Source organism: Aquarana catesbeiana, linkage group LG11 (assembly GCF_042186555.1).
Source record: "Aquarana catesbeiana isolate 2022-GZ linkage group LG11, ASM4218655v1, whole genome shotgun sequence".
In the NCBI taxonomy this organism is placed as follows: Eukaryota; Metazoa; Chordata; class Amphibia; order Anura; family Ranidae; genus Aquarana; species Aquarana catesbeiana.
The window spans coordinates 219,005,846-219,294,203 of NC_133334.1; the positions used below are offsets into that span (position 1 = coordinate 219,005,846).

The window sequence follows — 288,358 nt, forward strand, 5'->3', positions numbered from 1 at the left end:
GCTGTCTTGGGGTGCATAACGCACTGCGATGTACAAATGCATCATTTACTATACTGTATCCAGAAATTTACATCGCCTAAACATTCCTGCAAGGTGCATTTTGCAGATTCCATAGCTTTTTATATAAAACAAAAACCTGGCAAACGTCCCTAATTGAAGGGTTTCACCTACAGGGTCTCAACACTAAATGCCTGACAGTGCATTTTACTGCAGTGCTGTCACTTTGCAGCTCAGTTTCTATACATGCAGAGGGTTATTGGCATTGTCACTACTTATAACCTTTCCCCTTGATGCCAAGCAGCACAGGACAAGTATCCACTGGGGTGTCTGGAGTAAGTGAAGCAGGGTGACCTTTTGGATCCTCGCTCTACCAGAGTAAAGACCTCTTCAGCCTCAGTGATATCACTAAGAACAGGATTTCTTAGCTGCATAGACATGGGGGGGGAGGCATTTTTAGCATAAAATCCCATACGGTTGGTTAGAGTAATATTTTATCTAATCATAGGTGCCATATCATAGTTTGGCCTGAAATATTCTGTAAAATTAGTTTGAGATGGGACACACTATAGTGTTTTTTTTGTACCTTTTAGTTTTTTGGCCAAAAAAGTCTTTGCTCATCTTAAAGTTGAACATTTAGTCAGAAAATTAAGTCTTGCTAGATCACTTCAGGCTGGCCCCTTTTGCAGGTATAGCTTTGTAAAACATTAAAGTGCCTATACTGTGTAAAATCCTGTAATGGTCTCTCCCTGCTCTGCACATGCTTAGTTGCTTCCAGTTTTAGGCACTGCTTGAGTTGGCAGAGGCTGATCTGCTGACAGCCTTAAAGCGAAATTAAACACTCCCATCCTTTACAGCCAAGGAGGATAGCTTCTGTTTGATCTTCATCTGCCATGATTCTGCACATGTGATCAGTTAGGACACCAGCCATTTGATGGTTTGACAGATTGGTTGAGGGCACAAGCAAATGTAGCAGCAATTCCAGGAATTTAACTTTTTTTTTTTTTTCTCTGTTAAAGTGATGGGTTTAGTTCCTCTTCATGATTTACTGCTGTTCAGGGGCTCTGGTCTTCAGCAGAATGGCAGCCTCCAGCAAGAAGAAACCGCAGCAATGCTGGAAGCAATTTACAGCGCACACTAATTTTGGTAGCATAATTATTGTGGCATGTATGTTCCTTGCTAAAGAACATTGAATTTTATATATATTTTTTTTTATCAAGTTATGGGTAAAGTTGAGCTTTAAACACCCATAATAGACATAACTGATTGCTCCGGGGTTTAACCCCCTTAACCACTTCCCGACCAGCGCACGTTGATGTACATTGGCAGAATGGCACAGCTGGGCAAATGGGTGTACCCGTATGTCCCATTGAATTTGCCGCCGTGCCATTGCGTGTGCGCACTGGCCGGGAGCTCCGTAAGTTGGGTCCCACAGACTCTATCGCCACGGGGATACCCGCGATCGCCTCACGGAGGGGACAAACGGGGAGATGCTAATGTAAACAAGCATCTCCTTGTTCTGCCTAGTGACAGTGTCACTGATCTCTGCTCCCTGTGATCGGGAGCAGAGATCAGTGACGTGTCACACGTAGCCATAGTAACACTCCCCAGGACATATTTAACCCATCCCTAGCCCCCTAGTGGTTAACCCCTTCACTGCCAGTGTCATTTACACAGGAATCCGTGCATTTGTATAGCACTGATTGCTGTATAAATAACTGGTCCCAAAAATGTGTCAAGTGTCCGCCATAATGTCGCAGTCATGATAAAAATCGCTGATTAAATTAATAAAAAAATGCCATAAAACTATCACCTATTTTTTGAAACGCTATAACTTTTGCGCAAACCAATCAAACGCTTATTGCGAAATTTTTTTTTCAAAAATATGTAGAAGAATACGTATCGGCCTAAACTGAGGGGGAAAAAATGTTTTTAAATATTTTTTGGGGATATTATAGCAAAAAGTTAAAAAAATGCGTTTTTCTTAAATTGTCGCTATTTTTTTGTTTATAGCGCAAAAAATAAAAACTGCAGAGGCAATCAAATACCACCAAAAGAAAGCTCTTTGTGGGGGGGGGGGGACGTCAAATTTGTTTGGGAGCCATGTCGCATGACCGCGCAATTGTCAGTTAAAGCGACGCAGTGCCATTTTTTTTTTTTTTTTTTTTTTTTTCCCCACAAATCTATAGCTTTCTTTTGGCATCTGTTCAGCGCTGGGACTTTTATTTACAAAAAAACTGAACATTTTGAGAAAATATATTTAACTTTTTTTTTCTTATAAAAACTATCCAATAATACATACATTTTGGCCTATATGTATCTACATGTCTTTGGTTATAAAAAAAAAAAGTGCATCTTTTACTTTCTGACTGCCTATGTCATTTCTGTAAGTACTAAAATGGCAGGGCAGTACAAACCCCCCATATTACCCTCTTTTGGAAAGTAGGCACCCAAGGAATTTGCTGAGATGTGTTGAGCCCAATGAATTTTTTTTTTTTTTTTGTCACGTGTATGAAAAATGACAAATGTATTGCTCACACATGCCAAAAAATACATTCTGCTTCTCCTGAGTACGGGAATGCCAAATGAGAGACTTTTTGGCAGTCTAGCTGCATACAGGACCCCAAAAACCAGTCACTGCCTTCAGGCTTTCTAAGGGCGTACATTTCACTTCTTCACCACCTATCAGTTTTGGAGGCCCTGAGATGGCACAAAACACCCCCAAATAACTCCTTTTTGGAAAGTAGCCACCCCAAGCTATTTGCTAGGAGACATGGTGAGTATTTTGCAGATCTCATTTGTTGCCATAATTTTTTGGAAAATTAAGAAAAAAGGAAAATGTATTTTCTTTTTTCCATTTTTAAAACGTTGACAAAAAGCGAAATCTGCAAAATACTCAACATGTCTCTCAATAAATAGCTTGGTGTCTGCTTTCCAAAAAGGGTCAGTTGGGGAGTGTTTGAACTGTCCTGGCATTTTATGCCCAATATAAGAAGCTTATGCCACACATCACCCACTCTTCTAACCACTTGAAGACCAAGCCTTTGACAATTTTTTTGGTTTACATGAGAATTATTTTTTTTTTTTACTAGAAAATTACTTTGAACCCCTCAAACATTAAAAAAAAAAAGTATATATGTAAAGCGGAGGCCCTACGGAATAAAATGATGGGCATTGCAATTTTTTTTGTCACACTATTTTCCAAACCCTTTTTTTTTTTTTTTTTTTTTTTTAGGGTGGAAAACACTTTTTTGAAGTTTAATGCACAAGAACTAGTATTGCCCAATTGTTTGGTAAAATATAAAAGAAGATCCTAAGCCGAGTACATGGATTCCAAACATGACATGCTTTGAATCTGCGCATGCCTGTGCAGCAGCTACAAACTATGTACATATTTAAAAGCCTTTATAGGTTACCACTTGAGATTTATAGAGGCGGTCTGCTGCTAGAATTACTGCCCTCAATCTGACGTTTGCGGTGATGACTCGCATGCATGGTGCAATTGTTTAAATTGGACCAATGCCTGCGGTTGCCTTTACGCGTGAGCACGGGGGTGCTTTTTTTTTTTTTTTTTTTTTTTTTTTTTTTTTTTTTAAATCCCCTATGATGGTGACATGTACTCTACCTACTTTTTTTTTTTTTTTAAATTGGTACACTCTGGATCTCATCTCTGCCCTTAAAGCATCTGACCACACCAAGATCGCTGTGATAAGATGCTTTCCAAATTTAAAAATTGTGCTGTTTATATTCAGCGAAACCCAAGTGATAAAATGCTTGTGGCTTCCAGTATCTTAGGCCATAGAGATGATTGGAGCCGTTCTGGTCTCCGATCGGCTCCTTGGTCAGCTACGCTTCGCCATATATGCTTTTTTTTAAAATTTATATTATAAACTGCGGTGGTGAAATGAATGACCTCCTACAGCGATGTAATCATTGATTTACGTATATGCTGAAAGCAAACGCTGTTGCTGTCAGAATAAACAGATCAGTGCTGCAGCTGATGGACGTACCTGCAAAGCAAACCATATATAATAGTGTACCGTAAAACAGTAGTATCTGCAAAACAAACTATGGTTAATAAAAAACAGTAACCATAAAATACAGTATAGGTGTATATTGTACAGTAAGAACAGAAAATTTACTCAATAAAAATGACAACTACTTTTGACTTTAAAGTTTTTTTTTACAGTTAAAAAAAAAAAAAAAACGTTCCAGGCTAGGGTCTATCAAAATGTTATAGCCATCTAACATCTTTCGAGACCATGTGTGAAAGTGTGATGTGCTGTACCATATACCAGTGGTTCTCAACCCTGTTCTCAAGTACCCCCACCAGGCCATGTTTTGGGAATTTCTCTTAGATAAAATAGCTGTCCAACGTACCAAGCCATTGACTCTAATTTAAAGCACCTGTGCAAGATAAAGGAAAACCTGCAAATATGGCCTGCTGGGGGTATATGAGGACAGGGTTGAGAACCACTGCCTACTACTCAACTAGTGTCTGGTAGCAACTGAAACGGTTTCTGATGCAGAGACCAGGTTGGCCAGGACAGGAGGGACAAAAAATAGTGGGTGCCACGCCTATTTCCGCATTTTATACAGACACATTTTCTTTGGTGTGCTCTTTGGGTAGAGGTACCAGGGAGGACATCTGGAAAATGCCTCTTATGTAGCTGCCTCACTGAATCTGGATTGTGAATTTGGGCCAAAACACCTGGAACCAAAAGGGATGTGATCTCTTCCTGGAATTTTATGAAGGATCCACTTCTTTCTGACGCTTTGTATAGCACATAAGCATTCAGCAGAGCCAATTGGAATAAGTATACAGACACTTTTTTTTGTACCAGCGTCTGGCCTTACGGGCAATTAAGTATGACACCATCATCTGGTCGTGAAGTCCACCCCTCCCATGTTAAAGTTGTAGTCATGGACACAGAGGGGCTTCTCGACAATACCAATCGTCATAATTTGGACTGTCGTATCTGCGTGAATGGAAGACAGAACAAAAACATTCCGTGTGTCCTTTCACTTCACTGCAAACAATTTATTACACTTCAAGCAGGCTCCCCCCCCCCGTCTAATTTTGGCATCTACAAGCTGTTGGGGGAAGCCCCGGCGATTAGGTCGCATGGTGCCACATGCGCCAATTCCAGAATCAAAAAGGTGACTAAAAAGTGTCACGCTTGTGTAATAACTGTCCACATAAAACTGGTACCCCTTTCCGAATAAGGGTGACACCAAGTCCCAAGCAATCTTGCCGCTCCTCCCTATGTAGTCTGGGCAGTCACTAGGCTCCATGCTGCTAACTTTAGCCACGTAAATCCAGAAATTACATATATAGCCTGTTGCCCTGTCACAGAGCTTATACATTTTGACCCTATATATGGCATGCTTGCTGGAGAGATACTGTTTGAAAACATGGCGGCCAGAAAACACAATGCAGACAGCTTGTTGGGGCCTATAAAAGACTGAAAATTTTTGGTTGATGTGATTTACGAGGAGACAAATTTTGTGGGGCCCATCATATCCAGGGTCACCCTGAGGACAACAGAGTTCATTGTCAATGAAATGCATGAACCGCAAGATTTGCTTGTATCTAGTCCTGGCCATGGCAGCAGAGAACACGGGCATATGATGAATTGGGTCAGTGGACCAATATGACCGCAACTCTCTTTTTAGTAACGCTCATGATGAGGGATAGGCCCAGAAAGGTTCTAAATTTGGAAACAGTGATACCTTTCCATGCACATTCTATGGCAAGGATCAAATTTAGGTTTGTGGCGATAAATTGATTGGCATATAAATTTCTTTGGTCCACAATAGATCTGTACAGATCCGTGAAAAACAGCTCATAAGAACCAAGGGGAATAAAATCCGCTGTTTCCACCTGAATTCTGGGTTGGCCATTGAATGGGGGGGAAGTATGAGCGCTGCAGAAGTGGGTTCCCAATCAGGATTTGGAAGCGTATCAGGAAGGACACTATGGGCCTGTCTTTGAATTCTTGGTGGCTGTGGGACACTACTTGTGCTAGCCACCGCACCAGCTTGAACTGCACTAATGGGACTCGCCACATCACCAAGTGTTACTGCAGTGCTGGTTTGTCTACGACCAAGGTGTACTAGGCCGCTGGTGCTTTCCAGTTTACCAGAAGGTTGAGGGGCACTAGTACTGACACTCGGCTGCATGCGAGAACCATTCGACTGTTGCACCTCAGCAACCTGGGAACGGGGTCGGGTACGCCTAACCTTAGCAGGGACCACTACTCCATTGTCAGAGCTATCTGTGAGGGTGCTGCTGCTCTCTACAGGTTTGTATACTGAGCCTGATTCTGACAGTGAGGCTTCCTCATCGCTCTCATCTGTCATGCTCGGCATCTTGTAGGCCTCTTTACTAATGTACCTCTGTTTGGAAATTTTGGTAAAAAAAAATGCAATAGGCGTATATTGATTGGTTTGTGCAAAACCAATACATTTATAGGTACCTAGTGAGACTCACAGGTAAAAAAGCACCTGGTTGTCAGGGACTGTTTGAACCGCTACAAACTTTTTTAACTGCTAGCGCTAACAGAGATCAGGTTGAGGTTAGTAGTACGAATTTAGCCATTAAATGACTAGTGTTATGTGAATATCTCTAAATAAAGTTATATTTTATTTTTAATACCGGACTTTTCTTTTTTGAAGAATTCTTTGGGATCTGTATTGTGTTCCCGCACTTCTTTTTTTCTTGTCTAGCAGAGATCAGGCCTGACTCTATCGCTGCGGTTTTGCATGCTGTGTATCAGAAGTGACAGTGATCTACTGATACTGCACTTCTTGGGAGGGGGGGGGAGGGTGCTAAATGCAGGTGCTGACAGGTGTCGGAGCTGATCCTGCTATCGCTGAGTTTTGGGAACACTATACTATACTATACTATTGAGGACGCTAGTATAGGTCTGATCTGATCAAAGATATTGATCCATTTGGACACTATACTAGTAATGGAGGTGTTTAGTGGTTGTGTGTTACTGGCAATCAAAGGGTTAAAATGTATTACTGAATATGTGGCGGCCAATCTGATACTATCCTGGATTGACGCTGATGATAACTAGCGTCACCCGTGACTAATACAGTGATTAGAAAAAAGATCTGTACACTGTACTAATGACAATGTGACAGGGCAGTGAAGGGGTTAAGGAGGGGGGATCAGAGGGTTAAAACTTTATTAGGTTTAGGGTACCTGCCATGTATTCCCTATCTGAAACTGACGCAAACTGCTGCTAACACTAACTGGCGTGACACTAATAGGGATCAGTAAAAATCTACACTGTACTTAGTGACACTGTTAAAGGGTTAACTGGGGGGGAGGGGATGGGTGATCAGGGATTAAATGTGCCTAACTATGTATACCAGTGTCAGTGTAGTGCTTGTACGCACTGTCTCATGTGATCTCCTCTCACGCTGGAACCAAAAAGGGCTCCAGGAGAGGCGATCACATAATTTCCTGTGCCTGTGTTTACATTACACAGGCTGTTCTGGGATTCGTCAGAACCAATCAGCAGGTCCATAAATCATTGGCCTGGAGCTGCAGATTGATCGGTTCTGAAACAAATCCGATCATCGCTGGGTCAGTGGGCGCGCGCATCGTACAGGTACATCGATACGCACAGCCGTGCCACCTTGCTGCAGTAAATCTGCAGTGGGCGATTGACAACCAGCTAAAAAGAAAAAAAGTAGGATTTTCAACATGAGTGTCTGTGTTCTTTGTAGAAGTTGCTTGTAATTGCCTTCAAATAAACTTAATAACCTCTTTTAGGTTTGACTGTCAAATGCAAAATCTATCCAAGACTGACACACTCATTGTTTGAATTTTTACTCTTGTTGACCAGCCGCCGTCGTTATACGGCGGCAGGTCGGCTCTCCTGCGCAAATCGCCGTAGCTGGTCGGCGGCTCGCGCAGTTGCGGGCAGGCGGCTCGTGCACACTGCGGGAGCATGCCTGCGGGTCGGGCAGACTCGATGTCCGCCTGCCATCGCCTAGTACAGAGGCAGAACGGGGATCTGCCTATGTAAACAAGCGGGTCCCCGTTCTGACAGAGGACATGATAGATCTACTGTTCCCAGTCATCGGGAACAGGGATCTCTGTCATGTACCTGGCAGCCCATCCCCCCTACAGTTAGACCACACCTAGGGAAAACACTTAACCCCTTGATTGCCCCCTAGTGTTAACCCCTTCCCTGCCAGTGTCATTTTTACATTGATCAGTGCATTTTTATAGCACTGGTCCCCAAAAAGTGTCATTTGGGGTCAGATTTGTCTGTCACAATGTCGCAGTCCCGCTGAAAATCGCAGATCGCCGCCATTAATAATAAAAACAAAAGTCCCTAAATCTATCCCATAGTTTGTAGATGCAATAACTTTTGCGCAACCCAATCAATCAATTTTCTTTTACCAAAGATATGTAGAATATACGTATATCAGCCTAAACTGATGAATAATTTTTTTTATATAGTTGGTAGTGGCTTGGCAACCATCGCTAAGAACAAGTTCATTTAAAGTAGAACTGAAGGCATAACTTTTTTCATTTTGGATAGAGTAAGGAGGCTTATAATCTGTCCTCCTTCCTTCAAAGTGGGGAACAGGCCCGGACTGGCCATAGGGCCGACCGGGCATTTGCCCGGTGGGCCGGGGCCGCCCGCTCCGTGGCCTGTTCATGATCAGGCCGCACAGTGGGAGGTAAGCAGTGACCGTGGGCTGAACATGGGTAACAGGCCGCAGCCGCCGCTCACTTATCGCCGTGCCTGTGTCATCTCTGGAGGCTGCATGGGCTGAGCTGTGTGTCTCTCTCACACACAGCTCAGCCTCAGAGCCGGGCTGACAGTTCCACTCTCCTCCTCCAGCCATGGGCATCCACATGGTGGGGAGAGCTGCAGGTTGCTGACACAATGTTTCCCCCACTCGCCCCCCTCTCCTTCTCATGTCGGCAGCACAAGGAAGAGAAGGCTTTCCTGTCTGCTCTTCTTCCCTCCCCATTGGCCACAGCGAAGGGCCAATCAAAAGCAACTAGAGGGGCATCATGGGAAATGTAGTCCCAGAGATAGGTGGCCCAATTGTTCTCAGCAGGGAGCAGACAACAGTCCCCAGCATGCACTCTGCTGGGGTGAAAGAGAAAACCCGGAAACAAGCTAAAGAGTGCTTGTAGCAGCTACTACAGGAGACATGGAAAACAAAAGAGAAGACTGTGCTGGGGGAACTAATAGCCCCAGCACCACCAGAGAGTCATGCTGTACCACACCACCAGAGAGAGAGAGCCACGCTGTACCCGCATCACCAGATAGAGAGCCACGCTGTATCCACACCACCAGAGAGAAAGCCACGCTGTACCTGCTCCATCTGATAGAGCCACACTGTACCGCACCACACCACCAGAGAGAGAGCCACGCTGTACCGCACAACCAGAGAGAGAGTCACGCCGTACCACACCACCAGAGAGAGCCACGCTGTACCCGCACCACCAGATAGAGCCACGCTGTATCCACACCACCAGAGAGAGAGACACGCTGTACCTGCACCACCAGATAGAGCCACACTGTACTGCACCACACCACCAGAGAAAGCCACGCTGTATCCACACCACCAGAGAGAGCCACGCTGTACCGCACAACCAGAGAGAGAGCCACGCCATACCACACCACCAGAGAGAGAGCCACGCTGTACCTGCACCACCAGATAGAGCCACGCTGTATCCACACCACCAGAGAGAGAGACACGCTGTACCTGCACCACCAGATAGAGCCACACTGTACTGCACCACACCACCAGAGAGAGCCACGCTGTACCACACCACCAGAGAGAGAGCCGCGCTGTACCCACACCACCAGATAGAGCCACGCTGTACCACACCACCAGAAAGAGCCACGCTGTACCACACCACCAGAAAGAGCCACTCTGTACCGCACCACCAGAGAGAGAGCCACGCTGTACCACACCACCAGAGAGAAAGCCACGCTGTACCACACCACCAGAGAGAGCCACGCTGTACCCACACCACCAGAGAGAGAGCCACTCTGTACCACACCACCAGAGAGAGCCACGCTGTACCGCACCACAAGAGAGAGCCATGTTGTACCGCACCACCAGAAAGAGAGCAGGTCAGTGTCACTGGGTAGTGTGGGCACAATAGGAGACAGACAGTACTAGCATTGTATGGCCACAATAGGACTGGGACACTGTAATATAAAGGGGACTGCACTGTAAAGGGGCACTGTAATCACTGCAGTGCCCCTTTACAGTGCAGTTCCCTTTATATCACAGTGTCCCTGCACATTACAGTGTGGAGGACCGACACCAGCCACCCCCGCAAATGTCTACCGAGGGGTCCCTGGAAAAGTTGGCTGCTCAGTCTAAAATGCCCGGGCCTATTTTTAGTCCCAGTCCGGGCCTGATCTATGTATACATCTAAATTGGATTAGTTTCTCAGCTATACTATTCATGTCTGTAAACCAGTTTTGTTCCATCTAAATCCTTCCCCCATGGCACAGCTTGTTCACATATGGGGTGTCCGGGGGTGTTGGACAATAATCCCTACCTTCTGTTCATCCCTCGGAACAGACTACATTGCTCACACAAGTTTATTACTACGGTTCTGTCATAAGTACCCATTCATGCTACACTGTTTCCTGTGTCATAATGTATGATGAATTCAGTTTGCCCTCTTTACTGTTTCTTCTGAAAACCTCAATAAAAATTTTGAACAATGAATTGGTATAGTTTGGCGAACCAATTGTGAACATTCACCTTCTTCTCTACTTTTTCCTATTCATCTTCTATTAATTCCTGTATTTCAGTCATTAATGGGAAGAAGGCTCCCTGTCACTTTAAATTTGGGAAATATCTCCTTAACTTCTTAGGCGGTTGAGAATCTTGTTCCCATTCTATGGCCTTTTTTACTGCTGTGATGTAAGGATCTAAGCTGAAAATCAAACAAATGCTCAATGAAATCTTCCACAGCTTAACCGGAGGCTATTTCCAGCAGTGGCGGGGAGGCTTGCTTCTGTTTAGACGTGCCTTTTGGCTTAGGCTCGTTTCCAGAGTAACTTGCAGTAGTCAAACTGCATACTCTTGGCTATTGCTTAATGAATGTATGTTTTAACTGAGTGCATCTGCCTCTTTATCTGTGGGCACTTTAATGCAAAATGTGCAGAGTACATTTTTTTGCCAGGGAAGGAGCTGCGCAAGCCAAACAGAGCACCTGAGATGGCCGTCCGTCAGTTCTCCCGAGTTCCACGGCTGGGGTATTATTGCAGCCTGGACTGTTTGGAGAGTGGGACCTATGTTTAGATCGATGCTCAGAAAAGTGCAACGAAAATCATTCTTTCTATTATCTTACTTGAAAAAGTTTGTGTTTGCCCCTTTGGATAATTTTACATGAACTTTCATGATCGGCTCTCAAAACTGTCTGCTCACAATCTCTGCAGAAGGAAAACATTAAAACATCCTCATTAGTGTGTAACCTGGATCCTGGATCACTGTATGAAAACTTGGTCTATTTGAAGGATGAGGACCCAATATCCTTTCTGTACAATATAGTCCAAAAAAAATCTTAGTGAACTGAAATGAATGCCTTTGTAATGTCCATTAATGCCATAAGGCCAGATCGGTGTAATTGTCAGGCATTAAAGACATTGATAGAGAACCTCCTAATTACAAGCATGAATGTTTTTACCTGGCATAAATCTAGTTTGGTCAGGATGTATTAAATTAGTAGTACAATTGTGGCCATCCTCATTGCTAAGGTTTTTGCTTGAATTATTAAGTTCCTATTTAACAATGAAATGGGTCTATAAGACTTACTGTACATTTATTCTTATCTGGTTTAGATATAATAATAATAATAAGTGCCTGGGACCTGTCTGGGTATTTGCCTTATTTCCACAGAGTGCACAATACTGAAGATGACAATTGGTGGAGACTCCTTACATGATAAGAAGGTAAGCTCTTTCCTAATTCTCCTGCTTTTCTAAAAAAATAGAAGTCGATCGGTATACCAGTCTTTTGGCAGTCGTGCCAGTAGACCTAAGGTCAAGGGAGCACTGTAAGGTTGCAAAATTTTGGCACAGAGATTTCAGTGGGGTTGGTTATGTATTCTTTAAAAGAGTTGTAAAGTCTTAAGGTTTTTCACTTTAATGCATTATATGCATTAAGGTGAAAAACCTTTTGTGGTGCAGCTGCCCCCCCCAGAGTCCCCCTTTTACTTACCTGAACCCGATCTTTCCAGCGACGAGAACGAGCCCAGCAGCTCCAGCCGCTGTCTCGGGTCTTCATTGGATTGATTGATAGCAGCGGAAGCTATTGGCTGCCGCTGCTGTCAATCAAGTCCAGTGACACGGGAGCCAAGGGCGGGGCCGAGTCCTGTTGTCTGTGTCAATAAAATGCATTAAGTTTAAAAACCTTGAGACTTTACAACTCCTTTAATGTGATTGTAAAGTCTCATTTTTTTTTCTATAAAAATAACAAACATGTTATACTTATCTAGTATATATACTCTGCGCTATCAGAAGTATGAGCCTAAATACTAAAATATAATGCTATAAATTTTTTTAAAGTGATAATAGTGTAATACATGTAAATAATAATGTTATAATATAATAATAAATAACCATGCAATATTGTGATAAAATAAAATAAAGTGACAATGTGCAATCATGTGATGAATGACTGTATGTTTAAAACACAAAAGTCCATAGGATCATAGAAAGCAATTCCAAACTCCTCAAGATAAGGTAAAATGAAAGTGCTTCAATTTGCTGTGCAAAGTTCAGAATGATGGCAATCTATAAGTGCTCCATAAAAATCATGCGATTCGGAAAATGCTGTAAAGGTGATCCAATAACAAGTTGCTGTATTCTCACTCAGGTGCTCCCCCCTAGCTATTGAACGCTCACCTTAGAGCGTGTGACCTTGCTGTTAAGCCTGGTCAATACACGCATTAGAACCATTTCTGGGTTCAGCAGTATATCCGGAATCCTGGACTGGTCCCCACTTATACCTCGGTATGTCAATAGAGAAAAGAGGACTTCATAGTGTAGTATGTTAAAACAATTTTTTATTGTGTTTTAATATTCAAGCGAAGAAACAGAAAAAATTTAGAAGAGATGTTCTTGATTATGCCAATAAAAAGGTTTACAAATGGCAAGTGGAGATAGAAGAGTTGAACAATGACCTAGATGAGATTTCCATGGAAGAAAGCCCAGTTGGTGAGGTAGGAGTAACAGAAATCCACAATGTGGATAATATGCGCCAAGCAAGATTCTAACACACTCCTATTATAAGGCGAACCGGAATGCCAAGAACACCTAATTATCAAACAGGTTCTTGGAATAGGGGAAGGGGGGAATATCCTCGAGAACCCACTTATGGAAGATCCCCGGGCATTCCGAGATACAACATCCCTACTTATAACAGGTTTTCCCCTTTAAGGGAGAGGGGGCAATATACCACCTATGATAATCCTCAGAATAGAGGGGCTTTCAGAGATGGAAGAGATTTTCACAGAGGTGGACCACCTGGAAGATGGAAAGCACGTGTTCCGTACAGGAGGCCTGGTTGGAGAGATCAACCAAGGAACACCAGAGACTTCCAGAGACGAGGAGGCCCACCCACGATTTCGGACAGAGATCAGAGACATATTGGGACTCAAGAGTATCCACATATACAGGATCAAACAACACAAATATGGAAAGGATGGAGCAGGAACCAGGACAGAGAATTAGATAAAACCCCAAGAGGTATGGAAAGAGGTTACAGGCAAGAGGAAAACAAGGAGGGAAGAAGAAAAAGAAGAGAGTATTAGGAGAAGGGATTTTTAATCTAAGCGATGTTGTTTTTTCTGATGAGGAGTTGAGGATTTTAGATTTAGGGTTGAAATTTGCCCCTGATAAGAATATCGATAAATTCAAGGTTTTTATTGACTTGCAAAAATGTATGCGCAAATTAAAAATAAAGAAACACTATGCTTTGAATAAGGAAGAAAAATCAGTAGAGGAACCATCAATATTCATGCACACCAACCTCAAGAATAATTCTATCTTTAATCCGAAGGTCCCTGGGGATCAATGTATGAGTACTTTTAAGAATATGGTGGAGAGTGATTTCGCCAAACTGGATAAGAAGAACGCCAAAAATGGGAACGTTTGAAAATTAATTAAAGAAATTGGAAAAAGAAAAGAGGTGGTTATACACCCTGCCGATAAGGGGGGCGGTTTAGTAATATTGAGAAAAGAGGACTACGAGGAAGAAATGGGGAACCTTCTCAGAGTAGAAAACACCTATAAGAAACTGAGAGGGAACCCCAAACAACTTTGTGGAAGAAAATTGAAAACCCTTGTGAATAAAGGAAGAGAGATGGTGATTCTAAACAAGAAGGAAGCAAAGTACTTAATTTGTGAGTCCACCAAGACACCGTTTTTAAAACAGTGATGAAAGGAAGATCATATCTATGGGACAGCACACAATTAATTATTGAACTAACGCATGTGACTGCAGTCAATCATTGTCTTCTTGCGACGATTGATGTAAATTCTTTGTACACCAGTATCGTACAAAAGGATGGGATTAAGGGGGTAGAGAAAGCACTGCATGAGGATACAAACCTCAAATAAGAACAGATTGACTTTATTCTGGAGGCCCCCAAACTAGTAATGGAGAGCAATTATTTTTGGTACCAAAAAGAATATTATGTTCAAACCAAGGGCGTTGCCATGGGGGCAAGATATGCCCCAAGCGTGGCAAATTTATTTATGAATATGTGGGAGGAAGAACATATATATAGGTGATTACGCCCAGAAATTAAATTTTACCGTAGGTACATCGATGACGTGATCATTGTGTGGGATGGTACCATAGAGTCTTTCCATAAATTCCTAGAAGAATTGAATCAAAATAAATATGGCATCTCCTTCAGTGGGAAATGTGACCCCCAACAAAGAGATTATCTGGATGTGCAGATTTTTAAAGCAAACCATGAATTACACACAAAAACTTTCTTCAAAGTAACGGACCGCTGAGCATATTATCAGGAAATACTGGCCAATCCTGAAATCTGACAGGATCTTAGCGAAGATACTCTCAAAGAAGCCAAGATTTATCTATAAGAAGGCCCCCAGTTTGAGAAACCAGCTGGTACATAATGTAATCGATCCACCCAAGACTATAAAACTGTTCCCCCAAATGAAAGGCTTTTATAAATGTCAGAAATGCCTACCCTGCCGTGTGAGCAAAAAACAACCAATGAAAAGGGTATCTATCAAATCTAGAACTGGGAAAGAGAGTATCAAATTAGGGAATTGATCACCTGTGACAGTACCCACGTCACATACGTGATTGAATGTCCCTGTCGACTACAATATGTGAGAAGAACCACCAGGCCTCTTTTTGTTAGAATTAGAGAACATATAAATAATATTAAGGAAGGTTTTCCAAAACATAACCTCTCTAGACACTTTGATGAGTTTCACAACAGGGATCCCACAGGATTATTTTTTTATGGCATTGATTTGATTAATGACCATTGGAGAGGTGGGAATAAAAGGATAAAAGTCTCCCACAACGAGACCAAATGGATATACCATCTGGGGAGTCTAGTACCTAGAGCAGCGATGGCGAACCTTGGCACCCCAGATGTTTTGGAACTACATTTCCCATGATGCTCATGCATTCTATAGTATAGTTGAGCTTAATGGGAAATGTAGTTCCAAAACATCTGGAGTGCCAAGGTTCGCCATCACTGACCTAGAGGGTTAAATGTGGACATTGACCTTAACTGTTTTTTATCCAACTTCTAATTTTTGACCATTTATGTACGTATTTTATATGAAGATTCGTTTAGAAAGCTCTCATCAATGGACCCTATTTCCCTTAAAAACCTAAAAACTTTAAAACATACAACTTTGAAACATATATGTATTTTTTTCCAATTTTTAATAACTGCACCTAGGAGAATTCAGATTGTTTTTAATACTGATTCACCTTTACTAACATATTGTTTAGGTATACGTGTCAACATATGATACGTCTTCTTCCCCTTTTTTAATTCTCCTTTTTTAATTCTCATTTTTTAATTGTTTTTCATGCATGTTAGGTGCCCTATCACCTAGATTACAAATAAACGAGGAACTTCTTTTCTTTTATTTGATATATTTTCTTCCCAATACTAGCCATATGGTTTTTATTGGGATCTTTTTTCATTTTATTTATTTTTATAATTTTTTATTTGTTTATTATTATTTTTCCTTATGCCATGTACTCATTTTTTTTACGTAATTACATTATAAAACACGGATATTAGCTTGTGGGATAGTGATTTTAAAATATACTTGTTTTTGTTAACATAGATTTACCATGTAATATCTGGATTGCACCGGGTTGTCTCTGTCATTGCTGCTTTACATATACACATCTTTTTCTTTACCACCAGGAGGCACCTAGGGATGGTTTTAACTAGGCCTTGAACATGTTGGTGTTGGTTTTCCTTCGCACCAGTAGGTGGCCCCTGATGGCCATTACTAGGGTTGTCCCGATACCACTTTTTCAGGACCGAGTACAAGTACCGATACTTTTTTTCAAGTACTCGCCGATACCGAATACCGATACTTTTTTTTATGTCACGTGACAGTGTTTTTTTTAATTTTTTTTTTAACAGTGCTTTTTTTTTTTGGGGGGGGGGGGGTGAACGGTGTATGTGTGTGTGTGTGTTTTGTTTTGTTTTTTTTTTTTTTAAATTTACAATTTTTATTTTTTACAATAATTTTTTTTTATTCTTTATTGCAATATGTGTTTTTTTTGTTTTTGTTTTTTTTTTTAATCAGCCCTGTTGGGGTGCTTTGGTGAGATATCAGGGGTCTTAACAGACCTCTGATATCTCCCCCTTGAGACAGAGAAAGAGACAGAGGATAGAGATTCCCCAGTCCCTTTCTCTGCAGCCTCAGCTGCACTGAGAATGAATGGAGAGAAGACAGCGGCTCCTCTCCCTTCATAAACTGACACATAGTAATCACAAGAGATTACAATGTTTCAGTTATGTGAATGGACAGAGTCAGCTGACTCTGTCTATTCACAAAGGAAGGAGGAGGGGGAGAGAGAAGGAGGGGGGAACGGAGGGGACAGTGGAGAGGCACAGAGGAGGAAAGAGGAACGGAGGGGGAGAACGGAGGGGGAGAGAGAAGGAGGGGGGAACGGAGGGGACAGCGGAGAGGCACAGAGGAGGAAAGAGGAACGGAGGGGGAGAACGGAGGGGGAGAACAGAGGGGGAGAGAGAAGGAGGGGGGAACGGAGGGGACAGCGGAGAGGCACAGAGGAGGAAAGAGGAACGGAGGGGGAGAACGGAGGGGGAGAACAGAGGGGGAGAGAGAAGGAGGGGGGAACGGAGGGGACAGCGGAGAGGCACAGAGGAGGAAAGAGGAACGGAGGGGGAGAACGGAGGGGGACAGAGAAGGAGGGGGGAACGGAGGGGACAGCGGAGAGGCACAGAGGAGGAAAGAGGAACGGAGGGGACAGCGGAGGGGGACAGAAAAAGAGAGAAGAACGGAGGGGAACAGCGGAGAGGCACAGAGGAACGGAGGGGGCATGGAGGATAATGCAGTGACAGTCAGCGGTGAGCGATCACCGCTGTGTCACTAAAGCAGCTGAAAGCCGCTGGGGGAGAATCTTGTATCTCCCCCACGCGCCGATCACAGCTGACTTTTAGGTATCGGGTGAAGCATCGGGAGCATTTGCCCGAGTACAAGTACTTGGGCAAATGCTCGGTATCGGTGCCGATACCGATACTAGTATCGGTATCGGGACAACCCTAGCCATTACTATTATATAATAATTTTTCCCTGGTGGTGAAATATACGAGAATTTGGTTTGATTTGACCACTGCTTGTTAGTGGAATACACCTGACGATTGGCCGCAACGACACCTCCACCCGGGATTTAAGGCGTGTGGTGTATCAAGATGGCAGCGCCTCAGATGACGTCCGTGTGACGAAACGCGTAAGCTGGGACTAACTTGATACGCATCTGGTCATATCTGGTATTTTCGGTTTCTGGTATAAGATCGGTGGAACGCAAGCTCAGGGCAAGGAGAGCGTTGCTTCTGTGTTTTCCGTTTGGAGAGTGTGAGAGCATAGGAGCTCTCTCTCCTTCTTTTTAACTTTCTTGGATTTGCTTAAATTTAATTTTTAATAAAAGAAGCAATACGGAGTTACGCTATGTGGACTGTTCTTTGCTTTTTTATGACAAATATATGTGGATATCTGGCCGGAGATTACGCTGCAGAGGGGAGGGTTTCTTTCCTTTTCACTCGTGGATGGTCCTTCACCCTGGTGTTGTGAACAAAGGGGATATCCCAGTAGAGGAGCACCGGGACCGGGATTACATCACTTTTACTTCATACTTGTACCCCTGCAGGGGTGAAGCGCTCTGGTGAGTGAAAACACAAGAGGGGAGCACAGCCACCACTGCTAGCACGTTTTTTGTTTTAAAAACTGTCACCAACTGGATGAAGCACTATGTCACTTTTTATGGACACTATTTTTTGATCTTTTGTTTGTTTTTTTCATTTTTCTTTAGGTTTATAATTGGTTACCATCAACAGCAGTTGCCGCAGTCACTTTATATTAATTCATAAGTTTTTCATACATGTCACTTTTCACTTAGATGTTTATTGAGTGTTTTACTAGTGCTGATCGATGGTCTTCACTAGCACTGGTTGGTGAGTTGAGTCCCCAGCGGACCCCCCCCTTCACATCAGGAGTCCCCAGTGGAGCCCCCTCCTCACATCAGGAGTCCCCAGCGGAGCCCCCCCCTCGCACCAGGAGTCCCCAGCGGAGCCCCCCCTCGCACCAGGAGTCCCCAGCGGAGCCCCCCCTCGCACCAGGAGTCCCCAGCGGAGCCCCCCCTCGCACCAGGAGTCCCCAGCAGAGCCCCCCCTCACACCAGGAGTCCCCAGCAGAGCCCCCCCTCACACCAGGAGTCCCCAGCGGACCCCCCTCACATCAGGAGTCCCCAGCGGACCCCCCTCACATCAGGAGTCCCCAGCGGACCCCCCTCACATCAGGAGTCCCCAGCGGACCCCCCTCACATCAGGAGTCCCCAGCGGAGCCCCCCTTTACATCAGGAGTCCCCAGTGGACCCCCCCCTCACACCAGGAGTACCCAGCGGACCCCCCTTACATCAGGAGTCCCCAGCGGAGCCCCCTCCTCACATCAGGAGTCCCCAGCGGAGCCCCCTCCTCACATCAGGAGTCCCCAGCGGAGCCCCCTCCTCACATCAGGAGTCCCCAGCGGAGCCCCCTCCTCACATCAGGAGTCCCCAGCGGAGCCCCCTCCTCACACCAGGAGTCCCCAGCGGACCCCCTCACATCATGAGTCCCCTGCGGAGCCCCCCTTTACATCAGGAGTCCCCAGTGGACCCCCCCTCACACCAGGAGTCCCCAGCGGACCCCCCCTTACATCAGGAGTCCCCAGCAGAGCGCCCCCTCACACCAGAAGTCTCCAGTGGACCCCCCCTCACATCAGGAGTCCCCAGCGGACCCCCCTCACATCAGGAGTCCCCAGCGAACCCCCTTACATCATGTGTCCCCAGTGGACCCCCCCTCATACCAGGAGTCTCCAGTGGACCCCCCCTCACATCAGGAGTCCCCAGCGGACCCCCCTCACATCAGGAGTCCCCAGCGGACCCCCTTACATCATGTGTCCCCAGCGGACCCCCCCTCACATCAGGAGTCCCCAGCGGACCCCCCCTCACATCAGGAGTCCCCAGCGGACCCCCCCTTACATCAGGAGTCCCCATCGGACCCCCCTTACATCAGGTGTCCCCAGCGGACCCCCCCCCTTACATTAGGAGTCCCCAGCGGACCCCCCCCTCACATCAGGAGTCCCCAGCGGAGCCTGGTCTAACAGAACCCAGTTCCATCTCTCCCTGTACCTCATCCAAAAGACACCCATGCAGTGTCTATGCAGCTGACACACGGGGCGGAGGGGCGGCGGCGGCAGATAACATCCTCCTTGTGTTCAGTGGAGAGCAGGGAGGGGCCGCCAATCCCTGCAGCCAATAGGCACACTGAAGAGAGAAGCCGATTGGCTTCCCCTCTCCTCTGCACTGAACACAATGGGGAATTACACTCGTGGTTGCGGCGGCCATGCTTTTGTAGCCGCTGCCGTTTTTTAGCAAAAACATTCGCGATTTTCGTGGGACAAACTCAAAACCCCGGGAAAATTATCAAGACAGTCTTAAATCGGGACGAGGGTCCCAAATTCGGGATTGTCCTGGGAAAATCGGGACTGTTGGCAACTATGCATGACTAAGCAATTGCTAGTTAAAGTAGCACAGAGCCGAATAGCAAACAATGGCCTGGTCATGAAGGGGGTAAAACCTTCTGGTGGACAAGTGGTTAACGTTCAGCCAGCAATTTCTTGTATATTATTTTTGACACAGAAGGAAGACCCTGGCAGCAGAAGTAGCATCAAGAAAGATGGAGGTGACGGAGCTGTGTCAGAGAGTGAAAAGTTATCTTCTCTGGAATACCGCTAACTTACAAGGTACAATAAGTTTGTCATCATTTGCCAAAAAGCTGTGCATACTTGTACATGATGACACTGCCAGTGGAATACCCTCCATTCTGCCCTGCATGGACAAAGCACAAGTTCACTTTAAGCCCTGGTTCCCACCAGTACGGCTTTGAAATCGCAGTACTTTCCATTTCAAAGTGTGATTTGAATGTGCGATTTCATTGCGGCATGCAACTTCATTTTAACAGAAGTCAATGCAAGTCACAATGAAATCGCAGAAAAGTAGTGCAGGAACCTTTTTCAAAGTCGCTACGACTTGAGTCGCAATGATTTGAACAGTTTTATTGCTGCTACTTGTCAAGCGATTTTGAACTGTCAAATCGCATGACAAATTGCATTGGTGTGAACAAGGGCTAAAGGAAGCCTTACCTGAGAGAAATAACGATGTTGCTATTCTGTAAATATTACTTTCCTAGACATCATTTGTTAGCTTTATGGCACTGGAAGAAGTATGCGAATCAAGACCTCTGACTTTACTGATGTACAGACTTGTTCCAGGCTGCTGGCTCACACATTATTGAACTCCCTTTAGATTGTAAGCTCTCAAGAGCAGGGTCCTCCTTGCCCTCTAGTCTGGAATTTTATTGTAACTGTACTGTCTCCCTATATTGTATAAAGTGTTACGATAACTGTTGGTGCTATAGGGGTCGGTTCACACTTGAATGTGTGCGTTTACATGTGCGCGTTCCTGTGCGGTCAATTGCGTCCCGATTTTGACAACCCATTCATTTGAATAGGCTGCAAAACGCATTGCAATGTGCCAAAAGTAGTGCAAGCACTGCTTTTGCAAGTCGCATCGCACCAAACTTCACAGTGAACGCTTGGGGTGCCATTAACAATTGGCACCTGTGCATCACACAAGGGCAGCGCATTCACTTGTGGTATGGGAACATGCTTTCCTGCACTGCGTTCCCATGTGAATGGGCCCTTAGAGTTCTTTATACTAGTATTATTATAATATCTCAGTGTTAGGCCTTATTTACACTTGTGGTTGGGGGTGGTAAAAACGCATGTTTGAGCAGCATTTTTATCGCCCTCCCCCCCTAAGCTGCAAAGGCAGTTGTACACATACTGCAGCTGTGATGCCTTGCACATGCCCAGTTAACGTGACCTATTCAAGTGCATTGCACACGTTTGCCACGCAGGCTTTTAGGGGTTAAAACATGCATCCTCACCACCTGTCGAACACCCTCTGAAAAATGATGACCGCAGAACACTCTTCAGAGGGTGACTGCTGTAAAAGACAACAACTTCTCACTGGGCTTGTGGGTGTCCTCCTACACGCCAAAGACATGCTGGTAGGTTAATTGTCTTATGTCCAAATTAGCCCTAGCATGTGTGTATGTGTATCAGACAGATTAGATTGTAAGCTACTTTGGTGGCAAGGACTGAAGTAAATGAATAATATATAAAGTATTTAAAATAGGCGTGCCGATACCAAGTATTTGCTCGAGTATCAGTACTCGCGCAAATGCTCCCGATACCAATACTTTGCGGTGTGATTTGAGTCAATACCAAATGAATGGGTGCAAATCGCACTGCAAAGAATTGCATGCGATTTAAACAGGAATGTGGTACGATTCGTGTCCGCATCGCATGTGATTTCCCCCACCGTGTCTGTCTGTGTGTAGAAAGGGAAAAGCGCCATCTAGTGGGCAGTTTATTAAAAACATTAGAACTCACAGTACATATCTGGCCAAATGAAAAATCTGCATAGGTGTCCCGGTCCCGCCGAAGATAGGAAATCACAGCTGCTGGAGGTGCTCACAGGGCTGGCGGAGATGTAGAGGCGGTCCGCACCCAATGTGACATCACTTCTGCCCTGTACCAATGGGTTCCTGGAACTTCTCCTCCAGCAGTCCAGATTTGCTATCATTGGCGGGATCGGGACACCTATGCAGATTTTGCATTTGGCCAGATAAGTACTTAAAGCGTAGTTCCACCCAAAAGTGGAACTTCCGCTTTAAGGCCTCCTCCCCAGTTTGTGAAACTGAGCTTTTGGGGAGGAAGAGGGGGGGGGGGGGGGGGGGGAACGGGTATCCGATTTTGACAGGTACCAACTGCCACTTCAGTTCTGGTCACCATCGGAAAGGGGTGCCCAACATGTGGCCCGGCGGCGCCATCTGATGTGGCGCATCACCTCCTGCTCTTGGATAGCGGGTCGGCAAACCCAGATCGCGGGTTCCCGACCCGCTGTCCCCAAGCATCAGCATGAACAACGAAGCTAGAGGAAGCAGAGCTGATGCTTCCTGTATACCACCGGCTCCTGTCACAGGCGGAATGATACCAAATGTACTACACCTGTGACTGTTCCCGGTGCGATACAGGAAGCATTGGCTCTGCTCTCTACTGCAGCCGCATGCTCCTGTCACACTGATGCTCGGGGATGGCGGGTCGGAAACCTGCGATCTGGGACAGCAGCCATCAGGGATACCTCCAGCAGTACATGCCCTGGAGGACAGCCAGCGGCAGCAGCCGCCAGCCACACCCGCCTGGGGAACAGCAGCAGCCAGCGACACCTGCAAGAAGTGAAGATTGATTAAAGAGATCCACCAAAAACAGGGGGGCTGGAGGTTGCCAGTCCCAAATACAATATATAAAGGAGCAAATGTCCCCCAGATATATAATAGGACTTTTCAGGCAACAAGAAAAAAGGGGGTCTAAGTAAATATTAAAAAGTTAAATTTGATTGATATATAGGAGAAAATATAAAATTATTCAGGTGCAGACACCACCAAAAATATAGTAAGTTAAGAACAACAACAAGTATACAAAAACTGTATCGTTAATGCGTGGTAGACATTCAGCCTGATGCGTTTCTGGACACTTGGGGCCCCTTCATCAGGGAAGTTCAAGGTGAGGCAGAGTTACCATAGCATATTCAAAAAATGTAAAACAGAAAAATAGAAAGATAATAGTACTGAAAAAAAAAAAGGGAGGGGAGAAACACACACACACACACACTATATACATCATGGGCAAAGGGCAAGAGGCAGGAGCATCGTTGAGACCAGGATTGGAAGATCACCTACCGATTATGGCTCCCATGGTTCAGAGAAGCAGGATCTCCCAGTCTATGAATAGTGTAGGACCCACTAATCATGGGGTATTTTAGCACCATATAGCAATACGGTGTGACCAAATCCCCATATTTTTTTTTATGTTTTTTGAAAATGTCTAGGTGTTTTAAATAAGCCTTGCAGGAGGTAAATGTCTTTTTTTTGCATGTGTGCACTGTAATATTTTGTTCTGTTGTATGGTCTTATGGCTGCACCATCTTTAATGCATCTTTTAGGGTGTGCCCCCCAAATATCTTGTTTGTTTAATTTTTTTTGTATTGACGCAAATCGCAGCGCAAAGTATCAGTACTTGGTATTGGCAAGTACTTGACTGAAAATATCGTTACTTGCCAATTAAAAAAAAAATGGTATTGGTACAACCCTAGTGTAAATTGTTGGAGCTTAAAGTGATTGTAAAGGTTTGTTTTTCTTTAACCACTTCAGCTCCGGAAGGTTTTACCCACTTCCTGACCAGGCTATTTTTTGCGATACGGCACTGCGTCACTTTGACAGTTGCGTGGTCGTTCGAAGCTTTACCCAAATAAAATATATGTCCTTTTTTTCCCACAAATAGAGCTTTCTTTTGGTGGTACTTGATTGCCTCTGTGCTTTTTATTTTTTGCGCTATGCACAAAAAAAGACCGACAATTTTGAAAAAGAAAACAATATTTTTTGCTTTCTGCTATAATGCATATCCAAAAAAAAAAAAAACACATTTCTTTATGAATTTAGGCCAATATGTATTCTACATACTTTTGGTAAAAAACCCCAATAAGCGTATATTGGATTTATTTGTGCAAAGGTTATAGAGTCTACAAACTATGGGATAGATTTAGGGACTTTTATTTTTTACTGGTAATGGGGGTGATCTGTGATTTTTAGCGGGACTGTGACATTGTGGTGGACAAATCTGACACTGAGTGACACTTTTTGGGGGACCAGTGACACCAATACAGTGATCAGTGCTATAAAAAATGCACTGATTACTGTATAAATGACACTGGTAGGAAAGTGCTTAACACCAGGGGTGATCAAAGGGTTAAATGTTCCCTTGGGAGGTGCTTAATGTGTGGGGCAGTGTCAAACTGAAGGAAAAGAGAGATCAGTGATTCAGCTTAGCTGAATCACAAGATCTCTCTTTCCCTGCCTGACAGATGTATCGTTTGCTTTGTTTACAAAGGCAGATGGCGGATCCATTTCTCCTGTGAACGATTGGCGGGTCGCGGCGGCGGCTCCTGCTATGTCCAATCACAGCAGGAGTGGCGTGCCGGGGCCACCTTAAACCAAATGCACGAAATCAAGTACAGGTATGTGATTTTGTGCAGCCAGTCCTCCCTGCCACAGTGGGGCGGTCCGGAAGCGGCTAAATAACAAACATGTCATACTTACCACCTTTGTGCAAGGGTTTTGCACAGATCAGCCCAATGCTTCTTTTCTGGGGTACCCCGGTGGCGCTCCTAGCTCCTCCTCTTCTCGAGTGCCCCCTCGAAGAGACGCTTTCCAAAGGGGGCACTCATGCAGGCGTGCTCCCGAGTCCTGCTGCTGCGTCCATTGACACAGACAGCAGGACTCAGCCCGCCCCCTCATGTCACTGGATTTGATTGACAGCAACGGGAGCCAATGGCTCCTGCTGCTATCAATCTATCCAATGAGTACCCGAGACAGCGGCTGGAGCTGCTGTGCTCGTCCCCGCCTCTGGAGCGATCGGGCTCAGGTAAGGAAAAGGGGGAGGGGTCAGCTGCAGCACAAAAGGATTTTCACCTTAAAGCGGAGTTCCGCTGAAAAAAAATAAAAGTCAGTAGCTACAAATACTGCAGCTGCTGACTTTTAATATTAGGACACTTACCTGTCCAGGGCGCCTGCAATGTCCTCACCCGATCTCTCCCTCGGCTCCTGGGTGCAGGTGTCGGCATCTTCAGTAAGGGAATTAGGCCTGGTTCCCTACTGCGCATGCACGAGTCGCGCTGCGCGTCCTCACTGGTCCCTGCTCTGTCTTTTGGGACCTGTGTGTCTCCCAGAATACAGCGGGGGGGACGACACATGTCGTAAATTGCCGCAAATCCTGCGGTGATCTATCGCCAGAAGTGGGAGCAAATACCTGTATTAGACAGGTATCTGCTCCGCCCCCCTCCCCCCTGAAAGGTGTCAAATGTGACATCGGAGGGGGGGAGGAACCGGAAAAGCAGAAGTTCCATTTTTGGGTGGAACTCCGCTTTAATGCATTAAGGGGAAAAAACCCTGAGGGTTTACAACCCCTTTAATGAATACCTATAATAAATAAGCCATAAAAACAGCATCTGGCCTTTATAATGAGAGGACTGGAGCAACTCTGCGTGGCAACCAATCAGCTTCTAGCTTTCATTCTCTGAACAAGCTTAAGCTAGAAGCTGATTGGTTACTATGCACAGCTGCACCAGTTTAGTAAATTCCAATTGTATTTGTCGTTGATCATAACAAGCCCGTCAGCCAGCAGCATGAAAAACAGTAGCAGGACAAGGTGGTCTTCAGTGCATCAATATTGGATTTCTTTCCTGCACTGTGATGGTGAATGATTGCGATGACAGCGCAACAACCAAAACACCGGTATCAAGGGCTGTGCAGGGGGAGTCACGTGATGTTGTGATCACGTGCCCCAGACCCGCCTATCAGCGGTGTGGCGCGTATTCCAGCTGGATATGGCTGAGGCGGGAGTGAGCCGGCGGAGCTCCGGGCTTCTTGTAAACGCTTCACCGGCCCAGGGAGGACAGAAGCGGGTCCTGTGCGAGGCGCTCCGGAAACTCGCCGCGATCACACGAGGCATAACTGTGAACCTGAAGAACGTCAATGACAACCTGGAGAGGTGTGTGTGGGCGGGGCGCTGTAGTTTGATATTAGAAGCGCCGAGCGCCACCTGTCGGTGTGTCTGGGGTACTACACATCCGGGGAACCTTTCAGTTCATGTCCTGAGCATGTAGTACACAAGAAGCAGTGTGGTGCTGGGGGGTCATTGTTCCCAATGTCATGTCATTTATCGGTACACCAGCTGATTGGCCCATTATGTGTCATTTATGTTAAGGCGCCATAGTGCTCAGAAAACCGCACTTCACCCCTTTAGGCCTGGCTGACCCTGCGCAATTTAGGGTCTTTTTTGAGCCACATGTCAGTTCTTTCTCCCAAGTGACCAGGGATGAAAATGCATGCAAAACGCATTATGCGGTGCATTAAATTTGACTTAGTTGCATTAAAAATGAGCTATGTGTTTTTACAATACGCACATCACATTTTACAGGAGGCGGCTGTGAGCGGACCCCTAGGCTCATACTATGTGTGTGGGAGTTGTGTAAATCGCACACATTCCAGGAGCCAAAGCGTGTTGCTGTTTAGCAGACACATGGAGAGACATTTAATTCTTAATAGCACCCCCAAGAATCTGAAAACGCAGCACATTTTGGTTGCGTGAAACTGCATGATGCCGCAGAACCATGTGATTCAGTGTGCCACGATTTTAACCATTTGCCAACCAGGCCTTTTCTGGCACTTTTTGTTTACTAGTTTAAATCGGTGTATATATATATGTGTGTGTGTGTGTGTGTGTGTGTGTATATATATATATATATATATATATATATATATATATATATATATATATAATTTATTTATTTATTTATATTTTTTTTTTTTGCTAGAAAATTACCTAGAACCCCCAAACCTTATACAATGGGTTTTTTTTTTTCGGGGACCCTAGGGAATAAAATGGCGATCATTGCAATTTTTTTATGTAACACGGTATTTGCGCAGCAGTTTACATTTGGATTTACAAAAACAAAACACAATGTCACACGTTCAAATTGCGCATGCTCGATGAATGGTGACAAATAGGTATGCTGGCACTGCTTTCTGCATCAAGGACCACCAGGAAACAATCCAAGTGGACTCCGCTTTATACTTGCCCTGCATGAAAGCTTTGGGAATATTCCAAAAAGCGCATAGTAAAGATTTTACCATCTGCTGTGTTTGGAAGGTGGAACTGCTGCCAAATGCGACCCGTTGAAGTGCAAGGGAATGCACTGGAGGCTTTCAGTAATTAACACAGGTGGTGAGGAGGTGAGGTATTACTTCCTGTCAAATGCCTCCAAAAGGCAATCCACTGCAGTCGCTTTTCGGAGGGGTGGTACATTTAGCCACACATTTAATGTAGCCTAAAGCAGTGTATAAACATTGAGTGTGAGTTTTTTTTTTTTTTTTTTTTCATTCAACCAGTGACTTGAACAAAAAATAAAAAACTCCCTGATTCCCACATCCACACAAGCGATATCGATGTAGGGATTTCTTCCGCTGCGCTATTGTATTCTGACAGCGGGGACTTGCCCCTCCGTTACAATACATTGATCCGCTCTGTAGCCACTGACATTTACAAATGAAATAAAGACTTTTTTTTTTTTTTTTTTTTTTTTCATTTTTAAAATAATTTGGTAAAGTGTAGATGTTTTTCACTTCAATATTATTGGCTATTTGACCAAATAATCCACTTAAAGTGGAACTCTAGGCTAACCAAATAAAATGGGCGGACAGGCAGGAATTTTAATGCAGGAGAGGCATGCTTTGTCTCTTCTGCATTCTAAAAAGACTTACCTGCCTGTTCACCCCGTACAGTGAGTCACCCACTTGCCGCTTTCTGTACAAATTCGGCAATGCCAAATGTGACTGAATTCCCAGGAATGCTCGGGAGTGACGTCATCTCTGCCTGTCCAATGGCAGCGATCCAGACCTGGAAGCCGGCCACCAGAAGATGTCAGCGGTTAGGCGGGAAGTTATGAAAAGTGCTGACAAGTCACTTGGTTTGTTTTAATGTTTTATCTTTCTACATTTCTGTCTATTTGTAGAATACTGAAGGATAAAGCAGAAATAGAAGAGCTGGAAGAAATGCTGGTATGTGACCATATAATATATAAAATTATACTTTTGTAGCCAGAGAAGTAAAAAGTTCCTTTAAAGGCTTTATACTCCTTCCCACCCACACATTGTGCTTTTCACCTGCATAAGATGTGCATTGATCATGTTGTTTCGTGGTGTCATTTGTTGGCCTGTACAGAGTCTAGGGTAGCGGAAATCTTCACATTCCATTTTTTTAGAACAGGAAGTTGTGTTGTCTTTTTGTTGATTAGTACCAGGCTAGCTCTAGCAATACCTGGATATAGGGGAATTGACCAGTCATGACACTATAAACTGCAGCAACGTGCAAGCCCGTCTATGCTAGGTAAGGCAAATTGGCAACACGGGAATATAACTACACTAATACCTAGTTAAACCCTCAATCATTTGAAAGTATACAATGCCTTTACGTTTATGATGGACCACTTTTAGTTCTTTTAATAATTATTGCACAGTATAATAAAACTATAGGTGTTCTGTATTGTCCCACTGTAAGAGGTGACTGCAGACATCATTTCATCTTCCCAAGGTTAAAAGGTGAAACATCCATTCAGGCTCAGGTGGGAGAATCTGTCCACAGGACAACTATTAGTCCTGCCCTCCACAAATCTGGCCTTCGTGGAGCAGTGGCAAGAAGAAAGCTATTGTTGAAAGAAAGCCATAAGAAGTCCCATTTGCAGTTTGTGAGAAGCCATGTGGGGGACACAGCAAACATGTGGAAGAATGTGCTCTGTTCAGATGAGACCAAAATTGAACTTTTTGGCCTGAAAGCAAAACGATACGTATGGTGGAAAACTATATCACTGCACATCACCCTCAACACACCATCCCCATTGTGAAACATGGTGGTGGCAGCATCATGTTGTGGGGGCGCTTTTCTTCAGCAGGTACAGGGAAGCTGGTCAGAGTTGATGGGAAGATGAATGGAGCCAAATACAGGGCAATCTTAGAAGAAAACCTCTGATGCCGCATACACACGGCCGGACTTCCCGACAGAAAAAGTCAGATGGGAGCTTTCGGTCGGACATTCTTACCGTGTGTAATCCCCATTGAACTTTTTCTGTCAACCTTTCCAACGGACATGTTCTAAATCTTTCTGTCGGAAATGCAGACGGAGTTTAGCCCGTTGGCAACTCCGGCCGTGTGTACGCGGCATTAGAGTCTGAAAAAGGCTTGAGACTGGGATGGAGGTTCACTTTCCAGCAGGACAATGCCCCTAAACATACAGCCAAATCTACAATGGAATGGTTTAGATCAAAGCATATTCATGTGTTTAGAATGGCCCAGTCAAAGTCCAGACCTAAATCCAATTGAGAATCTGTGGCAAGACTTGAAAATTGCTGTTCAGAAGCTCTCCATCCACTCTGACAGAGCTTGAGCTATTTTTGCAAGGAAGAATGGGCAAAAATGTCACTCTCCTAGATGTGCAAAGCCGATAGACATCCTCAAAAAGACTTGCAGCTGTAATTGCAGTGAAAGGTGGTTCTACAAAGTATTGACTCAGGGGGGCTGAATACAATGCACGCCACATTTTTCACATATTTATTTGTAAAAAAATTTGAAAACCATTTATCTTTTTTCTTCCACTTCACAATTATGTGCCACTATGTGTTGGTCTATCACATAAAATCCCAAATTAAATACATTTACGTTTTTGGTTGTAACCTGACAAAATATGGAAAATTTCAAGGGGTATGAATACTTTTTCAAAGCACTGTATAGGAAAGGTAAAGTGTGGTAGTAGATTTTTTTTTTTTTTTTTTTTTTTTTATTTATACCCCATGCAGTGAAGATTGACATTGATGTACCCCATAATTGTATTGTAATAAATTTAAATGTATAAATTTTGTTGTATTACAAACTGGTAAGTTTGTGGCCTGACACTACTGACATTTCCACATTTAACAATATCCTACACAGCAGACATTTTAAGTTGCTTTTGCGTTCTGGTCTATTCATTGTGAATGAGATCCTTCAAACAGTTTTACCAAATTTGTCCTTCGTAAGCCATCATGAAAAAACAGAGTAGCACACAGCAAATTTCTAGCATGCTCAGAAAACTATTAATTCAGTTTGGTCAAAACAAGATCTCTACAATAAGCCCAAATGTTGGTTGAAACCTGTCAAAGTGGAAGCATCCGCATGGAGTCTTGCCTTGACTCCTAGACCAGTAAAGTTCTTTCAGGATGCTGGATATACGTGGCGTGTGGCTAAATTTATTATTTATTGTTATGTTGGCTTTGCACGTGTGATGAATGAGCTTAGAGGTTGAATTGGTACCCGCTAATTAAAGGTAGTACAGTATAATTTTTATTCTGGTCTTGGTAATGTTACAAATCTCATGTAGAAAAGGAGTTTCTGTTGCCTATCCCTGTTTTCTATATGTAAGTAGGCAAGGTGGGCTAATATTTACTGGGGTGTGTGTATGTGTCTTAGGTCCATACAGTATCTCACAAAGTGAGTACACCCCTCACATTTTTGTTAATATTTTATTATATCTTTTCATGTGACAACACTGAAGAATTTACACTTTGCTACAATGTAAAGTAGTGAGTGTACAGCTTGTATAACAGTGTAAATTTGCTGTCCCCTCAAAATAGCGCAAAACACAGCCATTAATGTCTAAACCGCTGGCAACCTTCCATTTGAGGATGCCCCACAGATGCTCAATAGGGTTTAGGTCTGGAGACATGCTTGGCCAGTCCATCATCTTTACCCTCAGCTTCTTTAGCAAGTCGGTGGTCATCTTGTAGGTGTGTTTATGGTTGGAATAGTAATAAAGAGAGCCGGCAAAACTGTAATCTTTGAAGTGTCGTTTATTGGTACAACAGAGTGACAATAAAACTGACGCGTTTCGGCAATAGCCTTAGTCGTAGCTGACTAAGGCTATTGCCGAAACGTGTCAGATTTATTGTTTTATTGTCACTCTAATCCTTGAAGTGTCGTTTATTGGTACAACAGAGTGACAATAAAACAATAAATCTGACACGTTTCGGCAATAGCCTTAGTCAGATACGACTAAGGCTATTGCCGAAACGCGTCAGTTTTATTGTCACTCTGTTGTACCAATAAACGACACTTCAAGGATTACAGTTTTGCCAGCTCTCCTTATTACTGTTGCATTGGAGTGTGTTGGGACACATCGAGCCTCGGCACCTGTGAGTGGACCTGGTGTATGGATTGAGTTGTCAATGCAGAGAGCTCTGTTACCTTTCTTCCTTATGTTGGATTACTGCCCTGCGGCCCAGGCTCCGAAGGGAGGGGATCATGTTCTGCTTCAGTATGTCACAATACATGTTGGCATTCATGGTTCCCTCAATGAACTGTAGCTCCCCAGTGCCAGCAGCACTCATGCAGCCCCAGACCATGATACTCCCACCACCATGCTTGACTGTAGGCAAGACACACTTGTCTTTGTACTCCTCACCTGGTTGCTGCCACACACGCTTGACGCCATCTGAACCAAATAAGTGTATCTTGGTCTCATCAGACCACAGGACATGGTTCCAGTAATCCATGTACTTAGCCTGCAGTTTGCTGAAGACAAGCAGACTTTCTTGTGCATCGTCTTTTTAGAAGAGGCTTCCTTCTGGGACAAGAGCCATGCAGACCAATTTGATGCAGTGTGCAGGTTATGGTCTGAGCACTGACAGGCTAACCCCCCCCCCAACCCTTCAACCTCTGCAGCAATGCTGGCAGCACTCATGCATCTATTTCCCAAAGACAACCTCTGGATATGATGCTGAGCATGTGCACTCAACTTCTTTGGTCGACAATTGCGAGGCCTGTTCTGAGTGGAACCTGTCCTGTTAAACCGCTATATTGTCTTGGCCCCAGTGCTGCAGCTCAGTTTCGGGGTCTTGACAATCTTCTTATAGCCTAGGCCATTTTTTCAGATCTTTGCCATGAGGTGCCATGTTGGATTTCCAGTGAACAGTATGAGAGCGTGAGATCGATAACACCAAATTTAACACACCCGCTCTCCATTCACATCTGAGACTTTGTAATACTGAGTCACATGACACCGGGGAGGGAAAATGGCTAATTGGGCCCAATTTCGACATTTTCACTTAGGGGTGTACTCACTTTTGTTGCCAGTGGTTTAGACATTAATAGCTGTGTGTTGAGTTATTTTGAGGGGACAGCAAATTTACACTGTTATACAAGCTGTACACTCACTACTTTACATTGTAGCAAAGTGTAATTTCTTCAGTGTTGTCACATGAAAAGATAAAATAATTACAAAAATGTGAGGGGTGTACTCACTTTTGTGAGTGAGTATATATGTATGTCCTTTTTTATTTTGTTTATTTTTATTTGTTTTCCTGCTACTCCAAAAAGAAGCATATGTTCATTCCATGGGTATTTAAACAAACTAGATCTGCTTTTGTTGCAGTGCACCTTACATTTAACTAAACTAAAGTCCAGTGAGACTGCAGATTTTTTTTTTTTTTTTTTTTTTTTTTTTTCCCAAATAGTTACTTTTCTGAAGAGAACCTCCACCCAAATTTTTCCTGCCGTTTTTAAGTGAACAGTGATTATGGTAGGGTGTAAGTGTTAAGGTATACTAAAGTCTGTATTTAAATTGAACCTTGATGCTTAAAGCAAAAGCACAGCCTTCCTAAAAACTGCTTCAGGTTTTTATAGAGACATGGCGCAAATGCACCAGTCCAATCCAACTCTTTTGGTAATCTGGTAACTCGTTTTGCTTATTTGTTTTGTAATGCTGAATAGGTGTTTCCAAACATATCCACTGCAGCCTCCTATTTGTCTTAGCCACACGTGTGAACGAGCTCTAACTGCTCTGAAAAGTGCCCGTCTAACCCTGAAAATACTGTGCCACAACCTGAATAGGTCACATTTGGTGGCAGAATTGCCAGCCCAAAGCAACATGGCATTTATTTGTATTTTTTTTTCTTTCTGTGGCATAACATCATCATTGTCATTTTGGACAATACAATATAAGCTTGCATAAAAATCTTCTTTTCACATTGTGAGAGCTGCCTTTCTGCTGGTCATTTCTTTCTACAACTTTCTGGATTCCCTGCATGCTTTACAGCTTCTTCCCTACTCATTCCTTTGGTTTACTTTCTATTTCTAAGGGCTACGTATCCCATGGTGCTTTGCCACCTGCAAGGAATGTTTCCTGTACTGACTCCGCCTCCTGAAACTCCTCCTCTCAGCACCCGTATAGTTCAGAAGGAAGGCTTTGTGAAATGTGTAGCACAGCAGTGCCTACTCACAAAAATCTGTAAGGTGAACCTACACTGGACCCGCATGGCCAGCCCCCCCCAAACGGTCCTGCTGTACCTGAGGCCGGCGATCATCCGCTAGGAGACATTGGGTCGCCGCTTTACCGGTCCAGGGATTCTCCCTCTCCCCCTCCCTCCTGGACGGGCTAGGCTGGTTTTGGTGCCGACCAATTAGAATGCCTCCTGTACATACCTTTTTTACGAGGTACGTTTAGGAGATCAAGCCGTGGGGATTTCAAATCACCGGACTGGTGAAGCGGCAACCCAATGTCTCCTAGCGGGTGATTGGGTACAGTGGGACTGATGGGGTCCAGTGTAAGTTCACCTTACAGATTTTCTGTAAAGGTGAACTTGCCCTTTAAATGTGGTGGTGCACCAGAGATTTAGAGAGAGGGGGTTACACCACATAGATTAAGAAAGCCAACGCTACTAAACATGTGAGGATCATGCAAATTTTAAAACCTGACTGCAGTGGATTACACATGATACCTATTTAGTTATAGAATATCCAAAATTTAGTCATGGTAATGGGGTAGACTTTATTTTAGAACAATTTCTGTTTCCTGTATAACTAATTCTTTTCACTTTTTTTTTTTTTTTTCCTCTTGGGAAGAGCTCTTTTAAAGTGGTTGTAAAGGTAGAAAGCTTTTTACTTTTAATGCATTCTCTACGTTAAGATTAAAAACTTACAAGCAGCGCCCCTCCTTATACTTGCCTGTGCAGAAGATCTCTCCCTTATTGGCTCAGATACAGCAACAGGAGCCAATGTTATTGTCGGCCAGTGAGGAGGGGGCGGGACCAAGCCACACTCTGTGTGTCTTATAGACAGACACACACAGGGGCTCGGGAGCGAGCATGCACAAGCGGCTTGCTTTGGGGGCACTCAGCGGGCAAAGAGGAGCCAGGAGCTTTAACGCTGTAGCCTGGTGAAATTTAGCATAGCAAGGATCCTTCATCTAGATGTCAGAAATTTTCCAGTTAAAGTTGGAATTAATCATGTAGATGCCAGCAGTCATACAGAGCAAACTCCAGGCAGGTAGTGCTGTGGTTTGGATCCGAGCCAACGACCCTAGTTCTGTTAGGTGGAAGTGTTAACCACTTAGCCACTGTGCTGCCCATCTGATCAGCTGACAGTGGAGGTGTCTGCGGCCAAATTTTTGCAATTCTGTGCTGGCCAACACTTCTTGGCCAATCATGATGTGAAGAGCAGTTGATTCATACCTGCACATCTGACCGAGTGTTTATGACCAGCTTTCTAGTTCTGTGGAGAAACCAAACTGTAGGATTATGGACGAAACTGTAGAGGTGAGCATAATATTGATTTCCTTGTTGCCCTCCACTTGCAAGAAAATTACTAGATTTGGGTGGACATTTTATTTGAGATGCCCCTGAGTTCTAATGTACTAAAATATCTGAAATTCAGCATTGAATTTTGTTTTTATAATGCATTAACCTTGGTTTGTAGACTTGCTGATGATTTTTCTTTGTTCTTTTGCAGAATTCTATGGCGGTGAAGTAGGACCGGCACACTGAATCTTCACGCTGTATGGACCTATTTTTGAATTAACTCAAAACAGTCATTTTGGCTCTGTCTGTAGAAATTGGCTGATATTCAGTCTTGTACTGGGATACAGGCCATTTGTGTAGCTGTGTAGAGTGTTTTTGGACTTGGACAAACAGTTCATTTACTTAGGCAAGAAAAATTAAATTTGGACCTTTTTGTCAATATTTATTAATCACAGTTGTATAATTTACAAATAAATACTGGTTGTATATCACCACAGTCTTCCATCGGCATAATTTAAAAGTTGAAGTCCCTTGGGTTGAGAGGACATTGTCAATAATTCTCCATGCTGAAGGAGAAGATGGGCAGCATTAAAACCACTCAATGGCAAAATAAAATCGGGTGCAAGGACATGTTGGTAAAAGACAAGGAGGGGAGTGAGTGGGCTGACTGGACATGTCAGAGAGGATGTGGTTTTTTTCTGATGTAGCAGATACGTCAGAGGAGGGCACAGAAAAACTTCTTTTCTCTAAATGGGTTTTCCGAAGTGGGCACTGGAGTGATGAGTGGATCTTCACACGCATGAGCATCGCAGAATGTCATGAGATCCGATGCTGCCTTTGAGACCTGCAGGGACAGAGCAGTATAGGAGTTGAGTTTTCTTTTTATGTCACATAGTATTTTGTAAGCCTCTAATCTATAATTAGATACTTCCCATCAATGACTGAATAACAGACTAATACTAAAAATTAGGTATTTTCCTTTATGAAGTGCTAGGATGGCCCTAGATACCTCATGTGTTTTTGTGTGTGTTATTTTTTTGGAAAAAAAAAAAAAAAATTAAATGGCTTATTGACAAAAAATGAGCATTCACCTATCCACACATGTGACGTGGATGGAGGAATCCTCCCTGCTGTGCCATTGCATCTTCCGCTGTTGGAATAAACTGATCAGCAGCTGCAGCCATCTGATTGAGAAACATTTTTTAAAAGTCCAGGTCGACAGAAGTCGAGCATTAGATCCTCTTCTGTCGAGTGTGAAATTTGGCCAGTCCCTGCTAAACCAGATGAATTTAGATCCATTTATGGGCAGCTTTGTAGTGGTAAGCTTTTTCCGAGGTTAGTCCCTTTTTGGCTATTCCAAAAGGGCCGTTAACATTGCACCCCCCCTACTTAAATGGCTGGTATTAGTTTGAGTGGTGACACACAACTGTGACCCCCCCCCCACTCGCTGAAACATGCTATATGCAGAAAACGCCCTTCCATCATTTTTACATATTGGTTGACAGTTCTTCATGCTATTCATTTTAGTGAAGCAGTTGAAAGGATCTTATGGTTATCGCACTAAGCCGAGTCATGAAAATAGGGTTGCCTGATTGTGCTGGGCCCATTTTTGCTTACAGGCTTTTATTAACCACTTTCCAACCGCCTCCTGTAGCTTTACTGCTACAGTGCGGCTCGACTGCGCAGGATCACATAAATATACGTTGCATAGTAGTACGTGACTCGAATTTTCGGGTAGGGGGAGCTCTAAGGCTGTGCTGTCATTTGCTATGACACAAGCTGAGCAGCGGGTCCCGACCAGTGATTTGTAGCCAGAACCCACCGTTGGGCTAAGCAAATGACAGAAGAGAGCCCTGTGTAGGTAAACACAGAGCTCTGCTGACAGCAGTAATGTGCCATTTTTTTTTTTTTTCTTGCAAAGGCACATTGCTTGGTAAAATTGGCACATAGTAAACATTGCTAGGCACGTATTTAACCCCTTCCCAGCCAGTGTCATTAGTAGTGACAGTGTATAGTATTATCACTGTATTAGTGTCACTGGCGATGTTGGTGGCATTGCCCCCCCAAGCGTCTGTGTCAGATTGCCCATCGCATTCCCATTATAAGTTGCTGATCACCACCATTACTAATATAAAAAACAAAAAAAGATGTGTGTGTATGTGTGTGTGTATGTGTGTATGTATATGTGTGTGTGTGTGTGTATATATATATATATATATATATATATATATATATATATATATATATATATATATATATATATATATATATATATATATATATATATATATTATTTACATTTTTACACACACCTATCATAGTGTGTTGGCACTATAACTTTCACGCAAACTAATCAATCTACACTAATTTGGATTTTACTTTAATCGTCTTTCAAGACAGCCATCTTTTGAGATACCTCCCTTCGCAGGAAACACTGCCTGGGCATCAATATTTTAAGCCCCTCCTGCCCCACTGGACCCTCAGTTTCATTGTCTCCTCTGGTGGGCAGACATTGCTGGGAACCAAGGCTGATCAGCCGGGTAGGTTGAAGCCGGTTTTCACTGTGGGGAGAAGCTCTTCCCCTATTTCTATTTCTTGGCGGAGCCTTGGGAAGTACCAATAGGTCCGCCGCTTAGCCACCCCATCTTCTCCTGAGGGTGGGGAAGAAGTGTCGGGGACCTGCTCTCATTCTGTCCAGGGGAGCATCACTGGAGGTGCACCATTCTTCCCTGCGTTCTGTGAGGGAGCTTGAGGCTGGGCCGGAGGGTGTGGTGACCCCATGTCCGGTGGAGGCATGCACTACTGCCGGGGCCACGACTTCTGGTTCCAGCCGCGAGAAAGGGCCAGGCTGTAACGCTGGAGGGGTCAGCCAGCGGCTCAGGAAGGCGGGACCACTGCGATCCTCAGTGGGAGATGTCCGGGGCAGACAGGCCTGGTGCAAGGATTTTTGGCACCCTAGGCGAAACCTAATTTTGCCGCCTGTCCTGGCTCCACTTCTGACTCCACCCCTTTTCCCTGCCCATGTAAACCCCACCTTTTTAATGAAGCGCCCATCAGATGCAGCCTCACCAGCGCCCATCAATGAATGTTTGCTTGCTTCCATTAATTCGGGAGTCGGGACACAGACATAGTCCTCTGCCGCCGATGCGCCTCTGACACTAGGTGCGAATGGAGCGGAGGCTGTCTGCTGATGCTGAGACTTAGTTGCTTGCTGCAGAGAGAAGAGAGTAGGAACACCAGTGGCCGTGCGCCTTAGGCAGCAGGGCGCCCTAGGCGGCTGCCTAGTTTGCTTAGTGGTAGCACCGGCCCTGGGGGCAGATGCGGCCCAGCCTGCTCCTGGCCAGCAACTAAGGTAAGAGGAACCCTGGGGTGGATGTTCCCTTTCCGTATTACTTGATGGCTCCATAGGTGTCGACCCCTCTTGGTGGTCAGGGGGTTTGGGGGGTGGTACTGGGACCCTGGTTGTGGTTGGCCCTAGGGGCACTCCCGGTGACACTGCTTAGGAGCAGGCCAGGGCACTCGTGGCCCTCTTAAAGGATTAAGATGACGATTTCTCAGAGCTGGTTTGTCTTGAATGTGTAAGCCCTCCGCTAGCTCAGCAGAGTATTGCACCAGCCACGCCGGTGTTGCCCTCCACTAGTGGAGGGACACCGGGGGGGCACTAGTGAGGAGCCAGTTGGCGCGTCTTCAGGCTCCCAGTTGGAGTCAGAGGGGTTGGACGGTGAGTTCTCTAGACCCTCTCGCTACAAGCTTTCCCTAGAGGAGCTCTTGGGAGCCATCCATACCACCCTGGGAATTGAAGAAAAGCTGCTATCGCTAAATGACCAGATGTATCAGGGCCTGGGGAACAGAAGAAGAGTGTGTTCCCGGTCCATGAAGTTCTGGTGGAAGCCATTAAAGAATGGCAAGATTTGGAGAGGAAACCCTTCCTTTCAAGGGCCCTGAAGCATAGGGTTCCTTTCGTGGAGGACGGTCCCCAAGTCTGTAAGAAGGTTACGTCTAGTCTGGGGATCTATCAGGTTTCCAGGCGTACAGACCTTACCTTGGAGAGATCCCATGGACAGGAGGATGGGTTTGCTCTTTGAGGATACCTGGGGTGCACATAGGGCCAGGGACTGGGATGGTGACAATCTTGTCATCCTTCCCATGCTCTTGTGGGGGGGGGGGTGCCATATATTGCAGAATCCATGCATATGTCCACCAGATCCTCAGCCTTAGTCATCTCAGCAAAAAGGGCTTTGTGGCTAAAGCCTGGCAGGGGGACAGTATGTTCCAAGGCTAAGCTCTGCGGGATTCCCGTCACAGGGACCTTTTTGTTTGGTCCTGGTCTGGAAACTGTTTAGATCGGACGGGTGATGGGTAAGAGTTGTTTCCCATCAGGTGTAAATGGGGGAGTAGGCAAAGAATAAGTCTCACCCACAGAGAAAGTTCAGGGGCCTCAAATTGCTAACGGTCCTAAGAGGTCTTGGGGGGGGGGGGGATTTTTTCGTCCTTCCGAACAGCCTGAAAGACACAATGACAGCTGACCACAGTGAGCAGAAGATTGGGGGGGTCGTAAGGAGGGGTTACCGGCATGAATTTGCAAAGCCCCCCCTCGACTCCTCATCACCAATTTGCTAAGGTGCACCGAAAAAGCGGCAGCCTTGCTACCCTCCTTGAGAAATCCCAAACATGGTATCAACTGTGGCTTAGTGGCTAGCACTCCGCGTTAGCAGCACTCAAGCCATGGGTACAGATCCCAAACTTGGTATCTCCTGCGTGACGCTTAAATAGTAAACCGCAGAATATCCTGAAAATAGGCAAATGCCTAATGGCCAAGGCCACATCAGCATGTTTGTTTTTTAAAAGGGTGTTCCCTGTTCATGAAGTTGGGTGGAAGCCATCAAAGAATGGCAAGACCCGGAGAGGAAACCTTTCTTTTCAAGGGGAGGTAGCGGAGGAGAAGCCAGTTAGCGCTGCTTTAGGCTCCCAGGTGGAGTAAGACGGAGAGGGGTTGGACGGTGAGTCCTCTACACCCTCTTGCTACAAGCTTTTCCTGGAGGAGGTGGGGGATCTCTTGGGAGCCATCCATACCACCCTAGGAATCCAGGAGCAGAAGAAGCTGCTATCACTCCATGATCAGATGTATCAGGGCCTGGGGGAACAGAATAACTTACAGAAGGCTCCGTATGGACTCTTCTCGGTAAGGGTCTGGCATGGAACCTCCCCTGGATTCTGCCAATGTGGAAGGACCACCTTCTCAGGGTCCATTCTGCTGTCCCCAGGTGGAGCGGTGGAATCTCACTGCGTGGCTTCCGCGGAAGAATTGCTATAAGGCAAGGGCTTCTCAGATCAGTTGGTGGCTCTAAGTAGCAGGAAATAGGAAAACCCGCTCCATCTACTAGGAGACGTTTTAACAGCTGGTTCGCAGAGGGCTCTTTCAATCAGGGCCCCCCTTTTCTACAAACATTTCCGCACCAGGTGATTTTTAAAACTGTTCTGGCTTTTTTTTTTACCGAGGGTGATCTTGAAGTTTCACAGAGGCCAAGAAATTATTTTGCCAACTTTCTGTTAGAATTCTGTGAGTGAACAGGAAAGTAATTTTCATAAGTTGGATTTAAAAGGTCGTAGCACCTTTTGTCAAACACTATAGGTTGGACCTGTTATCTGCTAAGTAACGGGCCTTTGGGGGGGGGGGGGGGGGGATGTCCTGCAAGCGGTGGTCCCACCCTAAGGTGAAGTACTCGTTTATCCTCTCAAAAGTGGCTGTCTTTAAGAGACGATTAGGGAAAAACAGAGTTGCGTACCGGTAATGTATTTTCCAGGAGTCTTTCAGGACAGCACCGGTACCCATCTGAAAAATGTGTTTGCAATAAGAAGTCCCTGGCAGGGGAACAGTCAGGAGGATTAAAGTTTAGTGTGATGTGTTCTTGTGCCTCCCCAGCTGGCCAGAGGAAATTAAAATCTTGAAGCTAAGATGGTGTTTTGTGTGAAGGGAGGAGCCGAGGTCTCACAAAGGTGGCTGTCCTGAAAGACTTTTTTTTTTTTTTTGGCGAAAGACATGTTACAGAATACATTTTGGCCAAAATTTTATGACGAAATTTCTTTTTTTGGGGTATTTTTTTTTATAGCAGAAGGTAATAAAAGATAGATGGGTTTTTTATATATTTTTATTTTTACTTTTTTTTTTTTTTTAAATGTAATAATAAAAAAAAAAAAACTGTGGTGATCAAATCCTAACAAAAGGAAGCTCTATTTGTGTGGAAAAACGATAAAACCTTTGGGTACAGTGTTGCATGACCGCGCAAGTGCCAGTTAAAGTAGTGCAATACTGGATAGCAAAAAATGGCCTGGGCACAAAGGGGCTAAAGTTGTTAAACAGTTTCACATACACGCATAAAGGTAAACTATTCAAAGGCTAGTAAATATAGCATAACAAATGTGTCTGCTTTTGAAGGTTACTAATTAACTCCAGGAAGGTTGCAGATTTTCAGTTTACTATTGGCAAGAGTAGGAGGCATCAAGGGGCTAGATAATGGGACTTTGAGGGCACAACCATAATAGACTACAAAAAATATAAAAAACTTAATTTTTATTAATAGCATACAAAAACACAGAGAATAGACATGAGAGTTTAAAAACACATCTGATATAGGCATACAACTCAGTTAGATACACCATAATGAATCCTATCCTGCAGTCTCCTAGATAATTCTCTATAGCTATGTACAGACAATTTAACCAGTAGTTCCGGGTAAAAGAAAGGGTACACTTCCCCTGTAAAGTTGAATTTAAGAGAGTACTGCAGGTCTGGTGTTCCAAGGTGGTGTAGTCTCTAATTGCTCTACATGTTTCATGTTGACAAGGAACGCTTCTTCAGGAGCTAGAGGTTCAAATGGATATGAAGAAAAGAAAAATGCTCACAATAGTGAATTTAATCAATGCAAGACATACAACCTGGCAGCAATCTAAGAGGACGGAGCACTCCCAGATCCTCGTGTTGTTACTGTGGGAACTGCAGCCCATACAAGCTACTCTGCTTACCTACAATCACTTGATGTGATATACATTTGGGAGGCCCCTGCTCCTGTTTGCTGTCCATCCGACTGCCTTTCAGATATATTTTTACCTTTGATCGCTGTCAGCGATGCATTGATTAAATTCACTATTGTGAGCATTTTTCTTTTCTTCATATCCATTTGAACCTCTAGCTCCTGAAGAAGCGTTCCTTGTCAACATGAAACATGTAGAGCAATTAGAGACTACACCACCTTGGAACACCAGACCTGCAGTACTCTCTTAAATTCAACTTTACAGGGGAAGTGTACCCTTTCTTTTACCCGGAACTACTGGTTAAATTGTCTGTACATAGCTATAGAGAATTATCTAGGAGACTGCAGGATAGGATTCATTATGGTGTATCTAACTGAGTTGTATGCCTATATCAGATGTGTTTTTAAACTCTCATGTCTATTCTCTGTGTTTTTGTATGCTATTAATAAAAATTAAGTTTTTTTTATATTTTTTGTAGTCTATTATGGTTGTGCCCTCAAAGTCCCATTATCTAGCCCCTTGATGCCTCCTACATATTGTCGGGGACGTTGGCACAAAAAATATTAAAGTACCTACAGAGTCACCCTGTATACTAGGTACTTCAATACTAGGATCTCCCTTTTGTTACTATTGGCAAGAGGGTGGAAGTCTACTCTGGCATCAAACTAAATTGTGGGCAATATCCAGTTTATTCACTATAGAAAAACAGTCCCTTATCTGAAACAGTTTGCTGCTATAGACTCACATCTTTCTTTTGTTTCCAAAATGTACATCATCATAAACAAGGGGACAAACTAAACAGACATATACTGTATATATAATGCATATTTCTTGGTAAGTTTTGTTTGGAGTAACAGTTGTGCTTCTACATTTGGAAAGGAGTCAACAAGGTCTTTGAAGAGAAGAATCCTTACTGTGAAGTGTGGGAGTGGACCTCTGGTGACTTTATAAGCTCTTATGTCCTAAAGCGAAAAATTCCTATCGCTTTCTTGGGCCGTCGAAGCTGTGTACATCAATGAATACAAGTCAGTGGCTACATGTGGCTGTACTTGTGTTATCACAGCAGAAGTGATCAGCGTTTGCATGAGTACAGATATAAACAGCCATCTGCAGGAAAGTGCTGGGGGTTTCATACTATGACACAGGAGCTGATTAATGTCTGTGTGCATAAGGCCTAGATTTGACAAGTAGTTTCCTCTTGTTCCTTTATTGTTTACTTGCAAAGAAACTAATCTTTAACCAATATGCAACAAAACCTACAGTGCCTGTCGCTACCTTGTCATTAAAGTGTTAAATTGGCTGCCCAGTACCCTCAAAATGCTGACAGCTCAGAAAGGCCGAGAAAGGCAATAGAATCAGTCAGAACAAATTATGTTTATTTTGATACTCGTTCTAGCACTTAATCCCTACAGCTTTGCATCTTTTTTTTTGTTCTCTTTTTGAATTGGGTAAGCAGTGTGTCATTTCAGAAAAACTGTAAGAAAAAAATATGCTGATTAAGGACAGTGGGAATTACCATGAACAGGACCTAAAATAGGTTCAACAATGAACCTGGTTACCTGAAACAAAAGAATTGCTTTGGCTGGAAATATGCTGGCTTATATATTTTTATTAAAATTGTTGAACATTGGATGATACACAGTGCCAACATTACATGGTATACATACTTTAATACGACACATCGATGCTTCAATTTTTAGCTGCTCCACAAGCTTCCTGGCCTGTCCAACACTTAGTGTGCTGTTCACAGGGGTGTCCCCTTTCATTGTGCTGCCTAAATAAAGAAAAAATATGTAAGTGGACTGTTTACTCGCATATACTGTATGTCTAGGCTGAGAGACAAAACAACTCTGCCCATTTTATACAGTGGTATCATAAAGTACATAGTATTAGTATGGAGAGGAAAACAGTTCAGTAATTTTGTGAACATAGCCAATACAAAATTGTAAGTCTTGAAAATAAAATATTAAAATAATACACCAGAACTGATTTTCAGATGACTGCTTTTTTTGGTCGTATATTAAATCTGATGTAATAACTAATTATGTAATCTAGATCTGACAAAAAAAAAAAGATAACCAAAGTACTTGAGTTATTGGGGTCATATCCTTAGTACTTCCTTACCTTACAACTATTGAGGTATGGACACTGTTCTATAGATCTTCTCATTAATTGAAATACTGAATGTGTTAGTGCAGAACTTGTTGACAGATAACAGTGGTTGATTACGAGGTGACTAATGTGCATGATAATTTGTATTCGCCTTCTTCCTCTGCCCATTTGATATTTGAACACCCATTATTGCATATGACTGATAATTCCCAGAGCTGATTAATCAGCCAAAACTTTATGACCACCTACCTAACATTGAGTAGGCCCCCCATTTGCCACCAAAACAGCCCTGACCTTTCATGGCATGGACTCGACTAGACCTCTGCAGGCATATTGTGGTGTCTGGCACCAAGCCAGCAGTAGCAGAGCATTTAATTGTACGTTGCATGGTGGGGCCTCCATTGATTGGATTTGTTTTTCCAGTACATCCCATAGATGCTCAATGGATTGAGATCTGGAGAATTTGGAGACCAATTCATCACCCCATACTCGTTATTTTGTTTCTTGAACCATTTTTGTAGTATGGCAGGATGCATTATCCTGCTGATAGAGCCCACTGCCATCAGGGAATACCATTTCCATAAATGGATGTATTTGGTCAGTAACCATGTTTAGGTAGAAGGAATGTGTCAAGTACCATCCACAAGAGTGGCAGGACCCAATGTTTCCCAGCAGAACGTTGCCCAAAGCATTACACTACCTCTGCCGGTTTGCCTTCTTCCCGTACTATATCCCGGTGCCATCTCTTCCCCAGGTAAGTGGTGAACACACACCCAGCCATCCGCACTATATAAAAGAAAGCGTAATTCATCAAATCAGGCCACCTTCTTCCATTGCTCTGTGGTCCAGTTCTGGTGCTCACATGCCCATTGTAGGTGCTATTGGCTGTGGACAGGGGTCAGCATGGGCACAATTACGGGTCTGCGGCTACACAACCTATTTTTTCCATCAACACATCAGCTTCATGGACAACATATTTTCTTGCCTAATATATCTCACTGACTTTCAGATGCCATTGCAAAGGGATAATCAATGTTATTCACTTAACTTGACAGTGGTCATCAAGTTATGACTGATCGTGTATATACATAAGCCAGTAATAACCAGGTTTGGTATAATCTGCAGGTAAGTGGCCTGTACATGGACACCTTGCATTGGGATGAAGGTTTTGGTATTGGTTTGGTGCACAAAATAAAATGTGAGTTTGTATGGCCAAATTTTCTTTACACTGTACAGCTGGAATGTCAGATATCTTGCAAGTCAACACAATTCTAAGAAGGTTTTGTTTTTTTACTACCACTGGTGGCATTTTAAATTCCTTCCAACAACATACACAGATGAGGCCCAGTATGTTTGATGCAACAAAATGGATATGAGTTATTATTGTTAGGTAAAACTATAAAACGGAATCTCACAAAAGATTTCATACTCAAACTTTAGAAACTCTTAAACTTTCCTTTGCTATAACATCAAACCCGCGCCAGGACATGTTTACATACTTTAATAAAGAGTGTGCTTGGTTATTGGTGGGTCATTGACAGGACATTCCACCGTGCATTTCTTTGGCAGACTGGCACTTAACTTTTAACAGGATTGGGTCAGTGGAGCCCATTCAATGCATCAGCTGAAAGTTAAAATTCTCCAGGGGTTGTAAAGTCTAAACATTTTTTGCCCTAATGCTTTCCTTGCATTAAGGTAAAACATTTTTAAGTGTCAGCATAGCCCCCTCAGCCCCCCTTTACTTACCTGACTCCCCTTGCGATCCAGGGCCGTGCACATTGGCAGATCGTTTCTCTCTTTGCTGGGGCACAGGGAGCTATTGGCTTCCAGTGCTGTCAATCAAAGCCAGTGATGACGGACATACATAGTCTAGAGCATGGGTCTTCAAACTATGGCCCTCCAGTTGTTCAGGAACTATAATTCCCATCATGCCTAGTCATGTCTGTGAATGTCAGAGTTTTACAATGCCTCATGGGATGTGTAGTTCTGCAACAGCTGGAGGGCCGTAGTTTGAAGATCCCTGGTCTAGTGTGTATATATGTGTAGAAACACAGGTAATTATTTATTAATAAAAGTTAGCGCAGCACTTTTTTCTTTTACTTTTAGGCAAGTACAGAGATTTTTTTTATAGTGTGTGTGTATATATATATATATATATATATATATATATATATACACTTTTTTTTTTAATGTTTTATCTTTACAAACCACTTAAGCCAGGTACACACTGGGAGACGTTTGCCAGGTAAAATAAATAAATGGCTGACATTCTGCCCGTGTTTATGTCGGTCTGCCCATTTGGCCGGCTTCTGTCAGACCAGCATGCTGGAAAACCATCAGCTGACGACTCTTGATCAACGCTCTCAGCGTTCTGGCAGGGGGGGCCGCTCCCCTGTCAGAACACAACAGTTCAGAGGGGGAGATCGCTGTACTAATGTCGGATGGTTAGTACAGCGGCTCTGACTGAAGCTGTCAGTTTGTTTCCATGTAACCCGCTGGGTTGCACAAAAAAAACTTAGTGTGTACCAGGCTTTACTTTTACACAGGCCCCGCTCCAGCACACAGATTTGTGAGCTGTGTATTGGAGAGGGGCCAGTGTTTATTAATTCACTGAGAGTGGTATTACACCTCAAGCAATATGTTGAGCTTTCTATGCACAATTCCCTTATTACCAATATATGGCTTAATTCCAAAATGCTACCCTACCTCACTACAATATACAGTAAGTCACCTACATACAAACCTTCGAGTTGTGAACTTTCAAAGATCCAAACGTGTTTTCAGTTTGTTTATTCATTTTATTTTTGTGCCCCATATATATGTGTTTCCAGAAATATACACAATAGAATAAGTTAAAAAAAAAAAGACTTATGCCGAGTACACACGGTTGGAATTTCCGTCAGAAAAAGTCAGATGGGAACATTTCACCGTATATTCCGACCATGTGTATGCCCCATCGGACTTTTTACGTCCAAAATTCAGACGGACTTATGCCCCGTACACACGGTCGGACTTTGTTCGGACATTCCGACAACAAAATCCTAGGATTTTTTCCAACAGATGTTGGCTCAAACTTGTCTTGCATACACACGGTCACAGAAAGTTGTCGGAAAATCCGATCGTTCTAAACGAGGTGACGTAAAACACGTACGTCGGGACTATAAACGAAGCAGTGGCCAATAGCTTTCATCTCTTTATTTATTCTGAGCATGCGTGGCACTTTGTCCGTCGGATTTGTGTACACACGATCGAAATTTCCGACAACGGATTTTGTTGTCGAAAAATTTTATATCCTGCTCTCAAACTTTGTGTGTTGGAAAATCCAATGTAAAATGTCTGATGGAGCCCACACACGGTTGGAATTTCCAACAACACGCTCCGATCGGACATTTTCCATCGGAAAATCCGACCGTGTGCACGGGGCATTAGAGAACATGTTACATATTTTTCCGACGGAACAAATTCTTATCAGGAAAAACGCTCATCTGTATGCTGTTCCGACATACCAAAAATTACACATGCTCTGAAGCACGTACGAGACGTCGTACGTGTTGTCCCGTCGTACGTTTTGTACGTCACCGCGTTCTTGGCGGTAGGAATTTGGTGTGACCGTGTGTATGCAAGACAGCTTTAGCAGAATTCCGTCTGAATCCCCTCGGAAAAACCTTCAGAGTTTATTCCCACGGCAAAACCAGTCGTGTGTACAGGGTGTAAGGCTTTGGTAATGGATGTCCTTTAAAATGCATTCTACTATGAAGAGACTCATAATAGTCTAAAGTCCATAGTGGAGCAATTATATCTCCCAGATTGTCTGAAAATATTTTGGTGACTTCCTGAAAAGGTTTGATCCCACAGCCATCTGTGCAATGTGTTGATGTGCATTCAAACTCCAGCACACAAACATGCATGCTCTTATAGGGGCTTTTGGTAGGACTGGCAGAGCATGTCAACATCACACCTGCTCAAAGCATTTAGTAATGCAGATGCATATTTGAGAATTCAGCCTCAGTGTTTAAAGTTGAACTTAACTTACCTCTCATCATTCTCTCAGCTGCACCAACATCTTCACCTGCTCCTCCTCTAGGTTTGGGATCATTGACCATCTTGATGGGCTAGGCTGGAATGACATAACTCCTGCACATGGGCTGGGAGTTCATTCATTTTTAGCATCAAGGCGTGCTGAAAATGCACAGTACACTGAGTTGTGCATTCACAGTCCAGTGTACATTCTGAAGGTGACTGTGAACAAGCAGCTAAGTTTGTTGACTGTTGAAGAGACTTGGCAAGTCTCTTCTGCAATAGAGCATACTGTACCTGCTAAAAATGTTTTGAATTTTCAGTTATGTTCTGCTTTAACTTGAATTTTTCATGGTCCTGGTACAAAGAGTTTTGACGCACCTTGCAGGGTAGGCTAATTATACCCAGAACTACCGATTGAAATCTCAATACTGAAATTACCATGGTATTAGGAAACTAACTGCTGGATCTTTCAGTTATAAAAAAATGGTTAAAGGAACTGTATTACCTGCATATAAACAGTGCAATATACAGAGATGGCTAGCATATCATTTTCATAATGTGACATAAAAAAGGTAAATTATTTTTCAAAATTGCTATCTAGCCATAGTTTATACCTATTGTCAAAAAAAATATACACATTTTAATGTAAAAAAGAAATGCCCGGCTCGGTTTAAGGTTACCATACAATCAGAAGAGGTCACATGGCAGGGTGTTGGCAATGAATCTGTTTGTTTCAATTACAATTGGCCTCTTTCTCATATACATTCAAGATCTATTTTGCCTGATATTCCTGGAATGCGGCATACAACATACCTAAATACAACATAATATATTCTGTCATGGTAAAAATAAAGTCATACCCTCTGTTACCCTATGGGATAGCCCTTGTTTCTATATGAATCATTTACCTCTTGCTGATAGCACAGACCATTTTCCCAATATTCTCCCCTCTAAGACAGGATATAGCCATAACCTTCTATCATGATTGTAAACATAAAAAAACAACCTACAATTATATTCTATACATACACATGTTAACTGCAAATACAATCACACTGTAATGTATTGCTAATAAATTCAAATAATTTCAAATGTGAGAAGATAAGAAGCAAAACAGCTTTCCTGTGCATTTCCTTTTTCTATTCATCCAGACAACATGGTAGATATGTAGCTGGATGGACAGTAGAAGCAGGGAGGGGCTGTCTGTTCTCAGACTCTGGGGATATGGCAGAACCCCCCCCCCCCCCAATCTAGTGTTAGGAACGACACTTCTTTTCTTCCTTTTCCATACCTTAGCATTCCCCATTCTTCTATTCTAGAAATGGTTGTGTGATTGGTACCCACCTGTCTGTTTTGGTGATGGAGGGATACAGGATGCTGAGCACAGCTCCTTCACTGCAGCTACACCAAACACTCACACCCTGCAACAAAGAGAAATGGGGGAGGAGAGACTGGAGGAAGGAGGAGGATAGTGAGAAGTGGCTGAATGATTGAATATGGTCACACCGTGTTATGGGAGAAAAAAAAAAAGAAAGGGGAGGAGAAATGGAGAAGCGACTGGACGTAATGGCAAGGTCTGCAAATGTATTGCTAATGAATATGGACCAGCAGCACTCAGATAACCAAGGAGAAAAATCACACAATGCTTAAAAGGAAAATCCTATAATAATTGAAGTCCTGCCAATGTAACAGTAAAAAAATTCCTTGCAGTTATCTATTGTGTTACGCTACCTTGTTACGTTTGATACCACTTGTATTATAAATATTAATTAATTTTTAGTTAATTTAGATAGCATAAATAATAGGAAGCTTTGAAGCATTTTTTAAAGAAAAGATAGATATAGAGGGGCATTAAGATGTATCTGTGTTGCATTCCTAATTTTATTAGCTATATCCCATTTTATCTATCCCCCCCCCCTTTTGCGATTTATCAATTCAGTGTGTCTTTCAAAACCAAAATGGCCCCTGCAGTTTTTCACAGTGCAGCTTACAGCAACCTCAAGAGAGACAGGCATGCAGAGAAATACAACAATGGGCTAATAAGCTTGTTATTCAAAATGACAACCAATATGAGCTGCAAAGAATAGTCACATGGCTGAAAAAAAAAACAACCATAACAAATAAATTTAGAGCCTAGTAATATGATAATGAGCCTAATGAATCGACCCTAAAGCCCCATACACATGGGCCAAATGTCAAGCAGCATCAGCTGGTTCAATAGAAACTGGCCGACATTCGGCCCGTCTGTACTGCAGCTAGTCCTGTTCTGACGGCTTCTGTCGAATGGGCATGACCGAAAAAGGTGTGCCGACTAGCTCCCTATCTGCGCTCTCAGCCAATGGCTAAGAGCGCTGACCAGAGAGTTCTAGCAGGGGGGGGGGGGGTATTCCCTTGTCAGAAAACAATAGAACAGCAGGTGAGATCGCTGTACTAATATCGGATTGTTTAGTACAGCGTCTCTGACCTGAGCTGTCAGTTTTTATTCGTTCAGCCTGCTGGGTTGAATGAAAAAAACTAGTAGTACTAGGCTTAAACTGATCCTAAAGGGAATTCATCAGTTTAGAAATGTGAGAGCAACCATTGCTCTACTACTTTTTCAGTTTTGAGGGAATGTGCTCCTGGGCTGAGTTTCGAATTCCCGCTTCGCTAATTCACTTGTCCAAGTATATATGAGATCTTAATATCTGGTAAGCTGCCATTTCGTTTAATGGTGGAGACGAGCTGACTTTTTGTATTCCATGAAAAGACTGTTGATTGACTTCCAGTGGTAATTTGTGTTTTGATTAGAAAGAACTGTTCAATTTTAAAATGTGACGTTATGTAAGTTTTATTACATTATAAAGAATTTATTAAGCAGATAGGCTTTTATTTAGACATTTGCCACTAAGGATGACCCGGCGGTTCGGACCAAACTTTTGCCAGTTCAGCCCCCTGTTCGGCAGGAGCCAAAGATCATATATAAAAAGTTTGCAATTCTACCGCTTCCATATATAAAAGCTTCCTGATGTCACTGGTTCCTAAGTAAGCCCACCACATCCCTAGGAACCAATGATGCCACCGGTTCCTTAGTAAGCCCACCACATCCCCAGGAACCAATGATGCCACCGGTTCCTAAGTAAGCCAACCACATCCCTAGGAACCAATGATGCCACCGGTTCCTAAGTAAGCCCACCACATCCCTAGGAACCAATGATGCCACCGGTTCCTAAGTAAGCCCACCACATCCCTAGGAACCAATGATGCCACCGGTTCCTAAGTAAGCCAACCACATCCCTAGGAACCAATGATGCCACTGGTTTCCTAAGTAAGCCCACCACATCCCTAGGAACCAATGATGCCACCGGTTCCTAAGTAAGCCCACCACATCCCTAGGAACCAATGATGCCACCGGTTCCTAAGTAAGCCCACCACATCCCTAGGAACCAATGCTGCCACCGGTTCCTAAGTAAGCCAACCACATCCATAGGAACCAATGATGCCACCGGTTCCTAAGTAAGCCCACCACATCCCTAGGAACCAATGATGCCACCGGTTCCTAAGTAAGCCCACCACATCCCTAGGAACCAATGATGCCACCGGTTCCTAAGTAAGCCCACCACATCCCTAGGAACCAATGATGCCACCGGTTCCTAAGTAAGCCCACCACATCCCTAGGAACCAATGATGCCACTGGTTCCTAAGTAAGCCAACCACATCCCTAGGAACCAATGATGCCACCGGTTTCCTAAGTAAGCCCACCACATCCCTAGGAACCAATGATGCCACCGGTTCCTAAGTAAGCCAACCACATCCCTAGGAACCAATGATGCCACCGGTTCCTAAGTAAGCCCACCACATCCCTAGGAACCAATGATGCCACCGGTTCCTAAGTAAGCCAACCACATCCCTAGGAACCAATGATGCCACCGGTTCCTAAGTAAGCCCACCACATCCCTAGGAACCAATGATGCCACTGGTTCCTAAGTAAGCCAACCACATCCCTAGGAACCAATGATGCCACCGGTTCCTAAGTAAGCCCACCACATCCCTAGGAACCAATGATGCCTCCGGTTCCTAAGTAAGCCCACCACATCCCTAGGAACCAATGATGCCACCGGTTCCTAAGTAAGCCCACCACATCCCTAGGAACCAATGATGCCACCGGTTCCTAAGTAAGCCAACCACATCCCTAGGAACCAATGATGCCACCGGTTCCTAAGTAAGCCCACCACATCCCTAGGAACCAATGATGCCACCGGTTCCTAAGTAAGCCCACCACATCCCTAGGAACCAATGATGCCACCGGTTCCTAAGTAAGCCAACCACATCCCTAGGAACCAATGATGCCACCGGTTCCTAAGTAAGCCCACCACATCCCTAGGAACCAATGATGCCACCGGTTCCTAAGTAATCCAACCACATCCCTAGGAACCAATGATGCCACCGGTTCCTAAGTAAGCCCACCACATCCCTAGGAACCAATGATGCCACCAGTTCCTAAGTAAGCCCACCACATCCCTAGGAACCAATGATGCCACCGGTTTTCCCCGGTGAGCAAATGAGCGGGGTTAGGAGTGACATCACTTCCCACATTTGGCCACTGGCCCCAACACCCTTGCTCCCATCGGCCAGAGTTGTGGGGAAGAGGCCCTTGTCCTCATCAACAAGACATATGCATCTGATATGCATTTTCTCTCAGCACAGAAATATTTGCCACCCAGCAATGCATATATTAGCAAAAGTATTAGGACACCTGCCTTTACACACATGAACTTTAATGGCATCCCATGAGCAAAAAATAATTCTGGTTGGTGGCACGTCCAGTAAAATCACCTTTATTTCAGCATGAAAAATAGGGATACACATGGGGAACTAGGGATGCTGCACACTCTAAATATGTGTCACAAAAGAAAAATTGAAATACGCCCAGAGGTTTTTTGACAGCAAAGTAATATACAGTATCTCACAGAAGTGAGTACACCCCTCAAATTTGTGTAAATATTTTATTCTATCTTTTTATGTGACAACACTGACGATATGACACTTTGCTACAATGTAAAGTAGTGAGTGTACAGCTTGTATAACAGTGTAAATTTGCTGTCCCCTCAAAATAACTCAACACACAGCCATTAATGTCTAAACCGCTGGCTACAAAAGTGAGTACATCCCTAAGCAAAAATGTCCAAATTGGACCCATTTAGCCATTTTCCCTCCCCGGTGTCATGTGACTCGTTAGTGTTGCAAGGTCTAGGGTCTGAATGGGGAGCAGGTGTGTTAAATTTGGTGTTTTCGCTCTCCCTCTCTTATACTGGTCACTGGAAGTTCAACATGACACCTCATGGCAAAGAACTCTTTGAGGATCTAAAAAAAAGAAATGTTGCTCTACATAAAGATGGCCTAGGCTATAAGAAGATTGCCAAGACCCTGAAACTGAGCTGCAGCGCGGTGGCCAAGACCATACAGCGGTTTAACAGAAATGGTTCCACTCAGAACAGGCCTCACCATGGTCGACCAAAGAAGTTGAGTACACGTGCTCAGCATCTTATCCAGAAGTTGTCTTTGGGAAATAGACGTATGAGTGCTGCAGAGGTTGAAGGGGTGGGAGGTCAGCTTGTCAGTGCTCAGACCATACGCCGCACACTGCATCAAATTGGTCTGCATGGCTGTCCTCCCAGAAGGAAGCGTCTTCTAAAAATGATGCACAAGAAAGCCAGCAGTTTTCTGAAGACAAGCAGACTAAGGACATGGATTACTGGAACTATGTCCTGTGGTCTGATGAGACCAAGATAAACTTATTTGCTTCAGATGGAGTCAAGCGTGTGTGGCGGCAACCAGGTGAGGAGTACAAAGACAAGTGTGTCTTGCCTACAGTCAAGCATGGTGGTGGGAGTGTCATGGTCTGGGGCTGCATGAGTGCTGCCGGCACTGGGGAGCTACAGTTCATTGAGGGAACCATGAATGCCAACATGTACTGTGACATACTGAAGCCGAGCATGATCCCCTCCCTTTGGAGACTGGGCCCCAGGGCAGTATTCTAACATGATAACAACCCTAAACACACCACCAAGAAGACAACTGCCTTGCTAAAGAAGCTGATGGTAAAGGTGATGGACTGGCCAAGCATGTCTCCAGACCTAAACCCTATTAAGCATCTGTGGGGCATTTTCAAATGGAAGGTGGAGGAGCACAAGGTCTCTAACATCCACCAGCTCCGTGTTGTCGTCATGGAGGAGTGGAAGAGCACTGCAGTGGCAACCTGTGAAGCTCTGGTGAACTCCATGCCCAAGAGGGTTAAGGCAGTGCTGGAAAATAATGGTGGGCACACAAAATATTGACACTTTGGGCCCAATTTGGACATTTTTCACTTAGAGGTGTACTCACTTTTGTTGCCAGCGGTTTAGACATTAATGGCTGTGTGTTGAGTTATTTTGAGGGGACAGCAAATTTACACTGTTATATAAGTTGTACACTTACTACTGTACATTGTAGCAAAGTGTCATTTATTTAGTGTTGTCACATGAAAAGATATAATAAAATATTTACAAAAATGTGAGGGGTCTACTCACTTTTGTGAGATACTGTATATCAAGAAAGTATCAATATAAAAAAAAGTATATTTTATTGTACATATGTTAAAAACAAGCAAATGTTTAAAAATATGAGCTCTTGTTATGAACACTCCTGTTTGGCCCATCGGCCATGACAACAGTAATACAGGCAGGTGTACTTATACAAAATAATTATTACAGTCTGGAAGCTGACCCAACTTGTTTCGACCAAAAGAGGAGTGGTCTTCTTCAGGCGTACTGTGTTGTCTACATCCAAAAACAGATAATTAGAACAAATGCATAAATGTTATCGCAGTGGTTATGCCCGTGTGGACCCACCCAATGTAGAATTACCTCCAACGAATGAGAGAAGGAGTTTAGAACCAGAGAATTCAATAATGACCGGGATCCTTCTTAAAATGTTCCAACCATCCTCATGACAGGGCCCAACATATTTGGCTTGCAAGGAACCATATGTAGGGTGTTTAGGAAATTCAGTATGCTGGGTGGAAAATGTTTCCGTGCTGAGAGTGCGGTCACCGTGCGCTCCCAGCGCAGAGGCTGAGCTGTGAAAGACACTATTGAGGCTGGCTTCTGATTATATGACCACTATTTTAGCCAATCACAGTGGTCATGTATACAGCCAGTCTTTCCTGCAACCTCGCCCCCCAAAGGTTGAGAACTTTTAAAAGAGACGCTGGGCAGCCAGGAAGTTGTTCATATGCCACGTACACACGAGCGGACTTTACGGCAGACTTTGCCTGGCGGACTTTGACGGACTTTACGACGGACTTTCTGAATGAACGGACTTGCCTACACACAATCCACCAAAGTCCGTTGAATTTGTATGTGATGACGTACGACCGGACTAAAACAAGGAAGTTCATAGCCAGTAGCCAATAGCTGCCCTAGCGTGGCTTTTTGTCTTTCGAACTAGCATACAGACGAGCGGACTTTTCGACCGGACTTGAGTCCGTCGAATAGATTTGAAACATGTTTCAAATCTAAGTCCGTCCAACTTTTGAGAAAACAAAGTCCGCTGGAGCCCACACACGATCGAATTGTCCGACGAAATCCCGTGCGCCGGGCAAAGTCTGCTGTAAAGTCCGCTCGTGTGTACGCGGCAATAGAGTAATTATAGGGTGAACTTTGACTTTAAAGGGCATTTGTAATGAGAGAAACAGAGGCTGCCATTGCTGTCCATTCCTGAAAATGTCATTGCTTCAATACTTTCAACTGCTGACCTGGAGCATATTTGATCTGGGCCATTGGCTGAAAAAGTACTGAAACCAGCAGGTCAGAAAAAAGTCAGGCAACAAGCATTTTCCAAAGGAGAATAAGAATGACAGTTCCAATGACTTCTGACATTTTTGAACTTTTGGAATGAATTAGACCCCTTTCACACTGGAGGCGTTTTTCAGGCGCTTTAGTGCTATAAAAATATCGCCTATAAAGCACCTGAAAAATGCCTCATCTGCAGTCCCAGTGTGAAAGGCCGAGTGCTTATAACGCTCCTAAAGCGCCCCTGCCCATTGAAATCAATGGGCAGCGCCTCGACAGCGGCGCTTTGCGTGTGCTTTTTAACCCTTTATTCGGCCACTAGCGGGCGTTAAAAATGCCCGCTAGCAGTCAAAAAGCGCCTCTAAAACTATGGTAAAGCACTTTTACCGCTTTAGCACTTTACCACTAATGAGGTTGCACTCTCGGTGTGAAGGGGCTGTTAGAGCGGAGACTGCAAGCCAGGCCTTCTCATCCAACATCAGTGCCTGACCTCACAAATGCGCTTCTGGAAGAATGGTCAAATATTCCCATAGACACACTCCTAAACCTTGGGGACAACCTTCCCAGATGAGTTGAAGCTGTTATAGGGTGGGCCAACTCAATATTGAACCCTACGGACTAAGACTGGGATGCCATTAAAAGTTAATTTGCATGTAAAGGCAAGCGTCCCAATACTTTTGGTAATATAGTGTGTGGAGTGTGGGAATTAAAGCTCACCCTTGTGCTGCTATATGTTAGGCAGTCGTAAAGGGGTAAACAGACATATAACCCATGTACCTTGATCAATGTTTGACTTCTGTAAGCGCTCTGATTGTCCAGCAATCAGCATTGGAAACTCCTGGTCACTTACAGGTGACACCATGAAACCCATAGCGATGCTCAGCCCTCCTTGTGCCATCTACGTCATTTACAACACCAGGGCACAACGGAGGCATTTACCATTCAGCAGGATGTAGATACAATGGTGGGGGGCTGACTGTCACTATGGGGTATATTTTTTAAAAATTTGCATAGCTGTTTGTTCATCGAAACTGCTTGTAAATTAGTTTAATGCGAACGATACAAAATCGATTGGTTCCAGGCTACATTCTCTGCAATTCGAACATATGAATGCACAAAATACTGCATTATGGCCACTAGATGGTGCTGAGTAAAGACCAGCTCGGGCATCCTCCGAACTACTCTCTAAGAGCCCTTTCACATTGAGCCGCGCCGGCCGCCAGCGGGGCCCTTTTAACCCCCGCCAGCTGCCAAAGAAAGGGTTAAATGCGCCGGAAAAGCACTGCTGCCAAAGTGCTTTTCAGGCGCTTCAACCTATTCATTTCAATGAATGAATGCTCCTCCAAAGGCCCAAAGATGCTGCTTGCAGGACTTTTTCTAACATCCTGCAAGCGCACTGCTCCAGTGTGAAAACATTCCTGAAAATGTCATTGTTTCAATACTTTCAACTGCTGACCTGGAGCATATTTGATCTGGGCCATTGGCTGAAAAAGTACTGAAACCAGCAGGTCAAAAAACAACCAGGCAACAAGCATTTTCCAAAGGAGAATAGCAAAGACAGATAGCAATGACTTCTGACATTCTCGAACTTTCGGGATGAATTAGAGCGGAGACTGCGCAGACTCTTTTTTACCCTTTAAAGTGCCTGACAGCGGGGGATCACAGGACTCTGGTACAGCGCGACTGGGGGGGATGGGGAGGGGGTCCGGTGTAAATTTGCCAGATTTTCTAGCTGCTCACACCTGTAGAATCAGCAGATTCTTGCCGCTTCCATTTACCCTGTAGTAAAACGCTCCTGCTAATGTATGCTAACCCGAAGTCCTACTTTTTTGTACTCCAATGAGCTGTGGCCTGGGTCATGAGCACAAAAAGTGATAATTTGGCGTTCGGGTTAGAAATGAATTCAGAGGATGCCTGAGCTCATCTCTAGTACTGAGGAGTGAAGAGTATATTTATTTCCTATGATAGCCAACTCCACCTAGTGGCCAAATGCTGTCATTTCGGCATTCCTGCTTTTGAATTGCGGAGAATCTAGCCTAAGAGCATTTGATTTTGCTCCACTTGCACAGAACGAATTTACATGCAGTCTTACACATAGTTACATAGTAGGTGAGGTTGAAAAAAGACACAAGTCCATCAAGTCCAACCTATGTGTGTGATTATATGTCAATATTACATTGTATATTACTGTATGTTGTGGTCGTTCAGATGCTTATCTAATAGTTTTTTGAAACGATCAATGCTCCCCGCTGAAACCACCGCCTGTGGAAGGGAATTCCATATCCATGCCGCTCTTACAGTAAAGAACCCTCTACATAGTTTAAGGTTAAAGCGGAGTTCCACCCAAAAATGGAACTTCCGCTTTAAGTGCAGGTGACCCCCTGACATGCCACATTTGGCATGTCATTTTTTTTTTTTTGGGGGGGGGGGTGGATACCCTCTTTTTAGAGGGATCCAGCTCCCACTTCCTCCCGGGTCACCAAGGCGCCGGAAGCAAGTTCACCTCTCCCACCTCCCTCTCGGCAATCATCTGGGACGCGTCTCAGGTCCCAGATGATTGCCCAGCCAGTCACAGTGCGCGGCGCGGCTCGTGCATTCGCAGTGTGTGCCACAGTAGTGATGCCTGCCCTGCAGAGAGGAGGGGGAGGGGAGCAGGGCTTCATTCGCCCGCATCGCTGGACCATGGGACAGGTGAGTGTCCGATTTTTAAAAGTCAGCAGCTACACTTTTTGTAGCTGCTGACTTTTATATGGGTGGAACTCCGCATTAAACCTCTTTTCTTCTAATTTTAATGAGTGGCCACGTGTCTTATTAAACTCCCTTCCGCAAAAAAGTTTTATCCCTATTGTGAGGTCACCAGTACGGTATTTGTATATTGAAATCATATCCCCTCTCAAGCGTCTCTTCTCCAGAGAGAATAAGTTCAGTGCTCGCAACCTTTCCTCATAACTAATATCCTCCAGACCCTTTATTAGATGTGCATCCCTGTGCAGGCAGTCCTATTCATGTGAATTGGAATGCAGAAGATGCTCCCAATTTGAGATCTGTGTGAATTCCATTCAGGGTCGTGCATCTGCACAACTGTCATATCAGGAGCATTGGCTGCATCCTAATTGACACAGAACACCTGTACACGTCCCTTGTACGGTGAACTGACACTTTTTGCTGCATGCTAAAGCATAACATTTACATACTCCCAACTTTTTAAGACGGGAATGAGGGACACCTATCAGCAAAAGTATGCAGGCATAGGACACACCCCTTGCCACGCCCCCTTAAAGGAGAATTGTACAGAAAAACAAGATTGGTTAAACCCACAAGTGCTTTTTTTTACCACTACTATTCCTTCATATTGGCCTTTGGAATTTACAAATACAGCAATTTAGAAATCAGATGAAAGGTTTAGCCCTGGAAAACACTTTTTGATGAATAAAAAGTGCATTTTATACACAACTATATAGATCAGACCAAAATGAGGGACAAATGAGGAGGAATGAGGGACAGAGGGACATTGCTCCAAATCAGGGACAGTTGGGAGCTATATATTTATTTGCTGCAGTCTAATAAGACAAAGCCCAGATCAGTCCACAATCATTCCTTCAGTATAAACATCTATAGACTGTTCTACTGGTACTTGGCCAGAGACTCTGACTGCAGGAAGACAAACTCTCACACAGCCCCAGGGACTTATAACCCAATGCACATTAGTAAGCCATTAAAATGTAGAGCAATGCAAGAGCATCTCTCCCTGTCTAATGGCCCCTCTGTCCTAATGACTAAACCACTCATCTCTGAGGAGGAGGAGCAACACAAATAAATATATTCTTGTCTGTCCTCCCCTGTACAGGACCATACCACCCTACATCCACTCTACGCCCTTTCTACAAACCAGCCAATCACAGCGCGTCTCTCACATCTTCTGATATTGTATGAAAACGGCTTGTCATTGGTCACTTCTCTCTGGCTTGAGAATTGGCTGTGGTTGTGGTGGGCGGGGCTGGATGCAGCACGCACGGAAATGTTGTGTGTCAAAGCTCTTTGCTGGTAGTTGAATGCTGAGTAAGTGAGAGAGAGAGAGAGAGAGAGAGAGGTCCATGGACGGTATGTGACTGTTTACTATATGATTAGAGGCTTGTACCAGGTGCAATGTGTACAGACAGCTGTGAGCATTGTTCTAGCTGCAAACTTTGTACACTGAGGGACTTCATGTAGACTGAAATCTGAAGTTCAATCACTTCTCCTTTTCATGTTGGCTGCACAGCACCAGGGACAGAACTTGTCTGTATTCAGGGTCCGGCTCAGGCGTTCTCCAAACTTATTATTATTATTCAGGATTTATATAGCGCCAACCGTTTACGCAGCATTTTACAATATAAAAAGGGGGACAGTACAGATACAATAAAATACAACAGGGTCCTGCTCATAAGAGCTTACAATCTAATAGACTCCCCTGTAGCCAAGCTCCATACTTGCACTCTCCTCTTAAAAAAAAAAAAAAAAAGTGCGGTATATAAAAAAAAAAAAAAAACAATCTCACCTAGATGGATGCTGCATCCCCCGCCTCCTCTACGCCGAGAACTGAGCGATCAAACACCACTGATCGCTCAGTTCCCAGTCTTTAGTAAGTGGAGATCAGTGATTGTCGGACAGCGGCTCTATACTCTGTCCCTCCTGCACTCACTGGAGTGCTGGGCTGTGGAGGGGGCTGGAACGGGTGGCTCAGGCTCTCAGCGGTGCACTAAGAGGCTGAGCCAGCTGCCAATTAGGCATCGGGGTGGATCCCGACATTAAAGTTTGGATCTCTCCAGAGTCTGAACCAGCTGAGTGACATCAGCCAAAAGCGGAGTATAGTCCGCTGTTGGCTGAATACAGGTCACAGTAGTGCAGAGCGAAGTGCACCCCTGTGACCCCCAGGAGAAGTAGGGCCAAAATAGTTTTGACTTTTTTTTTTGACATGACATCACCTAAGCTAACCTCTATGCATTTAGGAATATAACCCCAGGATGGGGCTTTAAAGTGGAAGTGAACACTCTCTGTTCCTAAAAAAAAAAATGTGCGCTCCCCCCTCCTCCTATCTATTATACATACTGCTGTATTTAAAAAAAAAAAAAAAAAAGGATCCATTGCCTCCTTTTTAGTCAGGTGATCCCGCAGCTCCAGGTCCTCTGTCAGTGAGCAGCTGTTGCAGGGGAGAGGAAGGGCGCGCCGACAATCGCTGGACAACGCGTGATGTCCTGGCTCCCGGAATTCACAGCTGTTGACGGGCGCTCCCTTACATACGGGGGGTCAGAGCTGCAGGATCAGGTGATTGGACCTGATTAAAAAAGGTAAGTACACAGATCTTTTTTTGTTATGAAGGATAGGTAGGAGGAGGGGGGAGGGAATGTTTTTAATAGGGTTGCACCGATACTGTTTTTATCGTTTTTGTGTACAATTACCAATATTTTCTGTTAAGTACTCGCCAATACCGAGTACTGATACTTTGCAGTGCAATTTGCTTCAATACAAAAAATTGGTGCAAAGAGTCACATGCGATTTGAACAGGAATGAAGCACGATTTTTTAGAATTGCATGCGATTTCCGTTAGAATTGCATGCGATTTCCTAAGTGTGTGCGTGTATAAAGGCCACATCTAGTGGGCAGCTTAAAAAATGTTAGAACTCTCAATACACTCTCAGTACATCTGGCCACCATTGGTAGCAAATCAGGGCCGCTGGAGGAGACGTTCCGGGACCCCGTGGGTATAGGGTGGAAGTGATGTCAGCTTGGGGGCGGGCCGCCTCTATATCTCCTCCAGCCCTGTGAGCACCTCCAGCTGCCTGTGCATGCAGGCTCTATGTACTGTGAGTTCTAACAACTTTTAAACTGCCCACTAGATGGCGCTTTAATCCTTTTCCACACACACACGATCTGTGGAGGGAATCGCACCACATTCCTGTTTAAAATTCATGAGATTCTTTGCAGTGCGATTTGCGCCCATTCATTTTGTATTGATGCAAATCGCACCGCAAAAAAAATTGGATTTGGGCGAGTTAACAATATTTGCGCAAGTGCTTGGTATTGGCACCAATACCAGTATCGGTGCATCCCTAGTATTTAAGAATAGTGGAAAAACTACCATGTGGGTTCCATCTATGGGCAGTCTGGTTGTACAGAAGTCGATCTCTCAGTTGATTTCTGTACAACCAGCCTGTTAGAAGTTTTTCACTCGATCAGTGTCACCCGCTATAGACAGTCATGCTGATGAGTGAATTCTGATGATGAGGAAATCTCCGATTTCCCCCGTCCACATCAAATGTGTGGATGGGGGAATCGTTCATTTTCTTTGGATGAAAGAAAGAGAATATTATATGGCCTGCATTAGGCTTTTCTTCTACTTTAAGAGGGCTGTGCCATATATTGATGTTCTGTCTGTGTAAAATTTGGCTTTAATGAAGGATCCATCTAGTAGTTTGAAATAAGCTTCTGTCTTCACATGATATTAACTGTTACTAATGGTCGCATATTTGTTCCCCTCTTTACAGACTGCCTTTGGCATGAAACCAATGGTCCCGGCATTTCTCCCCCTCCCCCAGTAAACTCTTGTACGCTTTCACCCAGTACAGCAAACTTCACAGATAACTTTAAATTTCCACACTCAATATAATGTGACCGGAAGATCATACATTACTTCTGATGTCAGCAGAATTTTAAAAGCCATACAAAGCATGTTACAGACATGTTGGGTTTGAAGGAACAAACAATCTCCATTTTCTTCTTTGGCTGATGGATATTGATACAGCCTGTTAGACCTATGGATGGCATGATACATTTACAATTTGCCATTCCTTACATACTGTGTCCTACTTCTCATCTATAGAGCCTGGTACTGCTTATTGCAATTTTTCTTTATTATTGCTTATCCATGTGTAAAATATCACTGTAGTCCCAGCAAGCACAGCCCTGTGTTTTTATGACACTGGCACCCTTGCCAAGATTAGAAATTTAGGACACCAATTGCCAGACAGCTATTCTGCCACTGTGATCACTACCCATCCGCCATCATGTCTAATGGATCATCACCCCCTCTGCTGCTATGGCTGGAAGACATGTGTATACTGATGTTTCTGCGGGCACGGAGACTATTTCTGCAGACTGGAATATTGTTTTGTATCCTGCTCTTGCTTCTCTGGGTGTCTGTGTTTTTATATGGCAGCTTCTACTATTCCTATATGCCAACTGTTAAATACTCCAGCCCAGTGTACTACCAGTATAGGTAAGTGTCCTTCTAGTATCTTTTTCTTATATAGATTCTATTATCTTTAGACATTATTTTTATACATTATTTGTGTTTGCAGATTTATCTTGGTTTTAGTTTAGACGCTTGCCGACTGCCTAACATACTAGTACCGCAGCAAAGCAGGCTCCCTGCGCTGGATCACGTACCTAGTACTTGATTTGTGCACCTGCCATCCTGGCTGTGCTGTGATTTGTTACAGCACAATCCTACCTGCTGGTCTCGCCCCACGATTGGCTGCCGGCACCCGCTGATCGACGCTTTTCATGGACTAAGGGTCTTGCTGTTTATTTTCCCTGCTGGTCTCGCCCCACGATTGGCTGCCGGCACCCACTGATCGACGCTGTTCATGGACTAAGGGTCTTGCTGTTTATTTCCCTGCTAATCAGGGGAAAAAACAAGATCCTTAGTAAAAGCAGTACATATCTCACACACAGCACACTTTTAACCCTTTGATCGCCCTAGATGTTAACCCCTTCCCACCCATTGTCATTAGTACAGTGACCGTGCATATTATTATCACTGATCACTGTATTAATGTCAGTGGCAGTTCCCCTCAGTGTCAGATTGTCCGCCGCATTATCGCAGTCCTGTTATTAGTCACTAATCACTGCCATTAGTAGTATAAAAATAAAAATTCCAGTATGCTGTATATCTCAGTTTGTTGATGCTATAACTGTCAGACAAACCAATCGAGGGGTAAAATCTTCTGGAGCTGAAGTGGTGAAAGGATAAGTTCACCTTTTGGAACATGTTCCCCCTGTATTTGGTCCGGGTTAACACCGCTGCGGCTTTGAAATCAGGATACGGTGCAATTTCAAAGCCATAGATCAATGCGATTTGTACCTCCGATTTCATTGCGACTTCATTTAACAGAAGTCTATGCAAGTCGCAATGAAATCCCAAAAAAGTAGTGCAGGAACGTTTTTCAAAGTCACTGCGACTTGAGTCTTAACGATGTGAATGGTTTCATTGCCGACAAAGGGGTGCGACTTGTCATGTGATTTTTTGAACTGTTAAATCGCACTGGTGTGAACCACGGGTTGGGGTGGAACATGTAATATGTTCCAGCAGCTGCAACCTCTTCCCCCCATCCTTGTGACAGCAAATGGGGGATCTTTTTGCCCGCTGTCACTAGTTAAAAAAATAACACAGCCATGCAAGGGCTCCGCTCATACGGCCGCATCATTCATTCAGTTTCCTGTGAATGCACAAACCAAAACTGTCAGCCATGGCTGCTGATTAGTTGTAGCTCTGAATAGACTGCGAGGTTGCTAATGAGTTGCCTCGTAGTTCTTTCACAAGCCCTGCAGCTTGTAAACAGTCAGCCTGTATGGAGGTACGGGCAAAAATCTACAGGGGTTGTCTGCATGAGTCTGGCATTGCACCCCTGATCCAATGATTTTTTTTTTTATTTTTCCTGCATAAATTATGTGCATTTATTTATTTTTTCCCAAAAGATGAACTTATCCTTTTTAATTCAGGCAGATCTAATGAACACAAATTATGCAGCTTTGTATTCATTAATACATAATTAAATGTATTTTATTGCAAGCAGTGTAGGTACCTGACCTTGATGTGATATCAGCCTCTTGTCCACTGTACAGCAGAGCTCAGAGAAGGGGAAGCGGCACAAGGAGACAATAAGTTGTGCTTCAGTGCAATGAGACAGCGATGAGCTCAGCAGTTTACGGATTCTCCTTTCACTGTCCAGGCACAGGGTTGGGACCTGTAAGTGAAAGTAAAACTGGAACAGAGAATCTCTCCCCTGCTAGATGAGGCTGTGCTGTGGGACAGAACTGTGTAAATCTCAGGACTGCATAGACAGAAATGCAAATCCATTGCCAACTATAACAGCCCCCATATATGCATTTCATGTGTGTATTTAATGGTTGCCTGGAGATTATCGTTAATAAAAGTCCTCCATCTTTGTTCTTTCTCTAGTCCTCTTCCAGGACGGCATAACCTGAGATGACTGGTCCACCTGACAGCAAACACAATCCACATACGAGGTTAAAAGGCCCCTCCCTTCCCCCTGCACCTCCGTTCTTGATTGTGTTTCCTGGCAGCGAAAGGTTTGTTATTTTTTTGCAGACCTGAAGCTGAGAGCGGATGGTCCCCCCCCCGGCAGCTGGACACCAAAACCGGAGAGGGCTGCAGGTCCAGCCAGGGCTCAGTCCCTTCTCAGGGGGCCCCAATGGCCGGAGAGAGGTTCTTCCCCAGCAAGGAGCCTCCCGGGTACAGAGGGGTATCCCGGAGCTCCTGTGGGCACATGCCTCCTGCCTTTATCTTCCACCCAGTCAGGTACAGGGGTGCCGAAGGAACCAGAGCTCGTGTTGGAGTCTAGGCCGCTGAAGGAATAGAGGATAGTCGGCCCAGGATGGTCAGCCCAGGCTGTGTTAGGAGTAAGCGTTCCGGCTGAGTGGAGCAAGATGGCGCAGTTTGCAGTTCTGGGCACTGTCGCTTCCGGTTTCCGGTCTACGCCAAAATGGCGGATCCGGAAACGCTAGAGGCCAAATCTCCCTTCCAAGGGCGGTCCTCCAACAAAATGGCGTCGAGCGTCGGCGTCTGAGGAGAGGAAAGCACCATAAGACTCTGGAGACACAGGCGGAGGCCCCACGGTTTTTCTTCTCTTCCCTTCTGGATCGCCCTCTGGTACGGAACTAGCAGGAAATAGATATGGAAAGAGAGGAGGACACAGAAATACCTTTAGCCCAGGAAGAGTCCACAGGCGAGTCCCCCCTCCCCCCAGAACAAAAAAAGGTGTAGGAATTGTAACGAAAAGCTCCCACAAGATCATGCTAAACCTTTTTGTTACAGGTGCATACATAAATTGTCGGGTAAGGAAACTTCACAGGTTATGAAGGACTTCCTTGTGGTACAGTCTGAGATGCTTTCTACCCTCCAATCCCTCAAGACAGTTATAGCACCTAAGGAAGTGTCTAGTACAAATGGCAGAGAGATCCTGTCCTCTAGAGAAGGCACTTCTTCTCAGGAACGTTTTTCAGACAGGAGTCAGAAAACCTCGCAGAGACCCCCGTCCTCGGTCACTTCGGGAGTAGAGGAAATTGAGGACCCGGAGGAGTCAGATGAAGATTCATTAGAGGAGGGGGAAAACTCAGATTCTGAGAGCCAGGCTAGTGATAGAGCTAGTGGACACCTCTATCCCTTGGAGGACATGGGGCAGTTACTCAGAGCAATCTATGTCTCTGAAGATATCCCAGAACCTCCAGTTCAGGCGACAGTCAGGGATAGAATGTACAGGGGATTGGGTAAACCTCAGTCCAGGATATTCCCAGTCCATCAAGCTCTAAAGGAGGTGATTTTGAGAGAGTGGAAAAACCCGGAAAGAAAGGTCCTTAAACTCAAAACTTGGAAGAGAAGGTTTCCCTTTGGAGAGGAAGAAGAACAGAAGTTTTTCAAGACCCCCAAGTTAGATGCAGCCCTGTCACAGGTCTCTAAGAAATCTGACTTGTCTTTTGAGGACTCGGGTAACTTAAAAGACCAAATGGACAGAAGGGCTGAGACGCTACTGCAGAGAGCGTGGGATGCCAATGCAGCAGCCATGGCTCCTGCCTTGGCATCAGCCTATGTGGCAAGAAATGTGGATGCATGGTTAGGCAGGCTATCTGACCATGTTTCTAGAGGGAGTGATTCTAAAGACGTCACAGACTCTCTAGAGATAATAGGCAAGGCTATGGCATATTTAGCAGATGCGGCAGTGGAAACTGTCAGGAACACAGCTAAATCTGTGTCAAGTCAGGGGAAGGGGACCATATGTCCAGATCACGGCTATGCGGGTTGCCTTTTGAGGGTTCCCAACTTTTTGGACCTAGCCTGGATCAGGTCCTGTCACGGTCAGCAGAAAAAGGAAAATAGTTCCCGGTAAAAGATAAGGGGGCAGGAAGGTTTTTCGTCCCCCCTCTAACCAGGGTCAATTCAAACCAAAAAAGGACGCAAATAAAGGACTGGATATCGTCTGGAACTTCTCTCCCCTCCTCCTCAAAACTTTTTTTCTGATCCGTCTCCCCAAGGATTCATCAAGGGCAGCAGGGCTGTTGGACAGTTTGCAAGGATTGGTGATTGTTCCCGTTCCACCGGAAGAGCTTTACCAGGGATTTTACTCCCATTTTTTCGCCTGATATTAAACCTCAGGAAGCTGAACAGGTTTTTGCAGCAAAAGAGCTTCCAAATGGAGAGTATTTATACGGTGAGCAGGCATCTTTTAAAAGATGCGTTTTTAGCCACTATAGATCTGAGGTATGCTTATCTTCATATCCCGATTGCCCGGGAACACCAATCCCTGTTGAGATTCGCAGTCCTTGCGAGGGAGGGGATTCAACACTGGCAATCCGAGCTCTTCCCTTTGAATTAACCGCAAGCCCAAGGATCTTCACAAAGGTCCTGGCGAAGGTTGTAGCTTGCCTACATCTACAGGGGGTGTCCCTTATACCCTACCTAGACGACCTTTTGGTTTTCGGGCAGTCTCTAGAACAGGTGGAAGTAGACATAGGCAGAGTGATCTTCACTCTAGAATCCTTGGGCTGGATAGTAAACCGAGAGAAATCTTCTCTGACACCATCCCAAATAAAGGTTTTTCTGGGATATCTGGTGGATACAGGAGCTCAGAAACTTTTTCTTCCAGAGGAAAAATGGGTAAAAGTGATTACAGCAGTCTCCTCTTTAAAGGAACCCAGGGATTGCTCTCGCAGGCATATCATGAGGGTATTAGGTTTGATGACCTTGTGTATTCCAGCAGTCCCCTGGGCTCAGCTCCATTCCAGGGAGCTGCAGTTTTTCCTTCTATCCACCTGGGACAAAAAGGGAGTCATTGGACGAAAAAGTGTCCATTCCAACAAGAGTAGAGCCTCCCTAGATTGGTGGCTGGATCAGGACAGGCTCACGTTGGGTCGGTCTTGGGACCAGTGGAATCCCACAAGAATCACTACCGATGCAAGCGGTTGGGGCGCTCGCTTGGAGGGACATCCAGGCACAGGGAACTTTGGGCTCCTTCCCAGGCGAGGGCCTCCTCCAATCACAGGGAGCTCCTAGCGGTGGGCCAAGTGTTAAAAGCCTTCGGAGACAGAATTCAGGGTATATAGGTCCAAGTCCTGTCGGACAATGTGACAACCGTCTCTTACCTAAATCATCAGGGGTGCACCAGATCCAGGAAGCTACTGATTCTAGCCCTGAATATTTTGAATTGGGCCAAAGAAAACCTTCAGTCCATATCGGCGGTTCACATAAGAGGAACCGCCAATGTGGTGGCAGATTTCTTAAACCGACAGCCCATCCTTCAGGGGGAATGGGAATTAAACCAGGAAGTATTGCTCCAGATAGGTCAGAGGTTCAGAACCCCGGACATAGATCTTTTTGCCCACAGAGGGAACAAAAAGGTGGATCGTTTTTTTTCTTGCTCAACAGAGAAGGGGGATCTCAGGGAGTGGATGCTCTGTCTCAGGAGTGGGACTACCATCTAACATACGGTTTCCCTCCACTAGTCTTTAATACCACGGGTCCTTCAAAAGTTGTCCCGCTCAGAATGCAAACTGATTCTGATAGCCCCATGGTGGCCGAAGAGGACATGGTTTGCTACTCTCAAAAAATGGTCGGTTTCCCCTCCATTCTGTCTTCCAGCCAGACGAGATCTTCTTCTACAAGGACCAGTCCTCCACCCCGACCCGGGGTTCTTCAATCCGACGGCATGGTTCTTGAGAAGGAGATCCTCAGAGGCAAGGGTTGCTCTGATAGGGTAATTGAGACCCTCTTGGGCAGTAGGAAGCCGGTCACCAGGAGGATCTATTCTAAGGTTTGGAATCGCTTTTCACATTGGTGCCGAGGTAAGGAAGTGTCTTATCCTTCGGTACTAGTGGTGCTGGAATATTTACAAGCAAGGATTGCCCTGAACACCCTGAGGGTACAGATGACAGCCTTATCTGTATTTTTGGACCAGAGGCTCACACTAAAGCCCCTGATTAAGAGATTTTTACTGGCAAGGGAGAGGTTAACCCCTGTCAGGATAAATATATTCCCTCCTTGGAATCTAACACTGGTTTTGGAGGCGCTGATGAAATCGTCTTTCGAACCAGTGCAGGAGATTTCAGTTAAGTTTTTGACACTTAAAGTGGATGTAAACCCCCATTTTTTTTTTTTTTTTTTTTTTTTTTTTTTTTTGGATGTCATAATGTAGAGTATAAGATTTCCTATCATTTGAGCCCAGTCTTGCCACACAGAGTTAATCCAGCTCTGAGCAATCCTCTTTTATTGTTCAGTGAGATAAATCTTGACAAACAGAGAAAAACTTTGTCAAATCCTCCCCCTTGCTGTGAGTGACAGGTGATTTACATATCTTGTGCACTAGCCTAAGACATGCATTGTTTTTTAATTCCCACCCCCACTCCTTTCTTCAGCAGCTCTGCAAGGATTGGCTGTTCCACACCTCAGGATGATTTGGCATGCTGAAGTCATGTGGTTACTTTCTTGTCTTTTCACTGGATGTTAGAGATCATAGCAGAAGTTCAGTGTAAGAAATACACAGGAGAAAATGCATATTGACAAGGGGAGTGTAGAGGTCTGACATCACGACTCCACCCACCGAGCTCCAGACAACAGACCCACCCACAGAATCTGCAGTTTTTCGGGTCTAATAACAGACAGAGGGGAGACATTTGACAGGTAAAGATACATGCAGGAGGCATGTATATCCTTACAGATAACCCCTATGGCAGTAGTTTAGAAAGGATGAAATTGGGTTTACATCCACTTTAAGTTAACCACGGCCAGAAAGGTAAGCGACCTACAGGCCCTGTTGGTTAAGGAGCCTTTTCTGTTGATACTAGAGGATAGAGTGGTTCTAAAACAAGACCCAAGGTCTCATCTAAGTTTTTAATAGATCTCTGGAGAACCTTTTTGCCCTCCTTCTGTGATAATCCAAAAAATGAGGAGAAGAAATTTAATTTATTAGGTGTCAGGAAATGTCTGACATACTTGGATAGAATGAAGGACTACAGAAAGTCGAATCACCTTTTGGTCTTATTTAGCAGCCCTAGAAAGGAAGGGCAGGCATCTACTAGGTGGATTAGACAGACAATAGCATTGGCCTATGAACAGGCAGGCTCCCCAGTACCAGCTGACCTTAAAGCCCACTCAATGAGATCCTTGGTGGCCTCTTGGGCAGAGAGAGCTAGGGCTTCAATAGAACAGATCTGTCGCACAGCCACTTGGGCGAAGCAGGATACCTTTTTGAAACTACAGAGTGGAACTGCTATCGCCTCAGGATCTGACATTTGGAAGAAAGGTCTTATAAGCGGTGGTCCCGCCCTGAACTCCTTGTCAATCCTCTCAGGTGATGCCGTCCTGGAAGATGACTAGAGAAAATTGACAGTTGCTTAACGATAACTGTTTTTTTTTTTTTTTTTTTTTCCTAGGATATCTTCCAGGACAGCAGGCCTACTTCCCACCCATGTTTTAATATAAGTACTACGGGAAGAGTTTCTCTATGTCACCCGGATAACCTATTACTTTGGGAGAACTGAGGTACAGGGGGAAGGGAGGGGCCTTTTAACCACGTATGTTGATTGTGTTTGCTGTCAGGTGGACCAGTCATCTCTCAGGTTATGCCGTCCTGGAAAAACAGTTATCGGTAAGTAACTGTAAATTTTCTGCTTTGAGTGATTATCAAACGCTGAAAACAGAATGATGAAATATGAAATTTTATCGGTAATATAGAAAATGAGTAAATAGGTATTAAACCCAATAGCAAATATTTATTATATTGCAGCTTACCAATTGTTAGATGCGATGACAGAGGGGTATTCCCTATATCGCAAGGATAGGTTAAAAAAGGGGGAGGGGTATGCCTGTACATCAAAAATGATGTACAAGTGAATGTGAGGGAAGACATCACTAATGGAGCAAGGGAGGAGGTGGAATCCTTATGGATAGAGCTACAAAAGGAGGTAACTAAGGGGAAATTTAATACTGGGCACATGCTATAGGCCCCCTAACCAGAGGGAGGGGGAGTCGAACCATCTATCACAATTTCGATTAGCAGGAAGGATGGGAAGTGTCGTCATAAAGGGAGATTTTAATTTTCCAGACATAGACTGGGTAGAAGGAACCACACATTCATCTAAAGCTCGCCATTTCCTAAATGTTTTGCAGGACAATTTCATGGGTCAGATGGTAAATGTACCAACAAGAAACAAAGTGTTACTAGACCTACTGATTACCAACAATACAGACCTGATCACAGGTGTGGAAATAGAGGGCAATTTAGGAAACAACGATCACAGGTCAATTCATTTCAGTATAAATCGCACAAATGGGAAACATAAGGGAATACAAAGACACTGAATTTCAAAAGAGCCAATTTCCCTAAACTACGATCCTTGCTAGAAGATACTAAATGGGATAGAATCTTAGGAACAAAGAACACGGTGAAAAAATGTATATGCTTTAAGAGCATATTAAATAAGGGTATTAGCCAGTGCATCCCAATGGGAAATAAATTTTAAAGGCGCTAATAAAATTCCTGGGTGGCTTAACTCCAACGTGAAAATGCATATAAAAGCAAAGAAGGCCTTCAAAAAATACAAGGCTGAGGGATCATCATCAGCATTACAACTTTACAAAGAATGCAACAAGAAATGTAAGGGTCCAATCAGGGCGGCTAAGATAGAACACGAAAGGCACATAGCGGAGGAGAGTAAAAAAAAAAAAAACCCCAAGAAATTCTTTAAGTATATAAATAGTAAGGAAGGGAGGTCAGATCATGTTGGCCCTATAAAGAATGATCAAGGGAATCTGGTTACTAAGGATGGAGAGATGAGGAAGGTATTGAATTTCTTCTTCTCCTCAGTCTTCACGAGGAAAACGGGGGGGGGGGGGGGGGATATTCAGTAACCAAAACTGCAATGTTTATCCTCATGACGCGTCTCATGGCTAACAGGATAAAATTAGAAATAGACTTGAAAAACGTAACATTAAGTCACCGGGACCAGATGGCTTGCACCCGAGGGTCCTTAACCACTTCAGCCCCGGAAGGTTTTACCCCCTTCCTGACCAGAGCACTTTTTACAATTCGGCATTGCGTCGCTTTAACTGCTAATTGCGCGGTCATGCAATGCTGTACCCAAACGAAATTTGCGTCCTTTTCTTCCCACAAATAGAGCTTTCTTTTGATGGTATTTGATCACCTCTGCCGTTTTTATTTTTTGCGCTATAAACGGAAAAAGACCGAAAAATTTTGAAAAAAAATGATATTTTCTACTTTTTGTTATAAAAAAAATCCAATAAACTCAATTTTAGTCATACATTTAGGCCAAAATGTATTCGGCCACATGTCTTTGGTAAAAAAAAATGTCAATAAGCGTATATTTATTGGTTTGCGCAAAAGTTATAGCGTCTACAAACTAGGGTACATTTTCTGGAATTTACACAGCTTTTATTTTATGACTGCCTATGTCATTTCATGAGGTGCTAAAATGGCAGGGCAGTACAAAACCCCCCCAAATGACCCCATTTTGGAAAGTAGACACCCCAAGGAAATTGCTGAGAGGCATGTTGAACCCATTGAATATTTATTTTCCCCATTCATCTTTCAGGACAGCACCATAGAGAGACACCGGCTCCTCCCCTCTTAGGAAACACCGCCTTCCAATTCAATTATTTAAATCTCATCCTCCCAACGGCCCCTCAGTTCAGGTGTTTCCTCCGGTGGGGAGACACTGCTTGGGAACCGTGGCGGATCAGTCAGGGAGACTGAAGCCAAAGATTTGGTGTGAGGAAGAGGGGGAGTCGGGTCTCTCTAGCTCTTTCCCTCTACTATTGTTTATTCAGTTAGGTAAAGGCTGGGGAAGCCATACTTACCTGTTTTTAAAACTGAATTGGCGCGCCTCAGCCTCTCTTGGGGAAAGAGACAGCTGAGGAGGTCCGTGTTTCTTCTGCCCAGGGGGGCGCTGTGGGAAGTGCCTGAGTCTCTCCTGCTTGTGCAGCCAGCGTTTGAAGCTCTATGGCCGGGTCGGATGACGGGTGACGTCAGTTCCGGCGAGGGCGGGCACTTCCGACGATTCCGCGTCTTCCGGTTCCGGACGCGGGGAAAGAAAACGGACCGAGCGTTCGGCTGGTGCGACCCTCTTGCTTTGCTGTAGAGTCAGCTGTCGGGGGAAACGATCGACCACCATCCTCAGCGGACATGTCTGAGACAGAGGTCTCTAGAACTGCTCCAGGAGACAGTAGCACCAGCCATGCTAAGGTAAGTGGAACCCTGGGGTGGTGTTCCCTTACCTAAATCCCGATAGCTTCACGGGTGTTCTCCCCTCACTGGTGGTTGGGGGGAAGGGGAGTGTGTCTGGGACCCTGGTGGTGGTTGGTCCTGGGGGGGGCACTCCTGGTGGTCCTCTGTAAAAGCACTGGTGGGATTGGGCATTTATGGCGACTCTCTCTCTTTCTTTTTCAGAAAGCCACAGAGAAAAGCAAGTCGCCTCATGGTTCAAAGAAAAAATGCCCCTCTTGTAGAGTTAGTATGGGGGAATCCTGGACCAAGGCACTTTGCAAGGAGTGCATTGATGGATTAGTCAGGGAACAGGCAGCAGAACAGGGTACAGATCTTGCTGCATCCGTCAAAGAGCTTTCTAGCACCTTTCAGTCCTTTAAGGCACTCTTTTCTAGCTTCCAGTTGCCGCAAGCCCAAAGCAGTCCTTTACCAGTGCAGCAGAGTGTTACACCTAGCCCAGTGGATACTCCCTCTGTTAGTGGAGAGAGACCAGGGGGCTCCAGAGTGGAAATTGAGGAGGAGCCAGATAGCACCGCTTCAGATTCTCAAAGGGAATCGGATGTGGAGGAGGTGGATGGGGAATCCACAAAAACCTCTCGCTATAAGCTTTCCCTGGACGAAGTGGAGGAGCTCTTGGGAGCTATTCACACCACTTTGGGAATTCAGGAAGAAAAGAAGGTGTTATCGCTCCATGACCAAATGTACAAAGGTCTTGGGGAACAAAAAAGGAAGGATTTCCCAGTCCATGATGTATTGGTTGAGGCCATAAAGAATGAATGGAAAGATCCTGAGAGAAAACCTTTCTTTTCAAGGGCTTTGAAGCGAAGGTTTCCTTTTTCAGAAGGGGAGTCTCTAGTCTGGAATAAGACCCCTAGGCTGGATGCTGCTTTTTCTCAGGTTTCCAGGCAAACAGATCTGGCCTTCGAGGACATGGGGGTTCTTGCAGACCCCATGGACAGAAGGATGGACTCTCTCTTAAAGAAGTCCTGGGATTCGTCACAGGGAAACCTTAAGCCTGCCATGGCGGTCACAGTAGTGGCCCGCAATATGGAATATTGGCTTACGCAGATAAAGGCGCATATTGAGGCAGGAACGCCAAAAGAGACTATTTTGGCTTCCTTTCCCATGCTACTTAAGGGTGTAGCGTATATTGCGGACGCTTCCGCCGAATCAGTGCGCATGTCCGCAAGGTCTTCAGCCCTCACTAATTCGGCTCGAAGGGCCCTATGGCTTAAGACGTGGCAAGGAGACAGCGCGTCTAAAGTTAAACTCTGTGGAATTCCCCTCACAGGAGATCTCTTGTTTGGCCCAGGGTTAGAGACCGTTTTAGACCGGACGGCCGATAACAAAAAGGCCTTTCCCATTAAAAAGAAGTTTGGGGAGCAGGCTAAAAGAAAGTTTCGCCCCCAGAGAAAGTTTGAAACCCCAAAAGGAGAGCGGCAGAAAAAAGCTTGGGGGCAGAAGGGCAAGGGGCGGGGAGGGGCGATTTTTCGCCCTCCTGAACAGCCCAAGAAGACCCAATGACGGGGTAACCACGGTGGGAGGAAGATTGGGGGCCTTCCTCCCACAATGGGAGATGATCACCTCCAACCAGTTTGTGTTAGGGATCATAAGAAGAGGTTACCAGCTAGAGTTCTCAGAACCTCCTCAGCACAGACTTCTGGTCACCGAGCTGCCAAAGTGTGCAGAGAAAGCGTCAGCTCTTCTATCCTCCCTACAGGAGTTAGAGGAACAAGAGGTGATAGTGAGGGTTCCTGTAGAGGAGATAGGCAGAGGCTTTTACTCCCACATTTTTGTGGTCCGCAAGCCTTCGGGAAAATTCAGGCTTATCATGAATCTGAAGCCTCTGAATGTCTCAATTACCTACAGGAAATTCCGGATGGATTCTATCTATTCGGTGAAAGCGCTTCTTCCCCCAAATTGCTTCATGGCGTCAATAGACTTAAAGGACGCTTATCTGCACATTCCAGTCGCAGAAAGTTACCAGAGGTTTCTCAGACTGGCGGTGAGAACTGGGGAAGGAACGTTTCATCTACAGTTCAAAGCACTCCCCTTTGGACTATCCTCTTCCCCCCGCATCTTCACCAAAGTGATGGTGGAGGTCCTGGCTTTCTTGCGGCTCAGAGGCATCTCTGTAGTCGCGTACCTGGACGACCTACTCCTGTTTGCTCCTTCCCCGGAGCAGTTGTACCAGGATCTTCAGGTAGCAAGAGACAGCTTAGAAAACCTGGGATGGCTCTTGAACCTGGAAAAATCCAGTTTGTTTCCGGCCCAAAAGGTCACCTTCCTGGGCTATGTACTGGATTCGACAAAACAAAAAGTGTTCCTTCCAGCAGAAAAAATCCAGAAGGTGGACAGAGCAATATTACTGCTCCAGGGCAGCATTAAGATCTCAGTAAGGAAAGCAATGTCAGCACTGGGCTTACTGACTTCCACGCTTCCGGCAGTTCAGTGGGCAGGGCTGCACTTTCGCCCCCTACAGCGGTTTATTCTGAGTGTCTGGGACCACAGTCCAGCATCTCTGGACTCCCTTATATCTGTGCCAAGTCAGGTCAAAAGGTCCCTCTGGTGGTGGAGGAAAGGGTCCAATCTCTCACAGGGCCTGGAGTGGGTTCTTCCAGTGTCCATAACGGTTACGACCGATGCGAGCGGCACAGGGTGGGGAGCACACCTAGATTCCAAGATGATGCAGGGCACCTGGGAAAAAGAAGACGCAAAGAAGTCCTCGAACTGGAGGGAACTGAGAGCAATAGAGTTGGCTCTCAGAGCTTTTCAGAGAGAACTCCTGGGGCAGCATGTGAGGGTCCGTTCGGACAACTCATCAGCAGTGGCCTACATCAACAGGCAAGGGGGAACCAGGAGCAGATCCTTGTGGGGTCTGGCAGAATCCATCCTCAGGTGGGCCGAAGGGAGCATTCTCTCTCTCTCTGCAATACATCTGAAGGGGGAGCAGAACCACGTAGCAGATTTTCTGAGCAGAAAAATGCTGAAGGAAGGCGACTGGGTCTTGAACCAGGACATCTTCGAGATGATTACTCGGAAGTGGGGGGTCCCCTCCGTGGATCTCTTCGCCTCAAAGGCGAATACGAAAGCTCGTCTGTTCTTTTCCCTAAACAGATGGGACGGAGCAGCCGGGGTGGACGCACTAGCTCAGAGCTGGCGTTTCTCAAAGTGTTATGCTTTCCCCCCTCCCGTAATGATTCCAGCAGTTCTGAGAAAATTTCGGTCAGAAGACACAACCCTCATTCTGATCGCACCACACTGGCCAAGGAGGCCGTGGTTCTCCCTCTTGAAGAGTCTGACAGTGGAGCCTCCCTGGATTCTGCCTATCCGGGAGGATCTTCTCTCTCAGGGTCCAATCTGTTGCCCTCAGGTGGAGCGATGGAACCTCGCAGCGTGGCTACTGAGGAAGAATTGCTAAAGGGCAAAGGTTTCTCGGATCGGCTAGTGACAACTCTCCTAAATTGCAGGAAAAGAGAGACGCAAGCCATTTACCTAAAGGTGTGGAAACGCTTTAACAGTTGGTGCACAGAAAGCTCCTTCGATGTACGAAGTTCTGTAGCAGTATTAGAGTTTCTGCAGGCAGGAGCGGACAAAGGATTAGCCCTTAGCACCTTGAAAGGACAAGTATCGGCACTAAGCGTTTTCCTGGAAAAGCCGCTAGCTATAGATCCTTGGGTAGCTAGGTTTTTTAGAGCTTTAGGCAGACAGAGGCCTGTTAAAAGTTCCCCATTCCCAGTGTGGGATCTTTCCTTAGTTTTACAGTCTCTTACAGGGGATCCTTTTGAGCCATTGGAATCCTGTACCTTGAAGTTGATCACCCTCAAAACTGTGTTTTTGGTGGCGATCACCACAGCAAGGAGAGTAAGTGAACTCGAAGCCCTTTCTATTAGGGCGCCTTTTTTTCAGGTTTTTCCGGACCGTTTGATTTTTAAAACGGATCCGGCCTTTTTACCAAAAGTGGCCTCTAGTTTTCATAGGGGCCAGGAAATTATTTTACCTACCTTCTGTTCGAATCCTGTGAGGGAACAGGAGCATATTTTTCACAAACTGGACGTTAGAAGGTGCGTCCTTCAGTACTTAGATAGTACAAAACAGTTTAGGAAATCCGATTCTTTTTTTGTATTGTTTTCAGGGGCTAGGAAAGGGTTCAAAGCCTCTAGACGATCAATAGCCAGATGGTTAAGGTTGGCCATTAGCCAGGCCTATGTAATCGGGGGTTTGGAGCCCCCGGAGGGTATTAAAGCACATTCCACCAGGGCAGTGGCAACTTCTCAAGCAGAGTGGGCTGGTGCTTCTCCGGAGCAGATCTGTAGAGCAGCAACGTGGTCCAGTTTTTCCACGTTTGTGAAGCATTACAGATTGGACCTGCTGTCAGCCAAAGACCAAGCCTTTGGGCGTAAGGTGCTGCAGGCAGTAGTCCCTCCCTAAGGTAAGGTGCTCGCTTATCCTCTCTATGGTGCTGTCCTGAAAGATGAATGGGGAAAAACGGAGTTACTTACCGGTAACATCCTTTTCCAGGAATCTTTCAGGACAGCACTAGTACCCACCCAGGTTTTTGATTATCTATGAGAACTCATCGCATGAGAACGTCAGGTAAGATAAAGATTTGTATGACGTATTCTTGTGTCTCCCCAGCTGGCCGGAGGAACTCGTGAAGAACTGAGGGGCCGTTGGGAGGATGAGATTTAAATAATTGAATTGGAAGGCGGTGTTTCCTAAGAGGGGAGGAGCCGGTGTCTCTCTATGGTGCTGTCCTGAAAGATTCCTGGAAAAGGATGTTACCGGTAAGTAACTCCGTTTTTTTTTGTCCCAAGTGATTGAATAATGACAAAAAAAAAAAAAAAATTACAAAAAGTTGTCACTAAATGATATATTGCTCACACAGGCCATGCGCATATGTGGAATTGCACCCCAAAATACATTTAGCTGCTTCTCCTGAGTACGGGGATACCACATGTGTGGGACTTTTTGGGAGCCTAGCCGCGTACGGGGCCCCAAAAACCAAGCACCGCCTTCAGGATTTCAAAGGGCATACATTTTTGATTTCACTCCTCACTACCTATCACAGTTTTGAAGGCCATAAAATGCCAAGATGGCACAAACCCCCCCCAAATGACCCCATTTTGGAAAGTAGACACCCCAAGCTATTTGCTGAGAGGCATGTTGAGTCCATGGAATATTTTATTTTTTGACACAAGTTGCGGGAATGTGACAATTTTTTTTTTTTTTTGCACAAAGTTGTCACTAAATGATATATTGCTCACACAGGCCATGGGCATATGTGGAATTGCACCCCAAAATACATTCTGCTGATTCTCCTGAGTATGGGGATACCACATGTGTGGGACTTTTTGGGAGCCTAGCCGCGTACAGGGCCCCGAAAACCCAGCACCGCCTTCAGGATTTCTAAGGGCGTAAAGTTGTGATTTCACTCCTCACTACCTATCACATTTTTGAAGGCCATAAAATGCCCAGATGGCACAAACCCCCCCCAAATGACCCCATTTTGGAAAGTAGACACCCCAAGCTATTTGCTGAGAGGCATGATGAGTCCATGGAATATTTTATATTTTGACACAAGTTGCGGGAAAGTGACAATTTTTTTTTTTTTTTTTTTTTTTTTTTGCACAAAGTTGTCACAAAATGATATATTGCTCAAACATGCCATGGGCATATGTGGAATTACACCCCAAAATACATTCTGCTGCTTCTCCTGAGTACGGGGATACCACATGTGTGGGACTTTTTGGGAGCCTATCCGCGTACGGAGCCCCGAAAACCAAGCACCGCCTTCAGGATTTCTAAGGGCATAAATTTTTGATTTCACTCCTCACTACCTATCACAGTTTTGAAGGCCATAAAATGCCAAGATGGCACAAAACCCCCCCAAATGACCCCATTTTGGAAAGTAGACACCCCAAGCTATTTGCTGAGAGGCATGTTGAGTCCATGGAATATTTTATTTTTTGACACAAGTTGCAGGAAAGTGACAATTTTTTTTTTTTTTGCACAAAGTTGTCACTAAATGATATATTGCTCACACAGGCCATGGGCATATGTGGAATTGCACCCCAAAATACATTCTGCTGATTCTCCTGAGTACGGGGATACCACATGTGTGGGACTTTTTGGGAGCCTAGCCGCGTACGGGGCCCCGAAAACCCAGCACCGCCTTCAGGATTTCTAAGGGCGTAAAGTTGTGATTTCACTCCTCACTACCTATCACATTTTTGAAGGCCATAAAATGCCCAGATGGCACAAAACCCCCCCAAATGACCCCATTTTGGAAAGTAGACACCCCAAGCTATTTGCTGAGAGGCATGGTGAGTATTTTGCAGCTCTCATTTGTTTTTGAAAATGAAGAAAGACAAGAAAAACATATTTTTTTTTTTCTTTTTTCAAATTTCAAAAGTTTGTGACAAAAAGTGAGGTCTGCAAAATACTCACTATACCTCTCAGCAAATAGCTTTGGGTGTCTATTTTCCAAAATGGGGTCATTTGGGGGGGGTTTGTGCCATCTGGGCATTCCATGGCCTCCGAAACTGTGATAGGCAGTGAAGAGTGAAATCAAAAATTTACGCCCTTAGAAAGCCTGAAGGCGGTGATTGGTTTTCGGGGTCCCGTACGCCGCTAGGCTCCCAAAAAGTCTCACACATGTGGTATCCCCATACTCAGGAGAAGCAACAGAATGCATTTTGGGGTGTAATTTCACATATTCCCATGGCATGTTTGAGCAATATATCATTTAGTGACAACTTTGTACAAAAAAAAAAAAAAAATTGTCTTTTTCCCGCAACTTGTGTCACAATATAAAATATTCCATGGACTCGACATGCCTCTCAGCAAATAGCTTGGGGTGTCTACTTTCCAAAATGGGGTCATTTAGGGGGGGTTTGAACTGTCCTGGCATTTTATGCACAACATTTAGAAGCTTATGTCACACATCACCCACTCTTCTAACCACTTGAAGACAAAGCCCTTTCTGACACTTTTTGTTTACATGAAAAAATTATTTTTTTTTGCAAGAAAATTACTTTGAACCCCCAAACATTATATATTTTTTTAAAGCAAATGCCCTACAGATTAAAATGGTGGGTGTTTCATTTTTTTTTTTCACACAGTATTTGCGCAGCGATTTTTCAAACGCATTTTTTGGGGAAAAAACACACTTTTTAAAATTTTAATGCACTAAAACACACTATATTGCCCAAATGTTTGATGAAATAAAAAAGATGATCTTAGGCCGAGTACATGGATACCAAACATGACATGCTTTAAAATTGCGCACAAACGTGCAGTGGCGACAAACTAAATACATTTTTAAAAGCCTTTAAAAGCCTTTACAGGTTACCACTTTAGATTTACAGAGGAGGTCTACTGCTAAAATTACTGCCCTCGATCTGACCTTCGCGGTGATACCTCACATGCATGGGGCAATTGCTGTTTAAATTTGACGCCAGACCGACGCTTGCGTTCGCCTTTGCGTGGGAGCAGGGGGGGACAGGGGTGCTTTTTTTTTTTTTTTTTTTTCTTTATTAATTTTTTTAATTTTTTTTCTTATTTTTAAACTGTTCCTTTCATTTTTATTTTTTTTTTAATCATTTTTATTGTTATCTCAGGGAATGTAAATATCCCCTATGATAGCAATAGGTAGTGACAGGTACTCTTTTTTTGAAAAAATTGGGGTCTATTAGACCCTAGATCTCTCCTCTGCCCTCAAAGCATCTGACCACACCAATATCGGTGTGATAAAATGCTTTCCCAATTTCCCAATGGCGCTGTTTACATCCGGCGAAATCTAAGTCATGAAATGCTCGTAGCTTCCGGTTTCTTAGGCCATAGAGATGATTGGAGCCATTCTGGTCTCTGATCAGCTCTATGGTCAGCTGGCCGAATCACCGGCTGCATTCTCAGGTTCCCTGTTGGGCCAGGAGAGCCAGAGAAAAACATGGAAGACGTGGGGGGGGGGGGGATCCCTCCCACTGCTTGTAAAAGCAGTCTAGAGGCTAATTAGCCGCTAGGATTGCTTTTACATGAAAGCCGACCGCTGGCTGAAAAGAATGATACCAAGATGATACCTAAACCTGCAGGCATCATTCTGGTATAACCACTCAAAGTCCAGCAACATACCAGTACGTTGCTGGTCCTTGTATTGTAAACTTTTTTTTCATGCAGCCTGTGGGCTGAACGAAAAAAAGATATTGATCAGTGGGTATGCCCACCATTAGAATACCTCCCTTCATCCGCCCACTTCTAATGATGGGCATACATGCACCATTTATATATGCCGAAGCATGGGGGCATCCTCCCGCAAAAGGCAGGAGCAAATTGCTCCTCCACCCACTGCTGCCCCCACGCTTCGGCATATATGCTGAAGTATGTAACTGTGGTGGTGAAATCACCTCCGACAGCGCTGGAGTCACGGCTTTATATATCGTGGGAGCAAACGCTGTTGCTGTCAAGATAAATAAATCCGCGCTGCAACTGAATGGCGTACCTGCTAAGCAAATGATGGTTAACAAAAAAACAAAGTAACATTACAGTATAACAGTAATACTTACCATACCTGCAAAGCAAATACAAAAAAAACCATAGTAAAAAATAAAACATTTAACGCAACCTGTGCCTACCTAAAATATATATATGCCGAAGCATGGGGGCATCCTCCCACAAAAGGCAGGAGCAAATTGCTCCTCCACCCACTGCTGCCCCCACGCTTCGGCATATATGCTGAAGTATGTAACTGTGGTGGTGAAATCACCTCCGACAGCGCTGGAGTCACGGCTTTATATATCGTGGGAGCAAACGCTGTTGCTGTCAAGATAAATAAATCCGCTCTGCAGCTGAATGGCGTACCTGAAAACAAAAAAGTGGTTAACAATAAAAAAACAAAGTATAAAAAACATTGCAGTATAGAATGCAGAACAATAGAGAGAGAATAGAGAGAGAGAACAATAAAACGACAACTATTTTTGGTTTTTTTTATTTTATATTTTTTTTTGTATTTTTATTTTTGTATTTTTTTTTTTATTTTTTTTTTTTTTAACACTTTTTTTAGTAACTTTAACTTTTAACTGTAACTGTACCAGGTTTGGGTCTCTCAAAATGCGATGGCATCTTGGGAGACCCTGTGTTAGTGTGCCTAGTCTGTGCCGTGCTGAACCCTACGCTAATACTCCACTAGTGTATGGTAGCGTTCAAAACATTCACCAATGCATAGACCAGGATTGTCAGGACAGGAGGGACAATAATACCGGGTGTCACGCCTAAATCCGCGCTTGCTGCAGACACGACATCTTTTTTGGGGGGCTCGTTGGGTAGGGGTACTCTGGAGGACATAAGGAAAATGCCTCCCATGCAGCCGGCTTACTGCATCTGGTTGGGGAAGGTGAGGTGGAGCACCGTCTGGATACAGAAGGGCTCTGACGATCTCTTCCTGGAATTTAAGGAAGGATCCAGTCCGTCCTGAAGCTCTGTATAGCACATGAGCATTCAGCAAAGCCAATTGAAATAAATAAACAGACACTTTTTTGTACCAGCGTCTGGCCTTACGGGCAATTAGGTACGGCGCCAACAACTGGTCGTTGAGGTCCACCCCTCCCATATTAAGGTTGTATTCGTGGACACAGAGGGGTTTCTCCACAACACCAGTCGCCGTAGTAATTTGGGTCGTCGTGTCTGCATGAAGGGAGGTAAGAACGAAAACATTCTTATTGTCCCTCCACTTCATAGCGAGCAAATTATTATACTTCAAGCAGGCTCTCTCCCCCAGCCTAAGACGGGACTCTACAAGCCGCTGGGGAAAGCCCCGGCGATTAGGTCGCACGGTGCCACATGCTCCAATCTGATGATCAAACAAGTGACTAAAAAGTGGCACGCTCGTATAATAATTGTCCACGTACAAGTGGTACCCCTTTCCGAATAAGGGTGACACCAAGTCCCACACTATCTTGCCAGCGCTTCCTATGTAGTCAGGGCAGTTGATCGGCTCTACGTGACTATCTTTGCCCTCGTAAACCATAAATCTACATGTATAGCCTGTGGCCCTGTCACAGAGCTTATACATCTTGACCCCGTATCTGGCACGCTTGCTGGGAAGGTACTGTTTGAAGGACAAGCGGCCAGAAAACTTAATCAGGGACTCATCAACGCAGACAACTTGATGGGGGGTAAACAAGTCTGCAAAACGTTGGTTGAAGTGGTTTACGAGGGGCCGAATTTTGTAGAGCCGATCGTATGCAGGGTCTCCACGAGGACGACAGAGTTCATTGTCGTTGAAGTGCATGAACCGCAAAATCTGCTCGTATCGTGCCCTGGCCATGGAGGCAGAGAACACGGGCATATGGTGAATTGGGTCAGTGGACCAATATGACCGCAACTCACTCTTTTTGGTTATGCCCATGAGGAGGGAAAGGCCCAGAAAGATCTTAAATTCGGAGACCGTAATTGGTCTCCAATCTCTGGCAAGGGAGGACTGGGGAATAGTGGCGATGTGTTGACCAGCGTACAAATTGCTTTGGTCCACAATAGATCTATAGAGATCTTCGGTGAAAAACAGCGAATAAAAATCCAGTGGCGTAAAGTCAACTGTTTCCACCTGAATTCCGGGTTGGCCAGTGAAAGGGGGAAGTACGGGTGCTGCAGAAGTGGTGGGTTCCCAATTCGGATTGGCGAATGCAGCAGGAAGGGCACTATGGGCACGACGGGCCTGTGTTCGTCTTCTTGGTGGCAGCGGGACGCTACTTGTGCTTGCCACCTCGCCAGCTTGAACTGCACTTATGGGACTCGCCACGTCACCACGTGATACTGCAGTGCTGGATGTACGACCAGGGTGTACTAGGCCGCTGGTGCTTGCCAGTTCACCAGAAGGAGTAGCGGCACTAGTACCTCTCTGCTCCATACGAGAGCCCTGCGGTTCTTGCACTTCAAGGACAGAAGAAGTTCGGGGTCTGGTACGCCTGACCCTAGCAGGGACCACAACTCCGTCGTCAGAGCTATCTGTCATGGAGCCGCTGTCCTCTACAGGTTCGTATTCTGAGCCTGAACTTGACAGATGAGTGACTTCCTCTTCACTATCTGTCATACTCAGAATCCTGTAGGCCTCTTCACTAGTGTACCTTCGATTTGCCATTTTGGCCTCTAAATTTAGGGGTACACTAGTGAGACTCACAGGCAAAAAAGCTCCTGACTGTTAGCGACTGATTCAAAACGCTACCAAAAAACTGTTAGCGATCGCAGGGATCAGGCCTGACTCTGCGAACGCTGCAGTTATGTGTGCTTAGTGTTTTGTAAGTGACAGTTATCGATCGATACTGCACTTGGGTGGGCTGGGCTGGGCTGGGCCGAAGAGCAAAACGCAGGTGCTAGCAGGTATCTGGGCTGATCCCGCTAACACTGCGTTTCAGGGAACCCTAAACTGCTGGGGAGTATAGATCTGATCGGATCAGATATCGATCCGTTCAGATACTATAGCACTAAGGGAGGTGTATGCTGCGTGCGTGGGTTTTAGCGGTACTGGCGCTAACCTGACGCTGCCTGGGGCGACGCAGACCTTATCAGATCCTAAAAACTTAACTTATATCACCGCCGGGCAATTAGGGGGTTAAACCTTTATAAGGTAATAAACGGCGGGTGCCCTAAAACTATAATAAACTATAATAAACTGTAATAAACTACAAAAAACAAACTAGCTAACCAGCGTCACCCGTAACACTTATACGGTGATCGCTGGTGAAAGGGTTAACTAGGGGGCAATCAAGGGGTTAAAACCTTTAGCAGGTAGTATATGGGGGTCCCTGTCGCTATAAAACACTGACAGCGAACCTATATACTTACCTCCCTAACTAGCGTCACCTGTGTCACTAATACAGCGATCAGAAAAACGATCGCTTAGCGACACTGGCGACGGGGGGTAATCAAGGGGTTAACTTTTATTAGGGGGGGGTTAGGGACCTAAAGGGGGCTAACCTAACTGCCCTAACACTTGTAACTGACACAAACTGACACCAATGCAAAAAAAAAAAAAAACTGCTATTGGTGACAGAGTGACAGGGGGTACAGGGGGGTGATCGGGGGGTGATCGGGGGGTGACAGGGGGGTGAAATGTGTGCCTGCGTGTTCTACTGTAAGTGTAGTGTTGGTGCACTTACTTGGATGTCTTCTCTCCTCTGCGTCGGATCAAAAAGACCGACTCGAGGAGAGATGACATCACTTCCTTTCCCTCTGTTTACATTACAGAGGGAAAGGAAGCGTTTCCATTCGCTGGGAGCGATCGGGAGGGGGTGGCCAACAATGGATGGCCTCCCCCTCACCTCTCATCGCCCGCGAACAAGAGCCGACCGCCTATGGCACCGGGGGGGGGTCCGATCGGACCCCCCACCCGCGGGAGGCAGATCACGTACAGGTACGTGATTCTGCCTGCCCGTGCCATTCTGCCGCCGTATATATGCGTTAGGCGGTCGGCAAGTGGTTAAGGAACTCAGTCAAGTAATTGCCAGACCATTGTTCCTAATTTATACGAACAGTCTGCTTACTGGAATGGTACCAGCAGATTGGAGAAAAGCCAATGTAGCTCCAATATTTAAAAAAGGGCCAAGATGCACCCCTTGGAATTACAGATCAGTTAGCCTAACATCAATAGTATGCAAGCTCTTGGAGGGGATGTTAAGGAACTATATACAAGATTTTAGTAATGCAACTGTTATTAGCAGTAATCAGCATAGATTCATGAAGAATCGTTCTTTCCAAACCAGTCTATTAACCTTTCATGAGGAGGTGAGTTGCCATCTAGATAAAGGAAGGCCCGTAGACATGGTGTATCTGAATTTTGCAAAGGCATTTGATACAGTTCCCCACAAATGTTTACTGTACAAAATAAGGTCTGTGGGCATGGACCATAGGGTGAGTAAATGGGTTGAAACCTGGCTACAGGGGCAAGTTCAGAGGGTAGGGATAAATGGGAAATACTCGGAAGGGTCCGGGGTGAAACATGTGGTCCCACTGGGGTTCTGTCTTGGGGCCAATCCTATTTAGTTTATTCATAAACGACCTGGAGGATGGGATAAACAGCTCAATCATAGTATTTGCAGATAATGCTAAGCAGGGCAATAACTTCTCCGCAGGATGTGGAAACCTTGCAAGAAGGTTTGAACAAATTTAATGTGGTGAGCAACTACATGGCAAAAAAGGTTTAATGTAAAAAAATGTAAAATATTGCATTTGGGTGGCAAAAATATGAATGCAATCTACTTACTAGGGGGAGAACCTCATGGGGGAGTCTAGGATGGAAAAGGACCTTGAGGTCCTAGTAGATGATGACTCAGCAATGGCATGCAATGCCAAACTGCTGCAAGCAAAGCAAACAGAATATTGGCATGCGTTAAAAAGGGGATTAACTCCAGAGATAAAACGATAATTCTCCCACTCTACAAGACTTTGGTCCGGCCGCACCTGGAATATGCCGTCCAGTTCTGGGCACCAGTCCTCAGGAAGGAGAGAGTCCATAAAAGGGCAACAAAACTAATAAAGGGTCTGGAGGACATTGGTTATGAGATTACAAGCACTGAACTTGTTCTCTCTGGAGAAGAGACGCTTGAGAGGGGATATGAGTTCAATGTACAAAAATCGTACTGGTGACCCCACAATAGGAAGAAAACGTTTCCACGAGTGGGAATTTAAAAAGACACACTGCCATTCAATAAAATTAGAAGAGAAGCGGTTTAACCTTAACCACTTGCCGACCGCCGCACACAACTATACGTCGGCAGAATGACTTGTACAGGCAAATGGTCGTACCTGTACGTCCCTTTTGAATTTGCTACCTTGCAGGCGCACGCTGTTGGTCCTGCGAATGTGATGTTCGCCGGCGGCCCGTGATCGTGAGATGGAGAGGCAGAACGGGGAGATGTAAACAAGGCATTTCCCTGTTCTGCCTAGTGACATGACAGGGATCTACTGCTCCCTGTCTTTGGGAGCAGTGATCGCTGTCATGTCAGTGGTAACCCTCTCCCCCCCCCCCCACAGTTAGAATCACTCCCTAGGACACACTTAACCCCTTGATCGCCCCCTAGTGTTTAACCCCTTCCCTGCCAGTGTCATTTATACAGTAATCAGTGGCTATTTATAGCACTGATCGCTGTATAAATGACACTGGTCCCAAAATATTGCCAAAGTGTCCGATGTGTCCACCATAATGTCGCATGATATTGACATGATTATGTCCCCATAAAAAAATCGCAGATCGCCGCCATTACTAGTAAAAAAAAAAAAAAAAAAATTAATAAAAATGCCAGAATTCTATCCCTTTTTTTTGTAGACGCTATAACTTTTGTGCAAACCAATCAATGCACGCTTATTGCGTTGTGTGTTTTTTTTTTTTTTTTTTTTTAACCAAAAATATGTAGAAGAATAAATATCTGCCTAAACTGAGGAAAAAAATTGCTTTTTTTGGGGATATTTATTATAGCAAGAAGGAAAAAATATTGCTTTTTTTTTTTTTTTTCAAAATTGTTGCTTTTTTTTTTTTTTCTTTTGTTTATAGCGCAAAAAATAAAAACTGTAGAGGTGATCAAATACCACCAAAAGAAGGCTCTATTTGTGGGGGGAAAAAAGGATATCAGTTTGGTTTGGGTACAACTTCGCATGACCGCGCACTTGTCAGCTAAACTGACGCAGTGCCGAATCGCAAAAAAATCTCTGGTCAGGAAGGGGGTAAATCCTTCCGGGGCTGAAGTGGTTAAACTGCGTAGAGAGTTTTTTATTATGAGAGTGGTTAGGATGTGGAATTCTCTTCCACAAGCAGTGGTTTCAGCGGGGAGCATCGATAATTTCAAAAAACTATTAGATAAGCACCTGAACGACCACAACATACTGGGATATACAATGTAATACTAACAAAGTTTGTTACATTTGTTGTATTTTTTTAAATTTTCTTTTATTTTCACCTGGATATCTAGCCAGCAAGTCCGTTTTCCAACAGAATAAGCTGTCCTACAGGTGTAGTAGTTAGATGAATGAGACAAACAATTTACCACTGATAAAAGTACTTGCAATGATAATCATTTTATTCATGTGAAACCTGTATACCAAAAGGGTAAAAAAGAACCGTTCGCTGTAACTGCTTAGAAATTATTAGTTGAAGTTAGGATTTGTTGGTGTATTTAAATCTGCTAGTACATATAACACTACCCTTTCCCCGAGTGATAATACTGCTGTCCAAAGGTGTCTCTGTTGCTCCTTTAGCCACGCTGTAGGTACTACAATACAGAAGGTGTCTTACTGGCCAGATCACCAGGTGAAAATGGAAGGATAAGAACCTAAAAAAAAAATTGATGCAGCCACCACATCTAATGATTGCTAAACTGCAATATATTAAATTTTTGGTTTTGGGTTTTATACCGCTTTAAATTATCATTTGGATAGTTGCTTTCACAATATGCATTGTGATATTTAAAAATAAATAAATAAAAATAAATGAATGGCAATCTGCAAAGTTGATAATGAGAATTCAACTTTGAGATGCATACGGGAAATACAATATATCTGTATAGGGTTTGGTTTTTAATTCAGATACAAATGTAGCGCACATGCACATCTAATCCCTTTCGGCAGCAGACTGTGTAATCTGATTGTAAGGCACTTGTGGTATTCCCAAACACCCGCTGTAAGCTCTGTTATCACACACATTTCCTGTAGCATGTAAGTTTCAGCACAAGGCAGTTTTTCTTAGCCACCAGTCAGTATCAAACCTGCCCTGGATGTATGAATTTGATTGGCACAGTGATCCAATAGAGAAGAAGCAGACACATTGGTTTCATATAGGAGTTCTGTACAATCTGCTTGCAGTGGCTTATGGTAAATTGAGTGGGAGTTAGGTGTGTGTGTGTGTGGGTGTGTGTGTGTGTGGTTTGTTATATTAAAAAAAACAAACAAAAAAAACATGTCCTACTTACCTGCTCTGTGTAGTGGTTTTGCACAGAGCAGCCCAGATCCTCCTCTTTTCGGGTCCCTTGCTGACGCTCCTGGTCCCTCCCTCCTGTCGAGTGCCTTCACAGCAAGCAGCTTGCTATGGGGGCAACCAAGCCGAGCCGCTGCTCTGTGTGTCCATTCAGACATGGAGCCGTGGCTCGGCCCTGGCCCCTCTCTCCTCATTGGCTCACTGACTTTTATTGACAGCAGTGGGAGCCAATGGACCCTGCTGTCTGTCTTAGCCAATGAAGAGGGCGAGTCCTCCACAGCCGAGTCTCCCATGCAACATTGCTAGATTGAGATGGGGCTGCTTCACACAGGTTTTTTTTATCTTAATGCATTAAGATAAAAAAAACCTTCTGCCTTTGGAACCACTTGCCGCCTGCCCACTGTCAAATGATGGAGGAGCGGTGCGGCTCTCATTCTGGAACGGCCACTCCCACGCGCCCAAAGTGCGGCAATCGCGGCCGCACCATGTTGCTAGGACACGGCACGACCCCAAACTCTGTAAAGAGCCGCAGCTGCCACTCTTTAACCATGTGATTGGCTGTGACGAATCACAGCCGGTTGCATGTAAACACGGAGATGCCGGTAATCGTCGCTCCTCGCCTCACACTGACGGAGTGTGGCGAGGAGAACCGATCAGCAGCATCTCCTCGCAGGGGGACATCTACACATGTTTTCCCTGATTACAGTATAGAGCCAGAAATCGGTGCCCACAAGTGCCACCAATCAGTGCTCATTAGTGGTGCCAGTCAGTGCGGCATATAAGTGCCGCCTCATCAGTGCCGCCTATCAGTGCTGCCTCTTTACCGCACATCAGTGAAGGAGAAAAATTACTTATTTACAATATTTGCTGACAAACTAAGAAAAAATTCTCTTTTTTTTTCTAAATTTTCGGTCCTTTTTTACAAAAGACAAAAAAAAAAATACAGTAGTAATTAAATACCACCAATAGAGAGCTCCATTTTGAACTTGTATTGCAATATGCATGAACTGAAAATCCCTGTTTTTTTTTTTTTTTGTATTTATTTTTTTTATTGCAGTTTGCTAGAAAGGGAATATAGCAGTGTGCAGAGGGTTCATCTAGAATTTCTAGCCCTGAATTCCAAACAGTTGCTGTTTGCTGGACAGGATTCATAGTTCTCTGTCTGATTTCCCTTTTTCTGTCTGAAATTAAAGTGATTTTAAATGATCACCTTGTAAAACAACTCATTAGTTTAACCACTTCCCGCCCGGCCCATAGCAGATGACGGCCGGGCGGTGGTTCAGTTATCCTGACTGGGCGTCATGTTCCACATGGTTTGTATGTTCCTATCCAAAGATGACCACATATATTTTGTAACTTACCTTTTCAAATAAAACACAAATTCAATCAGGAAGCAGCTTTGTAATTACTCATGTATTTTTGCCTTCTTTAGCCCCAATTGTGACTCACCACCTGGAATCGTGTGCTCATTCCCAACAGCCAATGTGTCTCTTCTGAGAAACAATCGTGATCGGGTAAGAGTTACTGTCATATATTCCATAATGGCTATATTCACCTTAAATGCACAGAAAAAAAGAAAAAGCCGCGACCAACCCGTCTCCATGGGAGGCACCCGCCATATGATGCGTCCTCGCAGGTGACAGTTCTTTTATGACTGAGGGCGGGGCCGCACGGTGACGTTCCTGGGTGACCCCCCTGACGCACGGGGACTTCCCTATGGCTTTCCCAGGGCATCAGAGGGGGCGGGGCCTTTAAAATTAGCACTTTTCATTTCTCCTATAGACTTTTAAAGGGTGTTCTGCAGCTTTCGAATTTGCCGCAAACACCCCAAATTGTTCGCTATTCGGCGAACACCCGATGTTCAAGTCGAACTTGCGTTCGACTTAAACATCGGGCTCATCCCTAAGTGAGAGCAATAACTCTAAATTTAACACACCTGCTCCCCATTCACACCTGAGACCTTGTAATACTAACGAGTCACATGACACCGGGGAGGGGAATTTCACTTAGGGGTGAACTCACTTTTATTGTCAGCGGTTTAGACATTAATGGCTGTGTGAGATACTGTATAAACAAGGCCTAAGGCTTCGTTCACGTTGGTCATACTACAGTGAGGCTGTGTTTAGCTGCACAGGTGTTCTCCACATCCCCCATACAGGCTGTCCCTTTTATGTCAATTAGGACACACCAGCTGCATAGGAATGCATAGGTGTTCCGTGCATTCCTGTGCAGGCAGAGTCCCTTCCATATCAATTGGGATGCAGTGGCTGCATTGACACAGCCACTGTTCCCAACTTGACACCCATGTGGGTGCATGTCCCTGAATTCACACTGTCTGCATTTGGGGCCACGCACCTACCATAAAAGATGTCAGGGCTAGGATTTAGCAGGAATTTTGTAAAAATTGCTGTTTGTGTCAGCTAGTACTGATTTTAGTGTATTTTTAGCAAACATATTGTTTTAAAAAACATTTGCTCAAATATGATAAGGCCTTATCAGTAGCATTCTTTTTATTCTACTGGTCATGTTTTTTCTGAAAATATATGGTTTGGTGGGGGGGGGTCTTTTACAAACTCTGAAAGCTGTCAGTGAAAAATTAAAATCTCCAGATTTTTTCAGAAATTTGGATATTTACATTTTTGCGTATGTTTGTTTGATTTTTCACCATTTTGCAAAAAAAATGAAATTTAAAATGTACTAATATTTTGTTATTTAACCACTTCCCACCCGGCCTATAGCAGAATGAGGACCGGGCGGTGGTTCTGTTATCCTGACTGGGTGTCATATTACGTCCAGCAGGATAACTGCCAGCGCGCACCCCGCAGCGATCCTTGTTGCAGCGTGTCAGTCTGACACACTGCTACACCGATTTTGGTAAAGAGCCTCTGACGGAGGCTCTTTACCACGTGATCAGCCGTAAACAGGGAGAGCCGTTGATCGGCTTTTCCTCACTCGCGTCTGTCAGAAGCGAGTAGAGGAGAGCCGATTGGCTGCTCTCCTGACCAGGGGGTCTGTGCCAATTGTTTATCGGGGATGCCGCCAGACCACCAGGGATGCCCACAAAGGTACCCCAAAAGGTATGCCACCCTGGACCACCAGGCAAATGGCAATCAATGCCCATCAGTGCTGCATATCAGTGCCACCTCATTGGTGCCGCCTTATCAGTGCCCATCAGTGAAGGAGAGAACTTACTTACAAAATTTTATAACAAACAAAAGAAAAGCTTATTTTTTTCAAAATTTTCGGTCTTTTTTTTTTTTGTTTAGCAAAAAAAAAAAAAACGCAGAGGTGATCAAATGCCACCAAAAGAAAGCTCTATTTGTGGGACCAAAATTATAAGTTTTGTTTGGGTACAGTGTTGTATGACCACGCAATTCAGTTAAACAGCGACAGCGCTGAAAGCTGAAAATTGGCTTGGGCAGGAAGGGGGGTAAGTGCCTGGTATTGAAAGGGTTAATAACTCCATACAGGTTAAGCTTTTATATTTAGCAGGCATTTTGTAAAATGTGTGATGTTTATCTGCTAATGATGATTATATTCTATTTGTAGTGAAAAGATTGTTTTGATAAAGATTTGCGCAATTATTGTGGGGCCTTAAAAATCTGTAGTGCCTTTTTATTCTACAGGTCATGTGCTTTCAGAAAATATATGGTTTGGGGGTCTTTTTTACAAACTCTGAAAGCTGTAGGGGAAAAATAAAAAACATTGGAAAAATTGCAAAAATGGTCCAGCCAACTGAGTTTTAAAAGTTGAGCACAGGGCCTGGCAGCGAAAGGATTAAGCTGGTATACATGTAATATTATGGAGTATATGGTTATATTATATAGAGGATATTAACAGGCTTTTTTTTTTTTTCTCCCCCTACTCGTAGGTGCTGATGTATGGACAGCCTTACCGCATTACTCTGGAGCTCCAGGTCCCGGAGTCATCTGTTAATCAGGATCTTGGGATGTTCATGATCTCTATATCATGTTACACTCGAGGGGGGAAACAGATTGCCTACACTGCTCGATCAGTGAGTCACTGTCCAGTTGCTTTCTTTCCATAAGCACATTTTATAAATGTTTTTATTTCAACTAGTGTGTGTCATAGTGGTAAAGTCACAGATATAGGCACAGTGAGCTTACGTGCCTTAGGTAAATTATGGGAGAAGGGATTGTGTTGTCAAACTGCAGTTGACTGGTGTCCTACTGGCTGTTCCAAATGTTCCTCCTGTGACCCTGAAGCAATGGACTGTAAAACAAGTGTCAAGGCAGATATTGGGACTGTTGTACGGTGCGGTGACTTTGCATACGTTGCCTGTAGAAAAAAAATATGGCCTGCTGTTGCTCCGCTGAGATTCCAATTGGTTAAGAGTAGCTAGGGTGTCATAAGTTGGATTAAATGCCAATGTGTAACTCTTGCTTTTACCTGAGTTGGCCACAGCAAGTACAAAAACGTAATTATTATTTTAAAGCTGAATTCCGGGATAAGCAAATGTTGTCTAAACGTATTAGTCATATGTATTCTTAAATCTTGGTGTCCTTTATGAATTTTTTTCAGATCTGTGCTGAAATCCAATGTGAAACGTTACCTTTGTGCAGGAGCTTCCTGTAATAAAGACCAGTCACTGCTGCTCTGTCCCCTTGTGCAGGGTTACTGGTCTTGTGTCTGCCTTTCCCCCCTACCCCCATTTAGTTTTCTGCAGATTGTGTGTAGTGGTTATTGTGATGATAATGCAATATGGGCACCCCCCAAACTATATAATAAGACACAGGGCAGCCATGTTGTACAGAATTCATAAGACAGTCATGACATTTTGTAGAATAGGAGACCCATAATAGCAGTGATCACTTTTCCATAATCCCAGGAGGGCATCTTATAAATTAACAAATGTTTAGTGGCATTTCAAACACCCTTACAGGGCTAGTGCAAGTATATTTGACACCCTAAGCTAAACCTCACTTTGCCACCCCTTCCCTGAGTTCAGATTTCTGATTATGCAGTGCAGTCTCCGGTCATCACTGACATATCCAGATCTATGACAACCATCACTACACAGATGTAACAGGTACACTTATCCTTGATTCACGCTATAAATTGCATGTATTTCACATGAGATTCAGTGTGGTGTGATTTGAGCCCATTCATTTTGAAAGATTTGAGGTCTCATTAACATTGCACCGACACCCACTGTAGATTGTAAGGGCAATGCAATTTAAATGCGGTGCAGTAAATACACATGGATGGTGGGTTTCCTGCACCTTGTTCTAGTGTGAACTGGGGCTAAGAGTCTGGTGTGTGAGGGTCAGGTCTGTCTATGCCAGCAATCACCAGGCAGGATGGACTGGACAGATCCCTGGACCCCTCATCTCTGTGTACTCCAGGCCTGGCCAGTGATCGGGGATGGTAGATCAGAGATGGCTGATGGCTGTACAAAATCGTAGAGGATTTCCTCCTTTAAAAAGCGTAGAAGCAATAAAGAATTGCTGCTTCTAATGAGTTACCTTGTGAGATGTAGCATAAATGGACCACAATGCAAAAATATAATACATTTATTGAAATCCATCTAAAAAACAATGTGTCACAATGACTATTAAGAATAAATATTAAATCTTCTACACCACCAACACTCAAGACAGCGTCGTCTTAACACATGAGCCACTAAAAAAAGTCAGTGCAGCACACTCATTGTATGCAGGGTAGGGGTGTCATATCCAGATAGACTACCCACCTAACCCTACAGTCACTGAGATGACCAATTGTATTTATACCTTCCGGAAGGAATTTGAAGTGGATGCAGTGGATCCATGATCTCAGTCTGTGTTTGGTAGCAAAGCGCACAATGCAAAGTTGCAAGCAGTGTAAAGTGCACACACAACTCCTCTAATATTAGAAAAGGGTGCAGCAAGCAGCATAGGTCTGTCAACCAGTGCGGGACAGTAATACTGTACTATATTTGACACGTGTAGAGTGCAGTTCAGTCAGTATCAGATGATGCTATGAGAAATTCTACCATCACTCTGGTTGTGTCTCACCCAACCTGTGTGGATCTGCATGCCCACCGGGCCTCTGAAGCAGTGACAGGACATCCGTCACAAAGCTGCAGTCTGCTTCTTAATCTCATTACACAGGCCGTCAGGATTTTCCCCTCCTCTCTGCACCCCTGTGTCCACCTGCTTTCTCCCTGTGCAGTCTGGGCATCTGTTTTCCCTGGTCCCGAAAGTCCCCCTCTCTGTATGTGCAGATCCCTAGTGTCATGGTTCCCGACTCAGACCCTGTACACATGGTTTGCCCTCTGGTGACGTGTTTGTCAGCAACCTTTTTCTGACTGGGCTGCAACACCAGGCGGGACATGTTGCCTTTTCTCCAGGCTACACTACAGGTGCCAGCGGCCTCACCAGGAGGAGAACAGTTCTGAGGAGAAACAGCAGGGATCTCGGATTGCCCATGGGGAAGAAGGGAGGAGGGGTTTTGTCCTGGCTCTCTCCCCTCCTGTTCTCGCTGGGGCTGAACAGTTGTCTGAAGACACACACACATACTAAAGGGAGGTTGGGGATGAAGTAGCTTACCAGCTGGATAATGTTAGCAGTATTCTGGCATGATAGCACTCTGATCCTGCAGAGTGTCCGCACAGCCGAGGCTGAAAGCTTTGAGACCTGGACATTGCTGGAAAGGCTGAGGGAGGGGGGAAAAAGAGGGGGTTGCGGGGGGAGGGGTTAAAGGGCAAAACACTGGCCGCGATAGAGGTGGTGCGCTTACTTAACCTGCCAGTGCGGCGCCCCCGACTGATATACACTTTAGGCCGGCGCCTACCTTGCCTATAGGTAGTGCCGGCCCTGCATCCTTATCAGTACATTGATAGGATTAGAAGAACCTAAGACAATACACATCTCAGTCTTGCTCTAATGACCATCAAAAAACCTTCAAGCTCTCAGGCTTGTTTAAGTAGAATCTTAACAGATATCCGCCCTAGTAGAGCTGCACGACTAATCGCAGAGAATCTTTATCGTGATTCTCCGCCCGCTGCGTTCGCAACTCGTGATTTGTGCGATTCTGACCATAAATTTGAATGTTGTGAGCTGCAAAGCTCCCTCTCCCTCTCTCCCTCTCTCCCTCGATCAACTAATTAGAAGCATTTTAAACCCAAACACCAACTATCCTAGGAGGTACTGGAGGCAGATTGGGCCCGTAAGAGAAATAACACCCAATATATACAGTATCTCACAAAAGTGAATACACCCCTCACATTTCTGTAAATATTTTATTATATCTTTTCATGTGATGACACTGCTACAATGTAAAGTAGTGAGTGTATAGCTTGTATAACTGTGTCAATCTGCTGTCCTCTCAAAATAAAACACATAGTCCTTAATGTCTAAACCGCTGGCAACAAAAGTGAGTACACCCCTAAGTGAAAATGTCCAAATTGGGCACAATTTGCCATTTTCCCTCCCCGGTGTCATGTGACTCGTTGGTGTTACAAGGTCTCGGGTGTGTTAAATTTGGTGGTTTTGCTCTCACTCTCTCATACTGATCACTGGAAGTTCAACATAGCACCTCATGGGAAAGAACTCTGAGGATCTGAAAAAAAGAACTGTTGCTCTACATAAAGATGGCCTAGGCTATACAAAGATTGCCAAGATCCAGAAACTGAGCTGCAGCACGGTGGCCAAGACCATTCAGCGGTTTAACCACTTGCCGACCAGCCGCCATCATACTGTGGCAGGTCGGCTCTCCTGCGCAAACCGCCGTAGGTGTACTTTAGTCTTTGCACAGGAGATAGCAGGCCTGCGGGTCCGGCGGACTCTGTCAGCCGGCGACCCGCGATCGTGGTGTACAGAGGCAGAACGGGGAACTGCCTTTGTAAACAAAGCGATTCCCCATTCTACCAGATGAGATCTTCTGTTCCCAGTGATCGGGAACAGCGATCTGTCATGTCCTTGGTAGCCCCCCCCCCCTAAAGTTAGAACACATCCAGGGTACACACTTAACCCCTTGATCGCCCCTAGTGTTAACCCCTTCCCTGCCAGTGTCATTTTCACATTGATCAGTGCATTTTTATAGCACTGATCAATGTAATGTCGCTGGTCATTTGGGGTCAGATTTGTCTGCCGCAGTCCAGCTAAAAATCGCAGATTGCCGCCATTACCAATAAAAACTATAAAAAAACAAAAAAAATGTAAAAATCCCTAAATCTATGCCATAGTTTGTAGACTCAATAACTTTTGCGCAAACCAATCAATATACGCCTATTGGGATTATATTTTTTGACAAAAAAAAAAAAAAAAAAAAAAATGTAGAATACAGTTGTGCTCATACGTTTACTTACCCTGGCTGAATTTGATTTCTTGGTCATTTTTTCAGAGAATATGAATGATAACACAAACGTTTCTTTCATGGTTAGTGTTTGGCTGATGCCATTTATTATCATTCAACTGTGTTTACTCATTTTAAATCATAATGACAACAGAAGCTACCCAAATGACCCTGATCAAAAGTTTACATACCCTTGTGATTTTGGCCTGATAACATGCACACAAGTTGACACAAAGGGGTTTGAATGGCTATTAAAAGTAACCATCCTCACCTGTGATCTGTTTGCTTGTAATTAGAGGGTGTGTGTGTGTGTGTATGTATGTATGTATGTGTATGTGTGTATATGTATATATATATTTCTGGACTCCTGACAGACCCTTGCATCTTTCATCCAGTGCTACACTGATGTTTCTATATTCTGAGTCATGAGGAAAGCAAAAGAATTGTCAAAGGATCTGTGGGAAAAGGTAGCTGAACTGTATAAAACAGGAAAGGGATATAAAAAGATATCCAAGGAATTGAGAATGCCAATCAGCAGTGTTCAAACTCAAATCAAGAAGTGGAAAATGAGGGGTTCTGTTAAAACTAGACCACGGTCAGGTAGACCAGACCAACTAAAATTTCAGCCACAACTGCCAGAAAAATTGTTCAGGATGCAAAGAAAAACCCACAAATAACTTCAGGTGAAATACAGGACTCTCTCTGAAAACATGTGGTGTGGCTGTTTCAAGATTCACAATAAGGAGGCACTTGAAGAAAGATGGGCTGCATGGTCAAGTCGCCAGAAGAAAGCCATCGCTACGCAAATGCCACAAAGTATCCCTCTTTCAATACGCCAAACAGTACAGAGACAAGCCTCACACCTTCTGGCACAAAGCCATTTGTAGTGATGAGACCAAAATTGAGCTTTTTGGCCACAACTATAAACCCCACATTTGGAGAGGAGTCAACAAGGCCTATGATGAAAGGTACACCATTCCTACTATGAAACATGGAGGTGGATCGCTGATGTTTTGGTGATGTGTGAGCTACAAAGGCACAGAAAACTTGGTCAAAATTGATGGCAAGATGAATGCAGTATGTTATCAAAAACTCCTGGAGGAACATTTACATTCATCAGCCAGGAAGCTGCGCATAGGACGGACTTGGACAGTCCAACATGACAATGATCCAAAACACAAGGCCAAGTCGACCTGTCATTGGCTACAGCAGAATAAAGTGAAGGTTCTGGAGTGGCCATCTCAGTCTCCTGACCTCAATATCATTGAGCCACTCTGGGGAGATCTCAAACGTGCAGTTCATGCAAGACAGCCCAAGAATTTACAGGAACTGGAGGCTTTTTGCCAGAAGCAATGGCCAGCTTTACCATCTGAGAAGATAAAGAGCCTCATCCACAAATACAACAAAAGACTTCAAGCTGTCATTGATGTTAAAGGGGGCAATACACTGTATTAAGAACTGGGGTATGTAAACTTTTGATCAGGGTTATTTGGGTAGTTTTTGTTGTCCTGATTTAAAGGGTAAACACAGTTGACTGATAATAAATGGCTTCAGCCAAACACTAACCATGAGTGAAAAAGTTTCTTTTTCATACATCATGGGGGGGGGGGGGGGCGCGAAGGGAAAGGAAAGACAGATTCTGGTGGTAGGGAACTCAATTCTTAGGACAGAGGGGGCAATCTGTAACAAAGACCTGAAGCACCAAACTGTATATTGTCTACCGGGCGCTCGGGTTCTGCACATTACGGAACTGGTGGACAGATTACTGGGAGAAGCAGGGGAAGACCCGTCTGTCATGGTGCACGTTGGCACCAATGACCAAGTCAGAGGCAGATGGGGTGTCCTAAAGATTTTAGGGACTTGGGAGCTAAATTGAGGAAAAGGACCTCCAAAGTAGTATTCTCAGAAATACTACCGGTACATTGAGCCACACCAGAAAGGCAGAGGGAGATTAGGGAAGTAAACAAGTAGCTGAAGAGCTGGTATACTAAGGAAAGGTTTGGGTTCCTGGAGGACTGGGCCGACTTCTCAGTCGATCGCCAGTACTATAGAAGGGACGGACTGCACCTAAATGAGGAGGGTGCAGATCAGCTGGGAGTAAAGAGAGCCAAAAAGTTAGAGGGGTTTTTAAACTAGGCGACGGGTAGAGTGCCTAGAGGTAGAGATAGTCAGCGCGGAACATATTCCAGAGTGTAGTATTGGGGGCATTAGTGGTAGGTTGACTAAAGCACATAAACCCCAAGGTAAGTATAATAAGTCCTAGTTGCAATCTTGGAACACCCAATAAGAGGATAGTATGGGACCGGTCTAAACTACGTGGCATGTTTACCAATGCCAGAAGCCTGGCGGACAAGATGGGTGAACTAGAGATACTGTTGTACAAGGAGGATTTGGATTTTGTGGGAATTTCAGAGACCTGGTTCAACAGCTCTCATGATTGGCTGGCTACCATTCAAGGGTATATCCTTTATCGCAAGGATACAGAGGGTAAAAAAGGGAGGGGTATGCCTAAATATCAAGAATAATGTACAAGTGAATGTGAGAGATGACCACTAAGGGAGCTAAGGAGGAGGTGGAATCAGGGTTGTTGCAAGAATTTTTGACATCCTAGGCGAAACCTCATTTTGCCGCCCCCATTGGCGCCACCCATGATTCATCCCCCTTTGCCCTGCCCATGTGACAGAAGGCGCCGCTATACAGGAAGCAATTGGCTCTGCTTCCTCTATCGCTGGCTCTAGTGCTGCGCTGCACCTCTAATTACACTACCGGTCGGACTGAGTTAGTTACATACTGCAGCCTGCAGAGCATGCAGACACGGAGGGAAACCAGCAGCCGGGCGCCCCTAAGCAGCAGTGCGTCCTAGGCGGCTGCCTAGTTTGCCTAGTGGTAGCACCGGCCCTGGGTGGAATCCTTATGGGTAGAGCTCCAAAGGGATGAAGCTAAGGGGAAAATATTACTGGGAGTATGCTATATACCCCCTAACCTGAGAGAGTAGGGGGAGACGGATCACCTATTACAAGTTGGATTAGCAGCAAGGATGGGAAGTGTTAATATAATGGGGGATTTTAATTATCCAGACATAGACGAATGTGTGGTTCCCTCCGCCCAGTCTAAGACTCGCCAGTTCCTAAATGTCTTGTAGGACAATTTCATGGTTCAGATGATAGATGCACCAACTGTAAATAAAGCTTTACTGGATCTTCTGATTACCAACAATACAGACCTACAGACGGATGTGGAAATATGGGGCAATTTAGGAAACGGCGATCACAGGTCAATTGGCTTCAGTATCAATCACACAAATAGAAAACATAAGGGGAATACAAAGACACTGGATTTCAAAAGAGCCAACTTCACTAAACTACGAACCTTGTTAGTAGGCATGAATTGGGATAAAATCTTAGGAACAAAGAACACGGAGGAGAGATGGGTTTGCTATAAGGGCATTAGCCAATGCATCCCAAAGCGCGAACAAAAGTCTTGGATGGCTTAATTCCAGTGTAAAAATGCATATAAAAGCAAAGGAGAAGGCCTTCAAAAATACAAGGTTGAGGGATCATCGTTGGTTTTCAGACTTTATAAAGAATGCAACAAGAAATGTAAGGGTGCAATTAGGGCAGCTAAGTTAGAACACGAAAGACACATAGCGGAGGAGAGCAAAAAAAAATCCCAAGAAATTATTTGACTGCTTCAGCCCCGGAAGATTTTACCCCCTTCCTGACCAGAGCACTTTTTGCGACTCAGCACTACATAGATTTAACTCACAATTGCGCGGACGTGCGACGTTGCACCCAAACAAAATTGACGTCCTTTTTTTTTTTTTTTTTGTTTTTTTTTGTTTTCCTCACAAATAAATCGCAGTAAGCATATATTGGATTGGTTTGCGCAAAAGTTATAGCATCTACAAAATAGGGGATAGTTTTATGGCATTTCTATTTTTCTTTTCTTTTTTTTTTTTTTTTTTTTTTTAATTAATGGCGGCGATCTGCGTTTTTTATCGGGACTTCAACATTATGCGGGACACATCGGACACTTTTGAATAAAAATGCACTGATTACTGTGTAAATGACACTGGCAGGGAAGGGGTTAACCACTAGGGGGCAATGAAGGGGTTAAGTGTGTCTTATGGAGTGATTCTAACTGGGGGGGGGCTTCAACTCGCACGACAGTGATCACTGCTGCTGATGACAGGGAGCAGTGATCTCTGTCATGACACAAGGCAGAACGGGAAAATGCCTTGTTTACATAGGCACTTCCCCCATTCTGCAGCTCTGTGACATCGCCAGGAGACCGGCGGACATCGAGTCCGCTGGTCGCGCGGGCACGGTCACTATGTATGCGGCGGGCGCGCGCGCCAGCTATCCCTACCTCTTTATTGGGATGTACAGGTACGCCCATTTGCCCACCTCTGCCATTGTGCCAACGTATATCGGCGTGCAGCGGTCAGCAAGTGGTTAAGTATGTAAACAGTAAAAAAGGGGACAGACCATATTGGCCCCATAAAGAATGAGGAAGGACATCTGTTTGCAAAGGATGGGGAGAAGGCAAAGATTGAATTTATTCTTGTCCTCAGTCTTCACGAGGGAATCGTGGGGGCTTCAGTAACCAAAACTGCAGTGTTTATCCTTATGACGCATTACAGGAAGCACCTCCATGGTTAAGAGGACAGAATTAAAATTAGACTTGGGAAACTTAACATTAATAAATCACCGCGACCAGATGGCTTTCGTCCGAGGGTACTTGGGGAACTCAGTCAAGTAATTGCCAGACCATTGTTCCTAATTTTTACTGACTGGAATGGTACCAGGTGATTGGCTTTTCTCCAATGTAGCACCAATATTTAAAAAGCGCCCAAAATGCATCCCTGGAAATTACAGACCAGTTCGCCTAACATCAATAGTATGCAAGCTCTTGGAGGGGGTGATAAGAGACTAAGATTTTGGTAATGAGAATGGTATCACTGGCAGTAATCAGCATGGATTCATGAAGAATCGTTCTTGCCAAACCAATCTATTAACCTTCTATGAGGAGGTGAGTTGCCATCTAGATAAAGGAAGGCCCCTAGACATAGTGTATCAGGATTTTGCAAAAGCATTTGACACAGTTCCCCACAAACGTTTACTGTACAAAATAAGGTCCATTGGCATGGACCATAGTATGAGTACATGGATTGAAAACTGGCTACAAGGGTGAGTTCAGAGGGTGGTGATAAATGGGGAGTACTCGGAATGGTCAGGGGTGGGTAGTGGGGTCCCCCAGGGTTCTGTGTTGGGACCAATCCTATTTATTTTGTTCATAAACGACCTGGAGGATGGAGTAAACAGTTCAATCTCTGTATTTGCAGACGATGCTAAGCTGGGCAATAACTTCTCCGCAGGATGTGTAAACCTTGCAAAAAGATCTGAACAAATTAATGGGGTGGGCAACTACATGGCAAATGAGGTTTAATGTAAAAAAATGTAAAATGATGCATTTGGGTGGCAAAAATATGAATGCAATCTATACACTGGGGGGGGGGGGGAGAATCTCTGGGGCAATCAGGGATGGAAAAGGACCTGGGGGTCCTAGTAGATGATAGGCTCAGCAATGGCATGCAATGTCAAGCTGCTGCTCACAAAGCAAACAGAATATTGGCATGCATTACAAAGGGGATCAACTCCAGAGATAAAACGATAATTCTCCCGCTCTTCAAGACTCTGGCCCGGCCGCACCTAGAGTATGCTGTCCAGTTCTGGGCACCAGTCCTCAGGAAGGATGTACTGGAAATGGAGCGAGTACAAAGAAGAGCACTAAGCTAAAAAAGGGTCTGGAGGATGTTGGTTATGAGGAAAGGTTGCGAGCACTGAACTTATTCTCTTTGGAGAAGAGACGCTCGAGAGGGGATATGATTTCAATGTATAAATACCGTACTGGTGACCCCACAATAGCATAAAACGTTTTCGCGGAAGGGAGTTTTACAAGACACGTGCCCACTCATTAAAATTAGAAGAGGAGGTTTAACCTTAAACTACGTAGAGGGCTCTTTACTGTAAGAGCGGCAAGGATGTGGAATTCCCTTCCACAGGTGGTGGTCTCAGCGGGGGGCATCAATAGTTTCAAAAAAACTATTAGATAAGCACCTGAACAACTGCAACATACAGGGATATACAATGTAATACAGACACATAATCACACACATAGGTTGGACTTGATGGACTTGTGTCTTTTTTTTTTCAACCTCACCTACTATATGTAACATCATGGGACACAGAGTCAGGCTAATATTCATTACTTGCTGGGTTATACTTCATCGGGTGACTGGATACTGGTAGACCAAAAGTCTTCAGACAAGAAATGATCCCCTATATAACCCCTTCCATACAGGAAGTAATTTTGTTTTTTACCAGTGACTGCAAAATGGATAGCACGGTTTGTTTTGAGCTCTCTGAGCTCCAGGTCTCTAGTCCCACAAATGGTTCCAAAATGAATGGAGGGATTTACTGATCGGATCCATTTGACAAAGGCTTTTATGCTTAGATAAATGGTACCCTAGCCTCGCAAAGAAGACTCACAGATGCCAGTCTCTCAGGCTGGGGAGCGATCCTAGACGGGCTCAAAGCTCAGGGGACATGGTCAGGGACAGAGCAGACCCTGCCCATCAACGTCCTAGAATTACGGGCAGTATGTCTGGCCCTACGGTCCTGTACAGTGGAGCTTCAGGTCTGCCTCATCAGGGTTCAGTCCAACAATGCCATGGCAGTGGCCTATATAAACCGCTAAGGTGGTACCAGGAGTCGTTCAGCTCTGAAGGAGGTGAACTACATACTAGCCTGGTCAGAGGGACATGTGCCAATCATATCGGCAGTCCATATCCCGGGATTAGAGAACTAGAAGGCAGATTATCTCAGCCACCAGCAGATCTGCCCAGGGGAAGGGTCCCTACACCCAGAGGTGTTCCAGGAAATTTGCCAATGTTGGGGATGGCCAGTGGTCGACCTACTGGCATCCAGATTCAACAACAAGCTACAGCAGTTTGTGTCTTGGACAAGAGATCCTCTGGCAATTGGAGCAGATGCTCTGATAGTTCCATAGAGCCAGTACTCCCTGATTTATGCTTTCCCTCCGATCCCTCTCCTTCCACATTTGTTGCACAGGATTCAGGGAGAGGGTGTTCCAGTCATTCTGGTGGCACCAGCCTGGCCCGGAAGGCCCTGGTTCCCGGAGATTGTGAGACTGACAAGAGACGGGCTATGGATGCTTCCACGTCGCCCCGATCTACTGTCACAAGGTCCTATATTCCACCCCAATTTACAGTCTCTAAATTTGACGGCATGGCTATTGAAGCCAGGGTGCTAAAGGACCGTGGTATCTCTGGACCAGTGTCTACTCTAGTGAATGCTAGAAAAGCTGTCACTAGGAAGATTTATCATAAGGTCTGGAAGACTTTAGTTTGCTTGGTGTGAAGCCAGAAAATGGCATCCTCGGAACTATGATTGGGAGAATTCTCTTTTCTACAGTCGGCTGTGGAAATCAAATTGGCTTTGAGTACAATCAGGGCCGAAACTTGACCTCTATCAGTATTCTTCTAAAGGCCTTTAGCCTCCCATTCACTGATCCGAACCTTTATGCAAGGGGCAACTCACTTGCTTCCCCCCATTAGGTTACCTTTGTGTCCTTGGGACTTGAACTCGGTGCTGTCTGTGTTACAGAAACAACCATTCGAACCTATTAAGGACATTCCATTAGACTTTCTGTCACGCAAGCTAGCCTTCCTGATGGCTATCACCTCGGCTAGAAGGGTGTCAGAGTTGGCGGCCCTTTCGTGCAGGGAACCATACTTGATCCTTCACCACGACAGGGTTGTGTTACGACCTGTTCCATCCTTTTTGACAAAAGTGGTGTTGGCCTTTCATTTAAATCGGGACATTATTTTGCCTTTTTTTTCTCTCGGCCTCCTTCGGCGGAAAAGAGATTGCATTCTTTGGACGTTGTCCGGGAAGTCAAGGTTTGTCTAGATCTGCGGAGATTTTTTATTTTTTTCAAATGGACCCAAGAAGGGACAGACAGCTTCCATTGCCAATTGGGTCCGTCAATTGGTCATTCAGGCCTACGGTCTGAAACATAAAGCTCCTCCCTTTTAGATTGAGAGCTTATTCTACCAGGGGTGTAGGAACCTCCTGGGCTTTTCGCCACCAGGTATCTGTGGCTCAGATTTGTAAGGCTGCTACCTGGTCTTCAGTGCATACGTTCACAAAATTTTATCAAATGGATGTTTGAGCAGCTGAGGATTCTGCTTTCGCCCGCAGTGTACTGCGGGCTGCCGTATAAGTTCTGATGGCTATTGTTTGGCAGGGTGTCTCCCTCCCCTCAAGGCTATTACTCTGTGATGTCCCAGCGGATAATGAATATTAGCTTGACTCTGTGTCCCATGATGTATGAAAAAGAAAATAGGATTTTTTCGTTTATACTTGCCTGTAAAATCCTTTTCTTTGAGTACATTAGGGGACACAGAGATCCTCCCCTCCTTTTTTTGAGGATTTGGTTCTTGCTACAAAACTACTTCCTGTATGGGGGCGGAGGGTTATATAGGGGATCACTTACTGTCTGAAGACATTTGGTCTACCAGTGTCCATTCACCTGATGATGTATAACCCAGCAGGTAATGAATATTAGCCTGACTCTGTGTCCCATGATGTACTCAAGAAAAGGATTTTACAGGTACTATGACAGAAAAATCGTATCTTTTGTGTTATCATTCATATTCTCTGAAAAATGGCCAAAAAATCATACATTCTGCAAGGGTATGTAAACGTATGAGTACAACTGTATATATCAGCCTAAACTGATGAATATATTTAGTTTTTTATATTTTATTTTTTATGTTTTATATCAGAAAGGTAAAAAAATTGTTTTTCAAAAATAAAAACCATAGGTGATCAAATACCACCAAAAGAAGGCTCTATTTGTGGGGAAAAAAGGACATCAATTTTGTTGGGTACAGCATTGCACAACACTGCAATTGTCAGTTAAAGTGACGCAGTGCTGTATTGCAAAAAATGGCCTATTCATTAAAGTGTTACTAAACCCAGTACTATGAAAATAGTTCACCCACCCACAATGCCCACACCTTATAAATAGTCTTTTTTACATTAAAATAACGTCACTATAGATACCTTTTTTGGCTGATCTGTATACCACGGTTACATGATAAACTGCACAGTTTCTCCAGTGCTGAGAGTTCACTGCAGCCCGAGAGTTCACTGCAGCCTGTATACACGCCCACATGTGTGATGCCAATATGTGACCTGGCTATCTCTGAGAAAATGTTCTCTCCAGCATAAGACACAACTGAGCATGTGTAGGATGGCTTTCCCCAGATACAGTGCAGGAGGGAAGGATCTGTGCATACAGGATAAAACAGCCTTTTTACACAATGCAGAGGATTAACCCCTTAAGTTCCACAGTGAGTATAACAAGCATGCTATGCTGCATATACAGGCAGATTTTACTGTTGTGGGTTTAGTAACACTTTAAGGGGGCAAATCCTTTCGAGGCTGTAGGGGTTAACAGGACAGATTTCACTCAGGACAGGCTTCGCCATGGTCGACCAAAGAAGTTGAGTGCACGTGCTCAGCGTCATATCCAGAGGTTGTCTTTGGGAAGTCAGACCATACGCCGCACACTGCATCAAATTGGTCTGCATGGCTGTCCTCCCAGAAGGAAGCCTCTTCTAAAGATGATCCACAAGAGAGCCCGCAAAAAGTTTGAAGACAAGCAAACCAAAGACATGGATTACTGGAACCATGTCCTGTGGTCTGATGAGACCAAGATAAACTTATTTGGTTCAGATGATGTCAAGCGTGTGTCACGGCAACCAGGTGTATGAAGACAAGTGTCTTGCCTACAATCTAGCATGGTGAAGGGAGTGTAATGGTCTGGGGCTGCATGAGTGCTGCCGGAACTGGAGAGCTACAGTTCATTGAGGGAACCATGAATGCCAACATGTACTGAAGCAGAGCATGACTCTTCCCCCCCCCCCCTTTTCGGAGACTGGGCCACAGGGCAGTATTCCAACATAACCCGGAACACACCTCCAAGACAACCACTGCCTCGATAAAGAAGCTGAGGGTAAAGGTGATGGACTGGCCAAGCATGTCTCCAGACCTAAACCCTATTGAGCTCTGTGGGGCATCCTCAAACGGAAGGTGGGGGAGCACAAAATCTCTAACATCCACCAGCTCCGTGATGTCGTCATGGAGGAGTGGAAGAGGACTCCAGTGGCAACCTGTGAAGCTCTGGTGAACTCCATGCCCAAGAGGGTTAAGGCAGTGCTGGAAAATAATGGTGGCCACACAAAATATTGACACTTTGGGCCCAATTAGGACATTTTCACTTAGGGGTGTACTCACTTTTGTTGCCAGCGGTTTAGACATTAATGGCTGTGTTGAGTTATTTTGAGGGGACAGCAAATCTACACTGATGCACAAGCTGTACACTCACTACTTTACATTATAGCAAAGTGTAATTTCTTCAGTGTTGTCACATGAAAAGATAATAAATTTACAAAAAATGTGAGGGGTGTACTCACTTTTGTGAGATGCTGTATGTAATATTGATATATGTATAAAACTGCGGGAGTGGCAGCTACATGGCCATAAACACTGTGACCTCCCATTGGCCACTCCTCATACCTGAGTGGTCAGATCATTTCTTTTCACACCCTTCTCAGGGACCAGAAATGAGAGCCTGCATCAGTAGTTTGGAGCACTCCCTTTTGCATCAAAGAACCTCAGCCAAGATTTTTTTTTTCATACATCATGGGACACAGAGTTAGGCTAACATTCATTATCTACTGGGTTATACATTATCTCTAGGTGAATGGACACTGGTAGACCAAAGGTCTTCAGACAAGAAATGATACCCTATATAACCCCTCCCATGCAAGAAGTACTTCAGTATTTTTTTTTCTTTACCAGTGTCTGCACGGTGGATGGCACGTTTGTTTGAGCTCTCTGAGATCCAGGTGTCTAGTCCCACAAACGGTTCTTAAATGAATCAGGGGCTTGACTGATCGGGATCCATTTGACACAGGCTCTATAAATGCTTAGATAAATGGTACCCGAGCCTCTCAAAGAAGACTCAAGAACCTGCAAGGTTTTGCCTGTAATGCGGCCACCGGGCGCTGGACCCTGCGAAGTGGAATCCTGGCCACTCAGAGCGAAGGCGTTCCTGCAGGGTGCTGTACAGGTCCAAGGGAGTGGACCCTAAAACATGAAAAGGGTACCCAGTCCTTTGAATGTCCTCAAGTGACAGGAGCCCGCCGTGATGAGTGAAGATTGGACTTTTCTTTTCTAAGCTGCCCTGTGCTTGGACAGGTAAGTGAAACTCCTTTATTAATTTGTGTGGTGTTCCAGTGTTTGTAACAATCAGTCAAGCTTAATAGAGGCTGGACACCTGTGTGCGGTGACCATATGGGTGAGTTTTGGGCTAGCTGTGGGTGTTTGCAAAGTGTACCTTTTTTTTTTTTTTTTTTGGCTAGTGTCTGGCTGTTTTTTACCTGTATGATGGCGCACAACGGTGTGCCATTTTGCTCTGGTTCGCAGTGGCGCACGTACGTTCGCAAGAGCCCTGCTGTGCTCATCAGTTTTGGCGGCCATGGCGCATTAAACACACCTCAGAAGGGAGACCCCTTAATAGGGCTCACCAAGCCCCTATGCAACAATCCTGCTAAGCACCTTTTAGCCTGCCATGCAACACCTAGTGACCCACTTAACCCCTTGATCGCCCCCTAGTGTTTAACCCCTACCCTGCCAGTGACATTTACACAGTAATCGGTGCATTTTTATAGCACTGATCGCTGTATAAATGTCAATGGTCCCAAAATAGTGAGGTGTCCGATCTGAATAATTTTCGCCGTCACGATAAAAAAAAAAAAATATATATATATATCTAGCCATAAATCTATCCCCTATTTTGTAGACTCTAACTTTTGCGTAAACAAATCAATATATGCTTATTGCGATTTGTTATTTTTGAATAGAATACATATTGGCCTAAACCGAGGAAACATTTTTGTTTCTTTTTATATATTTTTGGGGGATAATTATTATAGCAAAAAGTAAAAAAAAATAGCTTTTTTATTTATTTTTTTTTTATTATAGCGCAAAAAATAAAAATTGCAGAGGTGATCAAATACCACCAAAAAGCTCTATTTGTGGGGGGAAAAAAAGGACGTCAATTTTGTTTGGGTACAACATTGCTTGACCACAATTGTCAGTTAAAGTGACGCAGTGCCGTATCGCAAAAAAAGGCTTGGTCAGGATGGGGGTAAATCCTTCCAGGGTTGAAGTGGTTAAAGGATTCAATGCAGCAGGTTTCTCATTTTGGCTCTTGTCTGTACATATGCGCAGACATTTGTGGCTTAAGAACTGGTCAGCTGAGCTTTATTTGGTGATCATTTGGACAAATATATCCAAAAGATTTCTGGAGGTAAGTGTTCTCTTCTTCCTGTTAAGAAAAGCACCAGGCATCCCTTGTTTAAAACCTCAGGGACTGCTTCCTCAAGTGTCTTAGGGCAGTTCTGCCGCCAACAGGGTGCTAGAGCCAGGGGCAAGGCCAGGGCCAGAAAAAGCCCTGAGTCCAAAACTATTCTAAACCCGGCACCAAGCCCTTGTTTTGGGGGGACGCCCCCACTCCATTGGGTGGGGGGAAAGCTACTGCACTTTGCAGACATCTGGACAACAATAGTTCAGGACGAGTGGGTCACCTCAATGATATCCCGCGGCTACAAGCTGGAGTTGCAGGGGGTTCCCCCCTCAGAGGTTTCTAAAATCCAGCGTTCCTTCGGATCCTCCAGAAAGACTTATTGCTTCAGGTACTACATCATTTAGTGCATCAAGGAGTGACTGTAGAAGTTCCTGTATCTGAAAGGGGTGCGGGTTTTACTCAAACCTGTTTACGGTTCAAAAACCAAACAGGGACACTAGGCCCATTTTGGACCCAAGATCCCTGAACCAGTATCTACTGATCCAGTCCTTTTTGTATGGAGTCTGTCCGCTCAGTAGTAGTCTTGCTCCAGATCAGACATTCTAGCCTCCATCAATATAAAAGACACGTACCTATCTTTCCGCTTCATCACAATTTGCAATGGAGGAACGTCATTTTCAGTTTGTGGCTCTACCCTTCGGGCTTGCTACAGCTCCCCGGATGTTCACAAAGGTCCTAGCACCAGTACTGGGTCTTTTAAGGGCCCAAGGGATTTTGGTGCTTATTATTATTATTATTATTATTATTATTATTATTATACAGGATTTATATAGCGCCGACAGTTTACGCAGTGCTTTACAACATTAGGGCAGACAGTAAAATTACAATACAATTCAATACAGGAGGAATCAGAGAGCCCTGCTCGTTAGAGCTTACAATCTAGGAGGGGGGGTCAATTTCTACAAAAGGGCAATAGCTGTGGGGGATGAGCTAATGGAGAAAATGGTGCAGTTGTTAGATGGAGGCAAGATAGGCTTCTCTGAAGAGGATATTTTTCAGGGATCGCCTAAAAGTCGATAAATTTGGAGACAGTCTGACAGATTGGGGTAGGGGGCGAGGCTCGGGAGAAGTCCTGGAGGCGGATATGGGAGGGGGTGATGAGGGAGCTAGAGAGCAGGAGGTCTTGGGAGGAACGGAGAGGGCGATTAGGTTGGTATTTTGAGGCTAGGCTAGTAATGTAGATGGGGGGCAGAGTTGTGGATGGCTTTGTAACTTATTGTTAGTATTTTGAATTTTATTCGTTGGGCGAGTGGCAGCCAATGGAGGGATTGGCAGAGAGGGGTAGCAGACACTGAGCGGGTTTGTAAGGTGGATGAGTCTGGCAGCAGCATTCATGATGAACTGAAGAGGGTATAGTCTATTTAAAGGTAATCCAATGAGGAGGTAGTTGCAGTAGTCGAAGCAAGAGATAACTAGGGAGTGAATCGGGAGCTTTGTGGTTTCATTGGTTAGAAAGGGACGTAGTTTAGAGATGTTCCGGAGATTGAGACGGCAAGCTTTGGAAAGTGATTGATTGGATGTGGGGTTGAAAGGAGAGTTCAGAATCCAGGATAACTCCTAGCACCCTGACATGTGGGGATGGGTGGATGGTTGTGCCATTGCTCTTGACAGATAAGTCAGGGGAAGAGGCACGTGGAGGAGGAAATATTATAAGCTTGGTTTTGGACAAGTTGAGTTTGAGGAAGTGGTGTGACATCCATACAGATGTTAGTGATGCGTGAGGAGACTAATGACGTGAGTTGAGGGGTGGACAGATAGATTCGTGTGTCGTCAGCGTGGAAATGATATTGAAAGCCATGAGAGGCTATCAGCTGACCCAGGGAAGAGGTGTAGATTGAAAATAAGAGGACCAAGAACAGAACCTTGGGGGACCCTGACGGAGAAGGGAAGAGGAGTGAAGGAAGTAGAATTGTAAGTGACACTGAAGGTGCGTTTGGGATAAGTAGGATGAGAGCCACTGAAGAGCAGTCACGGAGACCGAGGGAGTAAAGTTTTTTTGAGGAGGAGGGGGTGGACAACTGTGTCAAAGGCAGCTGAAAGGTCCAGAAGTAGGAGTACAGAATAGTATCTGTTGGTTTTTGCAGTTTGTAGGTCATTTGTGAGTTTTAAAAGAGCAGTTTCTATGGAGTGTTGGGGGCGAAATGCAGATTGAAGGGGGATCAAGAAGGTTGTTCGTAATGAGGTGGTCACTCAGTTGCTTGTAAACCAGGCGTTCAAGGAGTTTAGAGGAAAAGGGGAGCAAGGAGATGGGGTGTAGGTTGTTAAGATTGGAAAGGTCCAAGGATGGCTTTTTAAGTATGGGGGTGACAAGTGCATGTTTTAGACCATTGGGGGAAAATTCCAGGGGTGAGGGAGAGATTGAAGATGTGGGTTAGAGAGTGTAGGATGGAGTCAGAAGGCGACCGTAGCATTTGAGAGGGAATAGGGTCCAACGGACAAGTGGTTAGGTGGGCGATAGAAAAGAGTTTAGCAACTTCGTCTGTAGTAGCAGATTTGAATAAGGGGAGTGTCAGTTGTACCTGTTGGCATGGGGTATTAACCGGGGGAGATACCTGTAGAGTGGAGATTTCATCACGGATTGCATCAATCTTGTTTTTGAAGTGATTAGCGATCTCCTGGGCAGTGAGTGAGTCAGTGGGTAGAGGCGGTGGAGGACGAAGTAGAGAGTTGAAGGTAGAGAAGAGTTTACGGGGACTGGATGAGAAGGTGTTAATGAGAGTTGTAACATAGGTTTGCTTGGCAATGTGGAGGGAAGAATAGTATTTTTGGAGGGCAGATTTGTATTGGTTGAAGTCTTTGAGAGACTTAGTCTTGTGCCACAGATGCTCAAGAGCGCGACTACGTGTTTTGAGAATTTTAGTGTCATCTGTTTGCCAGGGTTGTAGGCCTGATTCTGCGTGTAGTGAGGGGAGCGAGCTTGTCCAGGGTAGCGGATAGGGATCATGTATCTGGATGACCTCCTGCTTAGAGATCACTCACTACAGGCTCTAAAACCGAGCATAACATGCACAGTGCGGTATTTGGAAAGCTTAGGCTGGATCAAAAATACCAAAAGGTCAACCTTGAAACCAGCTCAAACTCTAAAGTATTTAGGGCTGATCCTAGATAACTGTCCTAGCAAGGGTATTTTTGCCACACATAAGGATCTGTGTCCTGAAGGATTAGGTGTGTAAGGTAAGAGGCACCAGACAACCCTCCATTCGGCTCTGTATGAGTCTCCTAGGGAGGATGGTGTCCTCCTTCGAGGCAGTGCCCTATGCACAGTTCCATTCCAGGTCTTTACAACAAGACATCTTGTTGACTTGGAACAGAAGGACAAGCCCTGGATTATCCAATGTTGTTATCTCCTCGGACACGCTTAAGCCTAAACTGGTGGTTGCAGGATCAGAACCTGCAAAAGAGAAAATCCTTCCTCCCGGTAATTTGGAGATTACTGACTACAGATGCCAGTCCTTCAGGCTTGGGAGTGACCCCCTAGAGGGGCTCACAGCTCAGGGGAAATGGTCAAGGACAAAAGGGTGTCGGAGTTGGCAGCACTTTAGTGCAGGGAACCATACTTCACCACGACAGGGTCGTGTTACGACCTGTTCCATCCTTTTTGCCAAAAGTGGTGTCAGCCTTTCATTTAAATCAGGACATTATTTTGCCTTCTTTTTTTCTCTCGTTCTGCGGAAGAGAGACGACTGCATTCCTTGGACGTTGTCTGGGCAGTCAAGGTTTGTTTGTCTAGATCTGCAGAGATCTGAGGATCAGACTCCTTTTTTTGTTTTACCCAAAGAACCCAAGAAGGGGCAGGCAGCTTCCAAAGCTTCCATTGCCAATTGGGTCCATCAATTGGTCATTCAGGCCTATGGTCTGAAACGTAAAGCTCCTCCCTTTTAGGGTAAGAGCTCAATCTACCAGGGGTGTAGGAACCTCCTGGGCTTTTTGCCATCGGGTATCTGTGGCGCAGATTTGTAAGGATGCTACCTAGTCTTCAGGGCATAGATTCACAAAAATTTTATCAAGTGGAAGTTCGAGCAGCCGAGGATTCGGCCGCAGTTTACTGCGGGCTGCCGTATAAGGTCTGATGGCTATTGTTTGGCAGGGTGTCTCCCTCCCCTCAAGGCTATTGCTCTGGTATGTCCCAGTAGGTCATGCATATTAGCCTGTGTCCCATGATGTATGAGAAAGGAAAATAGGATTTTTTTCATCATACTTGTAAAATCCTTTTCTTTGAGTACATCATGGGACACCAAGATTACTCCCCTCTTTTTTTGAGGATTCGGTGCTTGTTACAAAACTGAAGTACTTCCTGTATGGGAGGGGTTATATAGGGGATCACTTCCTGTCTAAAGACCTTTTGGTCTACCAGTGTCCATTCACCTGGAGATGAAGTATAACACATTAGGTAATGAATATTAGCATAACTCTGTGTCCCATGATGTACTCCAAAGAAAAGGATTTTACAGGAAAGTATGATGAAAAAATCCTATTTTATGAAAGCCACGAATCTATTCCATTTTTTTTTTTTTTTTAACGTATTGACTTTGCCAAACTCTCACAAAACCAGGCCTTTATTAAAACAGAGTTCCACTCCAAAAGGGGGAAGCTCTGCTTGTCTTCTCCCCCCCCCCCCCCAACCCTGCTGTCACATTTGGGGAGAAGGGGGAGCAGGTACCTGGTTCTGACAGGTACCCTATCCCACTTCCGGCTTACCTTACCACATCAAAGTGAGCCAGAAGTTAGGCCCCCCTCCTCCTTCCCCCGCAGCAAGCCCATTCACAAAGCGCAGTAGAGAACTGGTGAAGCCGCAAGCTGCTGGTTTCTCTTAGTGGAGATGGTGGTGGCAGCACCTGATAGCCGACTGAAACATCGGCTCGGGTGCCGACATCGCTGGATCCCTGGACAGATAAGTGCCCTAATATTAAAATTTAGCATCTACAGTACTTGTAGCTACTGACTTTTTCATTTTTTTCTGAAGGAGCCTGGAGCGCCTTTTTAAATATTTTCATTCTTAAACCCCTGTTTTCTGTTGCATTAATGTCCTTTTTCATTTTGTAATACCCTTTTTATGTTAATTTTTTTTTCTTTTTGCATGGTTTTACCCTTTTCTATTTAACAATAATTTGAAAAGTGGTAATATTTGTTCCTAATACACCAAGCCAGAACTTAAAGAATTCCTGTCTCTTTGAGGAGCGCTACTAGATTGCAAATCTGAATATTCTTGTCTGCTGTGATAGTGGATATTATAGACATATGTCATAACTGCTCTCACTAATATTGTGTACATTAATATTTATGATAAATAACTGGTGTAAGCGCTTTAAGAGGTATAAAGGGTTAACCGCATAGGTAACCAAACCTAGGGACGATCGCTCTGTCAGCTGGCACTTAGATTGTGGTCTCGCGAGCTGGAAAATTTTTGTGCAGGAGGAGACAGAGTGTCGTTGTGCATCACTGACAACGCAGTGTGAGTTTGACTAGCCATTTGTCGCGCGTTGGTGAAGGTGGTCAGGGTCTGACACCGTGTTCATCACAGGTGGGGTCTGCCGGATCCCCCCCACAGCTCCGCTCTCTGCACAGTCTATGTGCAGCACAGTGATGTCACCTCCCAGAGTAATAACTGGTTTCCAAAGGCAATTGGTGCACACAAAGTGGCTGTATATCTTTGTGATGTTTGAGAAATGCAAATGAATGTTTTTGTGCCTAGATTTCAGCTTTAGCTAAAGTGCAAGTCTTGTGTTGAGCCTGGCATATAGTAATCATACTGTGTTTCTTTGCAGGCAATGCTGTACTACAAATCTCCTCTCCTGAGGACACTAGAGACGCTGATCACATTACCATTATTGCTGTCCGGTATGTCAGAACAGAAGCAGTCTATTGAAGTAGAGCTGTACTCTGAGTATCGGGAGGATTCGGTTAGTGTTTTTCTGTGAACGTCAGTCATTGTTTTTCCTCTTCACTGACAATCTTGTGTGTCATCCCTTTTTTTTTTACAGTCTGTGTCAAACGTCTATTTATCACAGTGGATATTTGTCACCACACACACACACACACACACACACACACACACACACACACACACACACACACTAATTTTATAAATGGTGACCGTAACATTGGCGGGACATTTACAAAGACAGATGCAATGATTTGAGACTTTTTCAGACTGCAACGAAAACCGAACGGTGTTCTAGTCCCTCTTCCCACTATCCAAAGCTTAAAATAAATGTATATCTCTCGCCCTCTACACACACACCTGTAAGCAAATGCACACGCAGGGCACGCACGTGTAAACAGCAATTATTCCACAAATATAAGTTATCGCATGAATGTCGGATTGGGAGCAATAATTCTGGGGCCATATTTCATGATTAGCGCTAATTTGATAACTTGTAAAGTCTTGTAAAGCATTGCTTTTGGACAATTATGGGTATCCTAGTTTTTCACTATTACACAGGCGCAACAATTTTTTTTTTTTTTTTTGTGTGTGTACTAAAACTCATTTTGGCATAATTCTTTTGCAGAAAATATGTGCAAGATAAATAGTTGCACAAATATCATGCAACATAAATTGCAACTGCCTTCATTTTATTCTCCGGGGTCCCTGCTTTCACAAAATAATTGTTTTGAGGGTTTCTTCCTGCTTTATTCAGAGCCCCAGTGTTTTGAAAGAAAAAAACACTGGTAAAAAGCAGTGCAAATCCCATGAGCAGTAAGAAAATTAGCGTTTGAATGTTTGATCTGTTTTAGAAAATCAGGTGGCTGCAGAATAAAAATGAGTACATTTTTCAACCCCTTTCTGCCCACACCCCCCCCAGTGTCTTTTTAACTGGGCTTGTACGCCCAAGGGCAGGAAAGTCTGCGTGATCGTGACTGCTATGGCTGTCAAAGTGGTCACATGATCAGGAGCCGGTCCCGCCAGTTTTCAATCACTATTACAGACCGAAAGCTGTTCAGTGAGCACGTTATTTTAAAATGTCCTGTAAATTGGATGCGGTGTAAGCCGCATCTAATTCGCATAGGTGTAAACAGGGGCTCGCAGTCGCAGTCACAATAAAAATCGCTGATCGCTGCCATTACTAGTAAAAAAAAAAAAATGTATTAATAAAAATGCCATAAAACTATCCCCTATTTTGTAAACGCTATAACTTTTGCGCAAACCAATCAATAAACGCTTATTGCAATTTTTTTTTTTTTTTTTACCAAAAATATGTAGAAGAATACGTATCGGCCTAAACTGAGGAAGAATTTTTTTTAATTATTTTTTGGGGATATTTATTATAGCAAAAAGTAAAAAATGCGTTTTTTTTTTTTTTTTTTCAAAATTGTCGCTATTTTTTTGTTTATAGTGCAAAAAAAAAAAACCGCAGAGGTGATCAAATACCACCAAAAGAAAGCTCTATTTGTGGGAAAAAAAGGACATCAATTTTGTTTGGGAGCCACGTCGCACGACTGCGCAATTGTCAGTTAAAGTGACGCAGTGCCGAATCGAAAAAAAAAACGCACTGGTCAGAAAGGGGATAAATTCTTCCGGGGCTGAAGTAGTTAATGGTAGGTTTATTTTAACAGTGAGAGACAGAATAACAAAAAAAAATCTAGAAACGTGTTATAAATTGATTTGCATTTTAATTAGTGAAATAAGGATTTGATCCCCTATCAGCAAGATTTCTGGCTCCCAGGTGTCTTCTATACAGGTAGCGAGCTGAGATTAGAAGCCCTCTCTTAAAGGGAGTGCTCCTAATCTCAGCTTGTTAACTGTATAAAAGACACCTGTCCACAGAATCAATCAGATTCCAATCTCTCCACCATGGCCAAGACCAAAGAGCTGTCAAAGGATGTCAGGGACAAGATTGTAGAGCTACACAAGGCTGGAATGGGCTACAAGACTATCGCCAAGCAGCTTGGTGAAAGGGTGACAACAGTTGGTGCGATTATTTGGAAATCGAAGATTTACAAAATAACTGTCAATCTCCCTCAGTCTGGGGCTCCATGCAAGATCTCACCTTGTGCAGTTTCAATGATCATGAGGACAGTAAGGAGTTAACCCTGAACTACACAGGAGAAACTTGTCAATGATTTTAAGGCAGCTGGCACAATAGTCACCAAGAAAGCAATTGATAACACACTACGCCGCGAAGGACTGAAATCCTGCAGCTCCCGCAGGGTCCCCCTGCTCAAGAAAGTACATGTACAGACCCGTTTTGAAGTTTGCAAATGAACAACTGAATGATTTAGAGGAGAACTGGGTGAAAGTGTTGTGGTCAGATGAGACCAAAATTGAGCTCTTTGGCATCAACTCAACGCACCATGTTTTGGAGGAATGCTGCCAATGACCCCAGGAACACCATCCCCACCTTCAAACATGGAGGTGGAAACATTATGCTTTGGGGGAATTTTCTGCTAAGGGGACGGGACAACTTCACCGCATTAAAGAGACGATGGACAGGGCCATGTTCCATCAAATCTTGGGCAAGAACCTCCTTCCCTCAGCCAGGGCATTGAAATGGGTCGTGGATGGGTATTCCAGCATGACAATGACCCCAAACACATGGCCAAAGCAAGAAAGGAGTGGCTCAAGAAGAAGCACCTTAAGGTGCTAGAGTGGCTTAGCCAGTCTCCAGGCCTTAATCCCATAGAAAATATGTGGAGGGAACTTGGAAAGGATCCGCAAAGAGGTGTAGGACAAAATGCCTCCTGAGATGTGTGCAAACCTGGTGGCCAACTACAAGAAATCTGACCTCCTGTGATCGTCAACAAGGGTTTTGCCACCAAGTACTAAGTCTTGTTTTGTGAAGGGGTTATTAATTATTAATTATTTCACTCATTAAAATGCAAATTAATTTATAACTTTTTCTGAAATGTGTTCTGAATTTTTTTTATTCTGTCTCTCGCACTGTTAAAATAAACCTACCAAAAATATAGACTGATCATTTCTTTGTCAGTGGGCAAATGTACAAAATCAGTAGGGGATCAAATTTATTTTTCCCTCACTGTAAGGCCCAAACTTTTTTTTTTTTTTTTTTTCTAGTTTTGCATAGAATGGGGAATGGTTAAGAAAGCCCTATTGGTTCTTCTTTGCTGTCTGTATCTTGTTGGGGAGAATTACCTTTACTTCTTGCCCCACAGACACAACCAAAAGAGGGAATCTCTCCAAAATAATGGACAGCCCCACTTAGGCATCAGAAGAGGTGTCCCCATTGGACTATTTACCTTCCATTCCCTGTTCCAGTTACAACTCCATTTTGGATTCTCTGTCAATTTCATTCCTGGATCTGATACTCATTGAGAGGGACAAATCTCTCCCTATTGGGGATACAGACAACAAAAACCCAACTAAGGGTCTAACCATTCCTTACTCTAGACAAAACTAGAAAAGAATACTTTTGACTAGAGTAACAGAATATATAAAGTGTAATATCTGTTCTTATCAGTTGCCAAGTGGAGGCGCTGTGCTACTATCCCGACCAGTGTGGAGGTTGGGGTGGGGGCTATGCAAATCCACTGGTATAATGGTAACCTAGAAGGTTAGTATTGTCAGAAACCGAAACCGGGGTGCCCCAACGCCATGGGAGGCCGGGAGTAGGTTCTCCCCGAGAAAGCCGGAAGGGTACCCCTAGTAGGTATGGGGCTGCACTGGGTGGCCGAAGGCCAGGTCCTGAAAAAAGCCTGTGGTGTATGTGCCCCCTGGAGTGGCAGTCCAGGGGTGCCATAATCTCACTGTGAGTGAGGGTCACTTTGAGTTATAGCACCTAGGTCACTGCACCATCACACGTTTTTCACACCTGCCTCTTGGGCTGGGCCTTTTGGCTAGGACCAGAGGAAGTTTTATTCCTGACCGTAAGGCCAGCCATTGTATCTCACAATGGCACTTCATGCACTTCCACTTCCCCTTTTCCCACCTTTTTAATGTTTGTCGTGTTTTGTCACGCTTTGTCTTTTTGTGTCTTTTTTTTTTTTTTTTTTTTTTTTTGGGTTGATGGGTGTTGTACACGTTTTGATTAGTAGGGTGTAGGTCCTCGGGCCTGCCCTGAATGTCTTGGGAGTGGGTGGACATGGCCTTCTGGCTTGGTTTGCCCCCTTTTGTGGGTTCTCCCCTCGGGGGAGCCCCACCTAGTACTTGGGTGGGTCTGTTTTGGTAGACCTCTTAGCGAACTAAGTCTGTCTGGTTTCGGCCAGATTGATCATGTTAAGTACCCCAGTCCCCATCTGGAGCCTAACGCCCGGGGATCAGGAGGAGGAGGACTGTGTGTACACCCTGTGCACGTTTTCTGTTTCACTTTTTTGGTGTGCACTTTTTTTTTGCACCGGATGGAGTTCAAGTGTGTTCACACACCACGGGCTTTAAATTAAAAAAAAAAAAAAAAAAAAAAACATACTATATAAAGCTACACTTTAAATATTGTTGATGCTGAAATTTCCCCACCTGTTGGCAGTCATCTTGTTTGCAAGACACAGTTATCACATTAGCATTGCATTGAATTCTGTCAGCAAACCGTTATTAGCAGAGCAAATTACTTTCCTATGTAGCTCTAGTCTAAATGCTCATGAGAACACACTGTTCTCAGTAACTGTCTTTGTAAATAACCCCCTCACCAACTACCATGTTATTTGTTCAACGCTCTTTGCTTCCTCCCTTTTACTCTGACTTTCTTCTGCAGTATGTCCCAACCACAGGGGCAGTGATACAAATACAGAGTGTCCGCTTACAGATATACAGTGCAGAGCTCCGTGTCCATGCGCACTTTACTGGACTCAGGTGAGACTTAGTATAGTTCAGCAAACTGGCTATATTCGAGATGTGGTTCAAAAGGCTATTCCTCCTAGATGTGATGTATTGGAACCTGGAGGAATAAGTCCACCTAGCTTCTTATATCTTTTTTTTAAATATCAGTAAAGAGATTTCTTTTCCATAGCTCCTGACTCTATTCACAGCCAACTCAAAATGTGGAGAATTCCTAATCCCCTTCTCTCTCCCCCTTTTTTTTTTTTTTAATTTTTAAAAAAAAAAATTATTTTTTTTATCCTGGCGTGTTGGCTTGTAAATTTTGAGGTTATGATAGGAAACATTTAAAAATCGGACAGAGAATGGAACTCCCTCATAATGATAATAGCAGGTATGCAGATGTGGGAACAGACCAATGGTGTCTCTGTGAGATGCAGGAAGTCTGAGGCTCGGTTCACATATATGCAAATTGGATGCGTTTTTAACTGCATCCATCCTGTGAATTGGACCAGCTTTCAATGGAGCTGGTGCACACATGTCAGGAGACCACGGTGCGGTTTTAAAGAGTCCTGTGCAATTCTGGGTCCGGTTCAGGTGTGATTTCAGGTAAAAATTTGCACCTGAACCAGTGAACAGAACCTCACTGGACTACCGCACTGAAACCGTGGCTGTGTATGTGTAAACCCAGCCTCTTTTTTTGCTGTGATTTCAGGGAATGCATGTGTAAACTTGAGGTCTATGGACCTCAACTCACTTGAAGGTCGGACCAAAGTAGTACAGGGACTACTTTTGAAGTTGATGCGACTTGAAGTCGCACAGCTATGAATGGTATTCATTGGAAATCATGGGGTACGACTTGTCATGCCACTTTGCAGTCCCAAGTCGCAGGACAAGTGTGCACTTTTTTTTTTCCTCATGAGATACTGTGCACAGGTGTGTGTGTGTGTGTGTGTGTGTTTTTAGTCATTTTATTTTTTAATTCGTACCGGGGACAGTACTTGAATGAAAAGTGTGCCGCATGTACTGGTGGCTGATGTTTCCTAAAATCTTCAGTCCCCTGGATACCTTTGGTGCTGTGGGGGTAGATATGATGGACTGCACTTGTCACAGGCACTCCTCAAAAGTGCCAATTAGGTCTGCCCTTTCTTGCCCCCCTTCTCCACTCATAGAAGCCATACTATTGGTTTCCGCAATAAAAAGCACTCTATAAATGGAGAAAGCGGACCTTTCATTAATCCGTCCATCTTCCAATCATAGAGCACTTCTTATTGCTTGACCCAATAGTACAGGCTCTATGAATGGAGCACAAGGACAAATAGGGTGGCTGCTCATAATTACTTATTAACCCTGTAGCACCAGAAGGTCACAGCTGGGGGGAGGGAATAATTTTAAGGTGGGAGGGGACTGAAGATTTCAAAGGGCACAGCACCCCCTAGCACTGGCTGAAAAAAAAGTGCCGCTCCTTTTCCGGAGAAACTGAAGAGTTTCTACATAGTTCGTTTGGGCCTCACTAACCTGAGAGGCCGCTGGATGTGCGGTATAAACTGTATGTAGCTGAGGCTACATACAGCACTGTGTATCGGGTTCGAGATGAGACCTTTCTGTCTCATACCTGGAACACAGTAGAGTCTGTCTGAACGGCACTCGGCCATCCAGTGAATGAATGAATACAAAGCTTCCTCTGATTGGCTGGATCAAAGGTTGTGACATCATCAGCCCACCTCTCTGACTCTACTGTGTTCCAGGTATGAGACCAGAAGTCTGGGCGTGAATCTGGAATACAGTGCTGTATGTAGCCTCAGCTACATACAGTTTATACCACACATCCAGCTGCCTTACATGTTGGTGAAGGGCATAGTTTGTTTGGGCCAGCTTTGCCCAAACAAACTATGTAAAGTGCATCAGAAGCTGGAGTTCAGGTTTAAAAAAAAATAATAATAATAATTTAAACTTTAGCTCTAAATCTTTGGCATCTTTAAAGAAAATTGAAATGAGTTTTTCTGGACTGGTCCTGTAATGCTTGATAGATATTGAATCTATACCTGACTGTATGCTCTGGGCTCATTTTTATTTTTTTTTTTCCTTCTTTTTTAGACTTTTTTTTTCAGGAATGTGGCCAAAGTGTACAATTGACACAGACATTATGACCTGAAGATAATGATTTATTCTGTTTCAACCTATAAAACAGAATTTCTTGGTATAAAATAATTGCTCAAGGCCTTTTAAAGTCCTTTTTTTTTTTTATTATTTTTTTTTATATACAATGATTTATTCCTGCATAGATACATTTCCTATTTACAGTAATGTCAGTAAATAGCATAAAATTATATTAAAAAAAGTTACATCTGAGATATTACTAATATTACTATAGTGTTTGCTTGCATATTTCTATTTTGTTAAGAATGCTACTTTAACCAAAGAAAATTGTAAAATTATGGATATTGAAGGTGTATTTTCAGGCTTGTCAAATAAATGAGATCAAAGGGCACTAATAATATGCAAAGTAACTTGTCCCAACCAATCAGATTTCAGTTTGCAGAAATCAGATCAATGAAAGCTAGATCTGGGTTTTACTGCAGGTTTTCAGGCAATGTTTACATTACTGCAGTGTTTTCCAAACCTGCCTCACCAACAGATCCCGTTTTGTTACAGTCTGCATTTATAATAGCTATAATACATTGATGAGACACAAATTACACCTTCTGTTCATATTGTTACCTTAAGAACATGGACTGTTGGTGGGACATGAGAATAGGTTTGGGAAACACTGCCTTACACCAAAAACCTGTTTATGTACTTTATGTGCATATTCTGTCTGCTAGTCAAATGCAGTCCATTATGCTTTTACGTCTTTGACTTGTTCATCATAAACGTACAGCTGTGTTTTTGTTTCTGCATACTTGCATTTATTACTTTTCTTCATTCATTCAATGTATTATCACTGTGAAACTCTCCTCATCATAGAGCACAACTTAGTAGTGTTATGCCCCGTACACACGGTCGGACATTGATCGGACATTCCGACAACAAAATCCTAGGATTTTTTCCGACGGATGTTGGCTCAAACTTGTCTTGCATACACATGGTCACACAAAGTTGTCGGAAAATCCGATCGTTCTAAACGCGCTGACGTAAAACACGTACGTCGGGACTATAAACGGGGCAGTGGCCAATCTCTTTATTTATTCTGAGCATGCATGGCACTTTGTCCGTCGGATTTGTGTACACACGATCGGAATTTCCGACAACGGATTTTGTTGTCGGAAAATTTTATATCCTGCTCTCAAACTTTGTGTGTCGGAAAATCCGATGGAAAATGTGTGATGGAGCCTACACACGGTCGGAATTTCCGACAACAAGGTCCTATCACACATTTTCCGTCGGAAAATCCGACCGTGTGTACGGGGCATTACTGTCCAGTTTAGATATTTTGTGCATGTCTGAAGCTGCCATACTAAAAGAACTGCAAAAGCTGTAGACATTCAAAAATTGGCATCAAACAAAAAGGTGAAAGAGTCCAAGAGACTTTTAATTGTTTGCATAATGCATCTCCCATATATGGTGTATACCTGTCTGCTCAGACTTATTAAAAGGTTAAATAATTAAAATAAGTCCACATTTTGATTTCACACTGTGTGTGTGTTTTTTTTTTTTTTACATTTTACGGATACTTCAAGATAACGTATTGGATTAGCCTCTTTTTTTTGGAAGGCTTAAGGGCAGTAGTTTGAAAAAAAAAAAATACAAAAAATGTAACACTAATGAATTTCAATTTTTTTTTGTTTTTTGTTTGATGTTCACCATATTATGACATTCAGTATTTTGTTACAGGTACCTGTTGTATAATTTCCCGGTCATGTCTGCTGTGATTGGCATTTCCAGCAACTTCATCTTTATGAGCGTCTTGGTTTTGCTCAGCTATCTCCAGTGGGGTTTTAGGAGATCTCGTGTGAGGGTGAGTGGTGGTACTCGGCTGGTAGAAGGAGATGTATAATCAGTGTTCCTCAGGATTCATACAGAGTAATCACAGCTGTCAAATCTGAAAATGGAGCCACATGATTTGTACACAATCTTGCGGTTCTAAATACAGATCTCATCAAAAACTTTTATGGGCTTGTTTAGCTGTGCAAAGGCCTGTGTCAGCAGGCTTTGGGCTTGTCAGTGATGTAGCTTGCTTTGAGGTGCATTGAAATCAGACTCCTCTGATTATCATTAGCCTCGGTTCACACCAGAGGCGGCACGACTTGCAGGTCGCCTCACCGAGGCGACCTGCACACGACTGCCGGGGCGACTTGCAAAACGACTTCTGTATAGAAGTCTATGCAAGTCGCCCCAAGTCGCCCCCAAAGTCGTACAGGAACCTTTTTCTAAGTCGGAGCGACTTGCGTCGCTCCCCTTAGAACGGTTACATTGTACTGAACGGGACGCTACTTGTCAGGCGACCTAGGTCGCCTGACAAGTCGTCCCAGTGTGAACCGAGGCTTCCTTACAGGTGCATTCAACATCCCTCTAAGCTGAGTCCAACTGCTTCAAGATACTTTTGCATTCCCATTGACTTGTATTGAATGGGGTAAAAGCAGCTCTAAAGAGATCAAAAGCCCATTTGTACAGGTTGTTATGATGTTTGATCAGTGGAATCCTTATATAATACACTTCATCCAGATTAGATATATCTGCATCACCAGCATCTTCAGACATCAGATCATTCTGTTTATACACTGAGCATTGTAATAATCCCTGTCAAATATTGGCCCCGCCCAGTGCCAAAGTAGGCTCCTCTAATAAAGGTCATCATGTCATTTACTTTAAGAGCCGGTTCACACTGAGGCAGCACGACTTGCAGCGCGACTGCCTCAGGCGACCTGCACACAACAGCGGCGACTTGCAAAATGACTTCTATATAGAAGTCAATGCAAGTCGCCCCCAAAGTAGTACAGGAACCTTTTTCTAAGTCGGAGCGACTTGTGTCGCTTTTATTAGAACGGTTACATTGTACAGAACGGGATGCGACTTGTCAGGCGGCTAAGTCGCCTGACAAGTCGTCCCAGTGTGAACCGGCTCTTAGGGTTTGGCTTTTATTCCACTAATAGAGCCCAGGTTTCCTTTAATTCAGGCCAGTCAGTGGGGCGGTCAGTCTGCATCTGTCTGCGTTCATCATTGTGTATCCTTCTTGCAGTGTGATCTGTTCATCAGTCTCTGTCTAGCAATGTCTGCCAATCTGTGAGTGTTTTAGTGTATTATAGGGTAACATACCTCTGCACTGAATTATGGATGTTTGAATAACCTTGGGGTTCTTTAAACTTCATATACTGTCTAGACTTGTAGTCTTTGTTCACTTATGAGAATTATTCTTAGCTGAATCTTAATATTCATTATCATTTGTATCATCAGGTACATTATCCCATACAAAAGCAGCCACATAGGCAATTAGGGACTTGCACTGGATTTCTGCAGCAAGAATCTGAAGGATTCTTATAGCTAGGATCATAAGTGTATGCAAACAATTGCAGTCAGGTAGCCCGTACAAAGCAATGACAGGCTGACAGGAGCCGCAGCTATTTGCATGTATCCACACATCGGGGGGGTTATCTGCAGTTGGGGACATATGTCTGACCCTGGATGCAATCTTTCTGTGTCCAGTGTCAGACAATTGTCCCTAAAAAAAAAGGTAGTGGATGTGTGGATACATACAAACTGCCCATACTCCTTTCAGCTTGTCATTGCCTTTGCACAGTATTCCCAGCTGAACTGCAGCTGCAGGAATACACTATATGTCTCTAAATGCACATGTAAATACAACTTTGGGCTTCATTTACACTGGCACTCCTGAGTTTTAGCTTTTTTAAACAACAAAGAAGTTATTTGGGAAGTATAAACAGCCAGACCTTGGTCCCCAAATGGAAAGGGCCATGAATGCCAGTACCATTGTGTAAAACGTCCAGCACCATCCAGCTGTAGTCTGCCATATACTTTGACAGACTTCCCTCAGTGGGGCTGAACGCTGTACCAGTCTCTCCTGGCCGCCCTGTTTAGATGCATTTAGCCACGTTTACATGTGTTTAGCTGCATTTAGAGTTTCTAATTATTTCCCAGGCGCACAGAATTCTGTTGTCTCTAAATGCAGCTAAACTAACTGCACCTAAACGCACAGTGTGAGTGGCACCAGTAAAAGAATCTTTACATGCCTTTAGATATGTCTTCTGAATGCATATAAACACAGGTTTGACTGTCAATGAGGCTTTAGGGGTATGTTAATGTTATTACCGTGGAATCTTACTTTTTATTTATTTTTTTTCCCCCCTATTGATTCCAATCAGAAAATGTGTGAAATTATAAATAGATGCCTTAGAAACTGACATTTTATTGGTGCTTTAACTTTTTCTACAGGCTGACCCAGAGCAAAGCAGCACTGAAACGGGCACAACGGAGATTCAAGGACGAAGATCCCTTGAGACAGGTAAGGTATTTAGGTATGCTGGAGCTGCATTGTTCTGTTACAGAAATCGGTGGCATTTGAATGCATTGGTTTAAAATGCCATAAATATTTTAAGGAAAAAAAAAAAAATACAAAACTGCTAAATCTTTACCATGCGAAGATATGTTCCTTTTAATACAGATTATAAAATATTATTGGCGATGTCCATGTGACTTCTTTGTTTCTTGCTTCAGCAGTTTCCTTAAGTCAGATATAGTTGTTTTAGAATAGTAAAAGGCATAAGCTAATACTCCCTCACTGTACATGTCTCCTATGGAATACTCCAATGCTGAGTTATGTGATTCATCATCTGAAAACCCTAAGCTTAAAATGGGAAAGATGGATGTAAAATTTGCCACGTATTAAATGGTTGAATGGTATAGAGCAGTGGTCATCAACCCTGTCCTCAGGGCCCACTAACAGGCCAGGTTTTATGTATTAGGCCCCTTTCACACATGCGGACCGTATGTCCGTATTTCATCCATCCGTTTTCGGATGAAATACGGACATACATGCATCCCTATGGGATAGCGGGTGTCAGCGGATGTACATCCGCTGACACCCGATGTTGTCCGGCTCCGCTCTCGTCCGATTCTGCGGACGGAAGAAAATCCTATTTTTCTATCCGTCTGCAGAGCGGATCGGATGAACACGGACAGACGGTCCGTGTTCCTCCGATCCCCCATAGGGGAGAGCGGAGATCTGACAGGGCGGTCCCTGCACAGTGTGCGGGTCCCGCCCTGTCATCTGCCGGCTCAGCTGGGGAAAGCGGAGCGATCCCCGCTGAGCAGCGGATAAACACGGGGCGGATCAACACGGATCCGTCCCGTGTGAAAGGGGCCTTACCTTGGGGAGATGCAGACTAGAATACTGCAATCACTGAGCAGCAAATTATATCACCTGTGATGTATTTCAGTTATCTTGCAAACCTGGCCTGTTAGTGGGCCCTGAGGACAGGGTTGATGACCACTGGTATAGAGTACATGTTTAGCCATTATCAGCAAAGGAGAATCGGTCTTGCAAACGGACACCAGGCCACTGAATAGGTTTTATAAATGCAGCAAATATAACACGTCTGCAGTGGCATAATATCAGTGGTCCAGTCATTCCCTGTTTTGTAATTGGGCCCCTATATGTATATACTTTTTTTAACCAGTTAAATACCTTGGGTATATGAGACCTATTTAAGAAGAAAAAAATTCTTCCAGAATCCTTGGCAATGGCTCATGCACCCAGGACTTTCTGCATGGGGCCTGCTCTGCCAGTGTAAAACAAGGTTATTGTCAATGAATATTTGGGCAAATTACAGAATTAAAAAGGGTGTTTTTTATTTATTTATTTTTTTATATAAAATATATAGCGCATGAACCAATATTTGCAAGACATTACGGACATTACGGCCAAAAGATGGTCTTGCTTATACAACTTTGGCATCAGTGGATAAATAGAAAAATTATTACCGAATTAAAAGGCCTATACCAGAAATGCAACAATTGTTTTCTGGTACATGAAGGGTGCACAGGGGCAGGAGCATACATGGCTTGATATGAGGCTCAATTACAGGCAGTCCCCGAGTTACGAATGACTCAAATGCCGGCCACTTGTGCTCCACGCTGGTCCTGGATACCCCTGGACACATCCCGTACTGCATGGCCAGAAGAGCCCCAGATAACATAACAAGCACCCGGAACATCCCACATCCATGCACAGGCGGACGTTACACTTAGAATGCAGTATTGCAACTTACGAACAACTTCAACTTACGAACAAACCTACAGTCCCTATTGTGTTTGTAACTCGGGGACTTCCTGTACTGTCAGTGTAATATGTTATATGGTCCCTAGGTGGCAGGATCATACTCTTTAAGTGTCACCAGTTTTAGTACACTACTGGCTTCTTTTAGTGTATATATAAAGAAATGTTTTTAATGTTTTTTGGATAGTATAGACACTTTGCCAATTGTTTATTGCTCTGTGTCCCTGCTCTATTACGATTCAATCCTCTTTTTTTTTATTGTATAATCTGTTTTCGTTTTTTTTTTTTTTTTTTTTTTATGTTCGAAATAACAATAGAAAAAAATTACAGAAAGCCAGGTTAAGTAGATTATTCCAATAAGCAATTGTATGCAACCATGCATCTCATGTACATATAGCCAAATATGATACAGCATTGGTGTTATAATCATCTTAACAGAGAACAACATCCATTTACAAGGGGACGTCATCCCTCTATTTGTCTTGGTGACCACTGTCATCAAGATAGTAACTAAATGGAAATCTTAACATTCTGAATTATTATTATTATTATTATTATTATTAGGAAAATGATCCAATAGGGAAACATCTCTTCTGTGATGATACTCTAAAATTGGAATTTTCACTTTCAAGGGATTTCCGTTTGTGTCTCCAAAACAGGAAGTGAAAGGAAATCTACCCAGCTGGACACAGCAAAATATATTTTGAGTGGAGATTTAATCCTTCCCTACTCAATGAAAAAATACATTTTATTTTTACGTTTAGCACTTTACGCAACATTCCAGGCCAAACAAAGGCTTTTCTAGAATCGGTCTCGAATGACAGGCTGTTTATTATTAATAATAATAGTAATAGTAATATTATTATTTAATAGCTATACATACAACATATCAACACATTATCTCAGCTGCAAAGGCTACTAATGTGTAAAAGATCTAAACTCCTAAACAAGATGGCTAGAGTAATTGATTGTATGTGCCTGCCCTGCTTTATGGTTGAGGAAAGTGGAAAAATTGTGTAAAAATATAAAGTGACAAGTGATGGCTCCAAGAATTTGTGAATAAAAAAAATTAAATCGCTCCAATTTGTGAATAAATGTATAAGGAAAGGTGTGACGCTATCTCATAATAAACCTTCATCCATTAATAGTGTGTCAAATTCACATCAAACAGCAGCAAAAAAAAAAAAAAAATCATGAACAAAAGACCAAATAAAATTCTTCAATAATAAATTTTCACATAAGTTCAATCAGCGTGATTCAGAGCAGATATAAACTTTCAAGTAGTGCTCCACCATAAATTATGCATAACAAATGCACACTCACCAGATCCTTATATCAAAAAAGCCTAATATATGTAGAGTCTCTCTCAATCAGCAGTATAGATGAAAACAATTCCTTTAGCTTTAGTAGAAATCAGGTAATGTAGCTCGGGAGAAAAGATATGCAATCGTAGCACAAACATGTTTGATACCAAGGGGAACAAGCAAATATATAGCACATGTTAATGTAAGTGCGCATCTCTCTAAGTTAGCACCGCAATGTATAGCTTGAGGTAGATACGCCCACTGTTCAACCAGCCACAGCGTGCCTTTCAAAACAGCAGGATAAGACACCAGCAGATATGGATATGACGTCAGTGAAGAGCGGACATGCAGCCTCTATGCATTTTGTGTTACACATGTCATCAGGAAGCTGACGTATGATCTAAACTCCTAAACCAGATGGCTAGAGTAATTTGTTGCATGTGCCTGCCCTGCTTTATGGTTGAGGAAAAATAGCACTGGGTCCAGAGGGTTCTCTCACTGGTATTATCTTAAAGTATTGATGTTGATGTAAATGATCTGGTTCCCGGGAAGGCAGCTTCTACACTCCAGAGGATCGTCAGTCTCCTTGGCTTGTACTGTAATGTAACAAAATATAAAACTGAAGCATACACCGGTGCTAAGAGTTCTAGATACAACTTTATTCCTATAAGTCGGGGAAAAGCTGAACAGTAACCGGTGCATTTCGGGGTATCTGCTTTACGATCACTTCTTACCATTAACATCTTCAACATTCTGAGGTTAAATAACCGCACAAGTCTTGTTTTTTTTTTTTTTTTTTATTAATCCCAACTTATGACCAGTAATCATATCAGATTTGCTCTGTAAAGCAGTGTTCAATACCTGTAGCAGTCAGTCATTTTATATTTTCAAATAGTGCATCAAAAACCAGTCAGATGCTGATGTGGCAGAGGTGCCAGTGGTATCATGTGGCGATATTAACAGATTAGTCACTGTGGTTAAAGTGATGAGCAATCAAATTTTATTTGATGCCCCAAAAAGACCTGTTTTGTGTCAAACCTTTTGTGGAGGTCTGCTAATTGCATATCACTGCTCTACAGTATGATATAAAAAAAATAAAAAATAAAAATTCGGGTTTACATCCACTTTAAAGTTTTCTGTCCTGGGCTATCTCTGCATCCTCGTGTCTTTGTTCTGTTCCAAAAGCTGGGACCAGTGGGGAAAAACTTTTTGAAATGATGTGATCACACAAAGAATATTTCATTTATTTTTATTTTTTTCCATACACTATTTTTCATCAAAACTGTTCTTATACTTTAGGTATGACCTGTTTGCACAGGTAAATGTAATTGTGACTCCGTGGAAAAAAATTCCCTATCTTGTGATTTTGGTGCTTTATATAATGATTCATTAATGAATAATGATTTGTATGCTCAACCAAATTTCTGCAATTATGTAATAGGGGTGTTTAGGGCAAGTATTAACAATACGTTTGGTACATAAATGGGATGCATATGTACAGTTCTTATAACTACCCCCTACTTTTATGCTCCATATAAAATATAATTTGAACAGTTCGGGGGGCAACATTGCCCAGTTTTTATTGGTGGTAACCTGTATAGTAAATACATCACTCGGCATCATCATTTATGAATCTGTGGTCAACAGAACTCATTGAGAAATGAATAAGACTAAAAAAAAAAAAAAAAAATTTTTTTCTTTCCCTGTTTTTTAAGGAAAAGCTGAATTGAGAGAAATGAAGTTTGTCATTGCTGACCACCTCCTGAAAATGCTAGTTACCTGACTTTTTGGCTTCCATATATGGGAAACATCATGCAGATCAGCGCGATACTTGGTCCTGCGCTATGTTCTTATTCCCGACCCCACAGCTTTTGGAACACTAGATCTCTCCTAGGGTATCCAAAACAATAAAAAAAAAAATAGTGCAGCACTATTATAAATCTGCAACATAAAATAATTTAACACCCAAAAGGGAACTTGATTCTCTCAGTAGATGATGATTAATAAAGTGTAAAGTCACTTTAGTTTACTTTAGTCACTAGTGCATATCTATCTATCTATCTAATATAATTTCTGTGAGTCACTCCAAAACATCATATTATGCCAAAACATATAAGCAAGTGAACCATTTTGTGTTCAAAATTAAATATATACTCTATTGTACTATAATACAGCCCTCCCTTTAATTTAGTGACATTCCCATAAGACTTGAAAAGTCCAAAGTTAAATTATTGTGTTTGATAGTTGAATATTTTCCAATCCCTTGTTCACAACATTCACCAGAATTTTAGACCCCTTAATTATTTTTTTAAGGTCAGAAGGAGCCATTGCAAAAGGAGTGCTTGGATGAGAGAAACATGTGCAGTCTGACCCCTTTTTTTTTTTTTTTTTTTGCCATCTGTGTCCCATTGAGATTTACCTACACTTCCTGTCCCATAGCCAAAGCAGGAAGTGAGAGAAAATCCCAAACTAAGGGGATCCCTTGAGGCCCCCCCCCCGTCATCAGAACTAATGTCCACATTGGAAGATTTCCCTTCTATAACGTTTTTGGGGACAACTCAAAATTTGTGAATTTCTTTTACTTTCACTTTCAATAATGGTTCGCAGGACAAACAGAGGCTGAATATCCCTAATGGGGGCACAGACCTCAATAATATAAGAGGTGTTTTTAATCCTTTTACCCTATCCAAAACTAGAGAGAAAATAAAGTTTTTTGTTTGCTTTTTTTAGTTACACTTTAACCGCTTGCTGACCAGCCGCCGCAGTTGTACTGCGGCAACATGGCCGTCATGTTACGTCTCTTCCAATTTTGGCCACTAGGGACACCCCCCCTGCTCCCCTTGATCGCCCCCTAGTGTTAACCCCTTCCCTGCCATTTTTACAGTAATCAATGCATTTTTATAGCACTGATCGCTGTATAAATGCCAGTGGTCCTGAAAATGTGTCTAAATTGTCCAATGTGTCCGCCACAGTGTCGCAGTCCCAATTAAAAATCGCCAATACTAGTAAAAAAAAAAAAAAATAAATAAATAAAAATGCCATAAAACGATCCCCTATTTTTTGTTGACGCTATAACTTTTGCACAAACCAATCAATATACGCGTAATGCGATTTTTTTTTTTTTTTTTTTTTTTTTCCCCCAAAAATATGTAGAATACAAATCGGCCTAAACTGAGGAGATATAGATATATATATATATATTTTTTTTTTTTTTTTTTTTTTTTGGGGGGGGGGTTTCAAAATTTATGTTTTTTTGGTTTATAGCGCAAAAAATAAAAACCGCAGAGGTGATCAAATACCACCAAAAGAAAGCTCTATTTGCATGACCACGCAATTGTAAGTTAAAGCGACGCAGTGCCGAATCGCAGAAAGTGTTCTGGTCAGGAAGGGGGTAAAATCTTCCAGGGCTGAAGCGGTTAATTAGGATGGACTAGGTACTAACAGAGAATGTTATAGGTATATATCTAGATGGACTTCTAATAGGAATGTTTCTTTTTTACAGATGAAGATAGTCCACTAGACACAGAGACTCTTGGGCATGGTGAAGATGGAGAAAGAGATGCTGGTAAGGATAATTCTTAGGCTTTATGCACACAGTATGTTTTGCAAACTATCCAAGAAGCCTTTCCTCCCGGCAGCAGCTTTTTGGCAGCCTGTGTATGCATGGACACATAGGCTAACATGCAGGGAGGGGTTTAGAGGCAGGAAAAAAAAAACACCAGGCACTCCTAGAAGCAGCTGCAAAAAAAATCCAGTGTGCAAGAGGCCTCAAAGTTAGACTAAACGATCTCCCTTTTCTCCAAAAATTAATTCACACACATCCATTACCCTGTAATCTATTTTTCATGAAATGGTTTCTTACTAGTGTTTTCTGCCTACTTGTAAAGTCCTAAGTTAGCTTTCAAACCCCCCACCCCCCCACCCCCCTCCTTTCGGTTTGCTTGGAACAAGCAGTATGCATTCGTTGCAGTCAGTTGCACTGCTCTATGCACACATATAGTTCATAGTCCTTATTTAATATTGGGAACGAGCAAGAGGATAGCGATGTCCCTACAAACAGTGGGACCCTGGAGAACAAACGTGGCCACCCTTTAACCCCTTGCCAACCGGCTCACACCGATATAAGTCGGCAGAATGGCACGTACAGACATATTAACGTACCTGTATGTTGCCCTTTAAGACGTGGCCGCGAGTCCCGCGGACTCCATGTCCACGGGGATACCCACGATTGTCTCACGGAGAGGAAGAATGGGGAAATGCTGATGTAGACAAGCATTTCCCCATTCTTCCTAATGACACTGATCACCGCTCCCTGTGATCGGGAGCGGTGATCAGTGTTGTGACACACGTAGCCCATCCCCCCCTACAGTTAGAACATATCCCTAGGACACACTTAACCCCTTCAGCGCCCCCTAGTGCTTAACCACTTCACTGCCAGTCACATTTACACAGTAATCAATGCATTTTTAATCGCACTGATCGCTGTGTAAATGTGAATGGTCCCAAAATAGCGCCAGAAGTGTCCGATCTGTCGGCCATAATGTTGCAGTTACAACAAAAATGATCGCCGCCATTACCAGTAAAATGTTAATAGCGCAAAAAATAAAAACCGCAGAGGTGATCAAATACCACCAAAAGAAAGCTCTATTTGTGGGGAAATAAGGACATCAGTTTTGTTTGGGTGTAACGTTGCACGACCGCGCAATTGTCAGTTAAAACAACGCAGTGCCGAATCGCAAAAAGTGCTCTGGTCTTTGGGCAACCAAATGGTCCGGGGCTTAAGTGGTTAAGGGCTCATTTACACTTGCTTTGACTTCAACACACATTAAAGTGCCTTCTGCTTCAACATGCTTTTTTGATGTGTTGATGCTTCGACAATGCTTTTTAGTGATTTCTGCAGCTTGGCAGATATCCTGTGTGTGTGTGTGTGTGTGTGTGTGTGTGTGTGTGTATATATATATATGTATATATATGTATGTGTGTATATATATATATATATTCTCATACCTGCAATACCGCTTAAACAAAGTGAAGCTAAAGCTGAAAATAAAGCATATATATATATAATATTTTTTTTTTTTTTTAAAGCAAACCCAAGGTGTAAACCTTTTTAGTGACAGGTGTTTTGGCATTTAGAGCGCTTTAAAAAAAAAGTCTGTCCGAAGCCATGTTTTGAAGCAAGTGTAAACGAGCCCTAACACTATCCAGATCCCAACAGTGGACGTCATCTGGAGCTGGCCATACACAAGTAGATCTGTCACTTATTCTGAGAGATATACTGTTTCTTTAATGAACACTGAATGCCAGAACTTATAACCTCTTTCCCATTTGATTTAAAAAAAAAAAAGTAGAACACACAGAGGATCTGGGTTCAGAGTTTATTTCATTATTCAAAATTTCAAAAACTGTAGTGCATAGTCATCTTAATGTCTTCACCAGACTGGTTCAAACATGTGGCCTCATTTTCTAAATGCAGTTCAGTTTAGCCACAGGTTATTGTGGTTTAATAGTGTAGTATTATAGTTTTTTTTCTTATCTTGCTTTAGTATACTCCCTCCTAGGGTATCTGTGAACTGATTTCCAATGTCATTGTGGTGTTTAGATGGGTCTTCCCACCCAGCTGAGGTCCCTGAAGAGTGTGAAGAAAAGTCTTCCCTTGTGGATACAGAAGACTCTGGAGCTATGGGTGCTCAGAGCGAGCTGCGCGCTGAAAGTTTTGCCCTTCGTCACAGGAGTGCACTGAGTAGTGGGCACTGACCAATAAAGTCTGAACTTTAGCATTCACCCTGTACACTTTCAGAGGGCTGATGGACTGGTATAGCTAAGTGGATATTAAATTTTAATGCAAACTGCCTGTAGGTACGAGATGCTGACAAGAAGAGCTAGCCAAATAATTATTCTTTAGAACAGAGGTCTGAACCTGGCGGCCCTCCAGTTGCTGCGAAACTACAAGTCCCATGAGGCATTGCAAGGCTGACAGTTAGAAGCATACTCCCACAGGCAGAGGCATGATGGGACTTGTAGTTTTACAACAGCTGGAGGACCACCAGTTTGAGAATGACAGTGGCACATACATGCACATATCAGCGGAGCATGTTTATGCACTGAGTAGATGCCTGCAATGTCGTCTTTAGCAAGGAGAAAGTATTGATTTTTACTGAGACTGGATAGCTGGCCATGCAGACTTCCCATAGATATAATACTGTCCACATGTAAACCGTTGCATGAGATGACATTTATCCTATGTCTAAGGGGCAGCTTTACATATGCTATGTATTTATACCTATTGTTGAACTGCAAAACTCTCGTTATCTAAACTACTGAGAACAACCACATTACCCTCTACTGCAGCATAACACAGAGATGAGTATTTTCACTGTTTTAGGGATTACAGTACACCAATGCACATGTACACACATGTAAAGGTTTAGAAGCTAGAACTTGTTTATCTGTTACTTTTCATTTTCCCATATTTGTGTTGTTTTTTATTTATTCTATGTTGATTTTTGTTTGTTCTATATTGTTTCTTACTGCTATTTTTATGTTTCCTGTTTACGTTTACAGGGTTTAGGAGAGAAACATGTTCTCCTCTTTGCATAGTTACATTTTTGTTACCTCCCTTTTGACCCTGTGCCTGTGTGCTGTCATCTTGCTATGAGCTATGTTATCGTCCCACCCATCATCCTGAGGAATACTGTGTAGTACGATGAATCTGTTAACATGTACAATCCCTAGCCCAGCAGCACACATTCCACACTGGATTAGCGGAAGTCTCTCCCTACCTCCTCCATTATCTCACCTTTCTCCAAGTTGGCAGACATACAGCACAACCACACCTTGGGATTCGTAATATAGCCCAGACACAGACATGAGGGTATGAACACATCAGTGCTCATAGTGTACAAAAAACACTAGGTTGTTATGACTTCAAAAAAAGCATAATTTTAAGATGGTCACACATGTCTGTACGTTCTCCTTTTATCTGTACAGTTGTATAGCATAAGAGCTTACTTACACTAGCCAATCAAATTAATGCTTCCTGTGCCTCACTCCTAGAATAATCACATTTGTTTTGGAGAATTTCAGTTTAAAGCTATAGTGTACTTGACACCCTTTACTAAACACAGGGCAACCAGATGTTGTCAAGCACTGCACGCGGACACACTACATACCAGTAATCAATACTATTCACATTTCCCAGTATAAACATTCCAAAGCTAGGCATGGTCTATTAAGAGACACCACAATATGCAAGTAAGTAATAACCAAAGGTAAATTTATGAACACAAAATTTGCTGAATGGTGATATTGCTAAACCTCAATAAAGTTGTTTTTTTTTTTCCTTTTTTTGTTAAATGTGTGGTGGTTTCTGGTTGTGCATCACAGATTCCAAATGGAGTAGAGTTGCTGTTTGGAGGGGGTCATTCTATCCTAATGCTGGCCATACGCTGTTCCAAATGTGGCCTGGTTCAGCGGGGACCCGCGTAAATCAGCGTAACAGCAGTGGATGCAGCTGACGGATTACAATATCCCGCCGAGGGGGGGGGAATTCCTCCATCCACCTTGCTTGTGTGGATGGGGGAAATCTGTTAGTTTTATTTGTTTATTCAGCATGCTGGCTAAACAAAAAAAAAAAAAAAACAGTGTATGGCCAGCTTAAGTTAAAGAACATCTGTACAGAGAGAGTATGAATGCAGTTGTTAACCATCCCTTATGTAAATACCAGTTTCCTGGCTGTAGGAATGAGGCTGGCAATGTCTGCCTTTGTATTTTTTCAGTACAGTTTTCCTTAGCCTTTTGAAGTGCACCTTTAACGCACTAAAAACCACAACTGCAATTTCTTTAAATGCAGGGCACCACAATGAATGGTATGTGTGTTTTTTTGGCTCACTACAGTGCAAGTGCCAGTCCAACACACTGCGCCATAGTTTACAATGCATTACACCACATTACACATAAACATGCAAAGTGTAGGTTTTACTGAACGCTCTTGGAGGCTCTAGCAGTGAGATTCCTGCACAAGGTCCTAGATCTGTGTCCTTGCAGTACAGCTGTTACAAGGTGACTTTCACAACTGGACTTTGTTTCATCCCCCTGCTGAAGTTTAAAATAAATCCATACTCAGTTAAGAAAGGGTTAGACGTTCAGTGGTAACACCCTTAATTGCACTGCTTGTTATAAAATCTCTCTCTGAATGTGTTTCTGTATATATTATTGTGATGGCAGCAGTCTTGCTATCCCCATTTTTTGGGGTAGACCGTATGCGTTGCTTTGGATAGATAGACCATACAGCAGTTGTGGTCCAACTTGGCTGCAACCAGATTTGTGTTTTTCTCTTGCTAGAGAAACAATAAATCACTTGTACTTGACAATAAATTCATAACCATAGAAAACTCCGTGTATCTGACTTTGAGGGTCATTCGCTAAGAAGAAGAAGGCGCTGCACCAGTTCATACATTAATTGGTGCGCTGGAAAAGTCTTAATCGAATGTACGAACCGGTGCACTTCGAAGCACAAATAGCGATAATAAATACCCGCATATGTAAACTGCAACTGTCGCTAGGGTAACTACGGTTTTCTCATTGATAATAGAGCACGCCAATACAATTGGTCAATTTCATCGAATTGGAGGTGTCTTGTTAGGCAACTGTTCTCAGTTAATTAACCCTTTTTGATGCTAATCTCATTCCTATCATTTCAAATATATCTTTGAAAGGTGTGTTTTTTTTTTTTCTTTTACCCAAATCTTTCAATACATTACAAAGAACAGAGAAGAGTTTCTAAACCCAATAAATTATTATTTTCAGATCTTGATCTTTAAAGGTGACCATACACTGCAATCAGTTAGATCTTAAATAAATTTAGATTTAATGCAAGAGCCTGTTTGATTTCCTATAATTTGAATTAATTGTTCAAGTGCGTCTTCCTATTACCTATTTTGCCTAAATATCGAGTTGTACAGAGATTGGCCAATCAGATTGCATAGTGCATGACCATCTTAAGTGTCAAATTTGGAATGGAGATGTGCCATGACCCACTTGTATTTTCCAAATGATAGTTCTTGGGCATTATACAAGGCACATGAGAAACCACCTTTTTTTTTTTTTTTTTCAAGACGTGCTAGAGTGATCTGGAATCTTCAAACTATGGCTCTCCAGCTGTTGGGGAACTACACATTCCATGAGGCATTGTAAAACTCTGACATTCACAGACATGACTAGGCATGATGAGAAGTGTAGTCCCTGAACAACCGGAGGGCCGTAGTTTGAAGACCCCTGTTCTAGACCATTATTATGCCTCCAGAATTGGGAGTGTGGCATCTACCCAACTTTTCTCTGCTGGTGGACACCTACATAGATTAGATAGATAGATTAGATAGATAGACTGAAAAGGGAAGCAATATACATTGGCCTGGAAGTAAATCTGTACACAGGAAGTAGATGTGTGTTTTGAGGCCAAATCATTTAGGCATACATATGACCCACACAAAAACCACCCCATGTAAAAATAAATAAAAAAATCTTAATTTGCAAATAAGGATCATCTCTTCCGCAGAGAACAGTGAGCGGGAAATGGTGGTGGGAAGAAATTCACAGCAGGACAGGCAGCTTCCTGGAGGGGCGTGATGTCATTCCGCCGCTTCCGGAACCAGATATGCGCCACGGGTACATACCTCTGCGCACACAGCAGTTGCGCATTTCACATACACAGCGGTCGCGTATCTAGATGCATTTGGCACATCTAGCTGCAGGAACCCAATTTTTATGGAAATGAATAGTAAAGCAGAACAGATTTCCAGGACTGGACTAACAAATGTTTCTAGTGAAAGGCAACTAGTGTTTTCTATTTAAACAAGGTCTAAATGAGGGTTTGGTAGGGCAGCTATAATTAAAATGTCAATTTTGCCCAGAATACTATACTTCTTCCAAACAGTACCCATACTATTACCTTCATGCTTCTTTAGATCCCTACATACCCTGTTAAGAAAATTCCTTTGGGTCTCCAAAAAAACCTAGAATCAGCCTAAACCTACTTACCATGAATAAACAAAATGGAGGCATGGGTTTTCCTTATTTTAAAAATTATCTAGCTACACCTCTAACTATAATCATAGACTGGACCTGCCACGAAGAGAATAAAGATTGGGTGGGACTGGAAAATAGCATAGGACCTATCCCGATATCGCATACTCCATGGATACCTTGGAATCTGTGTCCGAAACAATTGAAACAACATCCCCTCATAGGGGCAACACTAAAAAATCTACAAACAATCCATCAGAGACACTCACCTCTTCATTGGGGCCACTAACCCCACTGACAACAAACCCTGACTTCCCCCCAGGAATGGATGGCTCTATCCAATCGCTTTGCAGAAACACACCACTTCTAGTCGCACATTGCTTAAAGAATAACAAAATCAAGTCTAAATCAGATTTACAAAAAGATTTAGGACAAACGCCTCTATACCCCAGGGAATACCACCAAATATATGACTTCATCATGAACACGCAGAGACAAAAACATTTCATTAGACCCTTAACACCCTTCGAAAATATATGTTTTTTGGCTACTACAACCACTAAGAACATTTTTTGGGAATCAACCCTAAACAAATCCTTTACAAAAGACCAATGGCTACAAGCTTGTGTGTTTGCACACAAATGTGCAAGATTGCAAGAAACATTCAAAATCCTAACAAATTGGTACATCACACCAAATAAATGGCTCAAATGGTTTCTTAACAATACCTGGTCATTGTTGGTGCTGTAACCGGGAAGAAGGCCATCTATACCACATCTGGGGGGAATGTGACTTGATTAAACCCTTTTGGAACCAAGTAATCAAGATCATAAAACACATTACAGAAACGAAAATTCATCTAGACTCTGCCTGCTGTCTTATAAATATCACCAATTGCACCTTGAGAAAATACAAAAACTCCTTTACTAGATTCTTAATCACAGCAGCAAAAACAGTGATACCAAGACACTGGAGAAGCACCACCGCCCCCACAATCAAGGAATGGCTGGAGGAGATACATCTCCTCAAAGGTATGGAGGAGATCAGGGCAACAACACAAGGGAATACAGAAAATTTCAATAAAATATGACAGCCGTGGATCCTCTTTAAATATTCTGCTCTTATGCCACTTTCACATAGAGATAGATCTTTTAAACATAGAGAAACATGAATGGTTAATATCTTTTTTCCATTTTATTTATCCTTCTTTTTCTCTCTTTACTTTCATTTCTGATACCATTTTACTTCTAAGGGGACCTCTCCGAGGACCACAAATTTATTCCTCTTTTCAAATTAAATAATAGATTTTTCTATACAAATTTAGAGTATTTCTAAATAATTATTGATGTAACGATTGGCTGATTACGAAGCCATTCTGTTGGTTTACTAGTAAAATACTCTACCATTGAATTCAATCATACACCGTTGTATTTTCATATGATACTCCTGTACAAATGTTAGTATGATTGTACAAATGTTATTCCTAAGCATCAATAAAAGCTTATTGTTTAAAAAAAAAAAAAAAAAAAAAAAAAAACAAGGTCTAAATGGGCCATTGACATGCATCACAATTAAACTTAGGAATGTGTCTTTGCAAAATTAAGCTAAATGAAATCCTTTCTTACGTTTGCTTGGGGATAGAGTGCAGAGGGATTAGAAATCTTGTCAGTTTTTGGGGATGTCTGCGCCCCTGATGGGGTGAAGACACCTCCCAAATTTTGCCAGTTTCTCCTTCAAATATATTCACTTCCTGTCACATAGCCAAACAGGAAGTGAGGGTAAAACCCTACCAATGTCTTTCCTTGGGGACACGCAAGTCAATCTAAATAGTTTCCCCATTAGTTAAATTGCACTCTAGCATTTTGCTCTGTACACCCCAAATTATTAGGTATCTTGGACTTTGGGGTTTATTTACTAAAGGCAAATCCACTTTGTGCTACAAGTGCACTTGGAAGTGCAGTTGCTGAAGATCCTTCGGGGACATGCAAGGAAAATAAAAAAACAGCATCTTTGCTTCTACATGATTGGATGATAAAATCACCAGTGCTTCCCCTCAGATTTACAGCGAGTACACTTCTATTGCAGAGTGGATTTCCCTTTAATAAACCCCAAAATACCTAATCATTTAGGGTGTACACAACAAAGTGCTAGAGTGCAATTTGCCTATGGGGACACTAGTTAGATTGACCTGTGTGTCCCCAAGGAAAGACATTGGTAGGGTTTTACCCTCACTTCCTGTTTGGCTGTGTGACAGGAAGTGAAGCCAAATTTTTGGAAAAGGGACACAAAGCCCAACATAAAAAAGACAAGCGGGGGTTCTAACATTCACTTGGTTTCCCTCAAATGCCCACAATTAGAATAAGATTGTCTTGAGCTAGATTTTTAGCTCAGTGCTCCTCAACCCTGTCCTCAAGTACCCCCAATAGGCCATGTTTGCAGGTTTTCCTTCATCTTGCACAGGTGCTTTAAATCAGAGTCGATGGCTTGGTATTTTGGACAGCTATTTTAGCTACGATAAATTCCCAAAACATGTCCTGTTGGGGATACTTGAGGACTGAGGTTGAGAACCACTGCACTAAAATGGAAAATTAAATACTTGCCTCTCCGTAATTTTCCTTTCCTGGTGCCTATCTATGGCAGCATACGCACAATCCATGCGTATGCTGCCATGAAGGCACCAGGAAAGTAGCTTATAGACAAATCACACCTTTTTTTGTTTTGCCATGCCAATCAGCCTAGTTAATCAGTTAAGGACCAAGCCTCTTTTTTTGAGATTTGTTGTTTACAAGTTAAAAACATTTTTTTTTTTTTTTTGCTAGAAAATATAATTTATGTTTGGGGGTTCTAACACCCTAGAGAATAAAATGGAGGTCGTTGCAATACTTTCTGTCACACTGTATTTGCGCAGCGGTCTTACAAGTGCACACTTTTTGGAAAAAATACACTTTTTGGAATTAAAAAAATAACAGTAAAGTTAGCCCATTTTTTTTTTATATTGTGAAAGATAATGTTACGCTGAGTAAATCAATACACAACATGTCACGCTTCAAAAGCGCTCGCTCATGGAATGGCGACAGGCTTTTACCCTTAAAAATCTCCATAGGCGACGTTTAAAAAATTCTACAGGTTGCATGTTTTGAGTTACAGGGGAGCTCTAGGGCTAGAATTATTGCTCTCGCTCTACCGATTGCAGCAATACCTCACGTGTGGTTTGAACACTGTTTTTATATGCGGGCGCTAATCACATATGCGTTCGCTTCTGCACGCGAGCTCGGGGGGACGGGGCACGTTTAAAAAATTTTTTTATTATTATTTATTGTACTTTTCATTTTTACACTGTTCTTTTTTTAAAAAATGTGTCACTTTTATTCCTATTACCAGGAATCTAAACATCCCTTGTAATAGAAAAAAAGCATGACAGGACTTCTTAAACATGAGATCTGAGGTCAAAAAGACCTCAGATATCATATTTACAATAAAATGCAATAATAAAAAAAGTTTTGTCATTTAAAAAAAATGGCCCTTTTAAGAGCTACGGGAGGAAGTGATGTTTTGATGTCTCTTCCGCCCTGCAATGATATGGAGAGGGGTGGGGGCCATCTTCTCCTCATTCTTCTCCATACCCAGCATGAGCAAGGATCCAATCGCCGCAGCCGACGGCTCCGGTAAGCGGCGGAGGGCACCCCTCTCCCGCCGCTGATAAAAGTTATCTTGTGGGGAATCTGCCGCAGACACCACTATTATCGGAAAGCGGACCACCGGCCGAAGAAGAGGATACTGGGGTTATGGCAGCTAGCTGGGGGGGGGGAGACAGAGTGTAAAATGCATTACTTGGCTTGAGCATGCATCTGCAAAACAAATTATTAATAAAACAAAAATTTGCTACAAATTTTATTCGTCAACAAAACAGGACTTGGAAAAGAGCAAGGAAAGCAAAAAAACACATGTATGTTAATTTGAGACACTAACAGAATATGGTTTTGAGGTCTGACCAGTTTGCAGAGGAACTTAACAGGAGTTAAAAGGACTGCGCCCACAAACGGACAGTCTCTTAAGGATTTAAACATTTATTAGTCACAACATCTTGGAGGAAGATTTTGCTAAATAAATTAAATCAAAGTGAAACTAACAACCTACAAATTACACACACTGACAACATCAAAAATATTTCAGGGAAAAATACCCCCCCCCCCCCCCCAAATAAATTAATAAATAAACATAAGTAAAAAGTACTTGCTCTAAAACACATCTGTTTTGTAAAGACATATCAAACAAAATACAAAGAGAAAATATATGTGTTACAAACTATAAGGACACCCAAATGTACTCTCTTGCCACACACACACCATCAAGCAATCTGGCCTCTTTTCTGGGCGAGGTAAAGAATGCTATCTGCAAGCTTTACATAAAAGGTTTGTGTGCTGATGAGGCAATTGAAAACACATGCACAGTCCATGAAACACACAAAATACAAGTTCACCCAATGTAGAGACAGAACTTTAAAGTGGGTACACCTGTTAAGGATGTCCTTAAATTACTAACCCAAAAAACACACTCTCTGAGCATGCCCAGAAAAATCCAAGTGCTGTTCACACACAAAAAAAAACAAAGTCCCTGAGCATGCTTAGACCAACCCAAATGCAATTTACACACCAAAAGCCACAGCAAACAAAGCCTAACATGGGCAAAAGTTATACAACAAACACCATTGCAGCCTATGGGAACTGACTTGTTAATTTTGCTAGTCCCCACTTGGCTCGCTTATATTCTAGTTATTGGCCTTAAAATGGGTATGGGGGCCCAGGTCCCACCCTGAGGGACATATATCAATGTCACCAATTTGAACAACCCCAAAAATGAAACACGGAGAAGGGCCTTTAAAAATGCAAAATTGCTTAAAAGCTAGTAACTTGGGGTGGGGGGAGGGGGCTACTATGCCTGTAAAGTGGTGCAACTGTAGCATGTATCCAAAATGCTGCTTCAAAGATGTACGGCTTTAGAGAAAACTTAAACAGCTGCAACCTCCCCCCCAAAAAAAAAAAAAAAGCCTGCCCCCCAATACATACAAGGCCATTTAGGTCTGTTAAGGCTTAAAATGAGAACCCCCACGTGGAAAATACCACCCCAAACTAAAAAAATATTTTGCCCCTTCCACATACTAACAAACCCCTAGCCAAACACACAGCAAGCCAACCCATGAAAGGGGGGTGGATGCTTGGGGGCAAGAGGGGCTCGGGCACCCCAAAAGTCTTCCACCTTGTTTCCATATTCAGGGGGACAAGGGCCTCTTCCACACAACCCTAGGCTGGGGTTGTGGGGGGCTGCAGAGAGGGGGCTTTACGGAATGTGGAAAGCCCCTTTAAACTACTGGGTACAAGATGCTTTGTGGTTGGTATTGGGCTGAGCTCAACTTGCCCCAAAGGCAGCCAGCTATGTTGAGTGCATGTGGCCTTGTATGGTTCAGGAGGGGGTTGGGCGATCGCTCTTCTCGCCCCTTTCCTAGCTGGCCCTATTGTATGCTCTGAAAAAGGATGTGGTTTGGATTGGTGAAGGCAGCTCACGGCCTTCTGAGAATGGAGTGGAGTGTGGCGTTCCCCTTTAAAAGCAAAAGTTAGCCCATGGAAATCCAAGGGATAAGGGGGGGGAGACAAGAGCATTGGAGAATGGAGTGTGGAGTTCCCCTTTAAAAGCAAAAGCTAGCCCACGGGAATCCAAGGGATTAGAGGGGGGGGGGGGGAGACAAGAGCATTGGAGTGTGGAGTTCCCCTTTAAAAGCAAAAGCTAACCCAAGGAAATCATATGCATTAGAGGGGGAATGCCCTTTTAGGAGAAGCGAGAGTCTTTTTACATAATTTTAACAAGGTGCATGTCACATGTTGGCAACGTAAACTGCTAACATGACCTGTGTGCATATCTCCTTAAAAATACATAACGGTGAACCAGCGTGAAAAAAAAAATTGTCAAGATTAGAGGGGTGCCCTTTCAACCCATGCAATTGCATGTACATTGCTTAACATTTACTATTTTGGGCGCGTAATGAACAAACTCATGTGAACGAGCACAAAATCCACATGCGCATGCCCACTGCCTACATTGATCTTACGCAGTTCTAAACGTACTTGCAAGCGCAGCAGGCTATCTCTGAAAAAGTTACTTTTTCGTTCTATTTTGGGCCTATTTGTTACTTGGGCAGTTGTTACTAAACTTCCTCACATCACCCCATAATATTGCCACCTCCATCTTCTGTCAATATTGAATTGGAGATGCCGTGCACCATGTCCATAGTGGCGCACAGATTGCATTCTCCCGTATGGCAGGATCGCTATAGTAAATGGGGGATTTGAGCTCTGTTAGCGGCGCACCATGTCGTAAATATGGAAATGTGTGTTGCGCCTCTACTGATGGCGCACAGCTTTAGTAAATCACCCCCTTTGTGTCCTAATCTGCAACATAAGTTCTTACATGCCAATGCTGTTGACACTGGGGGGTTTATTTACTAAAGGCAAATCCACTTTGCAATACAAGTGCACTTGGAAGTGCAGTCACTTTAGATCTGAGGGGAAGATCTGAAATGAGGGGAAGCTCTGCTGATTTTATCATCCAATCACGCACAAGCAAAAATGTTGTTTTTTATTTTCCTTGCATGTCCCCCTCAGATCTACAACAACCACATCCAAGTGCACTTGTAGTGCAAAGTGGATTTGTCTTGAGTAAATAAACCCCATGGTGTTTCTGTAGAGCAGAAAACTGGCTTCCCTAATGTTTTAGGATTTGAGTGATAGAAGCTTCCGCCTCTATTAGGAAAATCATGTTTGCCCACTCCAGTTTCTCAAACACTGAAAGCATCCTTTCTTAGCCAGCGAGACCAATTAGTGCCCCTGAATTTAACCTTTAAGCCAACCATCAATGGTTCAAATCTTGGCCAGTTCAGCAGGGACCAGCCAAGATTTGAACCATCTATGGGCAGGCTGATTGTACCTAAGTTGATCCATCGATTTCTAGCATGCGATTATAGCAATAATCACTGTGTGCTCCCAGCAGTGTGTTGTGTTTGATATAAAATATACGATTTTTCTATAAGACTGTGATAGAATAGCAATCAGACTAGTTTGATTGCTGAGATCAGGTTTGTCTGAGGATATTTCTCAAAAGAATGCCTTGGTAACAATGGGAACTGTTGACAGTTGGCAGTTTGGTTGTTAAGATAAATGAGTTTGTAACCATTGTCAACAAACTGGTAAACAAAAGCCCAAATAAAAGGAGCATTAGAAACTGATAGGAGGACTCATCATGGATTAACACCACAGCAGGAGGAAGAATCTGTATTAAGTGAAGAAGAAGGTGCCTGGTCTCCAGGAGCAACAGAGATCATGATTACACAGTAACCGGAGTTAAGTAACCTTTAAGTGTATTTCTACTGTTACAGACCATAGGCTGTTTATTTGCTAGGCATTTTGCTTGTTATAGATATCTGTCAGTCTTGATTTGTATTCCTAATATTGTAATAGTTTTGTATGTACACCATTTTTGTATAGTAAATACACATTTACACACTGCAGAGGTCTGCGCCTCCTTGCTTATACCACAAAGTAACCTTGCTAGATGGATGCAAGCAAAACAAGCAGGGATGACTTCCCGTGCCAACCCCCCCACCAGAAGTACACAATAACTCGGCGGGAGGGATACCATCATTAACACAAACTGTGTTAATAGGGGAATAAAGTGATTTTCATTCCTGCAACCTGTAGTTGCAGGGAAAAAAAAAACGCATATATCTATTGCACCACTACAGCAATGCATAGCAACAAATGTGACTGCTGCAGTGCCCAAACACACCTTAAGTCATTTCTCAATGCTTTCCTCTGCCAGGGGATCCACCAGCACAGATGTTGGGTGTGCCTGTGCTGGTAAACACTTATGCAAAGAGGCATCAGTATTTATGAGATTATGACCGTGTACAGCCAATCAACTCTTTTATAGCAGGCTGTATACAGTTGCGCTCTTTTAAATGTTAATGCGTTGCATCAGTGTTGCCTAGTGCTTGCCCATCTGCATTGGCAGTTCACTGGGCCTGAAAGTGCTGGGCAATTTTGCTAAGCATATACAATGCCTGTTGAAGCCCAGTATGAATGAACCCTACAAATGCATGTGTGCTGCAATGCAGTACATGACAGCACAAGCAAATTTTTTTGTGAATCAGGTTGCATCTTATTGAGCAAAATGTGTGTGTATATTCCTGGGCAGCCAAGTGTAACAGTTTGCAAAATTCCAAGACAGATTTATTACGGAAGATAAGATGCATATCTACTCCAAACAGACACATAATTAGGAAGTGGTCAGGTTTAATGCAGCCAAAGGAGGAATTTATGACTCGGGCTGTAACCTTGTAATACATCTGTCTCATGATGTGTTTCACTGCTCCTATTTAGCATTGCTTGGGCTTGAGATAGGATTGATAAATGCCCCCCATAATGGTGACCTGTATGTTACAATGTGCTGTCAGAAAATGCAGCCTGCCCCATTTTTGTATGTGTAGTGATGCATTTCAGTTCATTCTTTATGAATGGGTAGTTTAATGTTATAGTATATGTGTTAGGATGTTGCGTGTGTGTGGTAGTGTAATTGGGCCCTTAGCCTAAAGCTGGTTCGCACTTTTGAGATAGGATTGATAAATGCCCCCCATAATGGTGACCTGTATGTTGCAATGTGCTGAGAGAAAATGCAGCCTGCCCCATTTTTGTATGTATTGTGGTGCATTTCAGTTCATTCTTTATGAATGGGCAGTTTAATGTTACAGTATGTGTGTTATGATGTTGTGTGTGTGTGTGTGTGTGTGTGTGTGTGTGTGTGTGTGGTAGTGTAATTGGGCCCTTAGCCTAAAGCTGGTTTGCACTTTTGTGTTTTAAAATGCTTGCATTTTTATCACGCATTTTCCAGCAAATATACCTGCATTTTCCAACAAAAGGTGGATCTGCCTGCAATTTAACGCTTGTACTGTGTATTTCATACCCTTCATTCATCTTTGCATTTTTGTTCAAATGCAGATTTTTTTTTTCATTTCATCTAACTGCACCAAAAAATGCATTAGTGATTAGTAAATATAGAAAGCCCTGACCCAAACACTAACGCTGGGCACTTATGTGTTTTTGCAGGCCAGGTTTGCACAGGCACGGCAGCCCATTCAAATAACTGGGCTGCCATGCCTGCATTTCTGTAAATAAAAGGTGCATGCACCTTTACAAAAATGAAGGCAAAGGGAAATCACAAGGTATTTTTGCCCATGCGATTTCCCTGCGGTACCTGCACTGCAATTTTACATGCGTGGCGGTGCTGTTTCAAATGAATGGCAGCCACGCACGTTTTGCACAGCAGTGCGTTTTCACTGCGAGTAGTTGCGGGTGTGGGAAATACCCGCACCCAAGCGCAGAAGTGTGAACCTAGCCTAAGGCCAGACTGAAACACCTGCATCATGGTAATACAGATGTGCACAGCTGTGTGCTGTTATTATTATTATTATTATTATTATTATTCAGGATTTATATAGCGCCAACAGTTTATGCAGCGCTTTACAATATAAAAGGGAGACAATACAGTTATAATACAATACAATACAATAATATTAAGAGGGCCCTGCTCAGAAGAGCTTACAATCTAATAGGGTGGGGCAGGTGGTACAAAAGGTTGTAACTGTGGGGAATGAGCTGGTGGAAGTGGTAGGAGATTAGTTGGAGACGTGATAGGCTTTCCTGAAGAGATGAGTTTTCAGGGATTGCCTGAAGGTAGCAAGAGTAGGGGATAGCCGGATAGATGGAGGTAGCGAGTTCCAGAGGATGGGAGAGGCTCTGGAGAAATCCTGGAGACGAGCATGAGAGGAGGAGATGAGAGAGCTTGAAAGCAGGAGGTCTTGAGAAGAGCGGAGAGGTCGATTTGGGTGATATTTGGAGACAAGATTAGTGATGTAGCTTGGGGCAGAGTTGTGAATGGCTTTGTATGTTGTGGTTAAAATTTTGAATTTAATTCGCTGGGTGATTGGGAGCCAGTGTAGGGATTGAAGTAGAGGGTTGGCAGACACTGAGCGGTTGGTAAGGTGGATAAGTCTGGCAGCAGCATTCATGATAGACTGAAGAGGGGATAGCCTATGGAGAGGTAAGCCAATGAGAAGGGAGTTGCAATAGTCAAGGCGAGAGATAACAAGGGAGTGAATGAGGAGCTTGGTGGTTTCATTTGTTAAAAAAGGGCGAATTTTAGAGATGTTACGGAGGTGAATTCTACAAACTTTTGACAGCGATTGGATTTGAGGCTGAAATGACAAGTCAGAGTCTAGGATTACACCTAGTACCCTGGCGTGAGGGGAGGGACTGATGGTTGCATTGTTGATTTTGATGGAAAAGTCATGGAGGGGGGCACGGGCTGGGGGGAATATTAATAGCTCAGTTTTAGAGAGATTTAGTTTAAGGAAGTGGTGCGACATCCATGCTGATATGTCAGTTAGTAAGTTAGTAATGCGAGAGGAGACTGAAGGAGTGAGGTGAGGAGTAGACAGATAGATTTGGGTGTCATCAGCGTATAAGTGGTATTGGAAGCCGTGGGCAGTTATTAAGTGACCAAGGGAGGAGGTGTAGATAGAGAAGAGAAGGGGTCCAAGAACCGAGCCTTGGGGGACCCCCACAGAAAGGGGCAATGGAGAGGAGGAGACAGAGTTGTAGGTGACACTGAAGGAGCGCTGTGATAAATAGGCAGAGAACCAGGATAGAGCAGAATCTCGGAGGCCAAGGGAATGTAGTTTATTGAGAAGGAGCGGGTGGTCAACAGTGTCAAAGGCCGCAGAGAGGTCAAGTAGTAGGAGTATGGAGTACTGGCTGTTGATTTTAGCAGTTAGTAAATCGTTAGTGAGTTTTAGTAAGGTAGTTTCCGTGGAGTGCTGCGAGCGAAAGCCAGACTGTAAGGGGTCAAGAAGGTTATTTTCATTGAGGTAGGAGCTAAGACAGTTGTAGACTAAGCGTTCTAGAAGTTTAGAGGTGAATGGGAGCAATGAGATGGGTCTTAAGTTGTTCAGGTCGGTAGGGTCCAGTGAGGGCTTTTTAAGAATGGGAGTGATCTGCGCATGTTTTAGAGGGGAGGGGAAAATGCCACTAGAGAGGGAGAGATTGAAGATGTGGGTGAGGGAGCATAGGATAGAAGAAGAGGGTGACCGTAGTAGTTGTGAGGGAACAGGATCCAAGGGACAATTGGTTAGGTGGGCATCCGAGAAAATTTTTGTAACCTCTTCCGTAGTAGCCAATTCAAAAGAGGAGAGTGTTGAATGTGCTGCTAGGCAAGGTATAATGGGTGGGGAAGACGTACGCACAGTGGAGATGTTCTCACGAATTGCATCGATCTTGTCTTTGAACTGATTGGCAATCTCTTGGGCAGTGAGTGAGTTAGTGGGTAGAGGGGGGGGTGGACGGAGCAGAGAGTTAAAGGTTGAGAAGAGCCGACGGGGACTGGATGACAAGGAATTAATAAGAGAGACAAAGTAGGCTTGTTTGGCAGCATGGAGGCATGAATTGTATTTTAGAAGGGCAGATTTATATAGGGTGAAGTCTTGCAGGCATTTGGTTTTACGCCACAGTCGTTCAAGAGCACGGCAATGTCTCTTGAGATTTCTAGTGTTGTCAGTTTGCCAGGGTTGTAACGGTCGGGGCCTGATTCTGCGTGTGGTTAGAGGAGCAAGTGCATCTAATGATGATGAGAGTGAACTGTTGTAGACAGAAGTGGCCAGGTCAGGACAGGACAGGGGAGAGATTATGTCATATAGGTGGTCAGTAGCAGAATAGAGAAGGGAAGGGTTAAAGTGGCGAAGGTTTCTACAAGTAATTGTTTGCTGCTTGGAGGGATGGGTGGTTGGAGGCAAGGATACAGTGAAAGTAATGAGGTTGTGATCAGATAGAGGAAAGGGGGTGTTGGTGAGGTTGCCAGGGTTGCAGAGATGGGAGAATACAAGGTCAAGGGTATTACCATTGGAGTGAGTGGAAGTATGTGTCCATTGGGTTAGGTCAAAAGATGAGGTTAAGTGGAGAAGTTTAGCTGTAGTTGGGCTGTTAACATTGACAGGAATGTTAAAGTCACCAAGAATAATGGTGGGTATTTCAGAGGAGAGAAAGTAGGGTAGCCAGGCAGCAAAGTCATCAAGAAAGCGCGATACCGGTCCTGGAGGCCTATAAATTTCTGCAATCCTCAGAGAAATGGGAGAGAACAGACGAATACAGTGCATCTCGAAAGAAGAGAGGGATAGAGAGGAAGGGACAGGAAGGACTTGGAAGGTGCTTTGTGGGGACAGCTCCACCTCCTTTCTGTCTGTTGGGTCTGGAGGAGTGAGTCCAATGGAGACCACCATGGGAGAGGGCAGCAGGAGAAGCTGAGTCAAAATTTTGAAGCCAGGTTTCTGTTATGGCGAGTATGTTCAAGCCATGAGAGATGAAGAGGTCATGTACAGATGTTAGCTTGTTACAGATGGAGCGGGCGTTCCAAAGGGCACATGAGATTGGTGGGCTGCTAGGAGGAAGCAGGGGGATAGAAATTAGATTGAGTGGATTGCGGTGGTTGCCAGAGGGGGAGGGGTATTGGATATGTGGCTTGCATTTGGAAAATGGCGGACCAGGATTAGGAGAAATGTCACCTGAGACTAGGAGAAGGAGGAGGGTGAGGAAGGCAAGGTGGGAGTGGGATGTGCATGAGCGCACGTGTCTAGTGGCCCTGGTGTTTATGTCAGCATATGGGTGCAGCAACTGCAGGTGATGATGGGTGCCATAGTAGGGAGAGGGTAGGAGTGAGGGTGATATGTGCATGCTGCAGGGAAGAGAGGAGGGGTAGAGTAAAGATAATTTGAGGATAGAAGACACCAATGTGAGAAGGAAGAGAATAAGGAACATGTTAGTGGATAGAGAGTGGGAAACTAACCTAATATAAAATAAATGTCAAAGCTGGTTTGCTTGTTGTCTTGCAGAGTTCCTGTTGTTCATGCAGCTTTAGTTAAACTGCGTCGGTGAAACTGCGCATCACTCGTGACAGAGCCACTCAGGATAGAGCCATTATGTCTGCGCCTTGCCCCTGTCTGCGCCACCCCATAGGATGCTTTAAATTTATAGAGAGACTAAGCTGGGATGCATTTCTCAGTTGGTCATTATTGAGTCTGATGTGAGACACCTGAATATGGGGAAGAGATGGCCAGGGCCAGACCAGCTACAGGCACAGGCTAGGGTCGTAAAGCTAATTACCTCTCTTGATCACTCAAGCCCCATGGAGTTGAGAATCAATCACCAGTAATATTGCTATTGCAGTGTGTTTGTTATAGAGCTAGCAGTAAATATGGAAGTTTAAAGATTTGGCAGCAGGAGACAATTACCAAAAATATTAACAGCAGACTCAGCAGTCAGTTCAGTAGGGATGTTCAGTTGGATAGGAGATAGGAGACAATTACCTGTAAAAGAGCAGAGAAGACATGATCAGAATTGATAACTGCGTCTGTTAGTTCTCAGATAAAACATTTAGTATTGTTCTAATGGCATAGGGAACTGTGCATGAGGGCGTTAATATAGGGTGGCAAGATGATGAAAATAAGCCAATACTGCAATCTCCCATTTTTCCATCCTTACTTTACCAGAATAAGCTGAGAGGCAGGCAAGAACACATTTGTACAAGTCCACATTCCTTGCACATATGAGAACAGTGCTGAGAGTCAGGTTACTTTTTCTTCCGAAAGTCTTGCCTTTTCCTGTGTATTGGTCCCAGATTCCAGCCAGTCATTTCCACTCCCACATACTCAGCCCGTGATTCAGGCTCATCCATTGAGGTGACATCACAAAGTGGATTCATATAAAGTTATGCAAGATTGCCCCCAAGAGCAGCTGAACTTACAACCGGAGAAACAAAACAGCGACAAGTCAATAAGGATAACCTGCAGTAAAAGGTGAGTTAAGCAGAACTGTGTTACATTGATGGGTTGGAGATATGACATTTAACTAATGACAAAGTACTGCATGGTATAGCACAGAGCAAGTAGGTGTGTTTTTTTTTTTTTGCCATGGTTTGGTTTGCAGGTTGTAGACTTGATTCTAAATATTACAAGTATTATAATGACTTTTGCTGAATGCTAATTGAAAAACTATATTGGAAGAAGTATGGGGGCTGCCAATCCCGACCTCCTACTGAAAATATTAGTTCCCTGGCTGCCACTTTCATCAATACTGTCTAAGACACCAACAAAGAAAAACATGCAGAATAGAAGATCGGTTTGAAGTCAGAACCTCTCATCTCTATACATGTTCTAGTTGGGACTCAAAATGTAGTGAAGCCATTAGATCAGCATGACAGGTGAGGAACTAGAATTTTCAACAGGAGATGCCAGTAATTGTAATCACTGTTTCCTCTTTACAGGTTTTACTTAATGTAAACCTGTGCTTTGTCCATGCCGAAAGATGGGTGGGCTGGGGAAGTGACGGAAAGATGAGCATATACAGGAGATGGGGCCAGGCAGGTTAAATTGTCTTTTAAGTACAGGCTCCCTTAAGCAAAACTTTTTTGATTTTTTTCTATTTTTTTTTTTTACTTGTATTGTGAGAACTATTATGGTGGCTATACACACAAGTGTTACTAAACCCACGACAGTCAAATCAGTCTGTATATGCAGTAAAGCATGCTTGTTATTCTCACTGTGGAACCTAAGGGGTTAATCCTCCACATTGTGAAAAAAGGGCTGTTTGATCCTGTATACACAGATCCTCCCCTCCCTGCACTGTCCCCTGATAATTTCCTGATAACACAGAGCCTATGGAGTCAGGCTGCACATGCTCAGTTTGATGTGTATTGCTAGATAGGGTTTTTTTTTCTTGGGACAGAGCATGTGATCGGCACAGGGCCAATCGGCACTGTCCAGACAGAGGGTCAGGAGTCCTGGATCCTGATAGGACAGCTCAGTGCAGTATGAAAACTCCCCCCTACAAGCTTTAACTAGTGCTTGGCTGGACGCTGCTAGAAGTCATAAGACCGCTATATACTGCTGATGAGAAAAGGTATTTAGCAGTTTATATTTACTAAAATAATTCAATTTCCATGTTCTGTGTACTGTGGGAGACCAGATATACTGAATGCAGGGTCCTGGGTTTAGTAACACTTTAATCATTCAATCAATGTGGATGAATTTGGGCTCTATTTCAGATTTGATCAAACTGAGTTCAGTAGCCAAGACAGAAAATTGTTTTATATAAATCCACAGCACTGAGATACTGTGTTCATGAATACAATATTTCAATTGATCAGATTATTATATCACATAATAGAAACAGATATGCGGATATAAGTTACGATTGTATCTTAACTATCGATCAAATTCACTTCCCCGTGTGTGAAATATTGATTGAATGGGTTGTTGACTATAGATCAATTGTATGTGTAGACATGCATAGATCAATTATTCCTATTGGGAGAGATCAATCGCAAAACAAATCAATCATTTATCGAACGTGTATGGCGACCATTAGTTTTATGCAGGCTTCATAATGAATACAACAGATACATTGTTTTAATGTTACAATGTTCTAACACTATGGGGTTGATTTACTAAAGCTGAAGAGTACAAAAACAGGTAAAGATCTGTATAGGAACCAATCAGCTTCCAGGTTTCTTTGTCAAAGCTTAATTGAACAAGTTGAATTTAGAAGCTGATTGTCTACCATGCACAGCTGCAACCCGATTTTGCACTGTGCAGTTTTAGTAAATCAACCCCTATGTCATTTCTAGTGCATCTTCAGGTTGCAGAGGATGTTCTCACATTCTTTACATGTAGCTGCAGGAAATATCTGCTGATTTAGGACTGTAGGGTTCCCAATGTTTTTTACAACATGCCTTGCTCTGCCTGCTGGAAGACAGTCTGTGCTTAGATGAGATTTAGCAGAGGATAAGGAGCCAAGCATTTTGGTTAAAAGCACTCCAAAATAAGGGCGCTGATCAGCCCCATTCCCCATTGTTTAGATTATCAGAAGATCTCTTTATATCCTACTGTTTATGTCTACTGGAGAGTGCATCTTGGGCAAAATCTCCATAAGCGGCTTATATCTGCTAAAGTATCAGAGCTCAATGTGGGGAATTGCCTAAAATTTCCCAATCAGGCTGATCAAGCTTGAGCCATCACTACTGATTTAAAGCAGTATTAAATCCAAAAACAAACATGTATTATATTTCAGCTTACCAACCATTAGATGTTTGTTCCTGCATTAGCCTGCTTATTTCCCCCTCTGTTTTCTCTTGATGATCTGGCCAGTAACACACTTCCTGTATTATAGTGCCCCCACAATGGATGAAGGGGTACAGGGGCACATTTGGACAGCAGCATTGTCGGTCTAAGGGGGAGGGGGGGAGTGTTAGATGCACTAGCAGATTCAAATACACTAACAAATTGAAAGTGAACTCCAGCTCACACGTTATAAGCAGTTACAGCAACAGTTTTTTTTTTCCTTTTGTGATAAAAGTTTTACATAAAAGCTAATCACGGTAAACACCCACGTCAGTGGTAAATGGTTTGTCTGAACACTAACTGTTAAATTTTCTGGACAGCTTGTTCTTTTGAAAAACAGACTTGCTGACCTGATAACTGGGTCAAAATAATACAGTCTAAAAAAAGAAAACAAATGCAGCCACCACATCTAAGAATTCGTAACCTGCAATATAATCAATGTTTGCTTTTGGGTTTTATACCACTTCATTGTAGCTATTTTCAGTCTACATTGGCATGAATTGTTGTATGACTGTGCAGTTTGGATTGGCAGTAGTTTGGCTATGTTGAGCCTGTTTCCACAGAATAATAGAAAATGCCATATGTGCACTCAGAGAGAAAATCGTGCCTGACATAATGGGGGTGTCAGAAGCGGCCATGAAGATTATATTATTAGGCACCTGACTGGGAGGACAGCACTTTCATTCTTCTCCCTATGTTAATAAGTGGGGGGCATAGTGTAGAATAGTGGAAGATTTACTTTCATTACAAAATGAGTAAAGCCTGTTCACTGTTCAAGCTGAATTTCCACTTAGTGAATGAGGTGAATATTTACTAACTTCAATAATCCAATCATATGCAAGAAAAATTACTTTTTTCTTTTCTCGCACACCATTGAGTATTTTCTGCAAGATTGAAAGGTATTGAAACCACAGGCAAAGCATAACAGCCAGGCAAACAACATTTTCAGAGGAAGGTTCGCAATGGCGGTTACTGTTTCCTTAAGAAAGGATGACTTTTTTATACACGTATTTACCTTAAAACATACCCAATATAATGTAGGATATAAATTAAACTAACATCCCCTGTCAAACTTTCAACAGTTCTATACCCTTTCCGACTGCCCACAGTATATACACGTCAATACTTACTGTTTGATACCGGGGTTATAGCAGCACCTAGCTGCCATAACCCTGGTATCATTGATTATTGTGGGTGATTCGGCATCTGCTAAAAGTGATCTTGGCAGTGGTTTGGCCGTGGGATCACGTTTAAAGGTGGCGGAGAGGTGCGGAGAGGTGCCCCCCGCCCGCTTTCTGGTCGCGATCTGAATTGTTCGATGCATAAGCAGAAAGTAGAGTGAGGGCAAGATGGCCCCCACTCTGCTCTATGCCTTTGGAGGGCCGGAGCGACCTCCGACGTCCCTTCTGGTTCTCGGGCTTAAAGAGATGATTTTTTTTTTTGTTGTTAAAGTCAAAGACCTTTTTTTTTTTTTTTTTTGCCTTTAAAGGTAAATGACAGATCTGAGGTCTTTTTTACCCCAGATCTCCCAATAAGAGGACCTGTCATTTCTATTATAAGGGATGTTTACATTCCTTGCAAAAAAAAATAGAAGTGCTAAACAAAAAACAACGGGACAGTGTAAAAATAAAAAAAACGTAAGAAGGATTTTTTTTTTTTAAAAGCGCCCCATCCCTCCGCACTCGCACGCAGAAGCGAACGCATACAAATGTCGCAAACGCATACGCATGTCGCAAACGCATATGTAAATGGTGTTCGAACCACACATGTGAAGTATCACTGCAATTGTTAGAGCGAGAGCAATAATTCTAGCACTAGACCTCCTCTGTAACTTTAAAACGGGTAATCTGTAAACTATTGAAAACGTTGCCTATGGAGAGTTTTAAGTACTGTAGTTTGTTGCCATTCCACGAGCATGCACAATTTTAAAGCATGACATGGTAGGTATCTATTTACTCGGCGTAACATCATCTTTCACATTGTACAAAAATTGGGCTAACTTTAGTGTTTTTGTATTCATTAACCACTTCCCGCCTGGCCTATAGCAGAATGACGGCCGGGCGGTGGTTCATTTATCCTGACTGGGCGTCATATGACATCCAGCAGGATAACAACGCGGCGATCGGTGGTGCTGTGAGGCAGTCTGACACTCTGCTACACTGATCTCAGCAAATAGCCTCTGATGGATGCTCTTTACCACATGATCAGCTGTGTCCAGTCACGGCTGATCACGATGTAAACAGGAAGAGCCGTTGATCACGTTTGACAGACGTAAGTAGAAGATAGCCGATCGGCTGCTCTCCTGACAGGGGGGTCTGTGCTGATTGTTTATCAGCGCAGCACCCCCTCAGATGCCCATCCAGGACCACCAGGGATAGCCACGACACTGGACCACCAGGTATGCCACCCTAGACCAGGGATATGCCAATCAGTGCCCAGGCAGCTGCCAATCAGTGCCCAGGCAGCTGCCAATCAGTGGCAATTAAAAATACTTGCCAGTGCCACCAGTGATGCCCATCAGTGCCGCCTATCAGTGCCCATCAGTGGCATCTATCAGTGCCACCCATAAGTACCCATCAGTGCAGCCTTTCAGTCCCCATCAGTGTCGCCTATCAGTGCCCATCAGTGCTGCATATCAATGTCAACCACCAGTGCCGCCTATCAGTACCCATCGTCAGTGCCACCTCATCAGGGCCATCTCAGTGGTGCCAGCTTATCAGTGCAGCTTATCAGTGCCCATCAGTGAAGGAGGAAACTTACTTATTTACAAAATTTTATAATGGAAACAAAGAAAAACTTTTTTTTTTTTCCAAAATTTTTGGTCTTTTTTTTATTCGTTTAGCAAAAAATAAAAACTGCAGAGGTGATCAAATGCTATCAAAAGAAAGCTCTATTTGTGGGAACAAAATGCTAAAAATTTAGTTTGGGTACAGTGTAGCATGACCGCGCAACTGTCAATTTAAAAAGTGACAGCGCTGAAAGCTGAAAATTGGCTTGGGCAGTAAGGGGGTGTAGTGCCTGGTAGTGAAGGGGTTAAAGTATTTTTTTCCAAAAAAAATTGCGTTTGAAAGACCGCTGTGCAAATACAGTGTGGCATAAAATATTGCAACAATCGCCATTTAATTCTTTAGGGTCTCTGCTGAAAAAAAATATAATGTTTTTTGATTTTTTAAATTCTAAGTAATTTTCTAGCAAAAATGACTAATATAAACTTGTAAACAAAAAGTTACAGAAAAGGCCTGGTCAGCAAGTGGTTACAGTGTGTATATTAAACTAACATCCTCTATCAAACTTTCAACAGTTCTATTCCCTTTCGTCTATCTGTAGTTGATTCATCTTATCTTTTTCCTTTCACTGGAATTGCCATCTTTTTTTCTACTTATATTCCACTATTAATATGCTTCATATTTCCATTTTAGATGATGTCCCCTCTTTATTTGGTACTTCTACACATCTGCCTCATCAATACGAGGTCTCTGGTTTTCGCTCTTGAAGATTCTGCATTATTAAAGGCAAGCACACCTACCCTAACTACTGCTAGTAACCAGTCTAGAGCTATACAGCACACAAAAGTTACAAAAAGTCAAACCACCCGAGAGCGGCTCCTGTATGTCACCGGTGGAACAGAGGAGGATTACTATGATGACGATGATGATGATTCAACGGTTTCCCTACCTCCACCTGTTGCTATGGAACCATGCCCATTTGATCATTGTGAGCACCTGTCACCAACATGTGAAGAGCTTCAAAGCAAGGCAGGTGGTAATTGTCTTTGCCCTGGAATAGATGGACCAAACATCAAACCAGACCCCCCAATGCTGAGTCAGGTCTTACTGGCTGACAGAGAAGTAACTGTGAATTGGTGCTCCCCTTCATCTACAGTGCACATTTATAGAGTACTGTACCAAGGACCGAACAGTCAAGTCGAAAAAGGACCAGACCTTAATGCCTCATACCGCTCCTATTCCATTACAAATCTTCTCCCTGCCACCCAGTATACAGTGTGTGTGGTGGCCAGTAACAATGCTGGAGAAAGTCCAGCAGAGGTTGAAGTGGAAGAGGATATAGAGGGAAGTATGAGAGGTCCTTGCAGAATCCTCCACACCACTGCCTCCAAGATGTCACACATATATATAGGTATAGGGGTAGGCCTAGGAGCATTGGCAGTAGTGATGGTTGTTTTGGGCGTCTTGCTGTGCAACAGAAAAAAGAGAAAGGGCAGAATGGATGTTGAAGAGAAGGAAATGGGAAGAACCAACCATTCCTACATGGCTGGGACTGCAAACTAGCTCTAAGGGCACAGAAATGGAGTAGTGACTTTGGGAATGTATGAGTAGCATATTAAAGGAATTTAAAGGAATCTTTGCAAAGAGACCCCTAAAGGTCACCATGCTGAACCTAAAAAAGGCTAGTTGCCAGACAGCCATGCTGACTTCTACTGTTTGAGTCAACAGTTTCAACAGTTTTTAGTCACTGACCCAGAACAAGCCTACAAGTAGGGAATTGTACTTTACTCTAACTTCCTAACATAATGTATGTATACTTCTTCCATGTCAGTGGCAAAGAAAGTTTTGAAGTAGATGGTCAGCATAACAGCCAGGCAACTAGCATTTTCCAAAGCAGGTCAACAATGGCATCTCCCACAATTCCTTTGGGAGATAAATAACCCCTCAATGAATAATAATAATGCAACATATGTATATACTATTTTTTGTTTTATAATATTTATTTGATTAAACTCTATATTTTTTTAGTACTTCATCTACATATAGTATTTACCTAATTGTAAATATGCAATTTGTTGTGATTGTGTTTGCTTTGCTTTTTATTGTGTGGTTGAAAAGTGATTGCCAGAAAAATAGAAATCTTCAATGTGCATATGAGGGACTTCTGTAGCCTAAAGAGTCCACAATAATGAAGAGCTGAAACTATCACTTTGGGTTGTGTACCGTGCACTGACTACACACATGCTGTGCTTTCTGCTTGTAAAATCGGACGGTGTGACCACACACATATAAACAGGATATCTGATTTCTCAAGCAGGGGAAATCTGGAAATGTGCCTCCCACACTCAGCAAAACTCAGGACCTGCTAAGTGTGGGGGGTTCGAAAGGGGACAGGGTTGCCAAATATAATGTAAAACCAGCTCAACACTGACTAAGATCTATTCTCAAACAACCTGCCTAAAAAGTAAACTTTATGTATTTCTATCTCTAAATGTGAATTTATTTCAGTATAACTGCTGCTGTGAAAAGCTATTAGCAGTTTAAAAATGTTAATTTGCAAAGCATAAGTAATCATAACCAGATGATTCATGCAGCATAAATGGCATTTTGAAATCAGTCAGCCTACATCGTATTGAGGCTTAACAACCCGGAAACCGCTTTGTTCTTCTCCTGGCTTCTCTTCTGCTGGCTCATTGTGTAAGAGGTAGATTGCTACATCTCCATATCCCAAGAGCACACTGAGTACAATGTATTCAGTGAAGAATACGAGCATCTGGTGTTTTCTAAACTGGCGTTTTCTGTTGCACAAAGCAAGTGGTTATGATTAGACTTATGCTCTGTGCCAGGGGTCTTCAATCTTCCCAAACAAGGGCCAGGTCAGTGTCCTTCAAATCATAGGGAGGTCAGACTGTGGTCAGTGGGAGTAAATATTACCTCTGTATCTGTACTGTGATTAGAGGAAGGAGGAATAATGGCCTCCCCGTCATTGGTGTCAGTGTAAGGAGTAGGGCATTATTATTATTGGTGTCAATGGAGGGAACAGTGCCTCATCACTGATGCCAGTAGGATGCATGGTGCCTTCTTGTTATTGTCAGTGGTAGGAAAGTGCCCTATTGTTGGTGTCAGTGGGAAGAATAGTGCCCTATTGCTGGTGTCATTGGGGAAAAACAGTGCCTCGTTTTTGGATCAATGGAGGGAAGAGTGTCCTATTGGTGTCAGCAAGAAGAATGGTGCCCTATTGTTGGTGTCAGTAGGGGGCAATAGTTCCCCATTGTTGGTGTCACACAGAGGAATAATACCTCATTATTGGTCTCAGTAGGAGGAATGGTGCCCCGTTGTTGGTGTCAGTAGGGGGCAATAGTTCCCCACTGTTGGTGTCACACGGAGGAATAATACCTAATTATTGGTGTCAGCAGGAGGAATAGTGTCCCATCGTTGATGTCAGTGGGAGAAACAGTGCCCCATGGCCAGGTGAAGGGAAAGCTTGGGGTCCACTGCTCTAAATACCTAAAGTAAACCTGTCATGAGGGAAATATAGGTCTGCTGGTGACCTCCTGAAAATGCTAACCATCTGACTGTTATATAGAGGTACTAAATACTTTCTGAGTCACTGACCCAGAGCAAACCTGCAGGAAAGTCAGAGAAAAGTCAGAAGTCCCTGTCTGCCCACTTGAACCAGGTGAACGACTGTAAAGATGTATTGTATATTTAACCACTTGTTTACCAGTGCCATTTAGAAACAGTGGTTGGTAGACAGTGAACATGCGTTCACTGATCTCCAATCCAGCGAATGAACATGAAGGTAACATGTATTTATGTCACACGGGTGATGATTTGAAGTGGTGACAGGTTCAAAAAATGCACCAACATTCCTGAATAGGCAATATAGACAAGAGGGAGTATTTAGCTGGATTTTTTAGGTGCTGAATATACCGAAAAACCAATACAATAAAAAATATCACTTTTTATTTAAGACATATAAAAACACAGGTATTTAGTGTCAGATAAGGTATACATTGGTACAACTGGTATGGAGAAAAGCCAGGTATGGAAAACGATATCTTGTCGTGCGGGTGGTGGTACATTTATCCTGATATGTTTCACCACTGTTGGCTTCCTCAGGGGATATATACCAAAGCAGCATGACACACATCATTAAATATATAGAAACAACATACATTTAGGTCATAATGCTTAAATTTCTTGCTCACGAGGAAAAAAGAAAGACCAAAACGAAAACAAAACTGTCGAGAACACTGTTTGCCAGGGCCAGTCACACAGCCACTCACCCAGACTGGACTCCACGCAATTCCAATGATGGGCGCCTGAACCAATATGGAATCACCCAAGTGGAGCAAGGAGAGCGGCTAAAAAGGAGACTTTTTGACTGTTTGACGCTGTTTATTCACCTTCACTTATGAGTGTATCGATTTTATCCTTTTATATTCAATAAAAAAAACTTTATTGCACCATAAGCCTGTGCGCTCATATTCCCTTTTATTATTATACTGCTAAACATTACCCCAGTAAGTAGGCACCACTGTGAAGAACTTGGGTGGAAATTATTCTCGGGCATCAATTTGTGTTATTTGGGCACAAGGCAAGACTCAGAGATGGTACCGTAGGTGAATGGGTTGTAAAGTGAAACTGCATTTCCAGGTAGGCCAGGCCTTCTCCAGAGTAAGACCCCTTTCACACTGGGGCGGTTTGCAGGCGGTATTGCGCTAAAAATACCGCCTGCAAACCGCCCCTAAACAGCCTCCGCTGTTTGTTCAGTGTGAAAGCCCGAGGGCTTTCAAACTGAAGCAGTGCGCAGGCAGGACGGTGAAAAAAGTCCTGCAAACCGCTTTTTTGGAGCGGTGAAGGAGCGGTGTATTCACCGCTCCTTCACCGCTCCTGCCCATTGAAATCAATGGGACAGCGCGGCTATACCGCGGCAATACCGCGGCTATAGCCGCGCTGTACGAGGGATTTTAACCCTTTTTCGGCCGCCAGCGGGGGTTAAAACCGCACCGCTAGCGGCCGAATACAGATGCAAGAACGACGGTACAGCAGCGCTAAAAATAGCGCTGTTGTACCGCCGACGCCCCCACCGCCCCAGTGTGAAAGGGGCCTTAGGGTGAGTTTTCCATTCCATTAATTAAAGAAACTCTGGGAAGCCCATGAAAAGAAATCACACACACATGGGTCTCTTTAGCAAAACAGGGACTGGATGAAATACTGTACCCTAACTTTGGTCTCCACTATATAGCTAAACATTTTTCATACCTGTAGTTGTCCTGTTATAATAAAACTAATCAAACTGGCAAGTATGAATGGAGACCCATTTTCCCTGAGCTTTGAGAGCTGTCATCACAGGTTCTGACCAGTACGAGCAATGCTTATTTCACATTAAACTAGTCTGCAGTTCAAGTTGTACAGTGAAAAGAGACACTTTTCTGCAGAACAAGGCTGAGAGCATTTTTTGAGTATAGTTCCTCTTTAAATGTTTTCAAGCTTGATGAATCAGTCCAGATGAATCAAATAGATATGAGTAGAAGATGCCTTTCTACTCATATCTATTTGATTCATCTGGACTGATTCATCAAGCTTGAAAACATTTAAAGAGGAACTAAATTCAAATAAAGATTTGCTGTGTGTGTAGGGAACATCTAAAAATATTAATTGTACATAAGCAGCACCTTGAAAAATCTATCTTTTTTCAGACTTTCCTCCTGAATAATAGCTATGCATTTCCTGGTATGTGAGTGTGCCTAGAAACTCCTGTGCCCACAGCCTCAAATTTGTATACAGTAATGCCACGTACACACGGGCGGACTTTGACGGACTAGGTCTGGCGGGCTTTGCCGGACTTTGACGGACTTTCGAATGAATGGACTTGCCTACACACGATCAACCACGTACGACTGGACTAAAATAAGGAAGTTCATAGCCAGTAGCCAATAGCTGTCCTAGCGTCGGTTTTTGTCCGTCGGACTAACATACAGACGAGCAGACTTTTCGACTGGACTCGAGTCCATCGGAAAGATTTGAAACATGTTTTATTTCTAGGTCCGTCTGACTTTTGGGAAAAAAAAGTCCGCTGGAGCCCACACACGGTCAAATTGTCCGACGGAGTCCGGTCCGCCGGACCTAGTCCGTCGAAAAGTCTGCTCGTGTGTACATGGCATAAGTCACCTACATATGAAGAGTTCTATTTCGAGAGTGCATTTAATTAAATAAGTCCATTTTGTTTGTAAGTCCAACAAAGCCTAGGTACCCAACTAACACAGTCTGCTGTAAAGTACTGTACAGTAATAGGTTTATAATAAAGTACTTTTCACATGAATGATACTGTACTACTGTATTCTATACAGTACTGTACAGTACACAAAATACAACCACTTGTAGAGGATGCATGTGACAATATATGCCAGACACATGAACTAACTTACGTGGTTGGACATCAAAACGCATGTTTGCATCTTTGAAAGTTCACAACTGGAAGATTTGTCTGTAGGGGACTTACTGTACAGTGCCTTGAAAAAGTATTCCTACCCCTTGAAATTTTCCACATTTTGTCATGTTACAACCAAAAACATAAATGTATTTTATATAATAGTTTTTATATGATAGACCAGGGGTAGGCAACCTTTTGAGCACAGTGTGCTGAAAAATGTTTTCAAAGAAATTGAGCGTGCCGATTTTATAACAAAAAAATATCAACTTCAAACTCTCAATCACGTAAAGGATTTCTTATAAAGTAAATGCTGTAAACTACTTTAGTAGTGAGAAATCAACATCCTGTACTCTTACGCCTCAGCCCCAATTCCTGCAACTTCACACTTCAGATGAGCCCCAATTCATGTACCTTCACACCTCAGATCACTGTCCCCCCTGCAAATCTGTTTCACCACTGTACTACCCTTCACATCTGCCCCACCACTGTACCCCCTGCTCATTTGTCCCACCACTGTACCCCCTGCACATCTGCCACACCACTGTAACCCCCTGCACATCTGCCCCACCACTGTACTACCCTGCACATCTGCCCCACCACTGTACCCCCTGCTCATCTGCCCCACCACTGTAACCCCCTGTACATCTGCCCCACCACTGTACCACCCTGCTCATCTGCCCCACCAATGTACCCCCTTTCTCATCTACCGCACCAATGTAACCCCCTGCACATCTGCCCCACCTCTGTACCCCCCTGCTCATCTCTCCCACCACTGTACCACCCTGCTCTTCTGTCCCACCACTGTAAGCCCTTGCTCATCTGTCCCACCATTGTTCCCCCTTTCTCATCTGCCCCACCACTGTACCATCTTCTCATCTGTCCTAACACTGAACTTATCTGCTCATCTGCCCTACCACTGTAACCCCCTTTCTCATCTGCCCCACCACTGTACCTCCTGCACATCTGTCCCACCACTGTACACCTTGCTCTTCTGCCCCACCACTGTAACTCCCTGCTCATGTACCTCCTTTCTCCTCTGCACCCCTCTGCACATCTGCCCCCCCCTGTAACCCCCTGCTCCTCTGCCCCACTGCTGTAACCCCCTGCTCATCTGTCGCACCAATGTACCTCCTTTCTCCTCTGCCCCAACACTGAACCCCCCCTGCTCATCTTTCCCACCACTGTAACCCCCTTCTCATCTGGTCCAACACTGAACCCCCCTGCTCATCTGTCCCACCACTGTACCCCCTGCTCACCTGCACCATCACTGTACCCCCCTGCTTTTCTGTCCCATCGCTGAATCCCCTTCTCATACCTTGCACCACTGTACCTCCTGCACATCTGCCCCACCACTGTATCCCCTTGCTCTTCTGTCCCACCACTGTAACCCCCTGCTCATCTGCCCCATCAATGTACCCCCTTTTCTCTTCTGCCCTACCACTGTACCTGCACACCTGCTCCATCGCCGTATCCCCATGCTCTTCTGTCTCACTAATGAACCACCTTCTCATCTGTCCTAACACTGAACCCGTCTTCTCATCTGCCCCACCAATGTACCTCCTGCACATCTGTCTCACCTCTATACCCCTCTGTTCTCCTGTCCCACCACTGTAACCCCCTGCTCTTCTGTCCCACCAATACACCTCCTTTCACATCTGCCCCACTGCTCTACCCCCTGCTTTTCTGTCCCACCACTGAACCCCCCTGCCCATCTGGTCCAACACTGAACCCCCCTGCTCATCTGCCCCACCACTGTACCCCCTGCTCATCTGCCCCATCACTGTACCCCCCTACTTTTCTGTCCCACTGCTGAATCCCCCTCTCATCCCTCCCACCACTGTACCTCCTGCACATCTGCCCCACCACTGTACCCTCCTGCTCTTCTGTCCCACCTCAGAACCCCCCCTGCTCATCTTCTCCACAGCTGTTCCTTCTTAAACATTTGATATGTGTGATATGCAGAGTGGTGAAAGGAAGCAGAGATGAGATCTACCTGTCTTTGCACACTCATCCTGCTGATCCACCTCTTGCATCCAGCCCACATGCTTATATGTGATGTATGTGATGTCACATACAATAAATAAGAGACAATGTCGCGCTACTAGTGATAAAAAATTGTGTATAAAGTAAAATATTAAGCCGCTAGCATAAACAGTATAGTGAACTGCACAAATGAGTGAAAAAATATATAAATAAATGCAGCGCTAATATGTAACAAGGTGCAACGGTAAAGTGTCACTAAAAATGTGAAAATAAAGCTGGTGGTGACTTATGAGTCAGATATCAGTGTTAACAATTTACAACAAAAATAAGTCAAATAAGTTTATCACAAAAAAGGAAGTATTAAGTGAAATGTCCATATAAGACAGCAAGAAAAAACCTGCAACAAAAACTATGCGTGGTGAACCAAAAAGTAAAAAATTCCTCAGTGGGTAGAGTGAAGTTCCTTGTATAGATGATGCATGTAGATGGTATATACTATGTGACAGGAATAACCTCTTCATAAGATATTTCACAGCATCAAGATGGAAATAATTGAAGAAATGGGTATGCTTACCATAAGAAGTGGACACACTCACCATACAGCAGTGGGTCAGTCGAGCGTTTGGATTCAACAATCCAGCAGGTGTTTGATGAAAGAGGCTGGTGTGGAATTACTCCTCCCAAACTTCATCCAAAAACCATGGTGAACAAATGGTGTAGTTAGGACCCCGGAGCCGGCAAACTCGAACTCCCATGCAATGGTTACACTTGATAAGATGTACAAACTCCCAATGGTATCACATCAAACCATATAAGAAAAAGAGAGAAGGAAAGGGCCTCCACATAGTGCGTGAATCCAAAAAATAAAATATTTATTAAAAATTGACACCACGCAATACTGCTTTTTACTTTGTATGTGATCACTTCGTGTACCCACCCGACTGGGTGGATTGTACTGCTGAGCTTTGGCTTTTTTAATAATTTATTTTTTGGATTCACGCATGTGGAGGCCCTTTCCTTCTCTCTTTTTCTTATATGGTTTGATGTGATACCATTGGGAGTTTGTACATCTTATCAAGTGTGACCATTGCATGGGAGTTCGAGTTTGCTGGCTCGGGGGTCTTAACTACACCAGTTGTTCACCACGTTTTTTTGGATGAAGTTTGGGAGGAGTAATTCCACACCAGCCTCTTTCATCAAACACCTGCTGGATTGTTGAATCCAAACGCCCGACTGACCCACCGCCGTATGGTGAGTGTGTCCACTTCTTATGGTAAGCATACCCATTTCTTCAATTATTTCCATCTTGATGCTGTGAAATATCTTATGAAGAGGTTATTCCTGTCACATAGTAATTACCATCTACATGCATCATCTATACAAGGAACTTCACTCTACCCACTGAGGATTTTTTTAATTTTTGGTTCACCATGGATAGTTTTTGTTGCAGGTTTTTTCTTGCTGTCTTATATGGACATTTCACTTATTACTTCCTTTTTTGTGACAAACTTTTTTGACTTATTTTTGTTGTAAATTGTTTACACTGATGTCTGACTCATAAGTCACCACCAGCTTTATTTTCACATTTTTAGTGACACTTTACCGTTGCACGATGTCACATACAAGCATCTGGAATGGATGCGCAATGATGAGCTCAGGTCAGGGGTATTTTCTGAAAGCAGTGGGCCTGTGTGCAGATTCATAAGTTGGGCCCCCGCAGCCGAGAAAAAGTGTGGTGCTCTGCGCCACAGGAAAAGTTGGGTGTGATTTTCATTACACTGAATACTGGCCATGGCTTAAAGGGACACAGAGTGCAGAGAGGTTCAGTAGTAAGTGATGCAAAGGTTCAGGAATAATTTCAACAAAGTTTCCACAAGCTCAACAGTAATTCCACAAACTGTCACTTGATTGTGGTTTTCTCAATCACAGTGAAATCCCTTCTTTCTGAGATTGGTAGTGGCCGAGTCATCTTCCTCCAGATGGTGGGCGGGGCAAGCAGGACTGCGATTGGCTTTAGCAGTGGCCAATGACAGTCCTCCTCCTGGAAACAGGGACTGACCCCCCCCCCCCCCCCTTAGCAGAACTGTACCCAAACTCTTCCCCATCACAAAAGCTGACGATTGCAGCGACAGCAAAATTAGAGAACCAAACAATGTTTCCCATCTTTTACATGGGTGGGGGCGCAGTGCCTCCCCCTCAGTGCAGGGGTGGCGTGGGGAATTCTGAAATTGGAATACATTAGTGTCTCACTGACACTTCCCTGTGCTGCTCTGCTGATGGGGAGGGAGTCGAGTGCCGACAAAAGAGGCTTTGTGTGCCGCTTGCGGCACCAGTGGCTGGGGTTTGCTTACCCCTGTGATAGACCAACACAAAGTGGCACATAATTGTGAAGTGGAAGGAAAATGAATAATGTTTTTCAAGATTGTTTACAAATAAATATCTATCTAAAAAGTGTGGCGTGCATTTGTATTCAGCCCCCCTGAGTCAATACTTTGTAGAACCACCTTTCACTGCAATTACAGCTGCAAGTCTTTTTGGTGATGTCTCTACCAGATTTGCACATCTAGAGTGACATTTTTTGCCCATTCTTCTTTGCAAAATAGCTCAAGCTCTGTCAGATTGGATGGAGAGCATCTGTGAACAGCAAAGTCTTGCCACAGATTCTCAATTGGATTCAGGTCTGGACTTTGACTGGGCCATTCTAACACATGAATATGCTTTGATCTAAACCATTCTATTTTAGCTCTGGCTGTATGTTTAGAGTCGTTGTCCTGCTGGAAGGTGAACCTTCGCCCCAGTCTCAAGTCTTTTGCCGACTCTAATAGGGCGTACACACGGTCGGACTTTGTTCGGACGTTCCGACAACAAAATCCTAGGATTTTTTCCAACGGATGTTGGCTCAAACTTGTCTTGCATACACACGGTCACACAAAGTTGTCGGAAAATCCGATCGTTCTGAACGCGGTGACGTAAAACACGTACGTCGGGACTATAAACGGGGCAGTGGCCAATAGCTTTCATCTCTTTATTTATTCTGAGCATGCGTGGCACTTTGTCCGTTGGATTTGTGTACACCCGATCGGAATTTCCGACAACGGATTTTGTTGTCGGAAAATTTTATCTCCTGCTCTCCAACTTTGTGTGTCGGAAAATCCGATGGAAAATGTCCGATGGAGCCCACACACGGTCGGAATTTCCGACAACACGCTCCGATCGGACATTTTCCATCGGAAAATCCGACCGTGTGTATGGGGCATAACAGGTTTTCTTCTAAGATTGCTCTGTATTTGGCTCCATCCATCTTCCTATCAACTCTGACCAGCTTCCCTGTCCCTGCTGAAGAAAAGCATCTCCACAACATGATGCTGTCACCACCATGTTTCACAGTGGGGATGGTGTGTTCAGGGTGATGTGCAGTGTTAGTTTTCCGCCACACGTAGCACTTTGATTTTAGGCCAAAAAGTAAAATTTTGGTCTCATCTGACCAGAGCACCTTCTTCCACATGTTTGCTGTGTGCCCCACATGGCTTCTCCCAAACTGCAAACGGGACTTCTTATGGCTTTCTTTCAACAATGACTTTCTTCTTGCCACTCTTCCATAAAGGCCAGATTTGTGTGACTGCATGACTAATAGTTGCCCTGTGGACAGATTCTCCCACCTGAGTTGTGGATCTCTGCAGCTTCCCCAGAGTTACCATGGACACCTTGGCTGCTTCTCTGATTAATGCTCTCTTTACCTGGCCTGTCAATTTAGGTGAACGCCATATCTTGGTAGGTTTGCAGTTGGGCTACACTCTTTTTGGATGATGGATTGAACAGTGCTCTGTGAGATGTTCAAAGCTTGAGATATTTTTTTATACCCTAACCCTTTATCCCTGACCTGCCTGGTATGTTCCTTGGCCTTCATGATGCTGTTTGTTCACTAAGGTTCTGTAACAAACCTTTGAGGCCTTCACAGAACAGCTGTATTTATACTGAGATTAAATTACCCATAGGTGGACTCTATTTACTAATTAGGTGACTTCTGAAGGCAATTGGTTCCACTAGATTTTAGTTAGGGGTATCAGAGTACAGGGGGGTGAATGCAAATGCACACCGCACTTTTCAGATATTTACAGTATCTCACAAAAGTGAGTACACCCCTCACATTTTTGTAAATATTTTATTATATCTTTTCATGTGACAACACTGAAGAAATGACACTTTGCTACAATGTAAAGTAGTGAGTGTACAGCTTGTATAACAGTGTAAATTTGATGTCCCCTCAAAATAACTCAACACACAGCCATTAATGTCTAAACCGCTGGCAACAAAAGTGAGTAATGTGAAAATGTCCAAATTGGGCCTAATTAGCATTTTCCCTCCCCGGTGTCATGTGACTCGTTAGTGTTACAAGTTCTCAGGTGTGAATGGGGAGCAGGTGTGTTAAAGTTGGTGTTATCGCTCTCACTCTCTCATACTGGTCACTGGAAGTTCAACATGGCACCTCATGACAAAGAACTCTGAGGATCTGAAAAAAAGAATTGTTGCTCTACCACCTGTCAATGCTCAGACCATACACCGCACACTGCATCAAATTGGTCTCCAGAAGGAAGCCTCTTCTAAAGATGATGCACAAGAAAGCACACAAACAGTTTGCTAAAGACAAGCAGACTAAGGACATGGATTACTGGTAGATATGTGCACTGCCGAAAAACTTGTTAATTTTCGTTTCATTTGTTTCTTTTTTTTTTCCTGTTTTTCGGGTCATTCGTTATCATCGCAATTCGTAAATTCAAAAATCCGAAAATAAGAAAGAAAATATGAAAATTCAAAAGAATAACTAACTAATAATAACGAACTATTAAATTATAGGTATTGGAATTTCCTTTCAAATTTGGCTGTTAGTGAACGTAATGAATACAAATTTATCCGAAGTTACGAATTATCCGAAATAACGAATGCTGCATCTAAACAAATGGAATGGAACAAATTAATAATAAATAATAATAAAATATTTATTATTATTATTAATAATAATTTGTTACATTCCATTTGTTTAGATACGGCATTCGTTATTTCGGATGATTCGTAACTACGGATAAATTCGTATTCTTTACATTCAAGAACAGCCAAATTTGAAATTAAATTCCAATACCTAAAATGTAATAGTTAGTAATAGTTAAGTTATTATTAGTAATTATTTCAAGTTTTCTAATTCTCGAATTCTTGAATTTACAAATTCTCGAATTTACGAATTCTCGAATTCTTGAATTGATGAATTCTCGAATTTACGAATATTCAGAAAAATTAGTTAAACTGATTTTTGTTAATTTGGATTTTTCCTAATTTTTTTTTTAATAATTCATCCTTTATTAAACATTTTTCTCTTATTACAATTAACATTTACATGACATATCCGCATAAGGAAAAGGAAAATACCAAATATCATAACTTATATGATATATATATATATATATATATATACACTTATAATGTATAAATATATATATATATATATATATATATATATATATACACACACAGTATATATATACCAATAACAGAGAGTAGCTCCCTCAACACCACCCATACACATCCTTCTCCTTTCTCTTCCTCCCCCTCCTCTTCCCCTTCCTTCCTCCACCACCCTTCCCTCTCCTTCCCCTTCCTTTCCTCTCCTCTTAAAGTGTGATAAATAAATAACTCAAAATTAAATTTCTTAGTGCTTGTGTACTGTGCATATTATTTAGCTAATACTAAAAAAAAAAAAATATGAAAGTGCCATAAAAATAAATAATTTTAAATCTGTGCTTGTGCTCTATGTAGGTTATTAACCTAATACGTGTGTAAAAAATAAAAATGAATAAAAAAAAGAGGAAAAAAAGGAAGGGGAAAGGGAAAGGAAAATGAGGAGAAAAAAATTATTGTAAAAGTGCAAATAAAAATAATTAAATCTTCAAGTGCTTGTGCTCTATGTATGTTGTTACCTAATACGTGAGAAAAAAAAAAAAGGGGAGAAAAAAAAAGACCCCCGAGAGGGGAGATGGGCGGAGCCTAGCGGAGCAGACATGCATTGTTAGAGCTCCACACCGCTGAGGAGAGAAGAGAAGGACAAAGCGGAGCCTGCAGGCTCAAAAGGTATCCATTTGAACCTTTTTGCCCCAGGGAACAAACTGTGAAAGATTGGGCAGGAAATATGGTACTGGGAGGAAACCGTGGCAGAAATAAAAATCACCTCACAAAGAGCTCACAGGCACTCACTGCAGCTGAAGCAGCTCCAGTCACCTCACAAGATACAGCATCAGGGCGCCCTTACAGACAGAAAATGTCACAGCAAGACTCTCCATTTGAGTCAGATACAGAACAAATCCTCTCACAAACTTCTCCACAAGCCTCCTCAGCATCCCCAGAAATATTATTACAATTTGAAAAGATGCTTCATAAGGCTTTAAAACAAACCTCAGACCAAATAACAAAAAGCCTAACCAAAGAAATAAGAGAGCTGGGAAACCGCACCGCAGCCTTAGAAATAAAAATGGATGAAATTGAAATTTCAACCCAAGAAAATATAACAGAATTGGAACAATTAAAAGAAGAGAATTTAATACTTCAAACTAAGCTCGAAGATTACGAAAATAGAGCCAGACGTTCAAACTTGCGCATAAGGGGAATACCTGAAACTGTGACAGACCTGCAATCTACTATTACTGCTCTATTACAAGAACTAAAGCCAGATATCCCTATTGAACGTTTAGAACTGGACAGAGTACACAGAGCCCTCACAGCCAAAAAGAAAGATGGACCCCCACGTGATATAATCACAAAATTTCATTATTACAGAACGAAAGAACAAATACTAATTGCTGCAAGAGAAAAAAAGGAACTTAATTTTCAAGGACACAATTATCAATTTTTTGCTGACCTATCCCAACTTACTATTACTAAAAGACGATCCATGAAACCCCAACTAATGGAACTGCAACGCCACAACATTATGTATCAATGGGGCTTCCCCTTTTCAGTCAGATTTAACCACCAAGGTACAATTTACAGAAGCAGATCAGCAGATGAACTACAACAAACCCTTTTAAAATTAAATCTGACAGAACCCACAAGCAGCAACTCTCCCACACGCAGAAGAACGGCATCATCTTCACCTTCAGGCAGCACCCAGAAAATTCCAGAACAAAATGGGAATCATCATTCTCACAAAAGAGGCCGTTATGCCACATCATCCATGGACCAAGAAGATTCAATGGACTGACATCCTAATTCCTGATATCTCTTCATTTATTATACTAAGAGATGGTTTTCTATAAAAAACCTGTATTTATAACTGAATGTAACTGCATTCTGATAGTCACACACTGTGTGGGATCATGTTACATTCCACTTATATTTCTTATTACTTCTGATTCATATAGCCTTAGAATATATAAGTGAAATAAGGAAATTCTTGTTCAGTTATATATTATCAGGTAATAACAATAGATTTATTACTTTTTAGGACAAATATGTTCAATAATCCAGAAGTAATGGAAGCTTTTTCTTTTTTTTCTTAAAACAAATATATTATTACCTAACTAGTTCCTAGAATTATGTTTTTGTTTATTCTAATCTGAAGCAATACAACCTCAATTTTATGAGTTAACATATCTAAACAGTTACATATGAATAAAATATGTAATTGTTTACTCTAAAAGGGTTAAAATCCCAAAATAATTCAAACTATCTTCATCAATACCAAAGTTATTAACAGTACCTTTCTAACTGAATTATTTAGCCTAGGGCAAGACTAACCACATACAACCACCCTGGAATAAATAATTTCTACAAAAACTATATTCTGCACTCCAATTAATGAATCATCATTTTGATGTCTTTTGACATAGCACTTCTCTCCTGTAAGCGGAAGATCCGTGTACCCCCATTAGCCCTCCTCATTCTCCCAACCATATTATGTGGGAGTGTGACGAAGGCACTTATTCCCCTGAGAGAGATATTTATTCTCTTTCATGGGTAAATTGTGATTACTTGCAAAAAATAATTTATACAATGTATCATCTAATCTCATATGTTTTTTGTTTACTCTTTACTCCAGAATTCACTGGATTCTTTTCTATCTTTTCATCTCTTCAGTCCACACAGGTTGATCTGCGCAGTCAGCTCTGCATAACAAAAAGTAAGTCAAAACTATTTGATCTGTTGCCATGGCACCACTGAATATACTTTCCCTGAATGTTCAGGGAATAAATGTCCCTCAAAAAAGGACCAAAGCCTTCCGTACTTTCCATAACAAGAAGGCTCACATAGTATGCCTCCAAGAAACACACTTCACCAAAGATTTTACTCCAAAATATATTTCTCCTTTTTATCAACAAATTTACACGGCTTCTGCCTGTACCAAGCAAAGGGGAACTCTAATTGCATTTCACCGATCCACACCATTCACCTTATCATCAGAAATTAAAGACCCAGAAGGTAGATACCTGATACTCATGGGTTATATAATGGATACAGCAATCACGGTGATTTCCTACTACGCTCCTAACAAACAACCTACACCATTCCTCTCACATATATTACAAGTGATTAATACACACAAAATAGGAACAGTGATAATGTGTGGGGATTCGAACCAGGTCCTCCTCCCATTTCTAGATAAATCACCTTTTACACCATCCAAAATAACCTCTAGATTACCTTTTTCTCAACTTCTTTCCAAATACAATCTGGTAGATTCGTGGAGAGAAAGTAACCCAATGAAAAAGAAATTCACTTATTTCTCGCACCCTCATGAAACCTTCACCAGAATAGATCATATTTTTCTAACAATAGGAATGATACCAGAAATTATTGCATCAGATATAATTCCGATTCCGTGGTCTGACCATAATGCAGTATACACTACTATAGCCTCAGCCATACCAAAAGCGCATGACCCAACGTGGTACTTACCAGACATAATGCTCAAACACCCACTACATCAGATGGCCATTGGACAAGCTTTAAAGGAATACATATCAATTAATAATACAACAGACATCTCCCCAATAACACTGTGGAAAGCTCATAAGCCTGTCTTGCGTGGTACAATACAAAGACAAATGGCACTATTTAAACGGGAACGCAAAAATCTAGCAAAAAAACTAGAACTCAATTTTAATGCAGCCTACATATCATTCCAAGATAATCCATCTCAGAGTACAAAATCTCATCTGGAAAAATCTAGATTGGAATACGATCTATTTCTCACTGAGTCAGTTGATAAATCCCTCAAACGCTCCAAACACAATTTCTACATGAATACAAACAAACCGGGTACATATTTGGCTCGGGCATTAAATTCAACTAACAAATCTTTCAAACCAATACGTTTGAAATTATCAAAAAATGTTTATACTTGTAATCCAGTTAAAATAGTCCATAAATTTCACTCACATCTCGCAACTTTATACAAGACAAACAATGAATTTAATCCTACAGAGGCTGAATCCTTCTTCTCAAAAATAACCTTACCTGAGTTATCTCAGAATCAAAAAAGCAGTTTGGATGAGCCTATAACTATAGATGAAGTTGCTAACGCCATAAAAGACCTAAAACTTAATAAAAGACCAGGCCCAGACGGCTACTCGGCTTTATACTATAAAACATTCTCAGAAATACTCTCTCCCATTCTCACTGAAACTTTTAACAAACTTCTAGATGGACATACTTTTCGGCAAGAAACATTAATGGCAATTGTTTGTATGATCCCAAAACCCCTTTCTGATGATACTTCCTGTGTGAATTATCGGCCTATCTCTCTGTTAAACCTTGATATTAAATTATTAGCAAAAATAATAGCAAAACGCCTCAATAGCATTATAGGAAAATTAATACATAGAGATCAAGTAGGCTTCATGCCAAATAGACAGGCAGGCGATAATATACGCAGGGCAGTGTTATTGGCACATATTGCTAAAAAATGGTATTCATTACAAAAATGGGGTTTTGGACCCCACTTTTTAACATGGATCAAAGCATTATATAATAAACCCAAAGCCTATATAAAATATGCTGGATACAAATCTGATGCCTTTAATATCGAAAGAGGTACCCGACAGGGTTGCCCATTATCTCCCTTATTATTTGCCCTTATACTCGAACCCATGGCCCAATACATCAGAACAAACCAAACTATAACTGGCATTGAAGTAGGAGGTATTACACACAAATTATGTATATTTGCAGACGATATATTACTTTTTCTATCATCACCACAGGTCTCTGGTCCTAACTTAATACCAGCTCTTGATGGATTTGCAGCCCTATCCGGCCTTATGATTAATCCTAAGAAATGCCTAGTGCTTAATATTTCACTCACAAACATGGAATTGATCCCAGCTAGGGCTGCACTCCCATTCACATGGGCAGAAAAATCAATCCCATATCTTGGAATTCATTTAACAGCATCTCATTCTGACTTATTCTCAACCAATTATCCTCCTGTATTAAGACAGATCACAAATCTAATAAAACAATGGTCGCAACTTCCTTTATCCTGGATAGGGAAGATTAATGCAATCAAAATGACTATTCTACCCAAATTGCTTTATCTTTTCAGAGTCCTCCCTATTCCAATTCCTTCCTATTTTTTGAGAATAGTACAAAAAAGAGCAACTTCGTTTATATGGGGCTCTTCTAAACCACGTATACCTATACACACACTACATCTTCCCAAAAATAAAGGAGGCCTGGGATACCCTAATTTTACTAACTACTACAGAGCAGCACATTTGGCCAGTCTGTCCAAATACCATGCAAAACAGGAAATCCCATTATGGGTATTTATAGAGGCTTCAGAAAATGACCCTCTATTAATATCAAACTTATTATGGCTTGATCCTAAAGACCGCTTTAAAATTCATAATCCCATAACTAAACACTTCTTATCTCTCTGGGATAAACTAAAAACCAAATATCAGTTACAATCTCCACACAATCCTCTCCTTTCTTTTATCAGAAATCCGGCCTTTTATCCGGCATGGATCTACCCAAATTCTTTTAAAGCTTGGACAACATCAGGCATTCAGACACTAAATGATTTCATAGCATCTAAATCATTCCTTTCATTCCCATCGCTTAGAGAAAAATATGATCTACCAAACTCTGAGATATTTAGATATCTCCAAATCAAAAACTTCTATACACCATTCCTAAAGGGGGATACACCATTATCCCAATTATCCATTTTTGAATCAATCTGTACAAAAGATCCATTTGCTAAAGGTACAATTTCATCACTTTATAATCAATTATATGGAGTAGCAAATCTTAATAGACCCTCTTACGTTCAGAGGTGGGAGGAGGACCTGGGACGAACTTTAGAAGACACGGACTGGTCTAACATATGGCTCACATCTAAGTCATCTTCACCCAACATCTTAGCACTGGAGACAAATTATAAAGTCCTAACTCGCTGGTACCTTGTACCCGCTAGAGTGGCAAAATATTCACCTAATACCTCAGCTCTTTGTTTTCGAGGATGCCCAGAAATAGGCACACATTTACACATATGGTGGACGTGCCCAGTAATCCAAACCTTCTGGAAGGAAGTCTTCGTGATTGCATCTAAAATATTTAAAAAAATAATACAACCAGATCCATATATAACTTTACTTAATCTAAAACCGGAATGGTTAACACTCTCTCAATTCAAACTTATGATCCAACTAATAACGGCTGCAAAACAAACAGTGGCCAAGGCATGGAAATCTCCTACATTGGTACTAGCAGAAACAATTCACAGAATGAATAATACAATGTCCCATGCTAAGATGGTAGCCATCGATCAAAATCAAATTCCAAAATTTGAAAAACTTTGGCATCCTTGGATAAAACAACAGTTCCTGTCAAACTTCAATGACTCTGTCCTGTTGCCATGGTAACAGATTAAATGACTTACAGAGACACCCATTCTAAGGCTTCAAAGAGAACTAAAAAGAATAATAAACTGACGAGCGGGACAACCTTGTGGACCATACCTCTACCTTTCTACCCTTTTTCTTCTTTCTCTTTCCTTTTCTCCACCTTACGATTAAAGCTCATTATCAGAATTTATTTGACCTATATACACTCTACCTGTAAACAATATGTATAGTAGGTATAAATCATTTAAATACCTACAAAAGTAACTAAGGAAATGACATATATCTTTAATTTAGGTTTACGTGAACCCAATGTTTAATATTTGAAATTTCATGATATTTACCTATATAAACCCTACTGTAAAACAATGAGCTTACTTTATAGATCCTTGTAAACTTACTTTATGTATCTTTATAACATTGTATACTCAATAAACTTCTTTTGACAAGGAAAAAAAAAGACCCCCATTACTTTACCTTTATGAAGAAATGTACCCCTGTCTTTACATCCCCTCCAGCAGCGATTATCTGCGGTTGGGTATATTTGTGCTAATCGCGCGGGGTTCTATACCATCTAGTCAAGAATTTATATGACATTTCCTGGATAGATGAGCTTACGGACAAGGAATGTGTTACTTCTATTAATTTTTTTATTTGTGATGGGGTAAATGTAAAATGTAATTCGTTTTCCCATTCTTTAATAAAATAGGGTTTTGTAATTTTTTCTTCACTAAGCATTCATTTATATATTTGGGATAGTAAATGATTGGGTTTTAATATCTTCATACACATCTTCTCAAATATGGGTAAGGTGTTCTGAGACCTTACTTGATGTTCTATTTTTTTTTTTTAATTTTGCATTTGGTTGTATCTCCATCCTGCCATCCTCATGTCCCCTTGTGATGATACCAGTTCTGCTTGGGGCATAAGAGTGTCCAAAGGAGCATACCTTAGACACATTGTATTCCCACCTGATTCCCATGGAGCCAATGCTCCCTTTTCTTCTTCAGAGTGGGAATCATGGATAACCTCCTAATGGGGCTAATGGGGATATTCTAGGGGCATATTTGCCGGTTTTTGTTTATTCTGTCCCACACTGCCAGTGTATTCCGCGTTAATGGGGAAGTCCATTTGGATAATCCCCTATCCTTGGCTGGTATCCATGGTGCTCCCGCTAAATCTCATTCTGCCATGTTTTTCTCAATCATCACCCATGCTTTATTTTTGGAGTCATGACACCAATTTAACCACCTGGCATCCGCGCTATAGCCGAATGACGGCTACAGCGCGGACCTACATTCCCGGGAGGACGTCATATGACGTCCTCCCCTGTGCACGCTCCCTGCGCACGCCCTACAGGGCGCGCGCCGGGCGCGTTGTGATCACCGAGTCACTGAGACTCGGCTGATCACGATCTGTGTAAGGGGCCGGTCCCCTTACCATGTGATCAGCTGTCAGCCAATGACAGCTGATAACATGATGTAAACAAAAGATCGGTAATCGTTTTTTTTTTTTTACTCACGCTGACAGCGCGAGTAGAAAAAAAAGCCGATCACCGGATCGGATGTGAGGGACATCGGTCCCCAAGTGGAAGAGGCACATCTGCCTCATCAGTGCCCAATAAAAGTGCCACCTAATAGTGCCCACAGTGCCACCTAATAGTGCCCACAGTGCCACCTAACAGTGCCCACAGTGCCACCTAACAGTGCCCACAAGTACCACCTATCAATGCCCACCTGTAGTGCCAATCAGTGCCACCTGCCAGTGCTGCCCATCACTGCCACCCATCAGTGCCCATCACTGCCACCCATCAGTGCCCATCACTGCCGCCTATCAGTGCCCATCACTGCCGCCTCATCAGCGTACATCAATGAAGGAGAAAAATTACCCGTTTAAAATTTTTTAAAACAAAATATAAAAAAATAAACTTTTTTTAAAAAAAAAAATCATTTTTTTACATTTTTTTAATAAAAAGTAAAAACCGCAGAGGTGATCAAATACCACCAAAAGAAAGCTCTATTTGTGGTGAAAAAATTATAAAAATTTCATTTGGGTACAGTGTTGTATGACCGCGCAATTGTCATTCAAAGTGCGTCAGCGCCGAAAGCTGAAAATTGGTCTGGATAGGAGGGGGGTTTAAGTGCCCAGTAAGCAAGTGGTTAAAATGCGCACCAAAGACATTGCTCTGTAATACAGTACAATGCCTGGTAACCCGACTCCTCCCTCCCCTTTACTTCTGCGTAGGATGTTATATGCTATTCTGGAATTTCCATTCTTCCATATGAAGGACAGAAATGCTTTGCATACCTTTTTAAAAAATATTGGGGGGAGTAGTATGGGTACTGTATACAATATATATAACAGTCTGGGTATTATATTCATTTTAGGGGTGTTAATCCTCCCAAACAATGTTAACGTGTGTCCTTTCCATCTATGCAAATCCTCTGTTATTTTGGCGAGCAGGGGGCTGTAATTTTGTTCATATAAAAAAAAAAGAGTTTTACGTCTGCTGAAATATGCACTCCCAAATAAAACAAAGACTTCCTATTCCATATAAACGGATATTTATTTTGCAGGGATATGGTTAATGATGGTGGCACAAGACTGAGTAATAATATCAATTTCTCTAGATTTATTTTAAAGTTCAATAATTTCCCATATTTCTTCACCTCCTGCATCACTTCTTTTATAGATTCCTGGGGTTTCGAAAGAAAAAATAATAGGTCATCAGCATATGCTGAAACGTTATACTCTCTAGATCCAATTCCTACTCCCAGTATTCCTTTATTTTCCCTTATTCTGCATAGGAATGGTTCTAGCACAAGGGCAAATAGTATTGGGGACAGTGGGCAACCCTGCCTTTTGCCATTTCGTATATCAAAACCGCCTGACAGGGTCCCATTAACCCTTACCCTTGCCCTTGGTCCATCATATAGTGCTGATACCCACCCCATCAATCCATTTCCCCAGACCTTTTCCCCTTAACACTTCCATCATGAATACCCAGTTCATGCTATCAAAAGCCTTTTCGGCGTCCATTGATAGCACTACCCTTGGTATCTTATTAGGTCCACTCTGTATCCAATGTAGAACACGAAGGGCTGGAATAGTATTGCCTTTGGTTTCTCGTCCCATCATAAACCCCGTTTGATCAGAGTGTATCAGCTGTATTACTTTGTCCTGCAATCTAGTTGCTAATATTTTTGCTAGTAGTTTAGTGTCTGAGTTTAGAAGGGAAATAGGTCTATAGTTTGTGCAATTTTGTGGATCTTTCCCAGGTTTTGGTATTACTGTCACAAATTTGATTAAAGTAGTTGCATAATGGTGTAATCAAAATATTAATTAATTTTTTATAGTACGCATTTGTTAGGCCATCCGGCCCCGGGCTCTTCCCCATTGGTAAATTTTCTATCGCTTTTTTTATTTCCTCTACCATGATCTGCTCCTCCAGCCTCTCCACCACCTCCAAAGGAAGAGGTGGTAGTGTAGACTCTTTAATATAATCTCTTATTCTCCACTTGGCCCCCTTCTTCTACTCCTAACGAGGTTGATTGACTATTATATAGGCCCCTATAGAAGTGTTCAAATTCCATTGCTATAGATTTTGTGTCTATTATCTGTTTATTATTTGCTCGAATACCATGAGCATGGGAAGTTTCCAGTTGTTTTTTTAATTGTCTGGCTAGTAATTTGCCATACTTGTTCCCATGCTCATAAAATCTATGTGCAAAAAAATCTATATTTGTCTTTGGTCCTTCTGTCCAGATATATGGAGAGCTCTGTTCTGAGCCTTTCCAGCTGTTTAGCTTCCCCAGGGTCGAGACTGTTCTTATGTTTAATCTCTAACTCATGTATATTTCCTAATAAATCCTCCAACTCCTTCCTTTTCTTCTTTTTACCTCGTGAACCATGAGCTTTTAATTCCCCCCTAATGACAGCTTTATGGGCCTCCCGTAACGTTTGTTCTGATACTTCTCCTGATGTGTTTTCTTCAAAGTAACTTATCATTTTATTCCGTCTATCTTCCGCTATCTGTTGACCCACAGATATCAAAAGAAACTTCATCACCACTGGTGCATGGTCGGAAATCGTTATTGGTTCTATTATCACGGCTCTCACGTGTTCTAGATAATGCTGGTCCACCATGAATGGATCCAACCTGGAGTATACTTTATGGGTCTTTGAATAATAACTAGAATACTTCAACCCCTCATTAAAGGCACGCCAACTATCCACCAAATGGAGGGATCGCAGATGTTTTTTCACTTGTTTAAGCGCTTTAAAGGATAATGCTGTTTTCTCTGATGTAGTATCTAATTTAGGGTCCAAAATAATATTAAAATCCCTCCCCCCCCCCCCTAAAATTTACACATGCCTCCCTAAACTTATCCAGCTTTCCTAAAGTTTTCAATAAGAAATCTACCGTGCCATTGTTTGGGGCATATATGGAAGCAAACGTATAACAAAATCCATACAATGTTCCTGTAATTAATAAAAACCTTTCCTCTGGGTCCGTTTGTACTGCCGTAGCAACCAAGGGACATGTTTTCCCAAAAGCTATAGATACACCCCTTGCCCTTACTATTGGAGATAGTGTGAAGCCATTGGTTATAGGGGGATAACGGTAGCTTAGGTACCGATCCTGGCATAAAGTGCGTCTCCTGCATGTAGACTATGTCCTCAGCCTGGTGACGCATTTCCTGGCATAAACGGCCCCTTTTCTGAGGTGAGCTCAAACCCCTTACATTATATGTCATAATCTTCAGTGAGTTATCCATCACCTAATTTCTCAAGAAATGCACCAGGTCTACACATTTTTAACTTATTGCCGTCTGTTGTATATTCCTTTTCTATTAGGGAATCTGTCACAAAACCTGAAAACTCAAATCCACCACAACAAAATACCCTACTAATTAGAGTGTACCATCTACCAGGGGGGTTAACCCATGTGGGCACTCCTTGCCCATCCCACACCCTCCCACCGATCCGCTTAATGCAGATTATCCAATCCCTCATCAGGACCTACCTATTTGTAATGAAGGAACCTTTTTTCTCATTTATACCCCGGCCCATTCTTCCTAATTTCTCTTATGGGGCTGCTTCCTTTATTTTAATACTCCTTTTCTATATTCGGCAATGAGGAGGGAAGGGAGGAAAAAGAGCACATGTAGGCAAAAAAAAAAAAAAAAATTTCTTTTCCCTTCCCTTACCCTTCCTCTCCTTTTCCTCCGTATCCTCCCCAGTGATTCATAACATTACTATTTATACTCTCTATTTAAGTCTTTTGTCGAATTCTCTCTGGAACTTGAGACCAAGGCTCAGGACGTTGTATTATGGTGTTTACATTATTTGATCTCCAATCTGCAAAATCGGTTGGGGGGAGGTCCAATATCTCCACAAACATTTTTAAGTCATCTTTTGTACGGAGTACCACCGTTTTCCCATTTTGTGCAACTATTAAACAGAAGGGGAATCCCCATCGATATCTAATCTGTGCCTGCCGCATTGTTTCCAATAATGGACGCACCATTCTGCGTTGCATTAAAGTTCTGCATGATATGTCAGGGAATAAAGCAATTTGTGTCCCTTCAAATTTAATCAAGGGTGTGTCTCGTACAGTCCTCATTATAATCTTCTACTCTACTCCTTCACGGAGTATTTATGAATTTTGCAAATCACATCCCTTGGCCTTTCTTTATTCTGCTTTGCAAGAGGGTTAGTGCGGTGGACTCTGTCTATTTCCACTAATTCCGGCACACTTGGCCCCATGATTTGTGAAAAAAGCTTTTGTACCGTTACTAACAGATCTTTATTGTTATATTTCTCAGGTAAGTCCCGTATCCGTATATTTTGCCAGCGGTCTCTGTTCTCAATATCGTCCAATTGATCTCTATAGGTATTCAACATATCTTCCTGCTGTTTAATAATATCTTGGGCCTCTCCCACAGCTTGTTTAATCTCATCTTGGCCTTTTCCAGCACTTCCACTCTGTTTCCCACTGCCACTATCTCTTTCCTGAGATCTTCCACTGCTTGTTTACATGACCTCTCTACCATGGATATCAGATTTTGTATGTCTATTTTCGTGGGTAATGCTTTTATCAGTTCTCTAATGTCTCTAAAGTCCTGGTCATTGCCGTTCCTTACTGGTTCTATCTCTGTTTCATCAAAAGATGACTTATGTACAGTATATGCTCCTTGGTGGCACCTTCCATCAGCACAGCCAAGGGTATACGTGATGTTATTCCTTCTGGCGTTTGGTCTGTCTCTGGGGGTCCCACCCCTGTTCCTGCATAACCCTGCATGGTTCTTATTGGGTCACTTGAGTTTTCCTTTGGGGATATTCCCGGCTTGTTTGCCAATTGGCTTACTCTGTTCTTAAGGGGCATTAGTGTCTACAACCCCTGCTCTGTTGGGGTGTCCCCCAGCTCTGGAAGTCCCTCTTTACTTTTTTTTTAACCATTCCCCCAGCAAATTTCTTCCATACCTTTGGGGGTCTGCGGATTGCCCCTCTGCTCCAGTTCCGTGAGCGCTGTGTGCCCACTGCAACTGCCTCCACTCCGCGCCTCTCCTCCTCCAGACATCCGCCTGCCTCTCCCACTTGTTGGCGGGCTCCAGATCTGTGAGCTGTGGACGTGAGCGGTGTGAAGCATAGGTGAGCCGCGACCGGCTTTCCCCTGAAATCCTCCAGTTTCTGGGCTTCCATATCGGCGCATCGCCGTTCCTGCAGTGCCCCTGATATTCGCCCCTCTCTGCGTTGTCAAGTAAGCTCTCAGTCCGCCGGTCACATTCCTGCTCCCTCCTCCGTCTGGCTGCAGAGCTGCATGCCTGCGAGTGGTCATCTCCATCTCCGCTGCTGCGGTTTACTTTCTCCTCTCTCTCCACTCTCTCTCACCTGCTGTGAGCTGTGTGCAGCTAACAGCTGAAGCTGAGGCTGACAATCTCTAATCACTTGCAGCTCTCTCTCTATGTGGTCTGGGTGTGTGAGGGAGCTCTCACCTCACACGTCTACTCCTCCCATTTCTTCCACCTGTGCGTGCTTGTCCTAAATGGTATTGTATGTCCACTATGGACAAAGATGGCGGCCTGGCTTGAGTTTCAGCTGATTTTTCCGAATTAACGAATTTGTCGAAATCCATTAAACTAATTCGGAACGAAACGAATTGCACTTGTATAATTACTGGAACCATGTCCTATGGTCTGATGAGACCAAGATAAACTTATTTGGTTCAGATGGTGTCAAGCATGTGTGGCGGCAACCAGGTGAGGAGTACAAAGACAAGTGTGTCTTGCCTACAGTCAACAATGGTTGTGTGAGTGTCATGGTCTGGGGCTGCATGAGTGCTGCCGGCACTGGGGAGCTACAGTTCATTGAGGGAACCATGAATGCCAACATGTACTGTGACATACTGAAGCAGAGCCTGATCCCCTCCCTTTGGAGACTGGGCCGCAGGGCAGTATTCCAACATGATAATGTCCCCACACACCTCCAAGATGACCACTACCTTGCTAAAGAAGCTGAAGGTAAAGGTGATGGACTGGCCAAACATGTCTCCAGACCTAAACCCTATTGAGCATCTGTGGGGCATCCTCAAATGGAAGGTGGAAGAGCGCAAGGTTTCTAACATCCACCAGCTCCATGATGTTGTCATGGAGGAGTGGAACAGGACTCTGGTGGCAACCTGTGAAGCTCTGGTGAACTCCATGCCCAAGAGGGTTAAGGCAGTGCTGGAAAAAAATGGTGGCCACACAAAATATTGACACTTTGGGCCCAATTTGGACATTTTTACTTAGGGGTGTACTCACTTTTGTTGCCAGCGGTTTAGACATTAATGGCTGTGTGTTGAGTTTTTTTGAGGGGACAGCAAATTTACACTGTTATACAAGCTGTACACTCACTACTTTACATTGTAGCAAAGTGTAATTTCTTCAGTGTTGTCAAATGAAAAGATATAATAAAATATTTACAAAAATGTGAGGGGTGTACTCACTTTTGTGCGATACTGTATAAATTGCACTTACATTTTTAAAATTTCCACAGGCATAAAATAAACTTGAGTCAATATCTCAATGGTGGCATGCAAACCCTACACAGGATGATGATATCACTGCCCCACCTCCTCTTTTTTGCTTCCTCCTGTGATCCATCCATCTGGGAACCTGTCTAAACCTAAGCCTGTGGAGAAAGACTTGAACTGATATTTATTAAGAAAGCGCAATTGACCCTAATATGCTAGTGGGGCTGCCTACATCAGGTGAGAGGACACCCAAGAGGTGTGGTGAAGGGCACTCTGGGTGTGGAGTGAAATAGAAAAGATCAGGTATCACCTGTGAGAAGAGTTCATAAATCGTGCACCGACTGTATATAAATTGGATGGTGTATAAGACACTACATTGGTAACATATGTTGTTTTGGACTTTTTTTTTTACGAATTTGGGATTTGCACATTGGTTGATGGGACTTTAAATTTACATTTATGTGGATCACATTTTTCCTGGTTTATATTTGTATTTAGTTTATATGATTTATATTGATTTAATTGTATTATTATGAGTTGCCACAGAGAGTTCTTTATACAATTTATAAATGATCACTATTTAAGCACTATTAATGAAGTTTAGAGGAAGTGCTTCACCATTGGATATAATATATATTACATTTTGACAGTGTGGTGATAACACGTTATAGGTGGTAGCTGCTTTTTTATTTTTTATTTTGATATAGTGGTGTTGAGTAGAGTAGCGCAGGGCACCTATATTTATTTATTTTTCCCAATCCTGCTGCCAGTCACTGCCACGTGGCCACGTGGCCATGTTATGACCAGTCCCACCTCAGTCGCAGCCAGTCCAGTCCCTCCTCCCTGGTGACTGACCTCAGTCACAGCCAGTCCGATCCCTCCTCCCTGGTGACTAACCTCAGTCACAGCTAGTCCCTCCTCCCTGGTGACTGACCTCAGTCACAGCTAGTCCCTCCTCCCTGGTGACTGACCTCAGTCACAGCTAGTCCCTCCTCCCTGGTGACTGACCTCAGTCACAGCTAGTCCCTCCTCCCTGGTGACTGACCTCTGTCGCAGCCAGTCCGATCCCTCCTCGCTGGTGACTGACCTCAGTTACAGCTAGTCCCTCCTCCCTGGTGACTGACAGTTACAGCTAGTCCCTCCTCCCTGGTGACTGACCTCAGTCGCAGCCGGTCCGATCCCGCCTCCCTGGTGACTGACTTCAGTCAGAGCCAATCCAATCCCTCATCCCTGGTGACTGACCTCAGTCACAGGCAGTCCAGTCCCTCATCCCATGTGACTGACCTCAGTCGCCAGTCCAGACCCTCCTCCCTGGTGACTGACCTCATAGACAGTCCAGTCCCTCCTCCCTGGTGACTGACCTCATAGACAGTCCAGTCCCTCCTCCCTGGTGACTGACCTCAGTCGCAGCCAGTCCAGTCCCTCCTCCCTGGTGACTGACCTCATAGACAGTCCAGTCCCTCCTCCCTGGTGACTGAGCTCACAGCTAGTCCAGTCCCTCCTCCCTGGTGACTGAGCTCACAGCCAGTCCAGTCCCTCCTCCCTGGTGACTGACCTCACAGCCAGTCGAGTCCCTCCTCCCTGGTGACTGACCTCAATCACAGCCAATCCCTTTTCCCTGGTGACTGACATAATTTGTCATGGCTACCTACATTTTTTGTACACACTCTTTTATCATTCTACAATTATTGTTCATATTGATGTATTTGGGTTTCTGTAAATACTGACATTTGCTAATCTTCCCATCTCTGCCATTTGATCTCCCCCAGGTTCCGATCTGACAAGTATATGTGCTGCATGGGCGCATGTCCATTGGTCTCCTGCTCTGCGCACGGAGGCCGCTCACGCCCCTGTGACGTGGTCAGCCTCTTCCCATTGTGGTATGGCGGCCAGGATGGCATCCGGTTGCCATGGCCACATGCCGCGGGAGGATGGCGCGGGACGGCGTCGCCCTCATGTCACCATTGGCGCTGATGCACCGATCCTCGTGACAGTCACCACACTATGTCCGGTGTGTTTACACGCCAGGAAATAATTCTCTCCCTCCCCATCAGTCCTTTGATGGTCTGGGCGAAGGCACCGTTCGCGTGCCATCATCTTGAGGGGGCGTTCCCTGGGCTCCTCCTCACCACACATACCACTAAGAGGATTGGCTGTTCCAACTTCCACCCACACATTTAAAGCTCAGTGCTGGCAAACAGACGCTCTCATGCAGTTTGCACCTGGGACCACTCCATACACCAGACCAGGGGCAGATCCAGAGCCTAGTCTCGGGAGGGGCACTGCCAGAAAATACGTTTTTTTTTGCAGACAATTTATCGGGGAGGAGGCTGTTGTTGGTGCTTTAATCATCCCGGCACCATGGTTGTTATGGTGTCAGGATGATTGAAGTGCATTATTTCTATTAATACATTGTAATATAAAATGAAATCATTCAACTCACCATAATGCAGAATCAGTGGGAACCCCGAGCGTGTCACTTGCCACCGTCGTCTGCCACATTTTGTGGATTGTCACTTGCCTGCCACCAGATGCAGATTGTCACCTGCCACATGTTGCGGATGGTCACTTGCTACATCAGCTGGCACTAGATGCGGATTGTCACTTGCCACACCTTGTGGATTGTGACTTGCCACATCACCTGCCACTGGATGCAGATTGTCACTTGCAATGTCATATGCCACACATTGCGGATTTTCACTTGCCACGTCATCTGCCACTAGATGCGGATTGTCACATGTCACTTCATATGCCACACATTGCGGATTGTCACTTGCCACGTCATATGCCACACATTGCGGATTGTCACTTGCCACGTCATCTGCCACTAGATGCAGATTGTCACTTGCCACCAGATGTGGATTGTCACGTGCCAGGTAAGGTGGTGTTTTGCTTGTCTCTTGTTTCCTTGTCCCAGAGACAGGCAGCAGAGATATAAGGTAATCTCCCTGCTGCCCAAGCTACCTGCACAGTGAGGGCGGAAGTTAATGCAGAGATGTGGGGGCGGTGAGAGATGATGCCATCTCTCTGCCCCCTGCCCGTCGGCTCGCTGATTGGCCAGCCACCCCCACACACACACCTAGCCTGCTCAGTCTCACCCGCCCATCCACACACGGCAGCCTGGCCAATCCGCTCTCTCTCCCGCCTGCCTGCTCGCCCTCACACGGAGCTGCCCGCCACTCCCGCGGAACCGCCCGCTCTCTTTTTCACCCGCGGTGGAGCCGTCCACTCGCACAGCCGCCCGCGGAGCTCACCCGCCCGGCCTGCAACAGATTTCTGGGGGGTGGCAATTGCCCCGTTGCCCCCCCCTGGATCCGCCCCTGCACCAGACATGTATTCAGATAAATACTTCAACTCTGTGCATATACCATAACCCTTTGAGATGAACTTTAAGGTTTTATATTTCACAAGTTGATCTGATATTTCAATTTGCACTTAACCTATTTATCCTCTACCTTATCACAGGTTATTTGTCTCCTGGGTATATCTTTGGTACAGCTTTGGAATGTGTCACAGGTCCCCTCTCCCAATCCTTATGAAAGTTTGTGAAAGGTAATTCCCATGCTTTTTTATAATGTGTTCATATCATCTAACAAGATAGTCACATACTCATAGGATTATCCATACCTGGCATAATGGCCAGGTGGATTTTTTCCAACTATCTGATTTAATCGCATAGGTTTAATCGCATGGAACTAGCTGTCTCTTTCCATTTCCTCTTTCCCCTCAGCGATTTGTTTGCTTGACACATCTCAAGGACCAATAGAGAGGATCCCATGGGACGCCCTCTGTAGGTGACCTCATGTGGGCTCTGATGCGCCCTGGATGCAGCTGCATTTGTCTGAATTTGAACCTGGGTGGATCTATGGTCGCAGTCTGTCCCTAATATTTTAAATTGGATGCAAAATACTGTAAATGTCTATGCAATGTACATGGTTAGTATATATGTGTAAGAGAAAAAAAAACAATTTTTCTTGTTTGTTGTTATTAATACATACCCTTACACATTTTCTCTTGCTAATTTTAGATGTATTAACGTCCCATTGTAAACCTCCTACCCCTGAAGAAGAGAGCCAATACCGTAAACTTGAAACGCGTTGTATATCTCTGTTGCGTACACCTTATTTTCAACAGATTAATGGTGGTTGTCAACTGTTGTCATTTGATTGCATACACCTGTACCTGCACCCGAAATCAATTTTATGTATTGTATCTTTTTTAACCACTTCCCGCCCGGCCTATAGCAGATTGATGGCTGGGGGGTGGTTCCGTTATCCTGATTGGGCGTCATATGACGTCCAGCAGGATAACATGCCGCCGCACGCCCATGGGAGCGTGCATCGTGGCGATCGGTGGAGCGCTGTGTCAGTCTGACAGACCGCTCCACCGATCTTGGTAAAGAGCCTCCGGTGAAGGCTCTTTACCACGTGATCAGCCGTGTCCAATCATGGCTGGTCACAATGTCAATAGGAAGAGCCGTTGATTGGCTTTCCCTCACTCGCGTCTGACAGACGCGGGTGGAGGAGAGCCGATTGGCGGCTCTCCTGACAGGGGGGGTCTGCGCTGATTGTTTATCAGCGCAGCCCCCCCCTCAGATGACCACACTGGACCACCAGGGATGCCACTAGGATCACCAGGGAAGGGGGCAACATGTGGATGGCCAGGTATGTACCCCATGGCCATCCACATGTGCCCAATATGCCCAGTCTGTGCCCAATCTGTGTCAGTGCCCACAAATGGGCACTGATTGGCACCATTATATTTCAGTGATGCCCAGCAATGCCACCCATTAGTGTTATCAGTGCCACCCATCAGTGTCCATCGGTGCCACCTGTCAGTGCCCATCAGTGCCCATCAGTGCCACCCATAAGTACCCATCAGTGCCACCCATAAGTACTCATCAATGCCACCTACGAGTGCCCATCGGTGCCACCTATGAGTGCCCATCAGTGCTGCATACCAGTGCCACCTATCAGTGCCCATCAGTGCCACCTCATCGGTGCCCATCAGTGCCGCCGTATCAGTTCCCCTCAGTGCAGCCATATCAGTGCCCATCATTGAAGAAGAAAACGTACTTATTTACAAAAATTTTTAACAGAAACAAAGAAAAACTTGTTTTTTTTCAAAATTTTCGGTCTTTTTTTATTTGTTGCGCAAAAAATAAAAACCACAGAGGTGATCAAATACCACCAAAAGAGAACTCTATTTGTAAAAACAAAATGATAAAAAATTTGTTTGGGTACAGTGATGGATGACCACGCAATTGTCATTCAAATTGCAACAGCGCTGAAAGCTGAAAATTGGCCTGGGCAGGAAGGTGTCTAAGTGCCTGGTATTAAAGTGGTTAACCTTGGTCCATTAAAATTTATATATTTTTGTACTTCCTTGTGATTGTTTAGTTGTTCACTGTCCCTTAAAAGTCCCATCCAGAGGAATTTTCTTGTTTTCATGTACATTTTTTGTACGAGGGCCATAGGGACATATAATGAAGAAAATCTCTTCAATAGGCTCACAGACAGAAATAAGAACTCTTTCCCACTCCAAAACTAAATAAATAAATAAATAAAGTAAATTGGTTGTATTTAGGTTGGCCACAATTGAAATAGATGTACCCTTCCCCCCAACCACCACCAATGTGACATTGTCATTTGACAGACTCACACGTCTGGAGTCCGTCACACCCATCGCTGTCAGAAGAATACACTGATCAGTCGGTGCAACAGACTGGCTGCAGCTGCTGATCAACTGAAAAGTTTCCAATATGAAAACTTGGACTTCTGTCGAGAGGGGGTGGCCACCAGGGCTGGGACAAGGGGTGGGCAGGAGGGGAAGCTTCCCTGGGTGCAATGGTTTATTGCAGGGATGGGGTGCCCTGACCCTAACCTTAAGGGGGGGGGCGCAGTTTGGCATCTTTGCCCTGGGCGCTAGATGACCTTGTCCCAGCACTGAAGGCCACACATTTGTTGAAATTCAGTAGGAACTGGCTGGATTTTGATCAGTGTATTGCCGGCTTTAAGCTTTAATAGATTAGCCCTACTGCTGTGACACAAATACGTAGAAGGAATCTGAAGTTATTGTGGAATAGAATACAATGTGCATGAAGACAATATTTGCTCAAATGAAGGAGCCTCATGTGAAGGTACTCTGTATAATGTACAAGAGTCTCTCGGTGAAAGTGCTAAGTAGTTATCATAGCCTTGTAAGGAAATCCCTAGTGTATTTGGTGCCTGTCACTATAGGAACATAGAATTTTACAGCATTGTTGTAACCTAAGACGCTTTACCAGCAATGTTACTACAGAGCTCTGCTTTTTATCACAATGTATTGTGTTTTCTTCATAACTAAAAAATGACGTGTTTAGTTCCATACTGCTACACTAACAGAAAAGTAGCAATTAAATACTGTACAAGGCTGCTTTTGTTAACTTCTCCTTATGGACATTCTAGTTACCTGGTCTTCAGAATGAATTCAGTATTTTCTGAGTCACTAACCAGGAATCAGCATGGATTCCCTATCCAAATCAGGAGTTCTGACTTCACTCTGACTTTTATTTTGTTTTCCACTTATTTGTTGAATAACTTTGATTAAAGAAAACTGCATTCAATAGTCATGGACCTTATGTGGACTATATAGAAAGAAACTGAGTATCATAAAAACTAGGGATGCACCGATACCATTTTTTTACATCGAGTACAAGTACCAATACTTTTTTTTTAGTATTCGCTGATATCAATTACTGATACTTACCGGCAACTGTTCTGTTTACACTTCAACTGTCAGCAATGGTACAAAGCACTGAAAAATTATTTACAAATGAAATAAAAAAACATTTTTTTAATTTGCGCTTTTTTCAATGTGAAACATGTAATATATGTTAAATGTGTAAAAACAGTAATGAACAAAACAAACAAAAATAAAAACATTTTTAATTATTAAAGGTTTATAAAATGGGCAGGGAACAAAAAAAATCATCAGGAAAATAATAATTAAATGGGGAAGTAGAATAAGACATTAATTAAGGCTGATTAGTGTAAATTGAGGATTAATAAAGGGTTAAACAGGAACATTTAATTTGAAAAAAACAAACAAACTTTTTTTTACTTGACAGGCTGCTTTAAACTGACTTTATCTGCAGATCCCTTTGATCTGTAGATGAATAAACAGAAAGATACAAAAAGAAACAATGCTTCTTTTTATCTTTCTGTATCAGCCTGAGCAATGTTGTTGTTGATTCTTTTTCCTTGACAGCTCCAATTGCCTGGATTTTGTGTTCACTTCAGCTGTCAACCATTCTCTGTAAACCCTAGAGATGATTGAAAATCCCAGTAGATCAGCAGTTTTTAAAATATTGAGACCAGCCTGTTTGGCACCAACAACCATACCACGTTCAAAGTTACCTAAGTCCCCTTTCTTCCCCATTCTGATGCTCAGTTTGAACTTCAGCAAGTCTTCACCACATCTAGATGCCTAAATGCATTGAGTTGATGCCATGTGCCATGTGATTGAACAGGTGTACCTAATAAAGTGGCTGGTGAGTGTAAAAAAGAATTATCCCAGTGATCAGTCATTGTACAGCTGCTCCTGTGTTTTCTCCTCTTTATGGTGAAAAAGATACATTGTATGTAGTGTTGCTAGAGGAGAAAATTGTAAACAAAAAAGTATGTGTGATAAAGTAATAAAAAATAGAGATAAAATAGCTATGTCAGGGTTTTGTCTAGGTCAGTGTCAGGGTTAGAGTTAGTGTCAAAGGTCAGGGTCAGTTTATTTTAGGTAGCGTTAAAAACCCCATTTTTTTTAAAGCTTAGTATCGGTGTCAGTTAGTGTCGGTGTGTTTTTGATAGAATAAATAAAAGTAACATGTGCACTATTGATTGTGGGCCCTAATACAAGCACAAGCAACAAATACCATACAAATATGTGGTATCAGTGCGATTGGCAGGAGCATTTATCTTGGGTTGTTCTTTGGTGGCATGTTATGGTAACAGCAAGAAAAATACAGCTACATTTAAAACAATATATATATATTTTTCTACTATTATATGACAGTTTTCCTTTGATAGTTAAAAAAAAAACTCAGGAGTTATCCATTACCTTTTACCACCAAATGAATGCCCATTTTGTCCTAAAAAAAGAAGGTATAATTCACCTGGACAGACTAAGTAGTTACAATGATATACAGTGCCTTGTAAAAGTATTCATACCCCTTGAAATGTTCCACATTTTGTCATGTTACAACCAGAAACGTAAATGTATTTTACGTGATAGACCAAGACAACGTGGCACATAATTGTGAAGTGGGAGGAAAATGATTTTATTCTTAACAAATAAATATGTGAAAAGTGTTGCGTGCATTTGTATTCAGCCCCCCTGAGTCAATACTTTGTAGAACCACCTTTCACTGCAATTACAGCTGCAAGTCTTTTTGGGGATGTCTCTACCAGCTTTGCACATCTAAAGAGTGACATTTTTGCCCATTCTTCTTTACAAAATAGCTTAAGCTCTGTCAGATTGGATAGAAAGCATCTGTGAACAGCAATTTTCAAGTCTTGCCACAGATTCTCTATTGGGTTTAGGTCTGAACTTTGACTGGGCCATTCTAAGTCATGAACATGCTTGCTTTGATCTAAACCATTCCATTGTAGCTCTGGTTGTATGTTTAGGGTCGTTGTCCTGCTGGAAGGTGAACCTCTGCCCCAGTCTCAAGTCTTTTGCAGACTCTAACAGGTTTTCTTCTTATGCCACGTACACATGACCGTTTTTTCCGTCAGAATAAACTCTGACGGTTTTTCCGACGGAGTTCCGCTGAAATGGACTTGCCTGCACATGATCACACCAAAGTCCGATCGATCGTTTATAACGCAATGGCGTACGACAGGACTAGAAAAAGGAAGTTCAATAGCCAGTAGCTGCCCTTGTGTTGTTTTTGGTCCATCGGAATAGCATACAGATGAACGGTTTTCCCAATAGGAATTGATTCCGTCGGAAAGATTTAAAACATGTTCTATTTCTAGGTCCTTCAGAATTTTCGAAAGAGGAAGTCCAATGAAGCCCACACACGATCGGAATATCAAATGGAATTATTCCGTCGGACCTTTTCTACCGGAAAGTCCGGTCGTGTGTACGCGGCATAAGACTGCCCTGTATTTGACTCCATCCATCTTCCCATCAACTCTGACCAGCTTGCCTGTCCCTGCTGAAGAAAAGCATCCCCAACATGATGCTGCCACCACAATTCACAGTGGGGATGGTGTGTTCAGGGTGTTAGTTTTCCGCCACAGGTAGCGTTTTGCTTTTAGGCCAAAAAGTAAAATTTTGGTCTCACCTGGCCAGAGCACCTTCTTCCACATGTTTGCTGTGTCCCCCACATGGCTTCTCGCAAACTGCAAACTGAACTTCTTATTGCTTTCTTTCCACAATGGCTTTCTTCTTGCCACTCTTCCATAAAGGCCAGATTTGTGGAGTGCCCAACTAATAGTTGTCCTGTGGACAGATTCTCCCACCTGAGCTGTGGATCTCTGCAACTTCTCCAGAGTTACCATGGGCCTCTTGGCTGCTTCTCTGATTAATACTCTCCTTGCCCGGCCTGTCAGTTTAGGCAGACGGCCATGTCTTGGTAGGTTTTCAGTTGTGCCATACTCTTTCCATTTTTGGATGATGACTTGAACAGAGCTCCATGAGATGTTAAAAGCTTGGGATATTTTTTTATAACCTAACTCTGCTTTAAACTTCTCCACAACCTTATCCATGACCTGTCTGGTGTGTTCCTTCGCCTTCATGATGCTGTTTGTTCACTAAGGTTCTCTAACAAACCTCTGAGGGCTTTACAGAACAGCTGTATTTTTACTGAGATTAAATTAGGTGACTTCTGAAGGCAATTAGATTTTAGTTAGGGGTATCAGAGTTATGGCGGCTGAAGACAAATGCACGCCACACTTTTCACATTTTTTTTGTAAAAAGATTTTGAAAACCATTTATTATTTTCCTTCTACTGCACAATTATGTGCCACTTTGTGTTGGTCTATCACATAAAATCCCAATGAAATACATTTACGTTTTTGGTTGTAACATGACAAAATGTAGAAAATTTCAAGGGGTATGAATACTTTTTCAAGGCACTGTATACAGTTCTGCCCCTCCATCATGAAGGGGTTAAACAACAGAGCTTGGAACTATGTATATTTATAAGCAATGAGGGAAATTTACTAGGACTGGAGCAGACAGACTCTGGAGCAGCTGTGAACAACAACCAATTAGTTCCTAGCTTTCATTATCAAAGCCTAATTGAACATGTTAAAGCTAAGAGTTGATTGATTTTTTTATTGAATATATATTTTTTGTGGTTTTATATACACCTGATTGATCATTCACTTTTACTATTGTTTGGAGTTCTAACTCATGTATTATTCTTAATTTTTCACCTTGGGTAGTCTGCACATTTTTGTGAATATTTTCAGCACGTATATTTTTTTTCAAATAATATTTTACACTGTGTTACACTTCTCACCCACCTAGGATTGGGGTGTTATGTTTCCCTTGTGTTAGGAGTTTATTTATAGTTTATTTATTTATTTATTATTTTTTTCACTAGTGAACAGCGCCAATCCCCTATCTCTTCAGATTTTATAATTATTGGATCGCACCTTTGGTGCTTTCTCTATTTGGGGGGCTGCAGTTCGGTCACAAGCCCGTCCTAAGCGCGGAACACCACTATATACAATGAGGGAAATTTACTAGGACTGGAGCAGACAGACTCTGGAGCAGCTGTGAACAACAACCAATTAGCTTCTAGCTTTCATTATCAAAGCCTAATTGAACACGTTAAAGCTAAGAGTTGATTGGTTGTTGTTTACAGCTGCTACAGAGTCTGTCTGCTCCAGTTTTAGTAATTTTCACCTTTAAAATATATACTTTGCAGAAAGTCTTCTTGTTGAATATAAACAGTACATTGTGTAAAATTTGCTGCCCATGTTGTTATAGGAGACAGATGTTAGATATGTTTTGGTACTACTATAGTATGTGACGGGTGCTATGTAGAAAAAGGTGTGCTGCTTACTACAATATACAGTATTGTGTATATAAAAATAAATAATACAATTTTAAATTAATTTTCAACCATACAAAAACAGGACAAGTTTCAAAAACATTGCACACAGCATTAGCCCAGGTTCACACTGCTACAGGTTAGAAATCATGCCAGTTCACCTGAACTGGCATGATTTTAAACCTGCAAAACCTTTCCGACTTTGTGGGGGGGATTTGACAGACATCTGTGTGGGTTCCTGCACAGATGTCTATTCAAATCACCCTCGAAGTCGCTGTAGCAAGGTCTCCGGCCTCCTTCAGTCTAATGAGAACCTGCAGGGCCAGAGATAGCTGACATCCTTCTGTATGTGGTGGGTTGTGAAGCATAGTGTGTGCAAGGTGAAAGTTATTGGGCGCCAGACACTTCTTGAATGCAAAAGAGATGTTTATTTTTCTTACACACTTTTTTTTTGGCGGAAAGAGGGTTTAGGGCCAGGACACCCTTGAGTAGTTGCAAGTTCAATTAGCAGACTCCGAGACTTCAATAGGAGGACAGCAGTGCAGGAAAAGGCCCCAGCAAGGCACCACAGCTGTACGTGCAGGAATGTTGTCCCCTATGGAAACAGTCTTTAACAGTTCCTAACACAAACGTAACAGTCCTTTCAGCTTCACTACAACTTCTCCTTGTAATTATTCAGCCCACTGAGCTCCTGGTCTCTCACTAGACCCTCTGAATCCTCTGATTCACTGCCACTGAATCCCTTGAGCTCCTCCAATCTTCATGGTGGTATCATCCTCTAGCGTCACCCCTGCCTCTCTGCTGGGTCCCTAGCTTGGCACTCCCGATACTTCTCAAGCTTCACCCCTGCTGGCCTGCTCGGTCCCTGGCTTGACACATAAGGCTGCTCTGCAAGTGTCACCTCCACTGGCTGGGTCCCTGACTTTATCACCATGTGAAGTTTCCCGATTCTCCACCATGCCCGTTTGGTGAGAATACTGCTCCTATACTTGTTTCAGTTACTCACTGTGGTCACTGGTAATAAGGTGGACGGCCGCTTTGTGGCGACAGCTTCCCCTCTACCTCCCACTACTGACAGGTTCTCTGGCTGGTAGGCCGGCCACTTCTGGTTGGACTGCAAGCCGTAATCCCAACCCTGCGCTGCTCTCTTGCTTCTGGATAGACCCTCAGACAGCATAGCAGCCAGACCCTTCCAGGATAGGCCCAATCTCTGGCCTAGCAGCCCGGGGCATACGACACGTGTCCACCCAGACAGCCGTCAAGGTGACACAGAACACAGATCACCTGACTCCACCCGAATATGTAGGCTCTCCCAGCAGGCCAAGGGATCCAAGAAAACCCCTGCCCATTGGCTGAGATACCCCATATACCCATAAACTGACCTTGGGTTGCCCTTCTCATATCTAGTACCACCAAGTTCCTGGCCACCTAGTGTTAGAAGAAAAAAGTGCAACAAGGCCAAACTTAGGGAGAAATCAATAGATCTCTACCAATCAACCAGGATAACTACTCCTGGCAAGTAAATTTGTGAGGAGCTCCCTGCCTAAACTCCAGGGTGCTACATCGCCAAAAGTAGTACAGGAACTACTTTTGGGAATCGATGCGGCACCGCACCGATTTGGACGGTGCCATTTTTGGCAATAGCCGCCGATTTGGCATGCGATTTGGCATGTCAAATCGCATGCCAAATTTGCCCAATGTGGATGTGGGCTTATAGTATGTTACAGTCAAAGTGAAACTGCAGTATAAAATACAATTATTTATTAATCTGGGTATACTGCAGCATTAATAAACGTCATGAACAACAAAGAAAAACAGTTCTGTAAACACTTGTGGTCATGGAACGGTAAAAACATGCGGTCAAACAGCGCTTTTTCTGGCCCACAACCACTCTCCCTTAAGCTGCAAAGGTACCTGATGGGGGTGCCTACATGCAAAAATGATTTCCTCCATTGCACTTGGCGGGCAGTATCACCTGCCAAACGTGACACATTCACCTGAATGGGACTGCACCACAACGGCTGTTGGAGTGGTGTGGGTCTTCAGAAGTGAAACAGTAGCTGAGACAGCGGCATAATGCCTCCTCACATAGGTGCATAGTAGGTGAGGTCGAAAAAAAGACACAAGTCCATCAAGTCCAACCTATGTATGTGATTATATGTCTGTATGTTGTGGTCGTTCAGGTGCTTATCTAATAGTTTCTTGAAACGGCCTCTGATAACTGATCCACCTTGGATGGCTCTTTTGAGGTCACCATGGCAAAAATGATCCCCTCTGTTGTGTTCTGCAGGCAGTAAAACCTGCCAAACATTACTCATAACCTGAATAAATGGGACTGCCTTGCAACCACCATGCAACAGTGTGCAATGCCAAATACTTCCTTCTTTTGATTAATGGATCATTTACACCTGAGCCTTAAATCAAGTGATGATAGACACACAAGGGGGGAGAGGGTGGAAACACTGTAGGAGAGGTTGCTTGATTTACGACCTGTATTCAGCCAAACTTCTCAAGACTTTAACAATGGGTATGACATTTAACATGTTCTACTGTAGAATAAGATCTGGGATTGTCTCCAGAAAAGACTTACAGTAGTTGGAGATTTGAAAGTGTTGCCAGTTTGCCCAAATGCTGTAATCCTCTGCTCTTAAAAGGATATGAAATCGACAACATTTGAAACAGGAACAAGATAACAGGTAGTATATTATTTGGATAATCCATTGCTGCCACAGGATTCCTCCTCACTTTAGGACTGGTCCCCCAGGACACAGCTGTCCAATGTCATCACATAAAATGCAGGACCGACCATTCTGCATTATACTTGAGAAAGCTGAGGGCCTTCCCCTTCCTGGGAGTGACAAAATTCAGACAAGAGTCCCCACTGCCAGGTGAATTTTTCTGTATAGCTGAAGTTCAGCTTTAAAAAAATAGATAAATGCATTTTTACATAAATGTAGTGTACCACCCTCTAGTTAGGTAGGTGCTAGAGTAAGGATTTTTCTGGAAAGTAGGAAAAAATTTAGGCAGACCTAGCTTAGTTTTCATTCTGGGCTAGGAGTGGCTCAGGGCAGGACAGGGCTGGGTGACTCACAGGTAGCATCACTGTCACCTCCCTCTTCACAGAAAGTGCTAGAAGGAGAGGAGGAGAGGAGAGGTGGAGCTACCTGGGGTATTCTAGGAGCCTTGACCTATCCCCAACTAGGATTAGCAGGGGCAGGCCTTATTAAATACCCAGAGTCAGTGCAGCTGGGGAGGAGTTTTTGGGTGGAAGAGCTGGAGTGAGAGAGAGTGCGGAGGCTGTCAGGGCCCATGGGGAGCTCCCCTGGCGGGGGGAGGGGGTGACCCTGGGCCAGGGATCGTGTGCATCTAGGAGGAGGAGAGAAGAGAACCTGGAGGAGAGGCACAAGAGAGAGAAAGGAGAGGACAGTAGGAGAGAACACTGTTAAGAGACTCCAGGGAGGACAACTGGTCGCAGCTAGGAGGGCTGGTGAGTGGAGAACAGTCGTGGGGACTGGGGAGGCAAGCCTGAAAGAACTGGGAGATTGCAGTTTGAGATGGGTGCATAGGACAGTTTGCACCTGAACTATTTCTAAACCACAGGGGCCCGTGGTCCCTGCCCGCAAAAGACAGTCCTTTGAGGCCTGGCTGGGTTATTGTCAGGCCTAACTATGCGGTACTAGCTAGTCTGGAGGAGTTAGAGTCTGCAAGAAGGGAAGTGCTGGTGGAGTAACAGTCTGCAGCAAGTAAAGTGCTGGAAGAGGAAAGGTACACAGCAAGTGAAGTGCTGGAAGAGGAATGGTACGCAGCAAGTGAAGTGCTGGAAGAGGAATGGTACGCAGCAAGTGAAGTGCTGGAGGGGGAATGGTATGCAGCAAGTGAAGTGCTGGAGGGGGAATGGTATGCAGCAAGTGAAGTGCTGGAGGGGGAATGGTACGCAGCAAGTGAAGTGCTGGAGGGGGAATGGTATGCAGCAAGTGAAGTGCTGGAAGAGGAATGGTACGCAGCAAGTGAAGTGCTGGAGGGGGAATGGTACGCAGCAAGTGAAGTGCTGGAGGGGGAATGGTACACAGCAAGTGAAGTGCTGGAGGAGTGAAGGATAAGAGGTCTTAAGCAAGTGTTGTGCTGGAGTGTATATACTGGAGTCTATATAGTACCAAGCAAGTTGCACTGAATATTCCTGGGCATCCCATAATTTCCCATCCAAGTTCAATCCCCTCAATAAAAACAAACAAAAAAAAGCTTAGACTGTTCTATGTCTCTGAGTGTCTGAGAGATGGATGTTGAGCTGGGCAGGGTGACAGGTGAACCACTACATTCAGCAACCCCTACGGGGACATGGCTACAGTAGCATAAATAGCTGACTCTGATTTGATATCAGTTGCCAGTAATGCTGTGGACTGAAGCACTCATGGTGGTAGAGAGAGGACAGCTCTGTAAGCCAATCATGTCTCTACTGCTTTCCATGGTGCTGTTATGCCGCGTACACACGGTCGGACTTTTCGTCTACAAAAGTCCAACGGACGCTGACGGACTAAAGCTGGCTGGTAATCCGATCGTGTGTGGGCTTCTCCAGACTTTCAACTGACTTTTTTAGCCTCAAATCCGACGGACTTTAGATTTGAAACATGCTTCAAATCTTTACGTCGTAACTACGACAGACCCCGAAGTCCGCTCGTCTGTATGCTAGTACGACGGACAAAAAAACGACGCATGCTCATAAGCAAAAACTAAACGGAAGCACTCGGTCTAGTAAAACTAGTGTTCGTATTGTAGGTAGCACATTCATCACGCTGCCAAATCTGTGATCGTTGAATGCAGCGCATTTTATTTCTTCTTTACGAATGCTCTAAAGAACGAAGGTGTTTTGCTGTTCATAATCAGAGTTCTCCTGAACTGATTTCTGGATTCTTTTTCTCTTTGATCTCATGAATGATATAGTATGCATTTTCAAAACAATGTTTCCATACTAATAATACTTTTTCCCCTTTTTTTTTTTTTTTTAGGTTTGTAAAGTTACCACAAAGAACCCATTATTCTAGTTTTTTTTTATAGTGATTCTTTTTTAGTTTTTAGATAAAGTTAACCCAAAGCAACGTTTTTGGTTATGTAAATTTTTTTATTTTCAAGACTTACCACTTGAACATTATTAACATTAGTAATGTATTTTTGGTGTGTTTTTTTCAAACTCAATGAGATTGTTGTCCCTTGTTAATTTAACATTGTGTGTAAAATCAATGATTTAAAAGAAAACACATAAAGTCTTTTGCTAAACTCAAAAAAGATCCATTTATTCATGGTCAAAATAAAATAAAGAGGAAGTCAACGCTGGCAAAAGTCGGTGTACAAGAAAATTGGGATCTTGCGGAGTCCATATAAGAGGGAGCACAATCTGGTCCAAGAATCCCAGAGATCAACAGCACCAGCAGATGATCTAGATGTCCCCAGACTGTGGTCCTACAACAGCCTGCGTCTTCTGTCAGACCAGACTGAACCCAGGTCATCACTTTCTTCTCTTCCCTGCAGCCTTTCCTCCACGCTGCCCTGCAGCCTTCCCTGTAGCCTTCTTTGGAGGCTGTGGCTGTGGTGTTTCAGTTGTGGCAGGAGGAGGAGGAGGAGGAGGAGGAGGAGGAGGGGGGGCTGCCTCATGTAGTTGGGTGTTTTGTGTTAGCGTGCCCTGCAGCCCCTTATGGATTGTTTCCCCAAATAGGCGCTCACAAATGAGGCGCTGCTCCCAATCCATCTGAAGAAGCCTGCTGGCTTAGTAGCAGCCATAGGATTCTTCCGCTTCGGGGGGGCTCCTTAAAAAACGGGTGGCCTCTTGCATGAGGCGCAGGGATGCGTCCTGTGTGACCATCCCCTTCCTGGCCCTTTTTTTGGGAAGGTGGAGGGGAGGCACTTGGGATTCGGTCAGGCTCCTACTGGGCCCAGCCACCTCACTTGGCCCAGCCACCTCACTTGGCCCAGCCACCTCACTGGGAGCAGCCACCTCACTGGGAGCAGCCACCTCCTGCCTGACACTGGGCCCAGCCTCCTCCAGGATGATGGTGAATCCGGCCTCCTCCAGGCTGTCCATGGGCCCGGTCTCCTCCTGCCTGCCACTTTCCCCACATTCCTCCTGGATGGACTCATCCTGTGTATAAAAAAAGGACAATAGTTTTAGTATATTTTTTTGGGTTCATCAATGACACACAGTTTGCTTCTCATGAATAGCAAATTCAATGTGAATACATCTCTTTAATAAAAGAGTCTAATCAGACACCCTAATTATTTCAAGCAGGTGCCAAACATATTTAGCCACTACTGTCAATTGATATGTATACACAATTTTGAGTGCAAAATTATTTTAGACAATTATAACATCCAGTTAACATCATTAATATTAGTACAGTAAATATTTGTTAAAATAATTTACCTGACTCCAGATGGTCATATCTGGTTCATCCAGGATGGAAGACCCAGCTTGCTCCTCATCAGCCTCTGCTGGGGTGGAGGGAAGGGTGGAGGGAAGGGTGGAGGGAAGGGTTGAAAGTGATGGCCTGGCTTCATTCTGGTCATCAAGAAAACGGAGTTGATTGTAGTACCACAGCCTGGGTACATAAACATCATCTGCTGATGCTCCTGATCTCCTTGATTCCTGGATCTTCTTATGCTCCCTCTTATACATGTTCCTCAAGACCCCAATTTTCTTGAGCAATGTCTCCATTGTTGCTTCCGGGATGGTCGCCTGGACAAAGGACAGAAGTCTCTCCAGCGTTGACTTCCTCACATGCTTTGCATAATACTGAGGGTGTTTCACCTCCCACAAATTCCTCATCTCTCGATATTTCGAAATAAAAGCTGTAAGGAACTCTGGATCCTTAAATAGGGGATTCATTATATCTGGAAAAGATGAAGTCACAAGACAAAAAACACTTTTATTATAGGTTTCTGCTAACCCCTCATCATCTTCTCCCTATGTAGGCCTCATCAATCTATCAAGCCATATAGGCCGCTTGCTACAAAGTCATGACCATAAAACCCAAAAAAAAATATATCTAAAATTACCTTCGTTTTGTAACGTCCTGGTCCACTATCACCTACGCACAGAACGTACGTACGACACGTGCGCAAGGGCCCTCTTTACATACTACGCATGTGTGAAACTCCGCCTGCGTCGCCCGCCCCTGACGTTCGAAATTAACTCATGTTCTCCGCCCCCTAATTCGACGCACAGAACGTACGTACGACACGTGCGCAAGGGCCCTCTTTACACACTACGCATGTGTGAAACTCCGCCTGCGTCGCCCGCCCCTGACGTTCGAAATTAACTCATGTTCTCCGCCCCCTAATTCGACGCACAGAACGTACGTACGACACGTGCGCAAGGGCCCTCTTTACACACTACGCATGTGTGAAACTCCGCCTGCGTCGCCCGCCCCTGACGTTCGAAATTAACTCATGTTCTCCGCCCCCTAATTCGACACACAGAACGTACGTACGACACGTGCGCAAGGGCCCTCTTTACATACTACGCATGTGTGAAACTCCGCCTGCGTCGCCCGCCCCTGACGTTCGATTTTAACTCATGTTCTCCGCCCATTTTTTGTTACGGCGCGTAGTGGAGTAAATAATGGCGGAGACACCTGACATGTTGACGACCTCAGGTAGTGGAGACAGCCCGGAGGCTGGAACGTCAACAAAATCTGTGAGGCCTAGATTTAAGGCCTCTAATATGAGTTTTAAAGAGATGGTGGAGATGGTGGCCATTCTTCACAAAGACGACTATGATGGGAAGTATGGGCCGTACGCACGGCCAAATTTGCGCAAGGCCAAAATAATGGCGAAGGTCGTGGACACTTTGCAGGCATCTTTTGGGGTCCAGCGCTCCAAGGATCAACTTCGAAAAAGATGGTCTGACCTGAAACTCAGGGAGCCGGATCAATACAGACGTATCCGGAAAGTTCTTAAAAAAAGTAAGTACTTGTCGTGTTTTTCTCTTGTGTTTATTACCTTGTATACTGCTCCATGTGCTTTTCCTTCCTATACGATTTTTTTGTTCATCGTTTTAAACGATCTTTTAATAAACTTCGTTACATATCTATAGATAGATCTATCTATCTATATATCTATATATATATCTATTATATAGATATATAGATATAGATAGATAAAGAGATATATATATATATAGAGATATATATATATATCTCTATATATATGTATATAGAGATATATATATATCTCTATATATATATATATCTCTATATATATATATATATATATATATATATATATATATATATATATATATATATATATATATATATATATATATATATATATATATAGATATATATATATATATATATATATATATAGATATATATAGATATATAGAGATATATATAGAGAGAGAGAGAGAGAGAGAGAGAGAGAGAAATATATAGAGAGAGAGAAATATAGAGATAGGTAGATAGATAGATAGATAGATATAGAAATGTAAAACATTCTTTTTGAATATTTTAAGTTATCTTTTTTTTTGGCTTTACATTTAGTTAGATATTTATAGATTTTGTTCCAGATATAGAGAGAGAGAGAGAGAGATCAAAAGATTATTAACTATATTTTGAGATATTGATATCTAGATATCTATCTATACGATATGTCTTTATAATTTTAAATATTGAGGTAAAATAGGAACTCTACACAAACCACTTCACTACAAATGTTGGAAAATTACTATGTACTAAAATATCTGTGTGCTAAGTAGATTAATAATTTTTTGTTTCACATAGGGGAAAAATCACTCAGCCAACAAGAAGACAGTCCACCCCAAGCCAAACATGATTGGGAAATCAGCCCAAGTCCCACTGAGGATGTGGAGGAAGGAGAGGTGGGCGACATGGGCACCCCACCAGGTGAGTGTCTGACACACCAGCTTACGGTAATCTATGCATGGCTGCCTTTTGTTTAATGTAATTTGTCTACTCTATTTTAGGGGATCTGGTTGTGCTTGATTCAAGCAACAGCGCCACCCCCGAGGATGTGGAGGAATTATGCTACATGGGCACCCCACCAGGTCAGTGTCTGAGACAACAGCTTTATTATGGTAAGGTAAACTATGTATGTGTGCATATTTCTAAAGACATTTTTTGGTTTCATTCCACTTTAGGTACAACAAGAAGTGACTATTTCACCTCAGAAAGTGCCCAACGGCTAATTGGTCAAATAATGGCCTGGAATAAGGACATCGATGAAATGCGTAATCGGCTGGATCGTATGCAGCAGGAAATGAAGGACATGATTGATGTTTTGGGTCGAATCTAAATGCCCTTTTTGAAACCCCAAAACATCAATCATGTCCTTCATTTCCTGTTTTGCTGACCCCATTCTGGGCCTTCTCTTTATTTTTTTGGCTGAACAGAAATGGCTGTTTAACCTAATTGAAAAAAGGAGGGCTGTTTCTCGTAAATACCTAAAAAATCCACAAAAAAATAAAACTTGATTTTCTCAAAAACCACAAAAAAAAAAAAAAAAAAACTTGATTTTAAAAAAAACAAAAAAATAAAAAAACTTGATTTTAAAAAACACAAAAAAAAAAAAAACTTGATTTTAAAAAAACCAAAAAAATAAAAAAACTTGATTTTAAAAAACACAAAAAAAAAAAAAAACTTGATTTTAAAAAACACAAAAAAAAAAAAAAACTTGATTTTAAAAAAACCAAAAAAATAAAAAAACTTGATTTTAAAAAACACAAAAAAAAAAAAAAAACTTGATTTTCAAAAAAACCAAAAAAATAACAAAACTTGATTTTCAAAAAAACAAAAAAAAAAAACTAAACTTGATTTTAAAAAACCAAAAAAAAAAAAAAAAAAAGCCTGTTTGCGAAAATCAAAAAGCCAAAAATATTTTTTTGTGGATTAGGTAGAAATATTTAAATATAATTATATTTTTCTACATTATTAAGATATCATTATATTTTTGTCTATGAACATTTTATACTAAATGCAGAACTGAATGCATAACAACCATTAATAAAAACATCTCCTTATAGGAATTAAATAAATGTGTGGTTTGTTATTTCAAGGCTCAGTATCAGTTTGGTTATAATTGTAAAAAAGTTGTTTACAGTGGCAATGGAGCTTATTTAGACATTTAAAATTAAAATACAGTTGGCACTACAACTGCTCGACAATAACCTAGGAGACAGCCCAAAAGAAAGGCAAGCAATAAATATAATGCAAGATTTCATCAATATTTTTTTTATTGTAAAAAATTAAATATCCTGGCCCATTGCAATGGCCCCCCTACCCATAAAATAATTAACATATTGCTGTCTAACTTGACGGGCACTTTGGGGGGCCAAGCCAGTACGGACAGTATCCAGGCCCGTAAGGTTGGCATCTATTTGTCCGGCCTCAGGCCCAACTGTGCCTATATAATTCTGAGAATGTTTGTTTAAAAAGTTGTGCAGAATGCAGCACGATAAAATGATAAAATTAAGTTTGTATTCCGCCAAATTAATGGCTGTTTGAAACAGGCGGAACCGGCTGGCCAGAATTCCAAACGCATTCTCAACCACTCTTCTAGCTCTGGCCAGCCGGAAATTAAAAACCCTCCTCTCCGGGGTGAGGGTTCTTTGGGGGAATGGCCTCATGAGGTGCTTGCTGAGAGCGAAGGCTTCATCGGCAATGAAGACAAAGGGGAGTCCTTCCACGTTATCCGCATCAGGTGGCAATCCCAGGCCGCCACTCTGGAGACGCTGGCAGAACTCCGTCTGGGCAAATACTCCTCCATCCGACATCCGGCCATTCTTCCCCACGTCCACATATAAAAAATCATAGTGTGCCGACACCACCGCCATTAAAACAATACTGTGGAACCCCTTATAATTAAAATAGTATGACCCCGAATGGGGTGGTGGCACAATGTGGACATGTTTCCCATCTATAGCCCCTCCACAATTGGGAAAGTCCCAACGGCTGGCAAAATGGGATGCCACAGTCTGCCATTCCTGTGGCGTTGAAGGAAACTGGGGAATCAAACAAGAAAACCAAAATCAATTAATTTGGAAGCTAACATTGCAAGAAAATTAGACAATTAAAAACATTATTCCCCAGCATCAGTATAACATTCAATAATTTAATTCTTCTGGAATAACTAATATGGAAAGGCACACTTATCAGATTGCTCACCCCCTCTGATGGAACATTGATTACATTTTAGGGGGTTGTGAAATCCCTAAAAAAGATTACTTTTAGGACACGCAGGAATTTAGGGACTAAAAAGGCTACAAGACTGCAGTTGTCGCACTCTGCAGGTGCAGTTGCTAACCAGCTTACAGTAAATGAGGTAATGTAAAAAGGCATTCATGTTGCAAGGAGTACACAATCACATGCAAGGGCAATTAATGAAAACACTTTGAGGCTTGCATATGATTTGATGATGGAAATCAGCAGAGCTTCTGCTCATTTACTAAAGCACTGGAACAAATGCACCTGTAGAGTGCACATGCATTTTGCAAAGTGCAACATATATTTGCTTTAGACAAATCAACACCACAGAACATTCAAGCTAATTTTTACGAGGGGGGGGGGGGGGTTGTGAAATCTAGATAATTGCTATTTAGCAGCACACTATTTGGAGTGAGTTTAGGTGGGGGGGGGGGGGGGGTTTGGGAAATCTAGCTAATTGCTAATTATAAGCACACTAAATACACTCAAACAAAATACATTCAAAATGAGTAGACTAGGTGGATATGTTCCCATCACTTCATGCTGGGGAGGTTATTGAAGGAAAATATACATGCATGACAAAAAATAACAGGAAAAAAATCCAGCATGTGTGAGGATAAAAAGGGGACATTCACACTATATTGCAATGATGGTAAGTAGTGTTTGAAGCAAGAAATACATTACATTATCAAAGATTACATAAAAGAACATGTGATGCTAATAAAAGAAAAATATCTTACCTTAATATAGTCCTTCTGCAGGACCTGGATGATGGCAGAACAAGTCTCTGGGATAATGATCCCCAGAGCCTGGGGGGAGATGCCTGTCGAGAACTTAAGGTCCTGCAGGCTTCTCCCTGTGGCCAAATACCGCAAGGTAGCGACCAGCCTCTGCTCCGGAGTGATGGCTTGCCTCATGCAGGTATCCTGCCTGCTGATATAGGGGGTCAGCAAAGCCAACAAACGGTCAAAAACGGGGTCCGTCATCCGGAGAAAGTTCCTGAAATCCTCAGGATTATTCTCACGGATCTCACGGAGCAAAGGCATGTGACAGAACTGGTCACGCTGAAGCAACCAATTCTTGGTCCATGAACTCCTCCTCGCCCTGTTCATGGACTGGTCTTGGGCTGAAGAATAAACTACAGCACCAAGCACATACAATGCACGAGCTCGACGACGAGTACGTACAGGTAACATGGCTTCAAAACGGTCGGCTGGTCAGAACGCACTAAACAGAACGCACTGAAGAACAGCAAGGCCTGTGAAGAACGACCTGAAAATCAGGAACGAGCGGCCAATAAAACAAAGATTTGTCAATGCCAACTGACCAAACGCACTGAAAAGCAGATACAAACCTCACAAGCACAGACTGAACAACAGTTAAAACGAACTGAAAAATACGAGTCTCACAAGCGCGAATCGTCTCTCACCAAACTTCTACTAACACGGGATAAACACGAGATTAGCAGAAGGAGCCCAAAGGGTGTCGTACGGGCTATTGAACTTCCGTTTTATAGTCTCGTCGGACTTGGTGTACGTCACCGCGTACTAGGCTGTCGTACTTTTGTGTGGTCGTGTGTAGGCAAGTCCGTTCGTAAGAAAGTCTGCCGCAAGTCCGCCGAAGGTACGTCGGAAGTATGTCGGACAGGCTGTCGGACTTTTGTAGACGAAAAGTCCGACCGTGTGTACGCGGCATTAGTCAACAGTTTAAGCATGCTAATAGGAGAAGAGAGCAGAGTGAAAAACTGTCACTGCTGTCTGGTAGAGGAGCTTGGATCTCAAGAGGTGGGTAAAGCTGTAATGTATTTTCACTTTCTATTTTTTTTTCTTAACCCCTAGCTGTTGACAGTATGCAAATATGCGGCCTCTCGGCAGGTGGGCCTTGGCGCTGAGTGGCCGCATATTTGCGTACCAATTAGCAGACACAGCTGTGCTGAGAGCGAGCATATTATCATGTATACAACATTTATTTTCACTTTCAATACATTTTAACAAGTTTTTTACAAAATACAAAGCATAACCCATGCTAGTTTATGGAGTACAATGCATCAGTAAATTCTCAAATAATAACTATCAAGCATCAGGAAGAGAGAACAACTGTAGTAGAAAGTAAAGGATATTCTGGATTACGAGCAATTATTAAAATAATGGTTAAAACACAATAATTGTTGCGCTAGGATATTCCAGCATGCAAGGCTGATGGTGAACCCTCAACTAACCATTCAAAAGCTCTTTCTCATTCTCAACCGACACTTTCCACCCAATCTCACACAACCAGGTTCATAACTCAATTCTATTACCAGCACAAAAAGATGGAGGGAATTTTCCGAAAACACTAGGGGATCTTGCTGGAGGATCCCTCACTACAGACATTCCTTTCTAGTGTACCCAGTATCACATACCGAAAAGCCAAAAATATCAAGTCGCATTGCACCGAGCAAATTAAAATCCACAAACCAAAAACCCACACCATCCCTTACCTTCCTATCTATAAAAGGCATCTATCAATGTAAACAATTACAATGAATCCCCTATTTTGTAAACACTATAACTTTTGCGCAAACCAATCAATATACGCTTTTTGTGGGGTTTTTTTCCAAAAATATGTAGAAGAATACATATTGGCCTAAACTGAGGAAAAAATGTGTTTTTTTAGGGATATTTATTATAGCAAAAAGTAAAAAATATAGCTTTTTTTTCAAAATTGTTGCTATTTTTTTGTTTATAGAGCAAAAATAAAAACCGCAGCGGTGATCAAATACCATCAAAAAAAAAAAGCTATATTTGTGGGAAAAAAAGGACGTCAGTTTTGTTTTGGTGTAACGTCGCACGGCCGCGCAGTTGTCAGTTAAAGCGACGCAGTGCCGAATCTCCAAAAGTGCTCTGGTCAGGAAGGGGGTAAAATCTTCCGGGGCTGAAGCGGTTAAACGAAGACATAGAAATTAATTCCATTCTCTAATTCTTCCGTTATTTATTTCCTTTTTATTTTAATTTTCCTCCCTTTTCATATTCCCCCCCCCCTTTTTTTTTCCAAAACCATTATACTCTTCTAAATCTCCAGATTCACTCAACAGTACATCCTTATGATGATGCATAATACAAAATTTCCTCTAATATATAGATCCCATTTACTTATGCAGAGGTGTATGTCTCTGTTGTCTGCATGCTCGTGCTCACGCGCACCCACATCCTATTGTCAAGTTGTGCGTGCGCCTGCGCGTTTAGGCATGTGGACACATCCTTCAAACCCCCCATACAAATAAATACAAAACTATTCATTCATATTGCTTTCCTATAATGTTATTCCAACTATTTAAAAAAACTATATCAAATTTAGTCATTCTTCTCTTAAATTATTATTTTCATGATTATTTTTATTGCCTTGTAATTCAGTGGGGCCGAGTCCTATCGTCGGAGTCTATGGACGCCGAATGCCGGACTCGGGAGCACGTCCGCAAAGGTAACCCCCCCGGGAGAGTGCTTCTCCTAGGGGGTTATACGATGCGGGGAGGAGCCATGAGAGCTGCCGATGGACCCCAGAAGTTGAGGATTGGGGGGCCAAAACAAACTGCACAGTGGAGGTAAGTATGACATGTTTGTTATTTTTTAAAAAAAATAAAGCTTTACAATCACTTTAAAGGATAAGTTCTCCTTTTTTTTCTTTTTCTAATTCCAGTTCCCTAATGTAACTTTAGTGTATACAGTCAGGTCCATAAATATTGGGACATCAACACAATTCTAATCTTTTTGGCTCTATACACCACCACCATGAATTTGAAATGAAACAAACAAGATGTGCTTTAACTGCAGACTTTCAGCTTTAATTTGAGGGTATTTACATCCAAATCAGGTGAACGGTGTAGGAATTTTGTACAGTTGTGTATGTGCCTCCAACTTTTTAAGGGACCAAAATTAATGGGACAGATTAACAGTCATCCATCAAACTTTCACTTTTTAATACTTGGTTGCAAATCCTTTGCAGTCAATTACAGCCTAAAGTCTGGAACGCATAGACATCACCAGACGCTAGGTTTCATCCCTGGTGATGCTCTGCCAGGCCTCTACTGCAACTGTCTTCAGTTCCTGCTTGTTCTTGGGGCATTTTCCCTTCAGTTTTGTCTTCAGCAAGTGAAATGCATGCTCAATCCGATTCAGGTCGGGTGATTGACTTGGCCATTGCAAAACATTCCACTTCTTTCCCTTAAAAAACTCTTTGGTTGCTTTCGCAATATGCTTCGGGTCATTGTCCATCTGCACTGTGAAGCGCCATCCAATTAGTTCTGAAGCATTTTGCTGAATATGAGCAGATAATATTGCCCGAAACACTTCAGAATTCATCCTGCTGCTTTTGTCAGCAGTCACATCATCAATAAATACAAGAGAACCAGTTCCACTGGCAGCCATACATGCCCACGCCATGACACTACCACCACCATGCTTCACTGATGAGGTGGTATGGTTTGGATCATGAGGTTTGGATTTCTTCTCCATACTCTTCTCTTCTCATCACTCTGGTACAAGTTGATCTTGGTCTCATCTGTCCATAGGATGTTGTTCCAGAACTGTGAAGGCTTTTTTAGATGTTGTTTGGCAAACTCTAATCTGGCCTTCCTGTTTTTGAGGCTCACCAATGGTTTACATCTTGTGGTGAACCCTCTGTATTCACTCTAGTGAAGTCTTCTCTTGATAGTTGACTTTGACACACATACACCTACCTCCTGGAGAGTGTTCTTGATCTGGCCAACTGTTGTGAAGGGTGTTTTCTTCACCAGGGAAAGAATTCTTCGGTCATCCATCACAGTTGTTTTCCGTGGTCTTCCGGGTCTTTTGGTGTTACTGAGCTCACCGGTGTGTTCTTTCTTTTTAAGGATGTTCCAAACAGTTGATTTCGCCACACCTAATGTTTTTGCTATCTCTCTGATGGGTTTATTTTGTTTTTTCAGCCTAATGATGGCTTGCTTCACTGATAGTGACAACTCTTTGGATCTCATATTGAGAGTTGACAGCAACAGATTCAAATGCAAATAGCACACTTAAAATGAACTCTGGACCTTTTATCTGCTCCTTGTAAATTAGATAATGAGGGAATAACACACGCCTGGCCATGGAACAGCTGAGCAGCCAATTGTCCCATTACTTTTGGTCCCTTAAAAAGTGGGAGGCACATATACAAACTGTTGTAATTACTACACCGTTCACCTGATTTGGATGTAAATACCCTCAAATTAACCACTTACCAACCGGCCCATAGCCGAATGACGGCTGCAGGGCGGTTGGAGAACTCTGGGTGGACGTACTATGACGTCCTCCCAGAATTCCCCTCTCGCGCGCCCCCTGGGGCGCGCACCCGAAGACATCCGTGACCGTCGGGTCCAGAGGACCCGGCGCATCATGGATCCCGGTAAATGGCCGCTGATCGCGGCCGTTTACCATGTGATTGCGCCGTCAAATGACGGCGCGATCACATGTAAACAGACCGGCGTCATCTGATGACGCCGGTTCCTCTCCTCCCCTCCTGTGTACCGATCGGTGCACTGTGGAGGAGAGGGAGATGGATGGATGTCTGCAGCGCTGTGGGCTGGATGTGTAGTGCCCACAGCTCTGCACAGAGACATCCATCCATCCATCCATCCATGCTCAGCCATCCCTACTACTATGCAATGCTGTGCAATACTCTGCAATACCCCCACAATACTCTGCAATGCCTCCACAATACTCTGCAATGCTGTGCAATACTCTGCAATACCCCCACAATACTCTGCAATGCTGTGCAATACTCTGCAATGCCCCCACAATACTCTGCAATGCCCCCACAATACTCTGCAATGCTGTGCAATACTCTGCAATGCCCCCACAATACTCTGCAATGCTGTGCAATACTCTGCAATGCCCCCACAATACTCTGCAATGCTGTGCAATACTCTGCAATACCCCCACAATACTCTGCAATGCTGTGCAATACTCTGCAATACCCCCACAATACTCTGCAATGCCCCCACAATGCCATGCCCCCGCCATACTCTGCCATGCCCCCGCCATACTCTGCCATACCCCGCCATACTCTGCCATACCCCGCCATACTCCGCAATACCCCGCCATACCCTACCATGCTGAGCCATGCTCGGCTGTACTCGGCCTCTGTATGTGGCCAGGCTGTGGAAGTCTCACACATGTGGTATCGCCGTACTCAGGAGGAGCAGGAGAATCTATTTTGGGGTGTCATTTTTGGTATGTACATGTTATGTGGTAGAAATATTGTATAAATGGACAACTTTGTGTTAAAAAAAAAAAAGCGTTTTAACCACTTCCCGCCCGCCGGCCATCATACAACATCCTTGACTTTGTGCGGGGATATCTGAATGATGGTTGCAGCTACAGGCATCATTCAGATATCAGCTTTTTCAGCCAGCGATTCCCTACACCATGAGAACGATCATAGCAGCTGTTCCACTGCTTGATCGTTCTTACGGGAGGCGAGAGGGGATGTCCCCCCCTCCCGCGCTTCTACCGACTCACCGCTACGATCGAAGCCAGGATCGTTTTTTTTTTTTTTTTTTTTTATTTCAGGCTTCCCAGCCTAGAGGTGAGATGTGGGGTCTTATTGACCCCATATCTCACTGTAAAGAGGACCTGTCATGCCATATTCCTATTACAAGGATGTTTATATTCCTTGTAATAGGAATAAAAGTGATCAAAATTTTTTTTTTTTGGAAAAAAGCATCAAACTAAAATAAATAAAGTAAAATGAACAATAAAAAAAAAAAAAAAAATTTTTAAAGCGCCCCTGTCCCTGTGTGCTCGCATGCAGAAGCGAACGCATACGTAAGTCCCGCCCACATATGAAAACGGTGTTCAAACCACACATGTGAGGTATCGCTGAGATCGGTAGAGCGAGAGCAATAATTTTGGCCCTAGACCTCCTCTGTAACTCAAAACATGTAACCAGTAAAAAATTTTAAAGCGTTGCCTATGGGGATTTTTGAGTAGCAAAGTTTGGCGCCATTCCACAAGCGCGTGCAATTTTGAAAGGTGACATGTTGGGTATTTATTTACTCGGCGTAACTTCATCTTTCACATTATGCAAAAACATTAGGCTAACTTTACTGTTTTGGTTTTTGTAAAGCTTTTCCCAAAAAAAGCGTTAAAAAAATTGCTGCGCAAATACCGTGCGAGATAAAAAGTTGCAACGACCGCCATTGTATTCTCTAGGGTCTTTGCTAAAAAAACATATATAATGTTTTGGGGTTCTATGTAATTTTCTAGCTAATAAATGATGATTTTTACATGTAGGAGACAAATGTCAGAATTGGCCTGGGTGCTCCAGAACGCCTGAAGGTGCTCCCCTGCATGTTGGGCCTCTATATGTGGCCATGCTGTGTAAAAGTCTCACACATGTGGTATCGCCATACTCGGGAGTAATAGCAGAATGTGTTTTGGGGTGTAATTTGTGGTATGCATATGCAGTGTGTGAGAAATAACCTGCTAATATGACAATTTTGTGGGAAAAAAAAAAAGTAAAAAAAACCCTTGATTTTGCAAAGAATTGTGGGAAAAAATGACAACTTCAAAAAACTCACCATGCATCTTTCTAAATACCTTGGAATGTCTTCTTTCCAAAAAGGGGTCATTTGGGGGGTATTTGTACTTTTCTGGAATGTTAGGGTCTCAAGAAATTAGATAGGCCGTCAGTACTTCAGGTGTGATCAATTTTCAGATATTCGCACCATAGCTTTTGTACATAACTTTCACAAAGACCAAATAATATCCACCGATTTGGGTTAATTTTACCAAAGATATGTAGCGGTATAAATTTTGGCCAAAATATATGAAGAAAAATTACTAATTTGCAAAATATTATAACAGAAATGAAGAAAAATTTATTTTTTTACAGATTTTTCGGTCTTTTTTCTTTTACGGCGCAAAAAATAAAGAACCCAGCGGTGATTAAATACCACCAAAAGAAAGCTCCATTTGTGTGAAAAAAAGGACAAAAATTTCATATAGATACAGTGTTGCATGACTGAGTAATTGTCATTCAAAATGTGAGAGCACCAAAAGCTGAAAATTGGTCTGGTTAGGAAGGGGGTTTAAGTGCCCAGTTGTCAAGTGGTTAAAGCTGAAAGTCTGCAGTTAAAGCACATCTTGTTCTTTTCATTTCAAATCCATTGTGGTGGTGTATAGAGCCAAAAAGATTAGAATTGTGTCGATGTTCCAATATTTATGGAACTGACTGTATATTATTAGCGTAATTCTTGCAGAAATAAAAAAGCTTTCTAATTATCTTACACACCCCTTAGCTCAGTGTCCAGTTGGATGTATAAAAAAACTTCTCTGTTACTTCCTGGACAGACCTTGGGATGTGACACAGGAATCAGTATACCAACTGACTTCATTAGCACACACCCTGCATTTGCCCTCCCCCCCTTCCAGCAGCTCACTACCACCCAACTCATCAGGTACACGTTTTTCCAATGCAATCAGTGAACACAGAGCTTCTTTGGGGTGATTGTTGCACATTTCAGTTAAATGGGCTGCCCTATGCGTGACAAGCGAAAATGCATATGCACCACACTCCTAAAAATGCATGCAGGAATAAGAGTTCCCACTATGCAGAGATGTGAACAGAGCCTGACAGCTGATTGTCCCCATCCACTCCCTCCTATGCACTTGTATAAAGCTGGCCATACCCCAGATAGCACGCAATTGAGCTGCAAGTTTGAAAATGACTTGCTAAGCTATTGCTAGACTTACCAGGCTTCAAAAGTTTGTTGCACAATTGCACCAAGTCCACATTCATACCTCCCAACTGTCCCGGATTCACCAGAACCGTCCCAGGAATGCAAGTAAATCCCAGCATCCCGCGAATACAGCTGAAGTGCCTGAATGCATGGCTCCATTATTGCATGCATCTCACAGGGGCACGCCGATTACAAGGGAACCTCCCCCGCACCTCCTGTGCTCTAGCCAATCACAAGGGAACCTCCCCCGCACCTCCCATGCTCTAGCCAATCACTAGTGAAGCTCCCTTGCACCTCCCCTTCTTGCAGGGAGCCCGGGCATACCACAACCTGTCCATGGAGCAAAAATCCCAAATGCGGGCTCCTGGCTGGCATACATCAGAGCAGATAGGGAAACTGTAAGCGTCGCCTACCTGCTGCTGATTGAAGGGGAGGACTGGAGGCGGGGACTAGCCATTCAACACAGGCAGCAAAAACAACATTTTGGCCCCGCCCACCTGCTGCTGATCAGGGAACTCTGAGTTTCAGCAACTTGCCACTGACTGAAAAGGAGAGGACCGGGGGTGAGGATGGCTCATTCAACACCCTTCAAGCTGATGAAGTGTGTGATTGTGCACGATAGTGTTTGTATGTGGGTGTGTGTGTGTGTGTGTGCACGGTAGTGTGTGTGTGCATGGTAGTGTGTATGGTAATGTGTGTGCATGGTAGTTACATAGTTACGTAGTTACATAGGAGGCAAGGTTGAAAAAAGACACAAGTCCAACCTATGTGTGTGATTTTATGTCAGGATTACATTGTATATCCCTGTATGTTGTGGTCGTTCAGGTGCTTATCTAATAGTTTTTTTAAATGATCGATGCTCCCTGCTGAAACCACTGCCTGTGGAAGTGAATTCCACATCCTAAGCGCTCTTACAGTAAAGAACCCTCTACGCAGCTTAAGGTCAAACCACTTTTCTTCTAATTTTATTAAATTCCCTTACGCGGAAAAGTTTTATCCCTATTGCGGGGTCACTAATTACGGTATTTGTACATTAAAATCATATCTCCTCTTAAGCGTCTCTTCTCCAGAGAGAACAAGTTCAGTGCTCGTAACCTTTCCTGATAACTAGGGTCGTCCAGCCCCTTAATTAGTTTTGTTGCCCTTCTCTGGACTCTCTCCAGTTCCAGCACATCCTTCCTGAGTACTGGTGCTCAGAACTGGACAGCATACTCCAGGTGCGGCCTGACCAGAGTCATAGAAGGTTAATAGATTGGTTTGGCAAGAACAATTCTTCATGAATCCATGCTGATTACTGCTAATGATACCGTTTTCATTACTAAAATCTTGTATATAGTCCCTTATCATCCCCTCCAAGAGCTTGCATACAATTGATGTTAGGCTAACTGGTCTGTATTTTCCAGGGATGTATCTCGGCCCTTTTTTAAATATTGGTGCTACATTGGCTTTTCTCCAATCAGCTGGTACCATTGAAGTCAGTAGACTGTTCGTAAAAATTAGGAACAATGGTCTGGCAATTACTTGACTGAGTTCCTTAAGGACCCTTGGGTGCAAGCCATCTGGTCCCGGTGACTTATTAGTTACGTTTTTCAAGTCTATTTCTAATTCTGTCCTCTGTTAGCCATGTGGGTGCTTCCTGTGGCATGTCATGAGGATAAACATTGCAGTTTTGGTTACTGAAGCCCCCCGATTTCCTCGTGAAAACTGAGGAGAAAAATAAAGCCAATACCTTCGCCATCTCTCCATCCTTAGTAACCAGATTACCTTCATCATTCTTTATGGGACCAATATGATCTGACCTCCCTTTCTTACTATTTATGTACTTAAAGAATTTCTTTGGATTTTTCTTACTCTCCTCCGCTATGTGCCTTTTCGTATTCTATCTTAGCCGCCCTGATTGCAACCTTACATTACTTGTTGCATTCTTTGCAAAGTTGGAATGCTGATGATGATTCATTGCTGATTAATTCATAGCTAATGAAAGAACAACCAAATGCAGTACTGGATGAAACAAACATGCACCTAGCAACAATCACAGCTATCCTGTGCCTCCAACCCTCAACGCCGTGCACACCACCAAAGGAGGATATCAAAGCTTCTTACCGGAAGCATAGACCACTGTAACAGATGGTCTGACAGCGCTTTAGGGAGAAATCCCTTCTAGGATGGATGAATGGATCACTGCTCAAATCCAGTTGTAGTCAGCCAATTAAGGAAGGTCAATAATGTCAACACTCCTTAAAATCCCCCCATCCACCTTCTAGCACAAATCCTCTCCCCTCTCAAAGAGCCCCCCTCACATATCTGCCCTCCCCCACCTTCTAGCGCAAGTCTACTCCCCTCCCAAAGCGCCCCCCAGCACATATATGATCCCTCCACCCCACCTCCTATCACAAGTCCTCTCCCCTCCCAAAGTAACCCCCCATTACATTTCCACCCTTTCCCCACCCCACCTTCTAGCACAAGTCTACTGCCCTCCAAAAGTGTCCCCTCATCACATATCCCCATCTGCACATTTTAGCAAAAGTCCACTACCTTGCTAAGGCAACCCCAGCATATATCCGCACAGGTTCTCCCCTCCCAAAACACCAGATCATATCTGACTCCCCCACCTTCTAGCACAAGTGCTCTCTCTTACCAAAGTGCCCCCAGCACATATCCAAAGCCTGGGTTTTGTTTAACCATGCCCTTTAAGCCCCTCCAACTGTAAAATTCAGCCACACCCACTTTTTGCCATGGCTCGTGTAGTGTGATGCAGGTCTCTGCCTCCCTCAAGTGTCCCTCATTCTCAAGTTTGAAAGTTGGGAGGTATGCACATTGCATGGCTCCAGATCAACTTTCTTTGCAAACATTCTGCAAGTCGGCTGCAAGTTCTGGTTCAGTTATGTTGTGCAATAGTCATTCCACCACAGGGGTCACTGTGGCTGAATTTTCATGCTGTAGACTTGCAAAGCTCTTGCTGTGGACTCACCACTGCAATTTTGCTCTTGCTAGAGACTTGCCACACAAATTTGCTACAAATTGGAAAAGTGTCAACTAGAACTTGTGCCTCAAGTGCTCTGCAAGTGTACAACTTGCCAGTGAAAATGTTCAGCAAGTTAACACGACTTAGAATTCAACACTGCTACAAATTTGTGGCAAGTTATCCTTGCTATCTGGGACACTATGCAATATGATTGTATAATCTCTGTATAACTTCCTTTATATTTACCAGAACTATGGAATATGAGGACCCACCTATCTATCCATTCACTTTGTATCCAATTAGGCAGGCCCTTGGACTACATAGTTGATAGTAGATGGAAATTGTACAATCAGATTGCATAGTGTATGGCCAGCTTTATACAAGTACATAGGAGGGAGTGGATGGAGACACTCAGCTGTCAAGCCCCGTTCACATCATTGCATAGCGGTAACTCACATTCCCGCATGCGTTTTTTCTGGCCACTTTGGAGCGGTTTCACTCATCACACATACAGCAGCCCATTCACTTGAATGGGCTGCCCTATGTGCAACAATCGCCCAAAAGAAGCTCCAGAACTTTTTTAGAGTGGAGCGTGGTGCGTTTTTTGCCATGCTTTTGAATGTGTTTGCGGCACGTTTCTGAAACGCAAGGAAAAACACACATTTTCTGTGTGGTTTGCCATGCGTTCGGAAACACACAGATGTGATGGAGCTTCATTGCTCTTACAAACATACCAATTTCACTTTCAGACAATATTCACACCTCGCGCAGTGGGAGTGCATGTTTGTTTGGCACGTTTTTCCTGTGATATGCAAAGGGCAGCCTGTTGATTTCAATGTGCTGCACTACACGTGGCAAAGTAGCTCATTGGACATTTTGTCGTGTTGTAGCTTGCACATTTTTTACTGTGTGTTTTGCTGCATTTTTCACTTAGTTTTTAATGTGTCAAAATGTGTGTTTGCTTCCATGTTTGGGGTGCCATTAACAATTAATGGCACTGAAAGGACAACTAGCTCATTTCAGGCGTATAAATGTGGCAATACACTATAAAACCAGATTGTACAATCTCTGTACAATTTCCTTAAGTTTTACCTATGGAATTGGGGAACCCACCTATCTATCCAATCACTCTGTATCCAATCAGGCAGGCCCGTGCACTCTATCAGGGGTGTCCAACCAGTGGCCCACAAGCCACATGCTGACCCAGAGAGTTTAGCATATGGCCTGGGCCCGTCTGGAGGGAATCTAGGGATGGCGTGCAAACATAGTAGCTATGGCAGCTTACATTGACAAGCCAGACAAAGGCACACTTGGGGGGATGCCAGAATACCGTGCAAACCTAATTGATGGGTGCAGGGTGTGTGCTAATCAGGTCTGCTGCTAAACGGCTTCCTGTGTTTTACTGGCTCTCACGTCCTAAATCTATATACCAGGAAGTCTATGGAACACAGCAAGCGCTAAGATAAGGCCTTGTTCTATAAATCTATAAATCAAAGAAAGCTTTTATTTTTCTGCAACCAAGGTACATTAATGGTATATTGGTACATAGGGCAGCTGGAATTTTTGAAAAAAAAGAGGGATGAACTTAGCCTTTAATGTAAGAGTCAGGTCCACCAGAAGTGTGTAAACAGAGGCCTCCACAACAAGGGGGCCAAAGGGGATAAGGGAGTAAAAGATGTACTAAAGGAAAGGAAGTAGGATGTCAGGGACACCCCAATCGGAGCCTTAGGACCTAAAGGCCTATAAAGATGCATAACTTTCTATAGACATAGATGGGTGGGCACGTTATATCCACGGGGGTCCACATTTTTTGAAGAACTGCTTGTGTGTGCTCAGGAGCATACTGGTCAGTTTTTCATTGATGAAGAAGGTACAGTCAGGTCCATAAATATTGGAACATCGAAACAATTCTAATCTTCTTGGCTCTATACACCACCACAATGGATTTGAAATGAAACAAACAAGATGCTTTAACTGCAAACTTTCAGCTTTAATTTGAGGGTATTTACATCCAAATCAGGTGAACGGTGTAGGAATTACAACAGTTTGTATTTGTGCCTCCCACTTTTTAGGGACCAAAAGTAATGGGACAGATTAACAATCATCCATCAAACTTTCACTTTTTAATACTTGGTTGCAAATCCTTTGCAGTCAATTACAGCCTGAGGTCTGGAACGCATAGACATCACCAGACGCTGGGTTTCACATCTGGTGATGCTCTGCCAGGCTTCTACTGCAATTGTCTTCAGTTCCTGCTTGTTCTTGGGGCATTAACCCTTCAGTTTTGTCTTCAGCAAGTGAAATGCATGCTCAATCGGATTCAGGTCAGGTGATTGACTTGGCCATTGCATAACATTCCGCTTCTTTCCCTTAAAAAACTCTTTGGTTGCTTTCGCAGTATGCTTCGAGTCATTGTCCATCTGCACTGTGAAGCGCCGTCCAATGAGTTCTGAAGCATTTTGCTGAATATGAGCAGATAATATTGCCCAAAACACTTCAGAATTCATCCTGCTGCTTTTGTCAGCAATCACATCATCAATAAATACAAGAGAACCAGTTCCATTGGCAGCCATACATGCCCACGCCATGACACTACCACCACCATGCTTCACTGATAAGGTGGTATGCTTTGGATCATGAGCATTTCCTTTCCTTCTCCATACTCTTCTCTTCCCATCACTCTGGTACAAGTTGATCTTGGTCTCATCTGTCCATATGATGTTGTTCCAGAACTGTGAAGACTTTTTTAGATGTTGTTTGGCAAACTCTAATCTGGCCTTCCTGTTTTTGAGGCTCACCAATGGTTTACATCTTGTGGTGAACCCTCTGTATTCACTATAATGAAGTCTTCTCTTGATTGTTGACTTTGACACACATACACCTACCTCCTGGAGAGTGTTCTTGATCTGGCCAACTGTTGTGAAGGATGTTTTCTTCACCAGGGAAAGAATTCTTCGGTCATTCACCACAGTTGTTTTCCGTGGTCTTCCGGGTCTTTTGGTGTTGCTGAGCTCACCGGTGCGTTCTTTCTTTTTAAGGATGTTCCAAACAGTTGATTTGGCCACACCTAATGTTTTTGCTATCTCTCTGATGGGTTTGTTTTGTTTTTTCAGCCTAATGATGGCTTGCTTCACTGATAGTGACAGGTCTTTGGATCTCATATTGAGAGTTGACAGGAACAGATTCCAAATGCAAATAGCACACTTGAAATGAACTCTGGACCTTTTATCTGCTCCTTGGAAATGGGATAATGAGGGAATAACACACACCTGGCCATGGAACAGCTGAGCAGCCAATTGTCCCATTACTTTTGGTCCCTTAAAAAGTGGGAGGCACATATACAAACTGAGTAATTCCTACACCGTTCACCTAATTTGGATGTAAATACCCTCAAATTAAAGCTGAAAGTCTGCAGTTAAAGCACATCTTGTTTGTTTAATTTCAAATCCATTGTGGTGGTGTATAGAGCCAAAAAGATTAGAATTGTTTCGATGTCCCAATATTTCTGGACCTGACTGTATCTATACAGCAACAGATTTCTGTAAGAGGAACAAGCCGTTGTTTCCAGGCTCTTACTTTAGACTGTTGTGCCGCCAGTAAGACATATGTTGCCAATTTAAATTGAGATCCCGAGAGGACTGGGGGCTTTAGGTGTAACAGGACATACAGTTGAAATAAAAAGTATGTGAACCCTTTTGGAATGATATGGATTTCTGCACAAATTGGTCATATGTGATCTGATCTTCATCTAAGTCACAACAATAGACAATCACAGTCTGCCTAAACTAATAGCACACAAAGAATTAAATGTTACCATGTTTTTATTGAACGCACCATGTAAACATTCACAGTGCAGGTGGAAAAAGTATGTGAACCCTTGGATTTAATAACTGGTTGAACCTCCTTTGGCAGCAATAACTTCAACCAAACGTTTCCTGTAGTTGCAGATCAGACGTGCACAATGGTCAGGAGTAATTCTTGACCATTCCACTTTACAGAACTGTTTTAGTTCAGCAATATTCTTGGGATGTCTGGTGTGAATCGCTTTCTTGAGGTCATGCCACAGCATCTCATTCGGGTTGAGGTCAGGACTCTTACTGGGCCACTCCAGAAGGCATATTTTCTTCTGTTTAAGCCATTCTGTTGTTGATTTACTTCTATGCTTTGGGTTGTTGTCCTGTTGCAACACCCATCTTCTGTTGAGCTTCAGCTGGTGGACAGATGGCCTTAAGTTCTCCTGCAAAATGTCTTGATAAACTTGGGAATTAATTTTTCCTTCGATGATAGCAATTCGTCCAGGCCCTAACGCAACAAAGCAGCCCCAAACCATGATGCCCCCACCACCATACTTCACAGTTGGGATGAGGTTTTGATGTTCGGGTGCTGTGCCTCTTTTTCTCCACACATAGTGTTGTGTGTTTCTTCCAAACAACTCAACTTTGGTTTCATCTGTCCACAGAATATTTTGCCAATACTGCTGTGGAACATCAAGGTGCTCTTGTGCAAACTGTAAATGTGCAGCAATGTTTTTTTTGGACAGCAGTGGCTTCCTCTGTGGTATCCTCCCATGAAATCCATTCGTGTTTACTGTTTTACGTATCGTAGCATACATATGCCAGAGACTTTTGTAAGTCTTTAGCTGACACTCTAGGATTCTTCTTCACCTCACTGAGCAGTCTGTGCTGTGCTCTTGCAGTCATCTTTACAGGACGCCCACTGCTAGGGAGAGTAGCAGCAGTGCTGAACTTTCTCCATTTATAGACAGTTTGTCTTACCGTGGACTGATGAACAGCAAGGCTTTTGGAGATACTTTTATAACCCTTTCCAGTTTTATGCAAGTTAACAATTCTTAATTGTAGGTCTTCTAAGAGCTCTTTTGTGCGAGGCATCATTCACACCAGGCAATGCTTCTTGTGAAAAGCAAACCCAGAACTGGTGTGTGTTTTTTATAGGGCAGGGCAGCTGTAACCAACACCTCCAATCTCATCTCATTGATTGTGCTCCAGTTGGCTGACACCTCACTCCAATTAGCTCTTGGAGATCTCATTAATCTAGGGGTTCACATACTTTTTCCACCTGCACTGTGAATGTTTACATGGTGTGTTCAATACAAACATGGTAACATTTAATTCTTTGTGTGTTATTCGTTTAAGCAGACTGTGATTGTCTATTGTTGTGACTTAGATGAAGATCAGATCACATTTTATAACCAATTTGTGCAGAAATCCATATCATTCCAAAAGGGTTCACATACTTTCTCTAGGGAAGGGCCAAGTCAGCATTAATTGTAATTGTAAAAGTTTAACTTTTGTCCAAAACATAGAGAGAGCATAGGGCACTGCTATATGTGCAGAACATAAACTATCATGTATTTTTCATACATGTGATACATGCATATAATAGTGTGCGTAGCTCAGAAATATAGATGCTTATATTTCTCTGGAAAGATTAAGTGATGAGCTTACTGTACTTACTGATGTACTGCGGGCGAACGGTGGCTGTAGGCAAAGCAACATACCTGTACATCGCTGCCTACTTACGGGTTTAGGGTGTGCACATGTGTGCCGACTGCCTGTCAGCAAGTCAGCTGGATTCACAGCCAGGACCTGCCGATCGGCTGTGTGCAATCACAGCCCAGAACCTTGTGTTGGTAAACAATACAGAGCTCTGCACAGAGGGAGCGATCTGTCAGTTTATTGCAGGAATGAGAAACTGAAAAATCTTTACTAAAAATCAGCACACTGTACACACACTACACATAGTTAGGCACACTTTTAACCTCTTGGTTGCCCTAAATGTTAACCCCTTCCCAGCCAATGTCCTTAGTACAGTGACCATGTACAGTATTATCACTGATCACTGTATTAATGTCACTGGTGATGCCAGTGGCAGTTAGTCAGATCCTCCCAGCGTCAGTATCAGATTGACCGCCACACGATCGCAGTCCCAGTCAGTGATGGTTCTCTAAATTGAATGGATCCCTATATGGCAGCTGGGATGCTTTTTGAGCTCCACAGCAGCTTGAGGTTGAATAAAGGCACCTGCTTGTGGGCTATTGAATTGTACTCTAGTTTTGTTAAATGTGCAATGATGATATTTACTATTCCCTTGGGTGATCTGTGCCCACTGCAGAATAATATTTATCATCTGTTACAGAGTCCTACCGTTTTTGTTTCTGTCCTGAACAAAACGTTTTCATTGTCCTGCTTCTGGCATGACTGGGTTTGAGGAATTATCACCTGGTGAAATGTCTGAGCTGGTGTGGGAAACTGCAGTATAAAAGCCTGTACACACGGTCAGAAAATCTGAAGATAAATTTCGTCCGATGAACGATCTGCCGATTTTCTGATCGTTAGTATGGTGCTTTTGACAGCCGATTACGAATTTTCGGCAGACAAAAACTGGATGTGCGGGCTTGAAAATTTTTGTCTGATGTGACCATAACGTCCAATTTTCTTTTCATTAGTACGGTTTTCTGAAAAAAAAAAATCTGAAGAGCAAGATTAGGCATGCTCAGATATGAAAGAACACATACAAAACAATTCGACACCTTACGTCAATTCTGACGTTGAATTCTGTTGCCAGAAAATTTTCTGATGGTGAGTACCCGCTTCACTTTTGATTTGAGACTAGCATCAAACAAAAAACTGACGAAAATTTGTGCAATAATCTGACATCGTATACAAGGCTTTAAATTTTGACCTTTATTATTATATATGGTTTTGGTAAATCTGAAGATAAAAATCTGCAGAAAATCTAATAGTGTGTATAGGGCTTTAACCTCCCTGGCGGTATGATTATTTCAGATTTTTGCGTCTCAAAGCGGTACAATTGTTTTGCATAGAAATTTGGCGTTTTATATTGTAGGCCTGTAATTCTTAGCAATAACACACTTAAATATGTCCACCAAGAGTCTAGTAGATATCCCAGGTATGATGAAGTTTGAAACACAAAATCATAAATTATAATATAATAAATAAATATAAATAATGATAAAAAATAATAATATAATAATAAAATAAATTTCCCCACGATTCACTATCGCTCAATTCTGCAAGTGTTCTAATTTACTATCGCTGTTTTATAGCTGGTCTAAAACCACTTTTGATGTAAAGGGACACTTTTTGGTTGCTATGGACAATCTCCAGTTTCCAGGCAGAAAGAACAGTATATATAATATAAAACTGCATGCAGGGCATTGGACAAAGCACTGGGGACAAAACGGATGTGAAATGATTTCATACAGCAATGTAATCTGTAAGATTACAGTGTACTGTATGTGTTATGAATTTTCACTTTTTTGAATTTGCTGCCAGGCTCCACCCCGTGCATCGCGACGCTCGCAGGGAACGGAGCCCAGCCTACAGGACATCGGGGCGGAGGACAGAGCCCGCAGACACAGCAGGGATCCTGGGGACAAGGTAAGTAACCTGCACCAGGATCTTGAGATGTAATCCCGAGTGTGGCTCTGGGTTACCGCTAATGGTGCTGAAATGTAACCCCGAGCCACACTCGGGAAAACCGCCAGGGAGGTTAAGCCGTGTACACTTTGAATTATGGCTCATGCAAGAAGAATGGAGCAAAAAGCATGTTTTCACAGCAGATGTCAAAGTTATACCCTTGTAAAGAGGAAGGTGTCCAGTGTTTGGAGTCACTCCTTTTGGTCGGTGTGTCCCTTATGGGATTGGTCAGATACATTACTTTACCATTAGAAGATAATGTGGCCTTCAAGGAAGTACTCATTCACTAGATTTGTTCATAGAAGATGAAACTTAAATTGACAGTAAGGTTCTGTGATTGTGGACAGTCTGGCTTCCTGCCTCAAGATAAATGTCTGAGTTGGCAATTGGCGAATAAAGAATAGGGTCATCTGACGCCTACACAGTCCTTCTGTAATTAGAAGCCTAACTAATCATGGTTCAAAGTATGCCTTTCTCTGCTGCTAGATAACATACCGGTGGTAAGGTACTGAATTGTCCTGATATTTCTCTCTTCACCTGTCAGCGTCTGCATGCCTGGTGACTATCGGGACCATGGTCTCTCCTGTCCTTGTGTTGAGTGGCTTAGTGGAGAAGATACCCTTTCCAGGGGTTTCTCTTCAACAGTGGATATGCACCAAACTATTTATCTCACAGACACATAGTACAAATCTTCTCAGTTGCCAGACAGTGGCACAAGGTCAAGTTCTCCATCCAGCACTGGAGAAGTTCAAGTTAGCGGCTTGGATTTTGAGAGGCGAAGGTTCGCGGATTTAGGTTGCTCTTCGAGATTGGTAGATGCCTTCATGAGAGCATGAAACAGCAGCATGAACAAAGTCTACAACAAAGTCTGGCAAAATTCCAAGAATATGCTACGTAGACTTTTACTCCAGGGAAGCAAGAGTTTGTCATGTCCTTGGATTTCTTTACTACGGCCTTAAGAATTGAAGAATCAGAGGTCCACTGTGTCCCGCTAAGGGCCATCGTGGAAGAGATGTGTCCTTTGAGTGTGTTTGCGCTCAGGCCCATGTCGAGACCTCTTTGAAGAAATCCAAAGAGGTCTCGACATGGGCCTGAGCGCAAACACACTCAAAGGACACATCTCTTCCACGATGGCCCTTAGCGGGACACAGTGGACCTCTGATTCTTCAATTCTTAAGGCCGTAGTAAAGCTAAGGCCTCCCAGAGCCCCCACGTTTCTACATGGGACCTCACAATAGTACTCAACTACCTTTCTGCTCCAAAAAGTCATTCATTCATTATTCTGCTCCCGATGCTGGATTCTATTCCAAAAGTGGCCTCAAGATTCCATTTAAGTCAAGAAATCGTGTTGGCTACTTTTAATCTGGAAGAAAAATAGTCGGGGAGACACTTAAGACGTATATCCATGCTACCCTGGCTTTCAGGTCATCAGATTGCCTGTTTGTGGTTCCCAGAGGTTCAGGGCCAGAGCTTCAAGCAAAGTAATTGCTTCTTGAATTAAGAAAGTGATCCCCCTCTTATATACGAAAAGGGGGTTGGCCCTTTCGAAAGGAATAACTGCGTGCTCCACAAGAAGCGCCTCCTGGACAGCTGCCTGTAGAGACTGAAAAATGAAGTCAATACGCAAGGCAGCAAAGTGGTCATTCATAAACACTTTTATTTCTCATTATCGCATAGATCTGTCATTTTTGACAGCTGTTAATTTTGGCAAAATGGTTCTCGTTAGCCGGAGGCCATAATTAACCTTATTTTGTTTCCGCATTATCCCACCCTGGTTAGCTAGTTAGTTCCCAGTGGTAGGCTGACATGGAGCTATTTGACAAGTATAAAATACTTACCCCAATTTTCCTTTCCTGATGAGCTCCATGTCAGCACAGACTCCCACCCAGGTGCGGAAATCAGGTTATGGAACACCGGCGGGAGGGAGTCAAATTTATGAGTTAGGTCCTTCAGGTGGGGGTATGGGTAGAGCATGTAACAACAAAGCCTGGGGAATGCCCAGGAAAAAACCCAAGCCTACTTACCAACCTGTCTAACAGTATGCGTTAAAAACAGGGGTTTAGTCCGCACGCATTTGCAAATGCATGCGTAAGCCACAGAGCCTCATCACGGCACCCTGATATCTGTGGTCCTAACACTAAAATATGAGTGTCCCCACAGTGGAGGCACATGCATTCTGATGGATAAATGAGGGCAGGTGGCTGAAGGAGAGCCCACCCCTTCTTAAAGGTGCAGGAGCACACCAAATACCCAGCAAATAGCACAATGGCTGCAAAGGTGTTGGTGCATTGCTGGACCAATACAAACACCAACGTGATAACATAAAGCTTGCCACCACCCTCATCTATAGCTGGCTATCGCAGTAAGCGGCATTGGAAGGCTAAAACAGGTAACAACAAAGCCTGGGGAGTGCCCAGGAAAAAACCCAAGCCTACTTACCACCAGCTCGCAGACAACCGAATTAACCTGTCTAACAGTATGCGTTAAAAACAGGGGTGTAGTCCGCACGCATTTGCAAACGCATGTGTAAGCCACAGAGCCTCGTCACGGCACCCTGGTATCTGTGGTCCTAACACTAAAATATGAGTGTCCCCACAGTGGAGGCACATACATTCTGATGGATAAATGAGGGCAGGTGGCTGAAGGAGAGCCCACCCCTTCTTAAAGGTGCAGGAGAACACCAAACAGTCAGCAAATAGCACAATGGCTGCAAAGGTGTTGGTGCGTTGCTGGACCATACTCAGTGGTAGGCTGACATAGAGCTTGTCAAGAAAGGAAAACTGCGGTAAGTATTTGATACTTCAATTTTCAGTTTTTTTTTCAGAATGTTTTTCAGATTATATATCGGAAAAAATAAAAACCCAGTGGTGATAAAATACCACCAAAAGAAAGCTCTATTTGTGTGAAAAAAAATTATATAAATTTAGTTTGGGTACAGTGTTGCATGACTGCGCAATTACCAGTTAAAGTAGCGCACTGCTGAATAGCAAAAAATGGCCTGGTCATGAAAGGCTTAAATCTTCCAGAGCTCAAGTGGTTAAAGTGTTTAGTGAATTTTGTAGTCTGTACCCTTTGTTTTATTGTTACTTATAACTAATGTGAGAACTGGCTTACTCACTGTGGGAACAAACATTGCAATAGCAATGAGGAGTAAGGTATCTGCTCGTATCACCCAATGTTCTTCTGAGTATTCTGGAACCCCTGCAGCCTATTAGGCTTTGAAATGCAAATACAGATTCAGCAAACATAAACACATATTAATATATTTTTTTATATCCATAAAGCTGATATGTTTTATTTGTTTCTTTGCAAAAAATATTGAAAGGACTATTTTTTAAATGTATTTTTATATTTTGCAATGCGATAACATGGTGGTATACAGTGTATATTTGCAATGCTATTCATTTATTAAGTTATTAATATTATATATGTTTAATCAATTTATTTTTGGTAACCGGAATTAAAGCAAATATCTTTTTTGCCTTTATGTCTAATCAACCAATCAAAAAAACCCCAAAAACTATACACTGAATTTCAGCATGTTTTTGCTTATTTCTTTTTTTTCTGTTTGTACAAAACAGAGCGGTCGCTTAATATAACAGTTTCTGGGGACATTCAGTAGAGCATTTTAGGCCTCATGTAAAATGCTGCTGCTAAACGGACGTTTAGGAGCAGTTGGGCATTTTTTCAACTGTTCCTGAACTCTATTCTATGTTATCCTATCAGTACATGTACACAGGATCGTTTACAGTAGTTTCTAGGCAGTTGAGTTTAGAGCCTTTTTTGGAAAGCAAAAAAATGAGTTCAGATGCTGAGTTTAGAGGCATTTCAAGCTCCAAACGCTTCTAAATGTGGCTAAATGCGGCTAAATGCGGTAACTCGCTTATAGCTGCGTTTCGTTTACAGATGTTTTTCATTTTTGGCTATTTTGAAAAAAAAAAAGTTTTTTTTTAAACGCTTCTAAACGAAAACGCAGCATGGACGTTTTAAACGTATCTGTCAAGTTAAATCGTTCAGGAGAGGTTGTAAAAACGTCCCGTGTACATTAAGCCTCAGAGAGTAATGTTGGGGCTTTGCAGCTCTGGTTAACCTCCATTGTCCTGTAAACACTACTTTGCCTCCATCTACTGGTAAATAGTGATACTGCATATTTCTGCCGACTGCTTCTACTGGATCACTTTTTTTAGTGTTTATACCTTGGGACATATATGATAGGTAGGTCAAAAAAATGCTTGTTGCCTCCAGCAATACTATAGCCAAAATCGATTTTGGATCTAAAAACGTATCTGTATCATTAGCTGTATTTTTTACTGAAATATTTACAAATGCTCACCGTCACTTGCATTGTGTCCCTCTTTCCTTTGCTGGAAGTTATATTAATTATGTATACAGTGCCTCAGTTTCTGCTAACCATAGCTGGGACAGTGGGACCTCTCTGCTGCTGCTTGCTGGAACTTACTATACATCTTTATGCAACTTCTAGAGCAGCAGGAGGTTAGGAGCTGTAAAATGAGTAAATATAAAGTGTATTGCTCTAGGCCGGTATGTAAGAAAAATCAGGTTACATGTATAGCTAATGGTTGGATAATAAATTAAGAAATAGGATGCAGTTTGCAGAATTTGGTCACAAGTTTGGCCACAGGTGGAAAACCATGTGAAATTTGCTCTAGGCCCACCAATGCCTTGAACTGGTTCTGTCCCAAGTGTTGTCACCTGCAGACCCTTGTCGTTTTCTCCTCTGGTCCCTGGTATGGCCTCCACAATGAAGGATGTCCCTTTTGTATAAAGATCGTGAAATTATTATAAATAAATGACACCTGTTCACCAAGGGCAGCTTTCTGTGCTCATAATTGACAATAATTATTGTCATTTTTTCATTAATGACACACATCAACCATGAGTTATCAGTGTATTTTAATCTTATCTTAGTGTTGTTTATCCTTTACTTAACTTTTCATATGTATTGTGCATTAAAACGTTGCTGTACTATAAATGTTCCACAATTTTGTAGGCCATTACTGGGTTTTTTAAATTTTCTGTACATTAACAATTCAATGTGTAATGAAATTTCACTCTACATTAATATTTTACTGTTTCCTTCCCATTCACTGGACAGTAAACTTTTACTTTGCATCTAATATTCACACCCAAACCCTCCTCCCCATAGACTCATAGTAATATTCACCGTAGTCCACGCATCTGTAGACATCAACGTAAATCGCACAAAATGAAGATATATATTTTATTTCTAACTTGTTTTCAGTTTGCCAACACATACTGTATTTCCCATTGCCATTCAGTCATCTGTGTCTATATTTCCCCTTATGGGCCAAATGTCACTAGCTCATGTTTGTATTTCCACTCCTTCCTGTGCTCAAAATGGAAACTTTATTGCTATCATAATAGTTTCATCAACATTAATATGGATTCTGCATTACATACTGTTCTGGGAATTTTATAGATAGGCAACTCATATTCTTATATTGATTAGTTTTTCCAAATTAATAATAACTACTGCAGTAGGGAACAGACACAAAAGACAGACTCTGCATCCTACCAAAATAACTGTTATTATTATTATACAGGATTTATATAGCGCCAACAGTTTACACAGCGCTTTACAATATAAAAGGGAGACAATACAGTTATAATACAATAAAATACAAAAGGATTAAGAGGGCCCTGCTCAGAAGAGCTTACAATCTAATAGGGTGGGGCAGGTGGTACAAAAGGTTGTAACTGTGGGGAATGAGCAGCTGTTGGAAGTGGTAGGAGATTATTTGGAGACGTGATAGGCTTTCCTGAAGAGATGAGTTTTTAGGGATCGCCTGAAGGTAGCAAGGATAGGGGATAGACAGACAGGTTGAGGTAGCGAGTTCTAGAGGATGGGAGAGGCTCTGGAGAAATCCTGGAGACGAGCATGGGAGGAGGAGATGTTCTGTTTTATTTGATGCAATTGAAGGTTTATATACACATGATTACACAGGTATCATATTAATATTACAATTGTACTTTTATGGTAACAATGGGCATAACGTAGGCCGACTAATTCTAATCAGGACTCAAAAAAATGCAAACATGTAATGAAAACATTATTAGTGCCATGTGCACAATGAGTGCAATGTGCAATACATAGGAAAACCATACAGAATAGAATACAATTTTATACAGAATTTACAATTTCCTTAACACATACACTCAAGAAATAGGAATCCAATATCTTGCATAGTAAAAAATTACAACAATTTTGCATGCTGTTACATAGGATAAAAAAATGGCACTAGTCCATCTAGTTCAGCACCCCCAAAAAATAAAAAATTAAAAGATAGCCTGCATGAAGGAGCACCATTCATTGGTATAAAAAAAATTACACATCCAGTAGCAAAGAGGAATCGCTCCAGTAAGGGAATAAGGATGCACTGGTTAAGGAATTCAAATGCAGACAATATGTTGCCTTTCACAGTTACTATCATTGCAATTAAGTTACAGAAGATGAGTGAGAAGTAAAGCGGACCTTAAGTCATTTTTTAAGGCAATGTACAGTATGTTTATCTTATTTATTATGTTTAGAACAAAAATATATTTTTAAATGTTTAAAAATGTATTTTTTTGTAATTTTCTTTTCTTAAAGTTTTTTCAAAGGAGACAAAAACAAAACAAAACATACAATAGGCAGAGGAGCATAATCATTCTGTACAAAGACAGTATGTTATAGACATGGCATCCACATGTGACAAATAATATAAAAGCAAAAACCCAGCATAAGAACATCAGCATGATTCCAATTAATTGACTATATAATACAAACAGATTTAAAATGTCTATTTAATCATAAAATTAGGAAAAAATGCATAATAATATTTAATTTTTTTACTACATGTAGACAGCAGGTGGCAAGTATTGGGCAATTTAATTAGCTTTCTAAAAAACGATGTATTGCTATGCCGTGAATGTTCTGAGTAGCCTGTGAATAATCTTGACTAACAGGATAGATTCAAAATATTTACATAGGTGGTACGCCTAGCATAGGTGAGATCATTTTTAACATGATCAGGTTGCTGGCATGCATGCAAATATTGCTGGACTTTCTTATTAGAAAGCCTAACATTGTCTGCAAACTAAGTGTAGACAGAGCTGGTGCAAGGATTTTTGTTTACACAAGTGAAGGTGCATTTTGCTGCGTCCTTCCCCCACAATCCTCCCGCACCCCCTCGTCTTCGCAATGCGGCACCCCACCCCCATTTGAGGGGGCAGGGTTATGCATTCCCCCCTTCCCCTCACTGGCTACGGGTAGCTGGCAAGTGAGGCAAACTAAAATTTCCACACTGAATCTGGTAGGAGAGAGAGCACAGCATTAGGGAATGGAAGACAGGTATTTTAACCACTTGGCGGCGATCTGCGATTTTTATTGGGACTGCGATATTGCGGTTGACAAATTGGACACTTTTGCCATATTTTTGGGACCATTGACAATTATACAGCGATCAGTGCGATAAAAATGCACTGATTACTGTATAAATATCACTGGCAGGGAAGGGGTTAACCTAGGGAGTGATTCTAACTGTAGGGGGAGGGGACTGACTAGGGGAAGAGAGAGATCAGTGTTCATACTTAATATGAACTCATGATCTGTCTCCTCTCCCCTGAGAGAACTGGGATCTGTGTGTTAACACACACAGATCCCGGTTCTCGCTCTGTCACGAGCGATCATGGGTACTCGCATCGGCTTTGGGCACATGCTGCGGGCGCGCGTAAAACTGCGGCGGCTGGTCCGGAAGTGGTTAACCACATCATTGGGGGACACTTTCACCCCCTTTCAGCCCAAGCCAGTTTTCAGTTTCAAATGCTGTCACACTTTAAATGATAATTACTCAAGCATGCAACACTGTACCCAAGTTAATATTTTTATCGCTTTTTTTTTTTAAAGATAGAGCTTTCTTTTGGTGGTATTTAATTACCACTGGGCTTTTATTTTTTGCTAAATAAATGAAAAAATACAGAACATTTTGTAAAAAAAACATGTTTTTCTTAGTTTTGATTATAACATTTTGCAAATAATCTTTCTTCATGAATTTAGGCCAAAATGTATTTGTGCATGTTTCTTTGGTAAAAAAAACAAACACAAATTAGTGTATATTATTTAGTCTGTGTGAAAGTTATAGAGTCTAAAAACTATGGTATATATTTTAAAATTGATCAGTCCTGATGTACTGGCGGCCTATCTCATTTCTTGAGGCCCTAAAATGCCAGGATAGTACAACTACCTCCCAAATGACCTATTTTTGGAAAGTAGACGGTCCTAAGTATTTAGTAAGAGGAGTGGTGAGTTTTTTTAAGGTTTTTTTTTTTTTTTTGTCCCAACTTTTTGGAATATAAAGAAAATAAATAAAATGTGTTTTTTTTCTCAAAAAGTTGCCATTTTAACAAGTTATTTCTCACACACAGCATATTTAGAATTACACCCCATGTCCACTGGCCAGGAATTACAGAATTCTGAAAAAAGAACAAAAGAGAGACAATTAGGGACAAAATCAGGGCCGGTGCTACCACTAGGCAAACTAGCTACCTGCCTAGGGCGCTCTACTTCCTTGGCCGCCCGGCCACTGGTGTCCCTACTCTCTTCTGTCTGCAGCAAGCAACTAAGTCTCAGCATCAGTAGGCAGCCGCCGCTCTGTTCGCACATAGTGTCTGTGTCCCGACTCCCGAATGAATGGAAGCAAGCAAACATTCATTGATGGGTAGGCTGCATTGATGGGCGCTGGTGAGGCTGCATTGATGGGCGCTGGTAAAGCTGCATTTGATAGGCGCTGGTAAAGCTGCATTTTATGAGCGCTGATGAGGCTGCATTGATGGGCGCTGGTGAGGCTGCATTTATGGGCGCTGGTAAAGCTGCATTTGATGGGCGCTGGTGAGGCTGCATTTGATGGGTGCTTCATTAAAAAGGTGGGTGGAGTCAGGGGTGGAGCCAAGGGGGGAGCGGCAAGATGAGGTTTCGCCTAGGGTGTCAAAAATCCTTGCACCAGCGCTGGACAAAATGATTGAGGTGGTGATGATTAGGAAATCTATAACTGGTGTGGCAGAAATCAGGGACATTGTAACTGGTGTGCCAGTGATCAAGGACACTGTAACTGGTGTAGTGGTGAGCAAGGGACACTGTGAGTGCTGCAGGTTTGAGTAGGGAAATTAGGAGTGGTTGGCGGTGATTAGGGATACTGACTGGCAGCACCGGTCTGGTGATATTGCACTGCTGTGGCAGTGATCAGAGAACATGACTGGCAGCACTGACACTGTGATATCAGAGCAGTCAACCATTGTATATGATCACTGCCACAGCACTATGATTTCACCATAGTGACAGTGCACATGCTGTGGTGAAAGTATGTTAAAAAAGATTGCATTTTATTAATATTTTCCATACTGTCACCAGAACACCATCTTGACATTGTACTGCTCACATAATGATAGCTTTTTACAGTGATGATCACTGTATAATCCAGCGTTTCTCAACCTTTTTACCTTGGAGGAACCCCTGGCAACAAGTTTGAGATCTTGAGGAAACCCTGAAATAATGTTCACATTTACAGCTCACGGAACATTGGTATGATCAGCGAGCTGTAGATAAAAATTATTTGTAGAAATAGCATTAAATAAAAGAATAAATATTAAAACGTACCTATTTAATGTGAAACGTGTGCTTTCTTTTCCTGCAGAGCTGATCCACTCAGGGGACATTACATGGGACAGGGAACATTACATGGGGCAGAGCACATTACAGGGCACATTACAGGGGGCAGAGCACATTACAAGGGACATAACATGGGGCAGGACACATTACATGGGGCAGAGCAAATTACATGGGACAGTGGACATTACATGGGGCAGAGCACATTACATGGGACAAGGCATATGACAGGGGACGTTACATGAGACAGGGCACATTACATGGGGCAGAGCACATTACAGGGGACATTACACGGGGCAGGGGATGTGACAGGGCACATTACATTGGGCAGGGGACATTACAAGACACATTACATGGGGCAGGGGACATTGCATGGGACAGGGGACATTACATGGGGCAGGACACATTACATGGGGTAGGACACATTACATGGGACAGGGCACATGACAGGGGACATTACATGGGGCAGAACACATTACATGGGGCAAGACACATTACATGGGACAGGGCACATTACATGGGACAGGGGACATTACATGGAGCAGAGCACATTACATGGGACAGGACACATGACAGGGAAACTTACATGGAGCAGAGCACATGACAGGGGACATTTCATGGGACGGGGACATTACATGGGACAGGGGACATGACAGGGGACATTACATGGGACAGGGGACATTACATGGGGGCAGGGGACATTACATGGGGCAGGGGACTTTACATGGGGCAGGGGACTTTACATGGGGCAGGGGGTTTTACATGGGGCAGAGCACAATACATGGGGCAGGGGACTTTACATGGGGCAGGGGACATTACATGGGGCAGGGGACATTACATGGGATAGGAGACATTACATGGGACAGGGGACATGACATGGGATAGGGGACATGACAGGGGACATTACATGGGGCAGGGCACATGACATGGGGCAGAGCACATTACAGGGGACAGGGCACATGACATGGGCAGAGCACATTACATGGGACAGGGCACATGGCATTTGGCAGAGCACATTACATGGGACAGGGCACATGACATGGGGCAGAGCACATTACATGGGACAGGGCACATGACATGGGGCAGAGCACATTACATGGGACAGGGCACATGACATGCCAACCCTCTACTCCAATCCCTACAATGGCTCCCAATCACCCAGCGAATTAAATTCAAAATACTAACCACAACATACAAAGCCATTCACAACTCTGCCCCGAGCTACATCACTAATCTTGTCTCCAAATATCACCCAAATCGTCCCCTCCGCTCTTCTCAAGACCTCCTGCTTTCAAGCTCTCTCATCTCCTCCTCCCATGCTCGTCTCCAGGATTTCTCCAGAGCCTCTCCCATCCTCTGGAACTCGCTACCTCAACCTGTCCGGCTATCCTCTACTCTTGCTACCTTCAGGCGACCCCTGAAAACTCATCTCTTTAGGAAAGCCGATCACGTTTTCAACTAATCTCCTACCACTTCCAACAGCTCATTCCCCACAGTTACAACCTTTTGTACCACCTGCCCCACCCTATTAGATTGTAAGCTCTTCTGAGCAGGGCCCTCTTAATCCTCTTGTATTTTATTGTATTATAACTGTATTGTCTCCCTTTTATATTGTAAAGCACTGCGTAAACTGTTGGCGCTATATAAATCCTGTATAATAATAATAAATAATAATGGCATGGGGCAGAGCACATTACATGGGACAGGGCACATGACATGGGGCAGAGCACATTACATGGGACAGGGCACATGGCATGGGGCAGAGCACATTACATGGGACAGGGCACATGGCATGGGGCAGAGCACATTACATGGGACAGGCCACATTATATGGGGTGAGGGACATGACAGGGGACATTACATGGGACAGACTGTTGTGCACATTGTGGGGGGACACAGCTGGGCACAGTACCGGCTTTCTTCTTCTGGCTTCAGAACTCATTTCATATCTTCTAGAGCGGCGCGCTCTTCCCCCTTGGCCCCTCCTCCTCCTATCCTGTCCACCCCAGATGATGTCACGCACTCGGGAAGGACAAGAGGGGAGGAGCGGCCTGCAGGGAACAGTGCGCTACAGCCAATAGGATGCCAGCCACGTCCCTGCCTATCTCTGCCTGTGTCTGTGCGATCCTCCTGTCAGCTGCCTGCGACTGACAGTCAGATCGCCGCGGAACCCCTGGGGACCTCTCGCGGAACCCTAGAGAACCCCGGTTGAGAACCCCTGGTATAAGCAATCATTTACAATGTGTTTGGCATCCATTCACAATGCCATTGTTTGTTATCGTGATAGCTGTAATTGGCCACAGTTATCTCATGGTATAGGGCTTCTGTGATTGGCCCTGTACTATGTAATCACCATGATCAATCACTGAGATCACAGTAGTACACACAGTAGTAAACAATAGCATCATGAATGACAGCCATTGTTTACTACTTTTTATGGGTTTGCTGTTATTGGTCACAGCGATCACATGATACCAGGGCCAATCACATTGGCCTTGTACACTGATCTGTAATCCAATGTGTCTGAGTGCTAAAAGTGGGAGAATGCACTGGTTTGTCCAGTCAGAACAACGCTTGTCTTGCCCGGTCAAATCTGTGCATTGGCTGGACAGGAGGCCGGTAAAAATTTGAATCCCCAGCATTGGATTTTTCCGTCCCCCCCATCCTGTCACCCTTACAGCCTTATGCTGGCACCGGCCCTGAGTGTAGATTCATATCTAAACCCTCCTATCCTTTTCAATATTTTAATGAAGTTCCTCTACCTATGGGTAAAGCAGGTATGCATGCAAAATGCAAGCAATGCAACGAAGAGATGCAAGGCCTGGTGGCCCGAATTAAACAACATCAGGAGAAGACGTGCTGTGATGAAAGGACCGTGTTTGAAGTTTTTTTTATGTGCTCTCGGCTGATATATTCAGCTTAAGTTCTTTTGTTTGTTTTTTCAAAGATATTTTGTTTATGCACTTCAGTTACAAAGCATTGATGTTTAAGCAAATACAAGAATATGTAATATAATGTTATTGTTTTAATTAAATAAAATAATTTGAGTAATTCTCCAAATATGTGTGAGTAACCTATTAACCTAAAATCAGTTCTGATATCGATGTTTTACTAACCTGACAGCTTATTATTCTAAATAGCAAACCTTCATTTTGTTTGCAAATGAGATTCCAACTACCAGCAAGATCGAGTCCTCACACTTAAAGATAATCTGTCATTGCAGATCCATCATGGCAGCGCCTGTTAGCGGGCATCCACTCACCTGCTGCCGCCACATCCCTCCCCTTGCTGTGTCACTGCCGCATCACCAGCCGTCCCATTAAAGTGATTGGGACTGTCAGTGAATCACCAGCGGGTCAGAGGTTGAGCCGCTGCGGGACAGAGATGACAATTGCTCTTTAAAAAATTCTGATTTAAATCGAGTTGATTTAATCACTTGCGGCTCTCGTTCTGGGACGACATCATATGACGGGGGCGTGCAGAGCAGTGATCGTGGCCGCACGTGTTGCTCTTTAACCATGTGATCGGCTGTGTCCAATCACAGCCGGTCACATGTAAACATGGAGATGCCGGTAATCGGCGCTCCTCGCCTCACACTGACAGAGTGTGTGGCGAGGAGAGCCGATCAGCGGCATCTCCTCGCAAGGGGATATCTACACATGTAAACAAGTCACTGATCATCAGTGCCCTGATTACAATACAGCACCAGTGCCAGCAATACAATACAGCAATCAGTGTCCCCCAGTACCCACTCGTGCCAGCAATCAGTGCCCACAAGTGCCACCAGTCAGTGCCCATTAGTGATGCCAGTCAGTGCTGGCTATCAGTGCCGCCTATCAGTGCTGTCCATCAATGCCCATTAGTGTCGCCCATCAGTGCCACCCATCAATGCCCATCAGTGCCGCCTATCTGTTCTGCCTATCAGTGCCCACCAGTGCTGCCTATCAGCGCCACCTATCAGTGCTCACCAGTGCCACCTATCAGTACCCATCAGTGCTGCCTATCAGTGCTCATCAGTGCCACCTATTAGTGCCCATAAGTGCGGCATATTAGTGCCTCCTCATCAGTGTCACCTAATCAGTGCCCATAAGTGCTGCCTCAAAAGTGCCCATCAGTGCCCATCAGTGCAGTCTATCAGTGCCCATCAGTGCCACCTCATCAGCGCCCATCAGTGAAGGAGAAAAATTACTTATTTACAAAATTTACTGACAGAAACTAAGAAAAACTTTTTTTTTTTTTTCAAAATTTTCTGTCTTTTTTCATTTTTTTGTAAAAAATAAAAAACTCAGCAGTGATGAAATACCACCAAAAGAAATCTCTATTTGTGTGAAGAATATTCTAAAAATTTCACATGGTTACAGCATAGCATGACCGCGCAATTGTCATTCAAAGTGTGACAGCGCTGAAAGCTGAAAAATGGCCTGGGCAGGAAGGGGGTGTAAAATGCCCTGTATTGAGGTGATTAAATCAAGCCTTTTTACTAGTGATTTAAATCAAATCCACCCTGCTGCCATCTTAGCCTCTGTTTGATCTGCAACTGCCATGGTGCTGCACATATGATCAGTAATGACTCCAGCCATTTGATGGTTTGTCAGTTTGGATGAAAGCACAAGCAAATGTGACAGTTAGCATTCCCGGCATGCCAGGAAGGTAACTGTTTATTTTTAAACTGTTAAATTGATGGGTTTAGTTCCGCTTTAATGTTTATTTGTAAATTAAATATTTTATACAAATAAAGCAAAAACTTAAATTGACAAAAATTGTTTTACATTTACTTTAAAACTAGCCTATTTTGCACCTCTTTCCAACCGTTATATGGCAATAGCTCTTGCTTCTTTTGGCAGCTGGTCATAGTGTCAGGTCATGATGTCATCCAAGAGCGCGGTTCAGCAAGAGTCAACCAATCAGTGGTTGTGCCTGAAAACAGTTCCTGTTCTTATCTGTCCTGTCATTGAGGACCCCTGGAACTGCTAATATACAAGTATCACACAGCAAGAAAAAAATGGACAAATTGTTAGTTTTCAAATTGGCTTTGGCTGGCAGGATGATTGTCTTTCTGATGCATTCAGTTGTCAGAGTGACACATCAGTTTACTTATGATGAAATCCTGGAAATAATATTTCACATGACGGAATCTTCCTCCGGTAGTTATGACAGTTCTGTTGTAAATCATAAGCACCATTTTAAAATATATTTAAGTCACTTGTGGCTTTGTAAATTGCCTTTGTTGTAATTATTTAATCAATTTTATCTGCCAGGGCATGTTGTCCTAACATTGGAAGTGGAATGTTTTATAGAATATTTGGAAGCATGTCTATCTTGGACTTAGGGGCAGATCCAGAGTCTAGTCTCGGGAGGGGCACTGCCAGAAAATACGTTTGGGGGTAATTTATCTGTGAAATGGCTGGTGTTGGCGCTTCAATCATCACAGCACCATGGTTGTTATGGTGTCATAATGATTGAAGCGCATTATTTATATTATTACATTGTTATATGAAATTAAATAGTTCAACTCACCATAATGCAGAAACAGTGGGAGCCCTGAGTGTGTGACTTGCCACGTCGCCTGTCACCAGATGCGGATTGTCACTTGCCATGTCGCCTGCCACCAGATGCAGATTGTCACTTGCCATGTCACCTGCCACACGTTGCAGATTGTCACTTGCCACGTCGCCAGCCACCAGATGCGGATTGTCACTTGCCACGTCGCCTGCCACCAGATGCAGATTGTCACTTGCCACGTCACCTGCCACACGTTGCGGATTGTCACTTGCCACGTCACCTGCCACCAGATGCGGATTGTCACTTGCCACATTGCCTACCACCAAATGCAGATTGTCACTTGCCACGTCGCCTGTCACCAGATGCTGATGGTCATTTGCCACGTCGCCTGCCACCAGATGCGGATTGTCACTTGCCACGTCGCCTGCCACCAGATGCACATTGTCACTTGCCATGTCACCTGCCACACGTTGCAGATTGTAACTTACTACGCGCCTGCCTCCAGATGCGGACTGTCACTTGCCACGTTGCCTACCACCAGATGCAGATTGTCACTTGCCACGTCGCCTGCAACCAGATGCGGATTATCACTTGCCACGTTGCCTGCCCCCAGATGCAGATTGTCACTTGCCACGTCACCTGCCACTAGATGCACATTGTCACTTGCCATGTCACCTGCCACACGTTGCAGATTGTCACTTGCTACGCGCCTGCCACCAGATGCGGATTGTCACTTGCCACGTTGCCTACCACCAGATGCAGATTGTCACTTGCCACGTCGCCTGCAACCAGATGCAGATTGTCACTTGCCACGTTGCCTGCCACCAGATGCAGATTGTCACTTTGCCACGTCACCTGCCCCCAGATGCGGATTGTCACTTGCCTGCTAAAATTGTCACTTGCTGTGGCACTTTCCTACTGTGTCCCAGAGAGTCAGGCAGCAGATTACCAATCAGGCAGCAAAGAGATGCCTCTCTGCTGCCCGTGGCTGCCTGCACAGTAAGGGCGGAACTGCAGGGATGCAGGGCGGGCGGTGAGAGATGATGTCATCTCTCTGCTCCCCCGCCCACCAACTCCCTGATTGGCCAGCAGCCCACTAACTAATTGGTGTTAATTTAAAAAGATTAGGGGCTTTGGCCTGATAGCAGACATAACCAATTGTGCTAACTTTGGAAGGGACAAATTCCTGTGGGCTAAAAGTAAAATTTTCAATCTGGCATCCAGGCCTCAGGGTACATGTTTTAAGCATGAATAGCAAAACGCATTACTATATGTACTTTGTCCACGGGAAAATGTACAGTCTTCAACAGGCAGTAACTAAAGGACTTCCAGATATTACTTACCCTGTGTATGATATGCTGCATATATATGTGTTTAGGATTATTTCAGAATTTCTAAATTGATGTTATTTTGACTACAGAATTAGGATGACAGGTGGAAAATACTGGTACACAGCTTGACCCAAGCTATACAATTAATGGCAACCACCCTAACTTATAACCAACTTTTGCAGTAATGAAAGGGCAAGGCACATCACAAACAGAAAAAAAATTCCAAGCACACTTACCAGCTAGCCTGCAAAAAAATTAATTGGCCTTGTCTAACAATCTACTTAAAAACAGAGAGTTTTGGCACACCCATTTTGAAACATATGTGGACCCACAGTGCCTACACCAAGGCTCCTTTGTTTTTAACATTAATTTGTTTTTTGCAGGATAGCTGGTAAGCAGGGATGGGCTTTATGTTCGGTTCGAACATGAGTTAGACTCGAACATTGGCTATTCGCCCGTTCGCCGACTAGCGAACAATTTGGGGTGTTCGCGGCAAATTCGCAAGCCACGGAACACCCTTTAAAAGTCTATAGGAAAAATCGAAAGTGCTAATTTTAAAGCTTAATATGCAAGTTATTGTCAAAAAAAGTGTTGGGGACCTGGGTCCTGCCCCAGGGGACATGTATCAATGCAAAGAAAAGTTTTAAAAACGGCCGTTTTTTCAGGAGCAGTGATTTTAATAATGCTTAAAGTGGAACAATAAAAGTGTAATATTCCTTTAAATTTTGTACCTGGGGGTGTCTATAGTATGCCTGTAAAGGGGCGCATGTTTCCCGTGTTTAGAACAGTCTGACAGCAAAATGACATTTCTAAAGGAAAAAAAGTTGTCACGCCGGGTGACCCTGCCCCCTCTGACGCTACAGGGGAAGCCATAGGGATGTAGCCGTGTGCCCACAGTTTTAGAAGAGCTGTCACCTGCAAGGACGCGTCATATGGCAATAAAGGACTTCTCCCACGATGTGTGTTTTGTTTTTTTATCATTTTCACACTTTTTTGTGAAATGGTACGGGTCCAATGTACCCGTTACCATTTCAAATGGGGGGGGCTGGGATCTGGGGGTCCCCTTGTTAAAGTGGGCTTCCAGATTCCGATAAGCCCCCCGCCCGCAGACCCCCACAACCACAGGGCAAGGGTTGTGGGAATGAGGCCCTTCTCCCCATCAACATGGGGACAAGGTGCTTTGGGGGGCTACCCCAAAGCACCCTCCCAATGTTGAGGGCATGTGGCCTGGTATGGTTCAGGAGGGGGGCACTCTCTCGTCCCCCCTCTTTTTCTGCGGCCTGCCAGGTTGCGTGCTCGGATAAGGGTCTGGTATGGATTTTTGGGGGGACCCCACGCAATTTTTTTTTAAAAATTTTGTGCGGGGTTCCCCTTAAAATCCATACCAGGCCTGAAGGGTCTGGTATGGATTTTGAGGGGGACCACCACGCCATTTTTTAAAAAATGTTGGCGCGGGGATTCCCCTTAATATCCATACCAGACCTGAAGGGCCTGGTATGGAATTTAGGGGGACCCCCACGCATTTTATTTTTGGAATTTTGGTTGGGGGTTCCCCTGTGGGGGAATCCCATGCCGTTTTTATCAATGAACTTTTATGTGTATTGTCGGACCGACAATTCATTAAAAGCCGCGAGTAGTTTTAAATGACTTTTTTTCCTTTAGAAATGTAATTTTGCTGTCAGACTGTTCTAAACACCGGAAACATGCACCACTTTACAGGCATACTATAGACACCCCCCCAGGTACGAAATTTAAAGGAATATTACACTTTTATTGTTTCACTTTAAGCATTATTAAAATCACTGCTCCCGAAAAAACGGCCATTTTTAAAACTTTTTTTGCATTGATACATGTCCCCTGGGGCAGGACTCAGGTCCCCAAACACTTTTTAAGACAATACCATGCATATAATCCTTTAAAATTAGCACTTTTGATTTTTCATGTCCCATAGACTTTAACGGTGTTCGCATGTTCGAACAAATTTTTTGCTTGTTCCCATGTTCTGGTGCGAACTGAATGGTGTGTGGGGAAATTTTTGTCTGTTTGTGATGTGCATTGCTCTTCCATGTGTACCTTCCTGCAAAGGCTAGTTATAAATTTTGGGGTGGTTGCCATCTTTTGTATAGCTTGTTTGCTGAATTTAGCGTGAGGACACATTGGATGCCTTCAGCTGCCATTGTACTCTTGCTGGGTATTCATTGTTTCCCTGTACCTTTTAAGGAGGAGAGGGTTCCCTCCAGGCAAACCTGTCCTTGATTTATTCACAACTATATACAGTATCTCACAAAAGTGAGTACACCCCTCAAATTTTTAAAAAATATTCTATTATATCTTTTCATGTGACAACACTAAAGAAATGACACTTTGCTATAATGTAAAGTAGTGAGTGTACAGCTTATATAACAGTGTAAATGTGCTGTCCCCTCAAAATAACTCAACACACAGCCATTAATGTCTAAACCGCTGGCAACAAAAGTGAGTACAACCCTAAATGAAAATGTCCAAATTGGGCCCATTAAGCACATAATTGTGAAGTGGAAAGCAAAATAATAAATGGTTTTCAAACTTTTTTTTACAAATAAATATGTGAAAAGTGTGGTGTGCATTTGTATTCAGCCCCCCTGAATCAATACTTTGTAGAACCACCTTTCCCTGCAATTACAGCTGCAAGTCTTTTTGGGTATGTCTCTACTAGCTTTGCACATCTAGAGAGTGACATTTTTGCCCATTCTTCTTTGAAAAATAGCTCAAGTTCTGTCAAATTGGATGAATTGGATTGGTAAACAGCAATTTTCAAGGCTTTGCAAACAGATTCCCAATTGGATTTAGGTCTGGACTTTGACTGAGCCATTCTAACACATGAACATGCTTTGATTGAAACCATTTCATTGTAGCTCTGGCTGTATGCTGGACGGTAAACCTCCCCCCAGTCTCAAGTCTTTTGCAGACTCTAATGCCGCGTACACATGAGTGGACTTCTCGTCCGCCTGAACTCCGAAGGACTTTTCAACGGAGTTCCGACGGAGTTCCAATGAAACGGACTTGCCTACACACCATCACACTAAAGTCTGATCTTTTCGAACGTGATGACGTATGACCGGACTAGAATAAGGAAGTTCATAGCCAGTAGCCAATAGCTGCCCTTGCGTCCTTTTTTGTCCGTCGGACTAGCATACAGACGAACAGATTTTTCGTCCAGACTCGAGTCCGTCGGAAAGATTTGAAACATGTTCTATTTCGAGGTCCGTCAGAATTTTCGACAGAAAAGGTCAGATGAAGGTCCGATGAAGCCCACACGCGATCGTAATGTCCGACGGAATTATTCCGTCTGACCTTTTCTGCCAGACAGTCCGCTCGCGTGTACGCGGCATAACAGGTTTTCTTCTAAGATTGCCCTGTATTTGGCTCCATCCATCTTCCCATCAACTCTGACCAGCTTACCTGTCCCTGCTGAAGAATTGTATCCCCACTACATGATGCTGCCACCACCATGTTTCACAGTGGGGATGGTGTGTTCAGGGTAATGTGCAGTGTTAGTTTTCGGCCACACATAGTGTTTTGCTTTTAGGCCAAAATTTTGGTCTCATCTGACCAGAGCACCTTCTTCCACATGTTTGCCGTGCCCCCACATGGCTTATCGCAAACTGCAAACGGAACTTCTTATGGCTTTCTTTCAACAATGGTTTTCTTCTTGTCACTCTTCCATAAAGGCCAGATTAGTTGTGGGCACGACTAATAGTTGTCCTTTGGACAGATTCTCCCACCTGAGCTGTGGATCTCTGCAGCTCCTCCAGAGTTACCATGGGCCTCTTGGCTGCTTTTCTGATTAATGCTCTCCTTGCTCGGCCTGTCCGTTTAGGTGGATGACCATGTCTTGGTAGGTTTGCAGTTGTGTCATACTCTTTCCTTTTTTGGATGATGGATTTAACAGTGCTCCATGAGATGATCAAAGCTTGGAATATTTTTTTATAACCTAACCCTGCTTTAAACTTCTCCACAACTTTATCCTTGACCTGTCTGGTGTGTTTCTTGGCCTTCATGATGCTGTTTGTTTACTAAGGTTCTCTAACAAACCTCTGAGGACTTCACAGAACAGTTGTATTTATACTAAGATTAAATTACACACAGGTGAACTATATTTACTAGTTCTGTGACTTCTGAAGGTAATTGGCTCAAAGAGACTTTAGTTAGGGGTATCAGAGTAAAGGGGGCTGAATACAAATGCACGCCACACTTTTCAGATATTTATTTGTAAAAAATTTGGAAAACCATTTATCATTTCCCTTCCAGTTCACAATTATGTGCTACTTTGTGTTAGTCTATCACATAAAATCCCAATAGAATACATTTACATTTGGTCCAATTTGGTCCTGTAAACATTACCCCACTTTGAACAGCAAGGGTTTGCTTACGTTAAAAAATATTGGAAATAGCAATGTCTTGTCCTACCCTTGCTGGAGTGACTTCTTATTAAAGCCGTGCTTTTATCTAAAAATGTATATTTCATAGGCTAAATGGCAGCTTCATGTAATTTTACAATTTAGAAAGATAGTCTCTGGCTAAACATAAGCATTTAATCTGACTTTTCAGCTCAAAAACAGAAAATTGTTTCATACTTACCGTAATTTTCTTTTCCCGGTGCCTATCCATGGCAGCATACCTGTGACAAGCTCCGTCTTGGCTCCCCCCTCAGGACCAGTGAATATTATAAAAGAAAAGGATTAGTGCACTCCCACCATTCTACGTAATATAGCATACCGAGGGTGGGATTGTATGCTGCCATGACTAGGCACCAGGAAAAGAAAATTACGGTAAGTATGAAATAATTTTCTGTTTTCCTGGTGCCTCCATGGCAGCATACCTGTGACAAATAACTAGCTGAAATGGGTCGGATGATGCATAGTAAAAGATTTATTTGGAAAAGGATTTAAAATAGGCAAATGCCGGCCTAATAGCCTGTCTGCCAATTTCTACCGATAAGAAAGCTGCCGGGTCTACTTTGTAACGTCTCGTAAACGCATGTTGGGATGACCATGATGCTACCCTTTAGATCGTTTTGATGGATATGTCTGCTCTGGCTGTCCAAGAAGCAGAAAACAACCAGGTGGCATACAGCCCAACTGGAGAGGGGGTTCCAGACCCCTAGATCTGTACGCCTTCTTAACCAATTTGATTATCCATGAAACTATTGTACTAGAGAAGGGATCTGAAAACTATGGCTTCCCAGCTGCCGCAGAACCACATGTCCCATGTGGTATTTTAAAGCTCTGACATTCACAGACATGACTAGGCATGAAGGATACTACAGTTCCAGAATGGCCGGAGGGCCACATTCTGGAGGCCTCCGCCCCAGATGATGCTTCTTTGCCCCTGTTTTTTTTGTTTTTTTTGGGAGGGGTATTACATATAGGTTAGGTGAAAGTCTGAAGGAAGTTGTGGCATGAAGATAGTGGCTTAGTACCGAAGTAATATCATCTTCGTGAAAAAGGTCGAAATTGGATCTGAAAAGATTGGCAGGGCCCAAGGCTCGGAGATAGTAGAGGAAGAGGAGAACTTAGGGATGAATCCATGTACCGTTCTAAGTTCCACTCTATCAGAGTACAGAAAATAATATTAATATCTTCTGATCCCAGAGCCTGAAGTTCTGATACTCCCCAGCCCGATGCCATCGCCACAAAGAAAAATAGTTTCCAAGTGAGTTTCCACAAGGATGCTGAATCGGATGGGGCAAAAGGCTGTTTGGATAAGGGCTCCAGAGCGATAGAGAAATCCCAATTGGGAAAGATTTGTTTTAATGGGTGGGCTTTCTTTTTGACTTGTCTTGAAGAATTAGATTATTAAAGGATCTTCAGGCTATCAGATTGCCACCAGCTGTACCTTTTAAATTGCTTAATCCTAATCCTAAATCAGGTCTGCTTGCAGGAAGTCAAGGAGTTTTACAGTTAGCAAAATATATAAACGTATTCCAAACCTTGTCATACGTATTGTGCGTAGAAAGCTCCTATGCTTTGAGCAGAGTTGAAACAACTCTGGGGGAACATCCTAATGATTAAAGCCTCTGTGTTTTAACATTCTAATGTGAAGGTTCAATCTGTGAGGATTCTGATGGGCGTGATGCCTCGAGCCAGAAGAAAGGGTATCAGAGAAATATTTTCTGGAGGCTGGACACTAAGATATATTGCCTGCCCTAGGGAAACATGGGTCTCCCTGCAAATATGGCAGGACTGTTATCACCGTTATTGTTGATATTGCAAGTCTCAAGAGAATTTTGAGACTTAGAAGTAGGAGGCCTAAATTAGATTGCATGCCCAAGGACTTGAAAGGGCATCTACTGCTTCTGCCCAAGGGTGAGGTAGATGTAAAAGGTATCCATGTGTATCCATGTGTATCCATGTGTCCATGGGACATTCTGGATACAAATAGGCAAAAATTTCTACTAAGTTGAGTTAGCTTGAGGCTGTTATGTAGGACCATATCCTCACTCTCCTTATTTTCTGAAAGATCGCCCACACTTTCTGAAATGGCAAGGACATTGTCCCTTTTTCGGTGTTGAATAAGGCACCTAAACTGGAGAAAAGATGACTCGTTTGATGATTTACCATCCAACTGTATCTTGATAGTGTAGGCCACAGCATTCACCTGTGTTCCACTAGCTGGGCTGGATCTTTTTTGATTAAAGGAGGATATTGTCTCGTTAGTGATAAGAACTGAAACCCAGTTCTCATAAAGAAGCTTGGATAGTGATCCGTGCCCTTGTGAGGGCTCTGAGGGAAGTGCAGGGTCGGGGAGACTCTGGAATTGTAGATGGACCTGGTCGACTGAAAATCTCAGACACTTCTATAACAGTTGTAGTATAGGTGCGTGCCAGTATGCATCCCTGAATCTCTGGATACGTCTAATTCTGCTGTTCTGGGGAATCATCTGACTTTCCTCCTGTGATGCAGGAAATGGCTTTCTGTAACCTTTCTTCAAAGAGTGATTTACCATAAAAAAAATGGTATTTATATTCATTTTGTTTTGACACAGTGTCAGCTTCCTGTAGTTCTGGCCACAATACCCATATGGCTATCACAAGTTGTGACACTGATCTTGCGAAGTATCGAATTGTATTCATCGCTGTCTCACCGGTGAAGTCTGCCGAGAGCCATAATTTGTTCAAATCCTTGACTATATTTTCCCTAGGGAAATTTTGATGAATCACTGTTATCATGTTTTCGGTCCATCCCCGCAGGGCTTTGGATACAGATAAGGCAATTGCTGACTTCCAGGCATTTACCCCCCATTTGGTAAGCTCCTTTAAGTTGGGGACTATTCGTCTGTCTAAAGGATCCTCAATTGAGGCTGTATCATTGATTGGTGAGATGAAATTCTTTGTTATACGAATCACTGCCGCGTCTACCTCCGGTGGACCGTCTGGCATTGCAGAATCTTGTTCTGACAATGAATAAAGTCCCTAGGCAATTGAGAGGTAAAAAAAAATGTATTTATTCATTTTTTTTTTTTTTTTTTTCATCAACAATGTCTCTGACATCATCCATCAGTGTAAGCCTATGTTTCCACCACTGCAACCTGAAAGTCACGCGATTTTGCGCCGCAATTTTGATGCGACTTGAAACAATGCCTGTGTATTCTTAAGGTCTATGGACCTCAAGTCGCATCAAAATGGGACGAAAGTAGTGCAGGAACTACTTTGATGTTGCTGCGACTTGAAGTTGCACAGATATGAAAGGTGCAACGCTACGTCCCGCACTCTGCTTGAGCGCTTTCGTCGTATACCACTTCCTCCCAGTCTGAATATAGATATCAGATATTCCAACCACTCACATGCACAAAACAAGACGATACTTGTTTAGCTGTTAAACATGGACTCTTTTATTAGAACCAAAATACAAATCTTTATATACAGTTAAAGAGGAGGTTCCCCCCTCCTGCTCATATTACTCTAACAATACAACTGTAACCAGAAACAGAATTAACACGAGCTAATTAACTAATTCCTTAAAGCAGCCGATGTGACTCTGTGCCCTCCGGAGCATTGTTATGATTAATCAGGATTTCACTACAGGTCAGACTTGTTGTCACTGAGCTTCACACAGTAGTATAAACACAGGACACCTTCTCACAATAGCAGAAGCTAATTACAATTAACAATACAAACAGTGATCCCCCCCTCCTCAGCCTAGTAGGCAACAAACTATAGTAGGAGTAGACTGTCCGGCTCCTACCCAGTTCTAGAGGCCAATGTGATCAGCTCTCTCAACTAACATGTTGAGTTCAGAATCAAACAAACCAAGAATAGTCTTTACATATATCCTGGGAGATATTGTGGATAAATATTACTGTCCCATTTTAAGCAATCCAAGATATACTCTCCCAGTCACGAGCAGCAAACACCCCATATGTGCAGTATGTGAGGAGCAGAGCGTGCACGTCGATCCGGGATACAGGAGATACGCTCGCTTAGTCGTACATCCAACACCGGCTGGAGAGGGAGCTGGATATTGGGGGAGAGAAGGGAAGATGGTGCCTGGACACACCTGACTGCAGCCTGAGTGTGTTTTTTTCAGATTGTGAACATCCATCTGACGAGTGTATCATTGCATTTGGCAAATTCTCCACCTACCATCTGAGGCAATCGAACGGTCGGAGATATTGGAAGATCCACATGTCCCCGCAGAGGGCTTAATCGGTCTGATTGTATGACCCTACTCTTTAGAGGTCCACCAGCTCTGGTAAGGGTTCTCATATATAGAGCTTCACTTCCATGTTTAGACCCCTTTCTGTCAGTTGTGGCATTAAGGGGCGAAGGTGGTCACTCGGAATTCTACCCGTTGTGGTCCTCATTACCCAAATTTACCTACTCTTCCATACACTTATCAACTGTGTACACAATTTTTAAGGGCACTATTTCTTACATCATTGGTGTTTATGGACATTTATTTTATTTTCATATTTTTATTTGTTTCAATGCACCATTGATGCATATGGACACTTATTTTCAATATTTAATTTATTAATTTATTTATTGCACATGTTTGTATCATTTGATTGATTTGTTTTGTTTGTTTCACCTCCACTTGGTCTCCTATAAGAGATTTTTTCAATTTAGCACAACTTTATTTATATTTGTACACTAGCACCATTAGATATTAGATGGTTTTTGTTGCTGCTTTATTTTATTCTAAGCGCGGTATTCTCTTATATTTTTACTTTTCTTGGATAAACACTTGCCGCTTGCATGGTATCCTGATCTAGATGGTCTGTCCTGGTTGGGGCCTTCATAGGTTTCTTTATGTCGCCTTGATGTCCGCGTGGACTTCTTCTGGCGTAAAAAGCTGAAATACATAAACGTACCAGCATAAGTGCTCTCCCTTTTTTTTTTTTACTCATCTGGACGACGGTCCCTACCTTAAATTTTGGAGAGGGTCTTGTTCGGGTGGCGTACTGCTTATCTTAGGCCGTAGAGAGAAAAGCAGCTAGAGAAAGATAAAGGAGTTAGCGACTAGTATTTCAGCTGGAGCAAGGAAACGCAATCCCTGAGTAAAAGAAAGAAAGAAATTACATTTACCATTGGCAAAAAACAGGGTCCCCTCCAAGAGCTCCCAGGATAGGCAACCTCCTCAGATGACAACAGGATGCCATGCTAAAAGCCCCCAGTAATAAACAGTGGAGAGGGGAGGGACATCTGTGGAAATTACAACCCTCTCACAAATGATTTTGACAAGGGCAAACATTCTTAAATTTGCCCTTATTCAAGATGGCCACCGCAATCTCACCCCAGACTGCGCATGCGCGGCCGGCGGCACTAGGACCTATGCAGTCCACCTGACTCAGCCCGGCCCGCCGAGCCGGCTCCTGACGTCCGCGCATGCGCAGAGCAGGCAGGAAGACACTGAGGGACTCGGAAAAGCCAGTGCGAGGTGTGCACCACCCACTATAGCAACCAGAAATGAAGGTACAATACCACAGCGAGGGGGAGGTGATGGGGGGGAGAGAGCAAAAAAGAGAGAGAATAAAGCAAGAAAAGGAAAGTGAGAGAGAATGGATGACAGGAAGGAGAAATGGAAGGATAAGGCTGAGTGAAAAATAGATATAGCTGCTTTCTCTGCTGCAGGCTTAAACAAATGCCAGTATATAAATGCAGATAGGAGCTCTTAGTTAAGAAACAACTGATGTCCCAAAAGACCCACAGAAGGGACTCCCTATCTTATCAGCGCATTTAGCTGCCCAAGAATAGGGACTGCACCTAGGAGAGGCTTGAACCCAGCTAGAAGCTCCCGACTGCAGAGGTAAGGGATGTTCGCCACCATTCACTGACCATGAGGTATGAGGAAAGAAAGGAGAATGCTGGGAGTGCACTAATCCTGTTTTTTTTTTTTAATATTCACTGGTCCCGAGGGAGGAGCCAAGACGGAGCTTGTCACAGGTATGCTGCCATGGAGGTACCAGGAAAGTTTTTTTTCTTATCTTGACATACATTTTTTGCAGCTGGATGTCATGCCAACTTCATTCCTGTTTGCTTTCCTTCATTCAAAAAACACAGATCAGCACTTTCAATTTCCTTTACTCTGTGCCAACTGCACCTCAACCACCTACACATAGCTGAACAAGAGTATAGGACTGACCACAGACTGGCACACATCTCAGCAGAGGCAAGAAATAGGTCCACACACAGGTTGATTTTCCAAGAGTGCAAATATCTCTTTGGGTCTCTGTCAAGGGAGTTTAGACTAGTGTCATTGGCATCAGTTTAACCGCTTGCCGACCAGCCACTGTCATTATACTGCGGCAGGTCGGTGCGTTCCCGCGAGCTGTCATAGCTCTAGGTCGGCCCTTTAAGCAGGGATAGCAGGCACGCGCCCGCCTGCTGCACTGCGGGGGAACCCATGCGCGCAGCCGGCGGTCACAATGACCGCTGGCCACACACGATCATGGGCACAAGAGCCAGAACAGGGACGTGTGTGTGTAAACACACAAATCCCTGTTCTGTTAGGAGAGGAGAGACAGATTGTGTGTTCCTACTAGCTAGGAACAACCACCTGTCTCCTCCTCTAGTCAGTTCCTTCCCCCTACAGTTAGAACACAAACTGAGGGAACACGTTTAACCCCTTGATAGCCCCCCAGTGTTAACCCCTTCCCTGCCAGTGACATTTATACAGTAATCAGTGCATTTTTTTAGCACTGATCGCTGTATAAATGTCAATGGTCCCAAAAATGTGTCAAAAGTGTCCCACAATGTCGCAGTCCCGATAAAAATCGCAGATCACCGACATTACTAGTGAAAAAAAAATAATAAAAATGCCATAAATCTTTCCCATAGTTTGTAGATGCTAAAACTTTTGCGCAAACTAATTCAGTATACGCTTATTGCGATTTTTTTTACCAAAAATATGTAGAAGAATATATATTGGCCAAAACTGATGAAGAAATTTGATTTTTAAAAACATTTTTGGGCTTATTTATTATAGCAAAAAGTAAAAAATATAGGTTTTTTTCAAAATTGGCGCTTTTTTTTCTTTACAGCGCAAAAAATAAAAACCGCAGAGGTGATCAAATACCACCAAAAGAAAGCTCTATTTGTGGGAAAAAAAGGATGCCAATTTTGTTTGGGTACAGCATTGCACGGCCGCGCAATTGTCAGTTAAATCGACGCAGTGCCGTATTGCAAAAAAAGGCCTGGTCATTAAGCAGACAAATCTTCCAGTCTGTAAGTGGTTAATTAGATTATAAGATGATTTAGCGTTCAATTACAGGTGCATTTGATCTGCAGTTGGCCTCTTTTTGGCCTACATTTGACCTGCTTCATGAGGGTTTTGTGCTCTCATTTTGTGCTCGATAGCATTAGACTGAAATTCTTACAGCCGCTATCTGTAGAGTGAGGGATGGGCATACTGAATAGAGGAGTTCTATGCCTTAAGGAACGGTTTGCGTGAGTATATTTGTAATTTTTCATTAATGGTGGAGGAATCAATTTCTTGTCTTGCCCCTGCAAATGAATTGCTTCTAACAGGTATGTGCTATAATTTACTTGGTTGTCTAGTCCACCTTTTTTCAACCAGAGTGCCCAACCAGAGTGCCCAGGTACCCTGGGGTTCCTTCAGGTTTCTTCAGGGGTGCCTTGGCAAAATGCCTAAAATTGCCCCAAGGGAGAGAAGAAGATTACTGGAATACTATGAATGAATGAATGAATGAATAATTTGTAAAGCGCTACAAATTGCGAACTGAATCGCCTCAAGGCGCTAGATGTATTCTCTGTGGCCAGCTTCTAGAAAAGGAAGGTCTTTAGTTTTTTCCTGAAGGCCTGGTGGTTTTCTTCCATGCGGAGGTTGGTTGGGAGAGCATTCCATAGTCGAGGTCCTTGGACTGCAAATCTACGTTCTCCCTTTGCTTTGTAGCGGTATTTGGGAATGAGGAGGAGGTTTTGGTTAGCTGATCGAAGACTGCGATTCGGTGTGTAGTGTTTTATTTTTTCCCGGAGATATTGCGGAGCGTTTCCTTGTATGCATTTATGGGTGAGGCAGAGGGTCTTGAATGTGATCCGATTCTTCACCGTTAGCCAATGTAGGCTTTTTAGGGATGGGGAGATGGATTCCCAGGGCTTTTTCCCTGTTAACAGCCTTGCCGCCGTGTTCTGCATGAGTTGCAAGCGCGCAAGCTGGTATTGGGGTAGACCTACGTAGAGGGAATTTGCGTAGTCGAGTCGGGAATTGATGATCGTTCCCACAACTGCCGCTTTGTCCTCTTCTGGGATGAAGGGGATGAGTCTGCGAAGCAGGCGGAGGAGGTGGTGAGATCCGCTCACCACCGATCCTATTTGTGCATCCATTGTCATTCCTGAGTCAAAGATGACTCCGAGACTCTTGACTTTGGTGCTGGGGGAGATGGTCTGTCCGAGGATGGAGGGTGGTGTCCACGGAGTCTCAATTTTGGAATTTTTGTTGGCTTGCAGGAGAAGAAGTTCTGTTTTTGATTCGTTCAGTTTGAGGGAGCTAGCGGTCATCCAGTCATTGATTAAAGTGAGGCATTTCTGTAGTTGCTGATGATGATCTTTCTGTCCATTAATGCGAAAGTAGAGTTGGGTGTCGTCTGCATATGAGTGGAAGCAGAGGTCCGTTTTCCTGATGATATTGAGAAGCGGGCGGATGTAGATGTTAAATAGCACTGGTGACAAGGGTGAGCCCTGAGGGACTCCACAGGAGACTGCCCGAGATTCCGAGGTGAATGTTCCCAGTTTCACTGTCTGAGAGCGATTCTCTAAGAAGGATGTAAACCATTTTAGGGCAGAATCTGTGGCTCCTGCAACTTCTGCGAGGCGGACAAGTAAAGTATTGTGGTCCACTGTATCGAATGCTGCGCTGAGGTCTAACAGTACCAGGAGACTCGGTTCCCCGTCATCTGCTGCTTCAAGGGCGTCGTCCCATATTTTGAGAAGTGCTGTTTCTGTGCCATGGCCTGGGCGGAAGCCTGATTGCAGAGGGTCCAGGATGTGGTGTGTCTCCAGGTGGTGTTGTAGCTGCTGTACTACTGCTTTCTCTATAATCTTGGAGATGGTGTTGAGGCTTGTTATTGGTCTGCGGCAGTTAGGGTCTTTAGGGTCGAGATTAGGTTTCTTTAGCAGGGGTTTGACGATGCCTTGCTTGAGGGAGGTTGGCACGGTCCCTTCTTTGAATGATTGATTTATGAGATGTGTTAGGGTGGGGGCCAGGATGTCGGAACATGCTTTGAACAATTTGGTGGGGATGATGTCGTTCGGTGATGTGCTGTCGCGAAGGCTTCTGATGATGTTTTTAGTCGTGTCCGTGGTGATTGGGGACAAAGAAAACTTTGGTGGTTGAGTGATGTTCGTGTCGATATCCTCTTTTTGCATCGGTTGGGTGAGGTTGGTTGTTATTTTCTGATGAATTGCTTTCCGAATGTTGTCGATTTTGTTGATGAAGAAATCTGATAACTCATTGCAGAATTCTTGAGTATCGTTTGCAGGGGGCTCTAGGCAGGCCGGGTTCATTGATTGAGCAACTATTTTGAAAAGTTCCCGTGGGCGGTTTAAGGCGGATGAGATGGTGTCTGCAATATGTTCTTTTTTGGCTTTGAAGATTGCCTTGTGGTATTTCACCGTGAGTGCTTTGTAGTTAGCATGGTTTTCCTTGGTGGGGTTTCTTCTCCAAGTTCTCTCAGCTCTTCTGCGTTCTTGCTTGAGTAGGGTGAGAGTGCCATTAAACCAACTCGAGTTTTTTGTGCGGACGGGTGTTCTGCGTTTTGGCGCCACGGAGTCTGCTGTTTGTAGTAAAGCATTGTTTAGGGAGTTGAGTGTTTGTTCCGTTGAGAGGTTTGGGTTTAGCAGAAGAATTTTGCTCGACAATGTAGTTTTGAAGAGTTCAGAGTGTAGTTTCTTCTGAGATCTATTCCAGTGTGTTGCTATTGCCCGTTTCTGTTTTTGGAGAGTGGTGTTGGTGGTGATTTTAAATTTGATAGCATGGTGGTCCGTCCATGGTAGTGGGGTGATGTTCAATACTTCGATGTCCATATTCTGTTTGAAGATGAGATCTAAAGTGTGTCCTGAACCATGCGTAGGAGCATTTATCAGTTGTTGCAGGCCAAGTTCTTCCATTTGGTTGACGCAGGCGGTTGCCATAGGGTCTTGGGCGGAGTTTGCCCATAGATTGAAATCCCCAAGTACCAGAAGGTTTTTGGTTTTCAAGGTGTGCATTGAGAAGAATTCAGTGAGCGGTGTGAGGAGATTGGTCCTCTGACCTCTGAGTGCTGACACTCTGCAGAGTAGACCTCTATCTAGCAGCTCCGTGAAGAGCTAGGCCTGTGGCCACCCCTTCCTCGGCTCCCCCCCCCTCCTCTAACCCACATCCCCTACTTCCTATCCCCCTACCGACCTACTCCAGACGCCGTTCTTAGTCGGCCAGCCGCTCAGGACACTCCGCGGCTCCGGCCCAGCCCCCCCCCCGCATTACCACGCCAGTCCCTCTCCCATCTGACTCTCCGGCGGCCACCTTCAGCAGCCGGTCGGCCGCTCAGGACACTCCGCGGCTCCGGCCGCCCTCGGCTGGCTAGCCCGCAGCTCTCCACTTCTCCCCCCTGCAGCATTCAGCCGGTCCCCCCTCTATCCATCCGGACGCCGCCTAGTCAGCTGGCCGGCCGCCCGGGACTCTTCGCGGCTCCTGGTCGGCAGATTACAGCACTTACCGTCCCCTTTACTGACCAGCCGCTCCGGCGGGTCCGCACCCCTCTTCCTACTGATCATCTCCACCGGACGGGGTGGGCAACAACGTTAGGACAGCCCGCGGCTCGGGCCTAGCCGGCGGCCATCTTGGTACTCCCTCTGCCGGCCAGCCACGGCTTAGCCCCAGCCGGCGGCCATATTGGCACACCCAGGAAAACGGTGCAGCATCCTAGGACTTCCTCCTGAGGCCATCAGCCCCCAGCCATCACCGCCCGATTGGACCCACTACCCCCTAGTCATCTATCCAGCCATACCCCCCCTCCCCCCACTGTGGCCTCCACCGCAGCCGCGGTCTCAATCACCACGTTCTAGCCACTAGAGTCGGTGGGACGGACCACGGCTGCAGCCTAGCCCAGCCAGCTTGCCACCACAACCCCTCACTGTTGTCCAACAGAGCCCCGTGCCCTCTGCACCGAGAATCGCCCCTCCTGCTACTGGACCTCACTGCGGGGGCACTAGAGATTCACCGGGGGCCAGTCTACCTCAAATCGCCTGAGACGCAGCCACCGCACCACCCACCGCACCAGCTCCCCCTCCTTCACCTTCGGGACCTTCAGCACAGGTAAGCCACCGGGGGCACTCGAGTAGTTGATCCAGGGGCCCTTGTCCGATCGCCCCTCGGGGGGGTCAGGAAGGAATTTTTTCCTCGACTGCACCATTGGCCTACGCAGCCAGGGGTTTTTTTTGCCTTCCTCTGGATCAACGAGAGGGAGGTAGGCAGCCTCCTCCCTCCAGTACTTCCGCTCCAACACTCAGCCGTCACTCTCACCACTCCAGAGCAGTGGTCAGCCATCCGATCCCTCCATCCCCCTGCAAGGCTAGCATCGCCACACCAGTGCCTTCGTCATACAAATTTCTTTTCTAGCAACGCCGCCTTCCGCATCATGTGCAACTTCAAGTACACAGCAGATACCCTCCACAGGCTAAGATACACGGCCGCAACTTTACCGACCACCACGCAAAAAAGACTAAAAAAAGAACAATTACTAAGGACCAACCCACAATCAACCATCAAAGGCAGGGAGACACCGATCCAACCACAACAACTAGCATGTGCCCTGATCAACACCAGATCTGCAGTCAAGCACAGGCTGGAAATCCGCGAGTTCATCACCGAAAACAACATAGACTGCCTCTTCATTACAGAAAGCTGGCTAACTTCCGACTGCAACACCATCCTAACTGAATTGGTGCCCAAGAACTACAGTATCCTATCTGAGCATAGAATAGGAAAAAAAGGAGGAGGTCTAGCAGTGATTTTCAAATCGCACCTGGGGCTCACCAAACCAAACTTACAGAACTCAGTGCCTTTCATGGAAACACTCTCACTGCATCTTCAAACAACACCTCAAGACACCATTCACATACTACTATGCTACAGACCACCTGGACCAAAGACCAAAAGACCAATCTCCTCACACCGCTCACTGGAATACTAGTTGGTACCAATGTGCAAAGGTATATTTGCTGTGCAAGAATAAATTACTTCTTATGTTGGGTGTCCTAGTTATGTGGATATTACTGATGTAGGGACCTCTAGATTTCTAATGGTGACCTCACGTCAGGGAGAGCTGACATCCTTCTCTGTAGCATGGGTTCCAAGGCATGGTGGGTGTAATACAAGCTGAAATTATGGGCATCAGACACTTTTTGAATGCAAAGAGATTTATTGTCTCTTGAACAAGAACTGTGGGAGAGAGGGTTAGGGCCAGAACACCCTTAAGTAGATGCAATGACAATGACTTCTATAGGTAGATAACTATACAGGGGAAGGCCTCCAGCCGGATACCATTTCTGTATAGGTAGGACTCCTATCGCAACAAATCTTGTAACAATCACTAACAGTAGTTGCAACACAAATAGTTCTCGCACTCTACAGTCTCTCACTATAGGTCTTCACTCACCGAGCTCCCAGTCTCTCAATAGACTCTCAGACCCAATCACCACTGGATCCCCTGAGCTCTTCCACTTCCATAACTCGGTATCTTCCTCAAGCATCACTCCAGCTTTCCTCCAGCTTTCCTGCTGACTTGGCACTCACAGATACTCCTCAATTGTCACCCCTGACGACTCGATAGGTCCCTGGCTTGGCACTCACTGATGCTCCTTAAGCCTCACCTCTGCTGTCCCGCTGGGTCCCTGGCTTGGCACTTGCTGAAGTTTTCCCACTTCTTCAACGTCCCCAGCTAGTGAGAAGACTGCTCTGGTACTGGCTCCAGCTTACTCACAGTGGTCTTCGGTAACAAGGTGGATGGTCCCTTAGTGGCGACAGCTTCCCCTCCACCTCCGACCACAACTGGTGAGAACTTGCCCTCCAGCTTATTCTACCGATTGTGTTTTCTTATCCTGGATCCCTTCCTCTAGATGGAGTCGGAATATAGGGATACAGGTAGCCATACTCCTCAGCCACTTTCTTAATGATTATGCGCGGTGTCTTGGACAGCCTGGGCAGTGTTTTAGGGTCTCCATACCTGGTTAGAACCCATGCATCTGGTGTACGTTGAGCTGGATATCCTGCAATAATGTCTGGTTTACAATCAAACTTGGTCAACTGTATTGGCTTAGTTCATGCAACTTTAGGAACCCATCTTGCCCAACGATCCTTCTCAAAGGACTTGGCAATGCATAAAGAAGGAGCTACACTGGCAGACAATTCAATTTTGACACTGGCACAGAGGGAATTTTATCCTCCTCTAGGTCACACAATAGCTCCTCTTCACTATCAGCCCACTTCCCAGTGTGATAAAGTGATAAAGTGTCTGAAAACAGTTGGGAGACCCGATTGGATAGGATATCCGAATCGGAGATAGTGGAACATTCTTCTGCCGGGAGATAGTTGCACTTGGAGCTCGCTTTGATTGGCACAACAGCATTGTCTCCCTTAATGGCCACAGGTATCACCTCCCCCACTGGTACACTACTTTCACCCTTTGCAGGCTTACCCGGCTCCGGCACCTTTTTCCCCGGTGGTTCTGCCATCAAGGAGAGCAGGTGGGCCCGACCATGGCCTTGAGGGATAGCCGGAGTACTGGGTCCTAGAGAAGCTACAGAAACAAAAGGAGCGGCAGCTTCTCTCACCAGCCGGGAGATAGCAGGAGCACTCTCAATGCCATTCCCTACCAGGATAGCAACATTTTTGTTCCAATCTGACAGTAGTGTCCGCTGGTGAGACTACCTCAAGCAGGGGTTCCCCGCAGCGTCCACAGACGATCCAAGGCCTCAAATGCATGGCCAGGCTGGAACACTTCCCACAAATCAGTCCCAAGGCTTCATAGCCTCCAACCATGTACAGGGCAAGACTACCCTTAGGTGTATACCACACTCCGGTGTCGGTCAGGATGCCCTTGGACTCGCTCAGACCAGAGTCAACGTACATCTTCCAGTCTGACATCGCACCACCTGTGTTCTCGTTTGATTCATAGAGTACAATGTGTTGTAATATTTTTGGAAGGCTTCTGCTATTTTTGTAGTAGAAAATACCACCCCCCCTTTATCTTTCATTCTCTCTACATCATTTCTGGATTCTTTCCATACTCGCTAGTTGTTTTCTGGTTTTATTCGCCCATTGGTATCTTTCCTTACTTATTCTGTTATAGACTTGTCTCATGTCTTGATCCATTAGGTCTTTTAACAATTCTCTTTTTATTACTAATGCTCGCTGTACCTCTAAATCTGTTTTTATTTATGTTTTTGTTCGAGATCAAATATTTCTTTTAATAGTAATTCCCTTTTCCTATTTCTTTCCCTTTTTTTTTTTGCGCGCGCCAATGGCGATCAATATGCCCCTTATATAGGCCTTGTGAGCCTCCCATACTATTGCTTCCGATACTTCCTTAGATTGGTTTGTTGAAAAATATTGTACCAATTCTTTTTTTTATCCTCTCTTCTACCTCTTTATCTTGTAATATACTTTAATCTCCAGCCATCCCTTTTTTTTATTAATACCTGGCATCTTCATTTTCATGAATAATGGGGCATGATCTGATATAGATGTTATCTCTATATTTGATCTTTACGCTAATTCCAGAAATCTGTGTTCTACAAGTATGTAGTCAATTCTGGAGTACGTCGCGTGTACCGGCAATAAAATGTATAGCCTAATGTTTTCGGGTGTTGCACCCTCCAAATGTCTACCATTTGATTTTGGTGCATGACTTTTTTGATCCTACACATCTGTTAGTTCTTCACCCATACTCACGCTGTACTGTCTATATTTGGGTCCAAACAAAAATTAAAATCCCCTGCTAAAATGACGTATCCTTCTTTAAATTCTATTCATTTTCTGATGGTTTCTTCTAGATATTTTGTTGGGTTTGGGCAATATACACTTGCCAATGTACATTCTATGTTGTATAATTTACCTTTAAGGAACAAGAACCTTCCCTCTGGGTCCACTAATCATTCTCTTAACGTAAATTGTATATCCCTTGCCATCCCTATCGCCACTCCCTTTGCTTTTTTTGTTATTGTGTCCCCGTAGAACCATGTTGGATACTCTTTTGACTATAACTTTATCTTAGACTCATGTGTAATATGCGTTTCCTGTAAAAATATTATTCCAGCTGCATATTGCTTAACTTCTTTTAAGAGTTTATGTCTTTTCCCCAGGGTAGTCAAACCTCGAACATTATATGTTAAAAAATGTATGCCCACCATATTATATCTCTATCTACCTTATGGTCTAGGGTGACCTAGGATTGGCAAGGTGTCATGGGCCTTAGTTTAAGGATTTCACCAGGCTCCTTTCTCCAGGCTTGTTGAGGGGTCCCTTTTCCTTCCCCCCTCTCTTTCCCTCTCCCCTTTTTTAACGTCTTATTTTTGGCAGCCGCTAGTTGCCATTGTTGCTCTTCAGTGCCTGTCTCTTCTCTTTTTATATCTGACCAGCCTCGCAGCTCTGGAATAGGAATATCCATTTTTTTTTCAGAATTTCTCTAGGTCTTCTGCAAATTTTAGTCTAGCTGAGCAGCCCTCTTTCCGTCCTATCAGACACGCCAGTAATCCCCAGAAGTATTGGATGTTATATGTTCTCATCGATTCTCATCGAGGCTTCAGAAGTCTTCTTCTTATCAGGGTTTCTGGGGCTATGTTTGCAAATACTTTCAGTTCTACACCCTCGTATTTTGCATATTTTGCAGGCTGGACCACTCTCAATTTCTCCCAGATCTGTTCCTTGTCATTATAATTTTGAAACCTCACAATTACATCTTTTGGAATGTCCTTTGCCAGGTTTGGGGGTTTTCTTAAGCTGTGGGCTCTTTCAATCCTTATCTTTTTCTGTTGCTGTTCTTCCAAGCATTGGGCAAAACACTTTATCTATAACACGTTGTAAATCTTCTTCTTGTGATGTTTCAAAGAGACCCCAGATTCTAAGATTTTTCCTTCTATTTCGGTTCTCCTGATCTTCCATTCTATATCTTATATTTCTCTGCTCAATGTGCACTTTTCATTAGTTCTGTGAGTTCTTTCATTTCTAGGGCATGTTTGTCCATTTCTTTTCCTGTTTCTTCAACCCGTTTTAATATCTGACCCAAGTCCCCATGTAGGGTTGCCATATCTTTTTTTAGGGAGTTTTCTCTATTTGAGAACATTTTTACCATCTAATTTTTTGTTTGAAGTTGGGATTTCAACCTTTGCTCCTCTATACTCTTCCCTTCTGAGTTGCTGTCTATCATACTCTCAGCTTTTGATTGATTTGAGCTGCTTTGTCCTGTTGATGACCTGATCTTCCCATTTTTATTTGCTCATTCCGTTTGGTTTCCCCGTGTCCCCTTCTGTTTTCCCAAACTTGGGCTATCCTGGCTACCCTCATGTGTCATATATTTTTTGATGGTTCCAGGGCTAGTACTTGTTTTGGGGGGATTTATCCCTGCTCCTTTCAGTGATCTCCCTCTCATTTTCTTCTCCGCTATCTGTGGACTCTATGATAATTTCATGTTTTTTTGTGAGACGGTATAACAATGGATCCCTAGGGGGACTATAAGAACCAGGGTCCTTAGTCAGTGGGGTAACGGGCCCCCGTCCCCATACTAGAATGCGTACTTCTCAGTGTCCCCAGTATGCTACCGGGTCATGTCCCGGCAATTGTTTACCGGTCACAGTTCACTTTCACAGTTCACATTCACAGTTCAAAAATCCATATTTACTTGCTTTTCACAAGTCCCCAATATACAATTCCTTTGTTTGCCTGCTCCTTAAACTCCTTGGACTATAAGTCACCTTGTCTTGCTAGTAGTGCATAGTTAGCAAGGACACCCACTTACAATAGTTAAGCCCAAAACCCATACGTTCTAATACCATGGTCATGTATTCCCAATCAACAGAGTCAAAGGCTTGGCCATATCCAGGGAGACCACCGCTCTAGTACCAGTGGAGCTATAGGAAATGTGCAAATGGGTGAATGAACGACGTAAATTGGTGTCAGTAGACTTCCCTGGCATAAAACCTATTTGGTCGGAGCACTGGTGGACAACCTGGTGGCCAAAACCTTTGTGAGAATTTTCTTAATCAGCATCCTCCTATATTGGCCTATAGGAGGAACAACATGTAAGATACTTACCCGGCTTAGGAATGAGAACCATGTAAGCATCCAACATGGAAGAAGGTAAATCTCCATATGCAAAACAGTGGGAGTATAGGGTTTGGAGTCTGTGGCCTAGTGTGTCAGAATATTGCCGATACCACTCCACCAGAAACCCATCCGGGCCCGGGGACTTATTCGGGGGAAATGAAAGAATGGCTGCTTCTATTTCCTTAAGAGTAATATCCTATTCTAGTCATGCTCTATCATCTGCCTCCAAACTCGGGACAGGAAGACTCGAAAGAAGGTAAACTTTTTGAGTCGTACCGGTTTCAATCCCCCCACATGTCTTACGCTCGTTACAATGTTGCATTCTTAAATTTGTCTGGGGCTCGACAAGGCAAAGACTGAATCAGTGTTATACAAACATAAGCGTGCAGGGGGTTTGGGAGTTCCAAATCTGATGCACTACTATAAAGCAGCGCAAATTGCACCCTTGATACAATTATATGCTGGAGCTTCAGCTCCTTTTTGAATATATATTGATCTAGTGGATATGGACCCTATCCCGTTATCGTCCCCTTTATTTCGTCCAAAGCCATTAAACCCCATCTTGTCTCATTCACTCGCAATATGGGACTCGGTTAAATATTCCGCAGGACTACTTTCGCCTCACCTACCTCTTTTGGAGGTCTTCAACTGTCCATGGTTCCCTGCAGGGTTGAATGACCCCCATAGCTTTCATTGGTGACGCACTAAAGGCTTGACAATGGTCAGTTACTTTCTCACGACTAGAGGTGTATACACCTTTCAGCAGATGCAGGAAACCTATGAGGCTCCTGATCAAGAGAGATACCGCTATATCCAAATTCGCAATTTTCTAGACTTGCTAGTTGGAAATTATGATCGTTCCCGACCTTCATCTGGATTCAAAACCAGATGCCGTACCCATCCAACCACTCAGGGCCTAGTTTTGTTACTTTACTCTTCACTCTTGGGAGCATCTAACACTTCAACACCCTCCTACTGCGCACGATGGGAGGCAGATTTTGGTGGTACCCTTTAATCCCCTTAGGACTGGTTCATGATGCGGGTGGCCCTCTTTCATTCTTCTTGCAATGTCATAGCCCTAGAGGATTCGTTTAAAGTCATGTCTAGATGGTACTACACCCCAATGAGAATTGCAAAATTTCTTCCTACGTATCCAGCGTTGTGCTTTAGAGGCTGTTCTGATCTGGGCGACATGAAGCACATATGGTGGACGTGCCCCAAAGTTAAAAGGCTGTGGATTCGCATGTGCGCTTTTATTCGAATATCTGTAAGGACCCGTGGGAAGCTATACTTCATAAACCCATCTTGGAACTACCGAAATAAGAACGCACCTTGGCAACATATATTTTCTTGGTAACTAAACAAACTATCGCAAAGGCGTGGAAAACACCTCTCCTCTCCTTTGAGGAGGTGAAGCGATGGGTGCACGCTACGTTGACGAACGAGAAGCTTACGGCGGTACTTGCGGATATTAAGGACAAATTTCGTAAGATTTGGTAACCCTGGTTGGACCAGTTTCCAGCGATGAGCCCGCCTTCTGCCTTCAGGCCTGCCAATGCTTGCCTTGAATCCCCAGGGGCGGGGCTTACTTTCTTTGCCGTGATTCCTTTTTCTTTGGCTTTCTACTCTTACTCTCCACCTAGTTCCTCCTTTTTTCCTTCTTTCTCTATTTTCTCTTTACTTCTTATTTTTGGCCATTTACCACTGAGTCTGTTAATAGCTCCCTGGCAATACGTTTGGGGTTACTTTTTCCACCCCTTATCTTGCGGTATGGCTTTTGGCCTCTAGGTGGGGGCGAAAGCCCTCCTGCACATCAGGAAACTTTATGGGATAGTCCCCCCCCCCTTTCCTTTTTTTCTTTTATTAACTTTTCTCATATACAAATTTCTTATCTTTAAGTCCTTGAGAGGACCCTGGGACTTTATCTTTATTTTTACTGTATATACAAATATTGGTCAATCTCAGGTATTGTATAATATTTGTTGTATGATGATTCTTGAAATAGCACTTGTTTGGTGTACTTTCTAGGCTTTGATTATAGGGAGTACCATGGTTTGTTATGTCCCTACAGACTATGAGGGTACCAGGACATCCTCACCTGGTTACCTTTGCTTTTTATTTGTAGTTACTGTCTAAACTATATAAGAGGCCTACTTATCTGTCATATATTTGTTATCATTTTCAAATTACTTTCCGCCGCTGGCCCCGGCATCTGTTCGCTGTTTTGTGAGTTTGTCTTTATTCAATAAAAATATTGTGAAAGAAAAAAAAATGAGTGGATTCCCCCATCCATACAAGCAAGATCGTTGGAGAAATCCTGCCCGCTGTGCCGTTTGCAGTCAGTGGCTGAAGCCACTGACTGACAAACGTTTTCCTACATTCCCATTCGACAGAAGTTAAACAGATCGACTTCTGTCAAGCGGGAATAGCCATACATTGAATAAAAGATGGACAGTCCCTGCTGAACCTGCTACATTTGGATCCATCTATGGCCAGCTTACGTATGAAATGTGTCAGTGTGTCCTCTGATTGCTCTATAGGAATGTAGTTCTTATGCAGTATTACCAAAAACCATGTGACTTATTATTACTTAGTCACTGTAGTGAAGTTTACTTCAACAGGGTGTGTTTTACATGAAAAGCTAAACTACGCTTCTGAGTGCTCTACATATTTCTAGTGAAAAGAGCATTTATTTGGAAAAGTAAAACTTCCCTCACAGGCAACACAGCATTAAAATAATGGTACAAAATATGAGATAGCTCAAAAATGTCACAGAGATTGCCTTCTCAAGAATAGTGACAGGCTGAGTTGCTACTGTTGTCAGTAGTCTGTAAAGGTTCCTATGAAGAATCCACTAGAGGTCACAAAGTATTGCTAAATTAAATTTTCTTTTTGGGTATTAGGCCTCTTGCACACTGCAGCTTGAAAAAGCTCAGTACAGCTTATTTATTTACTGAGCTAAAATACAGCCCATTAATTGTAATGAGCCTATGCACAAACGCATATGCACGAAAATGCGCATAAATACGCGCAAATACATAAACGGCTGAAAAAATAGATGCTCAAACAGGCGTCTTGTGTGCAAGAGTCCTAACTTAGTTGGACATGTTTATTAGGGATGAGCTTCGGCGTGTTCGCACAGCCCACGTGCAGAGCCCACCAGGAAGTCGGCACTGCGCTGCGCTAATCACAAGTAGTGAGACATTGTCCCAATGCGCGGCTGCAGAGATCGGGAAATGTCTCACTCCCTGTGATTAGCGCAGCGCAGTGCAGACTTCCTGGCGGGCTCTGCACGTGGGCTGTGCGAACACGCCGGAGCTCATCCTTAATGTTTATAAAAAAAAAAAAATGACCTTAGGAGCTAAAAAAACAGAACTGTGGCCTACACAATTTACACAAGTGTAAACTCCCCCTTTCTAATCACCAGTGGAAAAAAAAGATACATTACATTTGGATGCCTGTTATGGGCAGTGCCTCTACTTTTCTTGGATTTAGCTTTCTTATAAGTAAGCTCCAGTGAGTAATACAAACTGAAATATGTGTAAATGAAATTGGAAATTACTCAATCTATTAAAAGATTTCAAACCCACTTCTACTACAAAAATAATATACAGTATCTCACAAAAGTGAGTACACCCCTCACATTTTTAAAAATATTTTATTATACCTTTTTATGTGACAACACTACAGAAATGATACTTTGCTACAATGTAAAGTAGTGAGTGTACAGCTTGTATAACAGTGTCAATTTGTTGTCCCCTCAAAATAACTCAACACACAGCCATTAATGTCTAAACCGCTGGCAACAAAAGTGAGTACACCCCTAAGACGTTTTGCAGGCGCTATAGCGTTAAAAATAGTGCCTGCAATCTGCCCTCAAACAGCTGCAGCATTGTCTCCAGTGTGAAAGCCCGAGGGGGGCAAAAGCACCCCACTAGCGGACGAAATGCACCGCAAATCCGATGGTAAAACGCCACTATAAATAGCGGCGTTTTACTACCGACGCTATAGGCGGCTCGGTGTAAAAGGGATCTAAGCGAAAATGTCCAAATTGGGCCCAAAGTGTCAATATTTTGTGTGGCCACCATTATTTTCCAGCACTGCCTTAACCCTCTTGGGCATGGAGTTCACCAGAGCTTCACAGGTTGCCACTGGAGTCCTCTTCCACTCCTCCATGACGACATCCCCGAGCTGGTGGATGTTAGAGACCTTGCGCTCCTCCACCTTCTGTTTGAGGATGCCCCACAGATGCTCAATAGGGTTTAGGTCTGGAGACATGCTTTGCCAGTCCATCACCTTTACCCTCAGCTCCTTTAGCAAAGCAGTGGTCATCTTAGAGGTGTGTTTATGGTTGTTATCATGTTGGAATACTGCCCTGCGGCCCAGTCTCCGAAGGGAGGGGCTCATGCGTGGCTTCAGTATGTCACAATACATGTTGGCATTCATGGTTCCCTCAATGAACTGTAGCTCCCCAGTGCCACTCATGCAGCCCCAGACCATGACACTCCCACCACCATGCTTAATGGTAGGCAAGATACACTTGTCTTTGTGCTCCTCACCTGGTTGCTGCCACAGATGCTTGACACCATCTGAACCAGATAAGTTTATCTTGGTCTCATCAGACCACAGGCCATGGTTCCAGTAATCCATGTCCTTAGTCTGCTTGTCTTCAGCAAACTGTTTGCGGGCTTTCTTGTGCATCGTCTTTAGAAGAGGCTTCCTTCTGGGACGACAGCCATGCAGACCAATTTGATGCAGTGTGCGGAGTATGGTCTGAGCACTGACAGGCTCGCCCCACTCCTTCAACCTCTGCAGCAATGCTGGCAGCATTCGTACATCTATTTCCCAAAGACAACCTCTGGATATGACGCTGAGCACGTGCACTCAACTTCTTTGGTGGACCATGGCGAGGCCTGTTCTGAGTGGAACCTGTCCTATTAAACCGCTGTATGGCCTTGGCCACCATGCTGCAGCTCAGTTTCAGAGTCTTGGCAATTTTCTTATAGCCTAGGCCATCTTTATGTAGAGCAACAATTCTTTTTTTCAGATCCTCAGAGAGTTCTTTACCAGTGAGATGACCAGTATGAGAAAGTGAGAGCGATAACACCAAATTTGACACACCGGCTCCCCATTCCCACCTTAGACCTTGTAACACTAACGAGTCACATGACACCAGGAAGGGAAAATGGCTTCATGGGCCAAATTTTGACATTTTCACATAGGGGTGTACTCACTTTTGTTGCCAGCGATTTAGACATTAATGGCTGTGTGTTGAGTTATTTTGAGGGACAGCAAATTTACACTGTTATACAAGCTGTACACTCACTACTTTATACTGTAGCAAAGTGTCATTTCTTTAGTGTCATCACATGAAAAGATATAATAAAATATTTACAAAAATGTGAGGGGTGTACTCACTTTTGTGAGATACTGTATGTCTGCACAAATGACAGCTTCCTACTTGAATACATTCATTAGAATAATTTATGTATTTGTTGCTATCCTCAGCAAATCGACTGCAAACCACTTCATCAGAGATATTGCTTTCTCATTGGTATTGGACAGAAAGAAATTCAGTAGTGTCTGCCTCCAATAATGTTGTTAATTTGCGAATTAATTAATACTTCAAACTAAAAAATGTCTATTGTTGCTGTACACATATATTTGAGAATAAGGCATGGTGATAAATCATTTCAGCTTAATTCCAAATATATTTCTCATTTGACATATCAGTGGGCCCTGTGTAATTGATAATTGATTGTAATTGATCAACAATGACCTAGAAAAAAGATACCCTAGTTCTCCAGCTTGGGCGTTGGGCACCCTGTAAAAAAGAATGTGTACATACTGTACTGTAATGCCATGGTCCTCCATAAGCTATTATGGCCTAATTTAGTAATTAGGTTATAAAGAGAGGAGGTTAGAAATATTTTGAAAGTCAAGGACTGTTACAATGTTTCCCATTAACTGCCTAACTAACCACTTCCCGCCCAAGGTTCATCATAGCGGCAAATAAAGATGCAGTGCTAATAATGTGAAATAATGAAAAACCAAAGATCGGAAAGTAATAGTGAAAAAACTCTCAACTGGAAAAACTAAGGCGAATACCACAAAGAAAACTAAAAAGTGATAAGTGATATACCAAATGAATCAGATATAATAATGAAACCAACATCAATTATAAATGAAAAAATGAATGAGGTAATGGTGGAAAAACCTTCACCCAAAAAAACTAAAACCGATACCACAAAAATTTGTTGAAAATAAAAGTGATATAACAAAAAATCAAATAATAAAACCACATATTAAATATAAAAATCTAAAACATATACAAAAAATGAATAAAGTGAAATTGTTTTGCAAATCAATGATGAAAAACAAAAGCAAATTCCCATTCCAGTAGAGAATCCATGTAATAAAAGAAATCAGTAAAAATCCATATACAGTGTAAAAAATGATACTCCAAAGAGAAAATATAGTGAAGAAAGATCCTTTATCCAAGATGCTTCACACCCGAGTGAGTATTAAATCTCCTTACCGACTAAAAATGAACAGCAGGCACAGGGAATTCAGGTCTCCCAAAAACCTATACCGATATCTATAGTTGAGGCTATAATCGTGGCACTCGAAAGATAAAAACAAAGAATGCTCCCATAGTGTAGTACTCAAAGGTAATTTAATGAACCAAATGAATTGCACTTACAAGATATTTGATCCTTCATAAGCGTGGTAACAATGTAAATCAAAGATGGAGATTGTGGCGTCTCCACAGGCTTCCTATTGCGTGCTGCTTGCTTCCCATCAATCTCCTGAGAGAAAAACCGTCACAGGCTTCACCCTACGTGTTTCGTCACGATAGGACATCCTTTAGGGATTGGCCACGCCCGTGTGATCGGCGAGCCGGAGAATGAATCAGAAGTTGAGCATAGAGATTTCTAGTGACCAGATGGTCCCCAGTCATCTCTATGCCCTTGGAGGCGATGTTATGACGTCACGCTTGGGCTGGTGGAAGTAAACAATGCGGAGACGTGGCTGGAAAGGCCGAGACAGTTCTTATAGGCCCAGATTTCTCCATAAAGAGGACCTGTCATGCACTATTTCTATTACAAGGGATGTTTACATTCCTTGTAATAGGAATAAAAGTGATAAAAAATTTAAAAAAAATTAAGAGAAAAGTGTAAAAAAAAAAGAATCAAATCACACATGTGAGGTATCGCTGCTTGTGTTAGAGCAAGAGCAACAATTCTAGCCCAAGACCTCCTCTGTAACTCTAAACAGGAAACCTGTAAAAAATTTTAAAGCATCGCCTACAGAGATTTTTAAGTACCAAACTCTGGCGCCATTCCACAAGTGTGCACAATTTTAAAGCGTCACATGTTAGGTATCTATTTCCTCGTTGTAGCATCATCTTTCACATTATAGAAAAAAATTGGGCTAACTTTACTGTTTTGTTTTTTTTTTAATTCATGAAACAGTTTATAAAAAAAAAAACATGTTTGAAAAATCACTGCGCAAATTCTGTATGACATAAAAAGTTGCAACGACCGCCATTTAATTTCCTAGGGTCTCTGCTAAAAAAAAATATATAATGTTTGGGAGTCCTGAGTAATTTTTTAGAAAAAAATTATGATTTTTACATGTAGGAGCAAAATACCAGAATTTGCCCAGATCGGAATGTGAATCTCTCAGAATCCCAACAGTGTAAAGGGCATTCTTCCTTCTAAACCTCAATGTAAGGGACACTGTTGATCACCAATGTAGAATGAATTCTTTTTCCCACTGACCACCAATATAAGGTTGTGTTTCTTTCACTGACCATTAATTCAAGGGGCATTCTTCCTCCCACTGACCACCAGTCAAAGGGGCATTTTTTCTACCATTGACCACAAATGCAAGCGTAATCCTCTTTGAATGACCATTAATATAAGGAGGCCTTTCTCTGCTAGCCATCAATGAAAGGGTTCCTTTTCCAGCCACCACAAATGTAAGGGTATACTTTCTTCCATTGAGTATCAGCGTAAGGGGTCTCTTTTTCCAATGACCATTTATGTAATGAGGCTGTTCTTCACTGGCCACTTATGTTCAGTGAAGTTCTCAATTGACCATCAATGTAAGGAGAGCACTACACTGACCTACCAGGGGGACTACAATTTTTGTTCTTTATTTATTACTGTATATTTGCTTTGTTTTAATGTCATGATTAATATTGAAAATAATTTTGTTGTATAAAAGGGTGGAATATGAAAAAATGATCTGACTTGAGTGTTAAATTCCTTAGGTACCCTAGGACCAGCAGTGAGCAGAGGGGGACCTGGAATCCAACACTTCAAGGATGTTGAAACCATAAGATTCTTTAAGCAGCTGTGTCAGCGACAAGGGTGGAGGGATGGAAAAGTATGAACTCTTCTTTGGACTTTGTTTTGAATGATTATTCTTGTGACCGGGTCGCATTATATCTTGTTCACTTTGCTTTTATTGAAACAACACAGACTGCACAAAGCAACATATTCGTATTTATAGCGACAACTGAACAAGAGAGCACATCGGACTCGGTCATGTCTGCTTCGTCCTATACTTTGCTAATCATTTTTTTACTTTATAAACAGTGAAAAAGTCAAACATTATCCGGTTTTGAGATTATTTATTTTTCTTTCACCACGTCTAAGCTTTCAGAAATGTCATAAGCTACATGAAGTGTTTTTAGAAGAAATTGCAAACCTACTTTATGTGTATGTGCGTGCCAAGAAGTAACTAAGGAACTTAGCACAGCTTTTAAAAGCAACCACAAATTAGGAAACTTGACTTGTTTTGAAAGACTGTGTTGCAATTGTAGTTGTAGGTATAGAAGACATTGCATAGTTATATTGAAAAGAGCCCAGATAGTTGGATCCTCAAAATGGAGATAATGAGACAGGCCCAATTATGTTAAAATATAAGGCTGTCATTGCATATAGCTTTATGATGTTACTCATACCTCCCAACTTTTTGAGATGGGAATGAGGGACACCTGTAAGCAAAAGTATGCAGGCATAGGACACACCCCCTGCTACACCCCCTTAAGGAGGATTATACAAAAAAAATTATTAGTTAAACCCACAGTGGGAAACACTTTTTTGAAAGACAAATAGTGCATTTTATATACAACTATATAGGTCAGACCAAAATGAGGGACAAATGAGGAGGAAAGATGGACAGAGGGACTTTATTCCAAATCAGGAACAGTCCCTCAAAATCAGCGACAGTTGGGAGCTATGGTGTTACTACGTGCTGCAGTCTGCTCTCCATATCATTGAAATAATTAAACAGAATTAGTACACAACAAACCAAAGAATCAAAGCTATGATAATAAGTTAAGTAGTTTATACAGAAATGCAAATGGAATGTGGATTACCTGAGCCAATCACCCTGACATAATAAAAATACATGGATGTCCAATTAAATTATAACTAAAACACACACACGCACATACTGTACACACACACACACACACACACACACACACACACACACACACATATATATATATATTTATGGGTGGAGCCCTATGTCCGATATGGACATAGATAACATTTGTAGTTAACATAAAACTTACCATCGGAAATAGACCTGGAAGTGTGGACTTACCATATGAAATGGACCTGAAAGTGTGCCTTGGTCTGCTGGTCGGTATGCCAGAATAAGGGGGCATACCCTAGTTTAAGAAATTATTATTCTGTAGAGAGAAATGAATGAAATGAATGAATGAAATGAATGCCTTGAAATGGGGATGGGAGGGTGGGTATCGCGCACAGGAAACCGACAAGCACCACAGGTGAGCGGGCTGCTTAAATACCCCCTGGGCTCCTCCCATAAATTCAGGCCACCATACTGGCCTTCCTACTTATGGGTGGAGCCCTATGTCCGATATGGACATAGATAACATTTGTAGTTAACATAAAACTTACCATCGGAACTAGACCTGGAAGTGTGGACTTACCATATGAAATGGACCTGAAAGTGTGCCTTGGTCTGCTGGTCGTTATGCCAGAATAAGGGGGCAAAAACATTCAGGTAGGGGTGTGGTTTTATTAGTTTTGGCTTTATTTATTTGAGCAAGTTTGGTGAATGCTTGTGCCGTTTCCACCTAAGGAGTGGGGATGTACCGGGCGAGGTAGGCAGAGTTTCACCTGCTAAGTCTCTTGATGATGTGGTCTGGGACCCATGCCAACATGCTGCCAAGGCTGCCCCAATACTAAAGAGTGACTGGAGTGCTGACTGGGGTCGAGGTGTAGGCAGCGTAGAAGAACCCCAGGTGTTTGATGAACTGGCAGGCACTCGAGGGTTGCCCGAAAAGGTAATAGGGGACTAGAGTTTGAGTGTTCCGGTAGGAGTGACAGTAGGTGGTCGAGTATGGTTACTGGCCACCGGACGTTGTTTACTTTATGGAGATGGATGTCTATCCTGGAGCTTGATTGCTGGGTTTTGGACACTGCAGGGTGGAGGATGAAATGGTGTTGGCAGCGAGCCAACTACACAGAACTTGGCCTGCGGGATTGCTGCGGGTGAACTCGCTGGGCCGCCAGAACCCGTGATAGGCCAAGTAAAAGGCTGCTTGTATGACCAAACTGGGGAGAAGGCCCAATAGCGTACTGGTTAATATAGTAGACATGTCCCAGAAGATGGCAGCCTGGAACGAACATGCAGTGGACATTAAACTGGTGTTGCCAAGATAATTACACCAGCGTGCGCAGGAAGGACATCACAGAGCGATTCGGACCTGGCTTCATTAAGAGGCTCGCCTCGGACCGGATGTCGGTAGCAAAGCCACGGCCTGTCCTGTCCAGATAAGACCCTGGAGTTAAGCGGTTGCCATGACCGGGTGTAACTTGAAGAGGGAGGAAGTCCAGGTAAACCCGGGGTTTTAGGAGTGTCTCTGGGGGCCATGTACTTGTAAACCGATGATGGCCAAAAAATTGCCGCAATGCCTGTGGTGGCTGTGGCATCTGTCGCTACCTGGGGTGACAAGGGCGACGTAGGTGATAAGACCCTAGAGTTAAGGTATAATCATTGATACACCGATCCACGTAGTACGGGACCTTCCGACATTGATAGGTCCACATTCTTAGGAAAGACTGCAGCTACTTGTTAGTACACACCCGTGTATGGGTGAAGTCTTGGGGAACTAACCTGACACGGGTCAGTTTGTCGAGGGGGAGGCTGGCCTGCGTGGTATTCGTTAATTCGGAGGAGGTTATTATAGACCTCGGTTCCGGATTATTGAGTTTTTGAGACTACAAGCTGAAGGACATAATGGTATTACCAGCGAGTCAAGTTGTGTCTACGTAGTACCTGGCTGCCTGTGCCAGTAAAGTGAATTTGTTAGGCCGTAGAAAACCACAGAGGCCAGGTAGATGGCTGCTTGTATGACTAGACTGGGGAATGTCTGAGGTTTTGACATGTCCCTGAAGATGGCAGTTGTGATGGGCAAGCGTTTGCCGTTTAGCTATGGGCTGATGCTTCTGGACGCCACGTAGAAAGGATCCTTACTGTATGAGCCGTAAACACGGATGACTCTCTGGGGTCCTGTGAGGGCAAGAAATGCTGGATGTTGGCTAGGTATAGCCTGATGATGTTATGAGGAGCCAGCTGTGTGTGGCAATACGATACCTGGTGCGGGGTGGAACCTGAACTCAACTGACCTAAGCGAGAAATGACACAGAAATTGACGAGTGGCTCGTATGAAATGCCACTGGAGACAAGTGGCCGATTAAGTGCCACTGAAGAATGATGTGTGACTGATTGTGTGCCACTGGAAATGTGTACTGATTGCAAGAAGTCATGCTAAGATGCGAGCCCTGCAATGATTGCAAGAGTTGTGCTTAAATACGTGTTTGCAACAATTGCCAGGGAGTTTGTGTCAATGGTGATGTGTTTGCCGTGAAGTCCGTATTACTGCATGTGCTTGCACGGGCTGCAAGGAGTTATACTTGGATGCGTGTTTGCAACGATTATAAAGTTGTGTTTGGCTGCATGCTTGCCATGATTGCAAGAAATTATGCTTGGGTGTGTCCCTGCAACATTTTGCAAGAAGTTGTGACTGGATGCGTGCTTGCAATGATTGCAAGAAGTTATGCTTGGATGCATGCTTGCAACGTTTGCAAGAAGTTATGCTAAGATGCGTGTCTTGTAATGATTGTAAGATTTGTGCTTGAATGTGTGCTTGCAACGATTGCAAGGGAGTTTCTGTCGGTGGAGATGTGTTTGTAGTGATTGTGAAAAGTTCGTATTGCTGCATGTGCTTGCAAGACTGCAAGAGTTTAAGCTTGGATGCGTACTCGCAACGACTGCAAGAAGTTATGCTTGAATGCATGCCTGCAACGTTTGCAAGAAGTTTTATGATTGGATGCGTGTTTGAAATGATTGCAAGAAATTGTGCTTGGGTGTGTGCTTGCAACAATTGCAAGACGTTCTGTTTGGATGCGTACTTGCAACGATTGCAAGAAGTCATGATGGGATGTGTGCTTGCAACAATAGCAAGAAGTTATGTTTCGATGTGTGCTTGCAATGAAATGCAAGAAGTTGTGTTTGGATGCGTATTTGCGACGATTGCAAAAAGTTATTCTTGGATGTGCTGTGACTATGAGGGGGTATAGTAGCGAGGCGAAGGTTTCAACGAATGAATCGGGACCATGACTGAGCTTCGAAGGAAGACGGGGCGTGGCCCCCCCCTTTTTTTCTTTTTTTTTTTTTTTTTGACTGACCTAGAGGAAATGACAGATGAGAACCGGTGGAGGGTTTGACTACCTGGTTTGAAAGGTAAATTGTAACATGTTTAAGCGACAGGTGCATGGCATTAAATAAATGAGTGAACTGTTTGTGCCATGACAGAGGCACGAATCGGTGTGCCATGACTGCGCCAATGAGGCCGCGCCCACTGGGGCTTGCCAGGATGAATCGATGTCTGACGGATGCCCTGAACTTGAATCGGGGCGCGGCATGCGACAACGAAATAAATGAAATGTTTGCCTTAGAGTGAAATGAATGAAAAACGTTTCGCCATGACAGAGGCACGAATCGGTCGTGCCGCAGCTGCAACTGACAGCGACCCGGACTCTGGAGCATGTACTGAAATGAGGCAAAAGAAACGCTGGTGCATGCCGGAGTACACTGGTGCATCACGGATGCGACTGGATTTGAATTGGAGTGTGGTATGTAACCGTGAAATGTTTGCCCTGGCAAAGGCACGAATTGGTTATGCCGCAACTGATAGCTAACCAAGTTCTGATGCAGGTGTTGGCTGAGGCCCACACGTTTTCTTTATACTACTTTATTTATATATGTATATATATATATATATATATATATATATATATATATACATATATGTTTTGTTTTTTTTTTCCGACTGCGACAAATGACGAGTCGGACTATGGAGTACGAATGAAATGAGGCCAAGACAAATGGGGCGCGCCGGGACGAATCGGTGCATCTCGGATGCTACTGGATTCGAATCGGGGCACGGTACGTGACAGTGAGATGAGTGAAATGATGAAATAAATGAAATGATTTGTCATGGTAGAGCACGTGCCATGACAGAGACACGAGTCGATCATGTCGCGATTGCAACTGACAACGACCGGACTCCGGAGCATGTACTGAAATGTGGCCGAAAATACCTGGGGCACGCCGGGACGAATCGTTGCATCATGGATGCAACTGGATTCGAATCGAATCGTGATTCGTGACAGTTGAAATGATTCCCATGACAGAGGCACGAATCGGTGAGCCGCAAACTACGACTGACAACGAACCGGACTCTGGAGCATGTCCAGAAATGAGGCCGGGCCCTGGGGCACGCCGTAACGAATCGGTGCATCGAAGATGCGACTGGATTCGAACTGGAGCGCGGTAAGTGCAGGTGTAACATTTGTTGCCATGACAGAGGCGCGAATCGATCATGCCGCTATAGCGACTGACTGCGAATCGGACTCTGGAGCATGTACTGAAATGTGGCCAATACCTGGGGCACGCCGAGACGAATTGGTGCATTTCCATGCGACTGAATTCGTAACGGAGCGTGATACGTGGCATGATAACCATGACAGAGGTACGAATCGGTGAGTCGAAAGCGACTGATAATGACGTGACTCTGGAGCATGTACTGAAATGAGGCCGTAACTACTGGGGCACACCGGAGCGAATCGGTGCATCTTTAGGTGCGACTGGATTCGAATCGGAGCGCGGTATGTGACTGAAATGAGAAATGATTCGAAATGGTTTGAAATGTTAGAAATGTATTTAGAAATGTTCAGAAATGCAAAATGATTGGTATTGAACTGACGTGATTCGATAAGATTTGCGAATTGCGAATCGTTATGGCTGTCTACTGACACATGTTTAACAATTTAGATATGCCTGAAATGAAGCGACGCCTGCGTCGCGATGGTTTCTCAGATAACGCGAAATGGTAACATAACGATAGTACGAGTGATATACATTGCGGTTACGTTCGTGAAATTTGCGAGTGATTCGTAAGTTTGATATCACGGTTTAGTGACATGATATCTATAATGCGTAAAAACAAAAGTCCGACGGGACCCTACCTGCGACAGCCAAGCCAGACGCGTGGTACGAACGTACGAATCGGTAAACACGGGCTTCGAAACTCTCGAGCAGGGAAATTGCGAATGCGGGAACTTTGCACGATAAGAACTTGCGGACGCTGGTATACGAATAGTCGGCCTAGTGACGTCTATCGCGCACAGGAAACCGACAAGCACCACAGGTGAGCGGGCTGCTTAAATACCCCCCGGGCTCCTCCCATAAATTCAGGCCACCATACTGGCCTTCCTACATATATATATATATATATATATATATATATATATTTTTTTTTTTTTATTGTTTTTTAAATACAGTATTTCACAAAAGTGAGTACACCCCTCGCATTTTTGTAAATATTTTATTATATCTTTTCATGTGACAACACTGAAGAAATGACACATTGCTACAATATAAAGTAGTGAGTGTACAGGTTGTATAACAGTGTAAATTTGCTGTCCCCTCAAAGTAACTCAACATACAGCCATTAATGTCTAAACCGCTGGCAACAAAAGTGAGTACAGCCCTAAGTGAAAATGTCCAAATGGGGCCCAAAGTGTCAATATTTTGTGTGGCCACCACAGATGAACAGATAGAGGGATCCAAGGCCCAAGGATGAAACACCATTCCATCGGAACTAGAGTACTACTAGAATAGCAGTAATTAAAGAGAAGCTCCGAACAGTAGCTGTATCTTTTGGAAAAGCTTCATGCTATTAGGCTCCTGCATGGTGGCCCACATGCTGACAACAGAGGTCCTTACACCTGGCTGCAGATCACTTTCTCAGCTACCTCTGCCTCATCAAGTATGCCCTCTATGAGCTGCTAATGGAGGGATGCAGAAAAACATATCTTCCCTGGGCATTTCCAGGTACCCAAGGAGTAATGGGAAAAGGTGTTATGAGGGCCCAGATATACAAACCAAATTCTAACATGGCTCATCACAAGTTAGGCATCCCTTTTGTGTGTACGGTATAGGTATATGGGGTGTTAAAACTGTATACGTATGCATACACTGATAAAGTGTGTGTCAAGGCAGAAAAAAAAAAAAAAAAAACATATGAAGTATTTCTCTGCAATAAATGCAAATTTCTCTTGCTTTATTTCTTTAGAGACCCTGAGAGTACAGGAAAAATACCTGTTCATCTGTCTGAAATGCAGTCGGTCTTAAAGTAGACTCCCCCATACAACGTCAACACTAATGAAATGAATTTAGTAAAATAAATTTACTTAGCTATAGCAACAAGTTTTTCTTTACTGGTCTTGTACATTGCTATTGGTCTGTCCTGCCTGTGCTCCTCTTCTTATGCCACCTTTAGAGCCTGAGGCTCTAATTGGCTTCAAAAAAGGGTGGGCTCGGGGTGCAGAGCACTGTGCCCTGAGCCCACCTAGTTGTGTGACAATAGGAAATTATTATTCGCTATTGTATTCCTGCTTTTCCTCCCGGCCAATCAGGATGCGGTTCCTGAGACCCGATTGGCCAAGAGAAGAAGCGACTGTATTGGCTGGTACCGGGGGAGATCCGGAGGAGGCCGGCCTCATTGGAGGGAGGGATCTCGCTCTGCATCACCGCGAACACCGGAGCCCGACCGCTTAAGTACCACCCACCGGGGGGGGTAGCGGTTTGTTTGTCCCCCCCCCCCCGGCTGGAGCACCAGTCTCCACTGTATGCCACCATTTTAAAAAGGAACATCAATGTTGGCCAACTCCTTCTTCTTTCTTTTTCTTTGTGCAAGCCCACCGATGACATCTGTCAGATCTCAGCCGCTCATCTGTTGAAAAAAAAAATAGACTTTTCCCAAAGATCTTGTGAAATCTCTTGAGATCTTGTGAATAAGGGGACAGGTCTCTTGTCTGCCAGGGAAAGGTTCCTGAGGAGTAGATAAAGCGCAGAGACTATGCCAACCTTTCTGGAAAGAGGCTTTTGTTACGGACCAGCCAGGCCGCATTCCGCTCCTCGTGGCAGATGCTATCAGTATCACTGGTTCTCCGGTCTTCTGTTCCTTCACTGTTCCACTCTGTAAGTGGTTCTGGTCAGTTGCCATCCCAACGGGCCTGTTGTATGCTGCTGAATGTTTGTTACAACATACTCTTATTACTGCACTTTGACTCTGTGTGCTTTCTGCCTCAAGCTGCACTTACCCCACAAGCCCTCCCATTGTCTTTTGCTAAACTATTTAAACACTTCCATTTTTACATTTTTTCAACATAAGGAATTCTGTAGTCCATGATAAGAACTAGAAGGGCTATATAGACTTATGAGATAACACATAATATGTGCAGAGGACACAGGACTTCTCTGAAATTCTGACTAGATCAACAGAATTTTTTTGCACTTATACAGATATAACAAATGTTTGTAATGATATATTTATCATGCCATCAGTGGAAAATAAGAGGAGTTTGTTGTTAGGGTCTACATACAATTTAACACATAAATGTCTCCTCTTAAAGCTGTCATAGGGACCTGGAAATAACTGGTGCATCTTCCTGAAAAACATTCACCCATATGGAGCACTGATGAAAACCATATAATGTGAAAAATCACTATCAGTAATATCTGTAAATGGTTCAAAATCAACATTGAGCAGTGTGCAAAGCTGGTATATACTTGTGCAAAGGCTTGCACATGGTATTGATGTTTGAGCACCAGTATTCCAGACGAAAACGCCAGGGGTTTATTTTGTGCATATCTTTACATACCCGCATATGCACGTAGAATAAATTCTGCTTTACAGAATGCAATTTTTTATTGAGGGGTAAATTGCACACGCATACATGCATACAATACTGACCAGCAACATTGAAAACAATGGTCTGCGTTTACATTAGTAAAGAAAAAATGCCTGCATGCCTAAAAGCATAGGTGTGCGCACAGGGTGTGCCGGGTGTGCCCAGGCACACCCTAATCCCCCCATGCGCATTATTGTTATCGTTCTGTGTAGCAACAGGAACATGGGAAAGATCTCCCTCTTACCGGCTCTGCCATAAGAGAAGTGTTTATCCTTTTCTCTTTCACTCTGCCAGCAGGGAGATCAATGTGCCAGAGTCATATATATGTAGATACATACACATGCATGTATGTTTGAGCTTAAGGGTGCACACCCTAATGCATTAGGCTGCGCACACCTATGCCTAAAAGGCAGAGTTTTTAGGCAGCAGTTTGCAAGAGGCCTAGGGGTATATTTATAAAGCAGCTAATGATCAATTCTTAGCTCATTCCTTGCAGAGTTCCATGTTGAGTCATGTTGCTAAAGCTATAAAGCGTTATCCCTGCCCACATGTTTGCTAAATCAAGGCAAGTTTGCCAATTTTCACTGCATCTAAATTTCCTATTCTCCAATGAAGACACAAGAGTCTGAGTAACATTTGCCTTCCTTATAATTATTATTAGGGGAAATACAGGCCACTGCAGGAGGATCTAGACAGGCCAATGTGAACGTTATTTTGCCAGCTGTCATGAAATACATTAATATATACAATATATTAAGAAAAATATTGGGACTTCCGCCTTTACACGCACAGGAACTTTAATGGCATCCCAGTTTTAAGCCTCGTACACACGATCAGATTTTCCGACAGGAATTGTGTGATGAAAGGCTGTTGGTGGTAAATCTGACCATCTGTATGCTCCATCGGACAATTGTTGTCAGATTTTCCACAGACAAATGTTGGATGGCAGGCTTTAAAATTTTCTGCGGACAAATGTCTGTTGTCGGATTTCCGAGCATGTGTAAACAAATCCGTCGGACAAAAGTCCAAAGTACAAACACGCATGCTCGGAAGCAAGGACGAGCTGGAAGCGGTCGGTCTTGTAAACTAGCGTTTGTAATGGAGAATTAACATGACGCGGCAAATTATGAAATCTCGAAATGCAGCGCACATTCTCTTCTTCTTTATTTAATGGGATAACAATGAAACTGCTTTGCTGGTGATACTGATGGAGTTATGGCAAACAAATTTTCAAAGGGTTTTTTTTCTAGTGATATCAAGAATAATATTATTATGCTTGTTATTTTTTTGGTTACCACAACGCCATTATCCCGTAGTTTTTAAGAACAAAGATACAACTATGTCGGTGTCCCTTGTTAATTTTTCATTGTATTTTTTAAAATGTAACTGCCTACTCCCAAACTGTCATTTGAAGTAAAACACATAGCCAAGTATTATTCTACACAATTTTTTTTATTGTGCATTAAAAGAAGAAAACAAATAAAATTAGACATGCTATCTGCCAATAGAACTTAACCAAAAAGTGCATTCTATGTATCCAAAAATATAGAAAATATACCAAATCAGATCATTATTCAACCAAAAAAATAAAATAAAAGCCTCATGCATGTGTCCTGCTTCTTAATATAGGGGGTCAACAATGCCAAAAGTTGGTGAAAGTAGGGGTCCGTCATCCGGAGATAATTCCGAAAATCATCTGGATTATTCTCCTGGAGCTCCCGCAGCAAAGGCATATGACATAATTGGTCACGATTAATAAAGCAACCAATTTTTGGTCCAAGAAATCCTCCTCCTCCTGTTCCTGGACTGGACTTGCGTCAAAGCAATAACTCAAAGGCCAATAATAAATAACAGGTTATCTCCTCCAATTCCGCAAAATGGCTGGTTGACGAACGGCCATTTGATGAAAAGCGCGAACTGAAAAGCGCGAACTGAAAAGCATGAAATGAAAAGCATGAAATGAAAAGCATGAATCAACACTCACCAAATTTCTACTAACACGAAATTAGCAGGAGCCCAAAGGGTGGCGCTAAAGAGCTGAAAAACCATGTAGTATGTCACTACGTTCGTGTTTGTTGGCCGACAATTGTGTGCCGTTTGTATGTGAGACAATTTGGGGCCAACTCCCTTCGGACAAAAGTCTGAGGTTTTTGTCTGCAGAAAATCTGATCATGTGCACGAGGCTTAAGTCCGTAGGGTTCAGTACTGAGTTAGCTCACCCTCTGCAGCTATAACAGCTTCAACTCTTCTGGGAAGGCTGTCCACAAGGTTTAGGAGTGTGTTTATGGGAATGTTTGACCATTTTTCCAGAAGCGCATTTGTGAGGTCAGGCACTAATGTTGGACGAGAAGGCCTGGCTAGCAATCTCCACTCTAATTCATCCCAAAGGTGTTACATCGGGTTGACCCCAAACTCGCTCATCCATGTCTTTATGGACCTTGCTTTGTGCACTGGTGCGCAGTCATGTTGGAAGAGGAAATTGTCCAAAATGTCTTGGTCTGCAGACGCTTTAAAAATTCCCTTCACTGGAACCAAGCCCAGTCCCTGAAAAATGACCCCACACCATAATCCCCCCTCTACCAAATGATTTGGACCAGGGCAAAACGCAAGGTCCATAAAGACAGGGATGAGAGAGTTTGGAGTGGAGGAACTTGACTGGCCTGCACAGAGTCCTGACCTCAACTTGATAGAACACATTTGGGATGAATTAGAGTGGAGACTGCGAGCCAGGCCTTCTCGTCCACATCAGTGCCTGACCTCACAAATGCGCTTCTGGAAGAATGATCAAACATTGCCATAGACACAATCCTAAACCTTGTGGACAGCCTTCCCAGAAGAGTTGAAGCTCTTATAGCTGCAAAGGGTGGGCCAACTCAATATTGAACCCTACGGACGAAGACTGGGATGTCGTTAAAGTTCATGTGCGTGTAAAGGCAGGTGTCGCAATACTTTTGGTAATATAGTGTATTTCTTCAAGGACTTATATCATACATTTATGTTATCTGCTGTGAAGTGTTTGCAGCAAATTTCAGCTTTTTTTTTCTTGTCTGCTATTTATAAAGCCACAGGAGAATTGTGTAGGTTGGTATTTATCTCTGTATTTGCTATGGTGAGAAATCACAGACTGTACTTCATTGTGTTCCCATAACAGTTATTATAATACATTCTTGAGTTAGTCATTCACTACTTGTTAAAGTAGTTATACCTCCCCCCTTCCTTGGAGAGCAAAATCTGCCTGGGATAGATTTGTGGTTTTTACACTCATTGCAGTAAAAAAACCAACTCCCCCCCATTACTAGTCCAATATACAGTGGGTAAAGAAAAGAAT

At 43.3% G+C, this 288,358-nt stretch overlaps 3 protein-coding genes and 1 long non-coding RNA gene across 6 annotated transcripts; 2 read left to right on the forward strand and 2 right to left on the reverse strand.

The window, feature by feature from the left end:
* Positions 1-35,520: 35,520 nt before the first annotated feature.
* Positions 35,521-49,756, reverse strand: GNG3 (G protein subunit gamma 3). The gene is made up of 3 exons (XM_073605334.1): positions 49,600-49,756; positions 43,791-43,897; positions 35,521-35,935 (listed from the first exon to the last, which is right to left on the reverse strand). Exons 2-3 carry the CDS (start codon positions 43,887-43,889, stop codon positions 35,807-35,809), a joined length of 228 nt encoding a protein of 75 aa, XP_073461435.1. The 5' UTR covers positions 43,890-43,897; positions 49,600-49,756; the 3' UTR covers positions 35,521-35,806.
* A 10,267-nt stretch (positions 49,757-60,023) lies between these two features.
* On the forward strand, positions 60,024-137,994 carry BSCL2 (BSCL2 lipid droplet biogenesis associated, seipin). Of its 2 annotated transcripts, none has more exons than XM_073605335.1 (10): positions 60,024-60,164; positions 62,588-63,318; positions 91,006-91,087; positions 93,445-93,588; positions 116,162-116,296; positions 121,040-121,137; positions 124,936-125,059; positions 127,492-127,561; positions 134,141-134,203; positions 136,241-137,994. In XM_073605335.1, exons 2-10 carry the CDS (start codon positions 63,107-63,109, stop codon positions 136,393-136,395), a joined length of 1,083 nt encoding a protein of 360 aa, XP_073461436.1. In that variant the 5' UTR covers positions 60,024-60,164; positions 62,588-63,106; the 3' UTR covers positions 136,396-137,994. The 2 variants fall into 2 exon arrangements, with proteins under 2 accessions (XP_073461436.1, XP_073461437.1); XM_073605336.1 differs by having other exon boundaries at positions 60,028-60,122.
* LOC141112474 (uncharacterized) lies at positions 132,350-154,423 on the reverse strand. Of its 2 annotated transcripts, none has more exons than XR_012236607.1 (3): positions 154,301-154,423; positions 154,046-154,120; positions 132,350-132,528 (listed from the first exon to the last, which is right to left on the reverse strand). It is a non-coding gene; the product is annotated as an uncharacterized lncRNA (long non-coding RNA). The 2 variants fall into 2 exon arrangements; XR_012236606.1 differs by having other exon boundaries at positions 154,296-154,422.
* On the forward strand, positions 154,392-164,132 carry LRRN4CL (LRRN4 C-terminal like). Its single transcript, XM_073605337.1, has 2 exons — positions 154,392-154,609; positions 160,351-164,132. Exon 2 carries the CDS (start codon positions 160,351-160,353, stop codon positions 161,218-161,220), a length of 870 nt encoding a protein of 289 aa, XP_073461438.1. The 5' UTR covers positions 154,392-154,609; the 3' UTR covers positions 161,221-164,132.
* The last annotated feature ends 124,226 nt before the right edge of the window (positions 164,133-288,358 follow it).

Coding starts and splice junctions, on each gene's coding strand:
- GNG3 (XM_073605334.1), bottom strand. CDS start 43,889: ATGAAAGGGGACACCCCTGTGAACAGCACACTAAGTGTTGGACAGGCC. Junction 35,936..43,790: donor CATCGATGTGTCGTATTAAA/GTATGTATACCA, acceptor CTGTCCCTGCAG/GTCTCAAAGGCAGCATCGGA.
- LRRN4CL (XM_073605337.1), top strand. CDS start 160,351: ATGATGTCCCCTCTTTATTTGGTACTTCTACACATCTGCCTCATCAAT.
- BSCL2 (XM_073605335.1), top strand. CDS start 63,107: ATGTCTAATGGATCATCACCCCCTCTGCTGCTATGGCTGGAAGACATG. Junction 116,297..121,039: donor CTGAGTATCGGGAGGATTCG/GTTAGTGTTTTT, acceptor TTTCTTCTGCAG/TATGTCCCAACCACAGGGGC. Junction 134,204..136,240: donor AGATGGAGAAAGAGATGCTG/GTAAGGATAATT, acceptor TGTGGTGTTTAG/ATGGGTCTTCCCACCCAGCT.